At 44.1% G+C, this 226,926-nt stretch overlaps 2 protein-coding genes across 3 annotated transcripts; one reads left to right on the forward strand and one right to left on the reverse strand.

The window, feature by feature from the left end:
• The first annotated feature begins 1,311 nt into the window (after nucleotides 1–1,311).
• On the forward strand, nucleotides 1,312–56,587 carry Pik3r4 (phosphoinositide-3-kinase regulatory subunit 4). Of its 2 annotated transcripts, none has more exons than XM_028869884.1 (20): nucleotides 1,312–1,367; nucleotides 2,735–3,508; nucleotides 8,356–8,489; nucleotides 10,879–11,461; nucleotides 15,677–15,811; nucleotides 17,234–17,455; nucleotides 20,463–20,636; nucleotides 23,926–24,071; nucleotides 25,827–26,030; nucleotides 30,344–30,545; nucleotides 31,568–31,755; nucleotides 32,319–32,529; nucleotides 35,615–35,780; nucleotides 42,622–42,786; nucleotides 45,934–46,145; nucleotides 50,441–50,572; nucleotides 53,950–54,050; nucleotides 55,012–55,100; nucleotides 55,332–55,440; nucleotides 56,050–56,587. In XM_028869884.1, exons 2-20 carry the CDS (start codon nucleotides 2,776–2,778, stop codon nucleotides 56,218–56,220), a joined length of 4,077 nt encoding a protein of 1,358 aa, XP_028725717.1. In that variant the 5' UTR covers nucleotides 1,312–1,367; nucleotides 2,735–2,775; the 3' UTR covers nucleotides 56,221–56,587. The 2 variants fall into 2 exon arrangements, with proteins under 2 accessions (XP_028725717.1, XP_028725716.1); XM_028869883.2 differs by having other exon boundaries at nucleotides 1,326–1,721.
• Nucleotides 56,588–58,053: 1,466 nt separating this feature from the next.
• Nucleotides 58,054–197,611, reverse strand: Col6a6 (collagen type VI alpha 6 chain). The gene is given in 38 exon segments (XM_028869990.2): nucleotides 58,054–59,911; nucleotides 68,552–68,645; nucleotides 71,312–71,983; nucleotides 74,912–75,008; nucleotides 81,424–81,917; nucleotides 84,664–84,675; nucleotides 87,415–87,451; nucleotides 87,563–87,598; nucleotides 88,774–88,836; nucleotides 95,952–96,014; nucleotides 96,894–96,929; nucleotides 99,936–99,986; nucleotides 101,033–101,095; nucleotides 104,133–104,195; nucleotides 108,154–108,216; nucleotides 109,977–110,039; nucleotides 110,772–110,807; nucleotides 118,665–118,718; nucleotides 121,212–121,277; nucleotides 125,753–125,815; nucleotides 127,023–127,076; nucleotides 127,168–127,178; nucleotides 127,181–127,211; nucleotides 129,976–130,002; nucleotides 130,088–130,159; nucleotides 131,626–131,679; nucleotides 133,006–133,098; nucleotides 134,644–134,798; nucleotides 139,349–139,427; nucleotides 139,517–139,860; nucleotides 146,159–146,728; nucleotides 149,205–149,780; nucleotides 152,126–152,683; nucleotides 153,403–153,963; nucleotides 155,015–155,635; nucleotides 157,081–157,677; nucleotides 160,905–161,002; nucleotides 197,303–197,611. Coding segments are annotated over 37 exon segments (6,783 nt in total). The 5' UTR covers nucleotides 160,966–161,002; nucleotides 197,303–197,611; the 3' UTR covers nucleotides 58,054–59,718.
• Nucleotides 197,612–226,926: the final 29,315 nt, after the last annotated feature.

Raw genomic sequence — 226,926 nt, forward strand, 5'->3', positions numbered from 1 at the left:
CTTTGCTTTTAAAAATGACTAAAAAATTAAAACAGTGAATCTTGACTCTTTGAAAAAATGTTTTTAACTTGAATTTTTTTCTTTGACAATCTCACACATGTATAAAGTGCATTCTGATTAATGTAATCCCTCACTCCTATTAACCAACCTCCTTATGCACTTTCAAACTTTTTTTTCCTTTTCTTTTCTCAAGACCCACTGAGTTTAGGCAGGATCATCTATGTGGCAATGAGTTTCCAACTTCCCATGGAGCCTGGTGGGTATTCAGTGGGTACTCAATTGAAGAAATGAGTATTTCTCTCGTAGAATACCTTAGAAGCCAATGCTTCAGCATGCAGAGGTAGAGCACAGATTTCTTCCCAATCCCAATCAAAATGCCCAGTATTGTGTAGGTTCGTTGCAAGCGGTTACTACTGCTCTGGGGTCCAAACTGCATTGGCTGGGCCATACCAAGAAAATGTGTACACACACACACACACACACACACACACACACACACACACACGAGAAGGGATCTCTCTCTACACACACACACACACACACACACACACACGCACACAGGAGAAGGGATCTCTCTACACACTACACACACACACACACACAGGAGAAGGGATCTCTACACACTACACACACATACACATACACACACACACACACACAGGAGAAGGGATCTCTACACACTACACACACATACACATACACACACACACACACACACAGGAGAAGGGATCTCTCTTTGTAGCCCTGGCTGGCCTCCAGCAGAGATACACACCACACACACACACACACACACACACACACACACACACACACACACGAGAAGGGATCTCACACACACACACACACACACACACACACACACACACGAGAACACACACACACACACACACACGAGAAGGGATCTCACACACACACACACACACACACACACACACACACACACACACACACACACACACACACACACACACACGAGAAGGGATCTCTCTTTGTAGCCCTGGCTGGCCTCCAGCAGAGATCTACCTGCCTCTGTCTCCTGAGTTAAAGGTGCGCGTCACCAATTGTACACTTTTTAAACCGATGAACTTTATGACACATAACTTTCATCTCAATAGAGTTGAAATCCAACTTGGTTGGGGTATTAGTTTTCCTAAGTACGCGGGTAAGTTTACTTAGAGCCAGCGGCCCTGGAGTTTCATAGAGAAAAACACCTTCTGCCTGGGGCAGCGAGGCCACGCCCCTTCCCTCGTTTCCTAGCAACCAGTTTCCTACTGTACGCTCCAGCAAGCCTCCCTCCGTCACTTCCGTTCTCAACAGGAAGTGAGGTCAACCCGGCGGCTTTCCCGGGAGTTCAGCGTTCGCCTCAGGTGAAGTAGTCTTCCTGGACTTGTACTGGCACCGTTCCCGTCAAGGGCTGGTGCAAAGGCCCGGGGATCCGGGGACTCGCACACCGCGGGCCCAGGGCGGCAGGGGAGGAGCCGGCGGCGAGGCTGCTGGGTGTCCGGAGTCCCGAGTGTGTTCGCTGTCCCAGTTGCTCACCCCCAGCTCTAGATCTTGGACATTTCCGCGCTCCTCCCCCAGCTACCTAGGTCCTGCGTTTGAAGGACGGCCCCTCACAGAAAACATTCTCCTCGCCGACTACCTCACGCCCAAGCCCCTCAGAGCTCTACCAAGACCTCCCTGGGATCTGTCAGCGACTTTTGAGTTGCCAGAGGCCTGGGGTAAATGTTTCCCTGAGTGCTAAGTCTGGGGTAGGGAGACAGTTCCTGCAAAATACGGGATTAGGTAACTTGGGGAGGTTTGCATTTTGGCTTACTTTTCTTGAATGTCTCTGGCGGGGGTTCTTCTTCAGATCAGAGGAGTTTGCAGTGGTGTAGGTGGTGGGAGGTCACACTGCGATGAGGCTGGAGGGGCCCAGGTGATGCTAATTTTGTAGGTTTTGGTCTGGCCCGCTCAGGGATTAAATGGCCCGTTTGTATCAGGTGATTCTTACTTTTAGGCGTTTAATGTATTTCTTCTCCACAAGTAAGCTGTAGTTTTCTTAGACGAGGACTGAGTCATACAGTACTTTTGGGACTTTCATCGCACCAGACACCGTACTGAACACAGTAAAGGTGCAGTCATACTTTAAAACCTGAGTATCAGTGAATCCGTTTTCACATCGTTAGCTTGATGTTGAAGGGGTCACACTGGGCATGGTTGGATACCAGCACTGGGGAGGTGGAGGCAGGAAGTCACTCTCGGCTCTGTAGGGGGTTTCATACCTAGCCCCAGCTTTGCAAGACCTTATCACAGAACAAAAAGATAAAAACTTTGAAGGCATCTGTTTAAACATAGTTCAAGGCGGGCGGTGGTTGGCACACGCCTTTAATCCCACCCAGCACTTGGGAGGCAGAGGCCGCCAGGACCTCGTGAGTTTGAGACCAACTTGGTCTGCCAGGGCTACACAGTGAAACCCTGGCTCAAAAAAACCAAACCAACCAAACAAAAACCCAGAACAAAACATAGTTCAGCTTCTGGAAAAGATGGCACGAAATAGCACCACCTTTTTAGATAAAAATAGTAAATTCTATTTATATAGTTTACTGAATTTGAGACTGCTCTGGGATGCTCTTTCATACCCTCAGGAGAAAACAGTGCACCTGTCTTTTAGGAAAAGGCCAAATAATGGCAAGTCCATTGCCTCTTTGTTTTTTCCCTTTTTAATATTCATTTTTCCCACCCTTTTAAATAGGTATTGCATCTTAACTTGCTGACCCAGAGGTGCTGGTCATTATGGGAAATCAACTCGCTGGCATTGCTCCTTCCCAGATTCTCTCTGTAGAGAGTTATTTCTCAGATATCCATGACTTTGAATATGATAAGAGCCTGGGAAGTACTCGGTTTTTTAAAGTTGCTCGAGCGAAGCACCGGGAAGGCCTGGTGGTTGTGAAGGTCTTTGCAATTCAAGACCCCACGTTGCCTTTAACTAGTTATAAACAAGAGCTGGAGGAACTGAAAATCAGGCTTCATTCTGCACAGAACTGCCTACCTTTCCAGAAAGCAGCGGAGAAAGCATCTGAGAAAGCAGCCATGCTGTTCAGGCAGTATGTGAGAGACAACCTCTATGATCGCATCAGTACCCGTCCGTTCTTAAACAACATCGAGAAGCGCTGGATCGCCTTCCAGATCCTGACAGCTGTGGACCAAGCGCACAAATCTGGAGTCCGACATGGGGACATCAAGACCGAGAACGTGATGGTCACCAGTTGGAACTGGGTGCTTCTAACTGATTTTGCCAGTTTTAAGCCGACTTATCTTCCGGAGGACAATCCAGCAGATTTCAACTATTTCTTTGACACGTCACGCAGGAGGACTTGCTATATTGCTCCTGAACGTTTCGTGGATGGTGGTATGTTTGCCACCGAGCTGGAGTATATGAGAGATCCCTCCACTCCACTGGTAGATCTAAATAGCAATCAGAGAACTCGGGGAGAGTTGAAGAGAGCCATGGACATCTTTTCAGCAGGTATTTGCATATTTTAACTGTCCAATGTAGATGCGTAGCTTTTTGTAAGTTGCCAGATTTTCAAACATTCCTGAGTCTGCCTTCATGTACTGTTTTGAGATAGATACACAATTTCCCCATTGGCCATACTTAAGTGACCAGAAAATGCAAAGTGCTTTTCATTCATGTAAACATTCAAAACACACTTTCCCATGCTGGTGACATGAAAGGATGCTCCATGACTGTTTTAAGATGGAGAGAAAGTACATCTCACCCTGGGTTTGCTATGGTGGTAATGCGCATAAGATACTCTTACAGAAACTCGTGTTAAATGAGTGGGTGTGACAGGGAGGGAGGCAGTGTCAGAGAGGTCTCCGTTAGAGTGGTGGGATTCAAGCTGAGGCCTCCGGAGTGACTGGGAGTTAGCTTTGGTAGTTTGTTTCAAGCCGTGTGTGATGCTCCTACCAGGCATCTGTGTGACATTGGTGTTTATAGATGTGCATTTACTCAAAGGACTTTTTGAGTCCCTCAGAGGTTTTTGGGTTTTTTTGTCTGTGTATATTCATGTGTGTGCAGGTGCGTGTATATGTATGTAAGTACGTACGAGAACACACACACACACACACACACACACACACACACACACACACTGGACAGTGCCTGAGGAAGCACACCCAGGGTTGTCTGTGGCTTCCACACTGTGGTAAGTTCCCTGCCAACTCTTAATTATTTTTGAGGCAGGATCTCTCTCTGGGCAGGGAACTTACCATGTAGGCTTCACTGGTCAGTGGACCCCAGAGATCTTTTCTGTGTCTGTGTCTTCAGCTCTGGAATTACAGGCATGTACCACCCTACCCAGGTTTTTCATGTGGGTTCTAGGATTTTAATTCAGGCCTGATACTTGCAAAGCAAGTGATTTTCTGACTCAGCCATTCCCTAGGCCCGTATGAGTGGTTTTTTTTTTTGTTGTTGTTGTTTGTTTGTTTTTTGTTTTTTCGAGACAGAATTTCTCTGTGTAGCCCTGGCTGTCCTGGATCTCGCTCTGTAGACCAGGCTGGCCTGGAACTCAGAGATCCGCCTGCCTCAGCCTTCCGAGCGCTGGGATTAAAGACTGGGCCACCACTGCCCGGCTAGTTTTGTTTTTTTAAAGAAGTTTTGTAACTCTTTGACACTTATCAGACCACATCTTAATCAATTGCAGATTTTGAACCAGGTGACAGGATCACAGATCACCATGGTGTGGAGCTTGTTTGGGGACTCCTCATTGTCTTTTCTGGACTAATGTTCGTAACTATGATAGGAAACATTGCTCATTTATTCCTTGGACCCGACAGCTTTGCTGCCGTCGGTGTGCACATCTGGAGTTCCCAGGTCCTTCACGGCATAGCTCTGGGTTTCTCCGAGTGCCTGGGCGGGGAGCGGGGGGACACTTCTCGAAGCTCACTCCTCATATGCACTTAGGAGTTGACAGTAGACCCTGGGGTGATGGCAGGAGCCATCCTGCCAGGCCTGAGTCAGGAAGGGTCTCTGTAAAGTTTTGTTTGTGTGTAATCCCAGAGAACTTTGTAATTTCCTTTTGATTTTCCTCCCAACACTGGGAACAGACACAGGCTCCCACTTCACGTAGTCAAGCACAGCATCTCTGAGCTACATCTGCAGCACTTTTCACTTTATTTTACACAGGAGCTGGCTAAGTTCTCCAGCTGGTCTTTAAGTTTCTTCCCCCAATCGGCCCTCCATGTAGCTGGGATTACAGGTGTGGCCTTCCATGTAGCTGGGTTACATATGTGGCCTTTCATGTAGCTGGTTACAGGTGTGGCCCTCCATGTAGCTGGATTACAGGTGTGGCCTCCATGTAGCTGGGATTACATTGATGTAGCTGGTCGTGGCCTCCATGTAGCTGGATTACAGGTGTGGCCCTCCATGTAGCTGGGATTACAGGTGTGGCCCTCCATGTAGCTGGGATTACAGGTGTGGCCCTCCATGTAGCTAAGATTACAGGTGTGGCCCTCCATGTAGCTGGGATTACAGGTGTGGCCCTCCATGTAGCTGGGATTACAGTGTGGCCCTCCATGTAGCTGGGATTACAGGTGTGGCCCTCCATGTAGCTGGGATTACAGGTGTGGCCTCCATGTAGCTGGGATTACAGGTGTGGCCCTCCATGTAGCTGGATTACAGGTGTGGCCCTCCATGTAGCTGGGATTACAGGTGTGGCCTCCATGTAGCTGGGATTACAGGTGTGGCCTCCATGTAGCTGGGTTACATGTGTGGCCCTCCATGTAGCTGGGATTACAGGTGTGGCCCTCCATGTAGCTGGGATTACAGGTGTGGCCCTCCATGTAGCTGGGATTACAGGTGTGGCCCTCCATGTAGCTGGGTTACAGGTGTGGCCTTCCATGTAGCTGGGATTACATGTGTGGCCTCCATGTAGCTGGGATTACAGGTGTGGCCCTCCATGTAGCTGGGATTACAGGTGTGGCCCTCCATGTAGCTGGATTACAGGTGTGGCCCTCCATGTAGCTGGATTACATGTGTGGCCTTCCATGTAGCTGGGATTACAGGTGTGGCCTCCATGTAGCTGGATTACAGGTGTGGCCCTCCATGTAGCTGGGATTACAGGTGTGGCCTCCATGTAGCTGTTAGGTGTTCATGTAGCTGGATTAGTGTGGCCTTCCATGTAGCTGGGATTACAGTGTGGTTATGTAGTGGATTGCAGGTGTGGTCCTCCATGTAGCTGGGATTACAGGTGTGGCCCTCCATGTAGCTGGGATTACATGTGTGGCCCTCCATGTAGCTGGGTTACAGGTGTGGCCTTCCATGTAGCTGGGATCACAGGAATGCACCAATACTCTCACCTCTCCTAAATTCCCTTGATCCACTAATTATTTAGGAGTTGTCTTGTCTGCTTTTCTATTGCTGAGATAAAACACCCCGCTCAAGTCAATTTAAAAAAGACAGTGTTAAATTGGCTTTCGGTTTCATGGGGTTAGAGTATGTACACATGTCTCCATGTGTTGGTTTCTTTTCTTGTGAAGCTTCTTGGATTCAGTCAAAGAGATTTAATTCTGATTACTTCCCAGAGGCCTCAGCTCTGACACCATTGCCAGAGTAAGGTTTCTCCATAATCCCTCACACTGGGGCTTTGATTTCAAGACAGGAAGCCTTGGAGTACACTGGCACTTTGTCTAAACCATAGCAGTGAGGGTCATTTTGGGGGTTAGCTAAGGTGGTCTAGAGAGTGTACATTCTGTAGGCTCCTGAGAATTTGCATTCTGCTGTCATGGGTAGGATGGCATATTAATGTTTGTTAGAGCTACTTGGTTTACAGCGTTGTTCAGATCTCGTATTTCCTGCTTACATATGATGGATTAAATATTCTTAAATTACATTTATTTATTTTTCTGGAAACACAGTGCAAGAGAACCTGCAAGGGAGTGTAGTGTGCAAGTACTCACACCCCTTGGTTTGTGTTTGGAGGTCAGATAGCTTGTGGGAATGGGTTCCTCTTTTCACCATGTGGGACTTGGCAAGTGCCTTTATACACTGAGCCATCTTACTGGCCTTGGCACTTGAATGAATATATATATATATATTTTTTTTCTTAAAAATAGCTGTTGCTGGAAATCCTTTATTCTGAAATTGATATTGTATAAATAGGAATTAACAAATTTACTGAATGTTTATTATGTATCAGAATTATGTTAGTTGACATGTTTTTCAGTGGACAAAAATTAGGAAAAACATCCTATGGAGTTTGCATTCTAATGGGCACAGAGATAATAAACAGGCAACTTAAAATGGTCTACCAGTGGGTACTATGGGGAAAAAAATACTAGTGAAATACTAGAAATGCTAGTATTTTCACTAGAAAAATACTCGTGAAAGAAAAAAGAGTATGGAATATGGAGGAGCTGTGGTGGCTCTTACGATCTCTTTTCGTTTTTTTTTTTTTTTTTTTTTTTTTTCCTGAGACAGGGTCTCTGTGTAGCCCTGACTGACTTAGAACTAACTCAACTTTGTAGACCAGGCTGGCCTTGAACTCATAGAGATCCATCTGCCTCTGTCTTCCAAGTGCTGGGACCAAGGGCATGCATGCGCCACAACACCCAGTGGCCCATGCCATCTTAAACCGATAATTAAGAAAGAATTTCCTGCTGGCTGACAATGATCTGAAGGAGGTGGTCTGCGATCCACCAGGACTCAGGGCCCAGCAGGTACAAGGCTGTAAGGTAGTTTGTTAAGGGTCTATAAGACTTGGTAAATGCATGTCATAGAATGACTCAATAAAATTGCTGTGTACAAAAAAACAAAATTGCTTTGTGCTTTTGAGAATGTTAGGTACTTAAAATTTTTTTTGCAAAATGGTTGAATTATTTCCCTTTCTTCTAGTTTACATTTTAAAACACTTGGTATCTGTTTGTAATATTTAGCACTACAGATGAAATTTGTTCAGGGGTTTTGTTCTGTCTTCCTTTCTAGGAGGGGAGCTTGGTGAAGGCAGGGTTTTTCCGCCCTGTGTTAGCCGTGCCTCTTCTAGGCAGCACCTACTGCTTGTTTAGTGATGGACAGACCCCTAGATAGTGCTTAGCAGTTCTTCCGCGCTTAGTGCTATACTCTTGTACTAAAGGGTTTCTTGTGGCTTTTAAACTCCCTATTTGCATATATGTTTTTTTTAAGGAGAAAAAGTGAACGATTGTCATTATGCTTATACCCTGATGATCAAACCATTAGACGTGGCCTGTATAGTGCATTATACTTTTTTAAATTCAGTTGACTTTGCATTTTGAGTGTTCTGATTTTTCTGAATTCTGATCTGTATTAAATGATCTCTTCATCTCATTCTAATGGAATTCTGTCTGATTTTCCAGGTTGTGTGATAGCGGAGCTTTTCACGGAAGGTGTACCATTGTTTGACCTCTCTCAACTGTTGGCATATAGAAATGGACATTTTTTCCCTGAGCAAGTGCTAAATAAAATTGAAGATCGCAGTATCAGAGAATTGGTAACTATGTTACAAATATTCGCCATACAGTTTTAATGAGAATATGTCCTAGGTGGCCTGCAACTCGCTGTGTTAGCTCACTCAGGGCAGGCCTCCTGCCGTAGCCTCCAGAGTGCTGGGATGACAGCCATGAGCCACACACCCAGTCCCTCCTCCCCAACAAATTTGGAACAAAACCTAGTACTGATAAACATGCCTTTGATACCTTATTAGAAATGTACTGTTTTTCCCCCTTGGGCTAAAAGCACATTTGACATTTCAAAAAAGAAAAGGAAAAAAAAAGACAGAAATGTGAATCCATTATCTGTTGTTCCATGATAATCTTGCCTGCTTTGGGCAGATTTGGAGGTGGGCGGGGCCTTCTGAGACAGAGCTTGCTGGTGAGGAATGAAGAAGACAAATGTCCACAGTGCAGAGTGGGCATCCGCCTGGGCAGAGCACAGTAGCGGGCCTCTTCCCGTGGAGGCCGATGTGGGCCGCCCTGGAAGGGGAGCTACAGGCACTTGGTTATGGTAGCACAGGCAGAGGAATTGTGTGCGAGGCCATCTGGTCAGATGTCTGGATCACTGTTTGAGGCGTCTTGTAAAGTAACTGACACTGTGATAGTGAGTCTGGTCATGTAAAGGCTACGGTGACATCAGAATACCCTGCAGAATTCTAAGTGGGGAAACATGCAGTCTGGTGGCACCCGCCTGCAGTCCCAGCTACTTAGGAGGCTGTGGAAAGGGAACTGTCTGAGGGTACAGACTGTGTTTAAGGCCAGTTTAGTGAATTCAGCAGATCCCTACCTGAAAGTCAATATTAAGCTCAGGAGGTGCTGGGCTCTAGCTCAGGGGTCAGCACTGGCCTGGAATGTGTTTGCTGGAGGAGGCTGAAGAGGGGGTGGTGGTGGTAAGGCAGCCTGGACTTCAGGAAAACTGTCTCAAGAGCAAAGTAAAAAGGGAAATACTGGAAACAAGATGCTCGAGAGGATGCCAGTGTAGCTTGTGATAAGAAGCACACCTCCTGCTCCCCCTTGTAGCTGCCACTTGCCAGGTCATTTAACTGAGAAGCTTCATGTCTTTGGAAAATCAGTTTGTTTATTAATCTTCAAGGCATTAATGCAAATGTAAAAGTAATTCTTAGATCATTTCCCACATGGTACACTTGATCCCCCTAAGTTCAGTACTGGTTTCTAGGTTAGAATCCAAAAAGAAAGCCAAAATTGCAGATAACATTTTTATGTTATTTTATGTATTTGACTAGTAGAAACATTGAACCGTTTTTTTTTTTATATATTTAATTAATCTATGTTCTTATATCAGGTATATTATTATTTCTAGTGTTCACATTTTCTCACATTTTTAAGTATTCTTTTTTTCAGAGTGTGTGTGCATGCTTGTGCATATGAGTGCAGAGTTCAGAGATGTTAAATCCCCTGGATCTGGAGTTATGAATGGTTGTGAGCCGCTTGATGTGGGTGCTGGGAGTTGAGCAAGTGCTCTTAGGTGCTGAGCCATCTCCCACCCTAGTGTTTTATATCTTTGAAGTGCTGGGACTAACCCAGGACCTCACACAGCGACGCCGGTGCTCTCTCCTTGAGCTACATTACCAGCCCTTTGATTCTCCTCTGGACCAAACTACACTTAAACCACGTGCTAATCTTTTGGATTTGTGGTAGTATAGTTTAAAGCAGAACATTTCGGCTCTGAAATGATCTCAGATGTCCTATAATTTCTTGCAGATTCATGTTGTTTTGTGTGTGCAACTGTGCCTGTTTGTTTTTCTCTGAAGGTTTGTTGCTTTTTTAATCACAAATATCAAATAGGGTGTGACCTCTTATATACCAGACTGTCTGTGCACATTAGTATGTTGCCTTCTGGGATGATGAGAGACACAATTAGTTTGTGGTTCTAAAGAGAAAGGATAGCTGGAAATGGTGGTACATGCCTTTGATCCCAGGACTCAGGAGAGGCAGAGGTAGTGGATCTCTGTGTGGTCCTGACCAACCTGGTCTCCATAGTGAGTTCCAGGCCAGCCAGAGCTACATGTTCATATACTGTTTAGAAAAAAAAAAAAAAGAATGGTTGAACAAAGAGAATAATTAGAATTACCTTAGGAATCCTTTAAATCACATTTAATTGCTCTTCTAATGTGTGTGTGTGTGTGTGTGTGTGTGTGTGTGTGTGTGTGTGTGTGTGTGTATGTATATGTATAGGATCTGCTGTAGTCCAAGCTGGCCTTGAACTTGTTACCATAGTTCAGGAGGCTGGTCTTGCACTCATCATATATCCCAGGATGGTGGCTTTGCCCAAGCCTCGGGAGTGCTGGTGTTACAGGGGTGAGCCACCCCATCTCGCTTTCGTTTCGTGCTCTAAAATGCACCCTTTTCTCTTTCTCTTTCACACAGGTAACTCAGATGATCCATCGTGAACCAGAAAAGCGTTTGGAGGCTGAGGATTACTTGAAGCAGCAGCGTGGCAATGCTTTCCCTGAGATATTTTACACTTTCCTTCAGCCTTACATGGCTCAGTTTGCCAAGGAAACTTTCCTCTCTGCAGATGAGCGGATTTTGGTTATACGGAAGGATTTGGGCAACATTATTCACAATCTTTGTGGACACGATTTGCCAGAAAAAGCAGAAGGGGAACCCAAGGAAAGTGGCCTGGTTGTCCTGGTGTCTGTCATCACATCCTGCCTGCAGACGCTGAAGTCCTGTGACTCCAAACTGGCTGCCTTGGAGCTCATTCTCCATTTGGCCCCGAAGCTGAGCGTAGAGATCCTTCTGGACCGCATTACTCCGTACTTGTTGCATTTCAGCAATGACTCTGTTCCCAGAGTGAGGGCAGAGGCCCTGAGGACGCTCACCAAAGTTCTCGCCCTTGTCAAAGAGGTTCCTCGTAATGATGTCAATATCTATCCAGAGTACATTCTCCCAGGCATAGCTCACCTGGCCCAAGATGATGCCACTATCGTCAGACTGGCCTATGCTGGTAAGAGTTCATTGTCCTAATTACAGCCTTGCACATGTTTTTCAAGTACTGACTGTCATAACTCTTGATTTTTTGATCTCTTTGGGAGTTCCTTGTGTGAATTTTGCTCTTAAATTATGAATATGTATATCCATGTACATATTAATATTTATAGCTGATCTGTTCCTTGGGTATATTTTTTGCATTTAAAATGATTAGAATTATCAAATGAAGAAGTGTACTGTGTGGACTCTCACAGTTTGACCTGGAATAGTACATTTAGCTGGAGGAAGGCTCATGTTTACAAGTGCCTGCTTCTGATTTAGAGTTGCAGCCTTTTCAAGGTTTCCCTGATCACACACTCTTATTTCAGGGCAGAACATTCTGTGGCTGTTGAGAAAGACCGTGATGTTGAAGGAAGGTTCTGAGTTAAGTCCCCATTCCCCTTCCTTTAGCGCTCAGAATGTGTGACATCTTGATGAGATGGGTATGTCATGCACACCTACTTGCTCTGCTTAGAATGCTCCCGAACAAAGCCTAACAGTAGAGATTCACGTTTTTTAGCTCTTCGGACTAATTCTGAATGCTTACTTCACCATGGGGAATATCACTGAGACATTTACATAATCCATAATTTATATCTATGATCTAATGGAAAATGGACCTTCTGTTTTGAAATCTTGGTGCATAATGTATAACGCACATGTGGCGATGATATTGCCATGTTTTTGAAAGCTGTGTGCTTATTAGTTTGTTTATTTTTTGCCTGTCATTGTTAATAGAATACGTGAAAACTGGTCTTTGGGCACTCATTTTATATCTAGGCCCAACCCCAGAGGATTGGCGGTTGTTGGGTGGTTTCAATGCATGCATTGTTCCTGATCTTTCCCGTTTGTGTTCTTGTTTGTGTATTGTGGAGGCATAATGTGAGGCCTAAAAATTCAGGGGCTCTTAAGACACATCTGAACATCTGATTTTATTATTTTGTGACAGCCTGTTTGTAATTCATTTGGGAATCAGGTAAATCAACTAACATACAAGAAACAAAGGTTTTTTGTTTTTTGTTTTTTGTTTTTTTTATAAAAAAACAATGTATTTATTCTTATCTCAATTTTATGACCCTGTTTTTGGCTTAGTGTGTCTTACCTGTTCTCAGTTGTCATATAGGTAAAGTTCTGATGTGTAGGAACCATGTTAACATTAACCTCCAGTTTCTCATAGGCCTAGCATGAAAGCAATAGGTGCTGTGTATTCAAAACCCTGCTTGATGTCAGGATATTGATTGCTCAAGGTTGCTGCAGGAGTTGCTTATGAGATTTTGCGGTAGCTCTTGCAGCAGCTTTATGTAAGGTGTATTACCTCCGTTTAAAGGTTAAGAAGACTGAGTGACAGGGCTGTGATCTACCTGTTTCTGGTCTAATGTCTAGTTCCTGGAGCTGCAGGACTAGAACTTGGCCTTCAGACAGTCGTGCTTTTCTTTGGTTTCTCTGAGAGTCCGTCATAACTCAGAGTCAGAGACAGCACCTTTCAGTGAGAAAGAAATCCGCCTGAGTAGAAGCAGGAACGTTTTTTTGAACTTGGTGGTTAAATATAGTTAAATTATACACAGCAGTAAGTATAGAAGTTTAAACTCCACCTTGTTTTTCTTTGCAGTATTCTTTTTCATCTCAAAAGATGCTGGCATAGACTTGTATTTTATATAAAGTGAACTTAAAAGTGTGATTTACATGGAGAATTAAACTACTCAGACTTGAAAAAGCCCAGGAAAGAGTCTTTCCTAATAAAGGTGCATGGCCAGCCTCCCATGTTTGTGAGTTATGTATCTATGGACTCAGCACCTGAAGATTGAAAGTATTTAAGAAGTCTTTATTAAAAATGTATGGGCTCTTTTGGTTATTCCCTAAACAATACAGTACAGCGACTATTTACATAGCATTGCATTAGGTGCTGTAAGGAGTTGGAAACGGAGTCTAGAGATGATTTGAAGTAAGTGGGAAGATGTGTTTAAAGTATGTAAGTGTGATGGCACTTTCTGCAAGGGACATGAGTTTCTGCAGAAGAGGCCTAGAGCTTCCTCTGGCCGTGGATACTGAGGACAGTGCACAGGTAGGTACTCAGGAAGTGAATATGTTTATTTAGAGTTTGGCTTATTGTCAGATTTGCCCTAGAAATCTCCCATCTCTTGTTTGTTTGGTGTTGGGGATCAAACCCAAGGCCTTTGTGCTACCTGGTACACAAGTATTCTGCTGAGCTACACCTTAGCCTTAGTTTTTCCTTTTAGGGTATTGTGGGATAGCATCATGCTTACATAGTGTTTCTCTCTCTCTCTCTCTCTCTCTCTCTCTCTCTCTCTCTCTCTCTCTCTCTCTGTTTGGGGGTATGCATCTATGTACATATAAGGGTAGGCGTGGATGTTGGATATCTTTTTATCTCTCTACCTTAATTTTTGAGACAGTGTCTCACAGTTAACCTGGAACTTACCAGTTTGGCTCAGCTAGCTGGCCAGCAAGCCCTAGATCCTCCTGTCTCTCGTCTGCCCAGCACTGGGATTAGAGGCCTGTGCTGCCACATCCACCTTTTCACATGGATGATGGGATCTGAGCACAGGTCATCATGCTTACATGGTAAGCACCATGGACTGAGCCATATTCCAAGCCCAAGTTTTTGTTTTATTTTGAGCAATGTTGAACCTGGCCATGGTGGGGATCTAAGATGGAGAGAAGTGCTGTACTGAATAGACTATAGTAGGGTGGCTTTGACTTTGTAGACATTACAAAGTAAGGACATGTGTAAGGCTGCGGATTTGATGTCCAGCACTTACTTTCAGTTTCAGGTGGTCATTGTATGGTGAGTGTTATTCATTGCTAAGAAAGGAGAGTTTTGTAGCATGAATCTTAAAAGTTCTTATTAATAAAATCAAACTCAAGGCTAGTTATTGGGGTCAATGGTGGTAGATCAGAGATACAGAACAAGCCACAGCTACCTCACCTCGCCGGATCCTCAGCTGGTCTTGTTTCCTCAGACTGGAGGCTTCTGTGTCCTCATCCCAATGGCTCTCAGCTGAACTGTGCTGCTAGAAGCCTGAAAGCTTAACCAGCCAAATGCCTCTAGTTTCTGGTCCTCACGTCTTATATACCTTTCTGCTTTCTACCACACTCCTGGGATTAAAGGCGTGAGTCACCATGCTTGGCTGTATCCTTGAACTCATGGATTTCTGTCTCTGGAATGCTAGGATTAAAGGTGTGTGCTACCACTGCCTATTCTCTATGTTTAATATTGTGGCTGTTCTGTCTCTGACCCCAGGTAAGTTTATTAGGGTGCACAATATTTTGGGGAACACAATACCACCACAGAGTTTAGTCTTTCCTACTTAGAGTCATAGGTGAGCACAGAGCAGAGGGTGAGGGAGGATGCAGACTAGGGATAACTAGAAACAGGAGAATAGTGAGGAACAGATGTAAGTGGCAGTAGGTGTGATAGTAGACATGAGGACGGGGTACACTGAGTGGTGAAGAGTATCAGTCTCAGATCGTCAGAGTAAAGACGGTCAGGACAGAAGTGTGGCCAGCAGGCTCACCCTTGTCCCTTGAGAATATCACTTGGACAGCTGTCTGATGATGGCTGATTAAGTTTAGTGATGACTTTTTAAGGTAGTCGTGACTCCTCACCTGAACAAACCGAGACTCAGGCTGTTGAAACAATAAGCTGGTAAGTGGCAGGCTTGAGGGATGAGTCCTGGTCTGTCTGATCCCAAGGCCCCATATGATGTTCCTTTGGTGCTGATGTTTCTGTTTTACTCTAATAACTAACTTGTCAGGACACCTTGAAAGGCTACCTCTGTGGTAGGATTGAGCTTTTTCTCCTTATCTTTCATTAGAACTGAATACTCTATTTTAGACAGTTTCTGCAAATACAGAATTTTTTGTTTTTTGTTTAGAGATTATCATAGATTATGAGATCAATTACAGAGACTGATTAAGGGCTAACTTGCAAAATCCTGCTTTTCCTCCAGATTTTTTGAGTAATATTTAGCTGTATAAGGACTTGGGGATTCTGGGCCTAACGTGACCTGTAGTCATCAACTCTCCAGAGGCAGAAGCAGGAGGAGCTCCAGTTTAAGGCCATCTGGGGTGCATAGGACCCTGTGTCAAAAAAGTTAAAGGACTTGGGAGGAAAAGTTGTGAGCAGCTTGAAGATGGAGATCGTGACTGTAATTGTTCTGCTGGTATTTTACAGAAAACATCGCCCTATTGGCTGAAACAGCTCTGCGCTTCCTGGAGCTAGTGCAGCTAAAAACTCTCAACATGGAGAACGACCCAGATAGTGAAGAGGTAGACGAAGCCACGCATCCAAACGGAGACTACGACACAGGTCGTGTTATTTCTCCTCTTAGAATTCCCATCATTTACACCAGGTCGCTAATGGTAACATGTAAAAGCTGGTGCTCGTTCGTCTCTTGTGACGTGGAGGAGCAGCGAGTATAGGAGGATGGCCCCGGCACGCTGTCCTTTCTGTCCTCACACACTGTCAACTGGACACAATCCACTTGTGCTTGGAGATGCCACACTTGCTTCAGCCAGAGTCGTGTGAGCAATAAAGCCAGCCGAATTGTGTGATTCTCATTAAAAAATGGAAGCATCATCACTAAAGAACCTAGACCCTTTTTTCTTGCATGAATAGTGTTGAGTATCCTTAGTTATGAGCTGTTTTCATTTAGTAATTGATATCTCTGGTTTATATATCAAAGTTCCCTCTTTACTATAAAGAAACACATGATGATAAACTCACTGAGTCCAGTGGTTTAGGTTTCTTTGTATCTAAAAAAACTTTTAACAGGTTTTGGTTTTTAGCCAAAGACTCAGAAGTAGAATTAAATCTGCTTTGTGCTGGTTTAAGTTGAGAATGATTAGAGAAATCTAGTTTATACATTCGTATGCTGTGGTGTGTCATATGGAGCATTTTCAGACAATGAATTTAGGTATCACAGCTTTGGAGAAGCTGACGTTTCCTTTGCTGTGAGCATGTAGTTTTCCCCATCAGACATCAGTTTTTCCTGGGCAGCACTGGGCAGGGTCGCACTGCTTTTCTCCCTTCCGATCGGCTGAGGTGGCTAAGCATGTGCTCTGCAGCTAGGGAACAGTAGGAAATGGCAAGGACTGTGACCAGTGCTCTCAGATGGGGACTTTAGCAAGGGACAGGCAGACACCTAGGTGGCCAGATGAGGATGAGTAGGAGGTATGGTCAGAGAGGAAGGCTGCTCAGATCATATAAAGGACTTATGATAGACATAAAATACATATGTACATATGTATATGCATATATACAAAATACATAGATACAAAAAATCATATATGAAATCAACTTACTTTAAAATGTTTTCTGAAAGTTACATGCTGGACCAGTCTGGTACTTTGATGACCTTGCATGAGGTAATCTTTGGGGGAGGTAATGAGCTCTCCTACCTGGTGCTTCCTCCTCCATTTCTTCTTGAGCTCATAAACCAAGAGACGTTTTGTGTGGTCGTAACTGTTCTCACAGCATCCCACCTGCTGACCTTTGAACAGTGGGAAAGCTTAGCAAATACAGGATTTGTGTGGAAGCTTATGCCATCGTTCCATTACTCCACTAAGAAAGAAAGAAGACAGGTCTGGGTGTGGGTGGACCCTACCTGTAATTTCATCACTCTGGAGGCCACATTGGAGAATTGAAACCCTGTCTTAACCAAAATGACAAAATTCAAAATGTTTGGTCAACATGTGTGGGAGAAAATTGATCCTTGTTTCTGTTTTTTAGAGCTCCAAGCCTTACATGAAATGGTTCAGCAGAAAGTTGTCACTTTGTTAAGCGACCCTGAAAACATTGTGAAACAAACTTTAATGGAGAATGGAATCACACGTTTGTGTGTCTTCTTCGGACGTCAGAAAGCCAATGATGTTTTGTTGTCCCACATGATCACCTTCCTAAATGATAAGAATGATTGGCACCTGCGTGGAGCTTTCTTTGACAGTATTGTTGGTATGTTTGTGTTTGTTTTTAAATTCATCTTTAAAATTATAAATTCCCTCTCAGATCCTTTCATTGGTTTGAAAGATAGGTAATGATATTATTAAGTTTTGTTTAGTGAAGAGTTCTGAGTACTTCTGTCCATCTTCATGTTCCTTTGCAATATAACTGATCAAGGAGCAGTTTAATTAATCTGCATTATAGTGATGTGAAGAAATAGCATGTGATCGTTAAGAACAATGACCTGAGAAAGGGCATGAAGTATTGTGGAAGTGACTGAGGGAGTTCAGGTCTGCCTGAAGTATGACCCGGTTGGTGCATAGGGCAGAAACTGAGACCAGTCTGTTTAAGGTAGAGGCTACAGTTACATGATGCCTGTCATCTGCTGGGCTACAATAGCAACTGATTGTTTGGTTTACAGTTTCCATATTTGTCAAATTTTCTACAGCAGACATTAATTTTCTTTTTAGAAGTTTTTTTTAGTTAAATGTATTTTGCTGGGGGTGGGGTGCATGTACCATGGTGTGCATGTGGAGATCAAGGGGTAACTTGGGAGTTGGTCTTCTCTTTCCACTCGGTGGGACTTGGGCATTGAACTCAGGTCTTTAGGACTGATATTAGGTACTATAGATAATAGTACTTTCTAATTTGTTTTGCATTTTAAAAATCTAAGTATTTCCTAACATTTCTAATTCATCTTTGAAACTATACTCTAATAGATTCCTATTATTTTTATTCCATTAGATAATTTTATCAAAATTCATTTGAACTTTTAATGAAGTATTTTGAATATTTAGTTGTTTTATTTGTTTTTGTTCTTTTTTGTATTTTGAGAAGGTCTTACTATGTAGCCCAGGCTGGCCTGGAATTCTAAGCATTTTGATTCAGCCTCCCAAGTGCTGAGATTACCCATTAGTTTTAATTTTGAGTCATATTATGCAGGGAATCTTACATATTTATGTGAGGAATTAGCATGGTTAGATATTTGAGTATGATCATGTGCTGCCTTATGGGCTTTGTTCTGAGACAGGATGCTAGCCATTGTCACTGTTACTCAGGTGAGTGAGCTTTATACCTGTCATATAATGTAGCTTATTGTCTACTACATTGCTAGTACATGACTTATTTCTTATTAGTCTCTGTAACTAGAAATATACATTTTTTTAAAAATATTTTTATTTTATGTGCATTGCTGTTTTGCCTGCATGAATGAATGTTTGTATGAGGGTATCAGATCCCCTGGAACTGGAGCCACAGACAGTTGAGTTACCATGTGGGTGCTGGGAATTGAACCCGGGTCCTCTGGAAGAGCAGTCAGTGCTCTTAACCACTGAGCCATCTCTCCAGTCACAGAAGTATAAAATTTTCATAGAAAGTTTGAGTTCCACTTGGGTACACAGAGAGACTTTTACACAGAGAGCTTGCTATTGCCGTGATGGAGACCATGACCAAAAGCAACTTGAGGAGAGGGTTTATTTCATCTTACAGCCGACAGTCCATCACTGAGGGAGTCAGGGTGGGAACTCAAGGCAGGAAACTCGAGGTGGGAACTGAAGCAGAGGCCAGGGAGGAATGCCGCTTACTGAACCTCCTGCCCAGGGCTGGCACTGCCCACAGTGGGCCAGGCATCCCCACGGCAATCATTAATCCAGAGAGTGACCCACACATTGTATAGGCTAAGCTGAAGGAGGCAGGCATTTCATCACTGAGGTCCTAGTTCCCAGATGATCCTACCCTTTGTCAAGTTGAAAAAGAACTAAGGGTATGGTCCTGCTGCACATACGCATGCATGCATACATACATACATACATACATGCATGCATACATATATTTCAGCTTATTTCAATGACTGAGTTAAAGAATATGAACATAGCTTTCATAGGAAACACTCTAGTTGCCACCCAGTCAATAGAATATTCTTTCTATAAACAAAGAATATGAACATATTTCTAGTTTATTGACATATTTTATGTTAATTTTACTCCATCAACTTTAGGTGCTACACACCCAACATACTCCTGGCCAAGAGTGGCCTTTACTTTTTGCTTATTAAAAGGGTAAAGTAACAGATTTTCATGTGTGTTTTTTGTTTACTAGTCAAACTGCAAAACTTTTTTCTGATGTTTCTGTGTTTGTACTTTACATTATCTTTTATTATTTTGGTTCTTTTTCTTGCAGGAAGTTAAATTTATGCTTGTGGGTTTTTGGAGCTTATAGAGTATTAACTCATTTTTAATGCAAGTCCTTTTCTCTGTTTTAGTTTAATTTTTTAAGTGTATTTTAAAGCAAGGTCTCACTGTGTAGTTCAGATTGGCCTCAATGCACTATTCTGCAGCCCAACACAGAATCTGGGGTGATGATCATGTGTGTGTCACCCACCACACATGGCTCAGGATGATGATGATGATCATGTGTGTCACCACACACGTCTCCTTAGCATGCGCGTGTGTTCGTGGAGGCTACAGATCGGTGTCTGGTGTTTCCTGTGGTTGCTTTCCACCTCACTGCTTTGAGACGAGGTCTCTCTGAAGCTGGGGCCCGTCCAGCCCTCTAGGCGTCCAGTCAGTGAGCTCTATGCATTCCCCTGCCTCCCCTTCCAGTGCCAGGGTGATAGCCTGGAGATTCAAACCTGGGTCCCCATGCTTGCGCAACAGGCACTTGACCAACTGAGCCACCTCTCTAGCCCCAGATGTCCCTGAAATAATTTATGTCTAACTAGGCCGGAGGATTTTGTCCCTGGCTTTCCTCCTTGAATCCCTGGGGCTACCTCTGTGGTTTTGTGGATTCTCCACCTCCTGTTTATTTTACTAGAGTTTTGTTTTCAGGAAACTTCTGAGGCAGGGCTGTCTAGGAGGTAAACCTCTATAGTCCTTGCATGTCTTCAACTGACCAATTTTTGCTTTCTTATTAAGGAAGTGCGGTTCAGATGAGTGGCTCGCTGTGTCCTTTGTCACATGTGACTTAGTGGTGACGCACATTTTCAGGTGTGGAGCTGCAGTAACACTGCCTTCTCTTTCAGGTGTTGCCGCCTACGTTGGCTGGCAGAGCTCCTCCATCCTCAAACCCCTGCTGCAGCAAGGCCTCAGTGATGCTGAGGAGTTTGTCATTGTGAAAGCTCTCAATGCCCTGACCTGCATGTGCCAGTTAGGGCTGCTGCAGAAACCCCACGTCTATGAATTCGCCAGTGATATTGGTAAGCTGTTTTTGAATGGGAAATTTGGGTGTGGGAATAACTTCATATAATTTCATTCTGATAGAGTAAGAATACATACAAAAGAAAACACAATATTTGCCTTTTGGGGTCTGTATTACCTCACTCATGATTATTTTTTTTTTTCTGCCTCCATCCGTTTACCTGAAAACTCACATTTCCTTTCTTAACAGCTGACTGATATTCCACTGTGTACATGTCCATGTTCATTTTCCGTACTTCAGCTGACAGACTGGGCTGTTGTTACAACTAGAACAGCAGTGACTATGGATGCACAGGTGTCTCTGGTAGGATGTAGAGTCCTTTGTTAGATGTCCAAGAGCAGGATGGCTGGATCTTGAGGTAGATTGACCCCTTACCTCCCGAGGAACTGCTGAACTGATGCCCATAGCGGCTGTACCAGTTTGCACCCTACAGCAGTGAGGGATGCTCCTCTTTGCCCACATCCCGCCAGCATATGCCATCATTTGTTTTGCTGATCTTGGCCATTTTGACTGAGGTAAGATGAAATCTCAGTAGTTTTGATTTCCTTTTCCCTCATGGCTAAAGATGCTGAACATTTCTTTAGTGTTTCTCAGCCATTTCTCTTGTTTCATCTCTTTGAGAACTCTGTTGAGTTCTGTTCCCCATTTTTAATTGGTTCTTTGTTTTCTTGGTGTCTGGTGTTTCAGTTTCTTATGAATTCTAGATACTAACCCTCTCTCAGATGAGTAACTGGTGAAGATATTTTCTACCCTTATGCCTGAGGTATATATGCGTCCTTAAAGATAAACAGGCTTTTGGTATTGTCCTGTCTTTACATTTTGTTTTCTTTGTTGTTTATTCAGCTTCTTTGTCTTTTGATTGTAAGTTTAATCCATCTTTATTTACAGTCAGTACTTAATAAGGACACACTAATGTTTTGAAACTGATTCTGATGGTTTTGGAATCCCTGTATCATTCTTACTCTCTTGCATCTTCCTTTGTGATTTGATGGTTTTTTTTTTAAAGTGCTATGCTTTGAATCTTTAAAGTTGCATAAATTTAATTTTCACTTCCACAAAACCCTACACTTTAGTTTCTCCTCCTATATTTTATGTTCTTGAGACAAGGACTTACGTACTTTATATGTTGTGTATCTTTAAGCAAATTATTATCACTAAAGTTCCAGGCTGGCCTTGAACTCCTGACCTTTCGCCTTGGCTTTAGTTCCCCCAATGTGGGCATGCCAGGCACGAGCCACCACACTGGTTTAGTGTCATAACTCTGAGATAAGCACGGCGGTGGTGATCTTGATGGTGATTCTCATGGTTTCCTTGGAGGTGGTCTTAAGAATTGTGATTCCTGCTTAGATAATCCTCAGTTCTCATGGTTTCCTTGGAGGTGGTCTTAAGAACTGTGATTCCTGCTTAGATAATCCTCAGTTCTCTGCTTTCCTCATGCTTGTCACCAGAGAATTGGAGCATATTAGAGAGGAAAGATTGATGCTGTATTTTCTAAGAAGTTCTTTCAGCTCAGGCGTAAGGATTTGATGTACTTTGTCAGCTAATTACTGCTATAATAATGCAGTGTGTCTGTTAACCACAGAGTCTCAGTAAACACTGCGGTGTGTTTCTTGTCAGGCACCTAGGGTTGTGTGGGTGGCTCTGCTTCAGGCTGTGTGTCTCCTTTGTCTTTTGAACATGATCTTTCTGTCTCATTGTGGGGCCATGGTTGTCATGGCTGAGGCTGCCCCAGCTGTTCTCACGGGGTGACAAAGCTCAGGAGAGCAAGCCTGGCTGTGCAGCACATGCCCTTTTGCTAGCATCCGTTACTGAGGGGCTGCTAGAGGTATGCTTATGTACGACAGCTGCACAGGAACCGCTTACGTGTGGAAGCTTGGAATCGGTAATTGATCTTGCCCAGCACTCAACCCCTGTCATGCCATTGTGGCTCTGTGCTTTCGAAAGGTTCTCAGTGCCCTGCCAATTCCTACTGTTCTGGATCGTTGAGGCGTTGGGATTGAACTCTGGGGCCTTGTGCATGGTAGATGAGCACCCTACACTGAGCTCCATCCTCAGCCCGTTTTCCTTCTTTACATCAAAGGGAAGAGTACCAGTCCGTCCTTGTCACAGGGACCAGGGCTGTGTGTGGATTGTGAAATAATCAAAACCTTCGTGGTGAGAAGACCGTGTGAGAACTTGAAGAGATTTTTATTTTACTTTGTGTGAGGGCATGTCTTTATGTGCGCTCGACTGCATGCATGTGTGCATATGTGCACATGCCATTGCATGCTTGTGAGGTCAGAGGGCACCTCTGTGGAGTTGGTTCTCTCTCTTCACTTTTCAGGGGCCCCAGGGCTCTTAACTCAGGTGGTCAGATGTGGCAGCAGGGGCCTTTGCCCCCTGGCTGTCTTGGCAGCCCTGAGAGAGGGACATTGAACGTGTCTTTGTCTTTCATTTTCACGTAAGCATCACTAGTACAGGGTGACATGGTTACATCATTGCTCCCCTGGACTTCTGATAAACAGCTCTGAGTATATCTTTGTGTTCTTAGAGCTCATGCAACTATTGTGTTTTAGAAGTTTGAATTTTATTCTGAATCATGTTATTGTGACTTTGATTATTTGAAATAAATTATTTAGACTTAGTGCATAAAACTATTAAAAAGAAGGACGACATTCTGTTTCCTTGGTAAATCTTAGTCTGAACACTGAAGAATGGACATGATGTGTTCTACTTTTCTGCTTTCTCATTCACGATGACATGACTATCATTATTATAATGAAAATTATGAGTTATATGCTAGATTTGACCAAACCCTGCATTAAAAAGAATGTCAGATGGATCAGATTGTTTTCTCAATGCTATGGCCTGGAGAAGAAATGTTACTCACCGCACCTCCCCCCCTCCCCCCCATATCTCTGCTTCTCGGGTGGTAGCTGCTGTCCTGAACATAGAGGGTAAAGTGGATCACTTCCTATCTGTGTGTTGTTGGGATTTTTATGTGTCTGTCCAATAGATTTTAATTCAGTGCTACAAATGAGTATGTGTTAATACACTTTCAACTCTGAAAAATAGAAATTTTACAAAGGAGATTAGTTTTATGGTATGGCTGGTAAGTATGATAGGGGAGTGTTATAACTTTGTATTATTGAGTTTCTATTTCAGGCTAATATGTGCAAGAACTTTCTAGTTACACTGAGGCTTGATATCTTTATCAAATGGTTGTAATGTAAGGATTTGTATGACCTTAAAATTTAAAGTTTTGTGAATCTGGTTTGATCTGGTATCTTCTTTTCTTCCCCTTGTAGCTCCCTTCCTGTGTCATCCTAATCTGTGGATACGCTATGGCGCAGTGGGATTTATCACAGTGGTAGCTCATCAAATAAGTACTGCTGATGTCTACTGCAAGCTGATGCCTTATCTTGACCCATATATTACTCAACCAGTAATACAGGTACACAGGTTCCAGCTTGTGACCAGTCCTTTCCAATTATGTCTCAAGAGTCCTTTATATCAAAAGAATCCCTAACATCAAATGTATTTAAGTTGGTCTGTAACATTTTCATAGTCCTTTTGAGCTAACAGTGTTAATAAACTGACCTCCCTTGTAGGAGAGACACTATCAGGAGACTCTTCAGTCATACATAGTATGGCACGCAGAAGTTCAGACTCCATTTTCTTTGTGGTATCTTGTAATGCATCTGCTTTTATTTTTATTTTTTAAAGTTGTATTACTTTTTTATTTTATGTGTGTGGGTGTATTACACAAATGTATGTTGTATACCACCTGTGTGCCTGGTGTCCAGGGAGGTCAGAAGAAAGTCCCATAGAACTGAAGTTACAGCTGGTTGTGAACCTCCCTGAGTTCTGGGAATGGAATCCTGGTCTTCTGGAAGACCATCCAGGGCTCTTAACCCTGAGCCATCTCTCTGGCTCTTGCTGGTTACTCTTATTTAATTTATTATTTGTATTATCATTGATTTATACTTTTCAATTTATTATTTGTATTATCATTGATTTATATTTTTCAAAGCCAGGATCAATAATTGAGAGGCTAATTATTCATGTTTCATAAGTCTAACCCTTCTTCGTTGTAAAATGTAAACTTTTTTAAAGTTTTAGTTTTGAGTTTATGTGTGTGTCCCAGTGTGGTTTGTGCACATGAATACAGTGCTCTCAGGGGCCAGAAAAAGGCCTTGGATCCCCTGGGGCTAGAGTTAGATGTGGTCATGAGCCTCCCAGCATGAGTGTTAGGAACCCAGCTCAGGCCCTGGAAGAGCAGTAAGCATTTGTGATTGCTGAGCATCTCTCCAGCCCTTGTTTCTTCATTTAAGATTAGACAAAGGGACCCTTTAAGTTCCAGCTGCAATAGTTAATTATATCCAAAGAACGGTCTTTAGATCTGGGTGTGGTGGTGCACACTGTCATGGGTGTCAGTTCCCATGAGGCCGAGGCAGGATGATTGTGAGTTCATGGCCAGCCTGGGCTACCTAAAGAATTTAAGGTCAGTGTGAATTACATAGTAAGATCCTGTCTCATAAAGCCAGGGACTGGGATATAGCTTAGTGGTAGAGCATTTGCCTACATATTCAAAGATCTGGCTTCTATATCCCAACATTGACAGGAAAAACAAGTCCTTTTGGTCACTACTGGTAGTGTCCATCCTTTTTATTATATATGTATTGACCAGAAAAGTGTTCTAGGCCACTAAGAGAAAGAAGTCTTGAATTCTGGAGAGAATATTTTGCAGAAGGGTTTGGATCTCTCAGGGAAATGTGGTAACTGAAGGGAGGCCCCATGCAGTGGTTACTTGGATCTCTGGCCAGTGCCTGTGTCTTGGACCTGTGAACCATGGGGTGGGGCGGGGTGGGGTGGGGGGCAGTGTGGACTTGTAGGACTGTGACCTCTGCAGATCCAGGAATGGCTTGCTCTGACTTTCTGAAACCTTTGCCTTTGGGTGTTTACTATTAGTCTTCTGTGGAGTAGACACAGATATGTACTCTAGTGGTAATATTGAAAGACAGGAAAACACTTAGGTCTTTAAAGCTGGCCAGTATCTTATTTATCTCCTCATAAACAAAACAAAACATTATTTTCTTAGAAAATCAATACTTTTGTTAACTCTACACAGGTTGTGCTTACTGGGTTTGGAAGTAATTGTTCTATGTACTGTGGTTTGAACTAATTGTCCTTTACTTTTCTCATATAGATCGAAAGGAAGCTTGTCCTGCTCAGTGTTCTAAAAGAGCCCGTGAGTCGCTCTATATTTGATTATGCTCTGAGGTCTAAGGACATCACTAGCTTGTTCAGACATCTTCACATGCGTCAGAAGAAGCGACATGGCTCTCTTCTCGACTGCCCTCCACCTGAGGACCCCGCCATAGCACAGCTTCTGAAGAAACTGCTTTCACAGGTGTGCGCCTTCCTCAGGCCTTACATGTCAACAAGTTTCACGACAGTGTTGAAGCATCTATTTAGATGTTAAAAATGTTTTTGATTAGGTTCTATCATGAGAAATGAAAATAAATCTGCCTGTTAGCATCTTGTGTATTCTCTATGGTAGCTAAGGAAAGACAACAGGCTTAACCTAAAACACCGAGTTAGACTAAATAAGGAGTCACAGGAGAACTATCAACTCTCTTTTGTGATTGCTGCGAGAACAGAAAGAGCCTTGAACTTAAGTACTATTTTTAGTTCAGTTCTACTTTACCAAATATAATGAAGAAATATTTCAGAACACAAACACGATAGAGTCTCTCACCCCAGTCCACACTCAGACTTCTTGCTGTGAGCAAACGGCTGCATTACCTTGGGTCTTCAGTTGAATAAGCCAGCAGTTGACTGTCATGTTTACATCTGAGTTTGGATCAATTAACAAATCCCCTAAGAACTAAAAAATTTTAACAAAAACCCTTGTACTTCATTTGGCATTGGTAGGGTCTTTTTGATACACTAAATTAGGTTCATCTTTCTGTTTGATGTAAAATGTGTGAGACCTAGAGTCAGAATCGGAATGAAGACTGTAATTGCTGGTACTCCATGAACAGAGAACAAAGACTAGGGATGACCACCATACGCTCTGCAGAGTGTTCTCATAGAGAGAGTGCTTACCAGCCATGTCTCACCTGGAAAAAAAAAAAACAAAAACACTCGGTTTGAGAGGTTGTTTTTTAAGACAGGGACTTGCTGTGTAACCCTGGCTGGCTTGACCTCACTACGTCGACCAGGCTGGTCCCAAACTCATAGAGATCTCCGCACTTCTGCTGAGATTAAAGGCACTTGCCACAGCACAAAGAGCTCATCAGAGTTTGATGAGCTTTGTAGTAGAAATGTGTTCATGTATTTTATTTGACCTTGAATATTCATTGATGAAGCTGTTGCTAGGAATTGAACTGGGAAGCACCCCCCACTTCTCTTAGTCTTCCTGGCCCTGCTGTTTTCCCAGGTGCCTCCACGACCACCACTCCCTCAGTGCTAGCTCCCATTGTTGGATCCGCGATAAAATCACTCGACTGTCTGACCTTGGTGCCTCTGAAAGGCAGTGCTTGGCATATTTGTCATTTTCGTCACATGTGTCTGAGTGGAGAAAGAGGAACACATTAGCCTGTCTTAAGTTGTTGCTGTTGATAACATTAGGAGGCTCAAAGGGTGAGGAGATTTACACTCTGTTTCAGGGGCACTTGCTGCCAGCAGAAGTGAGATCAGACCAGAATGTAAGTGCCCAGTACAAAGGACAGAAACCACTAGCTTCCATTTTGTCACACGATGAGTCCGCTGCTGTCTGTTCTTTCTGTGTTCTGTGGCCGTCCTTAAAGCCAGCGCAAGCGACTTGTTATCTCTGTGCTATAGTTAGAGGGGAGTGGGGTGGGGGGTGTTTCAGTCTTGACTGCGCATACTATGTATTGTAGACTGAGGAGCTGGTGCAGGCTTGTTTGAGTTTGACAGATGCATGAGGAAGCCTGTGTGGAGCGGCCCTCTTCTCCACATTTACTCCTTTCCCCTGGTCTTAGCCTGTCTTCTGTTTAGGTTTCCAGCATCACTAGCAGAGGCTTGGATCCTGGGGAGGCTCTGGAGGTAGAATTTGAGTTCCTAATGCCCGGGCTAAAGAGAAAGAGAGCTGTAGCCTCTCCCAGTGGGAGCTCTGAACTCGTTTATCTTGGGGCTCAGCCCTTCTTTGTACAGTTCTGTACTTGAGGTGTGTGGCTGGTGGAGTGGCTTCCCTAGGAGAGCCTGGTGCTGATGTTGTGGGGGCATGTGTTCTGCGGCTGGGATGCAGGCTTGAACATGCCTTCGGAACAGCAGTCATGTGGGGCTTGGAATCTCTCCAGCAGGATGTGTCAGCAGGAGGTGACACATTCGGGAATGCTTTAGTTAGATCTCATCTAGAAGAGCTCTGTTTTGTATCCATTTAATAAGGGGCTATAAAGGACACAGGATGATTCATTCCACTCCTTACTTAAAAAATACATTTTAAACTTTTGACTGGATTTTGATGTTAGTAATTTTTGACTGTGTGGATACAAGTGTGAAATTGAAGCAGCCTGAGAACATGCATAATAAAATCGAGTTTTTCTGTAGTCCCTCAGTTGGCCTCCATCTAACCTTGCTCTGGTCATTGTGGATTTCAGGTTGTTGGTGCTGAATTCCTTTACAGAACGTTGGGCCTGGTCTCTTGACACTTGGAATCCGTTCCATCCTTTCTAGCCTGGCTTCAGGCTTTGTAAGGACAGGTCCAGAGCATACTTTATACAGTCCCTTTAGTCTCACTGACATGATGCTCTGTGGACACATGCACACAGTGGTCTGTGTTTCTGAAAGTTCTTTCACCTTTGGCAGATAGAAACTTGGACTGTTGTGGGAATTATTGGTCTGCCGCTTTGCTGTTGCGCTTCCCCTGGCCTGGGTGGTCTCTGTATGCATGTGTAGTTTAATTTTCAGCCAGAGTAGAGGACACCCCACCCTCTGACATACTCCTGTGTGTATCTGTTTTCTCCACTCATCTCCCCTTCTGCATTAACTTTTGTAGCATATTCTTGAGCTGGGATCTGTTGTATGCTGGGTCCCTTTTCTATGCTCATGGCCTGGAAACTCTCCAGAAAGGATTCTGGACAGCTGCAAGAGCAGGACTCATCTCTGTCTTGGGGATCGTAACACTGGGCCGCCTGTTTTCTCATCCTGAAGTGTCATTTCCTATTTTTCCATCCACTTCTAAGCATGTTTGAAGTGGGGAGGTGAATCTTGTCCCTGTTACTCCATCAGCCTGGCAGCAGACGCCTGCCTGCTGCATGTTAGATGCGGGATGAGTAAGTACTGTCCCCCATCAGGCCATCCCCAGAAGCCTAGCTGTGTTAGTACTGGATGAGCAGTGCTACTCTGTCAGCCTGGCAGCAGACGCCTGCTAAGTGCTGATGGGTACTGCTTTTAGCTTAGCCTTGGTTCTGACTGAACAAAGTCCTTCTCCTTTCTTTCTTTTTCAGGATTGTTTTGGTTATGCCTGGTCCTTTACATACACAGTTCTTTATGCATTTTCCGAAATCACACTTCATAAAATGAAATCAGCCTGTTGGTGTGTCTCTTGATACTGCATTGAGCCTGTAGGGAAGAACTGAAGTCCAGCAGTGTTAAGTCTGCTGGTCCTTAGGGCCTGGTGTGTGTTCCCATTGTACCGTCATCGCTACTGACCTCAGCGATGTCTTCTGGGTTTTGCTGCAGAGCTTTGATCCTTGTTTATTGTGAATACTTTGAGTGTTTGTTTAGTTTTTCTTTTTGAGTCAGGATCTTGCTGGATTGAATTTCCAGTCTTTGGGCCTCAGCCTCCCGGGTGCTGGGATTACAGGGGTACGGGTGTTTGATTTTTAAATGTTATTTATTTAATAACATTTTTTATTTATGTGTGTGTTTCGGTCTGTGAGTGTGTATCATGTGTGCAAGTGCCTGTGAAGGCCAAAAGAGGGCACTATGTTCCCTGGAGCTGAAGTCAGAGCCAATTGTGAGCCAGCGGACGTGGGTATTGGGAACTGAACTTGGGTCCTCTGGAAAAGCAGCAAATGCTCTTCACCACCAAGCCACCTCTCCAGTCCTGTGTTTGCTTTTAAAAATTACAATTCTATTTGGAATATTAAAATTTTCTTCTCATGGCTGATGTAGAAAATTTTCGTATGGACATTATAAAGGTTCACAAAGGGCTAGAGACGTGGCTGAGCACTTAAGACTGTTGTAGAGCAAGAGATGCCTTCTTCTAACTTCCGCAGACACCAGGCATGCATATGTGGAGCGTGTGCATATACACATGCAGGCAAAACACCCACAAAATAACTCAAAAAATACTTCTTAAAAAACTTGATAAAACATCTTAGTTCTAATAATTTGCTTGGGTGTCTCTTTTGATTTTTGTAATTCCCAGTTGAATAATGTATGAAATAGTTGTTGAATATTCATTTCTATCTCATTCCAAACATCTGTTTCCCTTGCCTTATTGAAGTTATAGAACCTATAATACAGCAGTATCAATGGGATTTGAGATGTAAAGATAATATGTTGGAGAAAATTACCCTAGCAGAGTTTTTTAGAAGAGCCAGTCGTGACCTTTTCTTCTTTGTTTTCCTGCTTCATTTTATCATTTTTCAGTTTAAATTGGGAGTTGAACCTTCATTTATTAGTCATCCTGAGACCTATTGTTTCTACTTTTGAAATTAACCCAAAATACATGGTTTAATTTGGTTTCAGGGAATGACCGAAGAAGAGGAAGATAAACTTCTGGCACTGAAGGACTTCATGATGAAATCCAACAGAGCGAAAGCTAATGCAGTGGACCAGAGCCATCTCCATGACAGCAGCCAGAAAGGTGTAATCGACTTGGCAGCCTTAGGCATCACTGGGAGACAGGTTGATCTTGTGAAAACCAAACAAGAACCAGATGAGAAACGGGGTTAGTACCTTGGTGTGCTCATCGTGTTGTTATTATTATAAGGCTGGTATTAGTTAATAAAGAGTAAATACAGCCCTCCTCCCCCCATTTCCCAGATCGAGAACGTTGGGTGCAGTGACTCAGGTACTTAACAAGTAGACACAGGAGAGGAAGGGTCAGGTAGTGCAACCCCAACTGAGAGCCCAGGGCACCTGTCCAGGTCACAGCTCTGTCAAACGGAGGCCCGTCTCCAGAGCTCTGCACCTGGAAGACTGTGCTGCCTCCTGAGGAAGGGGTGATTCAGGCTCTGCTTTCTAACCCTTTAACTGCTAACTCGAGGCCAGCCTGTGTAAAACCAGTGTCTAGAGTAGGTAATGCCTGATGAATTTAAAATAAACAATGAAACAGAAGAGTAGAGCCCAAAGAATCCTTAGTCATTTGGCAACTTGATATTTGAACTGTCGTCTCCTGTGACAGTGACGTCGATTGTGTGAGGCTCATGTGATCGTGTACACACCCTTTCTGTGGGTGTAGTTCACTTAAATATATGCCTTTGAAATTCCCCCTGTTCCTATATCATTTTAAGGCAGCAAATGATTTACATTGAAATAAGCTTGGGATAAAGTGTTTGCAACTCAATTCCTAATGGCTTACATGCATTATATATAAAGGCACCATACAGATTAATAAGAAAAAATCCACTCCAAAGGAAAAAGGGTGAAGGATTTAAGCAAATAATTGGTAGGATAGAATACATATAAATGAAATATAAATAAATAAATGCAAATTAAAATATCCATTTTCTACCTGGATCAATGTAGATGGACAATTCCTAGTGTTGGCAAAATTGTAGGTGAATAAATATTTCTATGGCTGAGATTCTAAGTTGAACATCCCACATCTCCACACGTGCATACAGGGACATAGAGCTGAATAAAATGGAGCCCCAAAGGACACACAGGAAGTAAGATCCATTGTGTAACAGACAGTCAAATCATATTGGTTTTACCTTCAGACTAACTATCCCAAATATATTTTCATAGCTAGAAAACATGTAAAACAAGACTCCAATGTAAATGAAGAATGGAAAAGCATGTTTGGGTCACTGGAACCACCGAATATACCACAGGCCCTGCCTAAAACCAGTGACCACGAGGTGGTTCAGACTGGGAAGCCACCTCGCTCTGAGTCCTCTGCTGCTATTTGTGTCCCTTTGTCAACTTCTCCACAGGTACTGTCATGTAGGCTATAGTCCTCCTCACGTCTGTGTTTTGTTCTGCTGTTGTGTATGTTGAAAGGCTGTGTACTGTAGAGCAAGCAAGATGGTTTCTGAGATCGGTTTAATTTTATAGCAAGGGAAATCCAGTCCCTTAAGCACTGAGAAGTCTATTCATTTGAGACACTTGCCAATAAAGCAAATTGAAATTGGGTTAAAGACTGAACCGAGATCATAATTAGGCTACAGAGAACAGTTTACATCTTTTTATTCTTCCTTCAGTGTAACAAAAACCAAAAATATTTTGGGGGTAGGTTTCTGGATTGTCTGTGCATGTTAAATATTATAATGGCTTTGATGTATTTAAAGTGAGTTAGTAACTCAAGACAACTACTCAACCAGCCATATTTTCATTAGAAGAAACTGACTCAGACCTGCTGAAATTTCACTTGTTCTTTTCACCTGGGTTACTAGTGTTTTTTTAAAGGAAGCTGGTATAATGTATAGATGCAAAATGGGAACATTTTAATCTTAACTATACCTTGCCGTGACACAGGGATCTCTACTGTGCTTTGCAGGTTTCAGAAGTAGCACACATCCCCAGTAAGAAGCCGGTGATTCAGGTTTTAAGTAGCACAGTCCTGCCGTCCACTTACCAGATCCGGATCACGACTTGCAAGACGGAACTTCAGCAGCTCATACAGCAGAAGCGTGAGCAGTGCAATGCAGAGCGCATAGCCAAGCAGATGATGGAGAACGCTGAGTGGGAGAGCAAGCCACCGCCACCCGGTGAGGACTCGTGTTCCTGCTCCCTTGCCTCGACCCCAAGCCTGGGCTCTGGTGTGGGAACTGAGTCAGGTTAAGCATCCCTAATCAAAAACCCCAAATCCTCAGCTCAAAAGTTAAGGACTGTTAGCATTTCTGATGACAAGCTCTGGTTAGGGAGGTACATGAAACCTGAAACACTTGTGCTCATGAGAGCCTTGGAAAGGGAGCCTGCACCAGGCAACGTACTTTAATAGCCAGAAGGAGAAGCAGCCCAGAGCAGGAGGCAATGGGTAGGAAACCTGAAGTCAGTGTGTGTGGACTTGGGATCGTTAGCTTTGATCGACTTGCAGTACTACGTTCAGGCCGGCACTTAATGTAGCCTGTGTGTGCGTCCCTTTTCCCGGCTGTGCGGACTGTGGTGTGTTGTCTTGGTCTCACGCCTCCCCCCACTTTCATGTTGCCTCTTGATGAACATGAGGTTTCTAGGGGTGAACCCCTGCTTTTAATTACTGTGGAGTTTACCCTCTGATAGTTTTATTACTGAAGAAAAGCTAGGACATTCAGAAAATATGGAGACTGTTGAAAAGAACAGAGTAACTCACAGTGCCAGCATTTAGCTAATCACCAACAGTAAGAATTTGGCAAAATGGTCTGAAGAGATGGCTCAGCAGTTAAGAACACTGTCTGTTCTTGTAGTGTAGAGGATCCGGGTTTGATTCCCAGCAGCTGCATGATGGCTTACAACCATCCATAACCTCAGTTCCAGGGGATCTGACTCACTGTTCTGGCCTCCTTGATCACCAGGCATGTATGTGGTACACAGACATGCAGCTAAGATACCCATGCACATAAAAAAAAAAAAAAAAAAAAAAAAAAACCACAAAACTTTTAAAGAATTTGGTAAAACAGTTCCTGTTTTCTGAGAGGGTTAATAGAACTGGAGAGCGTGTTGGGCTCAGGATGTGGTCCGCTTGTATTAGCAGCCCACTTTGTGTAGTGTGGCAGGCTGCTCTTTGGTTCTGTTGTAGATTTTAAAAAAATTAATGAATTTCAGTATTTCCGCTGTGATAGTAGAAACTTACTTAACACAGAAGAAATGCATAGTGTATTTACCTTTAGACTGTGAAGAGCTCGCAGGAATTCCTGTGAGCTTTGCTGTGGTCTCAGGAAGCACTGTGGAGGGCCCTTGAAGAACATTTAGAGAATACTGAAGTGCTAAGGAATCTAGTCAGATGCTGTTATCAAAACAAATATCCTGAAATCTTCAAGCTGTTTCTATGATGTAAGCTAATGTCACCTACCTACCAGATCTGCTTAAAAACATAAAATATATGACTACTCACAATCTTGTGTTATAATCCTCTTCACAGGTGGCAATTTCATACATAAATGGAGTTATACATTTTATTCAGTAACCATAGAAATGTGCAGTGATTGTTGAACTTTTATTATTTTTTTCTTCTTTCCACACTTGAGTGGTTGTATAAAATATTCAGCCTAATCTGTAGATCTTGTAGACTTCATGGTCCCTCAGACTGAGTATATCCTTCTTAGCTTTTGTGTTCCCACGGGGGCAACTTACCAATCCAAGGGGAAACTTTATTTTTAATGTTGAGTAAGTCACATTTGTCAGGAATCTTGGTTTTATTTTTTCCTTTTGGTAAGAAAACAATCATTCAAAAATGACATTGCTACCACTCAGGCACAGTGATGACATCCACTGTAGGTCTGATTTTTAGCAAAACTTTTTGGTTTATTTTAAAATTAAATAATATTAACTGTATACAATGTTTTATTTAATTTGTACAAGCTATGAATTATTTTATTTATTTATTGGTTTTTTATATGATTTATCTATGATAAATATTTATTTGTTTAACAGGTAATTACATGTGATATATTCAAACATAACACCCAGTGAAACCACTTACATCACTTAGCAAGGCACTATCCCATGTGCTCTGCTATTGAACATTCTCTTGATATCTATGGTTCAACTTCTTTTTTTTTTATTTTTTATTTATTTATTGGTTTTTTGAGACAGGGTTTCTCTATGTAGCTTTGGAACCTGTCCTGGAACTCACTTTGTAGACCTCTTGGCCTCAAACTCACAGAGATCCGCCTGCCTCTGCCTCCTGAGTGCTGCAATTGAAGGTGTGCGCCACCACAGTTATGTGCAGGGACCTATGCTGAGCACAGAGGTCATTGATGAGACATGATTGTTGATCTCATAATTTGTAACTTCGGGGAAATTAATTATACACAAAAGAATATGCATAATAAAATACAGAAAAGTAAGATGCCATCTTAAAAGTACTAGGAAGTCCATGTAGATTCTGAGGCTGTAATTTCTATTTCTAGTGTGTTTATACCATAGAAGAAGTGATTGCAGACAAAGAAGAAATTAACAATCTGGACATTTTGCCTTTTTTGTTCATTTTGTTTGGGTACAGGTCTAAGTAACCTGGCTCTTCTGGAACTTGCTATGAGACCAGGCTGGCCTTGAACTCAAAGAGACCCACTTTTTTAACCTCCCAAGTGCTGGGACTAAATGCGTGTGCCACTGTGCCCAGCTGACATCTGGGTGGTCATGTAGTCTGGGCAGTGTTGGACCCATACATGTTATTTATGTGCATACCCACCCCTTAGGCTAAGTGGTTTATCCCCATGTTACATTTGAGAAGCTGAAAGCTTGGTGAAGTCCAGCTAAAGCCTGACTCACTCTAGTGTCCCAAGCTGGGGTTTTGCAAGTTTCTTGCTCAGAAAGTGGCCTGCAAGCTGTTTGTCTAGGCTAGGACGATCATTCTGTTACATCAGCAGGCAGTGGTTTTCTGAGGGGTAAGGGACTGCTCTATCTCTCAAACACTGAAAAGGGCCCCAGGTGTGGAGTCTTTCTGAAGCTGTTTGAGCAGCTGCCTTGGTATCTTAGTCAGTAACATGTCACACACAGTCCAGTAGACCCCTCTGGATGGGCTAGCTGGGGGACCTTTTCACCAATTAGTTCTTACGATTGCTCCGAAGTTAGTTGTCGATAATTGTAGCCAGAGGGTGATAGGTGACCGTGTGTCTCAACCACAGTCTAAGATACACTTTTGCTTTGTCTCAGGGTGGCGTCCTAAAGGGCTACTAGTTGCACATCTTCATGAGCACAAATCTGCTGTAAATCGAATTAGAGTCTCTGATGAGCACCTACTTTTTGCAACATGTTCAAATGACGGCACAGTGAAAATCTGGAACAGTCAGAAGATGGAGGGGAAGACCACCACGACAAGGTGACACATCACGTGATGTGACGGGGTGGGGTTAGCCTCGTCAGCTAAATCAGCAGTGCTTTTGAGTGCTTTCTCTGCATCAGAGCTGCTTAGGAGTAAGGGATTCATAGGCCCTTGTGGACCAAAGTCCTGTGCCACTGGCCATCCGGTGGGAAGTGAGACAGCCAGAAGTGTAACTAAAGTATTGAAAAGCTGTGGGAGATGACGAGGAAATGGGGTGGCGAGGGGTGGGGGTGGGTGATGGTGTTGCCAGCTGAAATTCTCAGTAAACTGTCCAGAGACTACCTACAGAGAAAATGAATCCGAAGAAAGAATTAAAAAAAGGGAGAAAGAGTGACATGGGAATGTGGAATGTTCTGGACAGAGGAAACAGGGACTTCACAGGCCTAGGTGGGGGTGGGGACTGGTCAGTCATTCCTGGCAGGAAGTTTTGTGTGACCTGAGCAAAACAGGAGAGATGGAGAGGAGGAGGGACCAGTTCTGTAGGATTTTAGGGCTCTCCTGGGGACTTTGAGTGAGAGGGGTCTTGGAAGGTTGTGAATAGGGGGTCATGACCCCAGATGACAGAGGAATGGCTCTGGCGGTGCCGAGTGCAGGATGAGAAGGGTGAGGCAGCAGCAGTGGGAGGATGTCCACTCTGGTGATGCAAGGAGATGTGCTCTAGACAGTGGGAGGGACCAGACTGGCATCTGTTTGATGGCTGAACACCTGATTACTGAAGAGATGAAAAGCGTCTGAACAGAAGTAACAGGACAGTGGGGTGACAGCTGCATCAGAAAAACAAGACCCACTGCTCTGGAACCTGGTTTTTATGACCAGTGTCTTTGAGACTTGAAATGCCCAGGATATGAACTTGATGAATGTGATATTATAAGGACTTTACATTTGGGCAGCAGGATACATCTGTCTCCCCCACCCCCGCTTGAGGTTTCTAACCTCCTCTGCCCCTGCCCAGTCTGTGTCATCTCATTTCATTCTCCCATTTTCCTGTTTGCTCTTCGCCTAATTGGTTCTGCCAGAAGAGCTACTATAAATGAGAAGGAATCTCATCTACATTGAAAAGATGTGGGGAACTCTCTGCTGCTTTTCTTGTGATTAGTTCATTGAGCATAATTAACTAAAATGCTATCAAATCAAATACCCTTGACAACTAAAGGAACTTAGAAGTCCACTTCTTGTTACAAGTCTGGTAAGGTGGGGGGTTGGCTGTGTATTTGTTTAAAGGGCTCTGTGATTTTACATTATACCTATTATTTTGGTGTTTATTCTCTCTCGGCATTGCATTGAATAGAATATAAATGAATCATAGATGTATGTAGCAATTTCATTTTTGTTTTTTGTTTTGTGTGGATTTTTTAAAAATTAATTATTTATTTTATAATCCAACCTCAGCCTTCCCTTCCTCCCCCACCCCCACATGCACCCCTCCTCCGTAATCACTCAGAAAAGGGCAAGCCTCCCATGGCTTCTGCAAAGCATGGCATACCAAGCTGCTATATGACTAAGCACCTCCCCCTGTATTCGGACTGGGCAAGGCCATCCAGCACTAGGAACAGGTTCCCAAGAGCCACTCAAAGCAACGGGGACAGCCCTTGTTCTCATTGCTGGGAGTCCCACATACAGACCACGCTACACAACTGTCACATGTGTGGTCTAGGTTGGTCCCATGCAGGCTCCCTGGTTGTTGTTGCGGACTCTGGTTCCCGTGAGCTAGGCTAGGAATTTCTGTGGGTTTTCCTGCAGTGTTCCTAACCCCCTCTCCCTCCACACACACCACTTCCAACATCCCTCCTCCCTCTCCTCAGCAGGACTCCCTGAGTGCAACCCAGTGTGTGGCCTGAGTCTCTGAATCTGTCTCCATCAGTCACTGGATAAAGGCTCTCCAGTGACAGCAGAGCAGTCACCAATCTGATCACAGGGGATGGCCAGTTCAGACTATGCATCCACTGCTGCGAGGAGTCTTAGCTGGGGCCATTCTTGTACACTTGTGGGAGTTTCCCTTGCATCAGCCTTCTACCCAACTCCGTAAAGCCCCCCTTTCCAGTCATCTCCCTCAGCGCTATCCCCCTCCACCCACCCCCAAAACCTGATCCCTCAAGTTCCCATGCCCACCCTCCCCCAGTCCACTCAGGAGATCTCCTCTATTTCCCCTTCCCAGTGAGATCCATGCATCACCCCCCTTGGGCCTTCATTGTTACCCAGCCTTTCTAGGTCTGAGGATTGTAGCATAGTTATCCTTTACTTTACAGTTAATATCCACTTATGAGTGAGTACATACCATGTTTGTCTCTCTGGGTCTGGGTTACCTCACTCAGGATGATTTTTTTTCTAGTTCTGTCCATTTGTCTGCAAATTTCATGATGTCATTATTTTTAACAGCTGAGTTAATGTAGCACATTTTCTTTATCTGTTCTTCAGTTGAGGGGCATCTAGGTTGTTTCCAGGTTCTGGCTATTGCAAATAAAGCTGCTATGAACATAGTTGAGCAAGTATCCACGTGGTATGATTGAGTATCCTTTGAGTATATGCCCAAGAGTGATATCGCTGGGTCTTGAGGTAGATTGATTTCCAATTTTCTGAGAAACTGATGTATAGATTTCCAATGTGGCTGTACAAGTTTGCACTCCCATCAGCAGTGGAGGAGTGTTCCCCTTACTCCACATCCTCTCCAGCATGAGCTGTCACTTGTGGTTTTGATCATAACCATCTGACAGGTGTAAGATGGAATCTCAGAGTCATTTTGATTTGCATTTCCCTGATGGCTAAGGAAGATAAACATTTCTTTAAGTATTTCTCTGCCATTTGAGATTCTTCTGTTGAGAATTCTCTGTTTAAGTCAGCACCCCATTTTTTAATTGGGTTGTTTGGTTTTTTGATGTCTAATTTCTTGATTTCTTTATATATTTTGGAGATCAGCTTTCTGTAGGGTGTGGGGTGGTGAAGATCTTTTCCTATTCTGTAGGCTGCCATTTTGTCCTATTGACAGTGACTTCTGCCTTCCAGAAGTTTCTTTGTTTCACGAGGTCCCATTTATTAATTGTCATCTTAGTGCCTGTGCTATGGTTCTATTCAGAAGTCGTCTCCTGTGCCAGTGCATTTGAGATTATTTTTCCCACTTTCTCTTCTATAAGGTTCAGTGTATCTGGATTTGTGTTGAGGTCTTTGATCCACATGGATTTGAGTTTTGTGCAGGGTGATAGATATGGATCTATTTGTATTCTTCTACGTGCTGACATCCAGTTTGACCAGCACCACTTGTTGAAGATGCTTTCTTTTCTCCATTGTATAGTTTTTCTTTTCTTTTCTTTTCTTTCTTTCTTTCTTTTTTTTTTTTTTTTTTTTTTTTTTTTTTTTTGGTTTTTTGAGACAGGGTTTAAACCAACATTTTATTCAAACCTCCAAGCAAGTTATCTTCATTCTCATCAATACTCACTTTTGGTTTATAACATTATGTATTCATTACACTTCATGACAATAATTGACCAGAAAGAGAGAGGAATATATTATTAAAACAGAGTTTTGTGTGTTTAAATTAAGTTGCTGTTTATTTAATTTTTAAAAGATGTCAATTGTATTTCTCAGTAACTTCTTAAAAGCTTGGAAACTTTTAGTAAAACTCAAAACCAAGAAATTTAAAATGCTATTCAAACATATTTAATTAAAAAAAAAAGGGGGCATCAGTGGAGAAAACCCAGTTAAGACCAGGAATAGATAGAACAATGTCAGACATACATCATCTCTATTAGTAACCATGGCGACTAATCCGGAGGGAAAGAGGTGGAAAGGACACAGTTGGGACCACTTTTATGCTCTACAGAAAAAGACATCTTCAATTCAAAGTTGTTAATGGGCTGAAAGGATCAGAAAGATAAACCACATGCCCCAGGGGTTGGTGAGAACAGTGGGGTTGGTGAGTGACAGTGTAAAAGCTCAGTCCAGGACCGGGCGGTGGTGGCGCACGCCTTTAATCCCAGCACTCGGGAGGCAGAGGCAGGCGGATCTCTGTGAGTTTGAGGCCAGCCTGGTCTCCAAAGCAAGTTCTAGGAAAGGCGCAAAGCTACACAGAGAAACCCTGTCTTGAAAAACCAAAAAAAACAAACAAACAAACAAACAACAACAAAAAAGCTCAGTCCATCAGGAAGGCATGCCAGTTACAAACGCAGGCACCTAACAAAGTATGTGAAGCAGAAAGTGACAGTTGAACCACAATAGCAGGAGACTTTAACGTCCGTTTTCAGTGTGGCTAGACCCGGGTGATATAAAGTGGCACAGAAATAGAGGCCTTGGACAATGCTGCCTAGTGATCACATCTGACAGAGAGCAAAAGAACTCTACAACACTGGAATAGAACTTCTTTCTGAGGTGTACATGGGGTATTTTCCAGACTAAACCAAGTATTAGTTCATAAAAGAAGCGTCAATGAATGTCAAAGCATGGAGCGTATAAAGTATATTCTCCGGCTGTAGTGGATGAAGTTGGGTGGTGGCAATAGAAAGGATGTGAGGAGTTCACATGTGTATGGAGATGAAGCAACGTATGGCTGAGAGCTTTGAGATGAATGGAAATGAAGACACAGGATCCCAAAAGATGGGAGTGTGGCTAAGGAGTGTTGAGGAGATGTATACCTGTAAATAGTAATCTGTGCTTTTTTAAAAAAGATCTCAAGTCAGCAATTTAGCTGGAACCAATTAGCCAGAGGAGAGCAGATTTAGCCCAGAGGAAGTGGGAGGAAGAAGACTAAGAAGGCAAAGATGAAATAGAGAACAGAAAAGCATAATAGAAGTAAAAGCAGAAAGTCGCTTCTTGATAAAGATCAGCGAAACTGGAAAATTTTAGGGGAGTAACCATTTTGTTTTAGAGAAATGAAAATAGACTCGTTATGCAAATCAGAATAATATCAGGGATATTATGGTCAGAAGTAAAAATGACTACTGTAAACAGTTATATGCCAGAAACTAGGATGAAATGGGCAAATTCATAGAAAGAAGCAGCTGCTTGAAGTGATTAAGAAGAAATAGAACACATAAACAGCATAAAATTACGAGAGTCAGTTAGTAAAAGTCTTCTCACAAAGAAAGGCCCAGGCTGAGGGCTTTGTGGTGCACTCTGTTCAGCATTTAAGGAATTATAATTCATCTTTCAGAAGGGCTCCCAAGAAATAAGGGGACACTCTGAACTCAGCCCATGAGCAGGTATTCCCTTGACACTGTAGCCAGGATACATGACCTGGCTTGTGCCATACAGGAGTTACAGACTTGTGCCATAGTCAGCTTGGCTGTGAAAATCCTCATCAGCACACTCTAAACTGACTGTAGTCTGAAAGGATTATATACTATGAACAAGAACAGCTTGGCTGTGAAAATCATCAGCACATTCTAAACTGACTGTAGTCTGAAAGGATTATATACTATGAACAAGAACAGCTTGCCCCAGGAGAGCAAGGCTAGTTCAGCATCTGGAAATGAGCATACAAAATGTGAAGAGAAGAAAGGGTAGAAACCACCCAGTGATCTCTACAGACCCCGGGAATGCATTTGACAAAGTCCACCCTTTGGTAGTTAAAAGCAACTCTGTAAATTAGTAATGGAGAAATAATCAAAGCCATCGCCACAAACCACAGCTGACACCGTACTCACCATGAAGAGCGCAGGCATTCTAGATGAAGAATAAGAGTAATGAGTACTTTTGGCAGTTCCACTGAGCGTTACCCTGGAGGGTCTAGCCAGGGTATTTAGGTAAGGAATACGTGCAGGTGCTCACATGCACACGTGCACACCCACACATTTGTATGTAATATTATACAATGGGAAAAAAGTAAAACTATTTCTGATAGCAGTCAGCATGATCTAGTATATGGAAAAAACATTAAATGAAAAGACAGAATGCAAGATCTTTATGCAAAGATCAATTTCATTTTCCTATACTAGCAGTAAATAGACTGCTTTCAATGTACCCTATAGTACAGTAAAGCTATTACTAAGAAAAAGTGAACCAGAGAGGAATGATAGATAAAAATATCAAATGATCTATTTTTGTTTAAAAGTAAGTGTAAATAACACCAATTTTGTGGGGAGCGACAGGTTAGGTGGTGCTCATGGCAGCGTCCTGTCAATCAGATCCTCAGAAAGCATGGCAGCAAGCAAGGAATGTGTGGATGGTTAGTGGACCCCTTCTCTGGTCCTGCGAGGTGAGGCATTCTGTGAAAGTCTGCATGTGTGGATGGTTAGTGGACCCCTTCTCTGGTCCTGCGAGGTAAGGCATTCTGTGAAAGTCTGCATGTGTGGATGGTTAGTGGACCCCTTCTCTGGTCCTGCGAGGTAAGGCATTCTGTGAAAGTCTGCATGTGTGAATGGTTAGTGGACCCCTTCTCTGGTCCTGCGAGGTAAGGCATTCTGTGAAAGTCTGCATGTGTGGATGGTCAGTGGCCCCCTCCTCTGGTCCTGTGAGGTGAGGCACTCTGTGGATGAGGAAACCGAGGTACAGATCATGACAGAGGTTGTGCAGGTAGCTGGGAACATAATTTTGCTTCTGAAGTTAGAGCTTTCCCAACTGTGACAGTCTGCATGTTCAGAGCTATAGAAGAGCTGAAGGATATGGGATTTAAAGTGTTGCACAAGTTGGAGAATTGGTTTGGAACTTGTGGGGCAGGGGCAGTCTCTGTAGTAGGACAGGAGTGCTTGAAGATGGACATTTGAAAAAAGGAGGTCTGTGCATTGACTCTTAGGGAACATAAGGATAAAATGGACCTCAGAGTAACAACTTTGTTAATAACCATGTCAATTAATGTTAGCAATAATGGCTGTGGCTGTTTCAGAAATGGTCTTATATTTCTTTCATTCAGGTCTATTCTTACATACAGCCGAATTGGAGGGCGAGTCAAGACACTAACATTTTGCCAAGGTTCCCACTACTTGGCCATAGCGTCTGATAATGGTGCTGTCCAGCTTCTTGGAATTGAGGCTTCTAAGTTACCCAAGTCTCCTAAAATCCACCCTCTACAAAGCAGGTACTGTCCGATGTCTTTTTAACTTTGCATGTAAGTTTACTGTGTGGTAACTCCCACCTCCCCTCACTGCAGAGTGGTGTGGACCAATAGGTACTCCTCTATTGTACAATCCTTGTAAGCCCGAAGGGCAGGAAACTGCTTCTGACCCAGAACACTCATGTGCTTAGCTTTAGAGGGCAGAGCCTTGGCTTCTTATTTCTGCACTTTGTTAGAAGTGCACACACAGGGGCAGCCTGGACTCGATTATGTTAGTCTGGAATCTTCCTAAATGACACAGGTATTAGCCAGATTGTCTAACTATCAGAGCACAGTGAGTGTTCATCATTTAAGAAAACTCATGTTCTTTTGCTTGGCACTAAAATGTCTAAATTTGATAATATCTTTCAGACAAAAATTTGCTTATTGTTCTAAAATAAAATGTTGATTGATTTTGTTTACGAATCTCATCTTTGTAAATTAATAGTTAAAGATTAAACTTTATGTAAAATAAATTAAAGACAGGCATTTTTTTTCCTGACCATTGTTATGCACTAAGGATTCCAGATATAAATAGATACATTGTGTTCCTTTTCCCTCTTTTGTTAAAAAAGATTATGGTATCTGTGAGTGCATGGGGTTCCACAGGGAATTTGTAGTGGTCAGAGGACAGCTTTGAGGAGTCAGTTCTCCTTCTGCTATGGGTTCTGGAAATCAGACTCAGGTGGTCAGGCTTGGGTGGAGAGTGCTTTTACCCACTAAGCCGTCGTACCAGTCCTCCATTGTGTTCTCTGAGAATCTGTAGTCTGCTGGGAGGTAAAGACAAGTTCCCAGACAGTGTGAGCGCAGTGTGGAAATGTCCCACCTGGAAGGCACGCGTCAAGTTGCAATGGACAAAGGCTGGAGAAATGGCTCCATTAATAAAGTCCTTTGCAGGCACGAGGGGACCTACGTTCAGATCTTTAGAACCCAAATACAAAGTGGTGCATGCCTGTAACCCTAGTACTGTGAGATGGAGGGGACAGGAGGATCCCTGGAAGCTTGCAGGCCAGCTAAACTGCCTATGTACCAAAGTTCCAGGCCCATGAGAGATCCTGTCTCAAACAAAATGTGGCGGGTGCCTGAGAACTAGCAGTCAACATTGTCTTCTGACCCATAAATGCATACTATGTTCTCATGTGCTCACACACATATGTGCAAACAAGTGCATGCAAGCATGCACACAGACACTGAAAGGTGCAACTACAGGCAAGTGAGTCTGGTAAGCAGGGCAGTTGAGAAGGGCATGCTGGGAAGAGGTCGTGCACCCCCCAGAAAAAGTAGAATAAGACTTTAATTTCGTAAAATGCTGCCTTGAGATCCTTGTGTAGCTTAAGGTAAAAAGGAATGTCTGTTGGGGCACTTAGGATATCTTTGTTGGTGTGTCTTGCTTTGCTTTTACATTTATAAAGTGTTTATTTTCAGGATAATCACTAAATATATTTGAGTGGCTTTAGCCCAGCACATATTGATGGCTTCTAACATCAAGTAGCTGCCAGTTTTCCTTAAAGTTGTTTCTGCAGAGAATGACTCTTTATACTTACTGAGTTCATTTAAATTATTGGCAGAGTGTACTATGTGATGATTGTGCCCTAGGACACACAGATAGACAATAAAAGGGGACACACACTCCGCATGTTTCTCTCACCTGATAGCTTTGCACTGTATACACTACTCTTTAAGCAAATGTTTGCTGCCTAGGTTGGGAGACCCTGCTGGATTGTTTAGATTTTACTGTGCCTGACTCTAGTGTGCTCCAAAGTAACCTGGCCCTAAGTTACTCATCCATTGGTAGCGTTCAGCCCTGTTAACTGTGATTATGCTTCTTAAGCTTTAGAATCTGGCCTGGAGGGATGGCTCACAGTTAATTACAGAGGATCCATGTTCAGTTGACATCCCAGCATGTCAAGCCACTCATAACTGCCTGTACCTCCAATTCCAGGAGATCTGATGCACTCATCTGGCTTCTGAGGGTACTGTGCACGTGTGTGTGCACACACACTCACACAACAATTAAAAAAGAATACTATGGAACAAACCATTTAATAGCTGACTTAATGTTTTGATATTTTAAAATCACCCTTCTGTTTGGAAGTATAGTCAGAAGTCGAATATCTATAAATGTTTATCTGAGAAGAGGTCAGCTATGTGACTCAAGACTAAAATAACTTACCAACTGACTTTTTATAATCCTGTCCTTTTCCCTTCCCATTCTTTCCCCCTCCTCTTCTGTGTCTGTGATGCTGGGACCAACTACAAGTTCTCATGTATGCTAGGCAAGTGCTCGACTGCCTCAGCCCTGTGACATTCTTTTTAGATTTAGAAGCACCTCACCTTGAAAACAAACAAACCCCGAAAACCAATCTGGCATAGCCATGCAATAGAATAGAATTCTGCAATATGAAGAACTATTAGCTCACGGCATCAGCACTGACGAATGTGAAATAAGTTTTTTAATGAAAAATGTCAGATTCAAAAGGCTATCTGTCCCATGTTTCCAATTATATGATATTCTGGGAAGGAACAAAATTGATCTTTGCAATGAGTTGAGAGGATGGATGGAGTTAGATGCAAACGGACTGCACAGGACACTGTAGAGGGTGCCGGACGGTTCTGTGTGGTAATGCCGGGGAAGATGCATAGCCATCTCTCTATTTGTAATAATCCTTGTATTTCACACAAAGAGCTGATTTTATTAGTGTTAAAAAAGGTTGGTTTCTTAGTTTTGGTAGATACTCTAGTTATAGAAGTTGGCAATGTGAGGAGAAACAGTAAAAATGTTCAGGAACTTTTTACACTCTCTGAGTCTGAAATTATCTTTAAAAATAGTCAACTGTAATTGTCTCATTGAGGTCACATAATTTTTATTTTTATTTTTATTTTTTATCTTTTTAGACAGGGTCTCAGCTCTGGCTGTCCTGGAACTTGATTATGTAGATCAGGTCAACCCCAGACTCACAGAAATCATACTTCTTCTGCCTCTCAAGCGCTGGGATTAAAGGGTGTGCCACTCCAACTGGCCAGTTTTTCCTTTTTGGCCATGGATAGGCTGGTAGTTTATCTCAAGTGGAAACCAGTGCTCCATTTTCAGTGTCTGGAAAAACTTGTGTATTTACTTCTGTGTTTCTGTAGGATTCTGGATCAGAAGGAAGATGGATGCGTGGTGGACATGCATCACTTCAACTCTGGGGCACAGTCTGTTCTTGCCTATGCCACGGTGAATGGGTCTCTGGTTGGCTGGGACCTCAGGTCTTCAAGCAATGCATGGACATTAAAGCATGACTTAAAGTCAGGTCTCATCACTTCCTTTGCTGTGGACATCCACCAGTGCTGGCTCTGCATAGGTAAGCCGACCGTTGTGTTAGGATGCCACCAACACCTGCAGGTAGCATCCTGGGAAAACCAGCTTTTCTGTTGTCTTTACTGGTGATTTTTCTATCCCCTTTGTTTTCATAACTACTGTGTCATAGAATATCTTACAGTTTATCTTTTATTAGGCTTATATGAGGCTGGAAGTAGCTCAGTGTGAGTACTTGCCTAATATGCCTAAGGCCCTGGCTATACTCTCTAGCATCACACATAAAGTAGAATAAAGGGTATAGTTGAGCAGGGTATGGTAGTGCACCCTTGCAGTCATGGTGGTTGGGTAGTGTACCCTTGCAGTCACGGTGGTTGGGTAGTGCACCCTTGTAGTTATAGTGGTTGGGTAGTGCACCCTTGTAGTTACAGTGGTTGGCCAGTGGCACCTCAGCTACATAGTGAGTTCAAGGCCAACTTGGGTTACATGAAAGTATATTTAAAAAAAAAAAAAACCCACAAGCAAAGCATTGTGTGAAAGGATGAAATTAGCATAATAAAACAGAGAATGGTTTCTTGTTCTCAGCGAACATTTGTCTTAGACTCACAGCAATTAAGAATTGTTGGAGTTCTCTGGGCTGTTGGAGAAGCTCCAACTTAAGGAAAACAGCATTTGAGTTTGAGCCAACACTTTTAAATTCCTGTGACCTCAGGCAAGCTACTTAACTCTGAGTCGCAGCATCTTCATCTTCTAATAGGACTAATTCCTTCCAAGGCTGCTTTGAAGATTTAGTGAGCAGAAGCATCTATCACAGGGCTAGTGGAAAAGCAGAACAATGGATTTCTGTTTTCCCATCTTCCACTCCCTTTGCCCTAAAGACTGAAGATGCGTACTATCTTTCATCTATCTTTTGTTTGTTTTTGAAGTGTTTCTAAGTTTTGAAAATTACATACTCTAGTGTGACCCTTACCACAAACAGAATACAAATGATTCTTCTGAAAATAGCCTTTAACCAGTTTTTAAAATTATTAAAACAACATATAGTGTTTACTCTTTGACAATTTCATACATGTAGACATTGTATTTTGGACATACTCACTTCTCACTTCTTCCTGTGCACCCCCTTCCCAAATTCATGCTCCTTTAAAAAAAAAAAAAGAACTGCCAAGTCTCATTGTCCTGCCCACATGCCTGGGTAGAGGGCATCCACTGGAGCTTGGGTACCCTGAGGCAACACGGTTTAAGCGCCATCAGCTGTCCCTGTCTTCTCAGGTAGAGGTAGGCATTATAAGCCCCCCCCCCTTCCACGATGGACTGTTGACTGGCTTCTCTGTGTAGGCTTCCACAGCTATGTGAGTTCATGACACTGTGTTACCGTGGTCCTCCATGACTGCTTACGGTCTTGCTGGCTGTGGCTTCTGTGGGGAGCACTGTCCCTGTGTAGGGCAGCTCCAACTAAGCACTCGTATGAGTGTGTGTTTCGGGAGCCTGTAACGTTCAGGTTCCACATGGCTTGCTGAAGGTTCTCAGTGTGTTGTCCCCACCCCACCTTTCCTTTGCTTTACCCACCCATTCCTCTTTCCCTGTCACATCACCTGTCTTCTGCTGTCTTCCCCCTCTCAAGATGTCCCTCCCCACCTCATGGCCCCCTTTCTAGTTTCCTGGATTTAAAGGTGCTCCAAGTGTAGCGCAGTTCTAAGATCTGATGCTAGGCTCTGTAAGAGTGAGAACATGCGCTGTTTGTCTTTTTGGATCTCTGTTACTTAAGTATGATGTTTCTAGTTCCATCCCTTCACCTTCAGATTTCCTAATTTCAGTTTTCTTTACAGCTGAGTACAATTTCATTGTGTATAGGTACCACAGTCAGTGTCCCTCCAACAGTTCATGGACATCAGAGCTGTTTCCTAACTGTTGTGAATAGAGCGGTAATGACCATGGATTAGCAGGTGTCTCTATAGGATGTCATGGAGTCCTTTGGGCATTTGCCCAAGATCAGCATAGCTGAATCACATGGTAGATGTGTCTCTAGCCTTTTGAGGAGCCCCACACTGACTTGCAGAGTGGCTGTACCAGTTTGTACCCCAGCAGCACTGAGTGAGGCCCCTTCCCCTCCCATTGTCATCGTCGTCATTGTTTAGAACCTCTCAGCCAGTGTCTGTCCCCACGGCTTCATGCCCTTTCCAGAAGGGCACAGAAACGGAATCCTACAGTGTGCATGCTATTTTTTTTTTTTTCACTAAACAAAGTTTGTAAGGCTTTCCATTGTTTTCATGTATGAGGAGTTTTAAATTGTTTTTCATTTTATTTATAGATAATTTGTGTATTGACCACCCATGCTCCAGTTGGATGATTGAATTGTGTCTAGTTTGGGGCTTTTCTGAGTTAAATTTGCTGTAAACATTTAGAAGTAGGTTTTTGTAGGAACTTTAATTTTGTTTTTCTAAGGTGTATACCCATGAGTGGGATTGCTGATTAAAAACAAATTCTAGTTTTAATTGCAATAATACTGTATCTAGGGGATACAATGTGGTATTTTGACACATGTTTATATTGATGAATGATTAAATCAGGTAATTAGGAAATCTGTCACCTCACATAGTTTGTGGTAAAAATATTTAAATCCTTCAGAAATTAGAATACACAATGCATTGTCATTAATTACAGTGACAGTTCTGTGTGTCAATAAAGTCCCTTATACTGCTTGGCCTTAGAATTGCTTCTCGCCACCTTCTTCCCCCTTTTCTGTTTTCAAAAGTCACATTTTCCCCATGTGTTGTGTGTTTTCTTTTGTATTTAAGACAGGGTCCTAATGTATCCAGGCTGATCCCTACAATACCTAACAATGACCTTGAACTTTCGATCTTCCTGCCTCTCTCCCAAGTGCTGGGTAACACAGTGTCTGGCTCATGTCGTACTGGGCATGGAAGCAGGACTTTGTATGCTAGGCAAACACTCTGCTAATAGATGTAGATGCCCAGGTCCCTCCCTGCATGGTGCCTTGAATATGCTCCTTGAAGGTACCACATTTTCTCCTTTCTCTCATACCCAGAAAAGGCAAGGTTCTCTGCACTTGTGTTTAGGTTTCTGGATCCCTTAGTTTACACTCTGTTGTCATGACACCCGAGCGCTGCGGAAGGTGAGGTAGTGCATAGCCAGCAGTTTCCAAAGGACAGTGGTGTCTTCGGCACCTGAGCAGCTTTGGGGAGGGCACTGATGCCACCTGTGGCTATTGTCATCATCGTCATGGAGTGTGGTAAAGAGATATGGAGGGACTCACTGTCCTTCTGTCCATCTGTCTTGTGGAGTTGGAGACCAACCCAGGAATGTACTCTGCTCAGCTGCTCAGTGCTGGGACAGACGCTGTTCTTTGGTCACAGGGGCCATTCTTCTTAGTAGAGTTGAGGATGCCATGGGGAGCTTGTGTGGGCACTTGCCCGTTTTTCTGCGGTGGTTGGACACCTACACCTGTCCTGTCTGCAGAATGTTTTGGGGCAAAGGACACATGCAGCTGATTGAAATCTAATGACACAGAACTGCTGCCACTTTGGACTTTGCAGTGATCACTAGGAGTGATCAGGGAGGATGGAGCTGTTCTTCAGGCAGTCTGAATGTTCTGGCTCACCCAATTCAGTTTCGTCTTCTCCACAGCTTCTGGTTTTGCGGGTGCCTTTGGCAGTTAATAGCAGCACCAGTATTTAGTGAATTACTCTTTTTGAATTTGCGTTCATTAGACAGTACTATAATTGCAGTATGGTAGCACTTTATGGCTGTTACTTGGCAACCATGGCTGCTGTTTGAAGCTGGGGAGAAAGCCTCATGGAAGCAAAGCCTTTTTTCTTCCCTGTCTTGATTCCTGGGTCTTATGGACACTAGGCAAGTGCTATACTGTTGAGCTATGGCCACAATCCTGTTTTCAGTTTTTATCTTGAAGCATAGTTTCACCAAGTTGCCCGGGCTGGTCTTGAACTTGCTCTGTAGCTCAGGCAGGCCTCAGCCTCCAGAATAGCTGAGATTATAATAGGTCTGTGACACCAGGCCTGGCAACAAAGCCTTTTTCTCAGTGACTAGGGCAGTTCTAAAACGCCTTATCCAGGCTGGGTATGGTTGTGCATGTCTTTACTCCTAGTACTAGGGAGGTAGAAGCAGGTGTATTTCTGTGATTTTGAGGCCAGCCTGGTCTACATAACAAGTTCCAGGCCAGCTAAGGAGACATAGTGAAACCCTGTCTTAATCAAAAATCTAAAAATGTATTCATCCAAAGGCAGCACTGTTGGCCATTGTTGTAAATGCAGCATCGTGTCTTTGCTTGGATTTTAATGGTTTGTGCCTTTTAAACTTGAGGCACGAGCAGCGGTACCATGGCGTGTTGGGACATGAGGTTCCAGTTGCCGATTTCCAGTCACTGTCATCCCTCCAGAGCTCGCATCCGGCGCCTCTCCATGCACCCCTTGTCCCAGTCCTGGGTGATCGCAGGTAAGATGAGGCTGACATCGGGGTTGGGAATTACATTGTGTGTTGTTGCCGAGACCCTTGCTCTTTGAGTTTTTCTTTCCCATATGAGCCAAGTGCTTGACTCTGTTCATATGGAAGCGGCCCACCGTTAGGTTTTAAGTTCAGAACCAGTGCCGTCAACTGGTACCCACCATTCTCCATTCCTCTCTTCCACCACCTCTCATCTTTCATTTCTTCCAAACCCATGTCCCCTACGTTGGTTAAAACTGCCGGCCTCTTCCTGGAAATGTCAGGGGGACGAGCTGTGGGCTCCTCTTCAGCAGCCATTCTTTCTGATCTGCGTCTGTGTTTCTCACAGGCGCCCTGCCTTTCCATCACTGATCACTCAGTGCTCTGGTGTGGGTTCCAGAGCTATCTTTCATGTGTGTGGGTGTGTTGCCTGCATGCCTGTCTGTGTGCCCTGTGTGTGCAGTGCCCTTGGAGGCCAGAAGAAGGTGTCCTATCACCAGGGACTTGTGGTGATATATTGTGTACCCTAATAAACTTATCTGGGGTCAGAGAACAGAACAGCCACTAGATAGACATAGAGGCCAGAAAATGGTGGCACACACACACACTTTTAATCCTATCACTTGGGAGGCAGAGATCCATCAGATCTCTGTGAGTTCAAAGCCACACTGGAAACAGCCAGGCATAGTGACACACGCCTTTAATCCCAGGAAGTGATGGCAAGAAGCAGAAAGGTATTTAAGGCGTGAGGACCAGGAACTAGAGCTGGTTAAGCTTTTAGGCTTTTGATCAGCACAGTTCAGCTGAGATCCATTCCATCTGAGGACTCAGAGGCTTCCAGTCTGAGGAAAAAGGATCGGCTGAGAAGCTGGTGAGGTGAGGTAGCTGTGGCTTGTTCTGCTTCTCTGATCTTCCAGTAGTCACCCCAATACCTGGCTCTGGGTTTGTTTTTATTAATAAGACTCTTTAAGATTCATGCTACAGGGACTAGAGTTAGGGACAGTTGTAAGCTGCCTTGTGAGTCTAGGAATCAAACCTGGGTCCCTGGAAAAGCAACCAGTGCTCTTAGTTACAGAGCCATTCTCCAGCCTCACTTGGACAGATCTTTGAAATTAATTTTCTTTATCTGTAAAGTATAGTTGAAAACACCTCATAAGAACTGGAGATGAAACCAGTTTGGCAGCACACCTAAGTTGATCGTTAGTAGTTCCTGATCATTTTAGGGTTTTCATCTGTCCTCCTCTTTCTCATGTACAGTCCACACTCTGGAACCCAGTGGGATAAAAGTGGGGAGAGGAGAGAGCCAGCCAGCACAGCTATTCCCTGGCCACTGTGATACGAGCTACTCGGTTCTGCCTCTCTCCCCCTTCTTGCCATGGTGAACTGAGACGATGAGCCAGAATAAACCCTTTGCTCAGGTCATAGCAATGGATGAACAGGCTAATACACCTAGAAACAGCCAAACTCTACCATGGTTCAAATGGCTTTATGTGGGCTTTTCCATCTGGCCAGTATCCCAGCAAGGCAAGCTTCTTTCTAAAGGTTCTTGTATACAGGTGTGGGTAGAGAGGCCTCACAGAAGACGTGTGCTTAGTGGTAGAGTGTGGCAGGAGTTGTTGTGAGGGTCCGGTTACTGGAGTTTACAAAGATGTTGACTAGAAAAGCTACCTGGAGAGGAATAATGGTGTTTTGTTTTGTTTTTGGTGTGTGTGTGTGTGTGTGTGTGTGTGTGTGTGTGTGTGTGTGTGTGTGTGCGCGCGTGTGCGTGTGCGCGCACGCGTGCGTGCATGAGCAGGCTCCCATACACCTGAGCACATGTGGAAGTCAGAGGACAATTTTCCAGTCACTTCTCCCTTCCATGGTTTTGAGGCAGGGTCATTCCTGTTTCTGTTGCTGAGTTACTTACTCTAGGCTAGCTGCCTTAAGAGTTCTAAGCGATTCTCCTGTCTTCATCTACTATCTGGCTGTACGAATACTGGGATTACAGATGTGCACCACTGCATGTGGCTCTTTACTTGAGTTCGGGGATCGATTGGGTCATCAGGTGGTGTAACAGCAAGTGCTTTTACCCTCTGAGCCGTCTTCTCATCCCAAACCGTAATTCTAGATACAGTGAGGGTGGGCGATCTTTCCCCTCCCCCTCCTGTCTATCAGTGCTGTTCACATTTGGTGACTTAACACAGACTTAACACTGGTTCTGCAGTTAGAAGTCTGAGCTGTGTTCTGTGGGCAGAGTCAGCGTGTGTCAGGACCACACTGGAGCTTGGGTGAGACTCCACTGCTTGCTTTTCCTGCTTCTCTTCCTACACTGTTTGGCTAATGTCCCCTCTTCCGAGTGGAAACAGCACCGAGGCCCATTCTGTTGATCATGAGTCTGCTTCCCTCTTACAAGCATGCTTGGGGTTGTATTTAGGGCCCACTGGATGATCCTGAATAACTCACCCCTCTCAAGGTCCTTAGTTCCATCTTTGCAATCACTTTGTCATTCGAGGTAACATTTACAGGTTCTCAGGAGTAGGACTTTAAACTGTTTGGGGGCCATTTTATTTTTAGACTGCTACAGGTCGAAGCCGGGTGATACAAGAGCCTGGTGTGATTCATACAGGCCAAACTTGAGAGAGAGAGAGACAGACAGACAGACAGACAGACATTCACTCCTGTGCTTTCTCCCGTCACCCCCTGGGTTTGAGTTTGCCTCGCTGATTGGTTCCGTCCCTCTGCTCCTTTTGCGTCTTTCTGTTTAGTATTCCCGCTAGAGTGGAAACTCCCTGTAATGGGGATTCCCTGCTGTTTGCCATCTTTCCCCCAGTGCCCAGGACAATGCTCACCGTGAATAGTGCCAGCTCTGTAGATGTTGATAATGAATCCTGGTCACTCCCCAAGCATAATACCTAAGGGACAGATTCTCTGTCAGGCCCATGGTTTCTACTCTGTTAGCCGCCTCTACTCTGTGTCACAAATATCCTTCAGTTAGATCAAAACACCGTGAACTTTTGCCTCCTCAGTTCATTCTGCCTTCAACAGGCACCTGCTGCTCCATCTGTCCGGCCTTTTTGGGTCTGTGTGGGTGTTTTGCCTCAGCCCATGAGATATGCTGTTTCCATGTGTCTTTTCTTTTTCCTTTATTTATGCTGTAGATTCTTGAGGGGAATCTGTGTGATATGCCTTTCCATTCCATAGTCTATTCCAGCCCTGGGTGGGGTGCAGTATATGTATTTGTTGTTAGGCTATCACAAACAATTTTTTCCACTCACCCGGTCTAGTGATGAGTTGTGCTGTTATTTTAAGGATTTTAGTATTTCTTGCAGGATGGAAATAGAAACAGGCTGCCTTGCGTTTGCTCCCAAGATGTGAAAGAAGAGCTAACAGTTCTTGTCTTTGTCTCTCAGCTGTTCAGGGCAACAATGAAGTCTCCATGTGGGACATGGAGACTGGAGACAGGAGACTGACTCTCTGGGCCAGCAGTGCGCCACCACTTTCCGAATTACAGGTTCGTCACCAGGGTTTACTGTCACCTCAATCCTGAGCATGTGTAGGCATTTTAGCCAGCATGCTCTCTCATGAGTTTCTTAGTTCGTGTTATTAAAAACACAAATTAGACATATGTGACCATTGCTGGGTCTGCTCCATTGGATGTTTGTGATCCCACATTGGAGCTTCTGTAGATAGAAATCAAGCAGAGCCCACTAATGAATGCAGTCTTCTTATGTCTGCAGGGTCCCCTGCAGGGCTTTTGTCTCTACATGATGGTGTAAAAGCAATATGCATTCACTAGAAAATGAACTCTGAATTTTGATCTATTCCCAGACTAGTGAGTGACCTGTGCTCTGGCCCTCTTGTGATGCTGGGTGTGGCAGTGAGCTGTAGCTCCCGGTCAGGTCATAAAGGTGAACAACCAGTTTTCTAGATTAGAGATAGTATTGAGCATCTGTACCTTGTATGAGTGGTGCTTGGGATAGATTTGTCTATTGGTCATGTTGCCAGGAGTATCTTGACAAGTAAGCTAAACGTAGGAAAGGTTTGACCCCTACTTAATTAGGTCTTATGCAAAGTAGTCCTGAAGTTATGGTCTGACGGTCTGAGTGTGTAGCCCAGGCTGGCCTTGAGCTGGTGACGCTCTAGCCTTTTCTTCCAGAGCACTGGAACTACTGGTGTACACCACCATACTCAGCCCGAGGGTCTTTTTTTGGATGAGGGGACATTGGGGATTGAACTTAGGGCCACGTGTGTGTGCTGTGAAAGCACTCCACCTTGAGCTACACCTGCAGCCCTTCCAGGCAGTTAGGTAGATCCTCAAGTTCCCTCAATAGAAAAGGGTGAGACCATTCACAGGTCAGATGTCTTGAGGTGCCTGTACAGCTGTTGACAGTTAATTCACTTCTACTAAAAATGATAGTCATTCTGGACTATGCTGATGTCTTTTATTTGACTGCTTGTCTGTTTCTTTCAAGCCTTCGCCTCACAGTGTCCATGGCATCTACTGTAGTCCTGCAGACGGAAATCCTATCCTGTTAACAGCTGGCTCAGACATGAAAATAAGGTGCAGTGTCTCAGAGAATGCTTCGGGTTTAAAACATGAAAGGATGCTTCAGTTTATAAAAGAGGTTGTTCTAGGTATTGGCCGTGTACTGTTAAACCCATCAGTACCTTGCCAGACAGTTAATGTTATGCTATTGATTCTAGAAAAATCTTTTCCTGATACATTAACCAATCCTTTTGGTGTAAGCCAGTAATATTAACTGTAGATCTATCATTTATTCCTTCTCCCTAGGTTCTGGGACTTGGTTTCCCCAGAAAGGTCCTACATTGTAGCAGGAAGTACTAGTTCTCCATCTGTGTCCTACTACAGGAAGATAATCGAAGGCACTGAAGTCGTCCAGGTACGGGACTCTGTTTTGTTTCTTTGTGTGGGTGGGAAGAGTGGGAGGGAGGCAGGATCTGGCCCATAGCTCAGTTCACTGTCCTTGCTTCTTCCCCGGAGTGATGGGGTATAGGTGTGTGCACCCTGCACATTACTCACTCTGTCAGCTTCAGAAATGAACTTTCATCACAGTATAAAAAAGCCTAGGAAATACTACTTTCCTTTTACAGGTGAAGAGGTTAGTAACAGGGGAGTCTTTTGTCCCAGATCACATAGCTAATAAACAGGAAATTGAGACCCCAGCCTGGCTGTTGACCTCCAAAGCATGTGTTATTGACCTAGAGAATATCACATGTGCTGGTCAGAGTAGGTGTTCCATAGGAGTTTTTAAAAATGCTAGACTATCAAGTATATAGCTCTATTCTTTCCTTGTTAATATGCTGACCCGTTTATAGTGGCTACTCATGCACTCTGATGATGACTGGGAACCTAGAAGGTCACTTTGGACTCTGTTGCATGGTGACTTTAAACAGGTGTTAACTTCCCAGCCACAGGAATATTGTCAAAAGGTACAACATGGCACAGGTTTAACCTCAGGCCTTTGTTTTGACTTCTACCCACTAAACAGGAAATTCAAAATAAGCAGAAGGTAGGACCAAGTGATGATACCCCTCGAAGGGGCCCAGAGTCTCTTCCTGTAGGACATCATGACATCATCACAGATATTGCCACCTTCCAGACAACTCAGGGCTTCATCGTGACTGCTTCTAGAGACGGGATTGTGAAGGTGTGGAAATAAATCAATCCTTCTGACGTGTATAAAATGTAAAAATTCTAAATGTACCATAATTCAAGAAAAGAAAAAAAGGATTTCTAGAGAACAAACATGGTTTTGAAGTGTATTACTGTTTCATGGCTAAACAAATCCCAGCCACAGTGGTTAAGGATGACATGGTGAGTTTATTCATGTGCATCTCTGAAGAGTTGGCCAGAGTACAATCTGGAAGTCCTCACTGTATATGGAACAGGTGAGAAGTGTAAAAAGTGAAGATGACTATGATGTCAGTTTATTTTGTATGGAAAATAATTGTAAGCTATTATGTAAACACTTTTGTTATTATAAATGCTGTTCAAATTGCGAGTAAAGCTATTCAAGCTTCCTGAGAGTCGGGGTTTGTTTGGGGCCGTACTACAGTAGTAAACAGAAGCAGGGATGACCTGTGGCCTGGGCTGTTGCTAGGAAGCAGGACAGGACTCTTGCTACCTTGCAGACAACTCAGGCTGCTGTCTACTACAGCTGAGTTCCTGTGTATCAGCTTGAGAGCAGTGAGACCCTGCCTGGCCATCATTGTTACAGGTTCTACCAAAAATCCCCTTCGGCTTGCATTTTCCAATGAGAATTACTTACTAAATGCTGAAAAAGAGAATGTTCTGGGTTAAACTTTGTAAGGTTCATAGTTGCTTTTCCAGTAAGGTAAAACTTTGGAAGCTGACAGATTTCTATGCAGACCCAATTCTCTTTACATTTTACTCTCTTCGATTAGAAAGGGTGTATGGTGTTTAGAATATTCTAATTTGAAAACACACTGCACAGTTTTCATAACCCTCTTGTTATGTAACCCAGTTGGTTCCTGACAGTTTCTATGTCAGTCCAGGATTCAACCCAGTTTCTGGAGGGCTTAGACTGCGGAAGTATGAGAAAATACCAGTCATTTGGGCCAAAGCTGGCAGTGTTGGCTCTGCCTGGAGTTGTAGACTTTGGAAGCTTTGGTATGCCCATTGCCCAGTTGTACATCTTGTGTGCTGCCACCATTCAGACAGTCATAGAGGCTCGGGAGTTGTTTGGTGTGTAAGTGTCCAATGGAGAATGGGCCTCAGGCATGAAGCTGTTGGATAAAGGAATGCTTGACAGACCTGGCCTCATTCTCCATTTACTTACCCATCCCACAAATGACCCTCTCTGAAAGAAGTTTATTTTCCTGAACTGGTACTATTACAGTCGGACAGCTTAGTTTAGAGATAATGGGAGGCAGATCCATTGCAGTCGGTTACAATTTTTTTTAAGCCAAGATGTACCAGTCATGTGTTTCTTGACTTAAACACAGCCTTACTAAATTTAGAGTCAGCTTAGTTTTTTCCAATTTCTACTTTTTGGAAACAGAAGTCATAAATTTGGGGTTTTAAATTTTTTCATTTGTGTTTGTCTGTACACGTGTATGTGTGGTGCCCTGGGAGTCCAGAAGAGGGCATTTGATCCCCTGGAGCTACAGGCAGCTGTGAGCCACCCAGTTGGAGTGTTGGGAACTAAACTCCAGCTCTCTGAAGGAGCAGATCTTAACTGCTGACCCACCCTAATGCCAGGGACTGACTTTTCAAAAAATAAATTATGGGCTGCTTTCTTCAGACCCTTAGTCTGTGAAGGATTAAAAATATGACCCAAGATGCTAAAATAATTTTAATCATCAAGCAAGTTTTTAAAATGTACTATATTTACCAACACAGAAGAAAATACATTTTCTTTCTTTTTTTTTTTTTTTGGTTTTTCGAGACAGGGTTTCTCTGTGTAGCTTTGTGCCTTTCCTGGAGCTCACTTGGTAGCCCAGGCTGGCCTCGAACTCACAGAGATCCACCTGCCTCTGCCTCCCGAGTGCTGGGATTAAAGGCGTGCGCCACCAACGCCCGGCGAAAATACATTTTCAAAGTATCTCCAACAATAAGTAAAGTGTCTGTGTTCAACCAAAGTTAATCAGAAAAGTCCTTGCTTTTAAGATACCTCTTTAAATATTGCTCAGCAATTTCCTGTGATGAGACATAGTTTTCCTGAGCCTCTAAGCACCTTAGGATACATGAAGCTGATGTGCACCTGAGTACAAACTGACAGTTACTCCTGGTTCTGGGAGCTGTCTCCATGCAGTTGCCCCAGGAACGGTGGCACAAAGGGTTTCAAAGGAAAAATACTGCACATGCTCGTCCTTCCAGATTTCCTGAACAGAAGTATAGAAAAGAAAATCTGACCACTCTACGGGCCTCTGGTCTAGTAGCTCCTTCCCACACATCTAATCACATCCTCCTTTCTGAAGACGGACATTCGCCTGGCAGCGAGCATCACTGCTAACTGGAGAGGTGACTGTGACCCGAGGTAAGGTCTGAGTAGTAGGCCTCAACACAGTGCCGCTCTGATGTTTAGTTGTTGAAAACACCCTCGTCCTAAGAAAAAAGACGTGGATGGGGATGAGGAGACAAAGCATGGAATGCTTGAAAGGCTGGACCCTAAGACTTCCTGCTGACTTACTCTAGTCTCTGGCATTTGATAAACCCAAATTTCAAGGATTTTCATACACCCCCACTCTCCCCACAAGCTCAGTGCCATTTAAGCTTCATTCTGAGCTCTGCCAGTCCTGCTTGGTGCTGCTCAGAGGGGTAAAGGAACCCGGAGCTCAAGTTCCGACATTGTATGTTGTCACTCTTCTTGTCTAAGGATCAAATTGGATTTGTACAAAGTAATAAATGACCATAGAAGGGGAAAAAAGCAGAGATCCACTGAGACAGCTTGGCAGAAGTTCCCTGTAGAACATTAGGCCCAGAAGTGTGACTCAGGTTCCTGGAGAATTGGTGACTTTCTCAGTGAGTTTAGGAAGAGTGAGAGCTGGAGAGAGTCACTCTGCTTCTTACCAGACCACACAAACAACTTTAGAAGGCCAGAGGCAACCTTCAGGCACAAGGCTGCCCCAGGCCAGCCAGTCTACCAAGACAGTGCCTTGCTGAAGTGGAAGTCGGGAAGGTCAGAGTTCTAAAACCATGACATGCAAACAACATCAATTTCTAGGGTAACTGTTTGAGAACTCCACAATGTTAAAGATGTTTGATTAAACAGATGAACATTAAAATGGTGGCTTGGAAAATAACAGAGGCTTGAAATGAAAAGAGTTTACATTGGCCTGTAGCCACGTGCATACACTGTAAAGAAATCAACTTCAAAATTAGGTCTCCATTCAACTTTTCAAAACACATCTGTCATTCTTCCATCTCCTAATGGTAATAGTTCCTAACTATCATTCTCATAGTGCTGGAGTTGTCTTTCCGGAGTCATCAAGTAAACCTACAAGATAGACCTTAACACCGTTGAGTGTAGGGGGTTGAGGTACCTGATCGTCTACAGCCACAGGCTTGTTCTGCCCTTCAGAGCAGCCATCCAGATGCTGGCATGCAACCCGGCTAAGCAGCTTGGAGTTCAGGAGTGGATTTGGTTCTAAGTTCAGAGTCAGACCATGGCTAATCCCTAAATTATTGGATCGCTTCATTTGCCATGTGTGGATGCAGCTTTTATCACTTTCCCATGTTTAAAGGTATGGAATGGGTTTCTGGAAAGCCTTGAAATAGCATCTCTGCCCCCTCTCCATGTGCTTGAAAGGCGCTTTTTATCTTGAAAGAGCTTTGCTGCCTCTGGTGCGTGGTCTTTGAGGATAGCTTTCTGTGGTCCCGGGACAAAGCTGCACAGCAAAAGAAGAGAACAGCGTGTGAGGCAAGCCCTTCCAGCCCTCCTGGCTCCACATTTCCCTTTCCTCCTCACTGCACCCCCTCCAGGGTAAGTTCTAAAAATTAGTGGAGATTTACATTGGCCTATCATGGTGATTCTCAACCTACCTAACGCTGCGACCCTTTAATACAGTTCCTCATGTTATGGTGACCCCCCCACCAGCCAATTCCATTGCTACTTCATAACTGTAATTTTGCTGCTGTTATGAAACATGAATATCTGATATGTAGGATATCTGAGATGCAACCTCAAAGGGGTCACGACCCACAGGTTGAGAATCACTGGACTAGCAGAAACTGACAAATTTAACATCTCAAAGTATGCAGAGGTGTAATTCCAGCATCATAATTTCTTCATGGAGCACGTTCCATCTGGATCTTTACGCTGTGGGTCTTGCTAATTATTGAGATTTGGGTTCAGATGGGCCTCACTATAACCCTCCCAGTTTGCCCCTCAGTAGGCACGTTTTATCTTCCTCATAACTCTTGGCTAGGTCAGAGTCTTCAGTGGCTTATAGACAACTCCGTGACCTGCATGCCACACTTCTGCTACCCAGGATAAGTTGCAGGGGACAGTGTCACTTCCCATTGTCCTCCGCAAGAGTTTGTCCAGTGACAGGCCAAGTAGATGCCACTCTCCGTCCCCCATCCAACTGTACACCCAATGCCTACTGTCTGCCCTGTGGGAGGAGACAGAGCTCCATTTGTTGGCTGCATAGAAAGTCTTGGGGTTAGGAGGACCCCAACAGCGAGCAGCTGGAGCAACAACTGCAGTCCTCTGGGTCACACTGCCGTGGTTCTCACTTGGGTGCAGACAGCAATGCCATGTGCAGAGGTGATGGTGACAGCCCCAGCTGTAGACCCCCGTTCCTATGACTAAGGTCAGTGTTACTTGCACTGAGTTAGAGTTTTACTTAAGACATTGAGAATTCAGAATCCTTGGAATTGTGGTCAGGAGAAGAATTCAAGAGAACCAGAGGTCAAGATCAGAACTGTGGAATCCCTTTTCATCTACTACTTTACTATTACCGCACTGCCTGTAAGAGTTACCCAACCTCTTACAAACTATTACCGCACTACCTGTAAGAGATGCCCAACCTCTTACAAACTATTACCGCACTACCTGTAAGAGATGCCCAACCTCTTACAAACTATTACCGCACTACCTGTAAGAGATGCCCAACCTCCTACAAACTATTACCGCACTACCTGTAAGAGATGCCCAACCTCTTACAAACTATTACCGCACTACCTGTAAGAGATACCCAGCCTCTTACAGACTATTACCGCACACCTGTGATACCCAGCAGAAACCGCACTTTACATGAACTATTACCGACCTACCCGAACCATCTTACAAAAAACTATGCTACAGCAGCCCAGCCCTACTCCACCCGACGACCAAGAGTAAACCATCAATTATTAAAACTTACTTATAAGAGATACCCAACCTCTCTTACAAACATCAGTGTGTAGAGGATGAGCACAATGTGAAAATACAGGAAAAAAACGTAAATTTTCTGTTTCTCAAGCGTATGCACACTCCTACCCCACGCCACACCAGGCATGTGCTCTTTTTCTCTCTCCTACAAAGATGAGGTGAGAAAACAGCGAAGACCATGTCCCCCACAGACTGGCTCTCCTGGGCTTCTGAACTCAGCTCATGGTGTCCCTCAGTCCTTCACAGGTGTGCTGTCAGGGACACACCAAGGTGATCTGGCGTCCAGGCATAGGAGCAGCCGCCGTGGCTTGGCACCGGCATTAGTTCACTCTCTTCACGCCTGCCCGGGTTTGCTCCTGTTGTATTCTCTTCATTTCCACACTGAATATTACAGATTTGATTTTCCCAATCACGGTTGTCTGTATGCATAGAACATGATTATTGATCATGGGAGGGGAATTCTTTTTTAATGGCTCTGGAGAGGAGAATAGTTAAGTGTTATGAGGAGGTGATGGGAAAATGGGGGGTGGACTTTAACTGGGGGGTGATAATACAGGGAGAAAGGAGGAAAGAGAACAAAACTAAAGAGCTTTGAAATGGCCATATAGAAACCTTTCATAAGTGTACTTAAAAATATATGTGTATGTTTTTACGGGTCACTACATGAGGTGATGGTACTATCCCCAAGAGCCATGCTCCCTCTAGCAAAAACCTCAGTGTCAGGCTTGGGAAATGTCCCCTTCAGGTTGTTGGTCAGAAGAATACAAGTTTTTGTAACAGTATGAGCTACTGCCATTGCCCATGGTTGCCTTTGGAAACTTGAAGGTAAGGGCCTATTCCTGAAGATACCATACACTCTGGACACAGGACTTGGAGGAATTTGGCTGGACCTGATTTGGAAGCAGCCTGCCTGAAGAGCAGCTCTCAGTATAAAAGGTGCTATGCAAGCAGCCAAGGGATAGGAGCAATCGTAGTCCTACCCAGTGTAAAGCCTGTGAACTACAATGACTGGACCAACAAGGTATCCCCAATGGTACAATAATGACCCCTTTTGTTAGATAACCAACAGCTATCTAGTTGAACTTAAGGCCTGCTCAATGGGAGAGAATTCACATGTATTACTGGAAACCTGGCCAACTCCCCATGGCTGAAGAGGTCATAAATTCCCGAAGAGAACAATCTACTGCCATTTCCCTAAACTAATACAATTCCTAACCTAAATATACCAATATGTGTAACTCCCAACCCTCACCAAAGAAGATTCGTTCTGTAACAGATGACTGTACAGATCCACAGCTCTTCAAATGCAGAGAATAGTAAGTCCGTGGGGTCCCCAACCCCAACAGGTACATCTGCAGTGCAATCCCTATACCTTGCAGGGAACCTTGGGAAAGAGGGTGGAGAGGTTTTAAGAGCCAGAGGACCAAGGTGCCTGCTGCTGCAGAGTGTCCTCTAGACATGACAGGGAAAATGCACCCGTGCTCTCTCAGTGGCATGTTTGCATGAACAAGTCCAGCATGATGGCAACACCAGTTGAATGCCAGTATGGACGGGCAAAATACACATGCTGCCACGCTTAGGGGAAGATGCCAGCATGGACAGGCACACAAGCCGCCATGCTTAGGGGAAGAGCTGCAGGTGGTCCGCAGCTTCTGAGAGGGAGAAGCCACTTCCTCCAGGGACAAGCTCCCATACAGGATGTCCAATCCCAAGTGATCAACCCTGGACACATGTACATATGGGCAATGCTAAATGGACCCAGAGGTTGTATACATGTGTGTGCATGTGCACATACACGTGTATATTTGTGTAGCAATAAGTCATGAATTTGGGAGGGAGGATTTGAAGGAGTTGGTGTGAAGTGATGAAATTGTCTTAAAACTTAAAATTTTCATATATTTATACAATGCATTTTATCATTTATCTACCACTACCCTCTAGTTTCCTCTAGCACCCCATTCCATTTCTTTTCCAACTTAATGTCCTTTTTTTGTTATTAATAACCTTGAGTCCAAATAGTGCTGTCTACATGCACACAGGTATGCAGCCATCTTCTGGGACCTGGGCAACCCACCATCCAGTGGCCACCTCCCTAAAGGAGAGTGATGCCCTGCAAGAGATTTCTTTAGAGTCTAAAGTGCTGTTCTCTCAAGGCTTGGTTATCTCAACTCTATTTCATTCTCCTTCCCTTTTACCCCTCCTTTATTTTATGTCACATTTCTTAGTTTCATTAAGGAAAAAATAGTGGAGAGATGGCAGAGTTCATTTCTCAGCACCCATGTAGGGCAGCTCACTTGTCTTACTCTGGCTCTAGGGATCCAACGCCTTTGACCTCTGAGGGCACCCACATTCATGTGCACATACCCACCATGGAGATACATACATATAATTAAAAATCTTTTTTTTAAACCATTAAATTGGCAACTACTTTTAAGCCCAGCCCTGGTACCTTTTTCTCAAAAGGGTCAAGCATATTAAAAGCTGTTCTTTGCTGTTGTTTTTGTTGGACTTTTATGTGTGTTCCTGCATGTGTGTATGTGCACCCATAGATGCACATGTGGAAGTCAGAGGCCAGCCTCTGGAATTGGTCCCCAGGCAGCGTCCACCGTTTGTATGAGACAAGGTCTCTCACTGGCTGGTAGTAAGTAGCCTATGAGCTTCCAGGAGCCATTGCACCTGCTTCATCTGTGGGTTCTGGAGACCCAAAGGCAGGTCCTCAATGTTTGCAAGGCAAAGGCTTCACTGAGCACATGCCTCATCTTCGAAGTTTCCTTTTTCTACTGTGTTGTGGATGGGCATTTGTGTTTGATCAGGCATTTAGTAGGGATCACCTGACTACCTCGTTTGTTTGTTTATTCTCCAATTGTGTATTGTTTGGGGGAGTTCTTTGATTGGTAACTCCAACAACAGACATTCAGGACAGACATGAGGATAAAATAATTCAAATTTTCAACTTGATGTGGCATGTTCTAGATAAAGTGGGGGACTGGAGGGGTACTAACTGTAGCTCCCCATTCTTTGTGGTCACGGTTTCCTCCATCTGTGTAGATAATCAGGAGGTGGCCATGCTGCACTTATGACTAGAGGCACTGAGCTGATAAGGTTGCTTCTGTTCCTAAATTTTTTTGATGTTAACATATCATGCATCCAGAAAATGTACTTTTGAAGGCAGACATGCAGCAGATGTGTCGTTCAGATGGCAGTGGTAGCTGTCCATTTTTACCAGCCACCCCTGCAGGCTCTGCTGGTCCCTGTTTTGGAGTCTGGCACAGTGTGTAGGTGGCTTTGTGTCTTTTACTATCTTGGAGCAGAGCTAAGTGCTTACACAAAAACTGTCCTACAGTCTCGCCCTCTGGCCATCTGTCTTCATAGTTGTTTGTGGCGAGAGTCAGGGCCTCTCTTCTCCATCTGCTACGAACCAGCTTCTGCATGTCTTCCTCAAAACCCCTGCTGCAGGATAATCTAACAATTTCAATGCATGTCCCTCTCAGGATGGCTGGTCATCTGGCTGGCTGGACCCTGTGCCTAGCAGGCATCCCATCTTCCTCAACCTCATGTTCCTTTCTGCCTCACTCGTCTTGAAAGGTGCAGGCAGGGAGCCTCAGAAGCAGCCATGTGGCTGCTTTTTATCACAATCTTTGGTTACTTAGAGAAGGCCTGAGGAGTTCCGGGTGATTACACCATCAGGGAGTTCACAGACAGTGGTATAGATTTCACATCTCAGTTCCTTGATGCCCCAACCACTTGACCATCTTAGATTCACAGGAGAAGCTGTGTCTCGTGTAGCTAGGACACTGTGGAGAAGGAGAAATTCCCTGTCCAAAAGCCCTGTGGATTCTCTTCCCACTTATCTTGCTTTTCCAACAAAGCACTTTCTAGAATTGCCTCTTGAATGTGTAGGTTGGCTCTGATGTCCACCTTTGCAGTCTGAGCTGGCTACATATTTGTGAAGCCCAGTGAAGAATAAAAATCCAAGCCAAAAGGCAGAATAAAAGCTTTTTCTTCTTCTATGGGTGTTTCCCCCTCCCTGCCCATGGCAGTTTTTCATTTATCATTTAACGTTGAGCTCTGGCATGGGGAAACACAAACCCTTCTGCTGACCCCCCCTTTCCCCCTCTCCCCCCCTCCCGCCCATGCCCCATGTCTTGGCCTGCCATCCTCTAGACAGATGCCCAGAAGCTGAGCTCCTTTCTCAGCGCTTCCAGCCCCGGATACACAGTGCCCCAGAATATCACCACCTTCTTGCTAGGAATACTGAGTGGAGATGGACAAAGGCAAATGTAGGGACGCCACCAGCCCGAACTGGAAGTTCCCAATACAGAGTGCCTGGCCACAAGCCTCTCATGAAGAGAGTGGGAAAGAGAGGCCAGGCAAGCTAGAAGATGCCATGGTGGCTGGTCCAGGGAAGGCAGCAGTAGGTAGTGAACAGAGGCTCTAAGTCCTGAATGAGGGCTTTATTTTTTCATAACTTAGAAAACCCAAATTCAAAATTAACAGCAGTTGCAGAGAGATAAGCCTAAATGCGCAGCCCTCCAGAGTTCCTTGAAGTTGCTTTCGCACCTGCCACACTTTCCTCAGCCCCTTTACCTCGGCCATAAGGGTTCCTCCTCTGCACCCAATGTCAGTCTGCTCACTCATCCAGTCCTATCTGATCCCTCTTCTTCAGTTCCGGGTACCTGCAGTAGGGGGAGCCCTACTCTTCTTGGACTGGCTTCATAGGCAGCTTCAGACTGGACTTCAGGAAGTATTTGCTGCTGGACAGTTCCCCTGGCTCTCTCACTGCTGGAGGGGAGTCAGAGCCTCCAGGCAGGGGCTTCTCAGTTCATAGCACCTAGCCTGGGAATGCTTGCCCATTCCTGATAACCACACAGAACAGAATGCACACATTTCAGGGGAGGCACACTGCCAACAGTGTCTGTCTAAGCGTGAGCCAGGTGATGGTGCTTGGTTATAGCCAGCGGCTGGGTGGATTCATGTATATTAGTTCACAGTGGCTTACCACAGAAGTGCTACTATCCATGTGATGATTCAGTGGATTAAGAGCTTGCTACACAAGCTTGAGGATTGGAATTCACATCCCCAGAACCCATGAAGGTGGGTCCAGCAGTCTGCCTGTAATTCCAGTGTGGCAGAAGATAAAGCCGGGATCCCTGGAGCGAGCCTGCTAGCAAGACTTGCTAAAGCATCAAACTACCTCATGGAGGGAATCTGTCTACACACATAAGAGAAGACTGATCAAGGAAGACATTTGATATTGACCTCAGGCCTCTACACATAACGCACATGTGCACATATACATGTACATCACTCAGTACACTCATGCACAAATACATGTTTTTAAATTCTTTAGCAAGCTTCTCATAAAGACTTTTCTTCTGCACACCAGGAAGTCTACACAGTTCAGTAACTTCAATGTATCGTCTACACTCAAATTTCCCCAGATGTTCTCCAAATCACTTCTATATGGGCTGTTTTTTTTTTCTCTCTCTCTCTCTGATATAGGATCCAATTAAAGTTCACAGAATTACAGTTGGCTGCCCTGTCTCTTTAGTTCCCTCATTCCAGAACTCTCATCCCTTTATTCATGACATAAGACCTATGATCTAATAATTCCACATCCCAGGGTTGCCCAGTGATTTCCTTCTCATTAGCCTCGGGTCAAACATTTCCAGCAAGAACTTCACACAGGTGGTACACCGTATAGGACTCCATCACCTCAGAATGCACATTAACACCAGTGCCTCAGGAGCCACACAGCACCAGCACCCCAGGAGCCACACAGCACCAGCACCTCAGGAGCCACACAGCACCAGCACCTCGGGAGCCACACAGCACCATCACCTCAGGAGCCACATAGCATCAGCACCTCAGGAGCCACACAGCACCATCACCTCAGGAGCCACATAGCATCAGCACCTCAGGAGCCACACAGCACCATCACCTCAGGAGCCACATAGCACCATCACCTCAGGAACCACACAGCACCATCACCTCAGGAGCCACATAGCACCATCACCTCAGGAACCACACAGCATCAGTACCTCAGGAGCCACACAGCACCATCACCTCAGGAGCCACACAGCACCATCACCTCAGGAGCCACACAGCACCATCACCTCAGGAGCCACATAGCATCAGCACCTCAGGAACCACACAGCACTAGCACCTCGGGAGCCATACAGCACCATCACCTCGGGAACCACGTAGCATCGACACCTGTCAGCTCAGGATTGTTGCATCCTGATTACCAGTTCCCACATTTGTAATTAGCATTATGATTACATATTGATTTTTTTCTATTCCTACCTTTCTAGATTTATTATCTAGTATTATATAAAGAGAGGATTTTTCTCCTTCCTCTTCTTTTTGAGAATCCATATTGACTTACAAATTTAAAACATGCACGTGGAGCCAGAAAGGCGGCATGGTGGGTAAAGTGCTTGCTGTATAAGCCCGGTAACCTGAGTCAGACTGCTGGATCCCACAGTGAACGCTCTGACCGTCACACACACACACACACACACACACACACACACACACACACACACGCCTTTGATCACGCACATGCCGTACATGCAGTAATGCATTAACTCAGTCACTCAAGGCATTCTAATTCATTACCTTCTTTCTAGAGCTGCAGCTGTCCAAGATTAGGCCCATGGGAGTCATATCAAACCAACTCACTTAACCTTTTGACACGACACTGTTTTTCTTTCTTTCTTACTATGTTTTTGCTTCCTGGAGTAACTCCATCATCTCAGGCCGGAATTGGAGTTTCCTCACCAGATCCTGAGTATGTCTCAGGCACCAAGAAACCTTGGTTACTTTGAGTGCACAATGTTGTTTAGAAACCAAGATCTGGCCACTGGACATGCTCATTGCCACTGGGGGGGGGGCGGTGTCCAACTGGGTGCTTTGTTTCAATAATTGGACTTTCCATTTAAAAGAATAAAAGTACTCCTATTTCATTATTTCCAGATCAACTTGGTCATTTAAAAAAATCTCTTGCTCCCTCAAATCATAATTTAATATATAATTTATGTTTTATATTATATCTGGTTTCTATCAAGCTAAAGTGGGGGAGGAGAGGAGGAAGATAAAGAATAAGGAGGGGTGCATATCCACCTATGAAATCACACCAAGCACACAGTACCTTCGAAACTGGCGTGGGGGTGGTTTTGGATCTGTAGGGCTGAGTCTGTTGCACTTGGCTTTGAAGTTGACTGGTGGGTACTTGTTCATTCCACCTAGGAAGACAAAAGGCTCTGTTAAGGTTCTCACGAAGGCTGTTAGCATGTCTGCTCTGTACACTTATCACCTCAGTTCCCAACGTCCATCAAGATGGTCACCGGGCATGCGAAATGTTCCAGGGAAATCCCCATCATTGAGATGCCAGTAGCTCCTAAAGTCATTTAGCCATTGTGAAAGATAACATGAGCCCATCAGTCCTAATAATGCTCTTGCCTTTGATAGGAACTAATTAGGGTATTTTATTTGTTTTTGTGGAGTATCAAGATGCAAAGGGGACAGGGTAGTCCCTTTATGGCCTTTATGTTAGCAGCAAACTAAATGCCTTTGGGTTTAACTCATCATCTCACTTCATTTGGAAGAGTATTGATTTTTCATAACACTAAAGCACACCTTAATCCATTTAAAATGCAAAAGCTATTTTTTTATGGAAAAAATTTAAAAAATGTGTTATACATGCCCTGAAAGCATGAAGTAAAAAAGATTTGTTAAATATCTTTCTGGAAAAGCAGGCCCAATGCCGTGCACTTACAATCCTGGCACGGGGGAGGCAACAATGGATAGATCCGAGGATTCACTGGCCAGCCAGCCAGCCAGCTTACTTGACAAGTTCCAGACCACTGAGAAACCCTGTCTCAAAAAAACGTGGTAGATATTTCTTGAGGAATGACACCCGAAGCTTTCCTCTGGCTCACACACACGTTTCCTCCCTCCCCTCACCACACACTCACACCCCTTCCTGGTGATATAGGGTTCTTCCAACTAACAGGCATCTCCTAGACTGCCACAGAGTCTATCTTCAAAATTACAGGAAGGGCAGTATGTGAGACAGTATGCCCCAATACTGTGTTATACCTGACCTCTAGGGTGTTTTTGTTTTTGAGGTAGGTTCTTTCTGTGTGGCTTGGGTTGGCCTTGGACTTACAACAATCCTCCTGCCTCTACCTCTCAAGAACGAGAAATACATGTGTGCTGTGCTGTGCCCACCAGGTCTGGCTTTGGGTTCTCATGTTTTGTTTGAACTCAAGTAGAGGGTTGTTGAGCTTTGCTTCACGTAGGAAATGTGCTGCTCTGATGTGGACTGTGCTCTGCCGTCTACTTTGTGGCAGTGTGCCAAATGAGTCACAAACACTTCGACGGCTTCCAAAACTTCAGAAGAGATGTGGACAACTCTATTCATCAAGCCTGGCACCTGAACAGCCAGTGGCTCAAAGCAGGTGGCCAATGACTGCACTTGTGTTGAATGGGTGTGACCGTGGGGGCCTGTGGGGAAAGTGATTTCCAGCAGTCTTGCAGCTGTATTTTAGAGATGGCGCTTTCTAGATGTCTAAAAAGCATGGGAAATGGGGTAGGCAGCTGCAGAGTAGTCATTGTTAACAGTGCTTTCTGTAGTTCCCACGAGAGCTACCTGCCCTTTTCCTGAGTGGGAGGTACTGCCTCATCTGGCCCTGTAATTGGGAGCATTGGCATGAAACATCAGGAAGAATTAAGGGATCCTAGGGAGGAACTCCCAGGTCAAGTCTTCCAATCTCGTGGGCCATCAGGCATGCTTCTTTTTACCAAGTGGTCATTTGTTCATCCCTTATGAAAGGCTCCCTTCAGGGTGACTGCTTGCTTGCCCTTAGCTCATCTTTGGGGTTTCTGTTCCAGAACATATCAAAATAAATTTCACTCGGGGATCTTTCTGCCTGTGTCCCTGAAACCATCTCATATGTATGAATTTCCTGGGAGCTCTGATAAGATGCACTTTCTGGTTCAGAACATCTGGGGCGGGGCCTGGACCCTGCATCTCTAACCAGTTCCAGCTGATAGATCATGCTCATCTTGGACTGAACAGGACGTGACATCAGCCCTGTTAGCAGGCTCAGCCCTGCACTGCTCAGTAGTTCTACAGCCTTAACCCACTTCACTGTTTAATACAATGACAAGTTTGGGAAATAGCCAGGCACTCACTCAAGCATCCTTCAGCATCAGCAGGCTCTGAAAACACTGAGACATTTGCCCACTGCGTTTCCACCTTGAGCCATGTATCCAGGCATGAATCTTCCTTAGCCCTCATGCTGCATCCAAAATGGATTGCCTATTTTTCAGGATGCCCATTCTAAGAAAAACAGCCCACGTTTGTTTCCTCATGGGCCCCACGTATTCCCACCACTACCTCCTAAGAGGCCATGAAGTTGGGGAAGTTGTGCAAAGCTGTCCCTTTCATTCTAACTGATAAAATGGTATCTCCTCCCACTCCCAGCTCTGACTCTGGAACTTGTCAAAGCAAAGCCAAGAATTATTTCATTCTTTCTTTGGCCTCTTTGTGTTGACTGTAGGAACTGCTCCCCAAAGGGCAGCGTGCAAGTGTTACGTGGCAAGCATTCCGCTCTGGAGATGGAGCCCAGGCTGTGACCTCACATCCCCAGACTACACCTCTCCATGCAGACAGATGTGTAGACAGCTGCTTGTTAGGATTGCTTCTCCATAGGAACCAGAGGCATTAAAAGATGAGCCAGAAAACTAAATGCTTAGAAACCAGTCATCTCTCCCACCATCCATTATCACATATTTTCCTCTCTGACCCTGCAGTGCCCTTAAAGACACACACCAGCTCATTGTCCTTCTGGGGGACACCAAGCAGGCTCTTGTGTACAAGAATAGTTTTGTATATATGACTTACGCCTAACGGAGTTTATGAAGGACTTCACAAATTTCACACCATATCCATGGTCAGGTTTATGAATCCGGCCAAGCTGGATCAAGTGCTGGTCCACAGGGTGGCTGGCCAGGTCTTCCAGTTCCTTGTCATTCCAGTCAGGGCCCAAGGAAAACACAAAGAGGGCATAGCCCTGACATTTGGCTCGCAGGGACTCTTTCTTTAAGGTTTCTTCATCCAAGTGGCTGGTTTCCCCAGCAGATATCACAAATATGACTTTGTTTCTCCTCAGATTGGGTGTGTTTAAAAAGACATTGTCCAGAGCCCACCTGAGGGCATGGCCAACGAAAGTGTCCCCATTCAGCTGCTGGACTGCTTGCTCCACGTGCCTCTTCATGAGGCGCTTACTGCTGTAGGTGGTGAGGTTGAACTCAGTTCTAACGGGACTCCTCTGGGTGTTGGGTAGGAAGGTGGGGGGAGCATGGCTCAGTAGGGCCACCCTGTCTCCAGTCACAGATGTCTCTGGCTCTGGAGTGACTTCGAAGTGATCTAGCAGTGCCTCTAGGAAGTCTCTCATGTCTTCAAAGTCTGCACTCTCCACGTGCCGGGAGCCATCCAGCAGGAATGCAGCATCCAGGTAGGACTGTATCTGGGGTGGTTTGGCTTGGTCACAAGAAGCATCCGGCTTGCATATGTCTGCAATCCAAGTCATTTGGAGTTACTAAGCAGATGTGGACAAAAAGTGAAAGATTCCCCCTCAGCTATTCTAGTATCTAGGAACTATAGTCTTAGCTCATAAAATAGTTTTGTCTTTAATATCAAGAGTAAGAGTTCACCACCAAAAGGTCCAGATCTGATACCAACCTGTGAACTCTTGACTCTGTTCCATGCCATCATTTGTTTTCTAACTTGTGTTCAACAGAAGTTTAATCTTGACTGTTACGTTTTTAAAGTTCTAAGTGAGCAATTCATCTCTACATACTAGAATATACTGTAAGAAAACACTATTTAGTTCTTGACAGTATGCAGGCTTAACCAAGGGCCTCCGTCACGACACTAGCTGTGAAAAACTCATCTGCTTTGAAAATTAAGCTTTAAAAGGCAATGCATCTTTTATTTCAATTTAAGCAAGAGTTCACAACTTCATGCCCCTTATAAAAATGCTCTCCCATAAAGTGAAGTCATTTTTATAAATATGCCTCTGTCATTATGCATGCATAGCAAGAAAAAACAGAGAGTAGGTTTTATTGAATGTGACCACAAAGAATGTCCAGAGGAATATGATAAATGGGAAATGGGAGAAATCTAGAAGTTACTTAATCTATTTTCATAGAACTGACTGAAGCAGGAGAGCAAGTCATTATAAAGGATGCACCATATTTCTAGAAGTTTCTGTATATGAAGTCAATGGCAATTTCTTTTTAATGTTTACTTATTTGTGTATACATGTGGGTATTTTAGCACAGCATGTGTGTGGAGGCAGAGGATGATTTTCAAGAGTCAGTTCCCTCCTTCCACCTGGGTCCTGGGGATTGAACTCAAGTTGTCGTGTTTGGAGACAAGCACTTTTACCTGCTGAGCTACCATGCATGAGTCAGTGTTTTATTGTTAGAGGGGTTTAGAAGTCACTTAGTTTTCATAGAACTGATTGAATTAGGACACATGAGGTAGCAGGATGGCCCCTTCGCCCGAGAGCTGGGATGCCTAGGTTATCACATAACAAACATGACGTCACCTCTGGCCAGGCCACTGCTGGACCTTGGTTGTGTACAGTTCCTCTACACAACTGAGGGGTAGTTGTACCTAGCTGGGATTAGGCTGACCCAGACATCTTTGCAAGGCTGATAGTCTTGTCTGGTTTGTCAGTAAATGTGATGGCTGAGGGTGAGTACGGGTTCTTTAAACACCAAAGGGGAAATGGAGAAATGGACTAACAAGCGTGCGGTGGAACTTGGATACCAGCACGAACCATAAGTATCAACTATTAAGTGAAAAACCTCATGACTAGCATGCAGATCCTGTGGGTGTAGCGAACTTCCTAGCTTCCTGCTCGCTCATGGACTCAATACAGATGGCTCTGCCTACGTCCCTGACTGAAGTTCAGTGAGATTTTATGAGCCTGCATAGCGGTCAGAAGACAGCATGGTCACCTGTGTGCAGAGCAGCTTCTAGAACCAGGGACGGTAGGCTGCCCATTTGCTCTGTTTTGTGGGGTTTTAATTGTGGGAAACAACAGCCAAAAGAGCTTCCATTATATGCCTGGGAGACAAAAAAAGGGTTTAGGCCAAGGCATAGGGCCAAAAATCCATCCCCAGTCACATATGTGCGGTTCCCGAGTGTGCAATACATCAGCACACTGTTGGAGCAGACATGTTCAGGACGTGCAACCAAGAATGCACAGGGCAGATGAATCTGAGAGCCTCACTGGTTTGGGTCGAGGGGATGGGTGACAGGACCCAAAAATCCCAGTGCAACCTGCACCTAGATATGTGAGCAGAGCGCTTGGTTCCAGGGCTGCAGAGGAGACTGAAAAGGAACCTAGAAACTGTCCCCTTCTCCCCAGAATCACACTCTTCATTCGAGTTCATCTACTCAGCAAACCCCAGCACCCCACTGATACACACAGAGAAGGTTTCAGACATCCTCTCCAGGTCTAAGTGGAGAGTTTCAGGGAACAGAATGAGACTTTTATTCTACAAAAATTAAAGGCACTTCAGAGCCGGTTTTCCTGTTTGATGGGTGTGGGGCCCTGAGAAAAATATCACGTCTCTAATTTGATTTCCCCCATCTGTACAATGGCACTAATAATAGTTCAAACATTTCAGTGTGGTTATGAGCCTAGAATGACACAATTTATGTAAACCAATTAAAACTGTGCTTAGAACATAAGAAACCCAATAGCTTAAGTCTCAATTGTCACCATGATAGTTGGCATCATGCAGCGTAATTAGAACAGTGCAGAGCCTATAGCAGAAATGTGGTGACTGCCTGCTGTCATGACCACCTGTAACCCCGGTGTTTTCCACGTGGTTATTGGAACATCAAATGGAAGAGGAGAGAGACTGTTCCCAGCTAGACCAAAAGACTGGGTATAACACACCACAGTCAATACTGCAAATCTTTCTGATGCCCAACACTTGGGAATCTATGAAGACTCCTGGATGAGAATGAATGGGCATCTGTCTTCTACTCCTACTGCACTGAAAACCAAATTACCACCCAGAAAGGAAAGTACCAGGTTGCTCTAAAGCCTTTCTTGGGAGTTGTGAACATTTGAGATTTAGAAAACACATATAAAATACTCAATAGCATGAAAAGCTTGGCAAGGAGACAGACTAAGGTTTTTGGTGGTTGCTGTTGTTTTAAATTAATGTTTTCTGGAAGCTGCATTAAAGTAGAGGAGGCAGGATTGTAACCCTCCCTCTGGGATCCTTTGGAGGGGCCCTGCAAGCTCAACTGAGAGGTTCCATCTGTGGGAGATGCAGTGTGCGCCCCAAGCCCCAGCGTGGCCTGCCCCAAGCCATGCATATCCCTATGGCCAAGTTCCAGCTGCTCCTGCCAATGGTGACTCAACACACTTAGCAGGCAGGCCTGATCAAATTGGCTTCTCCCCGTGGGTCTCACCATAGCAGAAAGTGCACCGCCGGAGTCTCTCTAAAGTTGGCGCGAAGTCCGTCCCTGAGGGAACCACGAAGACTTGGAATGTGCCAGTGTCGTCAACCTAGAAGCAGCAGAAGCAAGAGGAAGAACTGCTTAGTGGATTGGGATGGTAGGAATCTTCAGCACTGTTCCAGAGCTGAGGTCAAGTAAGGGTGGCCCCACAAGGCTGCTGGGAGGTGGCCCGGCTGGTTTGAACCCTCAACTCTCCCCTTTAGCTGTCAAATGGAAATTCTCTGACTGCTAATAGGATGCTGAGAGCTCACCATTGTGAAGCAGTTACTGGCACCCGGTACCATGTGGCTCAGCAGGGAGCACAAAGCATTTCATACTCATCACCCAGGTAGCCTGGGCGTTTCTCATCTTCACTCTTCACAGAGAGGAACTGAAACTCAGAGAGATGGATGGGAGACAGCCTACACTCAAGTTAGTTATGGAAAAGAATGACTCCGCCCCTCGCTCGGCCTCATCGCAAGTCCCAGAGAACCAAGGCTGCTCTTTATAATGCTGTCAAATTGACAACCAAAATTAGCCATGCCACTGTCCTGACTTTCTCTTGTGAACTAGGTATTGAAGCAGAAATAGGTTCAGATCTAGGCCTCCGTGGCTCTCCTCCCTGACACATCTCAACCCTTTCACTGCAGCAGTACCATTAGGAGCCCGCCCGTCGAGGAAGCTGGAGGGTGCAGAGTCTTGACTAGTGCCCCAGCAGACACTGTTGGTGGTCTCTAGGGGCAGCTACGGGTCTCAAGTGAACCACACTTTGCTCCAGCTCAACAGTGATGAGTGCCTGAACACCAATCCAGAGCCAGCTCAGAGAGCGTGAAGAGAAAAGCATGCACCAACAACCAGGGATAGTGAACTTGCCTGTCAACTGTGAGATGATTAGCAGATGAAGGAAAATTAGAGTGATCCATCCTGTGGCTAAGATGGGATATTTGTTCCCAGTGAATCATCCTTAGACTCCTAAGTAAACAGCTCTCCTTTCTCCTTGGCAAGTCTGATTCCCACACTTAATCCACAGAGGTGTAACCATGGAGGTCCTGGTTACTCAGGGTTATACCATTTCTCTGACCAGAGCCAACTGGACCAGAGCAGGGCATCTGAGCCAGACAAAACTGTTCTTTCAGGAGGAGTTGAGAACTAGAGTCCTGGGCTGCAAGAGTGTCTAGAAGCAAGAGTCTGAGAGACACAGGGGGCCATATTCTATCTGTGGACCGAGGAAGGATGGGAATGAGAAGAGAGGAGGAGGGAGGAGAGGATCTTTCCAAGGCTTAGCCCTGTTTCTGCCCCCCCCTTTTTTTTTTTATCCTGCACACAAGAGACAGAGGAACCTGTGCTCCTCAGATTCCTCTCTGGCTGCCCACTGCTTTGCCTTGATGTTCTTCCTGGGACAGAGTGGAAGACTCTGAGACCTTGTGAGGACTGAAGATTTGGGTTACATCGCTAGACACAAATCCACGGAGAAAGGAGCAGGGTGTACCAGAGACAAAGAAACAGAAAACAACAAAAGCAAGCATGGTGTGCCACGTGGGAGTGGGCACAGAGGCTGGCCGGTGAAGGGGACTGTGGTGACATGAATGGGGACTTGGAGCAGTGGATGAAACACTCTGCTTGCTCTCACTATCTTCAGCCAAGTCGGCATCACTCACAGACCGTGTGAATGAGTCCTCGGGAGAAAGTGCCAACTCTGAAGAAGGACTAGAAACAAGCCAATGTCAGTGCGGGGAGTGTGGGTCAGCCATCGGAGTGGGAGTGGGCTGCGAGGGTGATACAGAATAAGCCAGAAGAAAATTTAGAAACCATGTAAACCAGCCTCATCGCTTTACGGACAAAAGCGAGCCCAGGGTAGGAATGGGGACCCGAAGGCTTCAGCACCAGGTCTGTTCTTCCCCAACAGGAACTGGCTTCTAAGTTCCAGCCATTTCAGAGTTTTAGCTGTGGATCTTAATTGAGAGCGATGTTTCTCAGGCTATTGTCCAGGGAATGCTGCCATCTGCCAGCTAGCTCTGTGCTCTATGTGTCTACAACGTAATAACTTCCACATTGCTGGCGACGACCCTGCTTAACAGTGGAGGCTCATATTCAATCATGTATCTGCAGGATGATATGAAGCTAAAAGCAGATCTTCTCCAGTGATTCTAATGAGCTGTTCCATTAGGAAGAGTCCACTGCCAGCCTGCATGCTCCCGACACCCCAGGAAGACTCTTTATGAAGTCTGAAAGATGTGGTTTTAGGGGTCACCGATGATCCCATGCTTACCATGGGAGTGGCTGTAGTAGCAAAAAAAAAAAAAAAAACTTAAGCTGAATGTGAGCTGGGAATTTAAAGTGAAAAGTTTGTGTTTGTTTTCTTATTGCTTATTTTCCTGAAAACTGCAAAGAAGCACCAGCATGGCTGAGCACAGCTAATGAGGCTGCAGATGGACAGTGGACGGACATCCACTCTGTGGATGGTTCTGGACCATTTTCCTTTCATAGGCATCACAGAACTCCGTAAGATGGCACATAAGAAAAAAATGCCATTCTCATATGATGGAATGTTTTCATTCTTTAGCATGCACAGAGATGGTAGGGGAGATCCGGTGTGCTAGCTATAGGTTTTTTGGGTTCATTTGGTTTGGTTTGGTTTTCTGAGGCAAGGTTTCTCTGTGTAGCTGTGGCCCAGGCTGGTCTTGAACTCACAGAAATCCACCTGCCTCTGCCTCCCAAGTACTGGGCTTAAAAGTGTGCATCACCCCCACCCGGCTGCCAGCTATAGTTTTATGTCAACTTGACACAAGCTGGAGTTATGTGAGAAGTACAAACCACATTTGAAAACATGCCCCCATAAGATTGGCCTGTAGGCAAGTCTGTGGGTTACGGTCTTGATCAATGGCTGATGTGGGGTACGGTCTTGATCAATGACTGATGTGGGGTACGGTCTTGATCAATGGCTGATGTGGGGTACGGTCTTGATCAATGGCTGATGTGGGGTACGGTCTTGATCAACGGCTGATGTGGGGTACGGTCTTGATCAATGGCTGATGTGGGGTACGGTCTTGATCAATGGCTGATGTGGGGTACGGTCTTGATCAATGGCTGATGTGGGGTATGGTCTTGATCAATGGCTGATGTGGGAGGGGCCATCCCACAGGGAGCGGTGACACCCCTGGGCAGGCGGTCCTGGGTTCTAGAAGAAAGCAGACTGAGAAATCGATGGGAAACAAGCCAGTAAGCGGCCTCCTCCGTGGGCTCTGCATCAGCTCCGGCCTCTAAGCTCTGCCCTGCTTGAGCTCCTGTCCTGACTTCCTTCCATGGTGGACTGTGATGGGAAAGTCTAAACAAAATGAAGCCTTTCCTTGCAAGTTGCTTTTGGTCATGGTGTTTCATCACAGCAGTAGAAACCCTGAGGGTGACCAGGGCTTTAGTGTCTCTGACACAGAGCTGCACAGGTGCCAGATTTCAGCCTAACTGAGATTTAGACAAGCCACGATAAGTATGAAGGAAGTTTCAAAACATGGCCCTCAGATACTGTGTTACTAGAGTTTTGAGTTATTTTCTTTAAAAAAAAAAAAATTGTCTAAGCATTCAAGAGGCAGGGACAGGCTGATCTCTGTGAGTTCTAGGCCAGCCAGAGCTACATACTGAGACCTGGTCTCAAAAACAAACCCAAACCAACAACAAAATAATAATAATGAAAACCAATAGTTTGAGTACAGGAAAAGCACAGGGAATAAAATGGACAGAAGGAAAAAGAGGCAATAATAGAAACAGCAAAGCCGTTTCCAAGTATAGTCAGGCATCGGGTTCTAGCCAGCTGCACACTGCCTCTGTTCAAAGCCCCTCTAGACAGCGTACCCAGGCCCCCCAACGGCAGAATGGGCTTTGGGACGTCCAGTTCCTTCTTATATCCTCACAGCCTGGGGCAGCCCCAGCAAACTCAAGTCCTCCTTAAACGTTTGAACAGTAATCAACCTGGGTTCAATCTCTCAGATTCTCACTTCAGATCCTTCACTCACCTGCTGCTGCCCAGAGCCACACGGCTTGTTGATGCTGTTTTAAAATTAATAAAAACCTCTAGAAGCTTTGTGTGCTCTTGGCTTGTGTCAGAGGACAACAGTGGTATAGGGCCTCCCGTCCACCTAGGTTGAGGCAGGGTCTCCTTGTTCACTGCTGTGTACTCCAGACTAGCCCACCAGCCTCTGAGGTTCCCTCTCTGTCCCCATCTCCCTGTAGGTGTGCTGGGATTACAGACTCAGGGCTGCATCCAACTCCCATGGATTCTGGGATTCAAACTCTGGTCCTCGGCAAAGCGCTTTACCACTGGGCCATTTCCACACCCCACAAGGATTTTTTTTTTAAAAATTGATCTTCAATAAGAGAGTCAGTCTCTAGAAAATTTAGGTAGACTCGAGAAACTAGATTCCTATCTTTGTGGTTGTTAACATGCAAAAGTTGAAAAACAAACCCCAAACCAAAGTATCTGTACGTTATATTTTGTATGTGTACTTTCTGAGTGGGTGGAGCCCTTCTATTTAAACACCTCTCACAAATGCCACCCAGTGTCCGCATCAGGTTATGAAGCTGTCCTTTGTTTTGTGACTAAATAAAGACAGTAGTTGAGGGACTTAGAAGGACTCTGTCACCAAAATCACTTACAGAATTTCCAGGCTTTATGTGCATAGCCCAGCCACAGCCTTTTATAATCTATGCAGAGTGCTCTTCTGACACTCCAGCCTTTTCTGTTTATAGAATTGTGAGTTAGTTCAGTGATGTTAATAGCAATTTCAGCTCCTGTGCTACTCTGGCCCCATTAGTATTAAACATCATTAAGCTACTGAAAAAAAAGTAAAAGTGATCATCCTTGTGCTTGCTAGAATGTTCTAGGCCCCAAGGCACAGTGTTACATCACTTATTCTTTACATCATCTCCAGGTACCACTCTCCTTATTTCACAGGTAAGTATCTTTCAACCCTGTTGATGCTGTCACAGAAATTACAGAGCTGGAAAAGCCCATGAGAAAACGGTGCTAGCCTCTAGTCGCTAGGAAAAACCACAGTCATACACCAGACTGTCCCAAGAGGGTGATGTTTTGACCAACCGGGTGGAATCTAAATGCACAACCACAATAAGTCAAAATGGTTCCTGGAAGTTCTGACTTCAACCTAACCCAAAGTTTCCTCTCACCGTTGCCTCTCACGTGGTCAGGTGGGAGTGCAGCTAACATTCTGTAAGTCTTCACTTGAAGACAATGTTTGTTCCTTATTCTTCTTTCTCTAACTGTCAGATGTTGGGACTTATTTACGGCACATTTTCCAGTACTCTTGTACTGCTGTCTGGAGCCCCACATGAACAACCCCAACATCATGCCGGGACAGCACTGACCGGAAGGACTGGCTGGGGCCAGGGTGTCTTTTGCAATGAAGCCGCTGAGGATGGGATGCTGTGAATCTAGGCACAGCTGTCTCCATTAGGTTCCCTGAGGGATGCCACATGCTGGGTTTATCCCTTAATCCAAGAAGCTTCGGTTGGGATGGCTTTTCTTTTATAAAGTGGGAACCTTTACATAACCGAAGCTAAAAAAGAAAAATCAACCTATTTGTTTACTTACTTTGCTTTTGTGTGGATGTGTGATATACAGATGCATTCTTTTCTGTATTTGTACATGCATGTGATTTGTGTAGATGTCTTTCTCAGTCACTCTCCACCTTTGAGACAGGGTCTCTCGATGAACCTAGAGCTCAGCCATTCCTTTAGGCTGGCTGGCCAATAAGTTCCACAGAGCTACCTGTCTCTGTCTGGCTCTGGGCTTACAGATGTCCAGTTTCATGCTTAGCCTTTGCTGGATGCTGGGGACCTGAATTCAGGTTCTAACGCACTTTACTGCCTGAACTACTTCTAGACCTCTATATTTTGGGTTTTGACACAGGTTTGCACATAACCCAGACCAGCCTTGAACACACCATCTAGGTAAGGAAGCCCTTGAACTCCTGATCCTCATGCTTCTGCCTCCCAAGCACAGGGATTAAAGGAGTGTGTCCCCATACCTAATTAGACAACTTTTAAAAATCACACAGCAGTGACTACTACCATGATCATCTAAAGGACGTCCACACCTGTTTACTGGCCTCCCGATTTAGTGTCTTTGGATGCAGAAGCAGTGTGGTGAGTAGCTAGGGAAGCAGTGACCAAGCAACAGAGCATCAAGTCCTGCCATGGCCACCCCACACCGGAAGCTCACCTTCTCTAGGCTCAGTCTTCTCATCTACAAAATGAGAAGAATCATTTGCGATCTCGCACACAGTAGTTGTGAGAGTGCAGCATGATAATGAACATAGAGCTTACCTCGTGCCTGATATTAGCAATCAAGCATCTATCATTGTATTTTGCTAACTAGGATGACCTTGTTCTGAAGGCAGGAAAATGTAGCTATATACTTCATGAGGTTTCTGAATATTGGTGAAGTACATGAACAAAAACTGTTATACAATGCTCACCGAAAAGGCACGCTTGATGGACGGCACGTTGCTGAATGCAATCACCACCGGCACGATGTCCAGGGCACTGAACTCCATGGCAGCCGTGGTGATGGACTGGATATCAGCCGACTGACCACTGCTGAAGAACGTGGCAATTTTCCTCACATGAGCCCCTGGAAGGGTTCGCTTGAAGACGTTCCTAGAGACAAACCTCATGGCTTTGCCAATATCCCTGCTGTCAGAGGATCTCTCAAAAGGAAGAGCTTCGATTTCCCTGAGCAGCTGATCCTTCCTGTAGGTGTCCGAGAAGCGGATGAGGTGCCTGGTGTGGGAGTTATAGGACAGGATGGCAACACGGGCACCCACAGGGCAGCTGGTCTCCCTGACCTTGACATCCCTAACCAGGGAAGCCATCATCCCCTTCATCCGCTCAAAGTCCTGCTCTGTGACATCCCGGGACTGGTCCAGGACAAACACTAGCTCAGTTGGATGCACTGGGCACTCAGATTTTTCTGAAAGACAAAAAAAAAAAAAAAAAAGCCTCTTATCATGCAGAATGTTTGCCTAAAAGCAATACATGGAAAGCAAAATCATTTTAAATGCTAACTATTCAAACATTTAAACATTAAATAATTAATAACCCAAATATTAAAGCATATAAAATATTAAATGTTTACATCTTGAATCATTAAAATTGCTGTTCTAAAAGCTGGCTATGCTCTCCTGAGATGAGCACAAAAGAAAACAGTCTAAATTCAACACGATTAGGGATTAAATCTGTAAGTTAATTACCCAGTTCCTTCTAAATACTAGAACCTTTTTGGAAATATCCTTTACCCTACAGGAGCTGGCTCAAAGGCATAGTCTTCTGCATCTGCACTTTAATCACGTTAAAATACTAACTGTTTTCACCTAATGAGGAAAATAAAAACAAAGTGAAAAGGATTTTAAAGGAATAGCTGTGGAGACTCCTTATACAATTAAAAAAAAAAAAACAACCCTGGAGGATAAAGGTCTAGGGATGTAGCTCAGTCACCCTGACATGTACAAAGCCCTGGGTTTGAGCCTCAGTACCATATAAAACAGATATGGTAGTATATGCCTGTAATCCCACACTTGGGTGGTAGAGCCAGGAAGATCAGAAGTTCAAGGTCACTCTGAACTACAAAGCTTCACAGATAAAAGGAATGACTCCATGGCCAGTTATACCAAGTGCTGAAAGCAAACTAATCCATCTCAGAGGAGACGGGACATAATTTATTAGCCTCTGAATCTAATTAGTGGGATGAGCATGCTTTTCAAAATCAAAGTAATGCTAATTTTACAATTAAAAGGTGACTTGTAACTGAATGTGGACTTGGAGCTTCTAGCTCTGTTTGGGTTGTTTTGTACAGGGTACAAAACCCAGCAGTGATGCCAGTATAATTTAGAGATGCAGGGAAGAAAAGATGAACAGTACTGTCTGAAAACACAGAAAAAGTTTCAGATTTCTAGGAAAAAACTGTAAGGGCTAATTCAAAGTACAGCCCTGAAGCCAGCATGCTGTTTCTAGGAGCCCCAAGGACTCTGGAGAGCACACTCTGGTAGCTTCTGCCACCACAAAGCAGGTGACATCACTGCCTTCTACCCAACATGCTGCCAGCTCATCCTCTGGCCTCATTAATAATTACAACTTTTTATTTGAAACTTCTTCCTAATAAAATAGATTAGCCAGAGCCAAAGTCCACACACCCCAGCAAACTTCTACAGTTAGAACAGCCACAGAGCAGCCATTCCGAAGCTGTGGGGCTCCACATCGGATTTCACACTTCCACTGTCGATTATATTTTTATCCACTTATCCACAAGAAAACCTAAAACTCCATGGCACAGTTAAAACCAGACAAACAATTAGCTTTATATCCCCTCTTTCACGACTTGTGTCTTTCTTTACCTGCACTCAGTCCTTCCTTACTGCCTAATACTGACCATTGATTGTTATTCTTCCTACACGTTATACTGTACCCACATGTACCTTTGTTTATCTACACATGACAGGCTATGAGGGAACATGGTTTTCTGAGATCATGTAACCTCATTTAACACTGTAAGTCCATCTATTTTCTGCAAACTTTGTGATTTTTCCTCGAGAGCTGAATTTTAGTCCATCCTATGTATTAGACTGCAACAGCCAGCTCGATGCAGCCTCTAGCTCCACCTCCATTTGTTTTTAACGTACCTATCCCCACCCCTCACCCCCACCCCTCACCCCCACCCCTGTCCCCACTGTATCACAGGGATACTGGGCTCTGTTGCTTCCTAGGGAATGTCTAGGCCTGCCCTGTTCCAAGGTATTGGGATTTGAATCCCCCTGCCATGCACTTAGAAAACGGTGGCTCCTTTGGTCCTGACTTCAAGTTCACCCCTTCAGAGAGGATCCCTGGTCCAAACAGTATCCATCCCTGCCCCTGACACTATTTGGTTGCAGTGCAGCCTGGGTGTTATCTCAGATTCTGAATTCTTTCATTTGTTTTTTTATTCAGACTCTCATGAAAATGGAAATGTGTAAGGTTGTTTGGGTATCTTGTCTGCTGCCAACTCTGTCCCCAGCAGAAAACAAGAGACTAGATCACAGGAGGCTTTGAATAAATCCTTGTTGAAGGAATGAATCAGCAGAGGGTAAATATATATATATGGCTGATGATGGGTCTATACAAACATATCCTGTAATAAGCATTGGTAAAACACATAAAAAATGACTAAAAGACACTGAGCCAGGTTGGTAATTAACGTTAAGCACAAGCTCTGGAAGTCTCAGCATTATCTCCACTGCACATTTCACTCACTCGTTATCTGATCCTACTTCCATTCTGCCCCTCTGTGTCTTAATCACTGAACTACATAGAGTACATGATAGAGAGGGGGAGAGAAAGGGAGAGGTGGAGTGAGAAGAGAAACAAAGAGAGGACAGGAGAGAGAAGATGAGAGAAAGAGGGAAGGGAGGAGGGAGGAATGATAGTTTTAAAAAAACCAGGTAGGGAGGCGAATGGTGATGCAGGCCATTAGAATATTATTAACAACGAAAGGGCCTTTCAGTTGATTGGGAAACAGCAGTGAAACTCAGCTACGGATGACGAGTCATTAGAGGACAGGGTCTGCTGTGAGTGTGAGAGCAAAGGAAGCCCGGGTCCAAGTTCTAGCAGCTGGCAGGCAGCACGATGCTTGACCTCATCCTTCCTTAGTGCTTGAGTCAAGCATGCTGCAAACGATGATCACTCACCACGTCCGCCAGCTGGGGAGGGAGAACAAAAGAGAGTGGGTTATTGCTTGGTGGGACAACAGGGTTCTAGATTGCATGGGGAAATCAGAGCAGTGGAACCCTGCCTGCCTGTGTGCAGAACTCAAAACTCAAGGCAACAGACAGTCTGGAGAGAATGCAGCTGTGCCCTGCATCCTGGGATAGCAGGATTCCTTCCAGAGGGGGGCAGATAGGGGAGGCAGGACAACATAAACTTAAATCAACACCCTGCAGCCAGCTGCAGGAGGTGGAGACCCTCTGAGAGGGGACATGATATTGCAGGAGCTGAGCTCATTTGGGAAGTTAGATGGTCCCAACCTCTCTTCACAATTTCTCATGTACAGATCTATAGATGTCAATTATATATGTGCAAACACGTATGCGTCTTTTGTTAGATTTTCTTGTTTTGTTTGTTTGTTTTTTAAAGGAGGTATAGGGGTGATGAGGATCAAGCCAGGGCTTTTCTCACTTTCTCATGACCAGCTAAGGACTCTACCACTGTGTTACATCCCTTTTGTCTTCGGCAGTGCTGGGGATTGAACCAGGCCCTTACCCAAGCTAGTCAAGTGCTCCACCAATGGCCTACATCCCAAGCTCAACCATATACACATACATGCAGAACTATACATGCATATACATATGTACATATAAATTTGCATGCATGTGTCTCTATGTACACATAGTACATGCCTGCATGGGTTGAGTTTCTCTTATCTAAAAGGCTGGAACTACTAGTGTTACTGATCTCAGATTTTTTCCTCCAGTGTGGGATATTTACACATATACATAATGAAATCTCTTGGGAGCAGACCCAAGTCTCAAGACAAAACTCATTATGTTTCATATGTGCTGATGTATATAAAGTGAAGGTGAGTATATACATTGTATTTAGTGTGCCCATGTTTTGACCACAGTTTGTCACATTAGGTGTGAACTTTTCTACTTGTGACATTATGTCAGCACTCAAAATGTTTGGGGATTTGGGAGAATCACCCTGTAAATGGACGTTTGTGTATCATATAATTGAAAGTGATACACGTACTCTGAAAGAAATAAATATTGGCTAGACCTGTAGTGCCTGGCTACAAGGCATGCATAGTTGTTTAAATTTCAAATAATTGAATGAAAAATTTAGCTTCTAGGTGACATTCTTCACATTTTAGAGTCCAAAGCCACGTGTGACTGGCAGCTAGGCTGCTGAACGGTGCAGGGGGCACCGTTACCACGGGAAATTGTTCAACTGGGCAGTGCTGCTTTGGGCCACTCATTCACAGAGGTCCCCTCCTCCACAAGGCCAGGCCTGGGAGGAGTCCTGACTGTATTCACATGGTCACATGCCTTTATAAAAAGTACAGAAGTTTTTAACTCTTTTGTGTTCTAAGTTATACTCCTGAAATAATGTTGTGTATCTTGGACCAGGTGTGCTGGATGGAACCCTCACACTTTGAAAGATCAGGCCCCACTCAAGGCTCTGCCACTCATGATTTACTGTCCACTTGGCTCCCATGTCAGGAAAAAAAAAAAACACCCTACTGTGCTAATTCAACCTCAAAACAGCCTATCTTCACAGACTCAAGGTACAAGTTTTGATTCCCACCAGCATTCCTTTCTGCTATGGAGAGGCAGAGTCCTGAGCGGCTTGGTATGAATGGTTTCTAGAGCCATTGAAATTCTCTGGCTCTGGGCCTGGGGAGATGGCTCAGTGGTTAAGAGCACTTGCTGCTCTTGCAGAGGACCTGGGTTTGCTTCCCCATTACACAGTAACTAAAAACTATCTGTAACTCCAGCCTAGGGGATCTGATGCCCTCTTCTGGCTTCCATGGGCACTGCATGCATGTGTTGCACATACACTCAGGAGCACACACACATGAACGTACAAACGTTTGTTTTTTAAGTTCTGTGTCTCTAGGAACAGCACCCTCTATAGAAATGGTCTCTGCTTTATCTGTTTTTTTCTCCCAAAATTGCCTTGAAGAAACTTTTAATGCCTCCTTTCAGTTGCTGTGTTTACTCAAGGAGCATTGTGCATATTTAAATGAACATTTGACACAATGAAGGTGTGTGTGAATACAGAATTGTAACATCAGTTGATATTTACAGTGCTAAGAATATACCCTGTTACAAGGATCTTACGTTCAAAGAGCTTTTTGCCTTTTGTATTTTTGAGAAAGAAAATTATCAGCAGAACAAGTGTTATTACAAATTTCACAAGCCAATCAATAATTCCAGTCAAGCTCATCTTTCCAGGAAAGGAGTAATAGAGCAGAAACCAAAACTAGGGCTCCCCCCACATCGTCCCAGCAGCCTCTTCCTACCGCCTCTTCCTACCGCCTCTTCCTACCGCTGAACTCAGTCCTGTCAATTACCATCTGACATCAGCAATCATCTCCAACTCAGCTCAGTAGGACTCTTCTCTTCCCTGACTGACTTGACCTTTAGGGAAGTTCTGACCTCAATCTTCCACAGGTTTAAACCTCCAGTGTATGTAACTACACAGCACTGGGAACGGGCTCCAACACACACACTCTGGTAGCCAGAGAGGGAGTTAATAGGCACCACCCCCTCCCTGTGGACTCAAGATTTACTCATGACATTTCTCATGTGAAGAGACTGGTTGGTAAATTACATCTGTTCTGAGAGCCCAGTTCCCTAACTTCCTTCTAAGAAAGCCGATAGATCGTGAGTGCAGCGGGATATGTGTGTGTGGGCAGTTATTTTAAGGAGAGTACTTACGGCTGTGATCCCGCACATACTGAATGAGTTCACATGTCTGTGGTTCAAAGACAAAACACGGAGAATTAACCATCTCTCTGGGTCGTGAAGTTCATAAATAAAGTTAAAGGCATGCTCAGAGTACCGCGTGGGAATAGGAGATACTTACGGAAAATGAAGCCAGTCCTGGGGCCCCTTTCATGCCCTGGGAAAGGAAACAAGCGAAACCCGTTTTATGGCTGCACACTTCCACCTCGGTAGCCAGGATGTGCACCAACACTGCTCGGAGGAACCTTTGAAAAGGGCTTACTCCCGTGAAGTTAAAGGGAGCAGAGAACGCAGTCAGGACACCCACTGCCCCTTGAAGAGAACCCTGAGTGCACACAAGCCTGCAAGGTTACTTTCCCCAAGTCCTGGCAGAGAAGCCCCGAGCCTCACAGGGCTGCCCACCTGAGGGTGGCCCACAGAGCCTTGGAGCAGGCGTTTCAGTTCACAACTAGCAAAGACTGAGTCACCTGTTCCCGGGTGCCTCTCCTGTGACTGAGTCTTCCACCCTATGGTGTATTTCCACCATGAGCAAAGGTCAAAGCCGAGCCTAGACCATTCCTATCCATGGCTGATGCACAGAGGGGCTAGCCTCAAACACCTGAAAAGCTAATCTCAGCATCTTCCCCATGTGCACGTCTGGGTGGAGGGTGGAAAGAATAAAACTGGCTTAACTTCTTATTTCAATCCCATCCCGGACAGGGAGAGTCTGGCTTCTCTCAAACAGAAACAACAAGTGAAAAAATGCAATGGTGCCCCACCCACACTCCCAGATGTGTTCCACAGGAGCGCAACTTTGATCACACTCACTGCTCATCCTTCCAAATGCACACACCCACTTCATTCATTGATCACTTGCTAACGCAGGATGGAGACAGCGGCTGGACCAAGAACCATACTCACTGATAAGAATATGAAATCTCAGGCTGCTGAGAGGGCTCAGTGGGTAAAGGTACCTGCAGCCGAGCTTGATGACCTGAGTTCATTCACCAGGACCCACACGTGCAAGGAGAGAACTGATTCCCAAAGTTGTTCTCTGACCTCCAAAAATATGCCATGGCATGTGTCCCACCCCCAAATATATAAATCTATAAATGTAAAAAAAAAATATTTTGAAAGAGAAACCTCATTTTGGTCTGATTTTTCACTTTCTCCATTTCCTCCCTCCCAAGAGACATCTTTAATTGGCCCCAAAGTTTCCTCCTTTGCTAGAACGCATGGGACAGTGGACACTGTGGCCAAGCAGCAGAGAAGAGGTATGTTTGCGTGGAGAGGGGCATGCCCATGCACTGACCTCTAAGGTGCAAAGAGCTCCCCGGGGATCTTTCCTCTCACCTTCCGTCCAGGGGGTCCTGGCTCCCCAGAGGATCCTGGCTCTCCTGGAAGCCCAGCAGATACCTCAAAGGAGAATTAATTCATTTTGTAATCATATTTTATACATCATGTGAATGGTTTAAATTCAAACTTAAAATACTGACACTATTTCAAAAGTTGAACTACCGAAAGCAAAAACATTCATCTTCATCTTAGAAAATTTCTAAATTTCATCAATTTAGAAAATTGATAGATTTCTAAAATGCTCAAAAGGGGGTCACCAGCAACAATTTGTTCTTCAAATGTTACTTATGAATACTTTGCTACTTTGGTATTATCTTGTTCCATTGGTATTAAGATGTATTTTTAAAAACTGGTTTGTATCATACTTCTTCCTGATGTCTCGATTTTGGTTTTGTTTCTTTGATATAAGGTCTTCCTGTATAGCTCTGACTGGCCTCCAATTCACCATCCTCCTGCCTCTGTCTCCCAAACACTGGGATGACAGGTGTGTACTATCATGCCTGGCTCTCTGTTACCTTTTAAATTTACATACATATATACATGCATTCATACATACATATATACACACATATTTCTGTTACTAAATATTCTTATACACAAAATTACTTTTCATGGCTTCATGGTATTTTCCCATGTGGAGATGCCATGATTTATTTAGTTGGTTCCTTGCTGTTGGCATTTATGTTGGATGCTGTTAACAAGCAATACTATTTTGAAGTTATATACACAATTCTGATTATTAGTGAACATTACTAAGACTAGGATTGTTGAATCAAGGGAAAGTGATTTTCTTAAGAACATGAAGGTAACTAAATTGAAACATACACACACACACACACACACACACACACACACAAAATTGTGATCACATGCTAAGTCACAAAATCCATGGTGGGGGGAAACAAAACCAACCACACAAAAATAGCAACAACAAAACATTTAACAGTTGGCTGGAAATGTCTGTAACGAAAAGAACATAACAGCAAAAGTAATGACAGAAACAACTGTTGTCTTGTTTATTGTATGTTAGGAAATTTTTCTATGCACATTTAACAATACAGTTTGTCCCAGAAAAGGCTAGCGTTTAGATTTTGTTTAAGAAACAATATTGTTTTCTTCATTCAAAATGCCACTGGAGAAGAGGCTATAGAAATCTCTCAGTGGTTAAAATCACCTCCTGCATCTCCAAAGGTTCCACATTTGGTTCCCAGCAGCCATGTCAAGAGAGTCACAAACCTGTAATTCCAGCTCCAGGCGATTCAATGCCCTCTTCTGACCTCTGCATGCACCTGTACTCATCCGCATATACTCATCGATAGACACACATGCATGCACACACAATTTTTAATGCTACAGGATTTATATCTTTTACAGTAATAAGTGAAGTTATGTAAAAACTAATTTACAAAAGCATGGCCTGTGGAGAAGTAAAGAATCATTACTGTCCCCCAGGGTCCAAATGATATTGACAGTATTGAAAAAAAAAACAAAAACAAAAACGTAATGACCTATTTTATTTAAGAGTTATGTTTATCTTCAAGAGAAAAGGAGGCAGATTGAATACTTTTGCCCATTTCTAATATTTTAACAATAGCTTTTAGAGTAAAAATGAATACTACAGGAAAAAGAGGAAGTCTTGGTGTTTTGGAGCCTGGAAAACAGCTAAGTGTTGTGTGAGATGGCTTGGCAGATCTGAGGAATTTGAATCTTGAGCCAGCAGCAGGGAAATGGAGAACCAGCGTGTTTGGTATCACACATTCCCAGAAGGCCCAGGTGCTGCACAAATCTTAATTGGTCTTATAATAAAAACCCAGAGCCAGACCGGTGTGGCCTTGAACTCACAGAAATCCAGACAGATCTCTGCCTCTGCCTCGAGAATGTTAGAATTAAAGGTGTGTGCCACCACTGCCTGACCCCTGTGGCTAACTCTGTGACTGGCTCTGTCCTCTGATCTTCAGGCAAGTTTTAGTTCTCAGAATACAAACAATATATCACCACACCCAGGCTTTGGAGGCCAGGTGCCTCAGAAGCAGAGGTGAAGAGGCCAAATAAAGAGGGTTAGTGGGAAATCACTACAAGAATTCCCCACTCGCCGTTTTCGGCAGGTAGTTGGATACACTTTTCTCCACCAGCAAAAGAAAAACAAAAGTAAAACAGAGATGGGACTCTCAGTAGAGCTGAGGACCGATGTTACCACACTGAACCCAGAAACCAAATGAAAATATGCACACTGAGTGCAAGCCTCCAGCTCTCACTGTCCTTATGTCTTCTAGAAAACTGGAATCCAGAGCTGTACTCTCCAGAAATGGGTAGAAGACGTTTGAAGGGATGTTAAGCACAGAGTTCCATCAGATCACTGTCCAGTGAATTTGTATCTGACAAATTCCAATCATGTCCTCCAGCTTCCCAATCAGAACTTTTGTACTCGATTCTCAGTGTGAATACACAGCTCATTCTTGAGATATAGGAGAGATAAAAGTCAAAACAGAAGAAAAAACTGTAGAAGGCAGACTGTTGAGCAAAGAGAACCTAAAAGCACTCATTTATATTCTCAGAGCAATAAGGAAAAAAATGCTTCAATCATGAAACAAGAATAGTATACTATGGAAAAGGAACAGTCAGATTTTTTACCAACAAAGGTAAAGTATGGGATATATATTAAAAATAAAATCAAGAAACCTTCTCAGAAAGGAGAGAAAAACATCAAGGAGATGTTAAACAAATAAAATACAACAGAAAGTAAACTAATGGACTATATTATTACACTGAGTGATAGGTACCTCAAAAATACAGAATAGAGTACACTAGAGGCAGGGGACACAAATCAACAAAATAATAAGCATTTCCTAGAACTGAAGGACACACATTTCAAGGGTCAAGGGGCCTGCTTAATGTTCAGGAAAATGGATAACAATGGACCATGTGCCAGATCACAAAATCTATGGCAGATTAAAATGCTGGTGACTGAGAGGTGATCCAGTGGGGATCCAGAGAGAAAACACTGGATACAGGAATTTGAATGCCCTTGGACTTCCCAAAGAACAAGAGAAGCCAGAAATAACAGAAAACATAACTGCCTTCAAAATTCCAAGGAAGAAATTCCAGCCCAGAACTGTACACTAGCCAAAATATCGACACATCTGGAGGTAATAAAAGTCCTTTTCAGATGTTGGTTGTATCATCAAATGTTCCTGTCAGTCATGTCCTCTTAGCAGCTTGTCAGGGTTTGCACATGAAATGACTTCTCACCCGACCTATGTTTGGAACTCTTGGTGTCCAGATGTTGGCCCTATTTGGGGAGGCTTTGGAAGCTTCACGAAGCGGAGCTTAGCTGGAGGAAGCAAGTCATGCAAAGATATGCCTTAAAGCTTCGACTGGGTCTCCAGCTGGCTCCATTTTCCTCTGTTCCCCACCATTGTGGTATTCCTCCCATGAGCCCCCAAACATGAGCCAAATGACCACGGACTGAATCCTCTGACACTGGGAGCTAAAATAAACCTTCATTCTCTACAGTGATAAGAAAAGTGGTGAATGCAAGGTTCCTGGCCGAGTGTTCCATGATGGGAAATCCAGGAGGGTGTGGGAAGGAGAGGGAGAGAGCTGACAGGGGTGGAGTGGAGGGGATCTCAAAGCCAGGTGCAGGGCAGCTGAGGAGTGGCAGCTGACACCAGGCAGCAGGGAAACCAGGTCAGGCTGCTCAGGAAATGCCTGCTGCGTATGCAAACGTCTTCTGCATGCAGATCAACGTCAGGTTAAAAGAGGGAAACCCCCAACTTTAGAGTGGGAAATAAGTTCATATCACTCAAAATTCAAACATCAAAAAGCAGGAATGCAAACAGACTGCCAGTTCCAAAACAATCACTTGAGATGAAAGCCGTTTTTTTGGAGACAAGGAAATAGGAGGAGGTGGAGACTGCCGTTTTCTCTTGTGCCGGGTGGGGGTGAGGTGAGGGCCTTGGGTACATCAGGCAAGCGCTCTACCAGTGAGCCATGGTCACAGTCTGGGGTCGCCTCTCTTTAAATTCATTTTTAAGATGATGGATAAAAGCCCTTTTAAAGTAAGGAAACGTAAGATGCTGTCTGTCTCTTTAAGCAGAAGTGTCCAACAGGAGAGGTTTTGCCACCTCACAGGATGACAGTTTCTGGAGACATGCTGGTTGCTCTAATTAGGGAAGGAGGGTGGTAGTTGGAGTCCAGTGGAAAGCTCCAGGGATACAGTTGAACGGCCCACACCGCCCAGGGGCAGCCTCCCCAGTGAAGGCTATCCAGCCCCAGATGGCAATAGAGCCCAGGCCCAAGATCCCTGCTTGAAACCTGTTTGAAGATTTTTTTTTTTTACTTTTATTTTTGTTTTCAGTACACATACAGACATACATATATGCACAGCTGAAACAGGCTCATAGATTTTTTTTTTTTTTTTAAAAGAAAACCGCCAAGGTAAAGATTCAGTGAACTCAAGCTAAGAACAGAGTAACTCCAAGAGACCTGAAAAAACATTCATAATTGAAGGCTAAATCTTTCCAGAGAAAACATTTGCTCTTCCAGGAGAAACCCTGGACATTTTCAATGTTTAAACTCCAATTTCAAATCCAAATATTACTCATGTCAAGGGGAGGGGGAGGAAGCAGTTGGGGCGGGAGAAACTAGGAAGTTACAGCAGTCCAACACGGAGAACAAAGACGGAACCAGAAAGCCTCTCCAGAGGCCCAGACACCAAGCCTGCGTGTCTCCCATCAGTTAAGTGCACTGAAACCCGGAGATAGGGAGGGCCCCAACAAACGGCTGAACTTGTTAGCATGCTGCTGGTGTTCAAGGCTACACCACTCCCTTAGTAAGGCGAGGGAAATGATCCAGAGACGTTTCAATGCAGATGACATCTGGATTAATTTGAAAGTCTTTTCCAATTATTTTTCTAATTATATTCATCTTCATCATTGCTGAGGGCAGACTTGCAATCCGAAAACACATACGAGGAAGAGAATTACAGCTGGAAGCAGCCACTGCCATCCCCACCCCTGGGGAGCAGCAGGGGGAAGAGGACATTCCTTGTTTTGAAGCCTTAAAACCTCCAAACATGGTCCCTATAAAGTTCCTCTTAGAGCATGTAGAGAAACTAGATCACAGTAAAATTCACTGTGGAGAAAACGCGGGAAACTCTCAAGTGTGTATTTTTGTATCCGGGTTTTTCTAAGACCTTGTCATGGACAAGGTCATAGACAGGTTTTTTCCAATCAAGGCTGTTCAGAAGGAAAAGAGGCAAAGACTCTGAGAGACAGTTTGCTGTGGGAGATCTGTTTGTGTTGCTGCTCCGAGACAGCCAATGGAGTCAGACCTTGGTTCAGAGGGCAGAGTTCACATTCAGCTGGCTGGAGTGGACCATAGAGTTTTCTGGCTGACTCACAGGAAGCTAGAGGGACACATAGAAGGAATAAGAAAGGGAGATGTGCAGGCCTCTTCAATAGGTAAGGTAGAGAAGAGAACTTTTTCAAACTATTTCTCTGTTATTCCGTGATCTCTCAGGTTTATTCCCTAACATTTAACTCCTGAGTTTTATTTTGTAATAAAACAATAAAAGAAGTTCAATAAAAGCTTGACCTAAGAGTGCCTCATCACAATAAAATCTCAATTAAACAAATCTAAAGTCAATAAATGCAAGTGTTCCATCCTTTTTCTATTCCCCTCTTCCATTCTCTGGAGACGTGGGCTCACTATGTAGTCCAGGATAGCCTTGAACTTGAGATCCCTCTGTCTATGTCTTCCTAATACTGATAAAAGGCGCCGCTACCACCTCCATTTCTAACCACCTGTAACCTGAGGCTGGCTCCTGTGACACATGGTGGAGAGTTGTGTTCAACCGACACGAAGCCTTAGGCAATACTCAACTCTCCCATCAACTTAGGAAGACATTCGGTTTGACACCCGGAAATCCCACAAAACACAGGAAATACCTGGTAAGCGAGGAGAGGACCTTATTAAAAGTAGTTCAACAAAAGCTTTGATAATAAAGGCAAGATGTTAATGGATATTAGTGTTCACCAAGTCTGCTAGGAAGACTGGATTAAACTGATCATACAAGAACCTGCTTTGGATCACAAAAACCCCTTTAAAACATCCTATTTCCATGGTTAAGAATGATACACTGGCCACAGAATGGGTAAACTTGGTTGATAAAACAGTTCATTGCCTTCTTGGTGGCATTGGAAGATGAGTGTGAGGTCTATTTTTCATGCACACATTTTCTAATTTTTTTTGTATTTAAGACTAGGTGACAATTCTAATGACCATTAACGAGGAAGAGGCTCTGCCAAAGGAGCTGGAGTTGAGGGCTGGAGAGATGGCTCAGCTGATGAGGACCTGGCTTAAATTCCAATACCCGTATAAAAGCTACGTACCGTGGTGCGTACCTATAACACCAGAACCAGGAGGCAGAGGCAGGCTACCCCGGCTTGCTGGCCAGTCAGTCCAGCTGAATTAGTAAGTATAAGTTTCAGTGAGAGGCCCTGAATTGAACCATAGGATGGAAGGGCTGGAGAGATGACTCAGCTGATGAAGAGCTCAATGTGCAAGATGAGGACCTGACTTAAATTCCAATACCCGTATAAAAGCTACGTACCGTGGTGCGTACCTAATAACACCAGAACCAGGAGGCAGAGGCAGGCTACCCCGGCTTGCTGGCCAGTCAGTCCAGCTGAATTAGTAAGTATAAGCTTCAGTGAGAGGCCCTGACTTGAACCATAGGAGGGAAGGGCTGCAGAGATGACTCAGCAGTGAACAGCACTTGTTGCTCTTGCTTAAGATCTGGATTTGATTCCTGAGCCCCCACGTGGCAGCTCATAACCACGTGTAATTCTAGTTCCAGGCGATCTAATGCCCACTGGTCTCTGTGGGCAACAGGCATTCATGAGTATGCTTCGATGCATGCAAGCAAACACTCACATTCTTTCAATTTTTTTTTTTTTTAAATATTAAAAGAAAAAGATGGCGAGTGATTGAAAAAGACACCTAACATTGATATCTGGTTTCTATATGCACACAGTACATGAACATGCATCTGGCATGTGTGCATACACACACTCATCATGCATATGAACATCATCAATCTCTCTCTTTCTCTGTCTTTCTCTGCCCAGACATATCCGCACATAGCAGCTGAAGTTATCCACTGGATAGCTTACCGTTTTGCCTCTGGCTCCCTTGGGGCCAGCCTCTCCTGGATCCCCAGGATCCCCAGTTTCACCCTAAATAAATATATTAAAATTAAAAGAAGAATTATTATTGAAATCAAATACAGATGTCACAGAGGCATATCTATGTTTGTAAATTGACTCAGATGTCAAGTCATACACATTTTGCCTTGTGTTGCTCTCTCCACACCACACCATGCCATCACTGGCCCATGGGTCAGTCTTCCAGACCAGAACTCAGGCTCCTTGGAGAACTAAGTACTCCTTTTGTTTGATCTTCTGACCTTGCCACAGGGTCTGACATTTACAGAGTTCAGTAAAATTTTCCAGGGGAATGAAAGCACGGAGGTGGAGGTTATCATTGCTGACTAGTCACGTGACAGCAGTTTCTACAAACACACTGGGAAAACTCAAGCCAGGTAACATCTCAGCATCTGCTTTATTTCTCTACATTTTACTTCCCTTTAAGGCAGCGGTTCTCAACCTGTGCATGGTGACCCCTTTGGGGGACTGAACGACCCTTTCACAGGGATGGCCTAAGACCATTAGAAACCACAGATATTTATAATCCATGTTAGGAAGTAACAATGAAAATAATTTTGTGGTTGGGGTCACTACAGCATGAGGAACTGAATTAAAGAGTCACAGCTCTAGGAAGACTGAGAACCACTGCTTAAGCAATGAAGAAAATAGGGAAGGAGAATATTTGAGGAAAAAAACGTTCAAAATGATTATCTTTCTCCCTTTACAATTAAAAAAATTTAAAGTGGAATATTTTTAAAGTTCTTGTATTCATAAACAAACAGATCATATTAAACTTGATAGGAGTGACCGAACTCTTCCCTAGGATACCCCACCCTGCGGTGGAATATTTACTTCTCATCAACTGTCCTAAGATAGAGTCCCCAGCCCTGGACTGAGAAGTGCACGTACCTTTGGTCCACTTTCTCCAGGGAATCCTTCTTGTCCCTGCAGTCAACAACAGAGGAAATCAATACATACACACTCAGCTCAAGTAGGTTTACATTGACTGTAATTCTACCACCTCCTTTGTTTATATGTCTGTGCATCAAGGAAGGGCTGAGCCCACTGGAAACTAGGCAGCACTATCGGAGAAACACATTCCAGTTTCTAAATTCGGTTACTCGTGGGTTACATAAGCAAGATGGCAATCTAAGAGGACAGGCAGAAATATTTGAGGAGAAAGTGATCTGGAGAATTACAGTGTGTCTTAGCGTATGTTAAAGAAGAGAGGGTCACTTGGCCATGTGTCTCTGAGTGACAAGTGACCTTTCTCAAGTGGGTTTCGATGGAAAGGTTTAGGAAGTCAACAGAATCCAGACCTGACCATTCATCTTACCTTCCTTTGGCCAGACTCACTGAAGAGCTTTCCTACCTGTAGTGGGTAGCCATTCCTGCTTTGACCTGGAAATACCACCCCCTTTGAGGCTTTGGTAACTGTCACGCCTACAAGGCGGAGCCGAGAGAGGACCCTGAAGACCCAAGATCCGGAGGAGGGAGCTCTCTTGGTTCCTGGACCCTGGACTCGGGAGACCAGCTCCAGAGAACATCGGCAGACTGTTCTACACCTTTCCCAGACCCTGTAACCTATCCCTTCACTTGTAAGTTACCCCACAAAATAAGCCTCCCTTTTAACTATGCGGAGTGGCCTTAATAATTTCACCAATACCTACCCTCATCTGATAATGAATGTTATGTTACCTAAAATAAAGTCTCTTCTCTTTTGTACATGCATGTGTGTGTGAAGGGATGCACACTCATGGGTGTGCCAGTAGAGACCAAGAGTATGTCATGTGTCTTCCTCTGTCACTCTCAACATCTTAGTTTTGAGACAGGGTCCCTCACTGAACATGGAACTAGGCTGGCCAGCAAGCTCCCAGGATTCAGCCATCTCTACCCCACGCCCGCCATGCTGGGATTAAAAGCATCACAATCACAGCCAGCATTTCCACGGGTGCTAGGGATTTGAACTTAGGTCTTCTTGTTTTCATGGAAAGCACTCTTACCACAGAGCCATCCCTCACCCCCTAATTTTTTTATTTTTTAGCATTTTTAAAGCTTTTGATGAACACCTATTATCACCAGTGGTAAGGGAGTGACATGAATTTACACATACAGAGAGCATCAATCAACCTCCTGATCTTCTTCCCGACTTCCCAACTTCCAATTATCATTAATCTATAAAAAAGTAAAGCTTTTCTGATGTAAAAAAAAATCTTTATATATAGGATGCATATAAAATTCAAAAGGCAAAAAGAAGAAAAACCACCTGAGTCTTCCTACCCGGAGCTGTTCTAGATCCCTGTTCTAGCTCCTTCCAGCTTTTAAAAACGCATTTTAGGCACTACTGGAGTAAGTGTTCTTCTAAGTATATTGTGAGTCTTTACTTCAAGTTTTTATGTACCAATTGTAAACAGAGGTCTGGGAAGATGGCTCAGTGGATATGGTGCTCAGTCTGCAAGCAGAGGACTCTGATCCCTGGCACCCTAGTACCGGTGGATAGAAGCAGAATAATCCCAGGGGATCAATGGCCAGCCCAGCCCATCAGAGAATTCCATGTTTAGTGAGAGATCCTGTCTCCAAAAATAAGGTAGGATGGGATAGAGGAAGACCCACCCCCAGTCCTGCTCAGCCCTGCCCCACCCCACTACCTGTTAACATCTGGCCTCCACACTCACATATGTGTGCACATGTGGTCCCCCATGTTCACACACATTTTTATAATAAACTTCATATGTATTAATTTTATAGACAGTCTATGTTCAATGTCACAGGCTATTAAATATTTCCTTTTCTGTGGAATACTGTTTTCAATTATTCTATGTTCTAATGAACATTACTAAAATTCTTCATTTTTTAGTTTTAATTTTTCAAAAATCTTTAGCAGTTGTGGTTTTTTCTCCCAATACCATCTGGGATCATCCCCATGGGACTCCATTATTGTACACTGATCCTTTCTACTATTTTAGACTACTCTTCTACTAATGATTTCATTATCTCTCAGATCTTTATCATGGATCTCTCTCTAACTTTTGTTTATATTTTCTTGGCATTTTGTAATAATAATTGTGTATTTTTCATGATGATTATATGTGTACACATACATAAGCATGGTTGTATGGGGGTCTGTACATGTGCATGTGTGTACATGCATGTAGACAATGGCAGAGAAGAACCTTGGGTGGTAGTCTTCAGGTGCCTTGGGCCTTTATTTTGAGACAGGGTCTCCACTGGCCTTGAACTTTACCAAGTAGGCCAGACTAACTGGCCAGCAAGTTCTGGAGGTGTACCTGTTTCTGTCTCCCATCACCACTGAGATTATATGTATCCACTACCACACCACTGTTTACGTGGGTTCTAGGGACTGAATTCAGGAACTCATGCTTACAAGGCAATGCTTTACTTACTGAACCATCCTCCCAACCACTTATCATAGTTTTAAAGTCGTTATTATTAGCATATCAAAATGACTGGCTTTAGTCAACTTACTTATTTTCAGGCATTTACATATCCAGTAACAATATAATCATTTTTATTTTTAAGTTACCATTTGGGCAAATGCATTAAGAAAATGCTACAAAATTTCTCACTAATAGCTGAAGCAATCATAACATTAGGAAGACAAAGTGTGAGACAGCTCCTGAGTGAGGCTCCACACAGAACCTCTAAGATTAAAGGCAGTTCAAGCTGGAGCATGCCAGGCCATGTCCCATAGCCACAACATCACAGGGAAACACAGATGATTCATTTTTAATTCTCCATTTTCACCTGCCCCTGGAACCCTGACATGATTCTCTACCAGACTGCCCACAGGACATCAACAAGTGAGCTATCAAATAGATTTTCAGTTGGACCAGACTAATTATATATTGCCTTCTTTCTCTTAACCATGGCAAGCCAAACAAGCAAGCAAAAGCATAGAATAGGTTACCCCAGCTTTAGGGGATAACTTACCTTTGATCCTTTGCGGCCAATGCTGCCATATCCCGGGCTGCCGTCGTCACCCTGTAAGCAAAGCCACTAACCATGCACATCCAGACTAGAGATGGAGGGGGGCTTATTACAGGAGGACATGACTGATAGATTTTGGGGGTTCATCAGGGACAACTAGGAAGCAGGGTCCTCTAGCTGGATGAGTGACAGGGACACTAATGATGGTGTTAAAGCTCCTGAACAATAGAATTAACAATTACAGCTATTCTGTAGTTGTTGTGAGCATCAAAAGAATAAGCTGGGCATCCTGTAAACTTTCAGAAGTACGCAGCATGATGACCCAACTCTTTGGAGAGCTTCTGTACATTAATACTTTAGCTCAAATCCATTTTCAGTTCACTGAACAAAACAAGCCACGGCAAACTGCCCACACATTGGCTACTACTGTCCAATGCTTGTAGAAGCCCTGGGCAATGGTGAAAGGATGGAATGGTCTCAGATAAAGAGGTCCTGAAAACAAAAGGTCAGAAGAGGTCACGGGAAGATGCTACATAGAAAGCTTAGTCTGTTTTACCATCTCATCCCAAGAGCATCTTGTCTGTGGCTCCGGCTACCTTGGAAAAGCTGGTCAATCAGAAATGTCTGTGATGCCTGTCTCAGTTACTGCTAGAACACTCTAAGGCTAGACTGAGACCGAGTCTTTAAAGCTCTTCTGAGCATCCCTCAGGGATGCAGCGCAGACATCTTTTTGCTGCGGTATGAATTGTGTCCTCCATAGGCCATGTGTCTGAACACTTGGTCCCCAGCTGGTGGTACTTTTCAAGAGGGTGGTGGAATCTTTGTGGGTGGAGCCTTGGGGGAAGCCATCCATTAGGAGCAGACCCACTTCCCGCTCATTCTCTGCTTCCTGGCAGCAGAAGTCATGTGTCATGTGTCACTGCCTATTTGCCTTCCCAGCCATGCTGGATCGAGCCCTCTTGAACTCTAACCAAAAGAAACCTTTCTTTTCCTGTTACTTCTTATCAAGTATTTGGTCCCAGCATAGAGGAAAGTAACTAGTTCACTACTGAAGTAAAAGGTTCCAAGGTCCTGGTCAAAAGTAGTGAAAACCAGCCTACCTGCAGGCCCCGAGGACCTGGAAAGCCAGCAGCTCCCTTTCCCCCGAGGTCTCCAGGCTCTCCCTGTTCAATAGAAAAATGGAACAGGTCCTAAATCAGTTGTTCTGTTAGAGACAGGATCTCCTTCTGAGTCCCAGGTTGATTGTGAATTTGCAGCAGTCCTCCTACCCAGCCCTTCAGTGCTAGGATTCCAGGTGTGAATCAGCACGGCCGACTTCCACTAGATGGTTTGTGTGATGGCAAATCAGAAATGATGGCAAGGGCACCGTTAAAGTCCCACGTGTCATGGCAATGGGCTTGTATTCAGGCTTGCGTACTGTACAAATGACAGGTAAGGAATGGCTGTGGCTGACCAAAGAGCTGGCCTCCATCTACCACCGATGTCTCAGAAAGTCTGATGTATTGTTGAGGGTAGTTCACCATCTTAGACACTCAGTACCATGAAAATGTCCCCATCCTGATCCAGGAAGGAATCTCTCTACTGTTAAAAAAAAAAAAAAAAAAAAAAACTAGAAAAATTGTTTCCCACAATGACCTGTGCAAATCACTCAGCTATGAGGACAGCAGATGTATTAGCCTAGAGACCCGAGTGTAGATCAGCAAAGACAAGTAGAGTGTGGCTTATGAACCAATCTCAGCAGTGTGTGGGGAAACCTCAGCTACTTGGGAAAATGCTCATGGGGTTATGAAGGAAGATGAGCTCCCTTTTTAAGAAAACATTGCATTTAGAATAGTTTCAGATATACAGAAAGAACGGTTGCACACAGAGAGAGTCCCCAGCATCCCACACTTCTACCTCCCCCATTGCTGACCTATTAGCCGCAGTCATTCATGCTCACACAATGAACAACCAATACTGATTCACTGTACTCCCCAAACCCATTCTTTAGTCTCTTGGTTTTTCCTACTATTTGCTCTTGGTTCCAGGTACCCAAGAGTTTCCCAATTGCGATGTCTCCATAGATTCTTCCAGACTGGGATGGTTTAACAGACTTTTGTTTTTGAATGACCTTGACAGCACACATCCATTGAAACACACACACACACACACACACACAACACACACACACACACACACACACATTCTTCATCCAAAGAGAAGTTTTATTCCGTGGCATCATTTCCCTTACAGCATACCCCAGGACACAAAGCCAGTATGGTTCCTCTTTCAAATTGTCACTTTCTGACCATTCTTGACACACCACATGCCCCAGAGCCCCTCCTTCTGGAAGGTGCCTGTCCTGGTTACCCTTGTATCTTATTACACAAACCAATGAACTGTCTTCACATCGCTCCCTGCTCTCCTCTATCACAGGCTCTCCCTGGCACTTCTCCAATACAAAGGCCGAAGTGTATGCCTCAAATTCACTCCAGCAGGAAATCCCTCCACTCTATGAAAAGCTTCTCGGTCTGCCTCACACTTTCATTCCCCTCCTTCCCCTTCTCCAATCGTTAACACCCTGCTGTCTCCCCTGCCACTGAAAACACACTCCAAGCTTTTCTAGACAATGGCAGGCCCAAGCAGAGACATCCTTTTCTCCCCTTTAAAGGAGGAATTCCCTGTCCGCGCTGATGGCTGCTCTGCATCCCTGTCTGCACCGACACAGTGTTCATCGCCTGGTAGTGGTCTCCTTCCTTTCTCCTGTCCGAGGGGCCACTCTGGGGCCTCATCTGCAGAGCCTCTTGGCCACCACATGTGATGGCTCTTTCCTGAATTTTTCTGTGCGGGTTGATCGTCTCCCTTCCTTTCCCTTCCTTCCCCAACCTTGTCTTGTGTGTCCTTTATGCTTCTTCTAAACAGGCACCATTAAAAGTTCTTTTCATCTGTATGATGCGGAAGCCCACATCTCCAAGCAGGCCTAGCTCTCGCCTCCAGCCTCAGAGCCCAAGAGTCCCTCCATCCTCCCACTCGCCCTTCCTCACAACCTTCTGCAGGTGTGATGGGATCACAGTTATGTCGGAATCCCTGGATCATCTCGCCCTTTCCCTCTGCCCCAGCTATCTCAGAAGAGCTGTGTGGAACCATCACACATTTAGTTTTCATCCTGTTAAATGCCCCAGTCACTGCTGGTCTTGGAGGCAGTGAGAGGGACCGACTAGTCTCCTTATTTCCAAGCTCTCAGCCTTCAAAAAATAAAACCAGAACAGTCTACACTAGGATGTCCACTTAGTATCTCCCAAGGGTCTGGCTGTGTCTACACAACCCCTTCAGAACAGGTAGACAATGCTGTACTAGTGGCTGAAGATTCAACCACACACTACATTGCTCTTGATGTGCCTACATAATTTTTCACACAAATAATTATTCTTCAAAATAATTTCTCCTAGGATGCTCTAAGTCCCATGTCTTCCTGCCTGTTCCTCCCTCCTCCCCCCATTCCCCCTCTCTGCTTCTTCAAAGTGTTTATCTTCTAAAGGCCTCTCAGAGCTTGGATCTTCTTTGATGTCTCCTTTTCCAGCACGGAAATACTCCTAACTACTCTACTCAAACCTCAATTTCAGCCTCTTACTCTCTGTCTTCTTTATGCCATAGATTGCTGTCTTCAAGATATTCTAAATTCTCTGGGCCTGATTTCATGCCCCATGTATCAGAGCTCCTAGAATTGCATTCATTCATAAATACTAAGTTCTTGATCCAGGCCAGGCACTGTTTTAAGCACTAGAGACACATTGGTGAGGCAAAGACCCTGCTTTCCTGTACTCGGCTTCCCAGGACAACAGAAGCCTGAGCTTTAAAAGGTCCTTAGCAAAGGTTCACATGAGAAGGAGAGAACAAGAGAGGTAGGAAGGATGGGATGGTGCAGAGAGGATGGAGAGGGCGGGAAGGCCTTGCCAGAGCTGCCTTCCTCCCGAGATCTGTCAGTTGGATGGGGTGTAGCCCTTCATGCAATTATGCTGAGCTGGAGTCCCTGACTTCATCTCGGTCCACACCCAGTTCCTTAGAGATTTCTGGCTCTCCAAGAATCAAGCCAGAGCTTAGGGGCAACAAGATGTGTTTTCCTTTGTGTTGAAAGGGCTCTGGCTCATCCAGCCAGCCACAGCTCTCTCGGGTAGCACAAACTCGACCGTTGGAGGGGCTGTATTAAAGAATGTGACCTACTTTATTTCCTTGGCTTCCCAAATGGCCCTGATTCCCCGCTTGTCCTCCGGGTCCTGGAGGCCCCTGGAACGAAACAAGGATGGCAGATACAATGAGACAAAACGCAGTTTTCTCTTAACACTTTTACATGTCTTATGGAACATGAAGTACAGATGGGAGAGGAGTTATGAGCTGAGCTGATCCCGCTCTGGAAAAAATATTGCGGCTGTCAAATAAAGACTAGTAAATAAAAAAATTAATAAAGTAACCCTGTCCAGATGTGGTCTAAATGATTACACTTCCTTGTGAGTCTCTGTGTCCAAACAGAGTCTATGTTCCCACTGTTTTGCTCAAGGAACAGATGTTGCTGAAGTGTCTAACATTTCAAGAAAGCTTTCCAAAGGACATTGGCCTTCAAAGAATGCTTTCTACAACAGGCAAGGGCTGGTGTGTGTGTGTGTGTGTGTGTGTGTGTGTGTGTGTGTGTGTGTGTTTATCTTCATTTGCAAACTATGGGATGTACATTAGAAAGATCAAAAAGTTTTACTAAAATTGACTAGCATTGTAACAAAAGTGTGTTCAGGGGGCACAGGATAAAGATTCTGAAATGGTTTTTAGAAAGTGCTAGAAAACAGAAGTGCCATCTTTGTGTCCTAGAACAGGACCTGCCACTAGGAAGCACTTACTGTAAATACTTGCCCAATTAGTAAAAGGGGTGAGTCCATGGACCATCCAACCTAGATCTTGCAGGATGGTGAAACCTGACAATTACAACATGGATTACATGTTGTTCTGTGTCTAGCAGGGTTTCCCTCAAAATACGAACCACATTTCGTGCCACAGGCTGCCTCTTTTCAGGTTGGAGAGGTGATTTGGTGGGTAATGGTGCTTGCTACCAAGCCTGGGGACCCAAGTTCAATTCCTGGAATGCACATGGTAGCAGAGAACCAGTTCCTCCAGTTGGCTCTCTGGTGTTTACACATAGATTGTGGTGTGTACATGTGTGTACTCTCACACAAACAAATAAAAGTAAGAAAATGTATCTGTTCAATTAGGCAATATAGACACAATATTGCAGTAATAAAAATATTCATACAGCCCTCACTATGCAAGTAATAGTTGCAAGCATTTACATCTATCAAACCATTTAATTTTCACAACATCCAATGAGGTAGCTGCTATGACTGTTCTTTTGCAGGAGATACGTCCATTGTTAATTGTCCAAGGTCACACAGATAAGATATAAAGGTATAAGCCTGGAACCAGGCCCAGGCAGCCTGGCTCCAGATTCGATGTCTAGGACTACTATGCCACCATCTGTGAAGACAACAGAAATCCTCCATCTTCTCCACATTTCATGGAACAGTCCACCTTCCTCCCATGACTCTCCTCTCCCCTTTCCTCCCCACCCTGTCAGTTTTTTTGAAGCATAGTTTTAAGTAGCTAAGGCTTGAACTCCTAATCCTTCCACCTCTACTTCTTTTAGAAAATTAGCATTGATTTGCATATGTTGGTCTTTGACAACTTCATACATGAGCATAATGTAGTCTGATTATTCTCATCATCCCCACCCCTCTTCCCCCCCCCCAACCCCCGTCAACTCCTCTTTCCTACAAACCTCTTTTCCTCATTCCCTTTTGGTTTTGTGATCCACTGAGTTTAACCAAGGCCATTGGAATGATCACAAATGTGAAACCATGCAGTAGAGAGCCTGGCGGGTTCACCCTACCTCCCCCTCTTGAGTGCTGGTTCTACAGAGAAGAATGTCAGTTCTTGGCTAATTCTAACCTGGTTGGTGTGCATGCTACTAGTGTTATTTAACTAACAACACATATTCAAAGAACAGTTACATCCCCAAGTAAGATTAATATTTTGGACCTAGTTTTCCACTTTATTTCCTAGCATTTGGAGATTTTAGAGAAGGGACTTAAGGGCAATAAAAGATGGGACAAAAGGTGGCACAAAGGAATCTGTCGTTCCTTTCAAAAATATCTTCCTAGGCATAGTACTTCGGCTTTTTTTCTTTTTATCACAGACACATACTGGCTGGATTAGCACATTCCATTTATGCAGAACACTGAGTACTGCGTAACTTAATAAGCCTCTCGTATGCCATCAATACAAATCGCATGCCCTTTCAAGATATGAGTCCCAAGGAAAGCTTTCAAGCCTGCTGTTAGAAAACACTCTTCTACCGGAGGGCTCCCCGTGTGCCATAAAAGAATACGAGACCTATGGCAATGGGTCTGGAGAGCCAACAAAGAGCAGCACTCTCCTGTGCGTCTGGCCGTGTTTGTCTCCGTGGATTTCCTCTGGAAACAGCAATCTAGAAATCCCATTCATCATGTCCCAAACACAGAAAATTCCACTTGTCTTTAAAACTGCCTTTTAACCAGCCAACAAGCATGGAAATTTCATAAAAACCATGCAGAAGAAGAAAGGCAGGTTTTCCAGCCAGACAAATGGAAGTGGAGGTAGAGAGACAGGGTGCCTTTGACTAACTGGCAATGCCAAAGGCTGGATGATTTATGACTGTGCCACATCTTGCCAAAGCGAGATTAAAGGGTCCCATGAACAAAGGTGTCCTGCGCGGAACATGGAAGAATTACTCCACTAACAGTCTTGGATACCATTTTGGATCCTAGAGCAAAAGAAGACCAAGGACTTTGGATTTCAACTCATCTACATATCCACATCAATATTTGATATCAACAGATGAGATAATGACCTGATATTCATCTTTCTTTGTACTTACTAATATTTTTAAAAGAAAAATCTCCATTGTGGTGCCAGCTGGCTTTTAATGATTCAAAGATGTGAATACAGAAGAGTTTTTACCACTAGTTTAATTCTGCTATGAAATTATGAAATTTTCATGCATTTGGAAAGAGCACTTTTATCAAAACCAAGAATAAACATCATCACGAGCAGTCATGAATGTACTTTAAAACAGTATGTCATGGCATACAACTTTATGCCAACAGCCTCTTAAATATTCTCATGATGAGCACAGCCACTTAAATGCTGGGCCCTGCCCAGTTTAACTAATGGATGCAAAGCAATGCATTCCCTTGATACTGCTAACAGTGGAGGGTGAAAGTCCCAACCAGGTCTCGTTCATTCATTTACTGCTTCATTCATTACACAAATGTATTGAGCTCTGCTGGGCCAGGTCCTATGGACCCAGGCTCTGGGGATTCAGCATAAGCAAGACGCTAACATGGATGGAGCTTACAACCTGTAAAAAGAGACCAATAAATACATATATACTACTTTAGCCACAGACAGAGAAGACCACACAGGGCCTTGTACTAAACGTGTGGTCCAGACCTGCAGCATCAGCACCAACTGGGGACTCACTGAACATGCAGAATCCCAAGCCTTGATCTAGGCCCCCTTAGGACCTGCATCCTAACACACTCTACTAGAGATTCTTAGAGCACTTTGAAATAGGAGAAGTGTGGTTATTGGGTAGTCATTTCCAACCCTGGTGTTATCTGAGGAGAATTTAGAATTATCAATACCATGTCTTCACTTGCAGAGATTCTCAGAGTCAGAGTAGGGTTCCAGGTGATAAAATGGTTTGGTCTCTCCAGGAGATTTTAATTTTAAAAAAATGAGGGTTTTGGATCCCCAAAAGCTGGAGTTACAGGAGGTTGTAAATGTGAGTCCTTGGGAAGAGAATTAGCAAGTACTCTTAACCACTAAGCCATCTCTCTAGCTCCTCCAAGAGGTGAAGTAGGCAACTCCAAGTGGCTTGTGAGGAGGAAGTGATGTGATGTGTCAACATAGCACAGAGGAGAAATTGTTAAGACTGAGAAGCAGAGGCAGGAGGTCTCTCGAGAGGGGATCCTCTGCCTCTTCTGTAGTCTGTATGGCAAGGGACCAGCGGATGGTGCAGCTGCCTCTTCTCACACTCAAGTCACACTTCATACACTTAGTGTGCAGGCTGTGTGTGATTCACCTTTAGAGACAAAACCACTAAAGCATCCTCCTTAAAGCCAAGGTCAAGGCCAGACGCAGTTGCTTTCTCCTTACGCACCTGAGGGCCTTTCATTCCCAGAACTCCCTTTTCTCCTTTCTCACCAGGCTCTCCTCTTGGGCCCTAAACACACAGAATCAAAGTGTTAGTTTCCCTTTTAGTGAGAACGCTTCAACATTAAACTTGCACATTAAAAATCAAATGCTAAATCAAGGTAACATAGAAACTGGTCAGGGAGACAAATTATGCTGTGGCTACTGTGTAGGTCTCAGGGTTCTTCTTCATCTTCGTAGGAACACCACAGGACAGTCCAAAATTGAGGTGGTGGAGCCCATAGAGCCAAAGGGAGTGGGGCCTGGAGGAAACACCCTAAAGCTGAGATTTCCAGCACTTGTAACTGTCCTCAGTCTTCATACTCAGAAGCCATATGCTTTTTATGTGAAAAATGTTTTTCTTAATCATGTAAGTCTGAAACTAGAACCTTTAAATCCATTTAATATTCAATAACCACAACCAAGATGGGCCATAAAGAAGATACATTCCATAGCAAGATGAAATTTAGGTATTTCTGCTTCTGGAATATTCTATTGTCTATGTACTATGGCTTCCATAGGTTGCAGAGAAACTTTCTTCATGTGCTGTATTTGGTATTTTGCTCCATTTTAAATTGTGCTGTAAATAAAAAAGGTCCATAAACTGAGAGAACAAATGCTCGCTGTGATTTGCACAGCATGAGATAAAGGCAGTCAATTTATTGAGATGCTTTCTGACGATCCCAACGGCAAAGATTTCTCACTCTAAAGTAAGAAAATTGAACCTTCCTCATCTGGCACGTAATGACAAATAAAAGCAATCAAGCCAGAGAGAGGGAACAGTCTGATGGGAAGGCTGTTTACCATGCTGAAATCTTGGCGACATGTCACCAAGTGTCTCTCTGATGTTTTGATGTATTTTCTCCAACTTCCGTCCACAAACTGCCAATATATAATGCCTTTATTTTTAAGTACTTGCTTTAAAACCTTGAAAAATAGCACCAATGACTGTCCTGCCTAAGCCAAACAGTGCACCTGTTTTTTCATACATTCAAAACCAAGTTTAGAGAGGAAAAATACTATTTTTCGGTCTGATTTCTACCTCTTCCCCCCTCCCCTCCCTCTCTCCCACCCCATCCCTTTCCCTCCATGCTGAAGACTTAACCCAGGGCCCATGTACGTATGCTGTATGCTTTCTACCACTGAGTTACATCCCAGCCCAGCTTCTTTCCTCCTTCTCAGCATGTGCTCCCTTCCTGTCTCTCTGCTGATCCAGGCTATGCTTTGCCCTCTCTGGTCCACGTGCCTCCCTGCTCACATGACCAGGGCAAAGTGCCAACTACAGCTTGCTCCTTGTAAAGGAAAAAGTGCTGGAGGCAGCTCCCCAGAGAATCGAGCTGGAAAGGACAGGCAGAGGGCCACACTATAGATCACCCTGCTGAAGCCTCCAGCTGCACTTAGAACAAATTTTTCCTTGAGTTGAGCCAATGTTTCAACACCATGGACATGCAGAGATACAACGCTGAACTATTACTGTGTTAAATTGACCACAATCCCCAAATTCAAGGCTCAACATTTTCCTTGGCTCAAGGACTCCTGGATTATCCTAACAATTCTGACCCCACGGGGCTGGCTGCCCAGCCTGTTCATCTCTTTCCACCTCTTGACGAGGACAGAACTCTGATAAAAGAGACAACTATTCTGTGCAAGTCAAGACTCAAAGTTGCTTATTTGTTTTATTAATCTGAACACACTTTCAAGCCTCTGTAGTTCTGCAGGGCCACATGAAGGTTCTAACCAGGTCTATAGATTCTCCATTTGCTCACACACCCATGTGTTCTCTATGTATACCTGAGGGCCCTTAAGTCCTGGTGAACCTTCAAGTCCATCTGGGCCTGGGATGCCTGGATTTCCCTGTAGGGAGTAGAATCAACCTATTAATTTATTAATGCTATCTCTTCACGTGCAAGATTAGAAACTTCTTTTTCAGTGGCAATGAAAAGTCTTTGCAAAAACTGAAGGTTTCTTTTATCCTCAATATCATGGAGCTTCACTCTGGTGTGACCGTGTGACCCAGAGTGGGTTTATCACGAACCCTCATCATGCTTTTAATCTGAGAGTGTGTTCTACAAATATCTAAGCCGCAGCTGCTCTTTCTTAAAGACTGTGCATTCATGAAGCATGGTGTAGGATATACCACCAGAATGCACAAAAGGGATGTGACACAGCTCTCCATTTGTATCCAGTTGTAGACAACTTCCACAGTGTTCTTCGGGTTTATATGGGGTTTTCACACAAATTGTAAGTTGGAGAGGATCACGGAATACAAATGTAAGAAAGGTTACTTAGAGCTTATATTCAAAAGCCAAACAAAATGAAGTTTAACCATTGGACTAAATAGAGTCTTTGATCATTTTCATGTTTAAATGTTTTATAATTTCTTTGAAAATTTTAAATAAAGTACCCCAGTTTTCATTTTGAATTCTTGAAATTGTACCTAATATTTTCTAACAATTTATCTACAACAAATGTCATCAAAAACCAAAAGGTTAAGATGGGAGGAGATATTGCCATGTTCATTCTAGCTCCTTGATTGGACATGAGTCGTTTATCATCTGAAGTCAAGAAAAAGAAATTATCACTGACCTGTGGGCCTGTGTGTCCCCTTCGGCCTTGAACTACCTAAAATAAAAATATATATAAATAAAATGAAAAGCAGATATTCTCAATTTAGAAAAGATGCTGCATACATAGGATTTCAATTGGTAACAGATGCCTCAAGGCACTGACCTAACTCCCACATTGCGCCAAATCCTTCATTACCCAGTACCTTGTGAAGACAGGCTCTTGCCAACCCTGAATTTCTAGGTAGATAATTGAAATCACCGAGAATACAAAGCCAGAGATACACGGAGGACAGGTTATAGCCCTCAACCCACCTTCACCCAAAGCCAGAGATACACAGAGGACAGGTTATAGCCCTCAACCCACCTTCACCCAAAGCCAGAGATACAGGAGGACAGGTCATAGCCCTCAACCCACCTTCACCCAAAGCCAGAGATACAGGAAGACAGGTCATAGCCTGCAACCCACCTTCACCCAAAGCCAGAGATACAGGAAGACAGGTCATAGCCCTCAACCCACCTTCACCAAAGCCAGAGATACAGGAAGACAGGTCATAGCCCTCAACCCACCTTCACCCAAAGCCAGAGATACAGGAAGACAGGTCATAGCCCTCAACCCACCTTCACCCAAAGCCAGAGATACAGGAAGACAGGTCATAGCCTGCAACCCACCTTCACTAAGCTTGACCAGAGCTGCTCAGTAGCTGCAACACTGACCTGAATTTTCTTTCTTATTTTCCCCCAAGAACTACAAAGTAAGTATGAGATCAGGAATGGACCAGCCAAAGGGCAGGATGCCAGAGGAAAAGCTGAGGCTCGCCTCCAGAAACTCCACAATACTCAGAAGCTCACCAAGCTCAGAATTTAAAGAGCCAAACTAGCTTGATAGAGCCAAGTAATGTGATTAGCTGTCAGAAACCATCTCAAATATTCAACAGTGACTTGATCTACTGTATCAATAAAATACCCAATCCAAACAATATTGTTAAACAGGGAAGGGGAATTTTCATTCTGTGTAAGGTCAAGGTTCAAGGTGCATTCCCAATCAGTAGTCCACAGTTCAGAAAATCAAGAGATAATGACATTTTCCTGTCTGACTTGGTCACTTAGTAAGGTCAGAGCAAAACTCCCATCTAGGGTTCACAAAATTCAACAGCCACCAGACAATACCGTCTCGCTGGAAACTCATGTGAGATATTCTGACAGGCCAGCATTGCTAAGCATATTTCAAACTATGTTGTCATCTAAGGAGCAAAGGGTGTGCATGGGGAAATGTCCCATTTCTTTCAAACAAGAATGAGTCATCTTCAAGGCCCACATTCTCTGTCACAGAAGAAGAAGTCATCATTTTCAAAGGGCTGGAGAGATGGCTTAGCATCTAAGAGCACCCGCTGCTCTTGCCAAGGACCCAGGTTCAGTTCCCAGCTCCCACATCAGACAGCTCACAACTGCCTGTAACTCTGGTTCCCTGAGACTCAACATTTTCCTCCAGCATTAGCAAGCAACTGCATGCATGTGGTTGCGCGCACGCGTGCATACACACACACACACACACACACACACACACACACACACACACCTATAATTTTTTAAAGTTTAAAAAGAATCTGTTTCCTTTAGCACAATGAATTGTCCCAATCCAATTCAATTCCACGTCATTCAGAAAATTACCCACCAGTTGATCATTTCATTCTGAAAACTGTCTGCTACCCTTTGAAGGACAATGGATGGAACCAAGAGAGAATGAAGCATGTGTGCATACTTGGGCTCTCCCCCCACATATTCCCTGAGTCTTTGACCTTGGGAAACGGGTTCACTCTAAGTATTGGGGGAGGATGGATAAATACTACAAACATTTATAAGGCAGGGCACAGCACATGGCTAAGGATGGGAAGACAGTTTCAAAGACAGATCACATCCAGTTGGTCCACTGTGGAAAATCTCCCCAGGGGAAGAGATTTCTTTGCTATTGGTTTCAAGGGATGTGTCCACAGCCTGAGTAGTGACATAAAGGCAGAAAAATAGGAGGTGCAGTAGGTATTGGCAACAAGGGTAAGTTGAGTTAAAAGTGTGAGAGAAGAGGGAAACTCAGGGGGTTACCAGACTGACCAGCTTGTCCCTCACTGCTCAGTTTGTGGTGTAGTTAACATACATGGTTGGAGCAGGCTCCATGTGAATACAACTGATTGCAATGGAGGAGTGAGAAAAATGTCCTATTCTAGCAAAACAAAAATTTACCAGTAGATTTTAAGGTCTGTAGAACAGATCCCCACGCGGAGGATGTTTCTCTACCGCCAGGGTTGGAAACATCAGCATCTGCTCCTGTGTATTAAGATGTTTGCCTTTTGTATGTGCTCACTTGCTTGTGTATATAGATACCCACGTGCAATGCCCACGTGTGAGTGTGTACACCGAGGCTGGAGGGTAGCCTCCAGGGTCGTTCCTTAGGTGTCATTTACCTTGTGTTTTGAGACAGGGTCTCTCCACTGGCCTGAAGCTCACCAGTTAGGCTGGGCGGGCGGGCTGGCTGGCTAGTATCAGAATCTGTTAGCTTTCCTTCTCAGGGCTGGGATTACATGGGTACACCACCACACCTGGCTATGTGACATGGACTCTCAGTCTTCAGGCTTGCCTGCAAGCACATCACTGCCTGAGCCATCTCTCCAGCTCTGCTCCCATGGGACTTGAAGATCTGATTTTGAAAGAGCTCAACAGCATGTATCTCTGGTACCCCTGCCCCGCCCCCTGAGTAAAGACTGACTCCTGTCCCTAGTCATGAGAGTTTAGACCCAATGGAGGAGACAGACTTTAATCTAACAGTGACGTAAGTGAGGGGAACAAACCTGGACAGGCCACCTAGCATGTTTGCTGAGTTAAGCTACAAAGTCACGGGAGAGAGACCTTGGCCAACAGGAGACACAGAAAGCAGACGAGGAATCAGGGCAAATGATTTTGTGGCGTTTGCCTAACATTTTCAAGTGGTTTGCACAGGAAAGAAAACGCAGAATATCGGCAGGGAGCACTCAATGGCTGACTGGCTTCCAGTCATACATCCAGACATCCTAACTCTTCTATAAAGCAAATGTGAGTGGACACATCGAGAGGAAAGTCCCCTCAGGGGACTGGAGAAGAAAATGATGCAAGACAGAGTCCCCAGTTCTGTGGTCCTCTCAGCCTGGCTTTCCGGGTACCAATGAGGACCCTGTTTTCTGATCTCAAACCGAGAGTCCCCAGGAAGCAAGCAGGGTGTTAATGGCAGACACCCATGAATCCTGTTTCTTACTGGCAGGCTCATGTCCCATGATGCTGCCCTGGAGCACTCTGGGAGGCCTGTAAAGAGGTTCCCAGAAGGATGAATGGAGAAAGCACCACCAAAGCAATCTGGACCAAACTGGAAGGAAAGGCTGCTTTGGTCTGAGGCTACAGTTGCTTCTCATTACCCCGGCAGAGGATCCAATCTAATCCTCAGCACAGCCTGGTTCAGAGACGGCCACCCTCCCATTTCCCATCAATGCCTGGGGCTGTGCTTTCTGGCTGTGGGCCTTCCTCCCTGCTTCCCCTACCCAGGCTAGTATCTTAGCCTCCCTCTGATAATAGCTCGTTCACCCGACAGGCCTGCCTCCTTTTCCATTACCTCCTTTCCAGGAAGCAGTTAGCAAAGTCTGGGGGCATTTCTTGTTGGGTGTGCTGTTGGCGCCCAGTGAGCAGAGGTTGAAGGGGAAATGTACATATTTCCATGCACAATGCAGCCCTTCACCACAAGCAATGCTTCAAACGAACACCGCCAGTGCTGGAGTGGAGAAACTTTGCTGTGGTTTACCCCATGGTTCTGAATTCCTGCAGAGAGCTCGAGTACTCAGCGAGTTGCTGGTTCATTGTTGGTGCTGAGTGTTTGTCAAGTGAACAGAGATCACATTGAGTCAGCTGGTATCCATTTCCCTGCATGCCACCCCCCACCCCCACTGCTGGCCACCCTCCAATCACTTGCCAGTTCAGCAGAATTTCATTGCACCAAGGATTCCTCCTTGCTCTCCATCTTCATCTAGATGTTATTTTGCAGGTATACGAAGCACTAGCGATAGAACTGAGAGCTTTGGACACAGTAGACAGGCACTTGGCCACTGAGTTCCCCCGCCACTCCAGCCTAATATCTTCCTATATCTTACTGTTTTAGAAATGACATTCTTTTTCTTTCAAGAAAAATAACTTCATTGCAATTATAAAACCAATAAACCCTTATGAATGCAGATCAAACATAAATGTAAAAGTCATCCCAAAATCTCCAGGCAGAAATAAACATCAGCAGGGCTCAGAGAGATGACTCAGAGGTTAAGAGCACTTGCTGCTCATGCAGAGGACCCAGATTCTGTTCCCAGCACCCACATGGTAGCTCACGACTCTATAACTCCAGCTCTGGGGGATCTGATCCGACCCCCTCTTCTCACCTCTGAGGGCAGCAGGCACAAGCCGCACGCACATTCATAGAGGCAAAACATTTAAAAAATATCTAGACAAAAGAAGTAATCATTAGCTTTTTAGAGCCATGATTCCTGAAACATATGGGATTTTTCTGACAGAATTCTCTACAGTGGCATTTTTATTGAAAAAGGGGTTATGTGATCATGCTATTTTAAATTTCAGTATTGCGCTGAAGAGTTGGGTCAGCTCTTGTTGCTCTTCTAGAGGACCCAGGTTCAGGTCCCAGCCCCCACACAGCAGCTCGCAACCATCTCTAACTCTAGATCTAGGGGATCCGATGCTCTCTGCTGACCTCCACAGGCACTGGCATGAAAGTGGCGCACAACAAACAGACAAAACACCTGTACACATAACAACAACAATAAAATAAATCTAAAAAATGTAAGTAATATATTTAATTTCACTAGAAAAGTAAAAATAAGAGCTTGGGTCCCAACGTCAGCATTTCCGCTCTCCAGCAGATCTCCACTTCCTTCTCTTCCTAAGCTCTGCCAGTTGGCATCTTTTCCTCTATTGTCCTGTCAATTCTTTTTTGTTGTTTTTGTCTTTTGTTTTTCGAGACAGGGTTTCTCTGTGTAGCCCTGGCTGTCCTGGAACTAGCTCTGTAGCCCAGGCTGGCCTTGAACTCAAGAGATCCACCTGTCTCTGCCTCCCTGGTGCTGGGACTAAAGGCGTCCGCCACCACTGCCCCAGCTGTCCTGTCAATGTTTTGAACTTTCATTCAGAGCAAAACTGTGGGCTTCATTTCTTTCAGACTTGATCTGTTTGCCAGCGTTCCACTTCCCCTTGAGTAACTCCTCAAGTGAGGGGAGTTAATTTGCCTTTGGGACATGATTCCCCCCCCCTTTGTAGTTTGATTACTTAATCATCTGATTCATTGACAATAAAGATTAACCATCTGTGGAAAGGACCCCTGTGGACTGAAGACCCCTGGGGAGGTGTAGTGGAACATGGAGACACTGTCTACAACACTTTGGGGTAAGGGAATTCTTGCTTTTACTGTAGGGCTACATCTTCCTCCAACTTTTGGCATTTAGGCAAATCTTAGGACTCACACGAAGCCCTAAAGGCTACAGTTTGTTTGTGTCATAATCTCCACTGACTTCCAGCTTCAGGTGATACAGACACAACACTGTTCACTTTCTCCCCATCCCTTCTGCCTCCTCTGCTCAAGGGAATGTATGGGGCTACCCCCTGCTCCTCTCAGAATCGACACTGAAAATCTGCACAACTGCATTCATCAGCTCTTTCTGGGTGGTGACAGTTATTTTGAGAGAACCCTGATCTGGCTTCAGAGCTAAGTGGCATGTGGACTTCCTCCCTACAGTCCAGGCACAAAAGTAGTTGGCCGGAGAGTCCTCATCTGCGGCTTGAAGGCAGGGTCATTGTTTGTGTCTTTTTGTTTTATTTTGCTGAGTTGCCCAAAAGAGGCATTTGTCAAAAGTCCTGCTTTGACTCCTGCATGACACAGAGGCACCTATCCCCCAAATGGAGGCCCTCCTCCTTAGAAGCTGTTCAGTGTGATAGAGTCCCTGGAGGCCATAAAACAATAAATACACATTCCTTTACACCAGGATTTCCTGGGTGATAGACTTCACAACAAAAACATTTTGCAGGGGTATGGAAACCTTCAAGGATGCCCTTCCAGAAGACCAAGTAGAGAGGACAAACTCTCCCTCATCTCATATACATGAAAGCAACATTAGCAAATTGGGTTGCTAACAATCACACTCTGCACGTTTCCAATATCATCTCCGCCCTTCATTTCATTTCCTAGCCTTGCGAAGAACATGGGTGTGCTTCCAGATGCAAAAATACTTTCCTGATGGAGTATAAGAGCTAGTTTCATAAACTACTTCTGCCCAGAAAATACAATGTCCATCAGAAGCCCCATCCACTCAACTAGTTTTCATTTGTGCTCACTTTGAAAACATTATGTGTTTTGAGAGGGGAGGGGGACGAAACTTGAAGGAGCCTGGATATCTAAACAAAGAATGGAAAAGAAAATGCTGCAAAATGAGATAAAATTGGTTTAATCTAGACTGAAATGCAGGTGTGGAAGTGAATTCCATTAAATAATCTCTTATTGGATAAAGGCTCTCTGCTTGGAATCCTTGTGCGTTTTTCTAAGCAGTCATGCATGGAATGTTTTAAAGGATGCATTTAAACAAAGCCAATAAAATAAACTAAAAACAAATTAAAACTCCCCCCAAAGGGTTTCACAATGTGCTGGTTGGCTTTTGCCAACTTGACACAAACCTAGACATATCTGGAAAGAAGGAATTTTAATTGAGAAAATGCCTCCATAAGACTAGCCTACAGGCAAGTCTATGGGTAGTGTCTTAATTTGTGATTGATTCAGAAGGGCCCAGGTCACCATGGGTGGTGCCACTGCTGGACAGGTGATATTCAGTTGTGTACGAAAGCAGGCTGAGCAAGCCAAGAGAGCAAGTCACTAAGCAGCATGCCTCCATGGTTTTTGCTTCAATTCCTGTCTTGAGTTCTTACCCTAACTTTCCTCTGTGATGGAGTATGACCTGAGAGTTGTCAGTTGAAATATACCCTTTCCTCCCCATGTTCCTTTTGGTCATGGTGTTCTATCACAACATCAGAATCCCTAAGACACCCAACAACCTAATCTAACTTTCAGTTACATGCCTACAACAGTACTTCTCTTTATCTCCTTTTTGCTAACTTTTTTTGGTTATTTCCATTTTTTTAATTTGAGAATTTCCTATGAGTATACTATATTTAACATTATTCCTACCCCTCCATCTCCCCGTACCCTGAAACATGACAGGGATGCTACACTCTTTACAATCTCAACATTGTGGTTGCCTAAACAAGACAAGCATGTAGGTCTTGACAATAGAGGCAGACCTGCCAATGCAGATGGAGAACTTCAGGCTGTCAATCAATGGCTGCTGAGGATGGGAGAATCAATTTTCTTCCCAACTTTCTTAATAGTCACAAAAACTAGCAGACAATGGAGTTTGGACATCAAGGAACATCACTGGCAACATCAGGCAACTCATCAAGGAACATCACTGGCAACATTAGGCAACTCATCAAGCAACATCACTGGCAGCATCAGCTAACTCATCAAGTAACATCACTGGCAGCATCAGCTAACTCATCAAGTAACATCACTGGCAGCATCAGTTAACTCATCAAGCAGGCCAAACGCTGGCAGCTTTCCCCTGATTCGTCACTCTTCCATTTGCTCTGTGTGGCAGTCTTTCCCTGTGTGTAATTTCCCATGTAGCCAGCATTTTCTTATTCAAGCGTCAGGGACTTTACCAGGCCAGCCCCATTCTGAGATGGCACCCTTGACCCAGTGACCACCCCACCAACTCCCCATAGTCAGTCACTGTCACCACAGCTCAAGCTGTGGGATCCCCAGGTCTAGAAGCTCCTTTCCTTGAAGAGCTCTTACCATCCTCCTCCTTGAGCCTGGTGTCCCGGGAGGGCCTGGCCAGCCTCTTCTGCCCTGTCAGAGGAACAAAAGGATGTGTGACAGCAACATCGCATCACTGGTGGGATTCCATTTTAATATCTACTCCTGTACCAGAAGTGTAGCTAGAGTTTTTCTGCCTTGCCCACAGTCAGGACAAATCTCTACCACCTGCCAGTCCCACAGCCGCTCAGACCTGACCAAGTAAACACAGAGACTTATATTGCTTACAAACTGTATGGTCGTGGCAGGCTTCTTGCTAACTGTTCTTAAATTAATCCATTTCCATAAATCTATACCTTGCCTCGTGGCTTACTGGAGTCTTCACATGCTTCTTGTCATGGTGGCGGCTGGCAGTGTCTCCCTCTGTCTTCCTGTTCTCTCCTTTCTCCTGTTAGTCCCACCTATACTTCCTGCCTGGCCACTGGCCAATCAGTGTTTTATTTATTGACCAATCAGAATAATTTGACATACAGACCATCCCACAGCACAGAAGGGCTCTTTCCAGGGATGGAGTCATCTTTCCCTGAAGTGGGATACTACCTTCCATTGCTCATAAGTCACATCTCTATGTGGGCCATGGGGAACAGCAGCCCAACTCTGACTCTGTGGTTTCCAGTGTCAGCGGCTCATTGTCATGAACTCATGTTTGAGGCACGGGTTAGAACACTCTTCCTATCTCTACTCTATCACCTAGCATAGCATGAATGTGGCTGGCAGGCCACTACTGGTTGAGACTTTTGTGCATGTGTGACTTATATGCATGCATCTATGTGGATATATACATACAGAATTGTGTACATATATCCTGGTGCATGTGGAGGCCCAGATGTTGATAGAATGTCTTTCCCAATTGTTCTCCACCTTATTTTTTTAGACAGGGTCTCTAACTGGAGCTGAAGTTCAAAGATTCAGCAGTACTAGCTCGTCAAAGAGCCCAGGATCTTCTTGCCCAGTGCTAGGAATACAAGTGTGTGCCACAACATCCACCTTTTTAAGTGGGTACTGGGAATTTGAACTCAGGTCCTCATGCTTTCACATGAAGCACTTACCCAAGTGAGACATCTCCTCAGACCCCAGTTGGGATTTCTACCTTTGGACTGCTTCTTTGCCTAGCCTGTGTAGATTAACACCTTCCTATGAATAAAGCCTCAAAATTTCCCCAAGTCTCCCTACCCCAAGGGCAAAAGTAGGGAATAATTTATTAATCAAGAAATAACAAAACTAGGCTATTCACTGTGAAATATTCCTTTACACTGTGTGAATATAAGTGACTGTGATTGGTTTAATAAAAAAGCTAAATGGCCAATAGCTAGGCATGTTTTTTTTTTCAGAGCAGAGAGAATTCTGGGAAGAAGAAGGGTGGAATCAGGGAGTTGCCAGCCAGACACAAGGGAAGCAAGATGTGTACAAAATGAGATAACAAATTATGGCAGCAAGTAAATAAATTGAAATGTGTTAATTTATCAGAGCTAGTTAAGAACAAGTCTAGCTCTTAGGCGAGCACTTATAATTAGTGTTAAGTCTTTGTGTGGTTACTTGGGAGCAGCTGGGGAGACAGAGCTGACTGGCAGTTCCAACGTAAAACTCTGCCTACAATTTCACTATGTCCTGCAAGTGAGAAAAAAAAAAATCAAGGTTTACATAGAGTGGGGTCCCACAGTACAAAGTGGGTCATGAACAAAGCCCAAGAAAGAGGTGAGCACCGTCAACTCCTTCCTACAGCTTGTAGTTCTTCTCTACAGGGAGTTCTCAAGGGAGCTTGCTCACTCAGAGGAACCAAAGACACACATGATCCACATAATTTTTAAAATTCTAATAGGATAAGGGGACTAAATTGTGGTTTGTGAGACTGCAGAACGATCAGTCCCTAGGGATTTGCCCTGGGGGAGGAGCCACCATCCTCAGCTCTTCCCATCGCAGGCTAATAGAGGCATGTCTTCCTAGCACGTGTGTTCCCTGGACCCTGGGAAGGTCAACACTTTGCTAGCCCTTTAAAAACAATCTTTCAGCTGGACGGTGGTAGTACATGCCTTTAATCCCAGCACTTGGGAGGCAGAGCCAGGTGGATCTCTGTGAGTTCGAGGCCAGCCTAGTCTACAGAGCAAGATCCAGGACAGGCACCAAAGCTACACAGAGAAACCCTGTCTTGAAAAAAAAACCCAAAAAAAAAAAAAACCTTTCTATGAAATCAACTAATCCTTCCTTTTAAGCCAGAGTTTAGATGTTTGTATTCATGAAGACCTTATGGGTGTGGCTTAGGGAAGCCAGTTATACCAAATTTAGAAGTTGACAAACAATGTTTCTCATATCTCACAGCAAGAAATAAGTAGGAATGTTTTTTTTTGTTTTTTTTTTTTTTTTTTTTTTTTTTTTTTTTTTTTTTTTTGCTTTCTACAAGAGGTTTTCTGTACTGAGTATACATTCCAAATTCCTCCCCGGGTGTTTTATATTCTAGTAAGGCCTTGAGTTTTCAACCACTGCAGAGTCCCATGCAGCACATTTACTTTCAAATGCCCACATAATTACTTGTCTTCCGTGGTCTCCTTTCAAGCCCTTGTGTCCTTGTATGTTACTGTCAAGTCCAGGAATTCCCTAAAAGGGAGAAAATAAAGAAAAAAAAATGAACAGATTTTTAATAGATTGCAAATTCATCAGAGAGAACAGAAACAGGATGAAGTGATGGGTGGCTTACAAGTATTTGATTTGCCCCTTGGCTTGCTCTTAGCAGACTCAGTGTGGATACCCAAGGTGAAGACATGGGGAGAAAGCAAGACTTCACCACAGGAGGCGTGGCCAAGGGAAAGCAGGGAATAGGGCCTGTGTCCTACTCTGGGGCTGGCGCCAGTCCTTCTCTTAGCTTTTCCACTTTCCCATGAGTCCTAGGCAAATCTGCACTTGAGAATTAGTAGGCTTACCTTCTCTTGGGAGAGGCTAAATGCTTGTGATGGGTTCAACACATGATGCTGAGGACCATATGCCTGCCACACTGTATATAACAGTTGCTGGGAAAGGAAGACACCAGGGCGCTGTCTATGAGTTGGCAAGGAGCTCTAGGGATACAGATTCTGTTGAGTCTCCCTCTCTTGCTGGGGTGGCCTTCCAGTGACGCAGCTGCCCCTAGGTCACCCATGCTTCTGCAAATAACCCCTCACTCATGTTCCATAAGAAACTCGAATAAATTCACTGGTACATAAGCTAGATTTAGATGCAATTGTTTCTTTGGTCTTCCATCTGGGGTGGGCTGATGTTTGCTGATGTCACTCCAGCAAAGGTCTCAGAACACCCGGCCACTTGGTTGCCCCCATGTCTTATTCTCATATGCTCATCCCTGGTTTTTAGAAAACCCCAAAATCTTGAGGTTTTTTTTCCCCCAATATTTATTCAAACATTCCAGCAGCGACTTGCTGGAAACAGCACCGTTGTGGGATACTATCCTTAGCAGGCAGAACCATAAAGCGTTGTAACTTTGGGTGTAAGGACCAACTGTGTGTCTATGGTGCTGAGACTATCAATTGAGCCAGTCAAGTTAATCGATGCTCCAATAAGCTGGGAAGGAAGAGCAATGATACAGCCCTGCTGAGTACCAGCTGCTGGGCTGTTCGCTGACAGTGCCCTAGATTACCTCCAATCAATCAATAAGCAATTCACAATCACCAACAGGGAGGAGGCACTGTTCCAGATACTTAGTAAGCCTTTTTTTTTAAAAGTAGTGTTTGGACTTGGACTTAAGTAGCTTATAAGATAATAGGGAGAAAGAGAGGAACCTGGATTTATTTTATATGATTGCTATTACTAAAATGTGCATGAAAAATTTATTTAATTCCCCTCCCCACCAAACCAGGATCATTTTCTACATTTTCATTTCATCCTCAAGCTTAAATAGGTGTCTCTTAAACCACCAAACATGGATATACCTAAATAAAAGATTGGAAAGTTGTGTTCTGGTGAGGAAGACAAGACGAATGAAGACCACCACTTATTTATGTTCTCTTATGTAGCCTTGGCTAGTCTGGAAAATCTCTATGTAGACCAGGATAGCCTTGAAGCTTGCCTGCCTCTGCCTCTCGAGTGCTAGGAGTAAATGTGTGTGCAAACCTGCCCTGCTCAAGTTTAGAACTTTATTCTGCTGAACACATAAGGCCCTTAATTTGAAGGGTAGCCTAAAAAGAATCGCACACCAGCAGCTCAGAACAGAACTTCCTGCCTCTGTGTGTAGGAGAGCTGCTCTGTCAGCGTGAGCACAAACTAATCTCTTTATTATCTATTCATCTAGAACAAAGAGCACCATCTAACACAAATTTATGATCAAACACAGCTTCTAGTAATGATGTATTGTCGGGTGATGAACTTATCAGTCTCTGTAGATCAGAGAAATGATTTTGCTCAGATTTCTCCTGGTATTATATGAAATTTTAAAAAGTCATCCTCAAAGCTGGGTGGGGGCATGGGGGATACACACCTGTAATCCTACTATTTTGGAGGTAGAGGCAGGAGGATTCAGAGTTCGAGGCTAGCCGTAAAAAAAAAAAAGTTATGTAGTTAAAATGGGAAATTCCAAAATCTTTAGATTTTTTTTTCTCCAGGAATTTGTGTGACTTGTGTTTGCATTCCTGAGAAAAATCTGACCCTATCTGTGTTCTACTTATTCTGCCAATACTGCTTTTCCCAAATTTCCTGAAATAGCCATCCACCAAAACCACACACACAAAAGCACAGAGAATTGTTTTAAATTTGGGCTGCAGATTTCCAAGCAGGGTTAAAGGACTATTAAACATTGAGACCTTAGGTCAGTGTGACTAGCAGCATGCCATGGAGGCTCTGGCGAGATGAACTGTCAGACATCTTGAAGTCATACAGCATGCTTTCAAAATTAAAAATCTCTTTTTGGTGTTTAATTTCTTTGGAGGAGGAGGAGGAGAAGGGCCACCATGTGTGGTACATGTGTGGAGGTCAGAGGACAACTCTGTAGAGTCAGTTTTCTGCTCCCACCTTCATGTGGTCCTGGGGATTGAACCTGGGTCATCAAGTTTGGGCGGCAAGTTCCTGTCCCCACTGAGCCATCTAGCCCACCTGATTCGAAAAGTGCTATAAAGTCACACAACCAATGGCAGACGGTTAAGAGGACATCTGACCAAAACCAATGGAGATTGTGTATTAATACCTCAAACGAGTTTGCAGTCATCTGTCTAGCTGACTGAAATATCCACGCACTAGAACCACCGTCTCTCACTTACTCATTTGTGAGATGACACCCTTGTTGTTTCCTGGCTCTGCATGATATACCTTGAAGTTATTTGAAACTGTCAGGAGATGCTGGCAAGTGAAAAATGTCATCTTCAAGTAAAAATGCCTGTTTTTCTAAAAAAAAAAAAAAACTATTATTTTTATTTATTTGTGTGCATATATGTGCACACTTTGTGGGAGTCAGAGGACAATTTACTGGAGTCAGCTCTCTCCATCTACCAAGTGTGTCCTAGGGATTGAACTCAGACCCTCAGGCTTGACAAATGCCTTGACCTACCGAGCCATCTTACCAGCCCCTGTTTTTTAAATAGTTATTTTCAATACATGCCTCACGTTCAGTTTTGACACATATTACACCAAATCACCTCTATAGTCAACACATTGTGTACCCAAGAGATGTCAGGCAAATGTCCCTTCAGTACCCAGGTCCCTACACCCTCCCTCCACATTTTGTTGGTTTGTTTGTTTCTAGTCAAAGTTTCTCTGTGTAGTTTTGGTGCCTGTCCTGGATCTCGCTCTGTAGAGCAGGCTGGCCTCGAACTCAGAGAGCCGTCTGGCTCTGACTCCCGAGTGCTGGGATTAAAGGCGTGCGCCACTGCCACCTGGCCTCCCTCAGCATTTTTCAAAGCAGTTTTTATAAACTGTGGCTGTTCTAATCAGTATATGGTACACTGACCTTGTTCATGTGGTGGGAGAGTAGCCCACTACAAGCTTTATAATAAATGTTTGGGAACTGTAAAGATTATGCTCATGTATATTATACATGTCACCATCCAGAAATTCTGTTCCTAAACCATATACTTGATATAAATTGTATAACAAAGGACATGCAAAAGAATATTCACATCAGTACTATATTAATATAAACAACCCACATATCTATCAATAATAGAATGGATAAATATATGAACACTCAGTGCAATACTATATAGTAGTGAACTCAAGTGATATTAATTACAGGCAACATGAAAGCATCTCACAATCATGAAGTGAAGCAAAAGCATCCAGAAACAGAAGAGTGCACACACTGTGATCCCATTCACTTTAAGTTCAAGGGCAGTTCTGACTGACACCCTGAACTAGTGCCGGGATGACCCTGGGGAGGCTGTGGAGTGAACGGAGCATGCACAAGGGGGTTTCCAGGATTCTGGTGTGATTTCTTTCCTTATGTGGGTGATGATCACACAGGCATCTTCCAATGATCAAGCCCATGCTTTTACAGTTGGGTACTGTACTGATGTGTGTTACAGCTTATCAAAAAGCTTAACGGACACTTTGATTTCTTGACAAAGTCCTAGTTCACTGAGGTTCTGGAGATTCACTGAACTGTGGGCATGGTGTGGAAAGCCTGTGGTCTTGACTTCCACTGACGTGGTGTACTCACACATGGATGTGGGTCGTGCCTGCTCTGCTGGGTTGTAACCTTCCAAGAGCAGGTACCTTAACGTCCTGAGGATCGCCTGATAGAATCCTCCCTGAATCCTTGGATTTAGAAGGCAATGCTGCCCTTCTCCATAGAGACAGAGTCTTGGGGAATAGTCAAAAAGAGGTGACTTTTTCTCCCATGCTCTGTATTTCAAGGTGCTTAGGAAAAAATTGAATGGACTAGAATTCCTTCTTCACTCTTAAGGACAAAAATGGTTAAGAGGAGGATATAGGCAAAGAAACTACAGTTAACTTCTCCAGTTAGGACTTCAAGCTCAAGAGTATGCCCACGGTGCCTTAAAATGGAACCTCCCCCTCTGTGGAAGGGTGCGCCAACTATGGCACGCTGCCCATGCCGCCCATGCCGCCCACGCCGCCCACGCAGCCCGTGCACTTACTGGATCTCCTCGCAGACCCTTTGCTCCACGGTCACCAGAAGCCCCTCTCGTGCCTGGGCTTCCCTGAAATGAATACAGACCAGAACAAGAACAAGAGGGGAGGTTTTAATAAACTTAATAAGCATAAAAGGCTTAGATTCTCTCTGGTTTGAATAATTAAATATTTTTCCACTGAGATTGTTTTTAATCTAGAAAAAGGAACTACAAAAAAGAAAGTTCTTGGCATCCAATAAGAAACTCAGTGCCGACCTCGGTTATTTACTGCACTAGGGAACTCTGTGTTCCAAACACACTTGTCACCTTGTCTGTCACTATTCTACCAAGGATTTTAAAAATAGTTTGTTTTAATGAGGCATCAGAGACTCGAAGTTCATGCCACTTGCCCAAAGACATCTCATAACAACTAAAATGTGGCTTCAAAATCAGTTGCTCACATGAAGACCAAGCAGAAGCCTGAGGGGAGGCTATCATTGTGTCCCAGATAGAAAGGAGTGCCATGTACTCTCTCCCCAGCTGCCTCATACCACAGACCCCAGTCAGTATCTGCCTCATGTTCTCAATGTGCTTCTTCTGGGGTCCCAATACCTTTTTTTTCTCCTTGTATCTGGTCCTTTCTCACATAACTGTGAAGTGATATCCAATCATAGTAAGCAAGATTCATTCTCTCTCTCTCTCTCTCTCTCTCTCTCTCTTCTCTGTCTTCTTCTCTCTCTCTCTCTCTCTCTCTCTCTCTCTCTCTCTGTGTGTATGTGTGTGTGTTGTTGTTGTTTATATAGGGTCTCACTATGTAGCCTTGGCTGTCTTCGAACTCACTATGTAGTCCAAGTTGGCCTCAAACAGAGAGCTACCTGCCTCTGTCTCCTGAGGAGTGCTGGGGTCAAAGATAAGTGCCACCATGCCTGGCTTTTCCCCTATGCTGAGTACTGTATGACCCCACAGGGATCAAGAGAAAGGGAAAGGAGTGTTGCTGTGAGATGCCTTATGGTTTCTGGTTGCCCTCCACAGAAAAGACATGGCCCATGTGCTAAGAAACACATGTACATTATATAGACTGAGTCAAGCTTAGTCATGCTCAGCCTTGAAGATCAGAACCCATCAGACACATGAGAAATTAGTGTTTACTGTCAAATGTGGATCAGGTTTCATGAATACTTGTCCCTCATCAAGTCTGGAGCCATAGCTGGTAGACATGCCCAGGGCAGTTGTTTTACTTTATAAACCCTTCCTTTTGCCCAAGTGAGGTTATAGTTTCTGTGTCTTAGATCCCTACCTGAGATCCCTCATCGCCTTTTTCTCCTCTTCTTCCAGGAACCCCACTGTCACCCTAAGAAAATGGAGGGGAAAGGTTCAAATTCTCATTTTCTCCAAGAGAACCAGCTGAGAAAGGTACCTGGGACACAAGGCAAACATTGTACCTGTTCTCCATTAATCCATCAATCCCATGTTCCCCAACTTCTCCCTGCAAAGACAGATGTGATTAGAACATAGAGCACATCTGTCAGACACTAAACAGAAACCATCTCAAGGGTTTTGTGCTGAGCAACAGCCTCTTCATTAGGTGACACCTGGGTAATGTCAAAGATCACTTTGAGTAATAGAAACTGTCATAATAAACAGAGCCTGCAACGAGAGGCAGAAATAAAATGCAACTCAAGACAACTTTGGATTTCATCTTAGCCCGGTCAGAATGGCAAATGCCAACAAAATGATGGACGAAAAATACTAGAAGGAACTCAGGGAAAACAGAATCCTCAGTTCACTGTTGGGGGAAATTGCAAACTGATGCAGCCACTGTGGAAATCCACGTGGAGAATTATCAAAAGGCTAAAAGTAAATCTACCATATGACCCAGCGTACCACTCTCTAGAGTATTCCCAAAGGACTCAACATCGTACTCCACAGGTGCTTGCTCTTTTCACAATAGCTAGGAAATGGAAACAACCTAAATGTCCTTCAGCTAATGAATTGATAATGAAACTGTGCTACACACACACTATGGAATACTATTTATCTACAGGAAAATGAAATCATGAACTGCGCAGGTAAATGGATGGGGCTAGAGAAGGTCATATTGAGTGAGGTGACCCAGATCCAGAAAAGCAAATGTTGCATGTTCACTCTCATTGGGAGCTCTTGATCCAAATCCTCATGTTAGGACACAGCCCGGAGCAACTGCAGAAGCCAGGAAAGTAAAACAGGACCGTTGTCAGGATAGGGAGGTTAGCGAGCAATAGAGAGGGGAATAGCTGGAACAGCAATCTGATTCAGGAAAAGGTAAATGCTCCTTAGGGAGGGGGAGAGAAGAAAGACAGAAGGCAGGAAGAGGGCAAAGAGGAAGAGGACCTAATGGGGGAAATGGGAAAAGGAGAGGCTCTTTAGGGATGGGGAGGGGAGGAAGTACAGAAGGAGGAGGAAGTGGGTAGATAACAATGATGTCTGACAACTCTGTGATGAATCGTATGATCAACTACTTTCAAAAAAACCTATAATACAAGTGATTCAGCATATAAATATACATACATAGTTTTAATGAACTTTTCTCATCTAGGCTGACAATGCTTCCTCTAAGAGCCAAAGATCACCTAAAAATAGTCCCAATATCAGACATGAGAAGCCCTTCTTTGAAGTGTTGACCAGGGTTGTCTAAGAGACTCTCAAAACATACAGTCTATTGTTACTGCTCTTGTTCACTTACTTGCCCTACAGAGGTGGAAGCTAAGTCCCCATTGCTGAAGACATTTTACACTTCAGACCCAGATCCCAGAGACCCAGACCTAGAACTGACCTGAATGTCTCCTCCCTGAGGATTAACTTTCTTGGTACCAGAAGGCACCATGCAAGCTTCCAAATAAGGGAGGCAACCAACTGTCCTTCCCAGCTATGATACCTGTGAATCACAATGACCAGTATGGCACCATAACCATAAGGGTGCATTGTGTCATGAATACCTTGGGGATAACCAACGACTCTCTAATTGGACTTAAGACCTACTCAACAAGAGTGAAAACATAGTACTTGAAACCTAGCTGGAAGATCAGGGAGTTTGCTGTGAGACAGTGTCTCCTAGTAATATCAGAAGCGACACTCAGAAAAATCTCACCAATATGACTGCCTAAACATGAGAGGAACAAGGACAACAACACTAAAAATGTCAAGGTGGATGGGAAAAGCCCACAATCCTACACAAAGAACTACAGTCAACTAAGGAATGCTGAGCAGGAGAAACAGTCTTCCCCAGGGCAGAGCACAGCAATTGGCAATCCAACACCAAATGCTCAGCCCCGAAAACATGTCTACAAGTAACCTTACATAGATCGAGCAGGTTACATTTATATACATGTACATATGTGCATGCAATAACAGTTAGTGAAAAAAAAGAGGCCATGAATTTGAAAGAGAAAAAGGAGGGGAATAGGAGAGGTTTTGGAAGGATGAGAGGAAGAGAGAAATATTGTAATTAAGTGAAATGGCTGGCACAAAAAAAAAAAAAAAGAAAGAAAGAAGGGAAGGCTGCTGTGGGATGTTCTGTATGTCCTGTGGGAGCCCTTCTTGGGTTCTTTGTGGCGTTACCCAGCAGTCGTATAGAGATGATTAGGACATGGGCTGAGTGCAGGTGTTGAGATGGTCTGCACTGGCTGTGCTGGGGGATGGTCTGTATGTCAATTGTTCTGATTGGTTAATAAATAAAACCTGATCGGCCGTGCTAGCAGGAAAGATAGCGGACTAACAGAGAGGAGAAATAAAAGAACAGGAAGCAGAAGAGACGCTGCAGCCGCCGCCATGACAGCAACATGTGAAGACGCTGATAAGCACAGTCACGTGGCGAGTATACATTTGTAGAAATGGATTACTTTAAGATATAAGAATAGTTATTTGTGGAAATGGATTAATTTAAGATAAAAGAGATAAATGGAAATGGTTAATTTAAGATAAAAGGAAATGGTTAATTTAAGATAAAGGAACAGTTAACAAGAAGCCTGCCACGGCCATACAGTTTGTAAGCAATATAAGTCTCTGTGTTCACTTGGTTGGGTCTGAGCGGCTGTGGGACTGGCGGGGGACAGAGATTTGTCCTGAATGTGGGCAAGGCAGGAAAACTCAAGCTACAGAAGGCCAACAGTGACTTGACTTGTAGCAACTACTGATAACTAATGATTTCAAAAATAACTTTTTTTCAGTAGATAACTGAAGGATAAATAATATACATGGCCCTAGCTCCATACCTCTTCTCCACTGAGTCCTCTGGTTCCCTGGTAACAGAAAGGAGAGCAGCATGAGTATGGGAAGTGCAATGAACTGCTAAGACGACATCACGAGGTCTTGTGTAATCCTTACCTTAGGCCCTTTGGTGCCAAAGCATCCCTTACTACCTTGCTCTCCCATTGGTCCAGAGGCTCCTCTTTCTCCCTGAGGAAAAGTGGAAAGGCACAAATCCAGATGAGTATGTGCTATTATGATCTGGGATCCGTCCTGGATACTCGACAAGTTTTTTTATTTTATTTTTGAGAAAACATCTGGCTAGTCATGACTTACATTCCAGGACTCAAGCCTATGAAAACAGAGAATGGAAGTAAATCAGAACTACAACGATGACAGCCCTTTGCTCTGGATGCCACCTGCATACTGCCTGGGTGGAGCTTCCCTCTCCCCACACGGCCACCACATTGCTCCCTTTTAACCTCCTTTTCATGTGTGTTCATCCTGCCCTAAGCTGAGATTCAGGACTCTTTGCCCGGTCCCTATGACTTTAAGACTTTGACCCATGACCTCGGTCTGAGCATCACCCCTGATGCTGCCTGAGCAGACCATCCATCCCATCCTTCCCACTCCTACGCTTGCCATCACTTACTGTCCGTTATCTCGACACAAGCCAGCCTTCTCCAGGGGACTTCGGCAGTGTCCTGGGTTCCAGCCATGCTGACCATGTGCCATTTTGCTAACTCCCAATCCTTTGACTTCATTGTTGTCCTTGAACTCATGGTTCCCCTTTGCAGTAATGCAATTTCCCAAACGCTTTACCCAGAGAAACTCACTGTCATCCTTCAAGTGTCTGCCCAACTGTTACCCCTTATTTGCAGCCTTTTCCTCCCGGGCCCAACTCCCACTTTTGTGGTCTTTAAGCCATTAAGCTCCTGTTCTTGCTCAATACTGTCACGTCGCCCCCTCCCCCCACCCCCCGGGCCTCTAGACAGCCATGTGCAGAGCAGCTGGACACAGTTATCTTGTTTGTCTTCTGCTAGTGTGGAAGGGCCCTTAGGACCCACGTGTGCTTGTTTTGTGTTTTTCTCTCATTTCTGGGGGGCTCACATGGGGTGCATATACATACATACGTGTGTGTGTGTGTGTGTGTGTATGTGTGTGTATGTGTTTGTGTGTATGTGCATATATATAATGGATATGTGTATCAACATCTTTGGTAAATAATGAAGTGAATAGTAAGGAGCTTCAATATGTATTGTCAAACAAATGTATGACTGGATGCATGGAAGGAAAAAAGGAAGAGAGGGAAGGAAGGAAAGGGAGGGATGGAGAGAAGAAGGGAGGGAGGGAGAAACAAGGAAGGAGGGAGGGAGGGAGGGAGAAGGGAAGGGTTCCTGATAAGTGATGTGGTGAATTGGTTAAGTTCTTACCAAATGGCCTGGGCACATGGCAGGGATGTGGCGCCTATGGTGAAGACATTACCTTTCACACCCAGTTCATCGTGCCATGTAGGTGAGGAAGGTGGTGGAGCAATAACCCTAAAGGAGAAGTGTTACCCAAGCACAAGGAGGCTCGGGAAAGACCCCGGATGCCGCATCGGAACCCTCAGACTCTGGTCTTTGTTTCTCTTCTCATGTTTGTAGGAATAAGTGAGCTGTAAAAGGTTGACTTACAGCAATGCCCTCTTCTCCCAGGTAGCCATCACTGCCTTTAAAACCTGGGGGTCCCTGGAAAAAAGGAAAGAGGAGAAAACATGAGCACTTTACAGACTGCAACAATGAGAGACGTCAAGGCAGATCCACCACTTTGGGGTTAGACTTCATGTGCAACACAAGAGTTTGAAAATGCCCCTGGTTTTCCACTTCAAACCAGTGGTGTTTAGACAAATAAGAATGAGAATTTTCATACAAGGGTGTGTGTACATATTTGTGCATGTGTATATACATGGGGGAAGGAACTGTGGATGTAGGTGTGAGCGCATGAATACATGCATGTATATGAATCTGTGCATGTATGTATGTGGGATAGCTGTGTATGTGTATGCATGAGTGTGTGCACATGTGTATACCTGTGCTAGCACACTGTCTCTAGGAATACCAACAGAACTGGCATTCTTCTCTAGACAAATATATTTGTTCTTGACAGCGCATAATTATTCTCTGTTTATTAAAATAACTTTCCCTCCTTTTTAGGACTTACTGCTACACATAGAACACTAGACCACACACATTTCCTTCTATTCTGGTTTCTGATATATTTTTAAATTTTACCACTTTCCTTCCATGAAGTTCAAGCATTCTAGAAATAATTAATCCAAAGCTTTCTTCAGTGGCATGATTCTGGTGATGGGGGAGCCATACTGCTATGCACGGTGGCCAAACATCCAAACCATATGTAAAGTAGCAGTATTGAAATCATTAAATGTTTCCCATAGTGTGTTTGTACATATTCTGATGTCTAAAACAGTATTTTTATGCAAGGATGCAAAAGTATTCCCTGTTTAGGAAATCCCATGAATTAGTGGTGCTGGTTATGAAAAAAAAAAAAAAAAAAACAAAGGAAAAAACCCCTATCTGCCCTATTTCTGTACATACAGCTGGGGCCATCAGTGCTGTCCCATCCTTTGCTATGGTAGAGTGACCCGAGTGAGTTTGATTTTCAGCAGACTATACGCAATATTGACTCGATTTTAATGCCACTGCCAAGGTTCAAAAGAGAAAGTGAAATGAGTTAGTGGTGTGGACGAAGCTTCGTCACTTAGCATGAGGATCACTCATTTTTTCTGCATTACTGTTGCTGCTTGAACACTGGGTCCATCAAGGATCCCGATGACTGTGTCTCCTGAAAGCCCCCAAAGGACTTCCAACCAATTCTAATTTAGAAGACCAAGGAAAATGGTAACTATCTAATTTGACACAGGCAAAGAGTAGCATAACTGTCCGCCTCTTCCAGAAGCTCAGGCTGGCAGATAAAGCCTCCCCCCCCCCCCAACTCCTATCTGAAAGGCGTGCTCCAGTTCAAATGCTGGGAACCGGAGTCTGAGGTCAAGTCACCTTTTTCCCTGCTGATCCTGGATCCCCCCTGGCGCCGTCTCCTCCCGTGCACCTGCACAGCAAACAGCAGCAGGTCCTTTCTGCAACGTTGATCTGGAGGGAACATGAGGATAATTATACTCTAGTGGCATTGATTCCCCAGTCCCACACATGCACTCCACCGTGGGGGGTCCATGGTGGCAGGAGCCTCCTACCATTCCTTTGAGTCCTGACATCTTTACCACATGAGGAATTCCTGACCAACTCGAATGTGTTTGACTCCTGCAGATGACATCGTTGCGGCCGTGGCCCGTTCACTGCATACTAAATGATCAGTGGGGCTGCCTCTTGTCAATACACCTTCCCCTAGCTTTGCCCATTGTTGACTGCTCTGTATATTCTGCCCCACATGCTTTGCTCAGCAAAATGAATGCATGCTCTTTTCTCCTGGCTCCATTTGTGAAATCTCAGCTTGTTAGGAGAGTCGACAGTGTACTCTGAAACACAGCTTGGAACAGAGTCCCCTGGAAATACATCCAGGAGAGCTTTGATGTGACTTTGGAAGTATCAGCTTCATGCCAACATTTTAGAAGCATTTGCTACAGAGGGTGTAAGTATAAGAATATTCCCTTTATGTGACCGCCAAAACAAAATTATTATATATTTAAAATGTGAGTGAATTTCACCCTGGACTTACTTTGACATCTCCTGAATAGCTAACACTGTGTTAGTTTATTTATTTATTTTGCAATTGGTCCAGCAGATTCATTTTTAGGAAAATTCAGTTTGCAGTAAATGCTCTACTTCATTTCCATGGGTAAAAAAAAAAAAAAAAATCCCTTCATTGGAAAGTATTCTGATATAATTTGTAAAGATTCTGTAAATTATAAACAAATTAATTCCAACTCATTAACCATTCATTAAAGATCAGTAATGCGCCACAGACTTGGGAACACTCACACTCAAGTCTGATTTTCTATGTATTTCTGACATAGCATGGTAAAGATGTATCATATCGAGGTGTAAGATTGTAAAAACAGAACAGAGCACAAGGGTCTGGCAGTGTGGAGACAAGCCAAGAAAGTCCCTCGCGCTCAGAAAGTCCTTCCCCCACACTCATGGCAGGCTGCTGTTTCTCTGCTTGAACTCCACATGCCATGGGCTGTCACTTACAGGGTGTGCCGCAGAGAAAGTACACCTTGAACACTAGTGTCACCATATACTGTCATGCTCAGAGCAGTACGGGACCCGAGACGCTGCTGGTTGAGGGAACAGCCCGGGCCTCTTCATAACTCAGGCTCATCTTAGTGGCCCAGCACTCGTGGGTTATGATCCGGCCAGCACACTCAGTGCTGTTTACGTATCTCCTTGTTTTTCTCTTTGCCCTTCCTGTCATTATCTCTTTTGTTCCAAGTGTGTCTGCTGAACATGCTTGGACCTACTCTGCTATGTGACACTTTAAACATGTTCTTTCTTAGGCTGGCTCACAAAGGCCCATCTCATCTTTACTTAAGAGGTCGGTATTAGTTCACACTCATACTCATCAATATTAAACCTATATATGAGATAACCAAAGGCTGAAACTATTAGGGTAAGGCTATAGCCTAGTGGCGGTGGGACATTTGCTTAAACCCTCCAGCCTTTTCTGAGTCAACTTACTAGTTGCTTTGACAGCTGACTCCCAAGGTTCCTCATGCCAATTGTGAACTGTGTTCTGTACTCAAATCCTTTCCCAAATTCAATGTAGAGAAGGTCAGCCAGATTGCTGGTGTCGGCAGCTCCATCCACAGCAATAGTTATGAGGGCGTTCAGGCCTGTTCAACATATTCTCCAGGTGAGGTGGGCTGGGGTCGCTGAAGTCATTCAGCATATTTGACTGGCTAGCCTCAGCCAACAGCTGTGGTCAACGGTCTACATCCTTCAACCCCATGATATGACGCTAGCAAACAACACAGTGGTTAAGTGAAGCAAACTGGAGATGATGTTGCAGGCTTTAACAGGACTTCACGACATTACTGAAGTGAGCCAGTGAGTTAACCAAAGTTCCACATAGCTTGCTAAAATACAGAGGGGTTCGTGTATCAGGAGAGCGAATATGTTACATTTTTTAATCCTACGTGGAAGATTCTCAGAGCCACCATGTCAGAATCACCCAGGAGCATCTCAGAAATACAGACTTTCTTGAGATAGATACCCACATTGGCTAGTATCTTTCAATCAAATACAGAATTGCATGGGAAAATTATCTATTAAAAAAATACAGGCTCTTAGGTCTTAATCCATATCTACTGAACTCGAATCTGTATTTAAGTAAAACCCCCAGGGAGAGCAGTTACTTAGCATGTGTGGTGCCCCAGGGTCAAGCCCCAGGTCTGTTCAAAAAAGCAAAACAAAACAAACAAACCAACAGACAGAAATGGGTGTTGACGGGCAGGAGAGACATTCAGCGGTCAAGAGCACTGGCTGCTCTTGCAGAGGACCTGGGTCTGTTTCCTAGAACCCACATGGTGCCTTCAAAACACCTGTAACTCCAGTTCCCCTCTGGTCTTGAAGGCCCCTGCACACATGTGGCACACATGAACTAAGGCAGGCACACACGTATACAGATAATAAAATGGATACTTTCAATGACCTCATCTGGAACTGACGCTCCAGTTGTAACTTTAAGTGGGAACAGATGACAACCACTTGGAGCACTATAAGCCTTAGAATGATATAGATCAGAATATTTCAAATAAAACTTTCGGGCTGAGTGTAGGGTCGCCAATGACTGGTTTTGAAAATGAAGAATTAAGTTACCCTGGCAATCATCCTGGCTAACAGTTATGCTAGCTTTCTTAAATAGTTGCTATGTGCCTAGAAGACAGTTAAATAATTTATATGCATTACTTGTTCATACCCTATAGGTAGTCAGATATGATTAGAACCGTATTTTATAGACAAGCAAACTAAGGCTTCAAGAAGTTCAGTTCCTAACTTACTGGACTGTTTAGGTTTTCATCCAGAGCCTAATTCCAAAGCCTTAGACTCAAGGACATTTTAACCAAAATGGACTGAGGACATAATCATGGAATTGAGGGCAACTTTGCACTTTCTTGTTCTCCGATGGGTGTGTGAGGCACTATCCGGATGGGATCTGGAGACCAAAATACCAGGGTAGATAAAGAAATATTCAAGGGCTTCATTGAGTCAAGATGCCTTCTTAGAGAAGCCCATATTCTGTGGTTTGAATGAAGAGAAGCAAGGGAGGTACTCCCAGGGCCATGGGCGTGGCCTGGATTTGAGGCCAGGCTGCTACAGTGGTTAATAACGGGAAGTAAGGAAGAAAGGCTGAAGACGTGGATGGCCAGCTTGTTCCGGTTTGCCCGGGACTTTTCTGGTTAGTTAGCCCTGTAAATTCCTGGCCTGGCCCAGACAAACTAGGGTAACCAGTCACCCTTCTAGACTAAGAACAAGCAGAAAGGAGAAAGTCTGTAGGGTGAGCTGGGATAACCATGCTGTGCAGCTGAATTGGGTGTTAGTGATGAGGGAGGGCATGCTTATGGAGCTAGTTAAAGAGAAGTGTATTCACATCTGTTTTTCCTTACAAGTTCAGGAAATGTAAAAGTGTGAGTGTTATGAGATCCATGGGATACTGACATGTAGGAAATATGCACAGAGCTATTATTTGTAAATGTTCTCAGAATTGGGGTATTCAATCCCGCTCCCTTCAGACTCATTCAATAAATGAATCACACAACTTTCAAAACAATGTCTCAGTTGCTAAAAATGAAACAAGAAAGAAAACGCTTTAAATGTTGTGAGAATAAGGAATCACAGAGGAAATTCTAGGGCATTTGACTTTTAAATCTTAACAAACTAATTCATACCCCAATCTACATGCATAAATTGTAGAGCCACGCCCACTGTCATTAAGTCTTTTCTCCTCTCTTGTTGCAGGGTGACTGTCTAGTCTACATGCCAATATATGACCTTGAATTAAAGCAGTCTCCTAGGTCACCAGATCATCAATAGAAGCTCTCTGTGTGTGTGTGTGTGTGTGTGTGTGTGTGTGTGTGTGTGTGTGTGTGTGTGTGTGAGAGAGAGAGAGAGAGAGAGAGAGAGAGAGAGAGAGAGAGAGTGTGTGTGTGTGTGTGTGTGTGTGTGTGTGTGTGTGTGTATGGGAAGCCAGGGACAGGTATTCCTTGTCCATTTGAGAGCCATGTGATGTTCTTAAGAGAATACTACCACCACCATTCCTTTGTTATTTTCTCAAAGAGTCAAATTTCTGAAGAAATGATAGATATATATGTATCTTCTGAAGTTGATACATGTAACAGGCTTTCTTTTGGGCTATCAACCAGCTCCCAAATCATACACAAAGACTTATTATTAGCTCAGCTTTACCTTATGTTTGTTTCTGGTTAGCTCTTATAACTTAATTTAACCTGTTTCTCTTCATCCGTGTTTTGTCTTGGGGCTTTTTACCTTTCATTCTGTACATCCTACTCCATGGCTGTCTGGCTGGTGTCTGTCTAGCTGGTCCTGGGCATCTCCCTTTCTTTCTTCCTTGTTCTCCTCATTTTCCCAAGTCTAGATATCTCCTCTCCTATTTATTCTCTCTGCCCGCCAGCCCCACCTATCCCTCTACTGCCTGGCTATTGGTCATTCAACTTTGTATTAGATCAATCAAGTGCGTTAGGCAGGCAAGGGGAAACAGCAACACATCTCTAAATAATTAAATAAATGCAGCATAAACAAATGTAACACATTTTTACATTGTTAAACAAATGAAACATAAATAAATGTAGCACATCTTTGACTAGTTAAAGCAATATTCCACAACAGATACAAATTTCCTAGGTTTTCTCTGGGAGATGGAAACAGAATGGTCGTAGAGCTCTGGAAATTCCTAAGTGCTTCCTAGAGGACACTTTAACACCACAGGCAAGAGACATATCCCCCCTCCACATACACCACACAAAAGGAGGGCCAAGATAGCTAAAACCACAGGATTACAAAACTGTCACCTCAAACTAGGTGCCCCAAAGTCTTGTCCTTAATCTAACTAAAATCTGTTTAGAGCTCACAAACAAAGACCAAGATTGGATAGAATAAAGAGAAGACAGCTTTAGAAATATAAATAAATATATAAATAAATAAATATAAATAAAGGGTAAAATAAAAGCCCTTACTGTATGGCTGTAAATCCATACTCTGCAATTTAAGGTTAAGGAGAGAGCTTAGCAGAAAAGCTAGATTTTGACCAACCAACCTTAGTGAACCTGAGAGGCCCGCCCTGTACTAGACCAGGCTCCCTGGAGGCAGAACCTGAGGTAACAGTTCGGGCACACACACAATGTGTTGAAAAGTCCTCCAAAGAAAGGGGGTGAAGAAAGAAGGGTATGGTAGGACCCAAGCAATACCCTGGCTTTGACTTGACCTCAGAGAGTTCTAGAGCCCTGGTGTCACTTGAGGTCCAACTTTTTATACTGCCCAGGGGCAAATTGGGTAGCCACATTCTGGGTGATGGGACTCCTACAGGCCAACGTCAAGTCTTCAGAGAATGCACAGCTCTGCTTGGGTGATCCTGCCAGCAAAGGAGGTGTGGGTGGGAGAGTGGCTGTGCCCACTTACAGGAGACTGGCCCTGCCTCAGAATATGTGATGACTTTTTCCCTCTACTGACCCATATTTTAAATGGACCAAAGGACAAGTCCAGCAGGCCATTGGCTCTAACAAGCCAAATGCCTGACTCCAGAGCCTTGAGGCTGCATAAGCATCATGGCTGGTCCTTCCGCGGGCTGAAGGAAAGAATTACAAAACCCTAGCACACGAGGAAACTTGTCCAAAAAAGCTTGCAAGTCTGGAAATGGTTAGTGTCAGAAGGAAGTCATCCAACACTCATGTTACTTGCTCACTGGGTCCTGTTCACTTCCATGTAGCAGAGTAGCAGTATTCAACAACGTGGGGCACAATGGAAGGGAACAGTCTCCAGGAAAGGCTTGGAAGACCAAACACAGTAAGAGGAGATGAAGCCCGGGGCCCTGGCCAGTGTGCTGTTTTATATACATGACAGGCAGTGAGAAATCAAATGTTCTGAGAGGACGTTTGCCCTACTGTGCCCATACAGAGGAGAAAGGTTGCAAAGTCAGGGTCAGTAAGGTACCTGGAAACAAAAGAGCCAGAGTTGAGTTCTGAGATTACAAAATGAATAAGCAGCCAGGCATAGTGGTCCACGCCTATAATCCCAATACTCAAGGGGCCGAGAAGAGGACTACCCTGAGTTTAAGATCAACTTGGGTTACATAAGATGCTCCAGAGTAGCCTGGGCTACAAAATAAAAGCCTGCCTAAGTAAGTAAAAATAGTCAACCCCATTCCTACCTTCCTTTCTGAGTTCATCAGATTTCTGTTCAAGTTTTTCAATGTCATCATCCAATCCATCTGAAAATAGAAGGACGACCTAGGGTAGATTTTAGAAAAATGAAGAAAAAAGTTAGCAAAAAGTTCACTGAAAACCACAGACCAGCACACAAACTAAAGCCATGTTACCTTCCCTCGCGCAGCGGACTTATTCTGAAATGTGTCCCACAGTGAATTCAGCAGGTTTGCGGTGAGATGAGATGGGCCGCTCACTGCCACACCTTGTAGGCTGCTCAGTATGTTCTCACTGTAGATCTCAAACTTGGAAGGGTATCTTTCCATAGCGTTTGTCACTTGAAAAGCTATGCTCACCTGGGTCTCCGTGCCCACCTCACAGCTTACCCCATTGAGGGAGCTGATGGCACGTAAGATGTCTTGGAGGTAGGCTTCTATCCAAGGCTGGCCTTCAAGCAAAGTCTGCCCCCTCTGTTGACTTGAGATATCAAATCCAACCACGACATCCACAAAACAATCTAGGATTCAAGGGGAAGAGTATCTTGTTAGATTAACACCACACTAATGTTATTCTGACACACGTCCGACTCTAGGGCCCAAGAAGTCTTATTTCCATTCTAGCTATAAAGTAGGAAAGCAAGGAAAAGCATGGATCAGGGAAGAGCCACAGACTCATTCTTCTGTGACCTGTAGAAGTATAAATATATTTTTTTCCAGTTGGAATTGAATCTAGATGATTCTCTGACAACTAAATTGCTAAATGATTTTATTCTAGCCATTAAAAATACATTGTAATATGCTCAGTCTCTTAAGTAACTCTAAGGCATCATGTGGAAATGGCAATTATTTAAAACACATTCCTATAGCACTACTTAACAACTGAGATCATTGACAACTATTAAATTATAATAGGAGAGAGAGAAAAGTAAAAAAGAGTTGAGCAGAGAAAGTCATTAAGAACAACAACAAAAAGTCACAGAAAAGTTTTGATCATTTATTTTTCTAGAAGCATTGGGTCAATTTTGATCATCTTTAATATCCACCCAGATAGAAAGTCGATATGAAAAAAAGAAAGAAAATAAAAAAAAATCCATGAGATCTTGCTTAAGTCCTACAGGTAAAAAGACCAGGAATCAAATTATCCAACTTGTCCATGTCTATGATGTCTCTGTCTTCAGAAGTCAGCCATTTGGGAGCTAAGACACTGCCATTTGGGGATCTAGAGACTTAGAGAGGTATTGAATTTAAAGGTCTTTGCTTTTATTAACTCCAGGGAAGTTTTAGCATTGAAAACATTGGATGGGCTTGGTATTTTAAGCTGGGCTCCCTAAAGGCGGATAATTTGAGAAGGATAAAAATCTAACTGCACATACACGTTTCTTTCAAGAATGTCTAAGCTGCTAAAGTCACTCCTACCTTTGACTGCCTTCTCAACACATGAAACTTGGTCAAATAAAATAATAAAATAACGTTTGTATGCTTTGCTTAAATCAGCAGTTTTCAGACCGTCTGTGTGTGTGTGTGTGTGTGTGTGTGTGTGTGTGTGTGTGTGTGTATGTATCTGTGGGGGGTGTCTGTGGAGGGGGGAGGGTGTGTGTGTGTGTGTGTGTATGTGTGTGGTGTCTGTGTGTATGTGTGTGTTCGTACATCTGGCATCTACTATGACCAAAACAGTTGAAATCCCTCATGCCTAATTAACAATTGGCAAATGATTCTATAACATGATCAAAGGAGCAGAACTGGGTGAACAAGTCCAGGCCGAGCAGCCACATGCCGAAGTCCAGAGTGGGGAATGAGGAGAAACTGGGGAAGAGAATTCTCATGTATTGGCCCGGAAAGCTCTATGGAGAGACAGGCCTGAGAAATTCAGGAAACTAGAAGCTTCTATGAAGAGGCTGTGCTTCACAGGGAATATGCTGGTGGTGACTCACATTCACGGGAGGCAGGGACAGCTTGAGGAGCGAGCTAGGGAGAAGGATAAGGCTGATTTTCAAACAGAGGTCATGAAGAATTAAACTAGGGTCACCAGGCTGAGAACAGGAGAGGGATAAAGACAGCAAAGAAGACTGGAACAGTAACCACAGCAGAGGCAACAGCAAGGGCGGGGATGGCCAAGGGGAGCCCGCTTCTCAGTCCTCCACTGCGTTCTTCACGGCCGTGTGGAGCCAGAGCAGAGCTGGGGTATGGGAGACTGAGCTTCAGTTTTCCAGGATTGGGCAAATCTCTTACCCTCTTGGAAAATTACTCTTCTCAACCACAAAAATCAAGAGATTATATGTCTCAAAATAAGAATACAAAAGAACAGATCAGATGATAGCCACACGGTGCCTGCCCTGCCCGTCCCAAAAGCTGATTCTAATTATCTGATTCCTTTATTAGTCAAGGTCTTTATTTAGAGTTGATGGCAGCGTATTCTTAGTATTAAGAAATACTATTGTGGGCCAGTGAGATGGTGGGAAAGGTACTCCTGCCAAGCCTGATAATCCAAGTTCAGTTCCCACAACCCACACATCAGAGGAAGAGAACTGAGCCCTGCAAATCGTCCTCTGGCCTCCACGTATGTGGTGTGGTACATGTGCCCCACCCACAAACACACACAACAAATAAATAAACGAGCCCTGCAAGTCGTCTTCTGGCCTCCACATGCATGGTGTGGTACATGTGCCCCACCCACAAACACACACAATAAATAAATACATGGGGAAAAAAAATCAAGAGGCAGTGTTGACAGGCTGAGGTACATTAATAAGATTAGGCAGCTGTGGTCCTGAATAAAGTATCTTGGTGGGAAAAACAGTCTGGTTGACAGGCTGGTTGGCAGTTGTTGGTGGGGCGGGGTGGGGGTGGGGAATGGGACAGGAAAGACATTTGTGTGGGGCATTCCCACATAGCTGCTCCTCCTTCTACATTCTGAATCACTGCGCACAGTGAGAGAGACTCTTGAAGCATGCCCAGGCTTTATGAATGGGGAAATAAGACTCAAATGGTAATTGTGCTCCAGTGCTCGGCATGACTTACTGAGACAAAGCTGGGGTGTAGCTCAGTGGTACTTGCCTGTCATGCATGAATTCAATCCCCTGCCCCCAAAACCATACTGAAACACCAAAAAAAAAAAAAAAAAAAAAACAAGCCAAGCAAATGTCCGATCAAAGCCTGCTTAACTTTGAAACACACCAAACTACTGTCTGACCTCTGTGGTTGGATTTTATAATTTCAGAACAGGCATCCCATAATACCCTTGTGCATGCCTTTGAAGCTTTATCAGTCAATGCACATTCTGGCCTCATCGGCCCTCAGCTCACAGCTTGGCTACAAAGCCTTACATTCTTGTTTGCTGGACTAATGACTTCAAGTTTATCATAAGAGCACTTTATCATTTTGTATTCATGATTATTTCCTTAATTTAAAAAAAAGATTTAAAAATATTTATTCATGGGGGCACCGCACGGGGGTGAGGTCAGAGGAAACTTGCAGCAGCCATTTTTCTCCTTGAGCCCCGTGGGTTCCAGAATGGAGCTCAGGTTGCCAGTGTGGGGGCAGGTGCCTCTCCTGGCAGAGCCATCTCGTTGGCATAGCAACCGCTTCTTTTAAAAATATCGCACTACTTGGAGTTAAGATTCCCATTTTTTTAAACTTTCTCATGCACTCAAGTACAAACTAAAGTGTTTGAAGATAATTTTCTACCTAATAATTTAAAATGAGTATCTCTTGTGAAATAGAAAATTAATGTAGAAGATTTGGCTGGAATAATCAGACAATAATTCCAAAGTCAGAACAGTGTCTAAAGCAAGATGCAGGAAGACTGTAGTCTTAACCAACTTCATGACCTTTAACCTTTGACCCACCCATTGAGTTCTCATAAAAGATGTGAGGCTGGAGCTTGCTTGGGAAAGTACTTTTGGAGAGAGCTGTTGATGTACTCTGAACTTTCTCACACACAAGAAGAGAAGAAATTTCCTCTTGAAAAAGTAGCTTCTAGTTAACTTAGCCTGGAAATTTGAGGAATAAGACCCAGGGTTCCTGCAAAGGAGAAGCAGACATTTCCAGGACTGTGAATTCTGGTGTTTATGGGGATGGCTGACTTGCCTTTGAGGCTCATGGAACTGGTATAAGCAAGCAGTAAAAGAAACTGTTTCAGGGTCCCCAGACTCTCCACTCAAGAGGAGGGACAGAAAGAGCTCATCAGAATAATGCCAGAGGGGTCTCCAGATATCAGGGGCTGAGGAAGGAACAGGGACCATCTAGAATCCAGACATACCTATCTCTTCTTGTAGGTGAATTTTTCTGCCTCGCCTGCCAGCTCCCTAATTATGAAAGCTTGGCCAATAGCTTAGGCTTGTTTCTAACCAGCTCTTATAACTTAAATTAATGTTTCTATTCATTTACATGTTGCCACGTGACTCGTGGCATTTACCTCTTTTTCCTGTATGTGTCTACTGGTGATTGTGCCTTCTTCCTCCCAGCATCCTGCTTAGCTATTGACCATTCAGCTTTTTATTAAACCAATCCAACTGACAAATCTTCACTGTGCACCAAAAGATTATTCTACAACATCTTCTCAAAGGAGCAATAGTTGAGACATTCCCCTAAAATTTGGCTTTTGTAAGGATGCAGGTGATAGGAAATAGGAAGATCTTCAAGGATGCTCTTACCCTAGGTCCCAGCTTTAGGTGTGGGCTACTAGGAAACCAGTGCCTCCCAAGTGCCCCTGAGTGAAATGCTTCTGTTCCTCCCACTCTTCTCTTCTCTCTAGCCCATTCTAGAGTTGCCAGAGACCAAAGCTAGCAAGTAGGGAAAGGCCTGAGAGAAGGGATAATGTGAAAAGAAGGAACAGGAACAATGGGAGAAACGTCAACTACATGTGGCCTTGTCTCTTATGGTAGGTGAGCAGCCTGTGGCAGGCTGGAAAAGTAAAACCTTGGATAGAGTTTAAGGTTTCTGTAGGTACAGTGGGGTAGGCATATTAATCACTAAAAGGAGACTCATTCCTTCCAATAAGGTGGCTAAGGGGAACAGCCAGCCCTTATGAATGCATTTAATGAGTTAGTGATAGGCAAAAATAGAGGGTGTGATGGCCATTCTTGGCTGTCTACTTGACTGCATCTGGAATTCACTAAAGCCTAAGCTACTGGGTATACCTGTGAGGAATTCTTTTCTTAATTAAATCATTTGAAGTGGAAAGATCTACTTTTAATCCAGGTCTTTTGAGGTTGGAAGAGCCAACTTTAATCTGGGCCACACCTTCTGGTGGCAGCCTATATACAGGCCAGGGAAGGAGAAGCTCTTTCTTTGCCTGCTAGCTCTCACCCTTGCTAGCAAGTCCATTCCTTCACTGGCATTACAGCCTACTTCTTCAGGAGTCTGTCATGTCCTGAAGACCAGCTGAGACATCCAGCCTGTGGACTCACCAGCTACTGGATTCTTGGACTTTGTCAGTAGATAGCCATTGTTGAACTAGCTGGACCACAGCCTGTAACCCACTCAAATATATCCCACTTTTATATAAAGAGATTCATTCCATCAGTTCTGTTCCTCTAGAGAACCCTGACTAATACAGAGGGACTTCACTGTTCCATGGCAAGTGTCAGGCTTATTGATAGTCAGGTTTAACTATCCATTTTCTCACATAACCCTCAAAAAGATGAACCTGGTATTGTTCAGTACTATTCCACAAAGGAAAACATTCAACTCCTTAAAAACAAAAACAAACAAACAAACAAAAAACAAGCAACTTGTGCAAGAAAAGATGGCATAGAGCAGGTCTCTGCAGTCACGTCTTCCTCTGAAGGATCCTGTGGCTTTTCTTTCCTTGGTAGAAGTCTGCAGTTGATGTCTACCACGGGTACTGAGATGGAGGAATCACCAATCCATAGGGTGTCTTTGTAAGAAAAAGAAAAGCTATTCTTTCAAGACATTCAGCCAACCAGGAAAATGTTAAAATATTCTCTCTCTCTCTCTCTCTCTCTCTCTCTCTCTCTCTCTCTCTCTCTCTCTCTCTCTCTCTCTCTCTCTCTGTATGTCTGTATGTGTCTGTGTGTGTGTGTGCATGTACATGTGTGCCTGGAGGCCAGAGGTCAACCTCATGTCATTCCCTTGGGTACCACAGACCATATTTTTGGAGACAGAGTCTCACATGACCTGGAACTAATTTACTAGGCTGGGTTGGCTTTCCAGCAAGCCCCAGGGATCCCCCTGCCACTGACTCTCCAGGCCTGGAATTACAGGCACACATCACCATATCTGGTTGTTTTATATGGGTCTTGGGGATCAAACTCAAGTCCTTGTGATTGCATAGAAAGCTCTTCACTGACTGACTGAACTCTTCAGCCCCCAAATATGGCCATCCTTAAGAAGATATTTATTAACCTCTGTGGTAAATTTTTATAGTAAAGGTATAGACCTAGAGATGTTCTCTACATGGAAGCATCGCCTGCACTGTAGGCCTATTGCTAGGCAACCAAAATCCATCAGGCAGCTCATTTCCTCTATGACACATTCTGCAACCTCAGAGAGCAGCTGGATTGTGAACAATGGCCTCTCCCTCACACCTTCTGAAGTCAAGCATCTCTATTCACAGAAGAGCCATGTTTCCCCTGGGAGACAGTGTGAATAGAAGACACAGGGTCTCAAACACCCTGTTTCTCATTCCATGGCTCACAAAATACATATGCTTCATAGCTGTGAAAAAGTTCAACTTGAAATCCAGAGGCACAAATCTAAATTCTCCCCGCAGCCCCAGGGGAGGGAAGCAGTTGGAGGAAAATGTCAACAAAGACCGTGGGGAAAATCAAAATGAAGAACTCACTCGATACTTACTGCTCTCACCGCCCGAGGTACAGATGTTACGGACGATCCTTTTCTTCACCTTTTTCAGCTCGTCAAAGTTATGGACGGTCAGTTTTTTCTCTGCTGTCCCTGTGATCTGGATCAGCTGCTGGTCATCCACGTCCCCAATGCCCACTGAGTAGATGTCCACACCTTTGTGTCTCAGCTCCTCGGCGGCCTGAGCCACCTCGTCTTGGGATTGGCCATCTGTGAGGACCAGCAGCACCTGAGGGGTACCTGTGTTGATCCTGCTGCCCGTGTCTGGCAGGAAGTAGTGCCTCACTTTCCTGAGTGCCTCCCCAATGTGGGTGTACCCAAATATCTGCTGGATGCTCTCAATCTGTGTGGATATCTCCTTCTCCCCTGTGAACATCCCCAGCAGAAACTCTGATCTGTAGCTGTCGCTGAACTGGGCCACTCCTATGCGCACTCTGTTGAGGCTGACATCAAAGTCTTGAACGACTGATGCCAGAAACTCCTTCATCTTCTGGAAGTCATTCGGATGGATGCTGTTTGAACCATCCATGAGGAAAACAAGGTCAACCTTTTCAATGTCACAATCTACAGAGAGGAAAGGAAATGAGTTAAGACCAGGAGACTATTCTTTCTTTAACCTGCCAGGAATAAATTAAACATCTGCAGCTCTACAGAAAGTATTTTGAAAGTCGTCTCTTATCTCATGTTACTCTGTGGTCACACTAATTGGCGAATAAATAAATACAAACGATCCTTTCATAAAAGCAGCAGGAGTCATGCCCTGCTAAGCCGTCCATTCCGTGTTTCTCTTGGCTCTGTCCATTTGGTCTCATGCCATTTTGTTTGGACATGCCAGAGAAGTGACAGGAGAACCACACAAAAGTTTCTCTCATCATCTGCAGCCTCAGCCTAACCTTTCCAGAAGGCTGAGGACAGCAGTAGCACAGCAAACAACATTAACATGTATTCGCACAGAGATTTAATAGAAGCGGATGGTCTATATTATTGACTTGGTCTCTCTGGTCCAGTTGGCCCAATAAAATTTTTTTTTCTGGTTTATTAGGGTGAATTGTTAAAAGCATGCTTTCTGCTCTCCATCTGACTTTCCTCTTCTATCAGCCTCCCCTCTCTGGTGCATGTAGGCAAAAACACTAACTTAAGAAAAAGTGGTTTTGAGCACATGATACAGTACAATCAGAGATTATTTTGTTGCATTATTGTAACAAATACAAAACAAGTAACAAAAGAGGCCACTGCTAATTGTAGGGCTCTGGGTTTTTATTATTAAGACCAATTAGAATTTGCACTACAGCTAGTAGATAATGCCTAGCACACACATCTGTATCTGTCAGCCTTCTGCTAAGTCCTATCACTTCCTTGAATTCCCAGGGTTCTCAACACTGACCCAACTTAATTTTTTAAATTTTGTGTGTGTGTGTGTGTGTGTGTGTGTGTGTGTGTATGTATTGTACATTAGTGCATAGGTGTGTAGGTGTGTACACCCATGCATGAAGGCCAGAGGGGATACCAGCCGTTCTAATTTATTCTCTCCACCTTCATCTCTTAAGACAGGCTCTCACTGGAACTGGAGCTAGGCTTGGCAGCCATGGAAGCCTCAGAGACCCTCCTGTGTCAGCTCCCCCATGGAGCAAGGCTTACAGGCACAACCAGCTTTTTACAATGGTGCTGAAGATTTGAACTGTTTCTCAGGCTTCCACAGCAAGTGTTCTCATTCCCTAAGCCATCTCCTCAGCCTCAACCTCATTCTCAGTGTAGTCTCAGAAAAGGCTAATGGTGGCAGATTTCCTACAGACTAGAGGGAGAAAAGCAGATATGGCAAATAGACCCTTCAGGAAAAGATGAACTCATTACACTCCTCTGCTTCAGATTCATATCTAGTAGCCTTTCTGGCTCAGTGGAGAAGTTTCAGTCCAAAAATGCAGTTGTCAACTTTCACAGAGGATAAGAGAAGGGCAGATCAAATTTTAGGCATTTGCCAACAAGGGAGCAAAGATTTGTCCTCGTTCCTAATAACAGATAGAAAGATTGTTAGTTTGCCAGAGAAAAAGCTAGTGGCTACATTCTAAGAAGGCAAAGCTCATAACAAAACCAACAAGCCAACCCAGAAAAGTTAAATAATTTTGAAAAAAGAACTGCATTCAACATTTTGGAATTGTGGACCAACAGCAATCCCTCTAATAAAAAAAATATTTTTTATTATTTATTTTATAAGCACAAAATTACTAGTCTTCCTTTTTGAAAAGCAAATTCTGTCTCTTCCTAAGAAAGATCTTTAAAAAAAGGCTAAGGCTTTCTTTCATACTTTTTTGGGGGGAAGGAGGTGAGCAGGGTCACATGATATAGCAGGCCTAGCTTGGAACTCAGTGTAGCCTAGGATGGCCTCAAACTGCCTCAGGCTGCCAAGTGCTAGGACTGTAGGGAAGCAGTACCATGCCTAGCAGGATAGAAAGTGTCAATGACAGCTGAATGAATGAACAACGAGCGTGCACACCCGCACACAGTCACGCCATCTCTAGTTGCCCCATGGAACGATGGGCAAAGGAAAGCCAGCTGCTCTCTATCACGGAGCCCTCGGAGACTGGACTGGACTGGTTAATACCCAAGTCTGCTTTTTCAGTGAACTTGGACCATAAACAAAAGCAAGGAGAAGCTAGGGCTGTTTGGCTTAGAGGAGAGAACAATTTCAGGTAATGGATGATGGCCCTTACAAAGAGGCAGAGTTTGACTTCCTAAAAAGACATCTAAGTAAACCCATGTTCTAATAAATAAAGTCTTTTCAAAAACAGCAGAGTTCCCAGTGTCAGAAGAGTCCAGGTGGGAGAAAGTCAAAGTGTTTCCAAATGTTTTTCTCTTAGGGGAGAGGATAAATGAAATACTTTGAAGGCCTGTCAGACTCTGAGAGTCTATACAGTAGGAAAGTCACTTCATAATTTTGGTTCCTTCTCTTCTCCCAGGAAAACTCACTCCCAAATGTGACTGGTTGGTGTCTCATTTGGTTCTATTTTTAAAAATTAGGAAAAACTTAATTGATAGCCCTTACCAACTTTTGAAGAGTTACAGACACTAGCTGACACGTCAGAAAATATCCCCTTCAGGCCTCCAAACGTCTCTACGAAGTAATACTTGTCACTTGACCCTGCCATGGCTAACAGCTCCCAGCTGTTGGCACCGGCGATCCCCACAGCCAGGACGAGGATGCCTTTGTCCCTCAGGGCCTTGGCGGTGGCGTTGAGCTTCTCGGCATCATGAGACTCTCCATCGGTGATCACAATGAGGACTTGGGGGACTCCCTTGTGCAGACGGCTGCCCCGGGCTTCGGTGAACATGTGATCTGAGAAGGCCAGGGCCTCAGCAGTGTAAGTGTTACCCCCCATGGGCTGGTCATTCTGGAGCACTGAAATCACCTCCCACTTTGTGCCAAGTTCATCCAGATAAAACAGCACTTCCGGGTCATCAGCATATTTCAGAGCTCCGAACCGGACCTGATTCTTGCCCACGTCAGCTTTTTTCACCAGGCCAATCATGAAGTCCTTCATGATGTTATATTCTTGATAGTCAATGCTGCCAGAGCTATCGATGACAAACACAACATCCAGAACTTCAATCCGCTTGCATTCTGAAAAGAAAAGAAAACATTTGAGATTCAGGGTGGGAAGTTGGGTCCCCCAACTTCCATTTACATGGCTGGTGTTTTCTCTCTGTAGGAACACACTATGCATCAGATGTTGACTCTCTGGATAACAGAGATACCTGCATGCTTGTGCTGCCAGTACTTAGCAACACTCCGGTGAGCTCTTAGAGCAAGGCAAGCATGGAGTAAAACCTACTACAGAGAGAAGAGGAGATGGAATGGCCATCCCAAGACCACCAAGACCATCAGGAGTAGAATCTCAACCTTTAGACTAAAAAAAAAAAAATAGAACTCTGTATAAATTTTCTCATATAAATGGTCCCTTCTGCATATGATTTTACTTATCCACGTTTATTTTTAAGTTATGGGGATCTTGAGATCTTCTTAGGATCCATGGGCAAGACAAAAGAAAAAAAGAATTTAGTAACTCTACATTTTCATCATGACTCCATGTTGGCTGGTTTCTGAGCCTACGTTTTCTTCCTTTTTGACTTCCTTGAAATATTTAGTTCCATTATTAGGACTCATCATAAAAAGTAGGCCAGCTCTCATTTCGCTTAAGTGAGCTGTCCTAATATGACACTCCCGTGAACTTGTGAAGCCTGAGGTCAGCGCTATGGCAAAGAAGAGCAGGAGAGTCCTAATTTCTAGTTCATCTAAAGGATCACATCCAACTGTGAGTTCTAGGGCTTAACTCATCCTTTCTGGAGAAGTAGAGTCCTAAGATGGTCATTTGGACTTTATATTGGTAGTACACGCTGTCTCTGGGTCTTAGAAAAAGTACAATCCAAATGTTTGTTAGCTCATCCATTCTTGAGAAACAGAACTGTGAGAAAGTACTCCCCCAATGCCCAGTTGGCTTTCACATTTCCATCTTTTGTGAGCCACTTGCCAGCCGTGTGGTGGACTGTTGAAAACACAAGAGCCAATGTACTCAACACTGACTGGAGGCCATGTGTACAGAGCCAAAATCAAATTCCTGGGAAAGGCTGACTCCACTGAAGAACTGGGTCCCTCCAGCTGCCTGCTGGCTGTGAAGATTACTTAGATTACTCAGGAACTCAGGGGGATGTTTGCTCAGCATTGGAGCCCTTCAAAGAACTTATACTTAGTATGGATGGCATTGCCAGAGAACAAAAACCAGATGTAGTCCTCCTTCTACCAAATACAGATGACAGCCGCCAAACTCCACAAGGGGATTTGAACATAACCGCTGCTAGAACAACGAGACAATGTCTCTTCTCCCTTGAAAGTCTGAAAATATCTTTTCTTCAGAGTGAATTTTCAGAATGCTTCTGTCATTAAATCCAGGGGTCACAGAACACTTTAGTCACTTATATTTGTTGGTATTCTGTTAGTTTTGGGGGGAAGTGAGATACTGGGGTTCAGTCCGTGACCTTGAGAGAGCTCTACCACTAAGCTGCATCTATACCCTGGAGCTTTGGTTTGCCCATTACTCTGCAGTATTATAGGAAGGGTATGCCCTTCACTTCTCTGGAAGCATCTATTGCTCAAGTTCACTTAGTACAGTCATGTTTTGTGGGATTTAGTAGACAGTTTTTTTTTTTTTTTTTTTTTTTTTTATAAACACTTCATTTGATCAATAGATGCTAAGCCAAACATGTCTTTCTGCTCAGGAAGTGATGTTCTTCTACCAATTGCGTCAGTAGCCCACATGTGGCCTAATGGCACAGGACATACGAGGCTGGGCCCCTCATTGGAATGCTGGGCCAACAGTGGGAGGATTCATGTTCTCACATTGTGCATGGGGTCATGCTGAAACTAAGCTCACAGCTGAAGTGACTGCCTTGTGTAGCTCCCACCTCTTCTGTTTTTCTTTCCTTCCTCCCTTCCTTGAAGCACTTCCTCAGTAGATCACACAAGAGCTCTTGACAAGTCCACTCCTTCCAGGGACCCTGGCATAAGGCCTTGGTGATTGTTTCTCTTAAAGAAGTAGTTAATCACATTAGGACTATTATTTGTCTGCAAATAGCAAAGTTAGGTAGGCCAAAATCATTCATTTGTGGATTTATTTATTTTTCTTTGATGGGAGTCAGGAAGCATTGAGCCAAGATCTTACTCTGTACTCCAGACTAGCCTGAAACTCATTATTGTAGGCCAGGCTGACTTTGAACTCACAGCCATTTTCCTGTCTCAGCTTGTATACTGGGATTACAGGCATGAACTACCACACCCAGCTTCTACCATTTAACTCAAAATGTCAAAGACACTAAAACAAACAGTTCAGTTAAGAAGCTGACAGCATTTGAATACAGCTCTATTTAGTTCAAGTATCTGGTGGCCCCTGTTCTGACTGTGCCCATGCTTACCTTCACGGGGACTGCATATTCCCAGAACGAGGGCATCTTCAATATGCTGCAGAATGTCAAAATTCTCAACATAGAAAACCATCTCTCGTTTCCCACTGATCTCCTCGAGCTGGGTGACATTGGAGCCAAATACTCCTACAGAGTAGATGATCACACCTTCTCTCCGAAGTGCGACTGCTGGGTCCCTTACTATGTCCTGAGCCTCACCGTCGGTAATGAGAATGAGGAACTTCCTGACGTTGGGCCGGGCCCCCTTGTCAGGACTGAAGTACTGGGACACAAAGGTCAGGGCACTGCCTGTCAAGGTTGTTTCTCCAATGAGAGTCATTCGGTCGATGGCATCGGAAATGTCACTTTGGGACTTGAATGTGTTGAACTGAAACTCCTCCTTGTTCTCATGGCTGAACTGGACCACGCCAATTTGAACCCGGTCTGGCCCAATCTGGGATTTGCTCACTAGGTTCTTCATAAACATCTTCATCTTGCTGAAGTTTTCAGGTCCTATGCTGCCAGAACTGTCTACCAGAAACATGATGTCTGCTTTCATGTCTCTGCAGGCTGTGTGGGAGGAAATGGGATGTTTATTCACATTGTTGCATATAAAAAAAAAATTAAGAGTTCACGGGAAAACCCAAATCACAAATAATTCTATGTTCAAGCTCAGTGTGTGCATCATAAAGATAGGTAAATAAAGCATTGCAAGCAATAAAAGCCAAGACTATTCTGTTCCTTGGTAATTAAGGATCTCAACATCAGCACCATCAGGGGTCAGGTCATTTTTACTGTAGTAGTGCTCTGAATGTCGATCTGTAAGATGGCTAGCAAATAGCTGGGTTTTCATTCATTCAGTAGATGCCAAGAAAGCTTCCTGCTTGAAACACCAAAAATGTCTCTACAAATTACCAAATATCCTTAGAGAGTGAAAACCCAGAGTGGGAACTACTGATTTAGTGCTCTAGAGAAACTTGTACAAGTTCATTAATAAAATGAAATGTCAATCAGTTGGCCATGCTCCTCTATGTCAGAACACCTTTGCTTGTATTATACACACGACACTTCATCATATAACCTAGCAGGGCTTCATTAAAGAGAATCCCTCCAAATACCTCTGTCATTCTTCAGATATTAACTTACACTACCATGGAGTTTTTTCTCTGTTCTGGAGAGAAAATATAATCACACAGGTCAATAATCTCAACTTAGCAATGTGTGTCACCCCCAACTAACAGTGTCCCTTTGTGAGCTGCTGTCTAAAGGTCAAGCCGAATCATCCCTACCTTCTTCAGCACAGATCTCTTGAACCACCTGGTTCCTTATGTCCCTCAAGGCATCGAACTCATGCACGTAGTAAACTCGCTTTTCCTCTCCCGCTATCTCCCGAAGCTGAGTTTGGTTGGCTTCCTTGACTCCGATAGCATAAACACGGATGTTTTCCTCTCTCAGCCTGTGTGCAGGCTCCAGGACACTGTCCCGGGACATGCCATTCGTCAGAACGACAAGGTGACATGGCACTTTGTTTCCTCGCTGCTTCTTTGCCTTTTGCAACAGCTTCAGGGTGAAGTTCAGGGCTGCACCTGTATTGGGGTTCCCACCCAACTGCCTGATGTTCTCAATGGCCTTTCCCAAGTCAGGCTTGCTGGTGTATTTACTGATCTCAAATTCCAAGTCCCAGGTGTCGGCGTACTGCACGGCCCCGACCCGTACTTTGTGAGGAGCAATGTTGAACATGCCCACCACCTCTGACAGGAAGGTCTTCATTTCATGGAAGTCTGTGGGCTGGGTGTTCCCTGAACCATCAATGAGCAGATAGATATCAGCTTCCTCTGTGTCCACACAGGCTAAAACAGAACCAGAAAGTTCAATGTATCATGCAGGGCAAATGTAAAAGAGAAATGAGTGCAGATAGGAAGGAGAAGCCCCTTCAGAAGAAACATGAGGATGGCTTCTGGGCATCAAAGACTTGCTTTCCTAGCTTGGGATGGGGGCTAAGCATTAGTCAGGTGAAATGAATTGCTTCTGACAGTTTGAGACTGAACCCTAATTCTCTGCTGTGGATAAGGATAAATACTTATATATAGGAAAACTAGAAATTGTCCTTTGCAAGCTGCTTTTCTCCATTAGTAATAATCAGAGGAAAGTGATATGCTGTGGAATAGATGGTGTGTAACAAGGTGCTGTGAGTATGTGAGTTCTCTTTCCTACAATCTAGAAAAAACTGTTTACTTCTTGTCCACTCCTAGTCCCGAGATCTAGTAGGGATGTTGTCAATGACCTTGAGTGTGAGATACAGTGACACAGTAAGTAAACTATAATTGTTGCACTATATATACAAATATGCTTACATATACACAGATATGAAAATATTTATAGAGCATCCATGGGTGTGTACGTGCATATGTATAAAACAAACATCACGTACATGCAAATATATAGACCCTTCTCTCTCTAAACTTGCAGGCAATAGATTGTTACTTAATTTGTCTTCCACGTAAGTCATGTTTAGCATTTATTCTCTAATTTGGCCCCGGGGGTTAAAGGAAGAGAAAAGTAAGTAAGAGTACAGTATAGGAGAGATCAGGGGACCTGGTGAGGCAAAGAATGAAAATCAGCAGGAGGAGGAGGAGACAGAAATGATGATTCCAGGACATGTTGAAGTAACCAGCCAATTAAAGCCACGCTAAAGAGGAAACCCCCTTTGCGTGCCCGTGCTCACACTTCCGTAGATTTTAGTGTCCTCCAAGCTGTACTTCCCAGTATCTAGCTAAACTTAAAATTAGGAATTCATTCTGCTCCCTGCCTCAGAGCCCCCAAGTCCCTTCTTTATAGACAACACTCAAAAGGTGAGAATAAAGAAGGCTGTAGAGTGGCCTTCTCTGAGTAAGGCTTTACCAGATTTGAGGGTCTCGGTCCGCTCTGAGAAGACAGAGACGGTGTGTGTGATTTGCTTCCGCAGCTTCTTCAGGAATGTCTGATTGTGGGTGGCCAGCTCGGAGAAGTCGCTCAGTTTGGAGGCAAACCGCTCTGCAGGGTAAGATGCAATTTTCTCCAGTTGGTCTGGGCTGGCCCCCTCTATGCCCATGGTAAAGATGGTCACTCCCTCACGCCTGAGGTTGACGGCTGCCTTGGTCACATTGTCCTCCGAAGCTCTGTGGGTCACCAGTACAGCAATCTGAGGCACCCCTTGGTTCTTGCGGCTGCCCCTCTGTGCACTGAAGACTTCCTTCCTGGTCTTTCTGAGGGCAGCCCCGGTGTAGGCCTGCCCTACACGGGGAGACAGGTCCTGTATGTGCTGCAGGACCTCTGTCTTATTGATACCCATGCCCAGGGAGCTGATCACCCTCGTCTCGTTGCTGTAGGCCACCAGACCAACCCTCATACAGTTTTCCTTGATGTCGAGGGCAGAGACACTTTCTTCCAGGAATGCTTTGAGATGGTCAAGGTTCTCCTGGCTGCCATTAATGGCCATATCCAACAGGAACACGACATCAGCTACAGAAGGGCCTTGGCAAGCTGTGGAGGGAAAGGGATGAATGAGCATGGTTGTAACAGGAGGGTTGGCACTTCGGCTGAGCATCATAAGACATGCAGAACACACACCAGAACTCAGCTGTGTACTTAAAGAAGGTATGACATGATTGTGAGGCTGAGAGGGGAGGGACCCGGTTCAAAGACTGGATCTCAGCTAAGCTCCCAGCTTCAATTCCCTCATCTGTAAAATGAGATATCATGTTTACCTTACAGAGTTGGCATAGGTATTAAATGAGATAATATACTTAGTATGGAGATTAGTACATAAAATTCATCCAATGAAGACTAGCTATTAAATGTGGAAAACATTTAAGTATCACCTCCACTATATTCAACAGCTCTAAATAATGCAAAGATGATAATGGGCGCACTTGCACTTTCAATTATTTGGGAAAGACATTAGTAGTAAAGATTCATATTTTTATAAGTTACCACCAAAAAAAACCTATTCTGTATTATCAATAGGTCATCTCAAACTGATTTAACCAAGAGGACAGACTGAAGAACTCAGAAACTAGTTCAGAATCAAACAGTGGAATAGGCAATGTGGGGTGTATGTTACCTGACTGGAAATCAGGAGACTTGACCCTGCTCTGGCTACACATGACTGCCTGGCACTGGAGCAGCCATATCATTTTAGTTCTTTGCTTCAGAACAGGATTTGGGTCATCAGAGGCTGGCTTCAGCCTTGCCATTTGTTTCTTTATGTAGTTTCAGAAGCTGAAGGTTTCTCCAGGAGCAAATTTGTTTTTAGTGAGCCAGTAATAAAACAGTAGCAAGAACCACCCAGGGAGGTGGCTGAGAGGGAATCTGGGTGGCAAGGAGAGTGTGCTGCAGGATTTTAAAAGGTCCGGAGCTAAATATGCCATAGAAAACTAAGCCCTATGGGATTTATTATTTTTTTTAATTAGCCACAATCACTGGATCTTCTTGAACATGCTGAGATATTTAATACCTGAAAATGTATTGGAGGAAAGGGATATTCACAGGATTTTAATCCTCTTCCCATATTTGTTTTTCAAAATCATATTGATATTGGTCCTATGCATATAGCCTCAGCCCACTGTCCTGATTAAGATTTGTTATCAATTTGACACACTTAGAAGAACCGCCTCTATGAGATTGGCCTGTAGGCTTGTCTATGAAGTGTTTCCTTGACCACTAATTGATGTAGGAGGGCCCAGCCCACTGTGGGAGGTACCATCCCTAGGCAAGTAGGAGTATATAAGAGCGGTAGATGAGTAAGCCAGAGAGAGCAAGCCAGCAAGCAGTGTTCATCCATGGCCTCTGCTTCAGTTCTTGACTGAATGCTCATCCTGGCATCTCTCCACAATGGACTGGAAACCTGGAAACTAAAATAAACCCTCTCTCCCCAAGTTGCTTTTGGTCAGTGTTTTATCACAGCAACATAAAGCAAGGACACCCACCTTCTACAATAATGTCATCAGCCATTCCTTCCCTGTACTTAGTCACGTCCTTGATGATCTGCGTCATGTTTGGGGCAAACAAACTGAGGTCTCTGACAGTCCTGAGGTTGAAATGGAACTGGGATGTGGCCATGGCCTTCAGGTTTTCCTCAGAAGCCTCCTGCATCCCCACTGAGATGATTTTCACCCCATCTTCCCGCAGGGCTTTCGAAGCCTCTTCCACATCATCCTCAGACTCGGCTGAAGCCAGCACCACCAGGATTGGGGGGAACTGTTTCTTGTCTCTTCCATTTGTGGATGCAGAGAAATAGGTCCTGTGAGCCTCTCGCAGGGCGTTCCCTATCTTCAGGGACCCACCGATGAACCCGAAGTTCTTCTTCAGGTGGTTCAGCATGGGGTTCCTGTTCTTGAAGGTGCCCAGCTGGAACTCGTTGTGGAGAGCATCGCTGTACTGAGCCAGGGCCACACGGTACTTGTCGGCCTCGATGGGGAGGCTGCTGATCAGCTTGTTGAGGAAAGTTCTCACATGAGGAAAGGACTTCATCCCTAGGTGATCTGAGCTGTCCACCAGAAACACCACATCTGCATACTCGGGGCCTATAAAGTCATAAACAGAGCCAAAAGTTTTAGAAATTGTCTGCCCTGTTTAATGCCAACTGTGTGTGTGTGTGTGTTTAATGCCAACTGTGTATACACACGCACATATATATATACATATATATACACATACACACACAGTTGGCATTAAACATACACATGCATACACTGAAAGTTTTCATTTGAATCAGACTGTTGTAGAATATTAGTTGAAAATGTGTTATATTTGTTTATGCTGTGGAACATTAATGATGCAAAGATGTATTTCATTCTTTCATGTTGCATTTGTTTAACTCTGTGAAGCTGTGTTACTTTGCCTGCTAAAATACCTGACTGGTCTAATAAAGAGCTGAATGGCCAATAGCAAGGCAGGACAGAGGATAGGCAGGGCTGGCAGGCAGAGAGGATAAATAGAAGAAGAAAGAGAAAAAAGATCAAGGAGCAAGAGGAGGAAGATAACTCAAGGGGCCAGCCACTGAGCTACACAACCAGCCACGGGTAAGAAGGAAAGAAAGGTATATAGAAATAGATAAGAAAATTTAAGAAAATCTGGCTAGAAATAAGCCAAGCAAAGGCCAGGCATTCTGAAGTAAGAATAAGACTCCATGTATTTATTTTGGAGCTAGGTGGTGTCCCCCAAAGAGTAAAGAATAAAAACATCAGACTCCTTCAAATTGGTTTGAATGACGAAACCTGAAAGTCTTTCATTGTGATTCTTACTTAAGCAATGCCTTAGGTTATCTGATCGATTGGTAAACATCATTTTTGTATTATAAAGTGTTGAATTGATGAAGTTTAAGATATCTCAAATACTCAGGATTTTCTTAATCTGTGGGAAAGTTATTTATAATATATTCAGCAAGTCATATGAATGAGCATTAAGATTGACAAATTTATTTTCTTATACATGAAATATGATAGCAGCAAAGAATGAGGTGAGAAATGGGATTAATCTTGGTTTCAATTAAAAACTTATTTTGTGTTGGAATATAAAAATCTTTAACAATTTGTTTACTAGTTGTATAGGACTTTAGTATTATATATACATATATCATGTACTATCATTATAATATACAATCAATTCAACTATATATAAATAGCACATAAATTATATGTGTATAATATATATTATGCACACATACACACATATATGTGTGTATATGTGTATATACATACATATACATGAATGGCATAGTCTTATATATCCCAGGTTGGCTTTGAACTCTTGATCTCCTACCAGCACCTCCCAAGTGCTAGAATTACAGGCATGTGCTCATCACTATGCTAGGCTCTGGAATTATATTTTTATTTTCTAGAAAATCAGAGTCCAGACTAGTTTCATTTACTGAGGCTGCTTGTCTGATCTCTGAACTTCCACTACTTTATCATAAAGGCAGATGGAGAAGTTGTGTGTGTGTTATCAGAGAAAATGCAGTGCAGTTGGATTAAGTGATAAGCCTGCCTATCACCAGCTAATTCTATGAGCATTATCAAGGCATTCAATATGCACAAGACTGTCTCCTCTACTTCAAAATAAAGAGGCTTGATTAGCAAATACCCAGGTTATCTCCTCAGTTTAAGATTTCATCACAAATGGTTACTAGATAAATTGCTATCAAGTCATAATAACTCCTGGGTTTTTTCTTCCATTGCTAGGAAACTAGCTCTGGCCTCCATCATTCGATCTCTGTGAGCATCTGACCAAAGCTCAGAAGATAAATAGGTCCTTTCTCACTCTTTAAGTGACCTCACTCCCAGCAATCTGAGACTCTACCCTTAATCACACAGCCAGCAACATTCAGGGGGAGAATGAGCAGAGGGCCAGTCAGGATCTTCTTCCAAGGGACGGCTGGGTAGTTCAGAGAGCCCTGCTCAGGGTAGCTTGATGTATGACTATCAGTGACCTTTCTACTCATGCAGAAGCTCCTTTATCTTGTGTAGGACAGACATGTGGCTGATTAGCAATGCGACAGTTCCAGGTCCTTTGTTATGTCTAAGCCATGAAATTATGGGTAGGGGGTGGAGATCTTTAAAAGCTTAAGGCTCAGAGAGGCATCAAATGATGATATTTTAAGGGGCTATGTCTAGTTTATATCCACTAAACTTGTTTCAAGGTCAGAATCCTAGTGAAAGCTATGAAAGCCAGTGTAGGTGGTCCTGGATGTGAGTTGGCCCACATACATCAACTTCTTAAGCAGGGCTGGAGGAGGCGGCAGAGGATGTTTTGAACTTCATTTCACTGGACCTGAGTTACTGACCAAAATTACTGACAGTGACAGCTAGGAGCTCTTTTCTCCAGGGTAAACACAGGCATGCCTTTATAAGCAACAGTCCAACATGCTGCAGCTGCGGCAAAATTTACACATTTAGCCAAAGCAGCATTTCTAGTCAAGATAATTAAAGACATACTGAATTTTCCAGTGCTTAATCTAACAACAGAATTCCCAAGGAACCTAGAGTAGGCGAATTAAGGACAGAATTATAGCTTTCATAGATTGTATCAGTAGCTCAAGATTTCCAAAGAATACAGGGTAACCCAAAAAGACAAAAACCTTGGCCCCCATCCTCACTACCACTGAAACCAAGCAGTGTGAAGCGAATATCCTAACGTAAACAACCTACACTCTTTACTAGCTATTCAGTGCATATATGCTGTGGGATGTTAATGTATGTCCTGTGGAGCCCTTCTTGGTTCCTTGTGGCGTTACCCAGCAGGTCCGTATAGAGGATGATTAGGACCATGGGCCTGAGTGCAGGTGTCTGAGATGGTCTGCACTTGGCTGTGCTGGGGGATGGTCTGTATGTCAAGTTGTTCTGATTGGTTAATAAATAAAACCTGATCGGCTGTGGCTAGGCAGGAAGGATAGGCGGGACTAACAGAGAGGAGAAATAAAAGGACAGGAAGGCAGAAGGACTGGCTGCAGCCGCCGCCATGACCAGCAGCATGTGAAGACGCCGATAAGCCACCAGCCACGTGGCGAGTATAGATTTGTAGAAATGCGTTACTTTAAGATATAAGAATAGTTAACAAGAAGCCTGCACGCCATACAGTTTGTAAGCTATATAAGTCTCTGTGTTTACTTGGTTGGGTCTGAGCGGCTGTGGACTGGCGGTGACAAAGATTTGTCCTGACTGTGGCAAGCAGAAAAACTCTAGCTACACACATATATATATATATATATATATATATATAATTATGAAAAGGAACTATTTCCATTTCTTCTTACCAGAATCTTGGTTCACACAAACACGGAAACAAATCACTGTCAGGAACAAAATCAGCAGCATTTTCAGGTTCTAGGCTGAAAAATCCCCAACATTAAATCTAAAAAAGGAAAACATAGAAAATCATTTGAACATTATTTGTGAATCAGGACTCACAGAGATGACTGCAGACAAAATTATATAATAAACTTGGTGTGAAATGGGTGTGAGGGATAAGAAAGGTTCTCTGGCCGTCTAGTCTGTGAGGTGCCTGGGAGGAAAATGAAGCTTCCTTAGAGGTATGCTTTCCTGGTCCTCAGACCTTGAGGAAACGAGACATTGAACAGTCAGTGGATACATTGTTGCCCTTGGTCGGTTCCCATGAACCAGTGCACCCTGTCTGCTCCCGCCATGACAGGGCACTGTTCATTGTGATATGGTCTAAAGCTGCTAAATCTCCCAACATGAACGTACAGGTGTGTTTCATAGTAAACCATTTGTATTGTGGGTATGAGTTAAAAATCCTGATTTCCCCTCTCCCTCCCTAGTTACATAGATAATGATCGCCATTTATTTATTTATTTATTTATTTATTTATTTATTTATTTATTTGAAACAGGTAGACCTTGAACTCGGATCTCCCTGTCTCTGACTCCAGAGATTAGATGCACCACCACGTGCAGCTATTTTTTCTCTATATATTCTTTTTTTTTAATTTTTAATTTTAGATTATATATTTAAAAATTTGCAAATGAAAAAAATCACACACTGAAATTAACCACATCCAAAGACTATACAACTCAATACAGTTAGACATTTGGAACAGAAGCTTTGCAGCTTCATACTGGAGTTTGTACTTTCACTATTGAATGTATCTTGCACACTTACCTACAACCAAAAACAAAATTTCATGACAAAATTAGAACTAGGAAAACAATTATATCCTTTCAAAACTGGTGTCCAAAACCTGCATTCAGTCCTTCTTCAAACCCTTATATCTGTCTTTCTTGTTTTCTTTTCTTCATGTTAAACTGTACCCACAAGTATATTTGTTTATATATATATATACACACACACACATTATTGGCTAAATTCTGCATACAAAGAGAGCATGAAGTTATTTTTCTAAGGCTGTGTGACCTTGCTTAATATTATACATTTTAAGTCCACCCATTTTCCTGTGAATTTTGTGATTTTATTTTTCTGTAGACCTGAATAGTATTTCTATATATATCTTATATATTTAATTTTCATTAATTATCCACTCATCTGTTGATGGACAGTTAGGTGGATTCCAATGATTTGTGCTTTATTCTTAAATCTGAGAGAAGAAGAAACATGAGCTATGTTTTGATGGAAGATGGAAGTCTCACTCCTTAGAATGAGGAACTTAATTTGTGTCCATCTGCCTAGATCCACACAGAGCAAGGGTCTCAATCCCAGCTTGACCTAAAGCCACCCTAGAATGCTGATCATGGAGTTAAACAGAATTGAATGCATTACAAATAAATATGTGCACATGGAGGGCCTTTTCAATCATTTTCCCACTTAAAAAAAAGTGAGCTGATGCATTTTTAGCCACGAATAATATTTCTGTGTCCAGCTTAAATTGCTACCCAAATGTGTATTCACAATACCAGCTATACCCACTTCACTCCACTTCGGGTTTTCCCTCAAGCTTCACATTTCACGTGTTCAGAAAATGGACTCTTGACTGAAGAATTCTATCCTTCTTTCCCTGCCTGCTCCATTCTCCCTTGGTAGTCTCCACTTTGGGACTCTGTTCCAATCCTTCACAAGAGTCTAGACAATTCACACTTTGGAAGCTCTGCCAATCATCAGCCCTAGCCAAGTGGAAATGAGTGGGCTGGAACTCAGCTCCTAAGAAGTGATTTTAAGCCAACCTTTTCATTTTAAAGGAGCTATACCTTAAAATAGAATGCCCACAGTAAGTATCATCTGCATATGAATTACTAGTGTATGTAAGAAGCAAATGCTGTGTGTGCGCGCGAGTGCGTGTGTGCGTGTGTGCGTGTGTGTGTGTGTGTGTGTGTGTGTGTGTGTGTGTGTGTGTGTGTGTAGGACTATGACAAAACAAGCAATGGAAAGGATTTTCAAGCCCAAGCTTAGGCTCGCCTCTATCTTCAGTCCCAAGTAAAAAAGGCAAAGATAATGGGTTTATTTTTATTGTACCAAAGCATGGGCAAGTGCCCGTGATTAATATGTTGGTGTGCCACCAAAGATGACCAGAGTTCTCTCATAGGTTTTTTGAAAATATCTGATTGCTTAAGTACATATGAAGAAAGAATGAGAGAGACAGAGTAATTAGCATAAAATTTGAATTCCCAGCATGGTTCACCAGACTGCTAGAGCATCATCATCATGCTGATGGCCTCACAAAAAGTATGGTTCTCTTTAATCCGTATTCTGGTATGTTACATCCATTCAGAATCAAGCAAGCCGAGGTTAATGTGGCTCTTTTGTAAGTTATGTGATATGGAATAGTTTTTTTTAAAAATTCTAGTCTTTGTAAAATTTCTGCAGTGATGGTATGAGTGTGTCTCACTTATACTGCAGCTGCGAAGCTCGCTCGGTCACCCAAGTGTTGGCTCCAAGCCCAGAGTATTCAGAACCTGACCAAGCCTTCTCTTGAGGTTTTTGGAATCAGGAGTCGAAGAGATACTTCTGCCAAAGATGAGCCAACTCATAATCCAGGCCACATCTACAAAATAAGATAATTTAGAGCCCAGGGGAATGGAGAAGCAACATTGGCAACATTAAGACAACCTTCATTTCTGTTTCTTGTTTGTTTGTTTTGTTTTGTTTTGGTTTGGTTTGGTTTTTCAAGACAGGGTTTCTCTGTGTAGTTTTGGTGCCTATCCTGGATCTCACTCTGTAGACCAGGCTGGCCTCGAACTCACAGAGATCCGCCTGGCTCTGCCTCCCGAGTGCTGGGATTAAAGGCGTGCGCCACCAACACCCGGCTTGTTGTTGTTTTTTAACTGAGGCATACAGGACGTATCAGTTCTAAGCACTGGTTTTCTTTTTCTTCAGAAGTAAGTGCATCATCAGTGCCTTCACAAGAAACATTGGCTCTTTGCCAGGGTGTTAAAGACAAGTGGCTGGTTACTCATTAACCCCCAGTGGCGCTACCACTTCCCTCCAAGTGGTTCTACTCCTACCCAACTCAAAGGGAAGAAAGAGAAAGTTCTAAGGGGCCCTAGGTCTATGTTAAGATGCTTCAGGATAAGTCCTTGGCACATGATGAGATGAATGAATATGGCCTCAAGGATGCTCAAGAAAATGCTCGAGCAAGTTAATTGTTAACGTCACACTTCCCAGAATCTCATAAAGTTTCATAAGCTGATCATACTCAAGCAAAGTCATCAGGTGACCTTGTCACTTTGTAAAATCCATACTTTTCTGTGTTAAAGTGTTTGGCGGAGAGGAAAGAATGTGAACTCCAAAGCTTTGTGATTGAGGTTCTGCTCATATCTAAACTGTTACTCGATGCTAGACAATGCTGCCCACTTCTCTAGGTGCCCAATACAAAGCAGGGATTCTAGTCTCACATCCAGAAGGCCCACGGTTTAGTGTTCTTTCATCTAACCCCTATAATCAAAGAAAAACAAAGAAAAGCCCAAAACAGTGGCAGACCTGATAGTGTAGGTCAATAATCTCAACTCTCTGGGACACTGAGGCAAGTTCAAGGCCTGCCTAGACTATAGAGTAACTTTAAGGCCAGCCTGGGCAATTTAACAAGAAACCTGTCTCAACAACAAAAGGTAAATTAAAGAGCTGGGAGGTTGGGGATATATCCCCGTGGTAGAACATTTGCCTCGTATATGCCAGGACTACAACAGACAGATGGACTCACAGGCAGGCAGACGGCAGCAGCAATTACAAAAACTTTGGGAATCCTTTAGGGCTCAACTACATGAAGCACCGGGGACTGAATTGTCAAAATGCAAATCCATTAGATAGTAACTGTCCACTGAGGAACTGCAAACACAGAAGCAGCCCGAGAGAAACACAGGCACAAAAGGTTCAGATCAGAAATCAGTCAACTAAAAGAGTATTGAAAAATTTAGTTGGGCTAAATCTCAGAGGACTGGTCAATAAAAAGAGCATTTTGTTCATCTTAAGGTCCAACCTGCTAGGATTTTCCCCAAGCCTAATTATTTGGGGAAAAGGAAATATCCATCCATAGCCCCTTGAGCCTTCGTGTGTTAGCCATCCACACAGGAGATGGTAAGGTAAGTACCTGCCCACTCCTGCTAGTCAGTCCCTCCCTACAGAGGTAGAGCTGAGGAATATGTGCAATAAATTCAAGAACATTACAGGTCAAAACGCAAAGGTCAAAATCACAACTTGAAGAGACTCAGCAAACATTTGAACCAGACTCAGACACAGCTGAGATGATGGAGTTAGCCCAGGAATTTGAAAGTACAGATAGCAGCAAGAAAAGCCGAGGAACACATCAGACACTCCAACGCCAGGGAAGGACCAGAAGTGTCTCCGCCCGGAAACAGAACGCTGCAACGGAAGTGGAGAATGCCATGGGCGGGCTTGCTAGACTAGTCCGGAGAGAAAGAACCTCTAAGCATGCAGTTATCTCAGCAGAAACCTCCCAAACTGAAAAAACAGCAGGAGAAAGAGGAGAAGGAGGAGGAGGAAAAGGAGGAGGAGGAGGAGGAGAAAGGAGGAGGAGAAAGAGGAGGAGAAAGAGGAGGAGGAGGAGACATCGAGGTCGAAGAACCACATGACTACAGAAAGAGGAACAGAAAAATATTTAAAGAAATGGTGAAATGTCCCCCTAATTAGTGACAAATATTAAATGGGAGTCACAGGAATCACAGAGAACACACCAAGCAGATTAAATGCCAAACATCACACTAGAATGTTATTTCTCAAACTTCAGAAGAATCAAAGAAAAAGAAGACACCTTGAAAGAATCCAAAGGGATAATTTTTTTTCACTCACAGAAGAGGAAAGATTAAAACACACATGTAACTTTCTTTCAAAATGTGTCTTAGTTAGGGTTCCTACTGCTATGATGAAACACCATGACCAGAGCAGCCTGGAGAGGAAAGGGTTTATTCAGCTTATGCTTCCACATCATCAAAGGAAGTCAAGACAGGAACTCAAGCAAGACAGGAACTTGGAGGCAGGAGCTGAAGCAGAGGTCATGGAGGAGTGTTGCTTACAGGCTTGCTCCCCATGGCTTGCTCAACGTGCTTTATTTATAGAACCCAGGACCACCAGCCCAGAGTGGTACCACCCACAATGGTCTGGGTCCTCCCCCACCAATCACTAATTATGAAAATACCATCTTGCCTACTAGAAGGAAGCATTTTCTCAGTTGAGGCTTCTTCCACTCAGATGGCTACTTCCACTCAGATGGCTCTAGCTTATGGCAAGTTGACATAAAACCAGCCAGTACACCATGAAAGCAAGAAGAGTGCAAATAAAATATCTCAAGTTGAGAGGATGCTCCATCCTACAAAGTTGTCCTTCAGAGACGAAGAAGGGACCAGAGAGATGGCCTGGTGGGTTAGCGTTCTTGACACACAAACATGATGACCTAAGTTTAAACTCCAGCACCACACAAACAAATGAAACAGACATGGTTACCAATGGCTACCCACATGATTGCTATCCTGGCCACCCATGGCCGCCCGTGTGTCTGCAATCCTTGCATGAGGTGTGGGCAGGCAGAGACACAAGAACTGGCATTTTGGAGACTTACTAGCCACCAGCATAGCTTTAGGCTCAATGAGAGACCATGTCTCAAAGGAAGAGGTGGAGAGTAAGAGTAGGACACCTAATGTCGCCCGTGACCTCTGCTGCATCCTCACACACAGGTGTGCATACCAATGTCATATAAATTGCTGTTTCATGCATGCACACACAGACAGGCACACACAGACATACACACACACACACACACACACACACACACACACATACACAATTTATACACCCCACACCAAAAAAAAAGGGGAAGGAAATAGCTGGGCATGATGGCTCACACCTATAATCCCATCACTATGGGAAGATGAGGTTGGAAAATTCCCACAAGTTTGAGGTCAGCCTGGACTGCATACATAGCGACTTCATGGCCAGCCTGAGCCACAGTGTGAGACTCTCTCTTTTAAACTCTTTCTCCCCACAAAAATGTTAAGGAGAATGCACCAAGAAGACAGAACAAGAAAGGATTGACTCTCTAATAAACTGTTTGGGGAAATGGGGCCTCCACATCATAAACAATGAAATTGGACCTTTTACTCACACTACATACAACTCAAAAGTCAACTCAAAATGATACATCTAAGTAGCAGACCTGAAGCCACAAGGCTAGATGAAAACATAGGGGAAATCTATTATGACAGTGGCCTTGGCAATGACATTTAGCTATCCCATCAAAGTTCAGCCTTCAAAGGCAGACCAAATTAATTGGAGTACTTCAAACTGAAGCAGCAGCCAGCAGAACACAGACAGCTTTCATATGGAGAGGAAGCATTTGTCAATTACATATCTGTAAGGGGTTAATTTAATATAAAAATAAAGAACTCACAATTCACTCTCTGAGAGCCTGAAGGCTGGTGGTAACAGCAGAATGAACAACCTGATTATAAAATAGGTCAAAAGAACCAGGGTACTGGATAGAAATTTCTCCAGATGATAAAAATGGCCATCAGGGGTGTGTGTGGGTGTGTGTGTGTGAGAGAGAGAGAGATCACTGATCTTCAGAGAAATCTTCATCAAAAATAAAAGAGATGTCACCTCACACCTGTTAGGGTGGCTGCTACCAAAACAAGAGGTAAGTGTTGGGTGACCAAAGAAACTGTATACATTGTTGGTGGGAATACATATTGGCACAGCCATCATGGAAAGCAGTTCAGGGACACCTAAGGAAGCTAAACAGAAAACCCCAGAGACGCCTCTGGGACACACTCAAGGGAGTAAGGTCACCACCTGGGCATATCTTCCCTCTCGTGCTCACTGCAGCATTATTCATAATAGCTCAAGATACAAGAGCAGCTTAGACTGAGGCCAATGGGTGAACTTTTAAGTGTGATGGATTTATATATAATGTTATATAGAGGAATACTAGTTATTCTTCAAAAAAAGGGGTTGTGGAAAAACTGTCAGTGGATGATTACATTAAGAAAAATAACCAGACACAGAAAGAAAAACACTGCATGATCTCATTTATATGAGGAATCTTTAAAAAAAAAAAAAAAGAAAGAAAAAAGAAAAAGAAAGAAAGAAAGAAAGAAAAAGAAAAGGAGGGGAGGAGGAAGAGGAAGATGCTGATGAGGGTACTTGGTGAAGAATAGGAAAACCTTAGTCTAAGAATATAAATCTACACATGGGAAGAATGGGCGAGTCTAGATGTTTAATGTACAACTCAACGACTGTGGTTAATATATTGGTGACTTTTTATCCTCTTTGTACACAGAATGGCTAGCCTTGGAAGATTACAGGTGTGTTAATTTGGTTATCAATCATTTCACTATGTATGAAAAGGTAAAAAGGTTTCTCAGACAAGAAGTGAAGGAAAGTGTTAGTGGTAAGAGATTAGCTGTCAGTTTCTACTTTGAAGAAATAGTAAAAGAATTTCTTAGGACAGCAAGTAAATAGCATTGTTCTGATCCATATGAAAAAAAAACAAAACAAAAAAGAAGTGCCAGAGAATTGTTCTAACAGATGACAGTTTGCTCAAAGTAACAATAACAATGATGCATTTGATTAAATAAACTCAGATATAAACACAGTGTGCCTATATAAATGTAAAATGAATGATGTTATGTTAGAATGGGCATAGAAAAGGATTAGGATTATTTTGTTTTTATAAGTTATTCCATTACTCATGAAGCAATACAGTGCTATCTAAAAGTGGTTTGGGTTGGTTGTAAATAAATTTTATAAACTTTAGGACAACCAGTAAAAATGGTTAAAGAAAAACTATCCACACATTGTGATGTTACACACACACACACACACACTAAACAAATATCAATTTTTTGTTTTTTTTTGTGTTTTTCGAGACAGGGTTTCTCTGTGTAGCTTTGCGCCTTTCCTGGAACTCGCTTCGGAGACCAGGCTGGCCTCGAACTCACAGAGATCTGCCTGGCTCTGCCTCCCGAGTGCTGGGATTAAAGGCGTGCGCCACCACCGCCCGGCACAAATATCAATTTTTAAAAGTCAGTTTGAGAATGTGAAATCTGACCACTTTTTTCTTGCCTTTGAAAGTTTCATCAAAAACATTGAACAATATTCCTCAATAGTGAGGTGCTGGGGATGTTGTGAATGTGTTGCTTTGATTGATTGATTGATGAATAAAACGCTGATTGGCCAGTATAAGCGGCATAAGCAGGGAGGATGATTCTGGGAAGTGGAAAACTGAGTCAGGAGATGCTGCCAGTTGCCCCCATGTGAAGCAAGGTGTAAAGCACTGGTAAGCCACAAGCCCCGTGGCAACTTATAGATTAATAGAAATGAGTTAATTTAATATATAAGAACTAGATAGCAAGAAGCCTACCACCGCCAAACAGTTTATAAGTAATATAAGTCTCTGTGTATTTACTTAGGTCCAAGCAGTCAGCCACAGGGCCACAGGAGCTGAACAGAACCAGGAAAACTTTAGCTACAGTGAGGAAATCCAAAAAGGCTATTAAATACAGGAAAAAGTTATATGTGAACAATACAAGTTGTTCATCACCTTCAGAAGCTTCCATGAAGTCTCCTCTCCCTCCAAGCATCTCCCTTTTCAGGCAGCACCATCTAAAATTTTGTTAATCATTTTTTAAAAATGCTGTATGCTTGTACTTTGAAACAACATACATTAATGTTGGCTGACCATTGACCTCTTTTTTGTCTTTTTGTTTTGGAAAGTCTCAAAATTACAGAAAAGTAGCAAGATGAAGCAATGAACCATGTCTGTGTGTACATGTTTATGTGTTGTTGTGTACGTGTGTGTGTGTGTGTGTGTGTGTGTGCATATGTGTGTGCACATATGGAGGCCAGAAGTCAACAGTAGGTATCGTCTTCCATGGCTCTCCGTGTTATGAGTCAGGTCTCTGACTGAACCTGGAGCTCACTGACTGACCAGGCTGCTGTCCAGCAGGCCCCAGGAGTCCTCCTTTCTCTACCTCCCAGTCCTGGGATGAAGGCGTGAAACACCTCTTCCTGGCTTCACATGGACTCTTGGATCAGAACTTCGTTCTTCATGCTTGTATAGCAAGCATTTTACCCCCAACCCATCTCCCCAGCCCAGAACCAGGAACCAATGTTCTAACTATAGGAATATATGGATTCTTCATCTAGACGGCCAGCTGTTAGTGCTTTCTGTCTCAGTAGATAAAGAGGCATGTGTGTAAATCATGTAAAAATGTACTAAGCATTTGGTCTCCACCTTTAAATGAATAGGTTTATGCCATGCGTGCTATTTTATAGCCTTTTTCATTATTACAGATTTTGGGATTGATTTATAGTACAAAAGCTGTAATTGCTCATTTTACATTATTGTGTGTTAGTCTATGTATTTATACAGAATAGTCCCTTTTGTAAGAATAATTTGGGTTAGATTAGGGTTTTTTTTCTATTATAAACAACATTAGCTAACACACTGTTGTGTGAGCCTCTTTGTGTATATCTCTGTTAGATATGTGTCTACCAATGGTGAGGGAATCTGGGGTATGTATCTCTGTTAGATATTGTCTACCAATGGTAGAGGGAGTCTGGGGGGTGTATTTCTGTTAGATATGTGTCTGCCAATGGTAGAGGGAGTCTGGGGGGTGTCTGCAGTCTTACAATAAAATGTCAAGCTGGCCTTCTGGAGGGGCTGTTGATTCTCCCCACCACAAGGTGACAGAGTTTCAGTGCTGAGCCCTATCTGACACTTATCATTATTTTAAACTTATGACAATTAGGGGTATGTGCAACAGTATCTCTTTGTTTATTAATTTATGGCAATAGATGATATGGAAGCAATCATTTTTAATTAAGAATTAGTGATATATTAGAAATAAATAACACAAAAACACAGCATCAACTTACTTTAAAATAGTAAGAAAAAAAAAACCCAAAGGCACAGACATTTCAGTGTTTTCAAATATGTTAACAAGAATAAATCAGGAAATGCTCAAGTGAAAAGAAGACTCCTGAGTGGCACAGCCCTTGCAGGTCCAGCTAGTAGTTTCATGTAAAACTACAAGTACTCCCATAATAAGAACCACCTAATGCTGCAGCGTTTGCAGCAATATAAATAGAAATGCCATCAGGAAAACCTGTCCCTGGGTGCTACAGCCACTTCAGTCACAATTGTCAAACCCAGAAGCAACTGGGGCATCTGGCAAAGGAGCAGCAAAACCAGTACCTTCAGATGAGGGAACATTATTCACTATGCAAAAGAAACAAGCAATCAAGTCGGGAAAAGACAGAGAGAAAAATTGATGTTTATTGCCAGCAAGAAAAGCCCAATCTGAAAAAGGCAGCATAATATGCTGTTCTAACTGTATGATAGTCTGGAAAATCATAAAGATAGTTAAAAGATCAGTGGCTGCCATCAGCTAGAGGCAATGGATGAACAGGATGACTATAGAGGATGTTTTAGGGATGTTGAGTTTCATGATGCTGTGGTAGCAGACAAATGTCACTCCAAAACTGGCCAGACCTATGGAATGTATAACCGAAGAGCAAGTCCTAGTGCAAACTATGGATTTTGAGTGATGATGTACCATGGTAGTTGGGTTCACCAGTCGTAACAAATGTTCTGTTCTGAAGAGATACTGCAAGGGTCTGTGCATGAACCAGAACAGGTCTTAGGGAGACCTGTATCCTTAGCTCCATTTGATGGAATTCTAAACTGCTTGAAACATGAAAGACTGTTGGTTTTCTTTCTGGTTTTTTTTTTTTCGGTGTTTTTTTTTTTTTTTTTAAGTAGAGGGATAATAAACATAGGGTCTAGAATGGGTTCATAGATGTGTGGTTCAGGAGAGTGGAGTTAGGAGGGAACTTGTTAAAATTCCAGTTTTTGTGAGTAGATATGTAGGGCTTATTTATTAATAAACAATTCTTAGAAGGACCCATGCATGAGAATGTGGATTGAGTGGGGGTGAGGTGATCCTGATCTGCATACCCAAGGCTCAATAAACATGTGTAGATATGATACAGACATTGAAAAAATAAACACTACTAGAGCAAAGAAAAAGACCAGTAGTGAAGCCAACGCGTCATTGAATGAACGTAAAGGGCTTTGTGTGAGGAGCCCTCAAACTGCTACTCTTGATGTATTTACGCAGTGTTAGCTGGAAAAGAACAGTGAAGCAAGGGGCAGAGTTTGACCCTAAACGAAAGACTAACTTTCTCCAAGTTTGTTCTTCATGGCCTCAAGCAGGAGCCAGCTAAAGAAACTCGAGGAAATATAATTTCTAGAGCAAAATCCTAGCAAGGAGCAACCCAGGCCCCTGCATGGGTCCTGCCAGTCACTCGGCAGAAGCAGGCCCCAGACCATAGTGAGGTAGCAGGTGAGCTGCCAGTGGTCATCACCTCCCCGTCCACTGTAGGCACAGGGTGGGACCTGCCACCCACAGAGAGAGAGAGGAGTCTCCCACAGGGTGCCCTTCCATCTCTTTTCCCTGGGACCAGTGGAAGTATACACCCTCAAGCACCAAAGTTGGAGGTTCAGGGCTACCCTCAGCATGGGACTCTGCATGGCTTTATGGACAGGGATGTTCAGCAAGGGCATTTATGCCCCCATGGAAGAATAACTCACAAGTGGACCAGCGTGCATTTGAAGGTTATCTGGTGCAATGATTGCCCCCCAAATCAAAGTAGCCTCCAGCACCCATGACAGTAAAGATGGTATGAGGTAGAGGAACTGTGAGCAGGTCCCAAGACTAGAACAAGTTCCTGAGATACCATGGTAGGAGGAGCGGGAAGCAGACTCCGCTGAACACATATCTTCAACAACGAATGCTCGGGTGATGCTCCCGTTGCATTCGAATTTGCTGTGAGGCTGTGTGGCTTCTTTAGCAGTTAAATCCCACAGGTTCTGGCAACAGGCCTCCTAGCTAAACTCCTGACTCTGTGGCCAGAACATTACATACCTAACTTTGTAAGCCAATGCTAGTTGGCATTCTTTCTTTCTTTCTTCCTTTCTTTCTTTCTTTTTTTTTTTTTTTTTTTTTTTTTTTTTTTTTTTTTCTTTCTTTCTCTCTCTCTCTTTCTCTCTCTCTCTCTTTCTCTCTCTCTCTCTCTCTCTCTCTCTCTCTCTCTCTCTCTCTCTCTCTCTCTCTCTGTGTGTGTGTGTGTGTGTGTGTGTGTGTGTGTGTATACACACATAGAGACCAGAGGTTAAGGCTGGGTGTCTTCGCATGTTGGTTTCCATCCTATTTGGGACAAGTTCTCTCACTGAACCTGAAGCTCACTAAGTCAGCTAGAGTGGCTAGCCAGCGAGCCCTGGGCATCCTCCCGTCTCTGCCTCCTTGGTGCAAGGAGGGCTGGCTCATATTACTGCATCCAAACTTAAAAAACAAAACAAAACAAAAAAAAAACTATGGTTACTGGGGATGTGAACTTGGGTCCTTGTGCTTTTGTGGCAAGGACTCTACTGACTGAGCCATGTCCCCAGCCCTGGGTGGCATTGCTTTTATTCTTGTTATTACTCTATTTACAATGGGGTAGTTTGCAAGTGATCTAGAAAAGGAGCTGTCTGAGGAACATCCCAGAAGGGAACCTGATTCCCCCTGAGTTTTCCCAGCATGCTTCCTAACCTCAGCACATGTACAGGCTTGTCTGGGTCCAACATTTTTGCACCCCTCGAGGTCTTTCACGGCCACTGGGTCTCCAGCTCCTTATAACATATGAGTGAAGCCCACAGTACTCCCCATCCCCTCTCACGGAGGAATGTGTGAGGCCTGGCAAGGCTGAGCTCTCCCAGCCCCAGAGGCCCCAGTCCAGCGCTTCCTCTGCTGCACCATTGCTGCCCTCCAGGCAAAGCTCAGTCCAGTGCCCTGTTCTCTGTAGAGGAAGGGTTCTTACCTAATGTGTCTGAAAGCCCTAGGTTATCTGGGGTCACAGTTGGTTTTTTTTTTTTATCTTACTTGAAATTAGTTAAGTTGTCTTCTGCACCAGTGAAGGGGAACCAACCCAGGTGATCTCTTCTGACTACAGCTGATCCCACTAAGTCTGGAAAGAAGCGCCCTCTCTCCAACTTGCTGTTTTCTGTATTTCACCAAATAGACAAAAGCCAAACCAATACAATTCACAAAAGCCAATAATGACATCAGCGAGGCTGAAATCTGTCCAACAAACCCCAGGAGGACCAGCGAGGCAATAAAAAAATGTTGGTCAGTGATATTTATTAGCTGTAGCTAAATCAAAAGCATGCCTGGCTTAGTATGGTAGGAAGTATAGTCAAAGTGAATGGGTCCTATTTGTCAGCCAGCAGTCAAGTACAAAATAGACATTCCCCAAACATCTGCTAATGGTTGACTTCATAAGATCCAAGTTCAGAAAAGCAAGCTTTCACGAAAAAGAATCACACACAGAGAGAAGCCTCACAAGGCTGGTGCGAGCTTCCTTCATCAGCTGACATAGTAACACCAGCAATAACAAGATGGGAGTGGGGAACCAAGGAAAACACATTCTGTCCTTGCACTGAGCGAAAAGAGCATGGAATGATGTGTGAGATCCCTTGGCTTGATCAACCATGACGAGTGGGATACAGGGCCATTCCTGAAATGAGCAAGAGCGAAGCTAAGGATATAGCTCAGTTGGCACAGTGCTTGCCTAGAAAGCACAAAGTCCTGGGTGTGAGCTACAGGATCCCACAAAACCAGGTGCTGTTATGCCTGCGATCTCAGAACTTGGGAGGCCGAGACAGGAGGATCAGTGGTGAAAGTCATCTTCTAGATAGTGATTTCTAGGCTAACTTGGCCTGAATGAGACCCTGCCTCTAAAATCAAAGAAAATGAAAGACCAACTAATACTCAATACTTACTTATATGACAGACATTGTTCTAGGGGCCACACAATTCAACAATCCAACAGAGTATTAAAAATTATCCATCCAATGGAGTATTAAAAATTATCCAACCTGTACTACAGCTGATACTGAATCCAACGGTTAAGTAGGCTGCCAGGAGCCATGGTGCTATCAGCGATCTCTCTGCAGTCGGTCAGTCAAATGTGGATAGCTTTGCTTGCTGATGCTGTGGGAAACAGGACACCTACAGCCTAATTCTGAGCTGTAGCAAATACACACGGTAACAATTAACTACTGAATTCATCACAGTCAAAAGTACACATGAACTAGTACTGCCTTTCAGCACTGTGTCCAGGCAGCAACTCAGAGGTAATTACTATGTCATCTCTCTTTTCCATGTTCCTGGGTTTTACTGTTGATTTTAGTTTTAGAAAATCAGCCTGGGCTATAGAGTGAGTTTCAGGACAGCCTAAACTACCAAGTGAGACTATATGAAAAAAAAAAAAAAAGCAAAGAACTGCAACAAAATGACCTGGCCAGATGGCTCAGTGGCTAAAAGCACTTGCTGCACAAGCCTGATGGCCTGAGTTCAATCCCTGGAACCCACTGTCTTAGGATTACTGTTACTGCCATGAACACGCCACAGCAGGAGAGTACTGAGTCCTGAGTTGTCCTGTGACCTCCACATGTATCCCATGTCAGGCACATACATGCCTGTATTCATACACATACATACATATACATACACACATCACAAACATGCATCATACATACACACACTGTACATACAAAGAATTTATATATATATATATATATATTAATTAATTAATTTTTTTTTTCAAGAAAGAAAGGCAAAGCCACTCCTCAGGGACATCTTTAGGTGCATGAGAATCTCTCATACACTTGAAAAGAACCACCATCGAAGTAATACCAGGATAAAAATATCTAACTATAAAAGCAAGAACCCCAGGAAGATGAGGCAGGATGTAACACAAAGAGATGCAGCACTCACAGGCATGAGGCAATAAGACCGTCTGAATGCAGCTGTAAATGACATGAAAGGTGCTTAAAGAAACTGGAAAGCATAGAGATCACACAGCAACCATCACAGGACATAAAGCTATTGGAACCCAAGAATAGAAAACAGACTTTGAAAGCAAACATCAAAACACCAGCCCATGCAAAGGGTGTCCACTGGAAACCCAGTGGGTTTGGTAAAGATCCTGCTTTATATAGGGAGCTGAAAGCAAATGACTGGGCTCCCAGAGTGGAGCAAAGACAAGGAGATGTTTACAATTATCTAACATGGCGTGAAGGGCGAGGTGTGAGAGCTGGCACAGGTCTACTAGAAAAGCAGGGGAAGAGATTGGGAAGAGGGGATGATTTTTGAAGAGGTTGTAGATAAGAATGTTTTATCCTGGGAAATACAAATTGTTGGGGCTGGAGAGATGGCTCAGCCATTAAAGGCTAGGCTCACAACCAAAATGTCAAGAAAATATAAACAGTTCTGAGGTAGTAAAATATATCAACAATGAAGGGGATATGCTGTAAGGCTTCTTATTCACATCAACAAATGTCAGAAAAATAACGTAACTATCTCTGTCATAGGAAAACTTTTATATTGAGACCATTTATAATCAGAAACAAATGTGGAAAAGATTTACAATGAGGCAGGACAGACAGACAGAGCAGGAAAATGATGACTTGAGAGGAGAAGGGTCCCCCACCCTGGAGCCTGGTGCAAACTCTTACCAGCAATGAAGGAAGAAATTCAGCACATTAAACAGTGCTTCTAACCTTTCTCTCTTCGGAGCCATAAACCTGCCATTATCTAGGAATCTCACCAGAAAGCTCATTAATTTACAGGGAAAGGATGGGAACTAAACTCCTCGGGGAAGCCTTCTGGCTCTTGGTTTGAGGTAATCCGATAATCCATGCATGGCGTCTGTGGAGCTGCCCTACAGTCTCACCTAACACAGAAGAGAAGGGGAGGCAGAGACTGTTCCTCAGCAAGGTTTCGAGATATAACTTGAAAGCCACCAAATGTTCTCTATGGCTAATGTTATAGTTAGTTGTGGCTCTTTTGAGGAATTCAAACCCACACAGGGTGTGTCTTACTCTCTACAATTCCATCTTAGAGACCATGCCCATGCTCTCGACGATGCTTTTATTGTTTATGAACTCCTTTCTTCCTATAAAACCATAACTGCACTTCACACCAGCTAGTCCTAAAATTCTTTCCTTTGTTGAAGCCACAAATCCATATTTGGCCTGAGTCAGGTCCTTAAAAGGCTGAGAAAGTCCCCAGGCTGCCAAGTCTGACAAGGTGGAGCTGTATCTCTGTCGCCCTCACTCATGACAGAAAATACTTCTAGATTTTTACCCAAAACACTACTAAAGGATATATTTGAATGAGAAGAAAATTAAAACCAGTCAGAAAAAAAAATGGAATGCAGGAAACAACAGAAAAGAATTTGAAAGCACAGAGATAAATCTAAGAACTAGTTGGGACAGTCTTAGAACTAATTGAGAACATTAAAATTTGGGGTGTTTTAAAACAAAATATAGCTAAGAGTTCTTGGCATTATCAAGAAAAGATGGGAGAAAGCAATTAAGGAAGACAACTTTGGGGTTTGTATATTATTTAAGAGATGTCTAGATGCTAAGATTAAACTGATATGCCACAGGAGAGACATTCCAAAGGCAACACGCTAAAAGACAAACCAAAAACATCTTGTCTTTGGAAGAAATTCTCAAGGAAACAGTCAAGTTTAGACCAAACAGGAGAAGCAGGACTATCAGAACATATGGAGTATTTTGACAAACCCATAGAAAACACCAATCCTGACAGACAAACAGACAATGGTTATGAGCATGAAGTTCACAGCAGAGAGTAATATAAATGGCCAGTAGGCACGGGATGGGCGCCACTCCTAGTGGTTATGATATGTGTTAAAATATAAGAACTGTGTTATAATACAGCATATATAATACTGTGTATATATACACCGGGCTCTGGAATCACCTATGCTGGGCAAAGCCAGCCATCATGTAAGAGATGGTGCCCAGTCCAGCATGTCCCGAAGAAACACAAGCCAGCTCCATGCAGAGAGCTTAGGAGTGGGGCCTTACCAGGACCAGACGGCCAAGCCCAGGTGTTAGGCACGTAATTGAAAAAGGTCTCTGGTGGCACATGCCTTTAATCCCAGCACTCAGGAGGCAGAGGCAGATCTCTGTGAGTTCGAGGCCAGCCTGGTCTACAGAGTGAGATCCAGGAAAGGCGCAAAGTTACACAGAGAAACCCTGTCTTGAAAAACCAAAAAAAAAAAAAAAAAAAAAAAAAAAAAAAAAAAAAGATCTCAAGGGCTATAGCCTTGGCCACCAGCTGACCAAGACCCCACACAAGACTTTCGCCAGCCACAGAAGCATAAGGAATACCTATTACTTTAAGCCACAGGCTTTTGAAATGCATTCTTCTACAAATACAGGTCACTGGCACATACAGAAGAACCCCAAGTCTGGTTCTTTGAGGTGCTGAGTGGGAGGCATCCACAGATCATGGAGCAGGGGCGTCCCAGAGACAGGTGGCAGCTGCCGTACTGAAGCCTAGAGAGTCATCATTGCTTGTATGAGTATGGTTGGCTGCCCTGGTCTAGAGCCCCTGGAAATGGAAATCCAATCAACACAGCCTGGATCTAAGGAACTCACAGTGTGCTAGGGGTGAAGCATGTGGACCCGACATGACAGGATGCAGGTGGGTGGGGGAAGGGAAGTAGATCAGGACAGAGCGCTCGATGCTTCAAAGTAACGGTTCGCAACCTGAGGGTCGCAACCACTGTGATGAGGGTTGCATAGCAGATATTTACATTATGCTTCATAACAGTAGCAAAATTACAGTTGTGAAGCAGCAATGAAAATAATTTCATGGTTGGGGTCACTACAACATGAGGAACTGTATTAAAGGGTCTCAGAATTAGGAAGACTGAGAACCACTGCTCTAAAGAGAGAGCTGATGGGAATGCAGAAGTTCTATTTCCATGATGTAGTCGCTCCCGAGCAGTGTCAAGCACAGGTGCCCACAGAGAGTATAAAGACCTAGGCAACTGGGGACAGGGAGGGATAGTTATGAGTTCTTGACTTGAAATCAAGAACTAAGCAAACTGCTTTGCCTTGGCAACAGTTCCATTGGGTAATTTGTATGTTAGTCTCAGAAAGACACAGGCAAGATTCTACACATTACTTCAAATGTGATTCAAACAAAATAAATTAAAATGCAAAATACAACATGTAAATTCATTCATATGGTATTTTTTTTGAGGTCACATGTTCTAAGCACATAGTCCCCCAGAGGCTAGTGTCCATACAGAAAGACTGTGCTCTCCCATCCTGACTCCAGAAAGCCTATAAAGTATACCCACCACTCCCATCTTATGGATGCTAAGACTGGAACTTACAAAGGACATTCTGAGTCATAAGTAGGAAAGCAGCAGGATTTGGACTCAAATGAGTCCCTTCTCTTTCAATACCACCCCTATCTCCCAGAAGGTTCTACAGAGATGGGTAAATGCAGCACTAGTCTGTCTCCAGGGCTGTGAAAAGCTCCTGGAAAGCTGATGACCAGGTGGGAAAGCAGGAGCTGGAAGGGTTCCAAGCCTGCTTTGATGGTAGAGGTTTTGAGCTGTGTTTTGTAGAAAGTGGTAAGTTTGTTGTATGAGTAGCTCTGGCTAGGGTCTACATATCTAATGGTGTCCAGGAGATGCTGATGTGGTCTAGTCTAGACACTGTATTTTGACCATCATGCTTCTAATTTACTGTGGGTTCTTCACCATGAAAACATGTGTAATCCATGAAAGTAACCTGAGCCCCACGTACAGTCGGATGTCAGAGAGAAGACACAGACGAGGAAGAGCCTGTGGGACACCGATGGGACCCACAGGCAGCAATGTAGCTTCTGGGTTCCACAGAGGTGAAGTCGGAAGAAAAGGACCTTGAATTTTGTCACTGTTGGTGCCAGAGTCTGGACTGGGGATAATTTTCCACCCTTACAGAACACTTGGAGACTGGACTGGAGACAATAGTGGCATCCAGTGCACAGAGCCAAAGGATGATGCTCAAACTTCCACAGGACAGTTGATGGGACAGTTCCCTGCAACATAGCATCATTATGCAAAGGCCAATGACTGATAAATGATTCAGACAGAGGAACCTGAGCATTTTGAGCACAGTGGCTTCTTCTGGAGAGCAGAGTGTGGTTGGAGTGGGAAAGATTTAAGGAACTGGTTCACATAAGGGCTAGCAGGTCCCAGATTTACAAATTGTAAATGACAACTGGGACTGAAGTTCAGCCTCCAGGGCAGAGGCAATCTGCAAGGAGAATTCTTGTCTCTTGGGGGGGAAACCTCTGGCTTTTGCTTACAGTTCCACTGACTGAAAGAAGCCTGCCACCATCTCCTGAATTAAATACTAATAACTTCTGAAAACTATCATGACAATCATCTAATTCACACAAAAAAGCCACGAGGCAGAGTCTATACTTGTTTAAAGATGGAGGAAGTAAAACATGGAGACGTTAAAGACTCCATGCTCCCTCTACCCAGCTTCAGGACGCTAGCGGCTTCTCCGTTTTGAAGACTTACCTTGTGCAGAGAGAGTGGAAATTGCCTTCCTGTTTTATCTCGTCTCACCCAACTACAGCATTCACTGTGGTTTTTCTCAATTTTCATCTCATAGGTCAGATGCTGGGGTGCAGAGATGCAGTACAGGGTACCCAGAACTAGATAAACAGCTTACACGCCAAAGATCCAGGATGTGGAGTGAGGCATCTTGACTCCTGGTCCATACCCTAACCTGCTGGCCTCACACTGGAACAAATTTACCTCTCACCAGATAGCTGGCCTCACCCTAGAAAGCCTAATTTGACTGATCTGAAAGGTCTGGGTGGATGGATTTTTTTTCTTTTAAACTCAGAAGGTTCTAGGTACAGCTGAGACAGGGACCAGGTACCACATGATTCTACCGAGCTGGAGTCAATCACCACCGCAGCCTGCAAGGCCAATCTAACGCCTGTGACTGCTTTGCTAATTAAAGTTTTACTGGAGCACAGCCTTACCTGATCATTTCCGAACCAGCTACAGTTGCGATAGCTTCACAGTGGCACACTTGAGAGGCTGTGGAATTAAACCGCTTATTATGTAGCTCTTTCCAGAAACAGCCAACTTTTCCCTCCTCCATTGCCCTCTAAGTGTGGTCCCTGGTCAGCATCACCAGCATCCCTGAAGAGCTGTTAAAAACACAGATTGTCCAGCGTAGACCCTGCACCAGAATCTGCAGTTTAACAGAAGCCCCCGGTGGTGGACAGGCCTGGCAAGGCTTGAGCAGTCCTGCCCTGTGCCCATCGGGCTACTGCCACCCTCTCCAGCTTTAAAAGTAGTTTGATTACATTTATTTATTTTTGTGTGCATGTATGGGGGGGCACATAAGTGCTAGGAAGTGTACGCAAATACCATGGTATACATGTAGAGGTCAGAGGACAATGTGCAGAAGTCAGTTCTTGCCTTCCACCATGTGAGTTGCAGGGATTGAACTGGGTCGTCAATCCTGGTGGCAAGTGCATTTACTGGCTGAGCTCTCTCGGTGACCCCACACTGTCATTTTTATCCCTCCTTGCTCCCGGTTGGTGCTTCTCCATCAAATAAGGTTTTCTCTCTGAGTTTTCCTTCCCAGCACCTTATTATTTTTCCTCAGCACCATTCATTGGAATATTTTCCTCTTTGATGTCTGTCCCTCCATGAGGCTGGAGCATGTAAAAGAGCTCTAACCTCTAAGTCTGGGCATGGTGATGCATGCTTGCAATCCTAGTACTCCAAGGGGGAAGCAGAGGATCGGAAGTTCAAGGTTATACTTGACTATGTAGGGAACTTGAGGCCAGCCTGGGCTACATGAGACTCCACTTCAGAAGCAAAGCACAAAATTGGGCTGGGGAGATGGCTCTGTGGTTAAAGTGTTTGCCAGGAAAGCACAACACATACCAGCACACAGCTGAACCCCAGCACCGGGGCTAAGGAGAAGTAGAGACAGGCAGATCCAAGGGCTCACTGGCCAGTCAGTTACCACAAATGGCGAGCTTCGTTCAATGAGAGACCCCGTCTCAAAAAAATAAGGCAGAGCAATAGGAGAGGACATATGAAGTTGACCTCTGGCCTTCCCATATGCACACATGGGCAAGTGCGCCCCTAAGCACACATGCAAACACATGTACAACACACATATGTACAACATGCATAAGCATATGTATACACATGTACAACACATGCAAACATATGTACACATACACATGCAAAACACATACATACACAAATGCACAGATGTGTACAAAACACACATTGCACACATATTTATAACATACGTACAGACACACAAGCACACATGCAACACATGCATGCATACATAATATATAATACACATATGCACAAACATGTATAACACACATTCACACATGTATAACACACATACACACATAGGTACAACACACACACACATGGAAGTGTAAACCACACTGACTTAGTAGTAAGCAGGAAACAACCAAGAGGAAAGGTAGTAAACTAAGTAAGTTATTAGGAAGCTGTTAGACCAGGGAGGACGGTGCCCCGGAGGCCTGGGATGATGAGCGGGTAGGTTAGCTTTAATTCCCTCCCTTTGCATTCTGGAGCTAAGTATTACTATTCAATCACACAGAGATTTTCAAGTGCTTTGGGAAACCTCTGTAGAGCGAGGATCCAATTTCACCAGCTGTTCATGAAATAGCCATCTATATCAGGAATTTAATTAGAAAGCTCAGAATGGGATCCTGCCTGGGAAAGTTACATCGCAGGCAGCTGCTTCACCCCCAGAGACCAGAGGGGAGCTGTGACTGAATTCTCTGCTCCTCTCCCTCTTGATGAGTGCTCTCTTCAACTGATTTTGTCCAAAATGCCCTTGTGGGCCTGGCAATTTTGAACGACTAACTTATTGTGTGGAGATTAAGTACCCCGGTGGCTCCTGGCAAGAGATTTGTAGTGTCTTTTCAAAACAGGACTCGAGTCAGATGGGTTAGGCTGACTTCCTTCCGGTCCTTGGATCACATCTGCCCTTGGAGAGCTAGCACTGATGACCTTTACTTAGAAGAAAACAAGCTTCCAGCAGATAAGGGCTGGGGAGACAGCTCAGTTAGTAAAGTGCTTTCCACAGGAAGCATGAGGACCTGAGTTCTGATCCCCAGCACCCACGGGGAAAAAAGCTGGACTCAGCCATATATGTCTATAATCTCCACACTGGGCAGGTGGAGACAGGAGGATCCCTGGAGTTCCCTGGCCAGCCAGGCTGGTCAAATTGGTGGGATCTACATAAACGAGAGAGCCTGGCTCAAAAAATAAGGGGAGAGTCACTGAGGAAGACATTCCAGTATGGACATCTCAAAGTGATTGGAATAATGATGCTATCATCGTCATCAGGTAGGCACCTGGCTAAGCAGACTGGTTATCCAGGGGGAATATTCTAAGTGCATCTTAGTAAGCCCTCCCTCCTGCTGATAAAGGAGAATGGGGCTCAAAGGAACTCAAGTGAAAGAGAGAAAGCCTCTAGAAAGCAGGATGTGGAGGCACAGGCTCCAGTCTGCACTGAGAGGTCCTGGGTTACCACCTTGGCTTAAACTCTCAGAGACTCGTTTTCCCATCTGCAAAATGAAATGAGTGTTAGTTCACATCTTTGTCCACTCATTCATTCTCGCATTCAAGTGATTTTTTTTAAACATGTACTAAATAGCAGGAAGGTGCTAGGCAGAAGATACATGCCCAAAGAAAATCACACATGAACTCTGCCCTTATGAAGCTTGCAGCCAACTGAAGAAATGAGGTGTTTGTGTTTGTGGAGGGGGGCACTAAATATGAAGTTACAATTATGGTGCATACCTTAGAGAAAGAGTCCCTCTGACACCCCGCAGTTAACCCATCAACATCTCTTGTTGTCCATACCTTCAAAATACATTCCAAACCCCCAGTTCCCAACTATGCCCATGCCACCATTGCTTCTAGCTGGATTAGTGCACCAGCACAGCCCCCCGACCTAATTACCCTTCACACAGAAATCAGTTCTTTGAAGACTATAAATCAGATTGATAAGTGCTATGTATGTAGTCCCTGGTGACTTTCCATCATTTTAGACTAAAGTGCAGTTCTAGAGAGAAGAGAAGAGGAGAGGAGAAGAGAGGAGAGGAGAGGAGAGGAGAGGAGTGAAGGCTTAGGAGGATCTTCATGGTGCAGGCCATGGGGGCCCTGATTTCATCTGCTGGAGCTCTCCTTCCAGCCCTCCACTCCAACCACTCAGATATCTTCACTCCCTGAGCATGCCAATGTGTAGTAAGAGATCCTTGTGTGCACAGGTAAGCACTGGAGAACCCAGGAAAGTTAAACACACACTCTTGTCTCTTCAAAGGAAGGAGATGTTTGCCTGTCTTCCATCCAGAATGCTGGGAAAGGATGCAGTTTACAACCTGGTGATCCTTTGCTATTTGTAGGTCCTGGCTTCACTCGAATCTTCCAGAATATTATGTTTGTTTATCCCATACTCCACCCCCTAAATCATGAATATTGCTTCTCAGTCCATAAGCCCATCCTTATAAGAGATGGCACTTGGACTTTCAACAGCTTAAGTAATGTCTGTGTTATCTCAGGACTAGGCCAATCCTGACTCCCACAGGCATGTTTACCTCAGTCCTTCTCCCTAGACCCTTATCTTGAGCACTGTTTTTGAGGCAACAGAACCCTTCTTTAGGGAAGAAGCCATATGGACTTTGTAAAGAGTTTCAATGTAAACAAGTCTTAAGCTTAGTTGTACACATGGGACTGAGTTAACTGCCATTAGGAAACTTTTTTCCAGAATTGTGCTGTACTTAATATAACTAAAATAAACCACCCAGGATCAGACTCCAGAATTTTGGCCCAGCACTGGATAACTAAGTTGAGCTGAACTGAGTTTCATTCTTACCCTACCTAAATCATTTCCCTCTCAGTCATGATCTTGAAGGAACCCATACACAAATACACCTGGGTATGGCCCCAGCTAGCTTAATTTGCTCTCATATTCACTTGAAGATGCTGATATTGATACCCAGAGACCTTGATCTCTGTCAAATGTTGCCTTTCCAGAGAGTCTTTCCTGCTCACTGAGCATCACCTCCCCAGCCCATAGCATCAGTTACCAGCCCTTAATTCATCCTTTACCTAAGATGGTGTTTAATTCCACTTGGAAGTTATTTGTTGACTTCTCTGTTGTTTCTCTCCTATCTGGAAGTAGGACTTTGTTCAGAACATTTTTCGAACATCTGTAATAGACTTTGGACATAAGAGGATGCTGAATAAATATATTACTGTTATTCTAAACTGACACAATGAGAATTACTTATTCCAGGGAGACCTGGGAAGGCTTGTTTGGAGGAGAACACAATGCTCAGAGAATGGTTGGAGTTTACCAGGGCCTCGAGGTGTGTGGCGTTGCCTGAGGAGCAGGGATTGCTCAAACAAAGGCTCTGAGGTGGGAAGAAAACTGTCTGGTCAAGAAATTGGAAGCTGAGCAGGGGCGATGACTCCAGTGGTAGAGTGTTTCTGCGTGAGCACTAGAAGCTGAGTTCGATCCTCGGAGACCTCACAAAAATAAAACAAACAAACAAAAGACCTGGGCACAGTGGTCTGCACTTGTAATTGCAGGGCTAGGAAGGAGATGGGAAGATCCCTGGGGCTTGCTAGACACTCAGTCTAGCCTCCTTGCCAAATTGTAAGCCAATGAGAGATGGTTTCCTAGGTTCTCAGGGATGTCCTTTGGCCTCCACACACACCTGCATACACTCAGTACAGCTGAACACACACACACACACACACACACACACACACACACACACACACACAAGGGTGGGGGTGCAAAAGAACATCTACATGAGCAGAACACAGCAGAAGGTGCTAGGGTTTTTATTACTGTGATGAAACACCATGATCAAAAACAACTTGGGGAAGAAAGAATTTTGCTTTCACTTCCAGATAATACTCCATCACTGAGAGAAGTCAGGGCGGGAACCTGAGGGCAGGAACTGATACAGAGACCATGAAGTAATGCTGTTCACTGGCTTGCTCCCCATGGATTGCTCACCTTTCTTATACACCCCCAGACAACTAGCCGGGCAGGGACACTGCTCACAGTGAGCTGTGCCCTCTACACACACACATCAATCAACAATCAGGAGAATGCATTACTGTCTTGCTACAGGCCAGTCAGGTGCCAGCATTTTCTCATTGGAGGCTCCTTCTTCGAGAACGACTCTACTTGGGTCAAGTTGACATAAAATTGGCCAGCACAGCCATGAATGAAGCTGGATGCAAGGAAGTGGTCAGACTGCTCATGGCTGCACAGGACCCATTCATGAGTTGTGTCTTTATTCCCAGGTTATGAGCACAGGACCCATTCATGAGCTGTGTCTTTATTCCCAGGTTATGAGCACAGGACCCATTCATGAGCTGTGTCTTTATTCCCAGGTTATGAGCACAGGACCCATTCATGAGTTGTGTCTTTATTCCCAGGTTATGAAAGGATTCTAACCTGGAGGAGTTAGGGATAGAACCAATCATTTTTACTTACCAAAAAATATTTGAAAAGATTTGCTAGGCCATTGCTTTAAGCCAGACAGTAAAAGGAGAAAAGGATTCTGAAAATATTAACCATAGTCGGTTTCAATGGCAGAGATTCAAGCCACTGAGGCTTCTGTCCCCAGAGCTGGGGGATCAAACCCAGGCCCTTGCACACACTAAGCAAGTGTTCTACAGCTGTACAGCATCCCAGCCCCTGAGCTGCTGAGTTCTGTGGCTTCTCACTCACTCATCACCAACCACTTGGAAGCTTTATATCCCAGCTAAGTTGATCATTCTCTCTCTCTCTTCCCTCTTCTACAAAACAAGCAAATAAAAAGCCCACTGATTGGAAACTTCCCCTTACCATAAAAGAATGAGATCTGAACTTCTGTTCTGTTCTGCAAGGATGTAACTCAAGCGTCAGCATAGAGCTACGAGGCTTCTGCGGCATGTGTTTTCCACTGTTTCCTTCAGGGTAGACAAGCAGTAGTCAAGGCCGGTGTCTGGCTGCATCCTGAATTCAAATCTTTCCCACTGACCAGCTGTGGTCTTAGAACAGTGACTCCTTGAGACCCTAACATGCATGCCATAAATCATCAATTAACCTAGTTTTCTTTATTTGGGAATGGGGGATAATGCTGGTACATATAGTTCTTTGTAGGCTCTGAGTTCACTGACAGAAAACTCCATGGGTTGAAGACTCAAAGATCCTCTTTGTGAAGCTCTAAAGACCCCCAGCTCCTTCCCTGGGGGTGGTCCTGGCCATCCCTCTCCCTGAAACTCTACATCTCAGCAAACTGTCTTTCCAGTGGGTTGTTTGGCAGGTACGGGGCTGGGACAGCACAGATGTCCTCTGCACACCCAGTGCATGGCACAGATGCCCTCTACACACCCAGTGCATGGCACAGATGCCCTCTACACACCCAGTGCATGGCCCAGATACCCTCTGCACACCCAGTGCATGGCCCAGCTCAACGCTTCAGTGATAGCAGAGCGATGGCATCTATGGCAGCTTTTTCCATAAGACATAGAGAGGCTGGAGGCCGAGGAGACAGTTCTGTGAGTAAAATGCCTGCCATGCAAACAGGAGAGAGGTTTGGAGATGTCAGTGCCCGTGTGAAAGCTGAGCAGGCACTAGCATGCTTGTAATCCCAGAACTCAGGAAGCAGAGACAAGGGATCCCGCAATAAAGCTGGCTAGCTAAGACTAGACAATGAGGTGAGCTTTGGGTTAAGAAGAGACCCCACTTCAATAAATAAAGAGGAGAGCAATTGAGGAGGGCACTCAATGTCAACTTCAACCCTCTACACACATGTGTACACACATGCATGTACACTCATCCATCCATGTATCTATAGACATGCAAACACACCTACCCATACACAGCCCACACATACACACATACAAGTAAAAAGAAGAGAAGAAGAACAGTGGAAAGGCCTGCTGAAGCACCAAGGGAGAAGGAAGTTAACAGAGAAATGAAAACCTTCAGGCATGGGGAGTGAGGGAGCAATTATATAAAGTATTTTGCACCACAGAATAAAATATTTGTGGACTTATCTAGTCAGGTCTATCTGAGAAAATGGGGTGAGACTCTAATGTAAACATCATTAATCATTGATTTACCTATTTTCTTTATAGTGTCTATTCATTACAAGTGATTTGTGTCCCCAAATTATTATTGGGATTATTGGGATTATTATTATTGGGATCTATGGATATGGGGAGTTTGCAAAATGTGTATGTCTGTGGCACCTCTGGCCCTGCCAGCTTGAAAATGGTCTTGTTATAGCTCCTAAGTAAGTCACCAAGGCAGCAACTTGCAGAATATACCTAAAAGTCTCCAGAGCCTGACACTTCCCTACAGGGCTCTTATCTCAGTTATGTACGTCACTGGGCTGCCCACTACACAGATCTGAGTTTATCTTCCTCACCCAGTGGTACAAACCTGGGAATCCATTTACTGTGTGTCCCCAGACAGTTAAATCACCTGCAAATGTGCCTAACATTTTAGGAACCCCCTGGTAACAGTTCCCTGGAGGCTGGACAATTAGATGCTTAATGGCCCCACTTCAGGATGCTGACAATAATCTGGGAGAAAGGGGAAAGCCAGGCAGCATTCTCAGGGGGAGGAGTTTACCAAGGCAAAAACTCTTGGCAAAAGCTCTATTCCTGGCTGTGATTCAGGAAATGCAGAAGTTGACGGCTGGGAGGAAGGATCATTTTGAGGAAACTGTGGAAGAGTTATGGCAGGCCTTGCTTTCCCAAAAGCCCACACTGGGCTCAAAAAGACATCAGAAAAGCCAGGTATTTTAGCTGCATTACCAATGGCTTTCTGCCTCTGGGTTTTGTCCAAAGGTACTAACTATAGCAACATGTCCAGCCTACATCTCCGGGAACATGCCCTACCCCATCTCAAAGTGTCACAGGGTCACTGTTGGAACTGGGAGCCACTCTACAAGGGACAGGGCAGGGCTTGCAAAGATCACTTGGATCAAATTAAACTGTTAGGACCTGAAAACTGATCAGATGGGATCATTCACGAGGCCTGGGAGAAAGGGCAGGGCTGCAAGGCTACTTCGAGCCTTTCTGGTGAGGCCACTGGATTGTGCCATTTGTAGGATGAGGGGAAGGAGTTGAACACTCTGTGGGGTTGTTGGGGTTGCAGTGTGTATGGTTCAAGTTCTTTGTGGGCAGTCAGAGATCTGGAGCTGAGTGTTGTAAGACATTATTTTAAGATGTGTTACATTTGTTTACACTGGGGAACATTTGTTTAATAATGCAAAGATGTGTTGCCTTCCCTTATGTTGCGTTTGTTTAATTCTGTGTTGTGGTGCCTGTCTAAAACACCTGATTGGTCTAATAAAGAGCTGAATGCAAGGCAGGAGAAAGGTTAGGCAGGGCTGACAGGCAGAGAGAATAAATGGAAGGAGAAAAAGGAAGAAGGAAGAGCAAGAGAACAAGGAGAGGAGGACTCAAGGGGCCAGCCACACAGCCACACAGCCACACAGCCACACAGCCACACAGCAAGCCACGGAGTAAAAGTAATATATACAGAAGTAAGAAAAGGAAAAACCACAGAGGCAAAAGGTAGGCAGGATAATTAGTTAAGGAAAGCTGGCTAGAAATAAGCCAAGCTAAGGCCAGGTATTTATAAGTAAGAATAAGCCTCCATGTATTTATTTGGGAGCTGGATGGTGCCCCCCCCAAAGAGCAAAGAGTAAAAAACAGCTGAGTGCTCAGGAGAAGTCTGGCCTGATGGGGTGGAGGCTAGGAACTCATTGTTAGCAAACGGTGACCACCAGCCAGTTTCACCTTCACGAGCACATCGGAACCACCTCATGAACAGGACAGTGTTTTGTGCTATTTCTCTAATTATGGGCTTGCAGCAAGCTCCCTTCAACTCTGAGATCATGATGAATCCTCACAGCCTCCCTCCATGTCCCATGACACAGTTTCCAAAATGCCGATGGTAATTTAGGAGCAATTCAGGACCAAGAAACCAATCAAGTAAAACAGCTTTAGCTAGGCCCAGAATTCTGTTCTCTAGTGTGGAAAGCAAGAATTCCATTCTTAATATTTGGCTCCAGTGGTATTAAAGTTATGATTATAGATAAGTATATTTAAGCTAGCTAAATTACATCATCAGCCGTGTGCACCAAAACAGAACAACAGTTTCCTCACAAGCAGACCCGGACAAGAAAGGTTTGCTTTCCGTTTGTGTGATAAAAACACTCTGATCAAAAACAGCTTAGAGAATGATTGGGTTTGTTTGGTTTACATTTCCAGGTCATAGTTCATCATTGAAGGAAGTCAGGGCAGACACTGAAGCAAGAACCACGGAGGAACACTGCTTACCAGTTCGGTCACTGACTTATGCTCAGATAGCTTTCTTATACAGCCCAGCCCACCTACCTAGGGATTGGTGGTGCCTGCAGTGGACTGGGTCCTTCCACATCAATCATAAATCAAGATAACCTCTCACAGAGATGGCCTAAAGCCAACCTATGAAGACAATTCTTCAACTGAGATCACTCAAGATTGTGTTCACATTCACAATAAAAACAAACCAGGATACTGAGTTATTTGGGGAGGGACTCTTAGAAGCATGGAAGTGGGAAAAGGAGACAGAGGAGGTAAGGAAACCAGCGTTAATATACAAGTAATCTACCACCATGTGCAACTGGAATTCTGGTCCCCGGGCCACCTGAGAAAAGTGACTAGACCAGACCTCAGGAGTTACGGGGCCTTTCCTCACCAACCTTAACCTGATGTTAGGTACAGCATTACTCCCGGTGTTCTCAGCTCCCCAGCTGTGCCCCACATGAGAAGAAGCCTGCAGAATGCATTGAACATGAACAAAGAGAGACCATGGCTGGGGCTCTGACATCATCTGCCAGCCCAGAGCAAGGCTGGACCCCGAGGTCTGAACTCTGCTTGAAAGTATGCCATCTTAGCATTCCAAATTCTAACTGCCCCCAGAGAAAATGCAGAAGTAAATGGATTACACGCTCGCCTGTACATGCTAGCTTGGGGTGAGTCGGACGTACAAAAAGATGTACGTGGACCATTTGTTGCTCCGTACGATTTTTTTCCTCACTAAACAATAATAACCCAATATGATGGCTTGCTACGAGCTTCAAAGTTCAGTTGTATTTGGACTCACTTAATGGAGACTTGGGGTCAGAATTTCTTGCCAAACATTAATCGAGCTGTTTGATTAGCTTATGATTTTTCAAGCCAACACAAATGCCTTTGTTAACGAATTCTGGCAAAACCGTCTGCCCTCTGAAGTTAGAGTGCACACAGTACTAACAGCCCATCTGCACACGGTAAGTCCATATTTAATACCTCGTAAGCAAAGGAGAATTTGGAGGCCCACGTTCATTAAACTAAACTCATTTTTATGCTCTATTTTTCTTCTCTTTCCTCTTCCATTCAAACATTGGGAGAAAAAGCTTTCTCTCAGCGCCAAAAGCAAAGCAGAATTTTCCACTGACTTGTTATTTGGAACCAAAAACAAAGCAAAAATCCTTAAGTCTTAGCATTATCTTAGCTGTTATCAAGATATCAGGCAAAGGTGAGGTTCAGAGTCAGAATGATAGACCATCTGCTTCTTGCTTGGTAAGACCAACCTTCAGCAGCAGGGCTGTGAATGGTGTTAATGTGGCCTCCTTTATCCTGCCTGAGATTCTGCATGCTAATAGATTTTTCTGTGAGATTGTACACCTTAAGGATCTTCAGAGCCTCATGGAGTTTTGCACATTACTGAATTTCCTGAGAGCATCTGCCCCAACTTTCAAGGAAACACATACTCTAGCCATCTTAACAGTTGTTTATTTACTAAATATTTATTGACTACCTACTAAGTGACAGGTACCGTGGGAAACATTAGGGATAAGGAAGGCACAGGGCATAGTTTCCTTTGGCATATGGTTTGTGTTGGCTAAACAGTATCCACGTCTGCCCCTGGGTATCTCTTCCAAATTCCCATGCCAGGGCTGTGAGCTCACTCCAAGACCAGATTTAGAAGGAGTGTGAGAAACCAGGAGAGTGACTGAGATGAAGATTATTATTTCTTCACGAGGTATGCCTGCTAACTAGGCATCGTGTGACAAAGGATCTCTGTATCTTTGCTCTCTTTCCCTTGAAAACCTTGGGTTGCTATGGAAGATTACTTTAAAATCTTGAAAATATAGGTTCACATTATGGAATTTTTTTAATGGACTCTCACACTTTGCACCTTGATAGATATTCTGAATGCTGCTGCTATATTTCATATGTAGGGGAGAATTTATCTATCTATCTATCTGTCTGTCTGTCTATATCTGTCTATCTGTCTATCTATCTATCTATCTATCTATCTATCTATCTATCTATCTATCTATCTATCTACCTATCTATCTATCCAGTGTCCCGTGTAGCTCTAGCTGTCCACAGTCTCAGTATGTAGTTGAGGTTAGCCTTGAACTCCTTGATCCTCCTGCCTCTGCCTTCCAAGGGAAGGGATTTGGGGTGTTTATCACTACCCCAGCACAGAGGTTTACATTTCAACAGTCACACCCTTCTTCTGACAGTCAGAGGAGGAGCTGGGGAAGGGATGAGAGGCTCAGGAGCCTGCAGGGCTAGCATGAAGACCCTAGGTGGGATGCTTGGCCTCCGCATAAAAAGTCAGGTGCTGGGACACATGACTGCAGTCTCCGTGCTGGGGAGGCAGATGTGGGGTTCCCTGAGCCCTGCTGGTCAGTCAGAGCTCGTGGTTCAGTGAGAGACTTGTCTCAAAACTAGATAGGGGTTGAGGGAGACACCAGACATCAACAACACATGGGGGTCAGCGGTGGACTAGAAAGGTATCTCCAGCATCACAGAACCATGCTCTATGGAATCAAAAACAGCAAACATGCTTTATTGATTTCCTTTTTTATGTGTATGAGGGTTTCAGCTGCATGTAAGTCTGTGCACCACATGTTTGCCTGATGCCAGCAGAGGCTATATGAGGTGTCAGAGTTCCTGAAACCAGAATTACAGGCCATTGTGAGCTACAGTGTGGGTTCTGAGAATTGAACCCAGGTCCTTTGCTAGAGCAGCCAGTGACCTTAACCACTGAGCCATCTCTCCTGCCTCTCAAGTGTGCTTTTTATAGTCACCTACCTATGGGAATGATTTGATTTCTCTGTGAAAAGTTTGCTCAAACCATAAAGCTTAAGATACAAGAACCCATCTATAATGAGTTCAGTACAGACACCCCCATCTTCCCCCTCCCTCTGGGCAACATCTCTTCCACGATAGCTGCATGCCTTAGTGACAGGCCTTTTCTTAAGGAATCTTTATGAACTGGAACACGTCCAGGAAAAAAGCGAGATTGCACTTGGCCAGTTCCTGCTCATCACGTGTTGTAGTCCACGGAGACAAATCGCTCTCTGGGGTGGTGACACCGAGTAACATTGGGTCGAACACTGACAGCTGTCCCTGTAGTTGTGTCTGCCTGGTCCTCTTCCTGCCAGCCTCCTTTCAGAGGAGCACTCGTGCTGGGCATTTTCTCCCTCCTCCCTAAGGCTTCGACGTTCCTCGGTACAGGTGAGCAGAGCGAGGCTCCAGGAAGTCAAAGGGACTCAACGGCTCATCTGTCACTCAAAACTAGGCTCATCTGTCACTCAAAACTAGGCTCATCTGTCACTCAAAACTAGGCCACTCCCTACTGTAAAAAACAAGTCAAAGAAGGAGAGAAAGATGCTTTGGGGGCTGGGGACATGGTTTAGTAGTCACCCGTGAACCTGGCAACCTGAGTTCCCTCCCCAGAAAGATACTGTGGAAGGAGAGGACCAACTTCAGTAAGCTGTCTCTGGTCTCTACTTACATGCTGTGGCGTGTGTATACCCCCATCCCCCCAAACACATAAAATAAATAAAATGTAATAAGAAACTTAAAAATGCTTTATCCGGGGCCTGGAGAGATGGCTCAGAGGTTAAGAGCATTGGCTACTCCTCCAGAGGTCCTGAGTTCAATTCCCAGCAACCACATGATGGCTCATAACCATCTATAATGAGGTCCAGTTCCCTCTTCTGGCATGTAGGCAGAACACTGTATATATAATAAATAAATAAATCTTTTAAAAATGCTTTATCCAACATTTAATTACCAAGAAAAAGTCATGTTTCTGCCACATATAAAAAAGAATAAGTAGTCTGGGAGTGGTAGTGCACACATGTCATCCCAGCATTCAGGAGGCAGGAGGATTTCTATGAGCTTGAGGCCAGCCCAGTCTATATAGTTTCAGGTTGGCCAGGGCTACATGGTTTTTCTTTTGTTTTGTTTTGTTTTGACTATTTGAGATAAGGTTTCTCTGTGTAACAGCTCTGGCTGTCCTGGAACTAGCTTTGTAGACCGGGCTGTCTCCCAAGTGCTGGAATTAAAGGTGTGCACCACCACCACCCAGCAACCAGGCCAGGGCTACATGGTAAGACTCTGTCTCCAAACAAAAAATCAAAACAAAACAAGAAGAATAAAGAAAAGCATGGAAAATGTAGTAGTCATCATATTGGTTTCGTGGGACTGCCAGAGTGAGTGTTTATCATCTTCAAATGCATAATTGTTAGCTCGGACCCTGTTTATGTACCTTGGAATATCGCTAACAACATCATGTTTAGTTTTTGAGAAGTTGTGAGGCAGGGCATATTTACTGAGGGTTCAAGTGTCGTTTTTAAGAGCTTTGTATTAGCAGGACTATGTGGCACACAGTGCATCCAGATGAATAGGTAAAGCACCCATTTCTAGTCACAGTTCTTGTAGCCTGGTCCCTAGCTGGTGACTTAATTAGCTCATGTCAGCACTGCCACGTGAATAAATAAATGTAGTATTACAAATACTGAAACTTAAAAACACTGAGACGCTGACGGGATTGAGACAAGTCAATTGTATTTTACATTTAACAACAATATTCTTGCAGAATTATGTCACTAAAAGATTTAGCAAAACCAAAAGATTCTCTTCCTGAAGCAAAAGTTCATTTTTTGAATGTTTAACAAAAACTTTGTAAATACCATAAAATTTGACTTCTTACGGCAGAGCATTTAAGTATATCAAACTATGAGGGGGGGACCCTTAATCCAGGTTCTCTCCTCCCTTCTTCCCTCCCTTCCTTCCTTTTACATCCCATCAGTGTGTGTGTGTGTGTGTGTGTGTGTGTGTGTGTGTGTGTGTGTGTGTCTATCTTGTATGAACTTGCCATGATATATATACATATGCAGAGATCAGAGGACAACTTGAGCGTGAAGATTTTCTCCTTCTATCTTGTAGGTCTCAGGGACAGAACTCAGGTCTCCAAGCTTGGGGCAAGTGTCTTTACCCACTGAGCCATCCCACCTCTGCATTTCTAATACTAGGAAAGGGTGGAAGGAAATAAGAGTTTTTCCTAGAATGATGAGAATGTGTAAGCTTTCTATTTCAAACATTAAGTTTCTGGATTCTTGTGAACGTGGCCCTGACCGTGAAGACACTGAACAACAGGCATAACAGCATAACTTCATGCTGCCATACTTGGGATTTATTTAATATTAAAAACAATACCTCGAGGCTGGAGGACTGACTCAGTGAGTAAAACCTTTGGAGCACAAACCTAAGGACCTGAGTGCACATCTTCTGCATCCAAAGACACACATCATTAATTTAAAAAAACTAAGAGCATGTGTTCCATCCTAGCAGTACAAACATACGAACAGGCAGATGTCAGGGGAGCAGTAAGATTCACGATGTCCCAACAAGCGCTACACGTGTTTGGCTGAACTCACTTAAAACTGAGAACTGTCTGAGAAGTGAAGGAGCTGGATGTGGGTTCTTGGGTCATGCAGCATCTCCAGGTAAACAAAGCACCAGTGATGCCCTGTCACACCTACAGAGCTCACAGCGGGACTATCCCACACCTCAGTGCCCCCTGTTGTGTGGAGGCGAGACTCACTCATAAGGAACCAGCTGTGCCTACACCAGAATCAGAGGCTATCTAGATGGGGAGCTATTCCAGAAGAAACCGCCAGAGCAAAGCCTTACATAATAAATGTAAGGAAAAGTATAAAATAAAAAGCAGTGCTCATCAACTAGATCGTTTAAAGGGGCGACGCACAGCCAGAGACGCGGCTCAGCCCTTAAGAGAGTGTTCAGCTCTTCCACAGGACTGAGTTGTTCCCCAGCACCTGCTTTTAGCAGCTCACCAACCACTGGTCCCCGCTCCAGGGGATCTGAAGCCCTCTTCTGGAGTCCCCAGTCACCAGCACTCTTAGGTGCAGCAGATTTCTATACACACACACACACACACACACACACACACACACACACACAATTAAAAATAAATAAATCTTTAAAAATTAAATGGGCGGTATGACATCTGTACTCTGTAGCAATAAAAAGCCTTAAGAAAAGCCTTCTACTGATCCACCCTGAGTCCTGGGTATTCACTCAGGTCTTCAGCGACTCCTCAACACTATCCCAGTCTCTCTGCTGGCTCCCTGGCATTCACAAAAGTTCTCTTTAAACATCTCCATACTAGAGATTTCTAAAACGGAGCCACAAGAAACCCTATCACAAGAGGCTACACGGCAAAGAACATTTCTTCCTAGTTCCAAGATTCCCTTCCTCCTCTGCCTCCTCTGGTCAGAACTACTTGCAAGGTTGAGTATGAGAGCCAGGCAGCCTGGGCTCCACTCACAGCAGAGTGTCACTGGGAATGAATTTTTAAAAGGCACACTTTGCCTGCCTCCCTTGACCCCTGCACCACCAACAAAACCCCAACGTCGTCTTTAATCGCTTTGTGTGACATGGAACGGGGAATTTAGGAGCTGGGTATCTGCAGGCTTGGCAGTGACTTTTCCTGGTTAAGTGGCCCTATGTGCCTGCCATGCGCCAGGGCCCTGTGCCAGGCCCTGTGGCGGCTGTGGGGACACAGTATTGGGTGAGGCACTTCTCACCCTTGGAGAGCCCTGGGCGTGTGGTGGGGAACTCCCAACACAAGCAGAGAAATGACTTGTGCCTGCTGCTGAGTCTCCAACGGCCTGAGGCAGGAAAAAGTAACGGAGCCCAGGGAATGCTGCGGCTCCCTCTGTCCGGAGGGGATGAAAAACTCCAAAGAGGCGCTTTTAAGCCCTTTAAACAGAATGTTTTCCTTCATCACAGTCCTCTGTAACCTCTCTCATCTGGCTGATCCCTGCCTCCCACCACTGATCATTTGTTCACTTTGTTCTGTCTCTTGCTTTCCCAAAGGATCTTGGCTCCTGGACTTACTTACCTCTGGGAAACTTCTACCCAGCCTGAGGTGGATTTGCAGAGCGCACAACCAGAGCGCACAGTCCCCGGCAAGCACGCCGCTGGAGAGCAGGCAATCCTGGAAGTGACTCTAGGTGCAGCGGGAAAGCCTCTGGCCTCGGGTCCCCGCGGGCTGTAGCTCTCACGCCCCTGGCTCTGCTAATGAATGTTGCTTTCCCCACCCTGGGGGTCCCCAGGGCCCAGAATGTGTCTCCAGTCTTGGGGAGGTTACAGAAGTGTGAGGGGGTGCATGGAGGCTGGCACTATCCCTCCCGCTTCTCTGCAATGTGGACCGCCCCCCTCGGCTGCAGACCCTGGAGCAACCCGGAGGGCGGGGAAGTTGGGGCGTGCTTGGGGCTTGCCTTCACTCTCTGCGCCAGGGCGCGCCAGAACTATCTCTGGGCTCCAGGAAGCTTCGCTTGTGCTCTGGAGAGTTCTTGAAGAAGTCTGGGGTCTAGCAAGGTAGCCCAAGAGACTTTGAGTGGCAGGGACTTCTCCCTTCTCCACGCTGGGCAAGCGCTAGCTAATTGAGTGCTGAAAACAGCTACCCTACTCGCTCTTTCTTGTGAGACCTCTGCTCCCTGTCTCCTTGCAGAGACAAACTTGGAAACAGAGCATGAGAGGCAGTCACTGGGTGAGAACTCAAAGGGCAATTCTATCTCAAGTTTGGAGATCAGGAGAGCCGCCCAATTCCCAAAGGAATTCCACAGGTTAAGCTAGGTGGGGGAAGCTAGGAAAAGAGGGTCCCAAACACATGAACAGCAGCTGCAAGGACAAAGGGGGGCATGCGCCTGCTTCAGGAGAACTGGAATTTGCCTCTCAGAGGAGCTGTGTGGTCACCTTAAGTGAAAAAAAGGCATGAAGAGGTGGTGAGCTGGTGTGTGGGAGAACAGGGCTGGAATAGAAGTGGCCTAGTTCTGCCATGCGCTGCACCTGTTAGTCTCCATGCTGCCAAGGGTCCACTTCCCAGAGGGCAAGTTCAAGCTAGAAGTGGTTTGTCACAGACAATTAAGTCTCTGCCAGACTATTCACCAGCTGCAACTTTGGCCACACCCTCAACCTCACTTTTTCTTTTTCTTTTCTTTTCTTTTTTTGTTGTTGTTAAAGTTACACTTACATATTGTAGTGGTGGAACATGACTTTCGGGAGTTGATTCTCTCCTTCTACTATATGGGCCCCAGGGAATCTAACTCAGTTCTCCAAGTTTGGCAGTGAGTGACTAATCCACTGTGCCCTTTGGCCAGGCCCTTGGCTCCCCCCCCCCACCCCCTACCCCCGAGACAGGGTTTCTCTGTATAGCTTTGGAGCCTGTCCTGAAACTCGCTCTGTAGAGAAGGCTGGCCTTGAACTCACAGAGATCGGGCCTGCCTCTGCCTCCTGAGTGCTGGGATTAAAGGCGTGCGCCACCACCGCCTGGCTGGCTCTTTCTTAATGGAACATAAAGACACATATTAATGTCCCTCATGCGTGTCCTGGATCATAGACTTTGGGTTCTGTTATAGAGAGTCCACATCAGGGCAGGTGGCTTCAAAATGATGGTTCTTTACCTCCCGTGGTTTGGAGAGAGGGCAGCTGAGAGAACATTGGAATCACAAGTCAACAGTAGCAGGTCTCAAATGCTTGCTTGTACCTTAAATGATTAAAATCAAGTAGCCCATGTCCTTATATTCTTTTATGGTTATTATTTATAACAGTGCACTTTAGAACCTGAGTACACTCCCCGACCCCAAGATCAATATGAAAGAGGAAGATTTGAGATTTCTGAATGGCAGGGTTTCTCATCAATCGCCAGCCACCCAAAGTCACTTGCGAAAATGTCCCACACACTCGAACACTGCCCATTCTGTAGTCTCCTCATAAAGAGTCCAGTGTGGCAAGAAGGCTCATGGAAGTCAAGGACCTGTAACTCATTGCTCCATCAGTCAGCTGTATGGGAAGGCTTGTGGATCTCTGTGACGTGTTGTTTTGAAGTATCTTGATGTCAGATCTCGTGCTTTGGATCTTAGGCTGTTCAAACTGATTTCACACCAGGATCCAATGGAGACCAGCATTCAAAGACCCGAGCATCTTCTCACCCATCTCAGATTAAAAAGAAGAGAAGTTCATGAGTTTTGTAAAGGAAAGCAGTTGCCCAAACTGACCCCAAGTTTTCGCCATTGTGCAGCTCCTGATTTCTGGACCAATGAGACAACAGCCAGTGGTTCTCTGCTGTACTTCGGAGCCTTCTCAGGAACATCTGTGACTGGAGGGAAAGTGTGGGCGATGTATGTGTTTGGCTGCACTTTTGGAGTCTACGACAACCTCATCTGACTAGAGATAAATTATATCAGAGGACAAGCTGCTCCACCATCGACAGTGTGGGACTCAAGAACCAGAGAGTTCATAAATCAGGGCTGTGGGAAAGCCAGCTACCATTAGCCTGGGGTGAGCCATACTGACTTTCAAACTGTCTTCCGACCTCAACCCAGCTGGATCGCCCCCCTTTAAATCCACAAGCTACCCAGATCACCTTCCCTTGGATCTTCCAGGGTCCAATCTTCTTCCCTTTCATCCCATGCAAGCCCTGCCAATTCATCCTTCATTCTGGCAAACATCTTTGTAAGCCATCTCCCTGATTAATCACTCTGCTGGCCTTAATGAGCTGAGCTGTGAGCTGTGGCTCACTGCCAATGCCTAGCATGGCAAGATAGTACTGATAGACCCAAAAAACCCTAAATTTAAATTTCAAAATAAAGTATCTATCAAACATTCATAGCTTTTACATATCAAAGTCCAAGTCAAAAGAAAATGCCAGGTTGACCATAAGCCAGGAACTGTCTGTACGTTAAATATTTTATATTAAATTAAATATAAAATTACTACAGGCCAAGCATTGTGAAGAGTAGAATCATTTTACAGTAATAACCTATCTGCACACCTACATATGTACATGTATTGTTCCTAATGGCCTTCTTAAGCTGTAATTCATATACCATCCAGCAATTTCAATGGTTTTAGTATGTTCTTAGATATATGTGGCTGTTAGAAAGGCTACAACATCTCTTCTCAAAGGGAATCCCCCTTCCTGGTTGTCAGTCCTCAATCCTTTATCCCCCAGGCTCTTGGCTACTAGTCACCTGTTTGCTGTCTCTGAAGCATTTGCCTGTTCTGGGTATTTCAGAAAAAAGGAATCACATGTGACTATAGCTGGCATCTTGCCCTGTGTGTGCTTCAGGATTATCCTGTTGTAGCATGGGTTGGATTCCTTTTGTGGGCAAATACCAGCCTCTATGTGGCTGTTACATCTTCAACTGGTAGACCTCTGGGACATTCCCACTTCTTTCTTAGTAAGAGCACTGCTGTAAACATGCTATATTTTCTGTCCATGATTCTGTGCAGACATATGTTTTCTTTGCTCTTGGGAACATGCCTCGGAGGGCATTGCTGGGCTGTTGGAGATGGAAACCCTGTGGTTTCACTTTTCAGGGACACCTGGACTTTTCCCAGGGGGCTGGCTACTCATTTACCCTCCCCACCGGCAGCATACAAGCGTTTTGATTTTGTCACCTTCTTGCTCGCTGTCACCTCCACAGTTGTTAGCTGATGTTTTAATGACAGCCATCATGGTGTGGTTTAGATTTAACTGTCTCTGGTGGTGTGGGAAACTTTCCATGCCCTATTTGGAGACTTGTCCCATTTCAGTTTCTTTTTAGGTTTCTTTACTTTATCTGTGTGCTTTTCCTGAAAGTATATCTGCATACCATGTTTGTGCATGGTGCCTATGGAGGTCGGAAGAGGGTGCCAGATCCCCTGGAACTAGATTGACAGATAGTTGTGAATGACCATGTGGGTGCTGGGAACCAATGCCTGGTCCTCTGAAAGAGGAACAAAGTCCTCTTAATCCACGGAGCCATCTCTCCCCTCAGCCCAAACTTGGTCCACATGAATTAGGCTGTTTTTGTACTATTACGTTTAGTGGTTTAAACTATTACATGGTTTCCACTTCTTTACATCAATGCCCATCAGTGTTTCTCCCATTATGTGCTCTTTTTTCTTTCATGACAGTGTCCTTTGAAGCACATTTTCCATTTGATGGGGGACAATTATCTATTTTCTCTTTTGCTTCTTATCATTTTTATATTATGAGTAATAATCCATTGTAAAATCTGAGATAATGAACCCTTTACACACACACAATACTTGATTGCACTTGCCTGTAATCTCAGCATTTAGGAAGTGGAAGCAGGAAGAGCAGAAGTTCAAGGTCATACTCAGCTAGCTACATGGTTGAGTTTAAAGCTCAAAACATAGCATACTTAAGTCAGGTATCTTACTGGGTTATTAGAATCTACTCCTTTGTTAAATACCTACTATGTGGTAAATACTAGGTACCTCGGTTCCCATGAGGACAATAAAAGAATACAATCAGATTGAATAAACTCTGCATTTGGGACCTAAGAACCAGTGTTGGAGATGGGTTAATCAGCTAATCATCGGTTTAATAAAGGGCTGTGTGCTCTGGAAATATGGCAGAGACTCCGGTAAGAACACAGTGCTTGAAATAAACATTTGGAGTTGCATGAGAAAGGTAGAGAGAGGAAGGACAGTAAGACAGAATGAGACACAATTAAGGGAGCCAGTGTTGACAGGAGGGGTGTGATATACAGAGAGGTTAGGGGGGTGGGGGTAGGTGACAAACTGAATGTCACGGGGCAGGTGACAGCAATCTGGACACTCCAAAGGTTTGTGATTATGGCTGTGCATGGGCAACTCCATCTACTGAGACAATGAGCACAGCGGGAGGGAGAGGTCTGGGGAAGAAGGTGGGAGAGAGGAGTTCTATTTTGGATGTTGTGTTTCCCATGTCTGGGAGCTGCTCAAGTGATGACGCTCAGTAGCCAGGTGCACAGGGATAGGTCCAGGCTTGGTGTACGTCCTGAACGGGAGATGTGGATTTGGGTTCATGATGACCTGGGAAACTAAAGCCACAGGTGTGTGCAGTGGTGCCTGCCGGAGCATTCATCCCCTCAGCACTCAGTCATTGCAGAGATACACCGAGATCTGGTCTGTGGGAGACACTGCTCCAAACCCCGGTGATACACACCAGAGAACAGAGTAAAGAAAATCACTCTGTTGGGGTTCTTGGGGGAGGGACTAGTGGTACCTTATTGGAAGGTAGGAGACATAACTGGTTTTATTCTTTTGTAGAGCTAGGGATTAAGGCCCACAGCTCTGGAAGGCTTTAAATAGACATAGGAGGTAAGCTCTGGAGACAGCTGGAGCAGAAGAGGTGTAGGCAGTGAGAACAGTCCATGCGAAGACCCTGTGTGTGGCAGGAGCATCTCTGTGCACTGGGGCAAAAAAAAAAAGGCCACCGTGGCTGAAGCAGGACAGTGATAAGGCAGATAGGAGGACATGACGTCAGGCAGGTGGCAGATGAGAGGAGGTAGGTTGTGATGAGAAATGGAGGTTTGAGACAGAGTGACATGGTGTGACTTCTGTTGATGATGATGTTTTTAAGACAAAGATAACAGAGTCCTGGGACTAGCTGACATTTAAGGGATGAAGAGAAGAGGGCAGAAGGGAGGTTGGTGGAGGTCAAATACAGGTCATTTAAGGATGACCATAGAACTTAAGACTCCAGCAGAGACAACTCGTGATGAAGGAATGGCCAGGGGAGGAGAGACCAGGAAACAGCCTAGCCCAGAGATCTCTGTTGGACAGCTTGTAGAAAGAGTCTTACAGTCAGTAGTTGGGAAACAGGGAGAGCTCTGGGGCAGTCTTATATTGACTACACATGGGATGCTCAAGTGATACAGGAAAGCCAAAGGTGAGGTGAATTTGGACCACTCACCATAGGAGATTGACTCCCACTTGCCACTAACCCTCATTAAGATAGAGGTGACATGACACTTAATCACTGTCAACTTGACCAGATTTAGAGTTACCCTGGAAACACCTCTGGATATGTCCAAAGTGAGTTCCCAGAAAGGTTTAACAGAACAGGAAGACCCACCCTGAACAGACCAGAGTCCCAGACTGAATAAAAAGGAGAAAACCAGCTGAACGCCAGCCTTTGTCCCTCTGTGCTCCTGACTGGATGCAATGTGACCAGCCACCTCAGTCTCCTGCCACCTCAGCCTCCTGCCACCTCAGCCTCCTGACATCAGCCACAACAAACCCCTCCTTCCTGAGGTGGCTTTGGTCAGATATTTTGTCATGGCAGCACAGAGTAACTAATCCAGACAGGCTGGAGCTCCTGTTGTGGGCAGGAAGGTGCAGAGGTCAGCTGGGAAACAAGCAGGGCCGTGGAGTTGCTTCCCTATTCACTCACAGAAACGGCAAGAAGCCAGAGACACTGAGTCAAATTCCCTCACTGGGTGATCTATTCCACTGGTATAATTTATGAGTGGTCAATTCACTTTCAAAGGCCATTAGGGAGTAATTATGTTCAATAGGAAATTTCTAAATTCCCTTCTTAAGGCTGAATGGCAAGTACTCCATAGTTAAAGAAACAGAAAGCAAGAATAACCCAGGAGAGGGGAGGATTTCTCAGTCCTTCCATCACAGAACCTTGCTGTAATCAACCCAGCTTTAACACTCCGGGATGGCTAAGGGAGGGAACTGGACTTTGTGACTCTGAACACTGACCCCTGGATTTACTTTGTTCATGGCAACTTTCCCTTGTTGATGCTGCTGTTGACCTCAGATACATCACCTTAACCATTTGGACTCAAGAGGGGACTCAAAAACTTTCCCTTGACTTAATTTCTGAATCATCACAAAGTACTAGAAAGCCCCGTCTGAAGAGCCAGGTGGTAATAGAGAAATAATGAGTTGCCTCCATGTCGTAGGTATGTTTTACAGATAAAATAGGCAGGCTCACGTACATGTGCACGTGTGCGTGTGTGTGCACAAACACACACCAAGAAGGCCATTCAACACATCTACTAACTTGGAACTCAGAATGAAGCAGGAAGCCAACATGGCAGTAAGAAACAAAGCATGCTGGCATGCAAGGTGGATTGAACTTCCAAAGAAAGGTGCAATTTCTCAGTCTCCCTCGTTTTGTACAATACAGCTAAAGAGTTTTACTGTCTCCTGTGTGCTCGGCACAGAGACTCTCTCCTTTTCCCCCACTCCCACACAAAAGCAGAACCCAAGACAAGGATTTGTGTGCAGGCTTTCAGTACCTCTAGGGGAGAAGAGAAGAGAGATAATAAAAGGCAAGGCAGCCAGCACAGGATGTGTGACCAAGAGACCACCAGTCAGTGGACAGCTGGAGCCCAGCCCCGCTGGGGAATGCTGGGAAACGGCAGAGCATGCTCCAGCTCTGCTTCTCTGCCAAGTCCTGGTGTGCTGTTGGCTGAGAGTTCAGAAGGTGGAACTCTCTGGCACTCGCTGTGGCCAGCCCTGGGAGCAGGCAGCCGAGTTTGCAGATATGGGATCCAGTTTGGAGAGGAGAGGCGGGAAAGGGGCACGGTGACAACATCTGCTGGAGGTAATGTTCCAGTCTGTGTGCCTGGACAAGCCAGCCCCTGGGGCTGTGGAACGGCCAAACAGCAAGGGAAATAATGACCCAATTGAGGTCCGCGTTCCCGGGACCTAGCAGAATGCAAACTCCTCTTGAGGTTTTGAACAGGGAAGCTCAGAGCAAACCGTGTGTCACTCAGTGTTGCTGACCCTGCTGGTCCCCTGGTGCTCACAATGGAGGCAGGCCAACACTTATCTACCCTTGTAAAGCACTTACATCTGTATTTGAGGGAAATGGGCATGGCAGAAGGATCCCTCTGCCGGTCAGAGAAGCTGAGCCGTGTGCATAGGGTTGGCTGCAAGTTAACTGTGTTAAAATAAAAGCCAAACATGAGCTGACAATGAACTCAATTAAAAATTGTTGAAAAATACATCAAAAGCTGGTTTAGAATGTGATTAACCTTAATCTGACAAGTGCCGTTTTTCTGGATAAATCTTCAATGATTCGATATTTTGATCGAGTATCTAATTCATATTACAAGTCCCTCTGACTCAGAAGTTACAGAAAATCTATGAGGAAAGTTTAAACACTAATGTGAGTGCCTTAGTTGTATGTATTTCCTTTTCACAAAGAGGCAGGTTAATCTCATAGACTGCAACTTTCTAAGTTTTCCTAGTGCTTACGTAGAAGAAATTGATGTTTAAAAGTTAACTCAGGCGATCATCGCTTCGAGGTTCCTGCTTCCTGGTTTACACGTGGTCTTCCTCTTCCTCGGTGTTCACAGGGTCTTCTTCCCTTTGCCCTGTGCCCCCATCTCCTCTTCTAAAAGGACTGCTGGATCAGAGCTCACCTTAAGGACCCCATTTTAATTTTTACCTCATTTTTTTAAAAACAAGCTCTCACTACGTAGCCCTGGCTACCTCTGTAGACCAGGTTGGCCTCAAAACCACAGAGATCCACCTGCCTCTGCCTCCCAAGTGCTGGGATTAAAGACATACACCACCACAATCACCTCATTTTTGTTTCCCTTAGTTTTTTTTTTCTTTCAGCTTAATTGAAGAGTCATTGACATACAAAATTGTATACATTTTAAGCATATAGTATGATTTGGTATATGTATGTATTGAGAAATGATTATTACAGTCAAGCTAACTAATTCAAATAGGTATCCTTTTTGTGTGAGAATGCTTAAGATCATTCTTCTGTGTATAAAATTCCATGTCTAAAATGCAGTACCGTTAGCTGTACCTGCCTTGCTATTTACATGCTGAGTCTTATTCATATTACAATTCTTTGTGCATTCTGACCTACATCTCACCCCACCCACCTTCCTCAGTCCCCAGTGATCACCATTCCACTCTACTTCCAAGTTTGACATTTACCCCCATACTCCACCTATAAACGATACCATATGTCTTTCTCGAATTTACTTTTCTTAGTGTAGTGCAAAGCACCAACAAGTTGTCAGGGATTTGTAAGGAAGTCCCTTGGTAAAATGCATGGCACTTTTTGGAGGCAATTTTTTTTCTTTTTTATGTGTGTAAGTATTTTGCCTGCTTCTGTGTTTATGTGCCAAGTACATGCCTGGCACCTGCAGAGGCCAGAAGGGGGGCACCAGATATCCTGGAACTGGAATTACAAATGGTTATAAGCTACCATGTGGGTGCTAGGAATGAAGCCCAGATCCTCTGGAAGAGCAGCCAGTGCTCTTAACCATGGACCCAGACCACTTGGAGGCAAAATTTATTTGAGTATCTTCGATCACTTTCTAAATATTTATTATTTTAAGCTAAGGCATGTTATGCCTCTACAACAAGTACAGATATCATTTTTTGAGAGTATGGTTTCACACTGAAATAATGAAACTTCAATAGATTAACTTAGATATGAAATCCCTGGGCTGTGTGACCTCCCCTGGAGGCATACATGTGCTGTGTAAGCATTCTTTAAGAAACTAGAGGAGCCGGGCGGTGGTGGCGCACGCCTTTAATCCCAGCACTTGGGAGGCAGAGCCAGGCGGATCTCTGCGAGTTCGAGGCCAGCCTGGGCTACCAAGTGAGTCCCAGGAAAGGCGCAAAGCTACACAGAGAAACCCTGTCTCGAAAAAAAACCAAAAAGAAAAAAAAGAAAAAAAAAAAAGAAACTAGAGGACCCCCATGACACAGGCTTTAGGAAACACAATGAACAGCACAGGAAAGCTCTCCCTCCCCCCAACTTCCTGATCACACCACTCTGCAGCCATTCCTGAAGCATGAAAAAGAAAAATATTGAGTCTGGAGATAAGTGTGTTGTGATGAGCACATGGTCATAAGAGCTCAGATAAGGGTCATTAGACTTGTGAGATTTTCCCATAAAGTCAGTGGTGGAAGCCCTGCCCTGAAGAAGCTCTCCTCCATCATCTGCTCGGCAGAGGAGATGGGGTTATCTGAACTGCCTGAGCTAAATTCCAGGCTTCCAAGGAAACAACAAATCTCTATTGCTGAAATAATCACAAGTTAGTCAGGATTTCTGAAGGATGTGATTCATCCACTTAATAACCAGCCAGAGTCTTTTGGTGGGGAGGGTCTGTACATGTGCTTGCTAGGCAGTGCTCTACTACTGAGCTAAATCCCCAGCCCTTCTAATGGCTTTCACTGGTCTCTACAATAGACTGGAGTGAACTAAGGAGGAAAATTGAGACACTGAAACTTTCAATGAATATTATTATAGGACTGAGGTTAAGTTATAGTGATTAATGTTTCTCCAATCAGCCATTTTCTCTAAGAAAGATTATTGACTCTCTCTCTCTCTCTCTCTCTCTCTCTCTCTCTGTGTGTGTGTGTGTGTGTGTGTTTGTGTGTGTGTGTGTGTGTTATGTGTGTACATCTCAGGTTTTAATTATTTCAGGAAAATCCTTTTACATAATGTGCATGGTAATGTGCATGGTTCTGCTCCACACAAAAATATCCCAGTCCCACAAAACTCACTGCATCTTGAATGCTTTTTCCATTCTATGACTTCTCCTGTTAGCCTTGTTATTGGCACTGAATGCAGAATTCTTCCTACAACCTGCTCTCTAAAAGCTTTGAAGATGTTCAGAGATGCTTGGTTCATCACCCATATCCTGGGACTCCTGGTGGAGAAGCAACAGGTGTAGGCACACACATGCACACTCCATGGATAGATGTATATGTGTGTTCTTCCAAACTGCTAAGGCTGCAGGTTCTGAGGAAGAAAAACAGAATTCTTGTGTGGAGCCATTGCAGAAGTCATGGTCATTTATGAGATGGTTTCCTAAGGCCTGAGACACTCTTTCAATGGATCCAAGATGGAAAGCTTCATTTCCTAGGACCTGAGCTTCCCTGGCTGTTCGCAGGTAGTGAGCTAGAGTGTTCTCGCTAGCACCACTTGAGAACGGAGCTGAGTTTGCTTGCTGTGACTTCCCTCCTGCACACCCACGGGGCGGAAGCGGTGCATCTTCATTTTCTTTGCTGAAATCATGGCCTCACATGACTGCTGAACTGAGGTGAGAATCATCTAGAAATAAGTCCTATTCCTAGGACACTATCCTAAAGTGTGTCTCTATTTCTTGATACTAATGTCTAGGACAGTTTCTGTTGTTTCTGTGTAGATGAATTTCTAAATGGTCTTATTAAATAAAAAACACGGAGCCAGATATAGGGGTGAAAACCTGAGATGTTAGGGAAATAGGGAAAGCCACAGCTAACCTTACCTTACCAACTCTGCAGCTTCCAAAAGCGAGCTCCTTCCTGTCCACCCACGCCTATATGCCTTGCTATTCTGCCATCTGATTTGCTCTCTCTGTCCAGCTACATCCCTTCCTCTTCCTGCCCAGCTCTGTCACTTCCTGTCTGTCTGCCCTTGCCCTGAACTCCTCATCCATTGATCTGCAAGAAGACCTAATAAATTCATTGGTTTCCCTGAATGAACTTGAACTTTGGTGGAATCACACCTTGGTGTGTCATTGGAGCAGATGGAGGAAGGAGTAAGTTTCTGTTTCCCCCAGGGAAAGAATATTAGCCACAGCAGACCTCCATGGTTAACTGGTGTTGAAATTTAAGGTGTGTGCCACCATGCCTGGCTCTGTTCCCAGTGCGGCCTTGAACTCATAGAGATCCAGACAGATCCCTGCCTGCCAAGTGATAGGATTTAAGGCGTGTGCTACTATTGTCTGACTTATACATAGTAGCTGGCTTTTTCCTCTGATCTCCAGGCAAATTTTATTGGGAGACACAGTATATCGGGGGACACAATACATCACCACACTGCTGTGGCTAATATTCTTTCCCTGGGGGAAACAGAAACTTACTCCTTCCTCCATCTGCTCCAATGACACACCAAGGTGTGATTCCACCAAAGTTCAAGTTCATTCAGGGAAACCAATGAATTTATTAGGTCTTCTTGCAGATCAATGGATGAGGAGTTCAGGGCAAGGGCATGGATGACCACAAAACAGCCACACTGAAGTCCACACCCAGTGTGGATAGTGATTTTTCCCTTGGCTGTGTAGATGGCTCTGCCTGCCCTAATCAATCCCTACCTATATCATCCAGCCTTTCCCAGAGAACTTGAGGCCACATGTAGTTAGGGCAGAATTGCATCCAGCTGGTTGGGAGGGCCAGCTTGATTCTCAGGGGTTGGGTATCAAGGGCCTCCCCACACCCTTGTTCCAAGAAAAGAAAATCACAGGCCAGCAAGCCCAGCTGCAATGACCTCTGGCCAGAAGGCTCAGCCAAGTTTGGCTCCGAGGGTAGTCCAGACCACTATGGGAAGGTGAGGGAGCCCGAAGCTCCCACTGACGTCTTTGAGGAAAAGTACTGCTCCACAGAGGAGACTATTACTTGGCCATCAGTGATGCATAGCATGGTATATTTTCCATTTTCTAATACTGGAACATTCTCTCTACTTGTGTCCAAACTCATAAATGATACTTTTTATAAACTTCAAATTTATCTAGTCTCTTTTTTTTCCACTTTAAGTAATACAGTCTGGAAGAGGCAAGAAAGGCCACCACAGTTGGTGACAGAGCGAAGATCTGGGCTTTCTCCATGTCACTTGCCATCCTGGGAAGCCTCCCTGTGAGTTATCTATAATGGATTTCCTATTGGGAAATTACTTGACTTTCCATTATCAAATACATGCCCTAGAAAGATACAGATTTAGCTATCATTTTCTGATTTTGATCAAATATTTTATATAAGCCAATATATTTAAAATATTATTTCAACTTGAAAACATACAAATAAATAGAAACATTTTACAATCATGTTTATACTAAGTTTTCAAATTCTGGCATGCTTTATTGTGTTTTAAAAATTACCTTAACTGATTCATAAAACCATAAGCCTGTATGTGAGACTCTGTTACAGGATGGCATAAGATAATGTGATAGTGAGCATCATTAGCTTGTCAAGTCTAGAGTCTCCTAGGAGACAACTCTTTGAACATGTTCGTGAGAGTGTCTAGGTTAGCTTGATGTGGGAAGACCCACCTTAGACATGTATGGCCCCATTCTTGGACTGGGGTCTTGGAAAGAACAGGAAGGAGAATGTTAACTGAGCATGCGCATTGGTCCTGCTCTGCTTTCTGACTTGGGACGCAGCGTGAGCAGCTGCCTCAAGCTCCCGATGCTATGCTTTCCCAGCCACGTGACTGCAGCCTCCCACTGTGGGCCAAGATCAGCCTTAGACTAGCTAATGGCTCTCGTTTCCTTCCTTGCGCTGCCTTCATCAAGTGTTTTGGTGCAGCAATGAGGAAAGGGACCCAGGTGACTACTGATAATTTGTTATTGCAGATCCCAAAGGGCTAAACGAGACAGGGGATGCTGTGTGTTTTCACAACGAAGGAATGGCATGTGAGTGATGGACATGTTTCACTTAGACATCATGTAATACATACGTTTATCTAAACATGACAGAGTATGGTTCATCGTTTCTTTGATGTGTGCCTTTCAGCTAGGTGCTCCACCCATGATTGGTGCTGCACCGTCCAGAGGGCGGTCCTGCTGGGAAGCCAGGAAGCACAGAGCCCAGGCTCCTTTCTAAGACTGAGTACGTGAGTGATGGTGAGAGCAACAGAAATATGGAGTGGGAGTTCTTCCCGACCTGAGAACTCAGCTCAAGAAGTTTGCACATCACCCTTGCCCGTCCCTTACCCTTTCTGCATAGAGTGGCTACATGTAGACGGGCAGCATCAGAAAAAGGAGAAACATCCTCTTTATGCCTCTAACGACCATTCAGAAGTGTGTTCCCTAACGTTTGCATCAGTACTGAACCATGAAAAGGAAACAAACTATGCTTTTTAACTAGTTTTTTTTTTTTAAATCAATATACAAAGCAATGAATTTCATGATGGCCTTTTCATTCAGTTTGCTTTTGTTGATCATCTTCTCTCATTTCTCTCTGGTGTCTCCACCTCCATCCCACTGGTCCCCTCCCCTCAGCAGCTCCCTCCAACTCACATACACCCTTTTCCCACTTTCTTCCTACCAAGCCCTTTCTGAACATGTAACACAATTATTTCTAGTTCTATTCCTTTTCTTGCAAATGTCGTTGATTTCATTTTCCTGAATAGAGGAATAAAATTCCATTGTGTTTATGAACCACATTTTCCTCATGCATTTATATGTTGATGGACATCAAGGCTGAGTCCATTTCTATTATGAAAACGTGGATGTGTAAGCAAGAAAGAAAACTTTACTATGTTTTTGTGTATTTATATCTATGGCAATGGAATAAACCACCCCCAAACTGGGAGGCTTGGGATGACAGTAGTCACTTATTTCACCTATAAAACTTTGATCTGGGTAGAACTCTGCAGGGGCAATCACCTTCTGCACCCCGTTGCTTCAGTGAGGGCTGCGGGACCCACTTTCACAACAATTATATGTGTGCCTGACTGACAGCCGTGAGCTTAGCCAGCCAGGGCTGGGGGCCAGAAGACTGTGGCTCTCCATTCTGGCCTCATCATGTGATTCTCAGCCTCTCCTTGACACAGTGCTGAGTTCAAAGAAGAAATATCCTAAAAGACAAAGAAGCTAACAACTTTTTGAAGTCTGAGTCTAGAATCAAACACAATTTCACACCTCCATTATTTACTGATCAACCATGGAGCCCAGGTTCAAAGTGATGAGGCCTACATCTCATTTTCCATTAAGTATGCTTAAAGATTTGCTTTGATTTTTTTTTTTTTTTTTTTTTTTTTTTTTTTTTTTTTTTTTTTTTTTGGTTTTAGGGGAGTTTTTTGAGACAGGGTTTCTTTGTGTAGCTCTGACTGTTCTGGAACTCACTCTGTAGACCAGGCTGGCCCCAAACTTAGAAACCTGCCTGCCTGACTCCAGAGTGCTGGGATTAAAAGTGTGCACAACCACCACCCAGCAAGGGAGGCTGGGTTTTTAAACCATTTTTACCCCAGTCAGAGTATGAGCTTTATAGCTCATATCGCTATTAAAACTATTCCAGTGAGAGACAAGGGGAAGAGCCAGCCCCATGACATCTTAACATATGTGAGTTACAATCCACCAAACAACTAACAAGTGACAATAAAACTTCACGGGAGTGGGACCCCGACTTTTGTCATTTAAAAGAAGTGGAGAAGTCTAAAAGGAAAATCCTCCTGAGATCAGATTCAAAATATATTCATGGATCTCTTACAAGTCAATAAAATAAATATAAGCACTGTGGGAGAAACTGACCCCAGAGCATGGACACAGGTGACTTGCAGTTTTTAAATTTCTTAATGCATCTATCTATCTATCTATCTATCTATCTATCTATCTATCTATCTATCTATCATCTATCTATTTTTATTGTGTGTGTTGGAGGGAGGGAGGGAGGGAGGGAGGGAGGGAGGGAGGGAGGGAGGGAGAACATTGGCATGCTTGTCCCACAGCACACCTATACAGGTCAGATGATTTTTCAAGAGTCAGTTCTCTCCTTATATCATGTGGGCCCTGGTGTAATAGGTCCTAGACCTTAGCACAACTGATGCCATATTAAAGGCACCATTCTGACCTTAAAATCCAACACACAGGCCCCAACATCCGCCAAAGCAGGAACTAAGACCTAATCAGTCAAAGACCTGGTCCATAGTTCCAGGATCCAGGAAAATCCCTATATGGACTAACCCAGCGTTTTGCCTTCTACAGTTCTGCTTCTTGCTAACTGCTCTTGCTAACTGAATGGGGTGAACCAGGATATGGCTTTTGTGCACAAAAAGACAAAAAACTGAGGATTGCAGGTGCATGATTTGGGCAAGTTCCCCAGGCAGCAATAAAGACTTTCTATTTGGTTTTGAAAGTGCCCATGTGAGGGTCTCTGATGGGCTTACCTTGAAACACTGGGAATTGGATTCAGTTCACCCGGCTTGGCAGCAAGCACCTCTGCCCACTGGGCCATCTCACCAGTCCCTAACAGCAGTGTTCCCATCACTCCGGGGGAAATGTATAGTAATGTTCTCAAGTTCTACTCCCCCCTCCTCAACACGCTCAATGCAGCTCTCAGGAGAAAGGACCCTTCTCACATCCTGTCTTCTAAGAACACGAGCTTTGCCTACTTTTGCATTATTCTGTGGGATTCTGTGCTTCTCTACATCGCTTCTTACACTCACCCCTACACATTTCACACTGCTGTGCGAATAAGATTATTGCTACATCAAAGGTTGTAGTTTTTTTATAATTGTACAACCAACTACAGTCAGAATCCATACCCTGACCTCGAGTGTTTGTCCTACTTTGCCCTCTACCACTGTGATAAACATCGGTACCGACGCAACTGTCAAGAGGGAAGCGTCCATTTCAGTTCACACTTACTTGGCACAGCCTGTCACAAGGGACGTCAGGGCAGGAACCTGGAGGCAGAGCTCATGCAGAGGCCATGGAGGAGTGCTGCTTCCTGGCTTGCTCCTCATGGCCTGCCCAGCTTGCTTTCTTACATACCCCAGGACTACCTACCTGGGGATGGCACCTCCCCCAGTGAGCTTGGCCCTCCCACATCAAACATCAATCAAGAAAATGCCCCACAGACTTGCTCACACACCCATCTGGGAAGAGCATTTTCTCAATTATGGTTCTGTCTTCCCAGATAATCCTAGCTGACAAAAACAAAATAAAGTTCGCACAGTTTTCTATGTAATCATATGATCTGAAAATAACAGGAAGCAAGTGTTGGTGAAGGAGACAAAAGAAGAGTTGCTCCATTTATGGCTAAGCATTTGGGATGCAACTATTTTAGGACTCCTTTTGGGGGAGCCCTTAACACTAACCAGCTTGTGCTGGCTTGGCCATCCTCCCTGCAAGGAAGCTCACACCACCTTCCCTTATTTCTATGAAGGTATTTTTCAATGCAATTATTTAAATCAGTAGAGTCTGAGTAAGGCAGAGTTCTGACGATGTGATGTGAGTGGACCTCTTCTAATGTGGCTAAATAAAATGACTGATTCCAGGAGGAAGAGGAAATCCTCCCGACCGACTCCAAACTGGAAATGCTCCATCAGCTCTTCTCCAAACCTCAGTGCTGCTGGCCTCCCCTACAGATTATAGATTTGCCATCTCAGGCCCCTGGGGAGGGGCAGAAGGGAGTGGGGTGGAAGGAAAGAGTGGAGGGGAGAGAAAAGGAGTCCTCTGTAATAGGCACTGTATTTTATAAAGGACAATATTATTTCAAAAAGAATATGTAAATTCATCTTTACCAGAAAGAAATACTGAAAAATGTTCCCAAATGTGCTTTTAAATGAATTTTCTGCTTTTCAGGAACAATTGTTCCTAGGCTACTGAGGAAATAACATTTTATCAGGCAGTACCACTGCGGGAGGGCACCGGGCAGCTGGGTCTGTAACATGGGAATGCGAAACATCGGTTAGCATTTCAAATGCAATTATTCACACATTTTATGGAATTCTTCTCTTGAGCCATGAATAATTTGTCCCTATCTCTCTGAATTCTGGCTCTGAGTTCATGTTTTCTTATTCCTGGGGGACTTTCTAGTTAGATATCAAAAAGATAAAGTGTCTTTGAAGACCGCAGAACAGACTCATTTCCAATCCGCCCACTCTTGTAGAGATGTTACTTTGCCTGGGGGAAGAGAGAGGTTGTGATTCCCGCGGGCACCCCATTTTTCTTCCCTTTGCAGTGGAACAGTTGGTGATTGTCCAGGATTATCCTCCAGTGAAGACTTCCTGAAACTGAACCAGCTGATGAATTAGCTAAACAATCACCCTCAGCCATCTTCCATCCTGTCGATGGGCAACATGTGAGGAGGCTCTGTGGGGTCTGAGCTAATTGTGACTTTCTTCCTATTTCATATCCAGTTCACACTAGGTAGTGACCACAGTGGAAAGCATAAACCACTATGTGCCAGCAGTGATGCCATCCATTTTCTTTCTTTTAATGCTGAATGCCGTTTATTGAAGGAGGGAGGAGGTCTTAAATACAGGCTTACAGCACAATGGGAGGACCCTGGAGGGCAGAAGTTCTGCTACCAATGTTTTACAATCTTGCATATAAGCTGTTAATGCCCATTATGCAGGATACACAGACAAGGAACTTCCTTTAAGCATTCAGGAGGGTGAAACCTGGGAGGGAATTAGCATAGGGAGGATATCAAGGTCAAGGTCAGCAAGCAAGGCAACAGTTACCCAAAACAGGGGCCAGGGCCCTACAGGTCCCCCTTTTACTAATAAATGAGCTTCTGACTTAGGTGACACCATCCATTTTATGTCTATTTAAAGAGGAAAAGACAGCCAGCTCTTCATCCAAAAGAAAAGAAAAGATAAAACATAAGGGTTCCTCAAAAACATAGAACACAATCCCACCTTGGGTGTATAGCCAAATGGTATGAAATCAGTATGTTGATGAGATATCTTCATTCCTGTGTTCAAGGCAGCTCTACTCATAATAGTCAAGGTATAAAATCAACCCAAGCATCCACTAGTAATAAGTGGACTTAAAAAATACGGCATTTGCATATACACACACAGGAATGCAACTCAGCCTTTAAAGAGGGTCTCTTACTGTTCACAGCAACATGCTTAAGCCTACAGGATGTTATATGAAGCCAGACACACACAGAGAATGATCATTCTCACTTATATGTAGAATCCAAAATGTCAAACTCATGGAAAGAGGAAGTGGGACTGGAGAGATGGCTCAGAAGTTAAGAGCACATTCTGTTCTCTCAGAGGACAGGAATGAAATTCCCAGCTCCCAAGTTGGATGGCCCACAACTACCTTTAATTCCAGCTCCAGGGGATCTGATACCCTCTTCTGGGCTCTGAGGGCACTGTACACATATGCACATACATACAGACATATACATATATAAAAACAAACCTTTTAAAAAGCAGAAAGTGATGATTAATGGGCAGGTGCAGCCCAGGAGATGTTGGTGAAAGAATTTTCAGTCAGATAGAGGAATAAGCAAAGAGATCTGTCATGCATCAAGATTATGATGACTGGTGTCAATTACTAATTTGACAGAACATAGAAACAAACCGCTGGGCCCACCTGTGAGGGATTATTTAGGGTAAGTTAGCCTCTTGGGGGATTTTCTTGATGAAGTTTAATGGAAATAAGAAGATCTAACCACTGTGGGTGGTACCATTCTCTGGGCTAGGATCTCAGACAGTATAGAAAGGAGAGACGGAGCTGAGCTGAGCACAAGCATTCATACATGACTGTAGGTCTAGTATGACCAGCTACATCAAGGTCCTGCTGCCTTGACTTTCCTGCCACAATGGTCTGTACCTTGAACTGTGAGCCACAATAAACCCTCCATTTCTTAAGCTGCTTTTGTCAGGGAATTCTATCACAGCAAAGGAAACCTAAGTATGAGGAGGGTCTGACTGAATACAATATTTTAATAGAATTTTGTTATAAGTTGTAGGTTTAATAATGAAGGAAATGTCTGCCTCAGTGGGACAGATAATCACACACAGCTAGCTCTTCTTGAAGTACTTTTAAATGACAAAAAGCATTCATTCACACAGAGACCATATATCTAGGAACAAGAACTGATGAGGGAGAAATCTCTTCAGAATGGCAATTTTCTTAGCAGAATGGAGAAAGATACAAAGTGTGTATGTAAAAAAAAAAAAAGATATGGGACGTAAATCATTCTTTCTTAAAAACCTTTGGAAATTTTGGTATTTAAAGCATCAGGCACCATGAAACATGTGGCTTGAACTATGGAGCCAATTGAGGGGGGATGGAATCTTGCCTGAAGACTGGTTAGTCTCTTAAATTTCTCTTCTTTCCTTGAAGCTCAATTCTCCTCCACTCCGTTTCCTTCCATCAGCCATTTTCCTCCCTCCTCCTCCACTGTTTCCTGTCAGCCATTTTCCTCCCTGCTCCTCCACTCTGTTTCCTGTCAGCCATTTTCCTCCCTGATCCTCACTCAGTCTCCTATCAGCCATTCCCCCCATATTCTAAACACAGACAGTCACAGATCAGGGATTTGGGATAAAGGTTCCAGTGTGAGAAAGCCCTAAACCAACAGAATGAGCAACTGCAGAGAAAAATGAATCTGTAAGTGAAGTTATAGAAATCTCTAAAAGGGAGAAAAAAAGGGTAGAGCATAAGAAACAGGACAGAAACTTAGCAAGGTCAGTTTGGCAGAGAACACCTTCCTCGGTAAAGAAAGAAAAAAATTACCAAAGAGGATATATATATATATATTATATATATATATATATATATATTATACAATATTATATGTTATATGTTATAACTATATATAAATTTTTTTCTTCACTAATATATATGCTAGCTATATATTTAGCGACTTCATCCAGACCAGATGCAGAAGGAAACAACAGTAAAGAAATAGCTCATCCAAGTCCAAAATGAGTCTGAGAGGGAGGGTGCCACTTGCAGAACAATGGTGACTCAAAGCCAGCTAGAACACTGAAAAGTCTCATCCCAGCTCAGGCGAGGACTCACAAAACCTGCCTTGCTGGAACCCAGCTCGCAGGAAGTGTACACAGGAAAGCTTGCTGGAACCCAGCGCGCAGGAAGTGTACACAGGAGAGCCCCTGCCCCTCAGTGACCGTCTACTCCCTGTAGTCCCCCCTCTGATAAGAGGCTGTCTGTGAGAGGGACAGGACCTCACTCCATTGCTTAAGAGGGCTAGGGCCCAGGAAACTCAGTGGCCACCAAAGCCAGAGGCGTTCAGGTTCTTGTGTCACAGATTTTAAGAATGAAATTCATGGGCCACAGAAAAAAACACTTTGTTATAGGGAGCTTGAGCAGAAGGGTCCCTGAGAGTGGGATACCACTGAGCCTCGGGGGGGGGGGGGGGATGGGGACAGAGTAAGCAGATCTGTTCAGTTTCCATTCGGAAGTGCTTGGCAGTTCCAATCATGTGCTTGCTGGGCTTTCTCAGAAAGGAGAAGAGATAAGAACAATCCAGACTCTTGGTATCTCCAGCCTCCGGTCATGGTGGAACGAGGGACATTTTTAACTTAGAGGCTTCTGGCATATCTTGCCTCCAGTTGCAGAGCTGCTGCTGGCAGGCCTAAGGACATTCCTGTCTTTTAACCAAGAAAGAAGCTGGTCACTCTTCTCTGGAGTCTTTTTACCCTAACCTGTCTCCCCAGTCTCTCTCCCTCCCGCTCTCATCACCTGGGACTGAGGAGTTTCTGAGTCCCCTAGATCATATATATATATAATTGTTTTCTGTCTCCCAAGCTCCCCTTCCAGGAGGGAATATTGAAATCTGCAAGAAACATCTGCACAATGAAATGAAATTTTCTCCAAACTAAAGGACATAGGTTGCCAAATTGGAAGAAAATGAAAGCACATACTAGTTATTTCTCTCTCTGCTTTGACAAGATACTTGATAAGAAGCAATTTAAGAGAGGAAGAGTTGATTTTTGGCTTACAGCTGGGGAAATGCAGTCCATCATGGGAGGGGGAGAGGGAGGGGGCTGGTCACATTGTGTCACCAGCCAGGGAGCATGGAGTGATGAACACCAACACTCAGTTCCCTTTCTCTTCATCACCAACATTCAGGCTGAGTTTTCCCACCCTGTTAACCTAAGACAGATACTGGAGAGATCTGGCTTCCCTTTGTGAACTACATTCATTGAGTTTTAGGGCATTATAGTAAAAAAAAATGACAAATTCTTGAAGGTTGAGAGTGGCTCAGTGGTAGAGCACTTGCCTAGCATGCATGGAGCTCTAGCTTTGACCCCCAGTACCTAAAAGATAAAAGGAACAGAAGTTTGAGATGTGTGGTACAAGAGAACAAGGGATAAAGTGCCGTTAGGGACCGGAATGATGGCTTTAGTCAGCAGAGCAAGCATGAGTTTGGATCCCCAGCACTCACATAAAAAGCCAGGCACAGTAGTACACACCCAAGAGCCTAGCACTTGGGAGATGGAGACAGGAGGATCCCTGGAGCTTGCTGGCCAGGTAGTCTTGCTGAATTGGTCAACTCCAAGTTCAGTGAGAGACCCTGTCTCAAAACTTAAGGTAGAGAACAATCAAAGAAGATACTTGATATAGATGTCTGGCTTCCACGGGAACACACTTAAATAACCCCTCAGGCACACACCATTAGACTTTATAGAACACACCGGAAATGCTAATGTCATGGAGCACCAGTGTCATAAAGTTAGGCAGCTGATGCTCAACCTGACATTTTATACTCAAGTCATGTATTAGTGCCAGGGCTTCCATAACAAAGCACCACAGAGAGTCGTTATATTACCTCTGTGGAACCCTAAGTCCAAACTCAAAGTAGCAGCAAAGATCAAAGGTAGATTCCCTCAGGAAGCTTTGCAGGAAATAGACCCCAGGTCTCTCTCCCGGCTCCTGGTAGTTGTCCATGATTCTCAGCAGACCACATGTTCTAGACTCATCTTCCAGCCTCTGCTTCTGTCTTCACATGTCCTTCCTTGCGCTCTATGTGTCTCTGTGTCTTTACCCAGCCTTCTAATATGGGCACTAGTTGTGGGATGTAGGAGCCATCCTAATTTTGTATGACCTGATCCAAACCTCACCTGTGAAATGTTACCTATTACTCCCTTACCAAAAAGTTTTTAAACAAATGACAAAACATTAATGCACAAGAAAAAAAGAATGAGAAGATACACAGCCATGGGTGAGAATTGACACAATTATTTTGAAGAGAAGCATCTCACAGAGAGTGATATATTTCTTAGCAAAATGGAGAAATTTATAAACTGTGGGTATCAGAAAGGCTTGTAAGGAATAATCATTCTCAATTAAAATTATTTAAACTCTAAGAGCAAGTGATGAAACTAGAGACTTCAATGCCAACATCAGAAAATGTCTTCAAATGTGACCAGATGCCTCTCATTCCTTCTGTTCCATGATAGACTGCACCCGCAAGCCATGAGCTGAATTAAAGCCTCTTCCTTCACTAAGAGACTGAGGGGACCTAGGGCGATGACTCACTGGAGAAGCTACTCCCCGGGCAAGTATGAGGAGCTAGGACCCCCTGAACCCACATAAAAGTCAGGCAGGTGTGTTGGCTACCTGCAATCTCAGCACCTGAGACACGGGCAGAGACACCAGAGACACCCAGAGATACCAGAGACTCAGAGATACCAGAGACCAGGAGATCCCAGAGAACTAGAGACCCCAGAGATCCAGAGATATCAGAGACCCAGAGATCCCAGAGCAAGCTAACATGCTAGGCTAACCAGAATTGGTGAGTACTGGGTTCAGTAAGAGACTCTACTGTAGTACATTAAAGTGACAATGATCACAGAGGACACCACACATGTAAACACGTGTGTTGATAAACATACACACATGAATGCGGATCATGTATACATGTCCAAAGAAGAAGAAGAGAGAGAGAGAGAGATGGAGGGAGAAAGAGGAGAGAGAGAGAGAGAGGCTGAGAATGCATGAGTCTTCAAGCGGTTGGAAAGCACCTTCCACCCGGGTACACAGGAAGACATGAATGTCACCCTCATGTCTGGGAGAGGCTGAACCACCTGCTGGGTGCCGTGAGGCACCTTCAGAAAGGAATGTCATGGACAGAGCATGACCATCATCTTCTTTAGGGATGTCTCCCTGATCAGTTATCCAGTCCCAAGATGTCGGCACTGAACACATACACATATGAGCAACACCAAATGAACCCAGCAGGCTGTATTTATAACATAAACATGTTTATACACATAATAATAATTAAAGAAGAGGTAAAAAATGTGAAAGGGAGTGGGGTACTATGGCAGGAGTTGTGGGGGAGAGGGTGGGTGAAATGATATAAATACAGTACTCATATAAGAAATTCTCAAAAACAATTTAAAACTAAAAAAAAAAAAAGCAATGCTCAAGTGAAATGTGCCACTGAAATCTGCTAATGTCAGAAGTATAAGGATGGCAAAACCTACTGTAAAAGTCTAAAATGCCATGGTCAGCCGTCCCAATGTTCCTCGGCCCGCCATGAAGGTTATCCATCATTAGTGTCACAGAGAGTCATAAAGGCTGGTTCCCAGCTTCTGCAGAGACACCCTGTCCTGAGCCAGATGCTGTAGAGAACACTTTCCACAAGCCGAGGCTCACAAAACCCATTTCACGGATGAGAAAAGTGGAGGCTCCAGTAAGTTCAGCCACAAGGCCGGTTTCAGCTAACCAACTCCTAGAACAAGTTGCACCCTTTTGGTGGCTCCAAACTGCACCTTGGACACATCATTATAGGGCGGCAAATAACAGAGAAAGATCATTAGCATGAAAAATGCAAAGTGATCCATTTGTCACAGAAAATGTGTTCACCAGACAGAAACCCTGCTGGCCTGGCAGAAGGACTCTCCCGTGCAGACACCACAGGGTGGAGGTAGCTCAGCAGCAGCAGTGGATGGCTGGGGAACAACCCCGGTTGTTGTTGTGGGGGTGAGGGTGGGGGAGAAGTAGAAAGAGAGAGACTCTTTTTAAGTGAGGACCAGAATAAGGTGAAGCCGCTGGTTGGAGAATTTCAGAAAGCAGTGGCAGACGCTGAAGAAAATGGTGGCGGCAAGTTCCTAATGGTGATGTGTGTTAGAGCAAAGTCATCAGTTTACTGACAACGATGAGAGGCAGATCGGCCCTAAGAGCATGTATTGTTGGAGAATCTTGCAGGAGAATCTTTAGAGGACAAAGAGCTAGGAAAAACTATTCTTGGATTCCTTTCAAATTTCTGCTTTTCCTGGTTATATCTAGTCATTTTCATTCAGCCCAAAGGACCCCTTCCTGGGTATTCAGGCTCCAGATGAAGTTTCTTGCTCCATGGTCCCATGAATGCCACCTTCACCATAAGCATCACCACACTCAAGTGCAACCATCCCTTCCTGATTCAATATTCCTGGTTAGCTCATGAATCCTATGTCTCCAGCACAGTGCATGCTCCATGATAGATGCTCACACCCTGTTGTTGGTTGTTTTCTTACTCTTTGTCTCTTGGGGGCCCACCACCCAGTTCCCAAATAAATCAGACATGGAGGATTATTCTTAATTATAGATGTCTGCCCTTAGCTTGGCTTGTTGCTAGCCAGCTTTACTTAAATTACCATATCTACCTTTGGCCTCAGGGATTTTCTCCTTCTATTCCTGTATACCTTTCTTTTTTTCTTATTCTGTGGCTTACTGTGTAGCTGGGTAGCTGGCCCCTGGAGTCCCCCTCCTTCTCTGGCTACTTCTTTTCTCCTCCCAGATTTCTCCTATTTATCCTCTCTGCCTGCCAGCCCCACTTATCCTTTCTCCTGCCTCGCCATTGACTATTCAGCTCTTTATTAGACCATCAGGTGTCTTAGATAGGCAAAGTAACACAGCTTCACAGAGTTAAACAAATGCAACTTAAACAAAAGTAACACACCTTAAAATAATATTCTACAACACACCCCATGCCATGCAGAACTGTAGAGCTACAGGATGCATCTGTCCTCCACAGAACTTCAAGCAAATGATGTCTATACCAACACATCTCAGTCTTACATGATCGCACCAATGATTTGGGGATCTGGTTATAGCACAGAGTCTAGTAGAATAGACATGAGGTAGAGTCCAGAAGTCTTGCATCTCTGCCAGGCTCCCAGATAGTCTGACATGCTGGCCTATGGGCCCCCAGATATGCTTTGGGTGGTTAGGACCATGACCAGGACATTGGTATGTTAATTCACTTTGTTTTACAGGAATGCCAGGAACTGAGAAGAGTTGAGTTGTGCTGTTTATTAATCTATTCTCCTAACAGTCATCATCCTGGAGCTTAATCTATTTTTTGCTCATTTGTTTAATCAGTCCGCTTGTGAGCCAGTGCCCTGCACAGCTGCGTCCCCATCTGTGTCCATCAGCTTTCTGGGGCTGGAATAAATATCCAAGATAAAGCAACTTAAAATTGTGGGAGGTTTCAGTTCGTTAGCAGTTGGCTGGGTTGCTTTTGGCCCTGTGACAAAGCAGGACATCACAACAGGTGCTGTGTCAGAGGAAACGGCTCACCCTATGGCAGGTAAAGAGAAAGAGGAAGACGCCAACACCCCAATATCCCCTTCAAGGACTGCCCTAACATCCTCCCAGTGGACTCCCACCTCCTAAAGCTTCTTCCACTTTTCTGTGGTAACAACTGGGACCCAAGCCTAAAATACATGGATCTTTGGGGAAATATCCAATTCCCAACTACAGCGTCATCAAAAACAATGAGAACTTCCTTACTAGCAGCCTTTTGTGAGGGCCAAGTATAAGGTCTTAAAAAACAAAACAAAACTTTTCTCAACGCAGAATCCATATTCAGTTTGGGAACTAGAATCTTGGGAAAAGGTCTCTTCTCCCAAGGTCAAGAGGGTTATGATCCACAAGATAGAGCTCCCTCATCTAGTCCTTTTTGTGTGAAGACGATGGTTGTTAGGTCTCCATTAAGTTTTTAAGGCTCGCGTTCCTAATGATTAGTATGGCGTTCTCGCAGAGAGCCAGAGAAGAAATGCAGACAATAACAATACCAGAGTTCTGGGGTCAGACCTCCAAGGTCCCAGCAGCAGGTGAGGGGTGCTGGAGCAGATGGGTTACTCTAGAGAGGTGGGAAGGGGCTGCATTTGGAAAGACTGAGCAGGCCCTGTACAAACTTCCAACTGCACCAGTCCGCATTTTACCCCCGCTGTTCACACTCAGATCAAAGCTTTGGGAATTACATTCAGCCTGTCGAATGCGGTTTTCCAGAGATATCACAGGACTCTTAGTCATCTATGATTCTGACCAGCTGTTCCAAGTCCATCATCCCATGTCATGTAAGGTTGCAGGCGCTTCACGGGTCACTTCTGAAAGAAAAAAAAAAACTTTCTGGTAAAATGGGTGCTTAATAAACACACATGGTTCCTTTTGAGGGAATTCAAATTGATCATATTTGGGGGAATGTTTAAGATTTTTAAAAAAGAGTTTGCTCTTTTTAAAGTCAAAACAACTCACCATACTTTCTGCAACATCAAATTCCCAGGCCAGCCACACTGGCCGCCAGGCAAGCCCGGCTCACACTGCCAACTTCCGGTCTCTCTGGTACACAGATGCACAGTGCTGACTTGGGGATTTGTCATCACTCAGGCCAACTCTCCTCCTTGCCGCTAAATCGTGTTGATCTTTTACGATGGATCTGCCCTGGCATCCCTTCACTGGATTTCTTGAAAGTGCCAGGCACTGTCCTGGGAATGTAATGAACCCGGCAGCGATGCCCCTGGCAACATCCACAAGTGCAATGGGGCCTTATAACACTAGTGAGAGCCCAGAGGGAGTGGCCCAGGGACCAAGAGATATCGGCAGGGGGTTACTCTGCTGTGGTGGCTAATCTTTGTTGTCAGCTTCATTGGGTTTAGAACCACCCACCTCCAGGTGGGTCTGTATGTCTCCAGAGAGGCTTAGCTGAGGTGGGAAGACACACCCTGAGGCAGATGGACTGGGGTCCCAGACTGAATAAAAAAAAAAGGGATGAGCAACAGCATTGACCTCTCTCTGCTTCGTGAGTACAGATTCGGTGTGGCAGCTTCAACTCTTACCAACATGTGTTCCCTTCATGATAAATGGCACCCTGAAAGTGTAAGCTACAATAATCCTTTCCACATATTCATGGAGTATACACTCACACACACACACACATAAATAATTTTAAAATAGATTTTATTTTTGGCTTACATAACCAAAATATATAATTACTTATTCAGGAAGCTCCTCACAATTACAGTGGAATGCTTGTCGGATGAAACAATGTGCACATTATCATGTTCTTGTGTGCATGTGTGTGCAGGCGTGTATGCACATGTGTGCTGTGCATGTGAGTGTGTGTGCAGGCGTGTATGCATATGTGTGCTGTGCATGTGAGTGTGTGTGCAGGCGTGTATGCACATGCGTGCTGTGCATGTGAGTGTGTGTGCAGGTGTGTATGCACATGTGTGCTGTGTATGTGAAGGCCAGAGGATACCCAGGCATTACTCCTTGGATGCTATCCACTCGATCTTTGCTTTCCTTTTTCTTTTTGTTGTTGTTGTTTTGTGTTTGTTGTTTCTGTCTTGAGCCAGGGTCTCTCACTGGCCTGGAGCTCACCAAATAGGCTAGGCTGGGTGGCCAGGGAGCCCGGGAATCCATCCGCCTGTCTGTCTCCCCAGTGCTGGGATCACAGCATCTGCCATGGTGCCTGGCTGTGTTTTACATGGGCTCTGGGGCCAGACCTCAGGTCCTCATGCTCGCAAGGCAATGGCTTCCCTGCTGAGCTCTCTCCCACCCTTCCCTGCTGAGCTCTCTCCCACCCTCCCCTGCTGAGCTCTCTCCCACCCTTCCTTCCCTGCTGAGCTCTCTCCCACCCTCCCCTGCTGACCCTCAGATGCATCAAGCTGTGCTGTGCTCTAGCCAACCTCAAATGACTCCTCACTCCTAAAACTTACATGAAGGTCAATTGGCTAATTTTATGTATTGATTCAAGTTGCATGTGTCCAGTATTCAGGAAAACTGTCACTTGGATGTAACAAACTCCATGACCTTGGCTTACTGTAAACTCCTCAAGGAGAATGAAGATTTGATAGCGATTTTTGAATCCCTTCCCAATTCTTGATGTGATCTTAGATGTAGATAAGGATTTACTTGAGTTTTGTATGTTTTTCATGACGTCACTTATTCTGTTCTAAATTACGTACTGTCGGGCATCTAACCATGTATAAAGATGATTTCTCTATTGACCCCTTACGACATCACAGTGCCAATTCTAGCTGCCCCAGTTCACCTTTTCCCACTGAACAATCACTGCTTTCGAGTCCGGCATTTGGCTTGGGGGAGATGGAACAGATTCCTCTCCAACACCCAGCTCCTGCACAGGTTCCATGTCTCTCGTCTGTTTAAACCATAGGCTGCAGGGGCTAGAAAACTCCTTACCTGTACCTGTGCTGATCCACTTTCCTGGATTCCCACTTTTACCCCTGCAGAGGGGAGACTCCGCCCTAGGCTGTGGAGCCAGGAAAGGAATGATGGGATATTCTGTTTATCTTGTCCTTTTATGGCCATTCTTTAGACGTCACAAGGGTCCCATTTTCCTAGCACTGAACTCCAGGGTCCTCCAGCTATTGTCCATGCTTTTACTAGACTCCTCAGGAGTCATCATAAAGAACACATGGTATTGTTTTCCTGGTTTTAAAATGTGTAAGTGATGCTCCAGTATATCCTTCTGCAACTTTTTCTGACTCAATGTTATCTTTGATACTTATATATGTTTATGAATGCAACTCTAGTTTCTTGGTTTGACTGCCCTGTAATAGTCTGTTATATGCATATGACACATTAGGATATATAGGTGGTATTTAACGCTGCTCAATGCACGGTGCTGTGTCTGGTTCCTGTGCATGTGTGTAAGAGCTTCATACATCCACCTCTTAATGGGGCTGTTGCTGAGCTGAAGGATATGGTTAGAAACATAGCAGATACTGCTTCAGTGGTATCCAGAGTTGGGATGATGCTTCCACCAGCAGTGAGTGTCTCTGGGTTCACGTTCATGCCATTGTCCCTTTCAGATTATGGCATCTGATGGACCCTTCATGCTCATATTGAGACACACAGAGTTCTCAGAGAAAAACAAAACCATTCAACAAACAGAGTGTGTTTTGCAACTTTCCAGAGCAATAAATGCCTGCTTAAAATTAATTGACTATTATTTTTAAATTATGTAAACAACAACAGTCATAGT

Source organism: Peromyscus leucopus, chromosome 7, assembly GCF_004664715.2.
Source record: "Peromyscus leucopus breed LL Stock chromosome 7, UCI_PerLeu_2.1, whole genome shotgun sequence".
NCBI lineage: Eukaryota > Metazoa > Chordata > Mammalia > Rodentia > Cricetidae > Peromyscus > Peromyscus leucopus.

Excerpts from the sequence above, each read along its gene's own strand:
- Pik3r4 (XM_028869884.1), top strand. The coding sequence starts at position 2,776 with ATGGGAAATCAACTCGCTGGCATTGCTCCTTCCCAGATTCTCTCTGTA. Across the intron at positions 30,546-31,567 it reads AGAACCAGATGAGAAACGGG|CTAGAAAACATGTAAAACAA; the intron begins GTTAGTACCTTG and ends ATATTTTCATAG. Across the intron at positions 32,530-35,614 it reads GAGCAAGCCACCGCCACCCG|GGTGGCGTCCTAAAGGGCTA; the intron begins GTGAGGACTCGT and ends GCTTTGTCTCAG.